This window comes from Rhinoderma darwinii, chromosome 5 (assembly GCF_050947455.1).
Source record: "Rhinoderma darwinii isolate aRhiDar2 chromosome 5, aRhiDar2.hap1, whole genome shotgun sequence".
Taxonomy (NCBI): Eukaryota; Metazoa; Chordata; class Amphibia; order Anura; family Rhinodermatidae; genus Rhinoderma; species Rhinoderma darwinii.
Genome location: NC_134691.1, coordinates 282,504,863 through 282,741,329, shown reverse-complemented (window position 1 = coordinate 282,741,329; position 236,467 = coordinate 282,504,863). Strand labels below are relative to the sequence as shown.

At 41.6% G+C, this 236,467-nt stretch overlaps 4 protein-coding genes across 6 annotated transcripts; 2 read left to right on the top strand and 2 right to left on the bottom strand.

The window, feature by feature from the left end:
• Positions 1 to 12,827: 12,827 nt before the first annotated feature.
• Positions 12,828 to 50,480, top strand: RAB5A (RAB5A, member RAS oncogene family). 2 transcript variants are annotated; one of them, XM_075827216.1, is made up of 6 exons: positions 12,828 to 12,968; positions 31,840 to 32,091; positions 38,713 to 38,864; positions 44,848 to 44,970; positions 46,927 to 47,020; positions 49,389 to 50,480. In XM_075827216.1, exons 2-6 carry the CDS (start codon positions 31,926 to 31,928, stop codon positions 49,502 to 49,504), a joined length of 651 nt encoding a protein of 216 aa, XP_075683331.1. In that variant the 5' UTR covers positions 12,828 to 12,968; positions 31,840 to 31,925; the 3' UTR covers positions 49,505 to 50,480. The 2 variants fall into 2 exon arrangements, with proteins under 2 accessions (XP_075683331.1, XP_075683330.1); XM_075827215.1 differs by having other exon boundaries at positions 12,828 to 12,990.
• Positions 50,481 to 51,721: 1,241 nt separating this feature from the next.
• PP2D1 (protein phosphatase 2C like domain containing 1) lies at positions 51,722 to 60,857 on the bottom strand. The gene is made up of 2 exons (XM_075828250.1): positions 59,900 to 60,857; positions 51,722 to 52,392 (listed from the first exon to the last, which is right to left on the bottom strand). Exons 1-2 carry the CDS (start codon positions 60,855 to 60,857, stop codon positions 51,722 to 51,724), a joined length of 1,629 nt encoding a protein of 542 aa, XP_075684365.1.
• Positions 60,858 to 75,822: 14,965 nt separating this feature from the next.
• On the top strand, positions 75,823 to 199,152 carry KAT2B (lysine acetyltransferase 2B). 2 transcript variants are annotated; one of them, XM_075827213.1, is made up of 18 exons: positions 75,823 to 76,313; positions 138,570 to 138,696; positions 140,643 to 140,788; positions 141,156 to 141,245; positions 144,414 to 144,595; positions 150,308 to 150,499; positions 154,428 to 154,534; positions 158,518 to 158,637; positions 159,396 to 159,532; positions 160,373 to 160,581; positions 169,838 to 169,964; positions 174,708 to 174,818; positions 175,994 to 176,137; positions 184,530 to 184,644; positions 189,118 to 189,154; positions 189,469 to 189,527; positions 192,344 to 192,428; positions 197,362 to 197,450. In XM_075827213.1, exons 1-17 carry the CDS (start codon positions 76,065 to 76,067, stop codon positions 192,406 to 192,408), a joined length of 2,217 nt encoding a protein of 738 aa, XP_075683328.1. In that variant the 5' UTR covers positions 75,823 to 76,064; the 3' UTR covers positions 192,409 to 192,428; positions 197,362 to 197,450. The 2 variants fall into 2 exon arrangements, with proteins under 2 accessions (XP_075683328.1, XP_075683327.1); XM_075827212.1 differs by having other exon boundaries at positions 75,825 to 76,313; positions 189,464 to 189,527; positions 197,362 to 199,152.
• A 15,241-nt stretch (positions 199,153 to 214,393) lies between these two features.
• SGO1 (shugoshin 1) lies at positions 214,394 to 233,660 on the bottom strand. The gene is made up of 10 exons (XM_075828615.1): positions 233,516 to 233,660; positions 228,497 to 228,658; positions 228,216 to 228,412; positions 224,057 to 224,161; positions 222,932 to 222,999; positions 222,238 to 222,374; positions 221,015 to 221,845; positions 219,697 to 219,894; positions 214,984 to 215,182; positions 214,394 to 214,724 (listed from the first exon to the last, which is right to left on the bottom strand). The coding sequence occupies exons 2-10, from the start codon at positions 228,636 to 228,638 to the stop codon at positions 214,586 to 214,588; spliced, it is 2,016 nt and encodes a 671-aa protein (XP_075684730.1). The 5' UTR covers positions 228,639 to 228,658; positions 233,516 to 233,660; the 3' UTR covers positions 214,394 to 214,585.
• Between the last annotated feature and the right edge of the window lie 2,807 nt (positions 233,661 to 236,467).

The following is a 236,467-nucleotide window of genomic DNA, read 5'->3' as shown; positions in this document are numbered from 1 at the left end:
ATCATATACTTACCCAGAATTCTGTGTTTCTTCGTCTAGCCCGGCCTCCTGGAATGATGTTTCATATCATGTGACCGCTGCAGTCAATCACACGTTGCAGCGGTCCCATGGGATTAAAGGTCATCCAGGGCTGCAGAACGTCAGAGGGACGGGTCGCCATGGTAAGTATCTATTATTTTATTTTTTCAGTGCAGGATTTCAGCAGCGAACATTCCGGACGAAAGAATGCACCACAATTTGGTTTGGATTTTCAATCAGAATTCCCTGCGGCGACCAAGGCGGATACTCTGTGTGCTTTTACACAACGTATCCACCTTGTGTGAACATAGCCTAAGGGTATGTGCACACGATATCGACAATTACGGCTGAAATTACGGAGCTGTTTTCAGGAGAAAACAGCTACTGCATTTGAGACGTAATTGCTCGTACTCGCGTTTTGCGAGGCGTCATTTACGGCCATAATTTGGAGCTGTTCTTCATTGAAGTCAATGAAAAACGGCTCAAATTGCGTCCCAAGAAGTGTCCTGCACATCTTTGACGACGCTGTTATTTTACAGGTTAAATTACAGGTCGTCGGCACAGTATGTCGGCAAACCCATTGAAATGAATGGGCAGATGTTTGCCGACGTATTTGAGCTGTGTTTTCAGGCGTAATTCGAGGCGTAAAACGCCTCGTTTACGCCTGAAAATAGGTCGTGTGAACCCAGCCTTAGTGTCACATAGCCTAGAGTCCATTAAAGGACTCTAAAGCTATCTTTTAGTATCTTTTAGTACAGGTTGTTTGGGCAAAGTTAGGCATTTCCTAACAACTGCCTGTGTTAAGCTATACACAGGGTAATTAACAAGCATTAACATATATTCTAGTATATTATGGTTATAAAAAAAGATCAATACAGAAAATCCCTTTATGTCATTAAACCAAAATGTTAAAAACAAATTAACAAAAAATAAAAATTTCACAGAAAAACTCCATAAATGCAATATTTTGGACAATTAATAAGTTTTATTACATAAAAGTTCAATGCAGGGTCGGCCTTAGGATAGATAGCGCTCCATGCTAAATTATTTTTCGGCGCCCCACCCCCATCATAAAAAATATGCCTCTAATTTTGCCCACACAGTATTATGACCTCTAAGTGCCACACACCGTATATTGCCCCCTGTAGTACCCCTATAATGTCCGCTTAGTGGCCCCCACACAGTATAATGCTCCCCTCCCCTGGCTGCCACAGATAACCCCCCCCTTGTAGATACAAGACAGTAAAATGACCATCAGCCCGCCACTCACAGTAAAATGACCATCAGCCCACCACTAACAGATTCCCCCTGTATATAGTGCCACACAGCTCACTGTAGGTAGTGCCACACAGCCCCCCTGTAGGTAGTGCCACACAGCCCCTTGTAGGTAGTGCCACATAGTCCCCTTGTAGGTAGTGCCACACAGCCCTATGTAGGTAGTGCCACACAGAACTCTGTAGGTAGTGCCACATAGCCCCCTGGTAGGTAGTGCCAAATAACACCCTGGTAGATAGTGCCACACAGAACCCCGGTTTTGTAGTACCACACAGCCCCCTTGTAGGTGCCACACAGCCCCCGTGTAGGTAGTGCCACACAGCCCACAGTCCCCTTGTAGCTAGCACCCCCCCCCCCTTCCTGTAGATAGCGCCACTGTAGCTCCCTGAAAGAGCGGAATCCCCTGTGGCCGGGGATTCCGCTACTGGCGGTAGTGACACCACTATAGCAGAGCAGGGAGGTATGCTCTGCTATCTCCATATATGGACAGTGACATCAGGGGCAACTCCTGAAGCTGTGACTGGGGATTCCACTCCAGGAGAAGCCCCTGTTGTATGTGTCCATTTATGGACAGTGACGTCGCTGGCTTCTCCTGGAGTGGAATCCCCGATAACAGCGTGGGCAACGCTGTGGACGGGGATTCTGTTTCAGGAGTTGCCAATGATTTCTCTGTCCATATATGGAGATACCAGAGCATACCTCCCTGCTCTGCTATAGTGGCATCACTATCACTGTAGCAGCCGCAGCGGCTTCTAGCGGCGCCGTTGGCCATGGGTGGAGCCTGTCCCAACGGGCGGCACATGCACCCTCATGCCCGGTGTCGCCGCTATTGCTGCTACAGCAGTAGCGATGCCACTGAGTGAAGAAGCGCCCAGGCGGAAAGATGGCTGCTGAGTCGCCGACCGGGGCGCTTCTGAAACAAGCAGGGAAAGGGAGCCAGTGCAGCGCCCCCTTCCACGTGCTGGAGTGATGCGCCCTGTGCAATGGCTGGCCCTGGTTCCATGTCACCAAATAATATAGGCATATTTGGTATTCTCATAATCTTAACAATCTATATCCATTAAATGTAAACAATTTTATCAAAATTTATTATTTGCAACGATTGGTGAATATGGTAAAGAAAAACAATCCTATATAGTACTTTTTTATATAGATTCTTTAGCACTGTGCACACAGCCAGTATGGCATCCTCGTCCTGATGTACAAGAGCATACCACAATATATTATTTTTACATATTCCGTATGAATCCATTAGAAAAACCCCTGTGCTTCTCTATATAAAACTCGGTGACAGATGGAGGTACAGTATGTCCCACAGCAGGCGTTATATGGCCATCTGCATGTGGCCTTATTCATCTCCTTATTTTTGGATCTAGTCCTAGTTTTGAATAAGGAAAACTAATTCAAAAGCTGCAACAAAACTGCACTCTGTGAATGAAGCCACCCTGTTTTTTTTTACGATGGTCTGAGTTATTATTTGGTGGTACTCCTCAGGTATCATGAATCGAAAAACAGGCCTTAAGGGCAGATTCACACGAGCGTTGCGTTTTTGCGCGCGCAAACAACGCGGCGTTTTGCGAGCGCAAAAACCATTTGACAGCTGCGTGTGTCATGCGTGTCTGATGCGCGGCTGCGTGATTTTCGCGCAGCCGGCATCATAGAGATGAGGCTTGTCGACGCCCGTCACTGTCCAAGGTGCTGAAAGAGCTAACTCTTTCAGCACCCTCGACAGTGAATGCCGAACACAACAGCGAAAAACATGTAAAAAAAAAAGATAAAGTTCCTACTTACCGAGAACTTCCCGGCCGTTGCCTTGGTGACGCGTCCTTGGTGACGCGTCCTTGGTGACGCGCCTCTCTTGACATCGGGCCCCACCTCCCTGGATGACGCGGCAGTCCAAGTGACCGCTGCAGCCTGTGATTGGCTGCAGCCTGTGCTTGGCCTGTGATTGGCTGGAGCTGTCACTTGAACTGAAGTGTCATCCCGGGAGTTCGGACTGCAGGAAGGAGACAGGAGTAATCGGTAAGTTAGAACTTCGTTTTTTTTTACAGGTTCATGTATTTTGGGATCGCAAGTCACTGTCCATGGTGCTGAAACAGTTTAACTCTTTCAGCACCATGCACAGTGAATCTCTCCCGACGTCGCGGACCGGAAATTTTTTTGCCGGGTTCGGCCAAAACGAGTTTGGCCGAACCCGGTGAAGTTTGCCTCGGTTGTCGGGGTTCGCTCCTCGCAAAGACACTCCGTTTGGATGCTTGGAAACAGAAAAGCACGTGGTGCTTTTCTGTTTTCATTCATCCTTTTCACTGCTGTTGCGCGAATCACGCTCGTCCCACGGAAGTGCTTCCGTGTGGTGCGCGTGATTTTCACGCACCCATTGACTTCAATGGGTGCGTGATGCGCGAAATACGCAGAGTTATTGAACCTGTCGCGCTTTTTGCGCAGCAGACAAACGCTGCGCAAAAAGCACGGACTGTCTGTACTGCCCCATAGACTTGTATTGGTCCATGCGTGCCGCGTGAAAACCACGCGGCCCGCACGGACCGAATACACGCTCGTGTGAATCCCCCCTTATACACATAGCTACCATTTACAGTCAAACGTCCAATTCTGCTACCAATTCTTCCCTGCTCCAAATCATCTAAAATGAAGCATATTTGCAAATAGTCTTGATAAATAATGTCCTGCCATTGTGTGTATACAGCTCCTATACAGGCCTGTGAGTCTCCATGGTTACAAACAAACCCTGTGTGTAGACTGATCTTGCTGTCATGTATTACACTTTACTTGCCAACCTACAGGCCATAGAAAAGGGGGCAGAGGGAGTGGCATAAGGCTGGGTTCACACGACCTATTTTCAGGCGTAAACGAGTATTATGCCTCGATTTACGCCTGAAAATACGGCTCCAATACATCGGCAAACATCTGCCCATTCATTTGAATGGGTTTGCCGACGTACTGTGCCGACGACCTGTCATTTACGCGTCGTCGTTTGACAGCTGTCAAACGACGACGCGTAAAATGACTGCCTCGTCAAAGAAGTGCAAGACACTTCTTTGGACGTAATTTGAGCTGTTCTTCATTGAATTCAATGAAGAACAGCTCAAAATTATGGCCGTCAAAGACGCCTCGCGTAATGCGAGGAGGAGCAATTACGTCTGAAATGACGGAGCTGTTTTCTCCTGAAAACAGCTCCGTAATTTCGTAATTTCAGACGTAATGGTCGATATCGTGTTCACATACCCTAACACGTGATCAGACTACACACAGGGTTTGTTTCTGGTATCTAACTATGGAGACACCTAGATATGCATACAAAGGGAAAAATCCAGACTATTTGCACATTTGCTTCATTGTTTATTTTTGATTCATTGGAAAAATATAAAAACAATAATTGTAAAACTGTGCAAAATTGAGAGATTTTATATGAGAAGCTCTTCATGTACACATACTGATATTTGTACTTGTCATTGGATGTTCTGATATTCTTGATCAGCATAAGGAAATGCATTGCCAGCTATGTGTTTAGCTCTTGCCATCTGATGCCTTGTGTGGCCTTATTCCCAGAGCCATTAGCAGCATAACAAGACAGGCTCTACATTACACACATATTCACAGACATGTCAGCTCTCCTGGTTTTACCAGGAGTCATCCTATTTGTAGTCTCTGTTACCATATGATATATAGTTCTCATCCAGTTGCCGGGGACACAGGACTCCCCCAAAAAAACAAATCACAATATGCCATTATCTATTGGGTTATACTTACCCTCCTCGCTTCCGGCTCTTGTTCAGCTCTGGGCGCCATTGCACTGAGTTCTTCTGTAGCGCATACATGGGCCTGATACTGGAAGGCATCAGGACCCAGTGCAGTGGCACCTGGAGCTGTTGGAAGCAAGCAGGGCAAGTATAAGGCTGGGTTCACACGACCTATTTTCAGACGTATACGAGGCGTTTTTTGCCTCGTTTTACGTCTGAAAATACGTCTCAAATACGTTGTCAAACATCTACCCATTACTTTCTATGGGTATATTGTTCCCACGACGTGTAATTTTACGCGTCGTACGGCAATTACGACGCGTAAAATTACGCCTCATAAAAAGAAGTACCGGACCGAACACAGTGCAGGGAGCCGGGCTCCTAGCATCATACTTATGTACGATGCTAGGAGTCCCTGCCTCGCTGCAGGACAACTGTCACGTACTGAAAACATGATTACAGTACGGGACAGTTGTCCGGCAGCGAGGCAGGGACTCCTAGCGTCGTACATAACTATGATGTTAGGAGCCCGGCTCCCTGCACTGAGTTCGGTCCGGAACTTGCGGCCGAAATACATCCGTATATTACGGACGTAATTAGTGTGTGTGCACATACCCTTACAGGGAGTAACTCTGGGCTGTCCATGTACAGGGGAAATGTATGGCCAGCAGCAGATTCCCTAACAAGAACAGCTTATCGACTAGAGTTCCTGAAGCCAAACCCTCAAGGACTAGCGGATGGCTGGCTTGGCGACAATTCAAATAGGTTTTTTTAATATATTTTATACTAGGGATTTGACAAAATGTCCCATTGTGGTATGGTAATAAATGATGATAGTAAAATAAGAATGTGAATAAATAACCAAGTGTAGACACATACTCATGCATTGTCCTTTTAGGGTCTGTTCACATTTGCAATGGAGGCTGCGTTAGGAGCCTCTGCTGCAGCATGCTGGTAAACGACCGACACCGTGACGGAAACCCTGTGGAACTCATTAAAGTCAATGTCATGCAGAGGACTTGGTGCTTCTGGTATTTTCATTGTTCTGCTCCTTTGTTGGAGCAGAGCAATGGAAACACCGACACAGATATGAACAGGCCCCTATATGGCCACAAAAAAACAGATCCGCAAAAAATAGACCGCATATGAATGGCTTCCAAGTGCAGTCTGTTTTTTAACGAACCTCTAGATTAGAATGAGCGAGACCGATCAGCAAAAACTGACAGGAATAGGTTTTGTGGGTCAAACACATGGATCTGCAAAAACGGATGTGTGCATGGCCCCATAGAAATTAATGGTTCAGTGTGCACCCCACCGCCACCAGCGGTGCTGGGAAGAGCCAGGTACAATTCAGTACCCGACCATCTCAAGTGATGGTCAGGTACTGGGGCGGATGCAATCTAGTATTATTAGGCCTCATTTACACGAGCGTAATATACGCGCGTGCGACGAGCGTGCTTTTCACGCGTGTCGTACGCACCTATATTACTCTATGGGGCAGTGCAGACGATGCGTGAATTTTGCGCAGCGCGAGTGCGTTGCGTAAAACTCACGACATGTTCTTTAATCGTGCGTTTTTCGCGCATCACGCACCCATTGAAGTCAATGGGTGCGTGAAAACCACGCATGCCGCACGGAAGCACTTCCGTGCGAACTGCGTGATTCGCGCAAGAGCTGTCAATCTGAATGTAAACAGAAAAGCACCACGTGCTTTTCTGTTTACAAACATCCGAACGGAGTGTCTTAGACATGAGCGAAACGAACTTTACCGGGTTCGGCCGAACTCGTTTTGACCGAACCCGGCAGGATGCTGAAAGAGTTAAACTGGTTCAGCACCCTGGACAGTGATTTCCGATTACAATATACGTGAACGTGTAAATAAAAAAAAAGTTCTGACTTACCGAGAACTCCCGGCTTCTTCCTCCAGTCTGACCTCCCGGGATGACAATTCAGTCCAAGTGACAGCTGCAGCCAATCACAAGCCTAGCACAGGCTGCAGCGGTCACATGGACTGCCGCGTCATCCAGGGAGGTGGGGCCAGATGTCAAGAGAGGCGCGTCACCAAGGACGCGTCACCAAGGACGCGTCACCAAGGCAACGGCCGGGAAGTTCTCGGTAAGTACGAACCTCTTTTTTTTTAAACAGGTTACTCGATATGGTGATCGGAATGCACTGTCGAGGGTGCTGAAAGAGTTACTGCCGATCAGTTAACTCTTTCAGCACCATGGACAGTGACTGACGTCGACTAGCCTCATCTCTATGATGGCGGCTGCGCGAAAATCACGCAGCCGCGCATCATACACGGATGACACACGGAGCTGTCAAGTGCCTTTTGCGCACGCAAAACGCAGCGTTTTTTGCGCGCGCAAAACGCACACGCTCGTGTAAATCAGACCTTAGACTGAGAAAGCCCAAAAACAGTGGCCCTTCCCACCCTGGTAATGATAGCCTGCTGCTGCTTTATTGTATCTGGCTGGTTATGTAAAATAATCGTCGTTTTTAAAAAATAAATAAATAATTGAAAAAATAACATGGGGTCCCCCCTATTTTTAATAATTAGCCAGATACAACATAGCAGCAGGCTAGCATTACCACATGGGGAAAGCCCATTGTATTTGGGCCTCTATATATACCAGCATGCGGCCACTCCAGTACCCGACCGTCACTTCAGATGATCGCGTACTGTATTGTACCTGGCTCTTCCCAGCATCCCCGTGGCAGGTACGGGGTAATAATGGGGGGTTAGTGTTAGCCTCTCCACTGCCTAACATTAAGACCCACCTTAGTAATGGACGCTGTCTATCAGACAGCCGCCATTACTAAGGCAGTAGTAATGAAGTTAAAAAAACACCAACAAAGATTATTTTTTTATTGAAATAAACCCCTCACACAACCCTCGTTAAACATTTTATTGCAAATACAAATGCCGTCATTGAAGTAGTCCTCGATTCCGACATAGTCCAACTACTGAACCTGTAAAAAACACACAAAAAAAACATAAGTAAGGCCTCATGTACACAAACGTATTTTTTTCCTCCCGTAAATACTGGTGTAAATACAGGTCATTTGTTACACGTTTTCCCCCAGTATTTACTGACCCGTGCCTGTAAATACGAGTCCGGTGTCAGCAGTATTCCACCCGTATTTGCAGACACGTTTTCTCTGCACTAATCAGCAGCCCCTTCTTTCTATCAGTGCTGGAAAGAGAGAAGGGGCAGCCCTTTCGGGCACAGTTTCCGCAGCGATTGAATGTAAAAGAAGTTCATACGTACCCCGACCGTTGTCTTGGTGACGCGTCCCTCTTTTGACCTTCAGTCCGACCTCCCTGGATGACGCAGCAGTCCATGTGACCGCTACAGCCTGTGATTGGCCTGTGATTGACTGCAGCGGTCACATGGGATGAAACGTCATCCCGGGAGGCCGGACTGGAGGAAGAAGCAGGTTAATTAACTTTTAATACTATTAACTCCAGCGGTAGTCACTGTCCCGGGTGCTGAAAGCGTTACTGTCGATCAGTTAACTCTTTCAGCACCCTGGAAAGTGACTATCCCCTGACGTCGCCTAGCAACGCTCCCGTAATTACGGGTGCACACACGTCGCCATCCGTAATTACGGGAGCCCCATAGACTTCTATGGGCCTGCCCGTGCCGTTATTATGGCCTGAAATAGGACATGTTCCATATTTTTCAACGTCACGGGCACATTCCCGTAGGCAAACGGGAAGGCACCCGTGGCCAATAGAAGTCTATGGGCCCGTAATTACGGGCGTTTTTACGTTCGTGTGCATGAGGCTAAGGGCAGGTTCAGACGAACGTTGCGTCTTTGCGCGCCCAAACAACGCAGCGTTTTGCGCGCGCAAAAACCATTTGACAGCTGCGTGTGTCATCCGTGTATGATGCGCGGCTGCGTGATTTTCGCGCAGCTGCCATCATAGAGATGAGGCTAGTCGACGCCCGTCACTGTCCAAGGTGCTGAAAGAGCTAACTGATCGGCAGTAACTCTTTCAGCACCCTCGACAGTGAATGCCGAACACAATATACAGCAACCTGTTAAAAAAAAAGAAAAAGTTCGTACTTACCGAGAACTTCCCTCCCGGCCGTTGCCTTGGTGACGCGTCCTTGGTGACGCGCCTCTCTTGACATCGGGCCCCACCTTCCTGGATGACGCGGCAGTCCATGTGACCGCTGCAGCCTGTGCTTGGCCTGTGATTGGCTGGAGCTGTCACTTGGACTGAATTGTCATCCCGGGAGGTCAGACTGGAGGAAGAAGCCGGGAGTTATCGGTAAGTCAGAACTTAGTTTTTTTTTTACAGGTTCATGTATATTGGGATCGGAAGTCACTGTCCATGGTGCTGAAACAGTTTAACTCTTTCAGCACCCTGGACAGTGACTATCTCCTGACGTCGCGTACCGGAAATTTTTTTGCCGAGTTCGGCTGAACCCGGTGAAGTTCGGTTCGGTTGTCCGGGTTCGCTCATCTAAAAAGACACTCCGTTTGGATGTTTGGAAACAGAAAAGCACGTGGTGCTTTTCTGTTTACATTCATCCTTTTGACAGCTGGTGCGCTGTTTCAGTCGGTTCGCACAGAAGTGCTTCCGTGCGACCTGCGTGGTTTTCACGCACCCATTGACTTCAATGGGTGTGTGATGCACGAAATACGCGGAGATATTGAACATGTCGCGTTTTTTGCGCAGCTGACAAACGCTGCGCAAAAAGCACGGACTGTCTGTACTGCCCCATAGACTTGTATTGGTCTGTGCGTGGCGCGTGAAAACCATGCGGCCCGCACGGCCCGAATACACGTTCGTGTGAATCCCCCCTGACACTAATAAATAAAAAAGTAAAACCATTATTATACTTACCTTTCTGGGTCTGTGACAGTAAACTAAGCAGTGACAGCTCTAAGCTGTCATTGGTTAGTTTACATCACATGGTCCCAGGTTCTCTCAGTTCATTGCCTACTTTTAAAAGTAGCACAATGTACTGATGTAACTGGCAGGGCGTAATTTGCTCAAGTCGCGAAGGGGGGGCCGCTGCAGGAGTGTTGTTTTTCTAAAAAATAATAAACTGTGACCTGATCAATAATAGGGGAAATGGGTCCCAGTGTTCATGTGGGGGGCAGGGGAGGGAAAGTTAATGGGGTAGCACTGAGCATTTATTTTAGGATAAGTTCACACATAGCGTAAATATTGCACATTTTCTGAAACAAATTTCATTGCGAAAAATCCGCAGTGTAAGTTCACACTGAGTTTCTTTACTAATTTTTTTGACACGGAAACAGCGCCAAAAAACTCGTCAAAAACGGCCGAAAATGCCTCCCATTGATTTCAATGGGAGGCGGAGGCGTCTTTTTCCCGCGAGCGGTAAAATCGCCTCGCGGGAAAAAGAAGCGACATGCCCTATCGTCGGGCGTTTACGCCTCTGACCTCCCATTGACTTCAACGGGAGGCAGAGAAAGCGTATTTCACGGCGTTTTATGCCCACGGCGCTCCATGGTTGCAGGCGAAAAACGCCGCTAAAATCGGCGTGCAGGGAGAGGAAAATCTGCCTCAAACTTCCAAACGGAATTTTGAGGCAGAAATTCCGCCTGCAAAATACTCCGTGTGAACATAGCCTAATACAGTAGCAGCAAAGTGGATGAGACCCACTGAAAAAACGTTCATAAATTGACCTGCGGTGCGTTTTCTAATCCGCAGCATGTCAATTTATGCTGCGGGATCGCTGGTTTTCCCCATTGAGGTAAAACCTGCAACAATTAGGACATTGCGATTTTTGCGGCGGAAAAGCTGGGGGTGGGGTGGGGGGTCAGCCCTAAAAGTGCCTAAGGGTATGTTTACACGTCCTATTTACGGACGTAATTCAGGCATTTTACGTCTCAAATTACGGCCGAAAAAACGGCTCCAAACTGTCTGCAAACATCTGCCCATTGAATTCAATGGGTCTTACGGTGTTCTGTGCAGACGAGGTGTATTTTTACGCGTCGCTGTCAAAAGACGGCGCGTAAAAGGACGCCCGCCTCAAAGAAGTGCAGGACACTTCTTGGGACGTAATTGGAGCCGTTTTTCATTGACTCCAATGAAAACTAGCTTCAATTACGTCCGTAATGGACTCCGCGAAAAACGCCTGCACTTGTCAAAACGTCTGAAATTCAGGAGCTGTTTTAGACTGAAAACAGCTCCGTAATTTCAGACGTATTTGGCGTTGCCGTGTGAACATACCCTTAGGCAGAATGAACTTCAAATACGGCCCTGCTCTCCAGGATCAACGCTACTTTGAGCGCTGAGCCTGGGAAGCCCTTGAAATGGATGAAAATTTGAAGGGAGACTGATGCAAAACGGCCATGAAAAACTGACAGTATGGGTATGTTCACACGCAGTGTTTTCAGGCGTAATTTGGGCGTTTTACGCCTCGAATTACTCCTGAAAAAATGCCCCTAGTACGCCTACAAACATCTGCCCATTGCTTTTAATGGGAATTACGATATTCTGTTCCCATGAGCCTTTATTTTACGTGTCGCTGTCAAAATACGGTGTGTAAAATGACGGCTCGTCAAAAGAAGTGCATGTCACTTCTTGAGATGTAATTGGAGCTGTTTTTCATTGACTCCATTAAAAAACAGCTCCAATTACATCCATAATTAACGCCACGAAAAACGCGAGTATGAGCAATTACGTCTGAAATTCAGAAGCTGTTTTCGCCTGAAAACAGCTCCGTAATTTCAGGCGTATTGGACGCTGCCGTGTGAACATACCCTTCTTGGGACGTTTTTGGAGGCGTTTTTCATTGACTCCATTGAAAAACAGATCCAAAAACGGCTGTAAAAAAACGCAGCAAAACCGCGAGTTGTTAAAAAGTCTGGGTTCACACACTCTATTTACGGACGTAATTCGGGCGTTTTAGGCTGGGTTCACACGACCTATTTTCAGGCGTAAACGAGGCGTATTATGCCTCGATTTACGCCTGAAAATACGGCTCCATTCATTTGAATGGGTTTGCCGACGTACTGTGCAGACGACCTGTCATTTACGCGTCGTCGTTTGACAGCTGTCAAACGACGACAAGTAAAATGACTGCCTCTGCAATTTGAGCCATTTTTCATTGAATTCAATGAAGAACAGCTCTAAATTACGTCCGTCAATGACGCCTCGCAAAATGCGAGGACGATCAATTACGTCTGAAATTACGGAGCTGTTTTCTCCTGAAAACAGCTCCGTAATTTCAGACGTAAATGCAGTTTACGTGTGCACATACCCTTAACCTCGAATTATGTCCGAAAATACGGCTCCAAAATGTTCATTTTTTTTACGCGCCGCTGTCAAAAGACGGCGCGTAAAAAAGACGCCCGAGTCAAAGAAGTGCATGTCACTTCTTGAGACGTAATCGGAGCCGTTTTCCATTAACTCCATGAAAAAACAGCTCCAATTCCGTCCGTAATGGACACTGCGAAAAACGCCTGCACATGCCATTACGTCTGAAATTCCGGAGCTGTTTTCTCCTGAAAACAGCTCCGTAATTTCAGCCGTATCGGACGTGTACGTGTGAACATACCCAAAAAGTCTGAAAATCAGGAGCTGTTTTCGCCTGAAAACAGCTCCGTATTTTCAGACGTTTTTGCTCACTGCGTGTGAACATACCCTTAATTAGTTCTTATGGCCATTTTTTTTCACCGTATAGCCTGACTGATGTGTGCATGAGCTGTAGCGAGGAGTGACCTGGAAGGGAAAGAAAAAAAACGAGCTGTAATGCTGGAGGAGTTTTGTCCCAGCGACTTCCCGTATCTGTGCTGATGTCATCGAGATCATGTGATTGGGCCAGACCGGAGCCATCGGGTAGCCCAGGAAGCTGGCGGAGTACAGGGAGGCGTAGCAGGGAGAGCCAGAAAAGGAGTCCGTGCACCTGATATGACTGTGCGGCTGCCGTGAGTGTCTGCTCCGTCTCCGGTAATAGCAGTGGCGAGGATGCGTTGTTTGCCGGGTGGGAGGTCGCTACACTGACGTGCGTGTGTTGTTATTTACATGGCGCCACTAGAAGGGGGTGATCCTGACCCTCTCACACGGCACAGTGTCCCAGCGGCTGTCTATGGGACTAGGACCGGGTCACTGACACCTCGGAGGGCTTCAGGCCTCTTATCGGGATGTAATGATCTGTGATCGGTGCACAGACGGATCTGAATAACCGAATGTCCTATAAACTGGAAGGGGAACTATATATGATGTACTAGATCATGCACTGGAAATCTACAATATCCAATACGATCGCTGTGCCCGTAGTAAACGATTGTTCCCAATTCATCTCGTGCAGGTTGTCCAATACATGTGACAATGCCAATTTATACCAGGACAATCTGATCGCAGCCAATCATATCACTACCGCAGATCCAACACCTTAATGTAAACGGCTGCCATTATTAAATGTAGTGTTTGACACCTCATTAGTCTATGGCCAGGTTAAGAACTATGGTTGATGGTAACCGGCCTGGTCATTCATAGATCCATATGGTTACACCGAAATATATATATATATATTGAACGCACCAGCGTGAATGACAGCGCATTTTGCTTGTACGTCACTATAGAGGTGGGTACGTCGTTTCTTAAATTATAATGCACCAATCTGCTGCTGCTACAAATCGCCCTAAATATTTCTGCAGTTGTTGCCCCTAAGGGATCCAATCCGAATTGAGCTGTTTGTTGCACAGACCCCCTAGGGGTGGAAATTGGAGTTTTTTTTTAAAGTATTTTAATGGCGAATTGGGTCATTGGTTCGAATTCACGCATGGCGTTTGCTTGCCTCGTGTTCACGTGGGTTTATTCTGAGTACTCCGGTTTTATCTCGCGCTCCAAAAACATATTGATAGGGTAATTGGCCCTAGTGTGCGTCTGAGGTAGGGAAATTTGATTGTAATCCCCATTATGGACACATGTGCATGATGACCGTCTCTATACAGCGCTGTGGAATACGTTGGTGCTATATATGCAACAGAACTAAATAACAAGTAATGGTGCACTTACCCCTATTGCAGTTTTAGGAAAATGCTGATCTTCATATCTGTTGGTGCTGTAAAGTGTAAGATCCCCTTTGGTGTGGCAGTGATATAGGAATCGCTTGTATAGAAATGCTTTATTGTTCTTCTACTATAGGAATCGCCCCTTCAGGAAGCGGGAAAGATAAAATGATGAGCAGGACAACGGCTCGGGGTTCGGTGTGCACATCTACTGTCAGAATACAGAACTCTGTATTCAGCAGTCATGGCAGTTCATGTCATGGCGTATAACAAGGAATTGTTACATGAGCAGTGCTCTGATATACAATCCAGATTAACATTTGGTTGGCGAAAGGGAACAGATACTAAAAGCCAGTTTTCCGCTATGTTCGGGACTCTTCTTTTATTAGCCCACTTGCTTTTGTGGCACGCTTCAAGTTGGCATATTATAGTTTATGCCAGTATATTGTATTGCAGGACAAGTAAGGTCTTTGTATCACCTTGGATGTATTACTAATATATGTCTGGAAAATCCCTATCTTTGATAATAGGGACTCTACTGCTGGATATAGGTGACTGGCAGCCATCGTCCCTGAAGCCATCTGGCATGCTGGCACGCAGGAGTCGAGCGCTGTGGCATTGTTAGCCACTTCCTTGTAGTTACTAGACAATGGGCCAAATATATTTGGGTGCCAAGTAGACACAAAGATATACCAATATTCTATAGTCTGATTGAGTCTCTTGGGAAACTGTTTTTACGAAACTGGTTCTTCACCAGAAATAGCTTAACAGTTCTGGGGAAACTGATCTGCTGCGTTACGACTAGTGCATGGCCTGAGGGGGCGCTGCGTGACACGGGATTTAAGGAAAGAGAACCCCTGTGTTATGCACCGTCAGACTCAGACCATGCACTAGCAGTTTATCCGTTTTGAATGGTCTTTTAAAATGGCAGTAAGGTTTTTCTTTTTTTACATGGCAGAGATTCTGCCCATTAAATGAGCGCCAATCAACAGTACAACATGCCGATTGGTGCTTGTTTGCTCAATCTACATTGAGCAATGATCGCGAGGCCGGATTCACACGAGCGTGTGCGTTTTGCGCGCGCAAAAGGCACTTGACAGCTCCGTGTGCCCTGTTCATATGGATGCGCGGCTGCGTGCTTTTCGCGCAGCCGCCATCTTTATGACACTCCGTTTGGATGTTTGTAAACAGAAAAGCACGTGGTGCTTTTCTGTTTACATTCATTCTTTTACTGTTATTGTGCGAATAACGCTTGTCCCACGGAAGTGCTTCCGTGGGGCATGCGTGAGTTACAGGCACCCATTGACTTCAATGGGTGCGTGATGCGCGAAAAACGCCTAAATATAGAACATGTCGTGTGTTTTACGCAGCGGACTAACGCTGCGCAAAAAACACGGACTGTCTGCACTGCCCCATAGACGTGTATTGGTCCTCGCGAGCCGCGTGAAAACCATGCGGGCTGCACGGACGCAAATCACGTTCGTGTGAATCCCCCCCAAGTATGGGGACGAACGATCAATAATACGATCGGTCGTCCCCATAAATTTTGTTTGCAGCACATTCCCATGTTACACAGAGAGATGTGCTCATGACTAGTGACCGTTTTTCTGGCGACCTAAAAGAAGCGATCTGCTGACGAATAAGCGTTTGGTCGTTGAATGGCTGATGGCTGCCCTGTTTACACAGTGCAATGATCGGGTACGAGCGTTCGCTTATAACCCTGATCATAGGCCCGTATAAAAGGGCCTTAATATTCTTATTAGCCATCAGATCTGCTCCAACTTGTCCTGGAGTTGAAGCCCTGATGTATCCGACAGACTGCTTACTAGATAAACTGGGAAATAAAACAGCGCTGCCAACAACCAAAAGAATCATCCAGCGTTAGAGTAAAAGAGTTTAATCATAAAAAAAAAAACCAGTGGCTACGCGTTTCAACGCTTGTCAGGCTTCTTTATCAGGCCATGATGAAGACGCTGGAGTGGCGTTGAAATGTGTAGCCACTGTTTTTTAAGATTAAACTTTTATTTACTGCAATGCTGCATGATTCTTCTGAATGTTGGCAGGGCTATTTTATTTCCCAGTTTTTCTACATTTTACCTTCATTCATTGGTTCCGGACACCCACCGGTTTTGCGGATAGCTGCAGCCGACCATACCTTATTACCTGTCTACACCAGTGTTGTACCTGTGGTTGTACAATTCTCTAAAGTGAACGGTTTTATTATCGTCCTATCGATTTTCACTTATCCCGTTTGATCTGCACGATGTGGCGCCCGGCGTCACCTTATTTTCTCTAGATCTGCCTACTACACGGTTACAACTTCTTAAAATACTGCGTTACAGTTGTCTAGGTTTGCATCTCTAGCAAAACTGTTTTTCTCAAATGACTCCGCTTTTCAGCTCAGACCTGGATTGGTACCGTGCTGGCAGCAGAGGACGGGGAAAGCCGCTTGGCAAAAGGGACTCCATGCCCTTCTCTGTCAGCCTCCATTAAGGGGGTTTTCCCACCAGGGACATTTATGACATAGCCACAGGATATGTCATAGATGTCAGATGCGAGTACCACCTCTGGGTCTCGCACTTCTCTCTAGAACGGAGCCTCCTAAACCCTGTTCTACCTTCTTCTGCTCTCGCTGCCTTCCGGCCACTTCCTGACTTTAGGGTCGGGAGATCCGAAAACAGCGTCGCTGAGCTACGCTGTTACCGTAAGTCTCAGAACTGAATAGTAGTTACAGAAACCGCATAGCTCGCATTAACCGCCATTCACTACTATTGGAGTTACGGAAACAACGTAGCACGGCGAGCTACGCTGTTTCCGTATATTAATGCTCGGAAATCACACTTTTCAGCTACAACACATAGCAGTAGAACAGGGTTTAGGGCGCCCCGTTCTAGAGATAGGTGCGGGTCCCAGTGGGACCCGCATCTATTTGACGTTTATGACATATCCTGTGACTGTCATAAATGTCCCTGATGGGAAAACCCCTTTAAGCAGATTTTTCCAAAATACATATAGGTGGAAACCTTTAAAAGGAAACAGGATGTTTCCAAATTATGTGTATAAGATACATGTAGTCTGAGTCTTCCACGTCCCTCAGTGGTGGCGGAGCAATGATGTTTACATGGGGATTATTAGGGGAGACGCCTTTTGTTTGCGTTGGTCATATTCCATCAACACCAATATGTAAACCTTTGTTTCCTATGTTTTTCCATATCGTAACACTAAAGTTTAAGAACTAAATCTCAGCATGTTGGCCTTTGTAGGAGTGTTACATGAATACGGTTGAAAAAAGTTCAATCGAGAAATGGGAGAAGATGTGGATGAAGAGAAGTAGAAGGTGTAAACTTTAGAACTTTCTTTCCCCCTATTAATCCAGAGGAAGGTAAAAAAAAAAGGAAATAAAATAGGGCATTCTTTGGACTTTCAAATGCTCAGCCCTATATGTTCCGGATTCCTTTCAGATTTTTCAAGGGAAAGGTTGAATTCCACTGCAACGGGATTCCGGAAAAAAAATTAAAAAAATGGGAGCCGTATGTCACTATATGGCATATGTTTAACGTATACGTCATAGGCTCTTTATTAACTTTTCATGGCGTCTACGTTAATCGGGTGACAAAAGATTTCAAAGGAAGTCTGCGGATTTATAGTTTTTGTGCCGCTAATCCGCATGTGGGAAAAACGCAGCGTAATTTGTGAGAATAAGTGACCTGTCACTTATTGATGCTGATTTCACATTTGTGTTGGAAAATCAGGATTTCCCATTGAAAACAATTGAAGGCGTTTTGTGGGCGGATTTTACATGAAATCTGCAGGTAGAAAACAAGGTTTTAGCGTAGTTTTTTATTTTATTTTTTTTACAGTAAAATTCTGACCTTTGTATTGCATGATTGACTATTTAATTTGGTCCATACTTCAGGTATACCCGTCAGCTGATCATGCATATTCATATAACTGCTGTCTGCAGAACTTTAGTCCCCTCCCCCCCCCCCTTCCACACTGCGTTTCCCCTGCACAAATGACATATGCGTCGGGTAAGCTTCCGCGCATATGTGAAACGCAACCATAGGCTCCCATTATACGTATGGAGGCCAAAAGAGTGTCCTTTTGACCTCTGTTGGGCGATATATGTCAGGGATACTGTTTTTTTTTTTGGCCTGGATAGAAAAGCATAGTTGATTATGCAATTCTATCCAGAGGCATCCGGCACAAAAAAACTATACCACATTGTATATGTTTTTTTTTTTTAACATAGGTACCTATGGGTGACATACAACTATATGGCAACCGGTACAGGCATCCATTTAACATATACGTCTTAGGCGCTGTTCATACAGAGATTTTTTTTTAAAAACTTTTTTGACGCGGAAACCATGTCGGAAAACGCGCCAAAAAACGTCCGAAAATGCCTCCCATTGATTTCATTGGGAGGCGGAGGCGTTTTTTCTCGCGGAAAAAAGAAGCGACATGCCATATCTTAGGACGTTTACGTCTCTGACCTCCAGACGGAATTTTGAGACAGAATTTTCTGCCTGCAAAAAAACTCAGCCTTTGTGAACAGGGCCTTTAGGTGTTCAGGAGATTTTCATGATGTATACATTAAATGGATGTCATAATAGCCTACAGGTGACAGATGCCTAACATCCGTCTGTCATAGACTATTATGGGATCCCTTAAACGGATACAACACCAACTCTTAATGACATATACGTTAAACAGATACCATAATAGTCTATGTCATAAAGAGTTAGTGATGTATCCGTTTAAGTGATCCCATAATAGTCTACGGGTGATGGATGTAACTGTTTGGCATCTGTCACAGCTTCCGTTTATCGTATATGTCAGAGATTTTCTCGGCTCAAACAGACCATAAATACAGTCTGAAAGGGGCCTTATTTATATATCAGCGAGACGCCATGGACAATATATTTTTTAATAAGGATCTTTATTTCTGCAGTGATCTTAGAGCTGATCTCTCGAGATTACTTTATAGCCAGTTATTGGCCCATGTTAAAGATGCTCTCAAGGTTCAAATACAAAATCTCATTGATCTTGTATTAAAATGATGATAATCAAAGGTTTTGAATGCATTCCACCTTAAAGGAGTTTTTCCATGAAGGATATTTCTGACATATCCACAGGATATGTCATAAGTGTCAGATGGGTTCGGGTCCCAGAGGTGGGACCCGCATCTATCTCTAGAACGGGGCCCCCTAAACCACGTTCTAACTTTTGTGCCCATGCTGACACCCGGCCCCTTCGTGATGACCTGGTCGTGAGTTACGGAAACAGTGTAACTCGCTGAGCTACGCTGTTTTCGTAACTCCCATAGTAGTGAATGCCAGTTACGGAAGCAGCGTAGCATGCGAGCTACGCTGTTTCCGTAACTACTGTTCAGTTCTATGGGAGTTATGGAAACGGCATAGCTGAGCGAGTTACGCACTCACTTGATCGGAAAATTTCCACTCAACTTCAAAGGGATGAAATTTCCATGTCCAGAGATCCCTTCCGGACGGGCGATTAGTATGAAAAACTTGAGGACCGCATCCGTATGGCAAAGGTGTAAAAGTGTTTTATTAACACATCCCAAATATAAAGAGCTACGTTTCGACTCCGCAGGAGTCTTTATCAAGCATGCTTGATAAAGACTCCTGCGGAGTCGAAACGTAGCTCTTTATATCCCGTGGATATGTCACAAATGTCTCCGATGGAAAAACCCCAGTTAAATTATGGCCTTTTGCTGAAAGAAGGCTCACATGGGGGAGAGAATGGACTAGCAAGTGTAGGGTTCTGGCACTGACAAACTTTACCATTTGCCCGAGCATGCCAAGCAAACAGTTTGTCCCTGAAAATTGATGGCACTTTGTCCTTCCATCAGTGGCCCTGATCCACAGCAGAAATTTGCCATATTGTTCTTGATGACCTGGGCTTGTACTTCTTTGCTCTTTGCCATAAACAAGGTAAAATAGCTCTTGTTATTGATTGCATACATACGTATATACACTACGTAAGACTTATTCATACATTGTACTTCATTTCACATTCTGCCTGAAGGTTATATACTCTTAACTAGTAGAGGTGTAGAATTTCCATTAGCCCTTGTCAGAATTACATCTCCTGTCACCTGCCGAGTACAAACAGGTCATAACACACTGGAATGTAAAAGTATAGCAAGCCTCTAGGAGACGTCTACCTTTGTGGATTAATATGTCTGTACTATATACTCTACTAGAGCTTGTGCTGTATACTGTGTCTACACTATATACTCTACTAGAGCTTGTGCTATATACTGTGTCTGCACTGTATACTCTACTAGAGCTTGTGCTATATACTGTGTCTACACTATATACTCCACTAAAGCGTGTACTAGGGCTGGGCAATTAATCGAAAAACAACTGAAACAGAAATTCAATGCAATTAACAGACGTAATCTTCTTCATTTCGGTTTCTTCAATAATTTGTTCCCGGTTTCCTCTGTATCCCCATCCTCCGGACTCAGATACAGTTGAATATAATGGTAGAGCAGGGAGCCGTAACGTCCCTGCTCTGCCTTTCACTATGTATCGCTGTACGCTCACGGCTCAGAGCAGACAGGCACGAGGCAGTGATGTCATCGCGCCTGTCTGTGCCGAGCCACACAGAACGGAGGAGCAGATGGATCTCCTCCACTTGTCGTTGCAACGTGGGTTAGGTGAGTATGTATTTTATTAGGCACTATGGGGGTATTCTACTGTGTGGGGGCAGTTGTCGGGGAATTATGCAGCCTGAGGGCAGCTATGGAGTACTTTACTGTTTGGAGGGCAGCTGTGGGGGCATTATACTGTGTGGAGGGCAGTTATAGGGGCATTATACTATGTGGAGGACAGCTATAGGGGCATTATACTGTGTGGAGGGCAGTTATGGGGGCATTATACTGTGTGGAGGGCAGTTATGGGGGCATTATACTGTGTGGAGGGCTGTTATAGTAGCATTATACTGTGTGGAGGGCAGTTATGGGGGCATAATACTGTGTGAATGGCAGATCTAGGAGCATTATACTGTGTGGAGGGCAGCTATAGGAGCATTATACTGTGTGGAGGGCAGCTATAGGAGCATTATTCTGTGTGGAGGGCAGCTATAGGAGCATTATTCTGTGTGGAGGGTAGCTATAGGAGCATTATTCTGTGTGGAGGGTAGCTATAGGAGCATTATTCTGTGTGGAGGGCAGCTATAGGAGCATTATACTGTGTGGAGGGCAGCTATAGGAGCATTATACTGTGTGGAGGGCAGCTATAGGGGCATTATACTGTGTGGGGAGCACTATAGGGTATTATACTGTGTGGGGGCAGTGTCGGAGTATATTATATACAGTAATATACAGCAGGTTCAGGGGATAAATATTAATTCAATGGCGTAACATTCAAATAGGAGCGTGGTATGCAAAAAGGGTTGTTGCCTAAATAATTGTTCATTAATCATAATCGAGGTTACATGTTCAATTAATCAGGATTTTGATTTAGGTCATAATCACCCAGCCCTAGCTTGTACTTTATACTCTACTAGAGCTTGTGCTATATACGGTGTCTGCACTATATACTCTGCTAGAGCTTGTACTATATGCTCTGTATGTACTATATGCACTGTCTGTACTATATACTGTACTAGAGCTTGTTTCTATTTACCGTACTAGAGCTTGTACTATATGTTCTATGTACTATTTGCACTGTCTGTACTATATACTGTACTAGAGCTTGTACTATATGCAATGTCTGTATTATATACTGTACTACAGCTTGTACTATATGCACTGTCTGTACTATATACTGTACTAGAGCTTGTTTCTATTTACCGTACTAGACCTTGTACTATATGCACTGTATGTACTTTATACTGTACTAGAGCTTGTACTATATGCACTGTATGTACTTTATACTGTACTAGAGCTTGTACTATATGCTCTGTAGGTACTATATGCAGTGTCTGTACTATATACTGTACTAGAGCTTGTACTATATGCACTGTCTGTACTATATACTGCACTAGAGCTTGTACTATATGCTCTATGTACTATATACTGTACTAGAGCTTGTACTATATGCTCTATGTACTATTTGCACTGTCTGTACTATATACTGCACTAGAGCTTGTACTATATGCTCTATGTACTATATGCACTGTTTGTACTATTTACTGTACTAGAGCTTGTACTATATGCTCTATGTACTATATGCAATGTCTGTACTATATACTGTACTAGAGCTTGTACTATATGCTCTATGGACTATTTGCACTGTCTGTACTATATACTGCACTAGAGCTTGTACTATATGCTCTATAGACTATATGCACTGTCTGTACTATATACTGTACTAGGCTTGTACTATATGCTCTATGGACTTTATGCACTGTCTGTACTATATACTGTACTAGAGCTTGTACTATATATGCACTGTCTGTACTATATACTGTACTAGAACTTGTACTATATGCTCTATGGACTATATGCAATGTCTGTACTATATACTGTACTAGAGCTTGTACTATATGCTCTATGGACTATATGCAATGTCTGTACTATATACTGTACTAGAACTTGTACTATATGCTCTATGGACTATATGCAATGTCTGTACTATATACTGTACTAGAGCTTGTACTATATGCTCTGTAGGTACTATATGCAATGTCTGTACTATATACTGCACTAGAGCTTGTACTATATGCTCTGTAGGTACTATATGCAATGTCTGTACTATATACTGCACTAGAGCTTGTACTATATGCTCTATGGACTATATGCACTGTCTGTACTATATATTGTACTAGAGCTTGTACTATATGCACTGTCTGTACTATATACTGTACTAGAGCTTGTACTATATGCTCTATGGACTATATGCACTGTCTGTACTATATACTGTACTAGAGCTTGTACTATATGCACTGTCTGTACTATATACTTTACTAGAGCTTGTACTATATGCTCTATGGACTATATGCAATGTCTGTACTATATACTGTACTAGAACTTGTACTATATGCTCTATGGACTATATGCAATGTCTGTACTATATACTGTACTAGAGCTTGTACTATATGCTCTGTAGGTACTATATGCAATGTCTGTACTATATACTGCACTAGAGCTTGTACTATATGCTCTGTAGGTACTATATGCAATGTCTGTACTATATACTGCACTAGAGCTTGTACTATATGCTCTATGGACTATATGCACTGTCTGTACTATATATTGTACTAGAGCTTGTACTATATGCACTGTCTGTACTATATACTGTACTAGAGCTTGTACTATATGCTCTATGGACTATATGCACTGTCTGTACTATATACTGTACTAGAGCTTGTACTATATGCACTGTCTGTACTATATACTTTACTAGAGCTTGTACTATATGCTCTATGGACTATATGCAATGTCTGTACTATATACTGCACTAGAGCTTGTACTATATGCTCTATGTACTATATGCACTGTCTGTACTATATACTGTACTAGAGCTTGTACTATATGCACTGTCTGTACTATATACTGTACTAGAGCTTGTACTATATGCTCTATGGACTATATGCACTGTCTGTACTATACAGTTCAGCAACATTAGTAAACAGAACTGAGCTACAATACCACACACAACCTGTGTATAGGTGTGGTTCTGTTTTTGGAAGGAAGTCGTCATGTTTTCTGGATCCTGGACAACCCCATTTAATCTTTTAACCCAACACATTTTCATGTACAATAAAAGTAAAATCCGGCACTCAGTTTTTTGCTTCTGACTATTTATTGTAAACAATCCAGTTCTGTAACGTTTCGTTCTCAATACGACTTTCTTCAGACGGTCTGGGAACTAACAATTACATTCAAAATAGTATCGTACCATCTTATAGGGCAAATAACGAAAGCACTAAGTGTGTCCAAATTAGAAACCGTAAAAAAAATGAACAGGATATGTCGGTCTACATATCATCATGTAGTGCTCGCTATACGTATTTGGTTGTCCTCTCACAATCCTCAAAGTATTTTGTTGAAGGAAATGCCTTCAAACAGATAAACATGGTATGAGGTAATCGGACACAATACTTAGTCATATTGAATACATCGGTACATATCTGACGTGGTCCAAAAAAATGTAACAACAATAACATGTACATCACGGGAAGGGTCTTCCTACATTCCAATGTGCATGCTTGCGATGGTACTCACCATGGTAGCCTGTATGTTACTGACAGCCAAGGTCCCCCTGTAACGAGCGGGATCGAAGAAACCTCTGATTCTGGTCATTTAACCCCTTAAATGCAGCAGTCAATAGCCATCGCAGCATTTAAGTCACCCATCGGTAGCCTGCGAATGCAATCACCGGCCTAACAACGGCCCCTAGGCCTGCCATGCCTTTATGCCTATTCGACCATATAGAGGTACTTCCGTATCAAATGCCTGTCAGTTTTACGTTGACAGGCAGTAATGCTTTAGTATACTCAGTATCCCAAAGCATTATTCTAGCGATCAGAAGATCGCATAGTGAAGTCCCATAGTTAAACGATGAAAAAAAAAATCCGCATATATGGAATTGCTGCAATCGTAACGATCTGAACAATAAAGTTAACACGTTATTTAAAGCACATGGTGAACAACGTACAAAAAAAAACAACGGCAAAATTGGCCACCCCCCCTGCCAAAACAAAAATATAAATAAAGTCCAATGTGCCCAAAATGGTACCACTGGAAAAATACATCTCGTCCCACAAAAAGCAAGCACACACAGGGCGACGGAAAAATGCAAACGTTAATTCTCTTGGGACGCAACAGGGAAAAAAAGGAAAAAGAATACTTGGACATTAAGGCCAAATTAGGGGTTAAAGTGGATCTGCTTAGCGGCAGAAGTTAATTCTTCAGTTATAAATTAGTGGTAGCTCTCGCCGCCTGTACCGGTGCTGATCTGGAGATTTATCAATACTGGTTCAAAGGAAAAGAGTAGTTGCCCATAACAACCAATCAGGTTGCTGCTTTGATTTTACAAAGGGCCTCTGAGGAATGAAATGTGTATTCTGATTGGTTGCCATGGGCAACTACTACAATTTTATTTATTTTTTCACCAATTTTAATAAATCTGCCTGAAAATATTCTGGGGGTGATATGAAAGGATCTACCTCGGGTGTGCAATATATTGTTCTCACTATAGACTGTATCTGTGCATCCATGACCAAAAGACTTACACCATTTCTTCAGGATTTATTCGCGCTGGCACAGATACCTGTGGTGAACTAATTCTGTTTTCCTGAGGAGCGGGTTTCCAGTAGAACAACTTATTTTATATTGAAGTTTTTTTTATTTTATTTCCTGACCTTCTATTGTAGTTTCCAAAAATAAAAAGCTTTCCCTCCGTCGTTTCTAAGTTTTACGTTTCTTGAAACTCTGCAAAGCATTCAATTATTAGTTTTTAAATTGGGCACTTGACATGTGTCGTGACTGAAGTTGCCATGCCAGGTGAACGCTGTAGATGTTCTGTTTTGCATATAGTGTGGGTTTGCCTTCTAACCTGATCCGATCTGAACTGTGGGATGTCATGTAGTGGATGCAGTTTTGATCATTAGTAGAGCTGGTACCTTAAAGGGGTTGTCCAGTCCCTAAAAATTGATGGCCTATCCTTAGGATAGGCCATCAATAGCTGATGGGTCGGGGTCCGACTCCTGGGACCCCCGCCGATCAGCTGTTTTTAAGGGGCCGCAACGCTCGTACGAACCCTACTTCCCCTTCATTTCTATTTGCTCAGTGAGAATTGTTGAACGGATATAACAGTATTGCAGCCTTCTTCTCCCGTTGCAGTGAATGGGAGAAGAAGGCTGCAATACCTGTGAATCGCCACTACATTTGTGTCCGCAATTCACAGTGAGAAAGTAGAAGTGAAGGGGAAGCCGCACTCGTACAAGCGCTGCACCCTCGTCAAAACAACTGATTGATGGGGGTCCCAGGAGCTGGACCCCGACCCATCAGCTATTAATGGCCTCTCCTGAGGATAGGCCATCAATTTTCAGGGACTGGACAACCCCTTTAAATTAAAGAGCTGTGTTAACCTGGGTTCACACATTACTGTCAATATGCATTTATTAATTTTTTTAGCTGCAAACTTCAATAAAACCTAGCCGTTTAGCCAAGATCTTTAGAAAATTGCATCAAAATGGCATGATTTTGCCATTGGACTCTCCTAAGGGTGCAGTTTCACTTAGCAGCTGCCATGCTGCTGAACACCATATGGACATGTTGTTCAGCGAAATGTCCACATAGTTTTGTCACGGTACATGCAAAATCTTGCGGCCTTTAATAGACACTTAATGGCTGCACAATTTTGTCTGGTAAACAGCCGTTTTACTTGCAAAACTGCGCAGCCATTAATAACCTATTTGAAAACCACGGCAAAGTGCATTGCGGCCACTACTTGAGACAGTACCCTTGAGCCCCTTTCAGGTCAGACCATGCGCCGAGAAGAGGGTTTTTTTTTTCCTGGCGCTGTTTTGCAGCAGAAATTCCGCCGGAAAAACGCACCACAACGTGGTGCGATTTTCCGGACCGCGTTCCCTGCAGTGTTCAGGGTGGTTACGCTGCGCAGCTTGACTCAGTATATGCGCCCTGAATACGCTGTGTGTTTTCCTACCGTAAAAGGTCAGAAAAAAAGTCAAAAACAAAAAAAGCATAGTAGATAATGTTTTATATTTCACCATAAACCTCCAAGCCAAAATAATGTAAATGGAGCTAAATTTTCGGGCGGAAAACTATTGCCCGGCTAGTGGATGAAATGCAGAAAATCTCATTCACATTCTGCTGAACATTTTCCTCACAGAAATCAGATCATGCTGCAGATTTTCCATTCTGTCGTATGCTCATTCTGTTCTGGATGTTCACTGCGGATTTCACCCTTTTTGATGTGGAGAGGGATGAAATCCGCAACAAAGTCTGCATGTAACTAGTCTGGATTTTGCTGGGGAAATTCTGCGCATATGCGGCAGAAAATTGCAACAAATCAGCTTTGTGCGTGTAGGGAATATTCACATGTAAAAACTGCATCAAAACTACAGCTGAAGAACCGTATGCGATTTAATAAGGTTTTAGTCACAGTTTTTACAGGTGAAACACATTTATTTGACATTTCACCTGTAAAAACCGCAACCACATTAAACGGCGGTAAAATTGAATGCATTTTCCTTTCAGATGTGTTGTTTAACCGCTCCTCAACAGCTACGTGTGAATTTACCTTGAGGGTATTTTCCCACTGGGCGGATATGCTGTGGATTTTCTAACTTGCAGAAAGTCCACAGCATTTACAGTAGCAGCAAAGTGGATGAGATACAAATGTATCTGCACATGTCAGAGAGAAATCAGAAAACGTTCATAAATTGACCAGTGGTGCGGATCATACATCTGCAGCATGTCAATTTATGTTGCTGATTCGCTGCGCATTTGCACTGAAAAAAAAATGACATTGTTTGCAGAATTTGTTGTGATTTAAGCTGCTTACAAGTTGCAAATTCAGCAGGTTAAAAACGAAAAAAAAAAAAAAAAGCTAAGAAAGGAGAGTATAGGCCTTTTTATATTTTCTGCTGGGCCGTTTTCCACAGCGGTCAATCCTGCTAATTTTCGGCCGCATTTCCATGTGTGTTCTGGATCGGATATGCTGCAGACTTTTCAGCACTGTACCCGGTCTGTGGGAACATACCCTTAGGCTGGGTTTCCACAGTGCAGATTTTGCATGCGGTTTTTAAAGCCAAAACCAGGAACGGAACCTAAACAGAAGAAATATACAAAAATAGGCCTTAGAGGTCTACTCTCCTGGATCCAATTCTGGTTTTGACTTACAAAATGCAGGCAAAATCTGCAGCAAATCTGCACAGTGGGAACCCAGCCTTAGGCTGGAAACACACACCTAGTTTTTGATGCAGAATATAAGGGTATGTTCACACAGGATGGATACGCTGTGTAAAAGTACACAGTGTATCTGCCCTGGACCCCGCAGGGAATACCGTCCGGGAAACCCCACCAAATTGTGGTGCAGTTCTTCGGGCGGATTGTCAGCTGCGGAAAACAGCTGGTTAAAAAAAAAATCTTATGCTTACCTGTAGTCATAGCGACGCGTCACTCACGTCCTGCAGCCCGGTTATCTAGGATGACGTTTCATCCCATGTGACCGCTGGAGCCTGTGATTAGCTGCAGCAGTCACATGGGATGAATTTTCATCCCAGAAGGCCAGCCTGCACGGAGAAGTATAGAGATCTAGGTAAGTATAAGCTCTTTTTAAAAAATTTCTGATTTTTGCGGCGGAATCGCAGCTTTTCTACCACAAAAATCACAACATTTGTGATATTTTGCGGGTCTATTGCATTCAATGGGAAAAACCAGCAACAGACAACCAGCGATTCCGCAGCATAAATTGACATGCTTCGGATTTAAAAAATGCACCGCAGGCCAATTTATGAATGTTTTTTCGGATATTTTAAGCAGCGTGCGGATGAGATTTGTTCAAGTTTGTTCAAATCCCATCTACTCTGCTGCTACTGTATTACGCTGCGGCTTTTCTGCAACTAAATATGTTGCGGAAAGTTCGCAGTATTTTCGCTTTGTGTGAACTTACCCAGGGCTCGTGCTTAAGGGCTCATGCACACTTCCGTCAAATTCTTCAGTTTGCTATCCGTTTTTTTTTTCATCTATATGGGGCCATGCACACATATTGCATCAAAATCTGCAACAGAAACTCAATGTGTGTTTCCAGCCTAAAAGGAAAGTACTCTAAAGCTACATGCACATGTTGCGTATTTTGCTGTGGAAACTGCAGGGAACCGCAAGAAATTTGCAGAAAAAAACGCACACGAAGGTACGTTTTTTGATGGGTTTTTCGGTGCAGTTAAGTATTCATGCTGCAGGTTTTGCTGCGTATTTCTGTAGAACTACAGGGATAGAATTTGCATGCGGAAACCCGGGATAAATTGACATGCTGCGGTTTCCAAAATACGCACCGTGGGTCAATTTACGTCCTGAAAAATACCGCAGCGTGGACATGAGATTCCCTGGAATCTCAATGTCTATGCTGGTACTGTATTATGCTGCGGTTTTGCTGCATGCAAATACCTGCGGCAAAACCGCGCGTTCTACGCATCGTGTTCATTAACCCTAAGGGCTTGCACACACGTAGCGGAATTGCTGTGTATTTTCCGTCCGGAATTGCAGACGGAAAATACGCAGCAGAATACAGTAGCAGCGCAGTGGATGAGATTTACCAAATCTCATCCACACGTTGCGTTAAAATTCCGAGCAGAAATCGACACGCGTTGTGCATGTTTCGGACCGCAACATGTCAACTCCTCCTGCGGAAAGTGGATTGAATTGCTGCGTTTTTCAGAGTGGATGTCACCATCTCCCAGCATTGTAAAAAACACCGCAAAATACGCAACATTTTCCGCAGTCAAAAACGCAGGAAATTATGCGTTTTTACTGCAGCGGAAAGTCTACTACTTTCAACAGAATTGCTGCAGAAATTGTTACGTGTGGACAAGCCCTTACTAGATCAGTACAAGATGAGTGTTTACAAATCTATTCAGCCTTTTATGTGGAGTGTCCCTATATATATACTGTAAAATGTGGCATCGGGGGTTGCTATACTATTCAGGGCAGTATAAGAAGTATTGTACTGTATACAGATGATCTATGCGGCTTAGTTTGTGTGGATCGCTTCAGATTATTGGTCAACACTGTGGCTTTGAAGATGTAAAAAAAAAAATTTTAGACTTTGAGATGCTTCCTTAATTTAGAGAACGCGACTACTAGGTTTGTTTCGGTTTTGTTTGCCCGTTCTTATTTCCAGCCATTACCAGTGGGCTAGCTGTGTGTATAGCGAATATGTAGTCTATACAATTGGATCATCTATAGGGCTAGGTCCTTTCATCTGACATAATTGCAAAATAATGTGAAATTTACAAGACCAGAAGCAAAAACGGATATAATCAATAAGAAGCTTCCCCAAAATAAAGAACAAAATTATAGCCGCAGTTTTTTTGAGAACATTTGACTTTTGGGATTTTTTTTTTTCCCTTTTAGGATTTCAACCCTCGCAAGTGAGTTTCATATACTTTTGTTGTGCGTGTTCGATAATCCAGAATATTCAATAATATGGCACCTGTCAAATCTTATTGGTGACAGATTAAAGGAGTTTGACTGTATTTCAAATTGCTCTGGGACAGGTCTAGGGCTGCGAGGTTTCTGTTTTAATGTCTGATGGTGTTAAAGGGATTGTCTCATAAAGAGGGGCATATGGACCTCATAGGAGGGTGTCTTATCCATGCATTATATGGCGGGGAAATGCAATGCGTGATAACCGCTGATCCCCGGAGGTTAGAAAGGCTGGAACGTTGCAGGCAGGTTATTTAATTTTTTTTAAAGGGCTTGTCTTGGGTTTCCGGGACTTTGCAATTGATGACCTATACTTATGAAAGGTCATCAACATCAATTCTGTGGGGATCCTACTCCAGGCACACCCAGCGATTAGTTGAGTGAAGGGGCCTCTTCATTGCTTACCAGGCGCAGCTCCTTACATTCGCTAGTGCCTGGTTCTGCAGCCCCATTCTCCATCAGTCCCATTCAAGTCAATATGACGGTAATGCAGTACCAGGCACAGCCACTAACGAATGTGCGGAGCTCTACCTGGTAAGCAACAAAGAGGCCACAGCGATCACTGGAGCACCATAACGTTGACCTGATGTTGATGACCTATCCTAATCATTGATCATTAATATCAAAGTCCTGGAAAACATCATGCGGAAGTGTATAGGAGACCAATAATCCAGAATACATACATGTATAAAATTTTCCCTCCGGAATTGCGGCCGGAAAATATGCAGGAAAACAGTAGCAGCAAAGTGGGTGAGATTTAACAAATCTCATCCACACGCTGCGTAAAATTTCCGATCAGAAATTGACCTGCGGTGCGTATTATTCGTACCGCAACAGGTCAATTCCTGCTGTGGAAAGGGGACTGAATTGCTGCGTTTTTCAGGAGATGTCACTATCACCAAGCATTGTGAAAACGCAGCAAAATACGCACCATTTTCTGCAGTCACAAACGCAGGAAATGGTGCAGTTTTTCCGCTAGTTTCTGTGGAATTGCTGCAGATGTTTTCTGCAGCAATTCCGTTACGTGTGGACAAGCCCTTACGCTGCGGTTTTGCCGCCGGAAAATCCGCTCGGCAAATCCGCTAGTAATACACATAGCGTGCATTTGGCCTGAGATGACCACTGTCAGTAAAAAAAACCACAAGGGCATAGGGCAGCGGGGACCACCTGCATTAAATATAATCGTAACGATTTCTTAGGGAACCCCATTATTTGTTTCATCTGATAATTACTGTGCTTCTAGTCTTGCACCAAATGTTAAGTTTAAAGCATTTCCTTGTGAGAAGGGTTTTGGTTAACATATTCCTGTATGACTTTCCATTCATGTAAAATAGCATGCATACTTTTAATGGGATTATTGGTCTGAATGCACAACATGAGTATTGTCCAGTTAATTCCTTTGCTGAGGGGGCAGCAATGTTTCACTTTGCCCATTTTGAATGGTATTACTGTCACAGTAAGTACGATCCTCCTACACTGTACTAGAACATGCTGCTCCATACTGCGCTGCTAATTGATAATTCTTTGTCATTAAAATTTCAGAGACCGTACGGTACAACTTGCCTAAATTTCATGAAAATTTCATAGGCCGCAAAATATAAAGTAAATCTTTCTCTATCTCTATTTTATCTTCAGATTTCAAGAAGGTTAAGTGATCACAGAGCTCTTCTTCCCGGACTGCCGTTCACAAATACATTAGACTTATCTGTCCAAATTTAAATATGGCTAACCGAGGAGGAGCCACCCGACCCAATGGACCAAATGCCGGAAATAAAATCTGTCAGTTCAAGCTCGTCCTCCTTGGAGAGTCTGCTGTGGGAAAGTCCAGCTTAGTGCTACGCTTCGTAAAGGGACAGTTTCACGAGTTCCAAGAAAGCACGATCGGAGGTTAGAAAGTATCTAATATTGCTCACAGAAATTCTGGTACAAAGCGCCATTGCTACATCAAAGGGGTTTTCACATGAAGGACATTTATGACATATCCACAGGAAATGTCAGATAGGTGCGGGTTCCAGAGGTGGGACCCGCATCTATCTCCAGAACGGGGCCCTCTAAACCCCGTTCAGCCACTGTGTGTTGCGGGTGAATGAGGTGTGTTCCGACCATAAAAAAGGTTACATGGTCGTGAGTTACGTAAACAGCGTAACTCGCTGAGCTACGCTGTTTCCGTAACTCCAATAGTAGTGAATGGCAGTTACAGAAGCAGCGTAGCATGCGAGCTACGCAGTTTCGGTAACTACCATTAAGTTCTATGAGACTTACGGAAGCATTGTAGCTCAGCGAGTTACGCTGTTTACGTAACTCACGACCATATAAAGTTTTTTTCATGGTTGGAATTTACCTCATTTAGCCGCAAAAAAACACAGAGGCTGAACGCAGTTTAGGGGGCCAGGTTCTGGAGATAGGTGGGACCCGCATCTATCTGACATTTATTACACAGCCTGTGGATGTGTCATAAATGTCTCTCGTGGGAAGGTATACTAATCCCTGAAATATCCCCCCCACCACCCATAGCCCCCCCCCCGCCAAGGCCATCACATCCAGCCAGTTCCCTGTCACTCCAGTCCCGGAAGCCCCTAATATCCTGTGCCACTGCAGCCAATCACTGGTGTGTCAGCAGCGATGCTGCCATGACGGCTGGGGCTAGTGACTGGCTGGAATGGCACGTGATATTAGGGGCTTCCAGGACTGGATGTGATGGCCTAGGGGGGGGTGGGGATTTCAGGATGAAAGGTATGTGACCGTTGCAAGAGCTTCTGAGAATGGAGAGGGGGTGCATTTCCAATGATGACTACCGGAATAGTTTTTGTAGAATTCCATGCCCTAGGATTTTTTTTTTAAAAAGTCCTGGAAAACCCCTTTTAATCACGGTGTTGAAATAAAAAGTTCTACAACTTTCTAATATACCGTGTGTTATAATACCTTACCATTTTTAAGCCAATTGTGCTTTTTTTTTTTTTCTTCTATTTTTAACGCGTTCAAATTTTTTTGCAAGCTGCAACGCATTTATAAGACGTAACCTTGTGTCTGAACATTTTTTTAAATGGAGCACACTTCAAAATATCATTATCTGCCAGCACCGCGTTTATAACACAGCAGGGTAGAATTATTAAAGGGGTTTATTGAGTACAGATTTTCCTGTTCAAAAGGGCAAAATATACTCTCTATGGATTAATGGGATCCTTGGATTAAGATATTTCCAATTCTAAAGTTCTAATGGGTTTTCTAGTTCCCTATCTTTTTTCATATTTTTTTTTTTCTTCCCAAAAATTGTTCTCTTCTTTTGTAAACAAGTGTTCTCATTCACTGACAGCAAATAAATATCTTACAATTGGTTAGGAATTGAAACAAAGTACATTAGAAAGTTGTAGAACTTTTCATTCATACACTGATAAAGCGATCTTGACATAAAACGGTAAAGCAGTATTATCTATTGTAAATGTTTTTGTCTTCTACGGTTTTCCGTTGAGGCTTTTTATCTGCTCTCATATTGCTGCAAAACGAGGCAGATTTGACTTCGATGTTACCCTATGTGGAACAAAACTAAATGTCCGATATCCGGACCCCGCACCGATCCGGAACTCCGGCTGCCTCCGTGTATCAGTGGTTTGGAACGGGATGTAGTAATTGGAGCTGGAAGCCAATGGCTCCGACCACTGCATAGTGGCCGTTCGGCGGAACTGCAGTTCTGCTCCTATTCACTTGAATAGAAGCAGAGCTGCAATACTGCAGCTCGGCCGCTATTCTTTCACCGGAGCCATCTGCTTCCGGCAACATCGTATTGCGTGCAGAGGCAGCCAGAGTGCTGGATCGTGCGGGGTCCGGGTGTCGGACACGTACCGATCATATACTGATGACCTATCTTGTGGATAGCTCTTCAGTTTTCAGAAAGTGGAAAAACCCCTTTAATCTAAAATAGAGAAAAATATACCAGGAAACAACTCCCTGACTTGTTGACTTCCACCAAGTTGTTAAAAATTCTATTTATTTAGTTTTGTAGGTTAAATACTGACTGCACTTTCAGCTAACTTTTGATATATAATAGAGCCATACATATCAAAAGTTTGGGTCAGTAGGGGTCGGGGTACTGAGACCCCCACAGTCGCTGAGACGAAGGTACAGAAGTGCTCAGCTGTGCGCCCTTAACCTTTGGCTGTGATCGGCGCTCTGTGTGAGCCGTCTTCAGCCTGGCAGGGAGCGCCGGTGACAGCCAAAGGATTAGGTCTTCCTCTATGACATATCAAAACTTTGCAGAAAGTGCAGTTACTCTTTAAATCAGTTTTTTTTATATTTTTCAAAATTGACGATAGATAATGGCCCACCTTAGGTGTCGCAACCAAGCTTTTCCAGAACCCTTTGTGGCAAATCTTCCTAGTCATGCAGCAGTTTTGGCAAATTTTCTATTTTGAACTGGATGACAAAAAAAGAGGACTCGAGGACTTTACTTTTTAATGGCCACTTACAAATCTTTGTTACTATAATTCTAAAAAGATGTAACTATGACTTGAATCCAGTGCATGAATAATGATTCCTCTCATTGTTGTGCCTAAGGCTATGTTCACATCTCCGTTAGGAGCCTCTGTCACAGAATCCGTCGCTTTTGCCAGACAAAAAAGCACAGCATGTAGTGCTATTTTGTCCGGCAAAACGACGGACACCATAATAATAATAACCTTTATTTATATGGCACCAACATATTACGCAGCATTTTACAATTTACAGGGAACATGTACAGACCATATCAGACATTACATAGTGACAAAGCTAATTTACAATTCAAACAAGAGGTCCCTGCTCGCAAGAGCTTACAATGTATAAGGGAGACCGAAAATGTAAAAGTGCTTGTTCAGTGCAATGGTCCAGCCATCGTTTATACACATGGGGTGGTAACATAAAGCTGCATGAGCCGGTCACCAGCCAGTATCTGTGTATGACGGACATGAAGAGAAGGAGTGTGAGGGAATCTTATTCTGTTGGTTAATGTAAAAGGGGGGCCATGGAAAGGAGACAGATTAGGGAATGTTATAGGTCTGTCTAAAAAGATGTGTTTTCAGGGCACGTCTAAAACTGTGGCTGTTGGGAATTGATCTGATTTGTCTGGGGTATCACATCCCAGAGGACTGGTGCCACACGAGAAATAATCTTGCAGTCAGGAGTGCGAGTTTCGGATTACAGCGGATGTTAATCTGAGGTCGTTGGCAGAACGTAGAGCGCGAGTAGGGTGGTAGACAGAGATGAGGGAGGAGATGTAAGGAGGTGCAGCACTGTGGAGAGCTTTGTGGGTGAGAGTAATAAGTTTGAATTTTATTCTGAAGGGGATGGGCAACCAGTGCAGTGACTGGCACAGATTAGAGGCGTTGGTGTAGCGGTTGGTCATAAATATGAGCCTGGCTGCTGCATTGAGAATAGATTGGAGAGGGGAGAGTTTAGTGAGGGGAAGACCGACTAGTAATGAGTTACAGTAGTCAAGACGAGAGTGAATCAGAGCGACAATGAGAGTTTTGGCGGTTTCCTCCGTAATAAAAGGGCGGATTCTGGAGATGTTTTTGAGGTGAAAATGACAGGAGCGTGAAAGTGATTGAATGTGAGGAGTAAAGGAAAGATCTGAGTCAAAAATAACCCAGAGACAGCGGGCGTGCTGCTTAGGAGTTATGATAGTGCCACACACAGAGATGGAGACATCAGGTTTAGGGAGGTTAGTAGATGGTGGGAACACAAGGAGCTCAGTTTTAGAAAGATTCAGTTTCAGATAGAGAGAGGACATGATGTCGGAGACAGCGGACAGACAATCACTCGTGTTCTGTATTAGAGCAGGGGTGATGTCACAGGAAGAAGCATATAATTGGGTGTCATCAGCGTAGATATGGTACTGGAAGCCAAATCTGCTGATGGTTTGTCCAATAGAGGCTGTGTAGAGAGAAAAGAGAAGCGGACCTAGGACTGATCCCTGAGGAACCCCGATAGCAAGGGGAAGAGGAGAAGAAGTGGAACCAGCAAATGACACTGAACGAGCGGTCAGAGAGATAGGAGGAAAACCACGAGAGAGTTGTGTCTTTAAGGCCAATAGAGTGGAGCATGTTAAGTAGGAGTTTGTGGTCTACAGTGTCAAAGGCTGCAGAGAAATCCAGAAGAATCAGAGAGTATTTACCGTCCGATTTAGCCACCAAGAGATCATTTGAGACTTTAGTAAGGGCAGTCTCTGTTGAGTGTAGAGTGCGGAAGGGATCAAGAATGGAGTTAGCAGAGAGATAGCGGATAAGGCGAGAGTAGACCAAGCGTTCCAGGAGTTTGGAGATGAAGGGCAGATTAGAGACTGGTCGGTAGTTAGCAGCGCTGGATGGGTCAAGAGTTGGTTTTATGACAAAATCCAGAAGGAACCCATTAAAGGCAATGGCTTCTGTAGGTCGCCATTGGTGTCTGTCATGCGACCGATCTGGTGCTACCAGTATTTTCATTGTTCAAATCCTATGACCGAGCAGAACAACGCAAACCCTGATGCAGATGTAGGTTTTTTTGATTCATTATTAAAGCAAACCTGTCTGTGTGAAAGTGGAGGAACACATGTAAGAATAAAAATCAATACTCTTACCCTAGGGGATCCTGATCGAGCGCACTGTGTACAGCTTTATTTACTAACAGTGACTCTACCCCAGTAGTGCCAAGTCGCACACAATTAAAAAAAATTATGTCGAAACCCCCTCATCCAATTGATTTTGTACATTTTTTAAATTGTACCTCCAGGTATAAAAGAAAGACTATTAGGCCAGGATCACACATGCAGTTTTTGTGGCAGGTTTTTTTTTTGCTGAACACAGGAGTTTATCCAAAAAAAAGAAGGAAAAGTACAAAGGAAAGACTGATTCTTCTCCTTATTGTTCGCTTAAAAACTGCCACGAAAGCTTCATGTGTGATTCCAGCCTTAGGCTCAGTTCACATGTTGCGTAAGTACTGCAGCATAATATAGTAGCAGCAAAGTGGATGAGATAAAACAAATCTCATCCACATACTGCGTAAATACTGATAAAAAAAACACGCTCAAAAATTGACCTGTGGTATGTCAATTGTATTTGCGTAAACGCTGCTTCTCTGTTGCAGGATTTCCCCATTGAATTCAATGGGGAGGTAAAACCCGCAACAAACAGCAGTTGTTGCGTTTTTTTTGCAACTGTGGGGGGAAAAAACCATATCATACTTACCCAGAAGTCTGTGTTTCTTCCTCCTGGGATCACGTTTCATCCCATGTGACCGCTGCAGCCAATCACATGCTGTAATGGGGGTCATATCGGATGAAACATCATCCCATGTGACCGCTCTTGCAGCCAATCACAGTCTGCAGTAGTCTCCAGGGATGAAACTTCCCAGGAGGCCAGCCTGCTAGCAGACCGGTAAGTGCTGCAGTTTTCCGCAGCAGACTTTCCGGGTGAAAATCTGCACCACAATTTGGTGCGGTTTTTCGCCCGGAATTCCCTGCGGCACATAGGGCATATTCGCTGCGTGCTATTACGCAGTGTATCCGCTCTGTGAGAACTCTGCCTTATAGTGCAGAAGTTTATGATACATTGATGTTAAACTGCGGCACATATTGGCTGGCACCGGCACTGACGATGGTAGCCTATGAGGCAGGGCAGGATGCTCAGTCTCCTACTGTCTTGTGTACATCCCACAGTGCGGACCGCGGCGGAATAACTTCAATATACCCTTTACAATGATTTAGAAAAACGATTGTATTACAAACTCCTGCACTATAATCACTTTTATTTTATAACTGGAGGTACGATTTAATATACCCAAATGATTATTTCCATTTTTACTGATGTTATTGCCCATTAAATTGGTTGTCTCATGAAGAAAACCCCTTCAGTACCTCTTCTGCATTGATGGACCCAGCCCATCCGTGCAATACATGGTTGGCCATTTATTTGAATGGCTAGTATGTTACGCTACATTTCCCCTGTAGTGGCCTCTCTCTCGTGTGTGTGTGTGTATGTATGTATGTATGTGTGTGTGTGTGTGTGTGTATGTGTGTGTGTGTGTGTGTGTGTGTATATATATATATATATACACACAAAAAATGTCAACCGCACAGTCCAGGTCTCGTAAAAATGAGGGTGCAAGCCCGCCAGGGATACGGCCACAGTCTCCCAAGGTATATATTTTTCAAAAAACAGGCAGCACTCAAAAAGTTGTAGTAAAATTAGAAAAGGTGCTTTATTCCATCAATCCAATATAGCAACGTTTCAGCTCTTCAATAGAGCCTTTCTCAAGAGCTTGGAAAAGGCTCTATTGAAGAGCTGAAACGTTTCTGTATTGGATTGATGGAATAAAGCACCTTTTCTAATTTTGCTACAACTTTTTGAGTGCTGCCTGTTTTTTGAAAAAAAAATAAAAAAAATAAAAATAAATATATATATATATATATATATATATTCACACCACATGATATTCACCACAACGATGTTCGGTTTTTGTAATTTTCTGATGCATTTTCCCATTCTCGTCTTTTCACAGCTGCGTTTCTTACCCAGACTGTCTGTCTTGATGATACAACAGTAAAATTTGAAATTTGGGATACCGCTGGTCAGGAGCGGTACCACAGCCTAGCACCGATGTACTACAGAGGAGCCCAAGCTGCAATAGTTGTATATGACATCACAAATGAGGTACCGGGACTTTATTTTGTGCATTTGTGTCTTTGTTAGAGATTTTTCATAGTCTGTATTTCTCTGTACATAACTTCAAAAGTAATTGGGCAGCGTATGTCCAATATGTGGATGTGAAGCTGACATCAGTGCTTAGTTCCTTCTCCATATTATTTGCCTGCTTTTATCGCAGAACATGCTGAGACTTGTAGTGCTTATCGCCAGTTTAGAAGTACATGCATAAAGAAAAGGGACCTCCTTGGCAGTCGGTTTTTCTATAAAGTCTGTGCATTTGTTTATAGCATGGACTACATTTCCCTATTACATCATTTCAGAGTTCCCCTTTAATGTAACAATACAAGTTTTACTATAATTAGCATTTTTATTATTAGAGCCTGTGTACACAACACCACCCATGACTGGGCACAAAGCCGACATCTGACTGGGTCTAAAGCCTATTCCGACATAGCTTTTCCAGCTCATTAGTTTCTTTGGATCAAGAAAAGGGAGTTGGTGCTTATCAAAAAAGACTCGGTGTTCACACAGTCCTTCTGCTGTTATAAGGATTACCATAGCAGGCCTGCAAATTACCCTGTGTACAAAAATAAATATATATATATATATATATATATATATATATATCTATATATATAAATTTGCTGGAGGGTGCGTGGGGGGGAATCCATAGAGCGAACAAGTCGATCGAGGTGGTCCCACAGATGCTCAATTGGGTTCAAGTCTGGCGAAATTAGAGGGTCAGGGAAGTACTTGGAAGTCTTCGTCGTGCTCTTCCAACCTCTGTCGGACATTTAGAGGTCGCATTGTCTTGCTGGAAGATTCCATCTGCCCCAGGGAAAACAAACGGCATGTGTGGGTGGACGTGGTCTGCAACGATGGATTCATACCCAAATCGGTTCAGAGTGCCCTCCACATGGATGAGTGGGCCCAGAGAATGCCATGAAAACGTTCCCCAGACCATAACGCTGCCGCCCCAGCTTGTGTTCTTCCAGCAATGGTTGCAGGGTGTTTGTTCTCTGAAGTTTCTTGCCTGACACGCCGACGTCCATCTGTTAGATGAAGCAGAAAACATTACTCATAGAAGAAGGCAACTCTTTGCCAATCATCGGTGGTCCAATTCCGATACTGCCGTGCAAATTGAAGCCTTTTTTTCCGAAGCACTTTTGTTAGCATAGGAGCAGTCACCATACGTCTGCTTCGGAGCCCCATACGAAGTAGAGTTCGCGGAATTGTTGTTTTAGACACACGTCTGGTAGCCCCATGGCATGGTTGATTTTCACGGTGAGCTGCTCCACTGTAGCATGTGGTTCGGCCATGGCGCACCTTCGTAGCCGACGTTCACATCAATGGCACGTGGTGTTCCGCAGTTCCCACATCGGTTATTCCCAATATTGCCATTTGTCCACTCACGATACCACAGCAGCATGCGAACAATTCACAAACTGTGCTGTTTAAGAAATACTGCCACCCTTGGACCGAATCCAATAATCATCCCTTTTTGCAACTCTGATCGCCCTTTTTACCCATGGTAACGACGACTGATATTGCTCACCTTATATACCCACCAAGCCACCCCACGACACATCACTTTCTTTATGGGCTACATCACTTTCTTTATGGGCTACGCACTGCCGACCTTGAAAGTAGGAGGTGGTCATAATAACTTGTGTCTGTGTGTGCGTGTGTGTGTGTGCGTGCATTTGGATAGGAGCCCAAGTGACTGCTCAGAGTAAATTGTATTTTTTCAAATACTGCCTACTGTCCATCTTCAAAAAATAAGAAAAATCAGCAATTTAACACCTTCCCGACCGCCCACTGTCTTTTTTGACATCAGGCGGTGCGGGTGCTTAATCTACAGAGACGTCTTTTGGCGTCGCTGAAGATCAGGCTGATGAGCGCTCGTGTGAGCGCTCATCCTCTAAGCAGGAGCTATTACTAACAGCTCCTGATCTTAGAGCAGCCTCCTGAACACAGCTGGAGTCGGCAAACATTCGGACCCCAGCTGTGTAACCCTTTGATTACCGCGGTCCGTGACCGCGGCATGATCAAAGGGAATTCCCCTCTTTGATTGCATCACCGGGATTTCAGTGATGCGATCAAACACTGGGGAATCCCTCTGCAGTCAGCCCTGGGGACCTACAAAGGACCCCAGGGCTGTCTGTTCCGTGTGCCTGCTGTTCGGGCACACTATGTGCTGCCCGATCAGCAGCCTGTGTCATAGTGACACAGTGTAATGTATTAGCGTACAGGAGTATGCTAATACATTACAAGTAAAAAATAAAGTTACAAATAAAGTTATCCCTTGATGGGATTAAAAAAAAAAAGTTACAAAACAAACAAATAAATAAAAAAGTCCAAAAAAGAGTCTTTATTTTGCATTAAATACATTTTATTGCCCCTACACTAAATAAAAACAAAAAACCTACGCATATTAGGCATCTACACGACCGTTATAACCTGAAGAATTAATCTAATGGGTTATTTAGCGTGAAACGTGAACGGGATAAAAAATAAACAAAAAAAACTATTCCGAGAATCGCTTTTTCCTATATTCACGCCGTAAACTGTGGGAAAAATAAAATACTATTTCTCTCGCATAAAACAAGGCCTCATACAGCCACGTCAATGAAAAAATAAAAAAGTTATGGCTGCTGAAACGCAGAGAGGCAAAAACAGAAAAATTTAGCTGGTCATTAAGGTCTTTTCAGGTCCGGTCATTAAGGGGTTAATAGAGTTGTATGTGTTCCTTATCTGCACACTGTGTAAGCTTTGTGCTCCCTGTATTCACTGTTACAGAAATTAGTCTACATTGTAAGAATTTTTATTTATTTTTTAGCATATTTAAGAGAATAGTAAGAGCATTTTTTTTTTATATCATGCTTTGCTTGGAGACTGTCCTAAATTAAACTGACCTACTTCTCAGCAGGGAAGAGATACTCTATCATGAAGCCACCGCTAACTCTGCCAGTTTGAGTGTGCTGTTTCCACTTCCTTGTATATTTTCGGTGTCAGTACAAAAGACCAGTCGGTGTGTCATGAATCCTCAGTCTACTAGTGATGATGAACTGATCATATCACTGTAGGCTGTAATTTTTTGGGAAAATTCTGACCACTAGATGTCAGCACTTGTGAAAGTCCAATATTTCCTAATGTATTTTACATGAATATACATAACTTAATAAATAATATCACAAAATAAAAATCATTTAAAACCAACTCTCTCTTTTTGGTAGAGCGACTTTAATTTCCTTCCACAGCAAGGGTATGTTCACACAGAGTTTTTTTGCAGGCAGAAAATTCTGCCTGGAAAAATAAGCTCCGGTTTTTTGACACGTTTTTTTTTTTTAGCTATCTTTTCAACAGAAAGATGGAATAATCGGGAGCGTTTTTTTGCCTAAAAAAGCAAAAAAAAAAAACACGTTCATTTCCGTCTCCCATTGATTTCAATGGGGTTTTAGAGGCGGAAAACGCCTCCAGATAGGGCATGTCGCTTCTTTTTACCGTGATAAAAAAAAACGCCTCCACCTTCCATTGAAATCAATGAGAGTCAATCTTGGCAGTTTTTTGCCCTGGTTTTTGCGGCAAAAACCGCGGCAAAAAACTCTGTGTTAACAGGGCCTAAGGCCCCCTGCACACGGCTGTATCCATGTGCACGATCCGTGATTACAGGCATGGAAGGCCACGGACAGTCATCCGCATTTGCGACCCGTTCACCCATTATAAAGTATGGGAGCACAATCCGTCAAATAAAAAAATAGGACGTCCTATTTTTTACGGATGCTTTCTACGGCCCGGACGCCTTCCCATAAATATATGGGAAGGTGTCCATTCGCCATAGAAATGAATGGATCAGTATTTTGATTCACAGTTACGGCCCGTAATTGCGGATCAAAATTATGGTTGTATGCATGGGGCCTTAGCAGGGGCACACATCCATTCTCCAGCTCGGCTCTGCTCAGATATTTTCAAAATTGCTGCTGAAAATGATGCATCATGTGACTATAATAAAAATAAGGCCCTATTCAGACGAGCGTTTTTTACCTCCGTGAGCGGTTTGCGTATAAAACGGACGGACAGCACAGGAACTAAACACTGACACATTAAATTTAATATACCAATCCACGTGTCCACTTTTTCGCAGGGAAAATCGCAGCATGCACTAGTTTGGTCCGATTCTTGCGCTAAACTCACCCATTAAAGTCAATGGGTCTGCAAAAAAAATAAAAATCGGACAGTACAGTGATGCTATCCGAGTGCAGTCCGTTTTTTTTTTTTTACAAAATTGGATTGCTCGGAGACGCTGAATAGAAAGAAGGAACAGACATGAAAAACTGATGTTATACGGATGTCAAAAAGAAAACGGACAAGCGGATTGCACTCGGACACAATACTGATTCGACTCGGATCGAAAATTGTCCGTTTTTTTTCCTGATGAAACAGACCAATTTTTACAAGACTCCTCTGAAAGGGGCTTAAGGGGCTTATAATGCAATGTAATCCTATACAAAGACATATAATATAGCAAAAGAGAATGTGCCTGGGAAGAAGGGCTTAGAACGCATTCTCACCTTCTCAGAACAATGGCTTTGTGTTGCAGCTAAAAACAGCGTTCTCTTTGTGTGACATGTAATGAGCGTAGACATGCCTCTTTGTTTAATATGGTAATTTTAAACCTTAGCCACTTTAGTAACAACATGATTGTATAACTCTTAGCTTGTATTCCAGAATTATTGAATGTGATGGAAGCCGGAAGCTATAGATCTGTCACCACTAAAAATGGGCATCCGTGGTGTGCATGTTGGCTAGTCAAGCAACACAATGTATTGATGAAGGGAAGTGCCTTATTCACCCATACTCCATAAACCGAAAAATCTCAGCTCACATCTAGATGAGTTCTTTATGTGGAGGGTGTGGGGGACTTTGGACCCTCATGGTGGATCATTTCCCTGCACTGCTTTGCATTGACTGATCATTTTGGGTGGTTGACTAAAAGTACACCATGTTAGTAGGCTGAGGACTTTTCTGGAAAGAAGGGAATATATTTACTTTTCAACATCTCCATCGTTGCTTGGGGCTTTACTAGAAGCAACATAGAGCTGTCAAAATTCTTCATAAGGCAAACAATCTGCTTTATGTCATAACCAGGATTACTTCCCTGGTGTCCACAAACTCCCAGGTGGAGATAATCTGCAAGTAATATGGTTCACTCCTGGGTATCGCAAGTTCAGATACCCAGTACACACATGCCAGGCACTCGATATGGAACCACCTTATCATGGGAATGCAGAGCTTGCTGTCCCTATTATGCCCTAGACGAAGTCAGTATCTTTTGGAGAAGACCTTCCTGAAAATAATGCCCTTTAATTCATGTTTTCTCTAGATTTTCCATAATATTAGGGATATGTTTTCTAGGGGCATCCTTTTCAGGGTGGTTGTCCGCACCAAACGGGCAGATCTATGACAGGAGTGGCCATATTTTTCCAGTATGGGATCTACATTTTGGGGAGGCAGTATTTCCTTATTTCCCTTTCCTATTCCTGTGTTAAAGACCGGAGAACAGCCTTGTGATCTAATCTGAAGATCTACTGGTCCTCGCTCTGATGTCTACCAGGAGATTGGCACCCACTGTTTCACCACCGCTGGTCTAAGACATATTAGAGATAGTAGACTCTGCCTTCCCTTGGCTGTATATTGAGTCAACCAGTGTTTGCTGGGTCCCAAGACATGTGAGACCCAGTAGTACCACATATTGCTTATCAAATATCACCCCCACCTTGGTTTGTGGACACCAGGGATGCAGCTGTGAGTAACCTGATGGGTGCGGAAGTGGCACATGGTTTAAGCCATGTGATTGCCTCTATCCTGTGAGATTGAAGCCTACGTGGAGGGTATATCATTCATGTTCAGTGATAATTGAGGTGGCCATACTGAGATGTCAGGATAAATGTCTCACAGGATGTTAAGTATCAACTGCATTTTATTTCAGGAATCATTTGCAAGAGCAAAGAACTGGGTAAAAGAGCTCCAGAGACAAGCGAGCCCTAATATCGTGATAGCTTTGTCTGGTAACAAAGCAGATCTGGCTTCCAAGCGAGCTGTAGACTTCCAGGTATGTTGACGTTTTTCCTTTTTAAGTTTTTGATTGAGAAGCCTTTAAAAGGGTTTTTTCCACAAACACATATATTCCCTACAGATTAGGGGATACATGTGTGATCACTGGGGGTCCAACCACTGGGACCCCAAGTGATGAGAACGAGGACCTAAAGTCCCCCTGAGTGCTCCATGAGAATAGAGTTCTCGTCCACATTCTCATCCAGGGCTCCATCAATTTCTATGGAGCTGCTGGAGACAGCGGTCCCGGAAGTCCCACAGAAATAAAAGGAGTGCTGGCCGAGCATTCTAATTACCGAACGCATACGGGAGACCAATCGTGTCAAGGCTTCTACCAATAATGTTTTAGTTCTTTCATGTAATTATTGCTAGCTACATTTGTCCCCGCTTTAAGTTCACAATCCCAGTTTTCTATCTCATATGCGCGCGTGCGCGCGCACACACACACACACACACACACACACACTTTTCTGTGAGATTCCCGCAAGCCACGTGTAATCTCGCGAGATTACGGAGGTAAACGAGATTTCGTTTCCCTTGCTGGAAATCTCAAAGAAAAGAGTCAGAAGTGTCAGGATTCTGAATACACATGACGTCCAGGCTGGATTTCATGTGTATTCATTATCAGGACACTCGATTAACGTTAATCTCTGTGTATGTGGCTGCACATCGCTGCTGTGTAAATCAATGGAGACGAGTGTATGATGCTGACTGGTCACTGATTGGTGAGCGTCCTACACGTAAACACGCCCAGTTAAAAGCACAATACACGCCCAGTTGGACATAACGGAAAAAAACGCCCAATTGTCCATTTCAAAGCTTATTTGCATATATATATATATATATATATATATATATATATAATAGCTCATAACTTGGCCAAAAATGAACGTTTTTTAAAAAAAACTAAAACTTTACTGTTATCTACATTGCAGCGCCGATCACATGCAATAGGAGATAGGGATTTGAGAATCTGGTGACAGAGCCTCTTTAAACTCATTTAGCTCTTCAGTGCAACCCATACTACAAATTGCGTGCTATAGGTTATCATACACATATGGATGTGTCCACATATATGCTTATAGGTATTGTATTTATATATATATATATATATATATATATATATATATATATATATATATATATATATATATATATATATATATATATAGCAAACAAGAAAGCAGCAGCACTCACACAGAAACGATCGATCAGGTGCCCAGCAAAACGTCCCGATCCTCGGACGTGTAGTAGTATATAAAGAAAGAAAATTTGCAGCACTCCAATGCGAAAAAAGTGGTGGTTTATTCAATCCAAGAACAACAGCAACGTTTCAATCCTACAATAGGATCTTTATCAAGCCTCTAGCCTTTATCAGGCTTGATAAAGATCCCTATTGTAGGATTGAAACGTTGCTGTTGTTCTTGGATTGAATAAACCACCACTTTTTTCACATTGGAGTGCTGCAAATTTTCTTTATATATATATATATATATATTGATATGCATAGACGGCTATAGATCTTTTTGGCCTAGGTTGGTATATATAAGAATACATTTTTTTTTATAAAAGTTGAACTTTCTTTGTGTGCTACAAATTGTGTTCTAGAAGTCATTTTACACACATGGATGTGTCCGCACGTAGATCTTGGAAAATCAATATTTAAAGTGTCATTTAAAAAAAAAAAAAGTCTGAGATGTCAATTTTTTAATAAAACTTTTGATTGAGGGGCAGCGGGCTACTAAGACCCTTGCCGATTTGTATAAGGCAGAGACAGAAGTGTTCGGCTGAGCGATGTGTCCTTTTGGCCCTGATCAGCGTTTTCCGCCCCTTTCACTTTTAGTTTTAGTTGTCATTTATTGGAAGCCATATCGTATATTCTGTCTTGTTATAAAGAAGGTTTTCTCATATATGAATGTTTTTGATGATCAATATGTGTATGGATATTTTGCAGGAGGCTCAGGCTTATGCAGATGACAACAGTTTGTTGTTTATGGAGACCTCTGCCAAAACATCAGCAAATGTGAATGAAATATTCATGGCAATAGGTAAGAGTAAAGATGAGCTTCGAGAATGACATCCTCGTATACACGGAATATTGAAATGTTCATATAATCATGTATGCTGGGCTTTGTTTTCACAGAATACTTTTCAGAAAAATGTTGTAAATCTTTTGACCTTTTAAATCACAGATCTGGCAGTTGTATTCGTAATTCTCTGCCCAATGCTAAAAGTGTTCTCACCTCATTAAGACATGCTCTTAATAGAAAGATATCAAGCTTTCAAATTTACTAATGTTCTTAAAGGGGTTTTCGGGGACTTTGATATTTATGACTTATGTTTTCAGTGATCGCTGTGGCCTCTTCACTTCTTACCAGGCACAGCTCCGTACATTCGGTAGTGGCTGTGCCTGGTACTGCAGCTTAGTCCCATTCACTTGAATAGGATTGAGCTGCACAGAGCTGCAGTACCAGGTACTGCCACTACTGAATGCACGGTGCTGTGCCTGGTAAGCAGTGAAGAAGCCATAGCGCTTACCAGATTGCCGTGGACCCTTCAATCAGCTGATCGCTAGTCAGACCCCATCCATCTGATTTTGATGACCTATCCTAAGGGCGCTTTTACATCGGCCAAGTATCGGGCAAACGAGCGGTCACAGAACACTCGTTCCTGATAATTTCCCTAGTAACGAGCGCTCGTCCCTATACTAGCGTCTTGTGAAAGGAGCAAACGAGCGCCGATCAATGTTTGTCGGCGCTCACTTACATGGCCCACGTCAGGTCGTGTAAAAGTACAATAAGTATAGGTCATCAATATCAATGTCCCAAAAAACCTCTTTAATTCTGCACTTTTTCTTCGCCACCAATCCTCTGTTATGATTCCAGTGGAGTGATCTGACATCCATAATGATGCCATGTCATGTAACCCCAATGGCCAATCACAGCCTCTTAGGCCTCATGCACACGACTGTGCATTTGCGTCCGCAATTTAGCTGCATATTTGTGGATAAATTGTGGATTTAATTGTTTACCCATTCCTGCAGCCCCATGCACACAACCGTGGTTTTCACGGATCCGTGCTGGGGCTGCGAATCCGGACCGCAAAAACTCAGGACATGTCATTTTATGGTACGAATTTTCGGGTTCACACTACTAGTAGAATTGTTGTGTATCCGTGAATCCTGATGACACACGGATGCACAACGAAGGTTATTTGATGTCCAATGGACTTCACCGGAGCAGTAGTGCGCATGAGGCCTTAACGTTTGTTCAGCAGCTGCTGGCAGGGATAGATTGCACTGGAGCGGGACAGACGTATCCTGTTTTTTTTGTATAGGGCTCAAACTGATGCATCAGTCTTTATGAATTCGTTCCTGATCGTGTTTTTTTTTTGTTCTTTTTATTTACTGGATCATCCATGTTTCTTCAATTTCCAGATCAAATAACCTACTGATAAAACAAAAATCTGAAAAAATTAATTAGTATTTTAATAGTTACTAATATTAGTACCTAGTTACAGGCCCACAGCATCTGTGCGGATCTTTTGTCATAATGATTTCTCTAATGATCAGTGTTGTCATAGGGAGATCGTGTGGATCCAAATCACCATTCTCATCAGTATCCACATGGCTTAAATAGTTATATGTACATTGAAGTTAAAGGAAATCTGTCACCAGGTTTATGCTGCTCTGCATAAAGTAGTGCCAGAGACCCTGATTCCAACGCTGTATTACTTACTTTTTCAAGTATTTTTTTTATCTAATTCAATTTATCTCCTTTAGTCCGTGAGCTGCGGCTAGCCCCGCCCACCGGCCGCTAATTGACAGCTTTCTCCCCATAGGGAGAAAGCTGCCAATCCGCTACTGATCATTGAAACTAAGTAAAACAGTGATGGAATCAGGGTCTCTGTCGCTACTTTATGTTGCCCTCAGATAGGGTAGCATTAGCCTGATGACTGAATCCCTTTTAATAGAGATTTAGAGTCAAATAATACCCCTTTGACAACACTGTACTTGACCGTAATTGGAACAGGAAGTCATGAAATAACCATAACATAGATTGTGCAGAATTTTGGTGTATAAATTGGAACTCTGAGTTGTGTGGCGGTCTTGTGCAGCAGACGTCTGGTGATGAGGAGTGAGTCATTACTATATTCCAGTGGAAGCGGAAAAACATATATTTAAATGAAGCTGATATTTATTTGCATGGATACAGGAGACTGTATAATGCTTGTAATTCAGGCCTCGACATTTGTCCTTCATTTGCATATACTTTTTCCCACTTTCCAGCTACCTGCCCAGGACACACAACTTTGCACATGTTTAATTGTTAATTTAAAATACATAAATTGGCAATCTTACTATTTCTTCTTTTTTTTTTTTACCGTTTTTTTTCCCACTTCGTTCGTGTTTTAAAGCCAAAAAGCTTCCCAAGACGGAACCACAGACTGGCGGAGGCAACACGGTCAGAGGACGGGGAGTAGATCTTACCGAAAGCGCACAACCTAGCAAAAGTCAATGCTGTAGTAACTAAGCCTTCATGTACTTTTAAAACTATTGATATTCTCTTGCTTCCTAATTGTTAAAATAACAATTGAGTGTTTAACCCTTTTTCAGCCTCGGTGCCGACCCTTCAGCGCAATGCGTTGGAAGTCCTCCTGGCAGTAGGCCCAGTGAAACTTTAAACAGCGGAAGAGACTTGCAGTGTTGTCTCGCCCCGAGTTTCTTTAAGTGCTGAATCTGGTTTTTAACATGCATGCATTAATTTCTAAAAGCCGATAAAATGTTGTCTTGTAGCAGATACACTTGGAACATTCAAGAGAACTTGTCGCCAAATATTAGCAAATGAAATCCTAACTTTTATCAGTAATGAATTCTGGGTCTGACTAATTCATAATGATGATCATTAACCCATAGGGGAACATTTTAAATGGTTGGTTCTTAATAATTGATTTTTAATATGAGTAAAAGTATAAGACGACATGGGTTCAGCTTTTTCACAGTATTCAATGAGAGCCGCCGCCTCTGCTGAAATGTACATTCCGCTTCTTACTGTATAACTTATCAGCCACTAATTGTTCTGCTTCTTACCTAGGAGAATGGGAAATACGATACTGGTTTCATTAGCTCTTTGGGGAATAGTTTACTGTTTTATTTCGAGAGCGACTCCTTAAAATCATGCTAAAATTGTCAGCTACTATTCAAGGTGATTCATTTGAGATGTAATTTTCTTTTCCCGTCACGGAACACAGAACACTCTAGTATCCGTTGTTTCTGCTTTTATGGGGTTTATTTTTGTTTCGTCTTTGCCCAATACAAATACAATGTTCTAACAATTACGTGTACTCCATTTAGTTATCTTAAAATTGGATGGTAAAATTGTATTGTAAATAGGGTACTGGATTGTAGTCTTCATTTATGTTTAATATGTTCTGTTACTTGTAAGATTTGGTTAAAATTGTACAGTTACTAAAATGATGAAATAAAAAGCTAATGGTTTTTTTCCTCTATCTGGATTTCATCTTGTCTACTTGAACATCTGACATATAAAACTCATAGTAAACAGTTCGGACAATTGCATACGTATGGAAATGATCCCACTCTTGGCAAAGTTGTTAAAGGGATATTACAGTTCCCCAAATAAAGCTCATTCGTTGTATAAAGAAAAGTAAAGCCTTCATATAAAAAAAAAATTTGTTAACATTTAGCATGTGCGCCTGGAAAGATCCCAACATACATTCTAAATATGCCCATGGGGCTCAATTGTCAGATGGGGTCCAAAAGAGGGTCCTTTTGGCCCCCGTCTGGCCAGTATTGCAGTCGGTATACTGCAAAATATAAAAAAGGTGTGGAATAGCGTATTTATTCGATGTCCGAGTCCAGTAAAAAGAAAGTATATGTTAAACTTATGTTGTTTTTTTAACATGGTAGCATACGGGTGATGGATGCCACTGTATGGCATCCGTCACAGGCATCCATTAAATGGATATGTCCTGATCTTTTCAATAGTTTTTCAAGACATATCGGGTGCCGCCATAGCCCTTGGGTGAAGGATGTGTAAAACAGATGCCTTATAGTGGCATTTGTCCCCCATAGGCTTTAATGGTATCTGTTTTAACAGATCCATCATAAGAAGGCTCATGAGAGTTCATGACATATTTTCGGTTATGGTCTATGGATGACTTACCCTTTAATCCATGCCTGGGTGCTGATCAATCACTAGAGGAGGCTGCAGGTGGCCACACAGTTAGGATAGGGCTCCATGGCAACATTTGGTCATCTGCAAGTTGTGGTTAAATTGTGGCATTATCGTGACTCATTTGGGATCTCGGTCTTCCTATGTGGGAAAAAGTGGGGCAACTATCATAAGAATTTCGACAGTCACAAATAGCCTGCAACTCTTTTCCTCCATAGGGAAACATTGAGTCGCTGTAATACCGCAATATCACCATGACGAGTGACCAAAAGTCTGTGGGTCCGAGCTTTTTCCTTCAGTAGAGATCTAGCCCACCAGTGCAGAAGCGGGTTATGTTTTTGTTTGTGTAAAAAAAAAAAAATGGTGTAATTCTGAGCAAAAACTGAGAATTCTATCAGCTGCTGTTAGTCCATAGCAACCGACTATAAACTGTCATTCTACCGTTACTAAGTGACAGTTTGCAGTCTGTTGCTAAGGTGCCACTGATCGAATTTTAGATGTTGTGGGTAACCTCAGTGAGATTGAGCACTAGATTTGGTATTTGTTTTAGCAAATCTATAAACTGGGCGAATTATTTGGACTGAGACGTTTCTCACACCCGGGTAGAAGTATGAGGCACACTGTAATATTTTGTTGAGATCCTGCCAACATCGCTGCCTTGATTATCTGCTGGCAAACGCACACCGCTGCCGCATTATACACTTTGCCTGTATTATCTGCCTTTGTCTCATCCGATTTGTTTCCAAGAATATCTGGTTTTATATGACTCTGACAAAGATATTTAGATGATTTTGAAATATCATATTGTCCCCCCTTTATGTCATCTGATCGAACGTCCTCTTCGGTTCTCACATGGCCAGGATTTGCATCATGTGGGCATGTTAAGAAAGTGGTTAACAGATCTTGTGCCATTGTTACAACTTCCTTGGTGCTCAGGACTTCCCACAAACCACCGGAGGCCAGAATGAGGAATTGACAGGTGTTATATATTGGAATAGATATGGTATAAGGTGCTGGGATGACTGAATTCTTAAGTTGGGGATCGCCATGGAAACCAAGACCCCTCGTAACTCTGCTGAATCCTTCAATTAATCCACAGTTTTCATTAGAACTAACAGATCCTCCAGATTCGAAGACTAGTTTTCTTTCTTGACCATTAGCTGTACTGTGATCTCTAGTAAGACAGTAAGTCTTCCCATTTTTACATAGGACTGCCTTAATGTTTCCTGCAGAATAAGGAAAAAGTGGACTGAATATTCAAGTATCTTAGTGCGTTACAAGATTGAGTATGTTGTTAGTTTATGGGTCTTTCTATTCCGATACCTTTTACGGTTAGTATACCATGTTACAATACTTGTCAAGGGAACTACTGCTTCTCATTGTTTCTTACGCTGGGGCTGCAAACCAATGTGACAATTTCAATTATTGTGCAACAGTTGGTCCATAGGAATATTGAGTTGTATGTCAAAATATATCGATAAGACAGACGGAGTAAAAAGTTTAACGCAAGTTGCACTTGAAGTAGAATTTGAAGCTCTCGCACTAGAATAGTCCGTTTAGTCTCGGCTTAACTTTGAAATATCCACCATGTGCACAATCTATAAATTTATATTACCCAAATTTGGGTTCATATTTATTTACACAATAATTAGCGCACTATTGAGAATTTTTTGCTTTACTATGCATGGGTATCTTTATAGTTTTCACTATGTTAGGGCTCATTCAGACAAGCGTGTATCTCGTCCGTGTGACGGCCGTTAAAACAACGGCCGTCACACGGACTCATGTAATTCGATGGGGCCTTTCACATGACCGTTGTTTCAACGGAGCGTGTGAAGGGTATGTGAAAAATAGGACCTGTCCTATTTTCCTGCGTGTCACGCATCCCTCCATAGACTCTAGTCTATGTGGGATCCGTGACAACGCGCCCCGCACTGGTGAACCTCAGACGTGAAAAACTGCAGTGTTTCACGGCTGAGGTTAGCTTCGCTCATCTGAGTGTGGCCTTCATCCTTTCGTGATCTAGATATCATGATAATCTGGCGTGCAACAAATGATCATGATAATCTGCCGTGCCTTGATATAGAGCATCAAACCGAATAGGCCTCGACACGTCTATGGCTGTCCCTGACGCACAACCATTGCTCTAGTGTCAGCTTATTAGGGCTGCCCTGTTATACCAATGCTATTGGGTACTTCTCTGAGATGCTGGCATGTGCATAGGGGACTTCACCACGATCCTCAGGGAGCAGGTAAGTACATACATGCCTGTATAGGTATCTGATGGTTCACGCAGTTTTTAATAATCCAGCGCCTTGGCAGTTTCAAGAATAGGTTATTGGAATTTTACAGTATATAGTGGATTACTTTGACCTATTTTTTCCAAAACATTAAACATATCACAAGTCTTCAAGATCAAAGTCCTTCCTAATCTAAGATTTTGTGTTTTTTGAGCTCCAGTTAAAAAGCAGCTCAGTTCGAGAGTTTTTCACAGTGAAAACTGTGTTAATGGAATAATCTTACTTATGTCAGCAAATTATTTTTGTTCTCAATTTGAAACTACATTAGACTGCATTCTAGTTCCCTTCAATCTTCTTATATAATATCGTTCGTGCAGTGAAATTACCTGCACGTACTTCATTGTTCCAGTGCCGGGTTGTCTGACCCAATTTATAAAGTGTTTCTTCTATAGACTTCCCCAGAGGCATATAGTCTATTAATTACAAAATTATACCTATTGGTTAGGCTTGCTAATGGACGAGTAAGCAAGATCTTAGTTTGGCTTGCTTTCACTAATCTCTATTTACTAACACATGCCAAATTTATGAGATTGCATTTAGGAGAAACTCAAAATGATGGGATCTTTATAAAATCCTCTTAATGTCTCCTGATGTCTGTATGGTTCTTTGGGTTTTTGCCAATTTGCATTAGTGCCATAGTCACGTTATATAAATGTATGTTTTCCAGCTGAATGTTCTTCATGCACATGATCAAACGTGATCCTATAGAAAAGGTAAGTCCTGTCGCTATTATAAATATAGTGTTAGAACAGCATAAATTTGACAACTCTAGAAAAAAAAAAAGAGGCCAATAGATTCCTCGATCCCCTATCTCACTAATACATGCAATTTTTATAAAATCTTTGACCTTCAATGTCATTACATGTTTAAAGGAGTTTTCCCATCTTAGACATTTATGATATATCCATAGACTTGCTAGTCTGTTCCCGAAACGTCCATTGAACAGAATGTAGAGAGCCGCGTATACCTCTCTCCACTAATCCCGTCTGAATTCTGGGTCATTCCGTCAGACGAGCTTATTACTGGGTCAGTCCTTCAGCTACCTCTTTCTGCTCTGCTAAATGCTAATCTAAGCTGACATTTTATTTTATTTTATTAAATTTTCTTTGATTATGTATAATACCATTTAAAAGTTTGGAATCACTGAGAAATGTTCTTGTCGCTATTGTTTTTAATTCAATTAACGTTAAAAGTCCCTTAATAAGCATATCACAGTGTCCCTCTGCTGTCCCCATTGATCAGCTGTAATCTGTGGGGAAATCTGACATTAGGTGTTCAATTTCCTTGAAGCGCCACCACAGGGGAAACTATGCATTACATGGTGCCCGTTCAAATTAATGGGCTGTCAGTGTAACACAGGACAGGTCCTCCAGAGAGACGCTCATCGTAGACGCTCTTTGTAAGCGCTCTCCATTCTGGCCCAGAGAGGAGATCTTCTTAACCCTAAATTTCCTAATAGGGTCTATAAAATGGGTTTTCTAAACTAGACAACCCTTTTAAATTGTTAAGGACCGTCCAAACATTGTTCGTGTTGTACATGACTATTAGGCCGGGTTCCCACGGGTCTGATAAAAACTGCAGCGTATCAGACTTGGAACCCGCAGCACCTTCCGTCCGAAAAACTGCGTTACATTGTAGTGCAAGTTTTCAAATGGAATTTCCACTGCGGAAATCAGCGATGTGAAAAAAAAAACTGTTCATACTTACCCCCCTCCCTCTTCTCTGTGCGTAGTCCGGTCTCTTACGATGAGGCTGCAGGTCATGTGACGCTGCAGCCTGTGATTGGCGTTCTGTTGCGAGTTTTGCATCCTCATTGAATTCAATGGGGAAAACCCGCAGCAGAAATTGACATGCTGCGGATTTAAATTCTGCACTGCAGGTCAATTTATTAACGTTTACGCTGCGGTTCTTTTCCGCAGTGTGGGCATGACATTTTCAAAATCTCATCCACTTTGCTACTACTGTAAATGCTGCGGAATTTAAGCACCGAATTCCATTGCGGAAATGCCGCAGCGTTTACATTATGTGGTAACCCGGCCCTATTGGTGGAAATGGCTGATTATTATTGGAAATTCTACATAGGCATAAAAAGACCCAATTTCGGCAACCATCATTAGTTTATTGGCTCATTGTGTAATCTAGTTAAAAGGCTAATTCATCATTCGAAAACCCTTGTTCAATTGTTTTAGCATCGCTGAAATCGTGCTGTTTAAGGGTGCAATAAAATGGGTCGTCTTTGGACTAGAGTATCTAGGACATCAGGATTTGTGGGTTCGATTATGGTCTCAAAAGAAAGGCCAGAAAGAAAGCGCTTTCTTCTGAAACTCGTCCGTATATTATTCTGAGAAATGAAGCCTATTCCTTGCAGCAAGTTGTCAAGAAACTTAAGATATTTTACAAAGTTGTGTGCTACTACCTTCACAGTACACCCCAAACTGGCTCTAACCAGGATAGGAGAAGTGGAAGGCCGCGGTCTACAACTGAGCGGGAGAATAACAGAGTCCCTAGTTTGTGAAACAGATGTTTCCAAGAAAAGCCATATCTGAGACTGAACAATAAAAGGAAAAGACTAAAAACCCACATTGGACAAAGGATGATGGGAAAACTGTTACAGACTGACAAATCTAGATTTGAGGTGTTTGGATCAAAGGGAAGGTTGTTTATGAGGTACAGAACAAATAAAAAAGTGCTGGAAGACTGCTTGACTATCTGTCGTGCATGGTGTAACAAATGTAATGGTCTGGGGGATCTTTGTGCTGGAAAGTGGGAAATCTGTACAGGGTAAAAGTTGACCATTTCATCCTACACCATGACCTAAAGCGCTGCTCCAAATTATACAACACGTATTTAGGAGAAAAATAAGCAGTCAGCGGGCATCTGTCTGTACTGGATTGGCCAAGAAATGACCTCAACTCTATTGAGCTAATCTCAACTCTATAGATCTCAAATCTATAGATCTCAACTCTATTGAGCTAATGTGAGAGCAGCTTGAATATATGGCATGAAAAAAGTGCCCATGAAACCAATCCAACTTGTGGGCGGCGCTTCAGGGAAGCATGGGGTGAAATGTCTGCAGATGACCTCAACAAATAACTAGAAGGTCAGCAAGGTTGTAATTGCTGTAAAGGAGCGCTAAATTATTTTTGTTTCAAGCACAAATCATTATTTGTAGCCTTGTCATTGTCTCGATTTATTTCTTCTATCAATTTTTTGGGCGAATGAAATCATTCAGTTTTCAAGGAAATTGTAAAATGTAAAACTTTTGAACGTAACGAATGTGTAAAATATCCAGCAAAATATGAACATTTATGGTGTAAGACATTGAGGGTCATTTGGTAAAATTAGATTTTAAAGGGGTTGTCTGGTTTCGAAAACCCATTTTCAAATTTAATTTTACAGTAGTATATAGGGAATCCTGAGTTAATAGCCTGGTTCAGGGCCCTCATCTAATAGGACAGAGCGGAGAGCAGATACAAGGAGCTCTCCCTGGAGGACCCGGCCTGCCTGTTCTTTACATCGACAGCCCATTGATTTAATTGGAAGCTATAATGCTTAATTTCCAGCTGTAGGGGAATTGAAAACTTGCTTCCAATTTCTTCCTCAGATTACAACTGTCCCATCAGTGAGACTCCTTGTAATCTACTCATTGGAGAGCCCTTCTAACAAAAAAAGGATTTCCCAAAGTGGACCACCCCTTTAATTCTGTTAGTTGTGAATGGTGAATACATTTTGAAGCTTTTCCATAACTAAATATAAAAGTTAGAACTTCCATTTGGATATGATGAGACATTACTGAATTATAGGAAATGGAAACTGTGACAAATCATCTGTCTTCCATGACTTGAAGAACTTGACCTGTAGCCTATACATTTAGGTTTACAGCCCTTTGTAGTTTAACCCCTTAACGCCGAAGGACGGATATATCCGTCCTCAGCAGCTGCTAGTTCGCGCAGGAGGACGGATATATCCGTCCTGTGATCGCGCGGGTACTGACAGTTTACCCACGCGATCAGCGGCAGGAGCACGGCTGTTATACACAGCCTGGCTCCTGCTGCAACTGCCGGAATCGAAGCACGCGCCGATTCCGGCAGTTTAACCCATTAAATGCCGCTGTCAACAGTGACAGCGGCATTTAATGTGTTTGACAGAGGGGGGAACTCCCTCTGTCTCCCGATCGGCGCCCCCGCAAACAAATCGCGGGTCGCCGTCGGGTTTCCATGACAGCCGGGGGTCTAACAAAGACCCCCAGGTCTGTCTTCAGCATCTGCCTGTTAGGCGATGCCAGAGGCATGACCTAACAGGTTGCCTGTCAGTTTTACACTGACAGGCAATAATGCTTTGGTATACGAAGTATACCAAAGCATTATATATGCGATCGGCATATCGTATAGTGAAGTCCCCTGGTGGGACTAAAAAAAAAAAAGTAAAACCGTTAAATAAAGTTTGTGAAAAAAAAAATAAAAAAAATTACAGTCAAAGTCAAATAAAACTACTTTTTTGCCCCAAAAAGTGGTTTTATTTAATAAAACAGTCAAAACAAATCACACATACACATATATGGTATCCCCGCGATCGTAACAACTTGACCAATAAAATGAACACATTAATTAAACCGCCGGATGAACGGCGTCCAAAGAAAACGCAAAAAACAACGGCAAAATTCTCTCTTTTCTCCCATTCCCCCCATAAAAAATAAAATAAAAGTTCATCTATAAGTCCTATGTACCCCAAAATAGTACTAATGAAAACTACACATTGTCCCGCAAAAATCAATCCCACGTACGGCCACATCGACGGAAAAATAAAAAAATTACGCCTCTTGGAACGCGGCGATGCAAAAACAAGTAATTTTTTTCTAAAAGGGTTTTTATTGTGCAAACGTAGAAAAAACATATAAAACCTTTACACATTTGGTATCCCTGTAATCGTGCCGACCCATAGAATAAAGTTAACATGTTATTTACGCTGCATAGTAAACGGCGTAAATTTATAACGTGAAAATTAATGCTGGAATAGCTGCTTATTTTCAATTCTCTCCTAAAATAAAGTTAATAAAAGTTAATCAATATGTTATAAGCATCTAAAAATGGTACAATTACAAAATACAACTCGTCCCGGAAAAAACAAGCCCTTATACGGCTATGTCGACGGAATAAAAAAAGAGTTACGACTCTTGGAATGCGACCGTGGAAAAACAAAAAATAATCCTTGGTCATTAACGTGCAAAATGGCCCGGTCATTAAGGGGTTAAGGCTAAATTCACACTTGTGTTGTATAATCTGTTACCCTGATCCGTTTTTAGATCAGAAAAAGCATAAAAACGGTTCAGTTAAAAATACCATTGAAGTCAATGGAATTTTTAATTGCATCCTTTAATGTCTGTTCGCATCCGTTATGTTAGTCATCTGCTTTTTTGACGGAAATAAAAGTGCAGATTACAGGACTTTTTTTCTCTATTCAAAAAAACGGATGTCTAATAGATGAGTTATATTTATCATTGGTGTCAATGTAAAACAGATACAAACAGATTGTAATCTGTTTGCATCCATTATTTTGATTTCAATGGAATTTTTAACTGATCCATTTTTATCCTTCGGCCCTATTCACATTATGTTACGGGCTTCTGTCGGAGGTATACGTCGGGAAGACCCCCGACGTATACCTCTGACAAAAGGCCCAAACGTATCCCACTGTATGGCATACAGTGGCATACGTTGCCTGGGTACCGGCCGTGGCAAAACTACTTGAAGTCACGGTACATTTTTATGGACCGTGACTTCAGGAGTTCCTTCTCGCTGGATTCGGCGAGTAGATCATCAGCTGATGCTCTGCCCGGGGACTCCAGCACTCCTCCTGATGTTACTGTCCATATATGGACAGTGACTTCAGGAGTTTTCAGGGGGACGGAGTCCCGGGATAGAGCCATTTAATAGCGCTCTGCTCAGGCACTCCAACACCGTGGAAGTTCCTGACTTCACTATGCCTATATGGACAGTGGTGTCGGGAGCTCCCTGAGATATACGTTTGACGTATACTTGTGGCGGATGCCATACAGTGGCATCTGTCACCCATAGGATCCCATGTTAAAAAAAACGTGTACTGTGTGGTATACATTTTTTCTGCGGGATCCCACAGGATGGAATAGCGTAGTCTATTCTTAAAAAAAAAGAACGGTATACCGACATACCAGCCCGACGGAGGCCAAAAGGACACTCAATTAGTCTCCGTCGGGATAATGGAGCCCTATGGACACGTTTATCTTCTTTTCAAGATAAGCGTAGTGCCTTAACGTGATGTGAATGGGGCCTTATTCTGATCTAAAAACGGATCAGAGTAGCGGATTTTACAATGCAAGTGTGAACTTAGCCTTCGTTTACAATTTATTTATTGGATTATATCAAAAACATTAGTATTCATGTGAAAGCTCACTTACCAATATTTGCTACGTGGAGCATGCCAAGCCTTTTTTTATTTTTTTCTGTTAACATTTGGGTGTCTGTTATTGTAATTCCGTCTATGAGACAGGTCACAGCAGAGCACCCACTCCACCTTGACTTTGAGCTCTCCTTCCTTCCAAGCCGTAACATTCTGTCCATGCGCCAAAAAGCTTTAGCATAGGCTCGGTGTATACCTTCCACATCTGTTTCTTTGACTCCTCTCTTGTTCTCTATGGAGAATATATGCTCTGTTTCCTTGTAATGTTCCTTAAAAACCGTATCAAATGATCTGATAAAGAAACTTTCTTCTTCATTTAATTTGTACGATGAATCCACAGCTGAAATTTGATCTAGAAGTAAAATAGGAAACTCTGCGGCTGCTGTGAATGCTGCCACATTCCCGTGACACCCATCAAAAATACCAACAAAACATGTGTTTTGCCTTTGCCCATAGTTACCAAGAACTGTAAATGAGTCTTCCATGTAACTTTGCCAAGAAGTATTTTTATCAGAACAGATGACTATAGATTTTACCAAGCTACTGTTTCCATCCATGTCATAAACATGGCAACTAGCTTCAGAGGGCATATATAGTCTGCTAGTATATGGTGCCAAAGAAAGCCGTTTTCCTTTCAAGGTTTCGTAGGATTGATTAATCTTCTGGTGTTCTCTATGTTTATATTCTGAAGAGCTTTCAATTCGAGATATCATTTTCTTCCTTTGGACTGTGAGGATATGAAGATTTGACGGATCGTCCTCTGGCTTACAGCCCAGTACATTATTAGCTTTGTGGCATTGTTTGTGGTTTATAAGTGAACACAGATTAACTCGTTCCTGACATTCAGAACAAGGAAGCCAGACTTCATTCATTTGAGATATTTGCTCATTGTTATCAACTGGAGTCTGTAAATCCACATTTGATGATTCTACGATAGTTGGTAGAAATTTTCTCATTCTGAAATCAAGAAAACTCATGTGAGGGGAGAATCTTTTTGTATATTTCCATCATAATGTTTATAAACTATTACTCTTAAAATTGTGTAGTGAAAAAGAAACAAACTTTCAAATCTGCAGTAAAACCTAATAAACCTGTTCAGGACCTGGCCAGTTTTGACCTTGAAGAATGTTTTTATTTTTGTCTTCCCCCATTCTGAGCGTCATAACTTTTTTTTTTTAATTTATGTATTTTTTATTTTCCAAACATTACAAACAAGCGAACAAAAATTCAACAATATGTCCCATGACCATAGCGTCTCTGAACATTTGTATCATTCTTTTGCATATTATATAATCTACAATTTGTATAAATTACTTCATTTTCACGAAGTACAGTAAAAAATAGTGTAGTACCGTGTTAGCCAGAACAATATGCAATGTTAAATACCTTTTGTGTCAAAAAAGACAAAAGTATAATAGGTATGATACCTTTATTGGCTAACCATAAAAGTTCTATATGCGGCTTTCAGAGCACAGAGGCTCCTTCTTCAGGCAGTTTACAAATGAATGACTTCGAAAAAAGCACAGCATTTAGATGTTACACAAAGACAATTAGTACATGAGGTGATAGATCATTAAGATAAGCCGGGGCAATAAAACGGAGGTTATAGGGGTGATGACTTAGGAGTTAAGGCATCTGGAGTCAGTCTGATGGGGGATGTGATGTGTGTCCATGTAGTGGCTCATAAATCCAGGTGTTAGATTGAGGCCTTGTGTCAATGACTAAAATTTTATCATCATCTTGAATTCCCAAATTTTTCTCTCTCTGTTGTTTTTAAAATGACCCTTTAGTATTAGGACTTTTAAATCTGCCAAACTGTGATCAGGTCCAGAGAAGTGTTTTCCCACGGGTGTAACCAGGATGAATCTTCACAGACATACAATAAAACAGGAGGTGGATACAACAGTGGGAAAACACTTCTCTGGACCTGATCACAGTTTGGCAGATTTAAAAGTCCTAATACTAAAGGGTCATTTTAAAAACAACAGAGAGAGAAAAATTTGGGAATTCAAGATGATGATAAAATTTTAGTCATTGACACAAGGCCTCAATCTAACACCAGGATTTATGAGCCACTACATGGACACACGTCACATCCCCCATCAGACTGACTCCAGATGCCTTAACTCCTAAGTCATCACCCCTATAACCTCAGTTTTATTGCCCCGGCTTATCATAATGATATATCACCTCATGTGCTAATTGTCTTTGTGTAACATCTAAAAATTGTGCTTTTTTTCGAAGTCATTCATTTGTAAACTGCCTGAAGAAGGAGCCTGTGTGCTCTGAAAGCCGCATATAGATCTTTTATGGTTAGCCAATAAAGGTATCATACCTATTATTATAGTTTTGTATTTTTTGATACAAAGGTATTTAACATTGCATAGAAATTACTTCAAATGATCCTAGTTGGAGCGAGGACAGAATTAGAGATTTTGGCATAACTTTTATTATTTGTACTCCAACATGGCTGTATGATGCCTTGTGTTTTTTAGGGGATAAGTAGTACTTTGTTAGGGCACCATTTTGGGGTGACATATTTTAACGTTGAATTTTTATGAACTTATAATATGGTGGAAATTTAGCTGAAAAACTGTTTTGACTTCTTTCTTTTATGCTAAAATAATGTTATAGATTTTTTTTGTATAGGTCATACCGATTATGGGGACACCAAATATGTATGGTATTTGGTGTCTTCCAATATTGTAAAATGTATTTATTGTAAAAAAAAAAAAAAGAGTATTTTATTAGTGTTTCTTTCTTTTCAAGTGTTGTTTTTTTATTTGTTTTATTCATCCCAAAAATAATCTTTTTATTGATCTGTTTTTTAACTTTATAATATGCTAGCAAAAACCTATATTCTAGCATATTACACTGTGTATGCTAAATAGGGGCTTCCATAAGTATGGCACTAGCAACTGGCTATACTAAAAGACAGCCCTATGGTCCTTCAATACCATGGGCAGAGATTACATAACGGAATTGCTGACGGGGCAAACAAAGGGACATCCCCTTTTTGATCTACCTCTTACATGGCGCGGTTAGCATCGAAGGAGTTTTCTCTGATCTCTGTTGTTAGAGCGAAAGTGCGGTATGATTGGCAGTTGCACTCCCGATTCTTTACACTTGGGCAAAGTTTTTTTGCCCACATGATTTCAGCACTGTAATAGTACAGCACTTTGCTGGAACTTACTCCCGCTGGAGCCATACTAATACGATGCTACGTGCCAACAGGTTAAAGAAACACTTCAGGCAAAGATGAAGTTCAGCCTGAGGGGGCAGTGCACAGATCAGTACTAGAGGGTTGGGCAAATTGGGCAATTACCTTGGGGTCTTCACCACTGTTTAAAAACCATTCAAACAAAAAAAAAAAATGTGAAAATGTATACAAAACGAGCTTCCTCCCTTTTGGTGACAGTAATCCATATTGATAGCGGTGTTAAAAGGATAAAACATCAGTGCGGAAGTGTGTCTATCAGTCAATCTATTCTACCACACATGCTTGACCGCCGCTCTATACAAACTCCTCCTCACTGCGGTCTTGTTGGTAAGTAGGAACGGGTACTGAGGACTCTGTAGATCTGTGGAGGTCCCAGTAGTGGGGTTCCCAGTGATATAACATGTGTCTTCTATCCTGTGGATAGGTGAGGAAAACCCTTTAACCGCTAAAAGAATTTTCCAAAAATGACTTATCACAGGCTAGCATGCCTTCTACCTAATGAAATTGTGAACTTTTGTCTTTCGCATATGAGTTACAAACATCATTGTAACTCCTGAATGTTTAACCATAGTAAACAGATTATTGATAATGTAAGACAGTGGATTTATGGTGATAAAAACAAATATTCATCAACATGATCTATGTAGCTCCCAAAGCAAACTCACCTGATGGAATAGAAAGCTTCTCCATTGATTATGTAGATTGCTCAGATAATGTCCCTTGATGTATGTACTATGTGTGTGTGTTTACGTGTTACTATGGTTGCCGTAACCCTAGATACATTTCTAACAGTAATACCTGCAGCCTGGCTATTATGTACACTTAGTGAGATCTCATGTAACAATGATCATTCCCGCGTCGTGCCGGGCTCCACATACTCTGCTGCACCTACTGCAATTGTAGTCACGTGATAAGTCTCAGCCATTCGACTTTTCTCTTTTCACCTCATGTCTTTTTCTTCTTTTTTCTTTAGAAAGTAATGCTTTGTTGAGTGACTAGTAAAACAGTGAAAGTTACATGTGACTGGTACGCAACCTTAATATTACTGTATCTAGCTGCGTCACAAAAAAATCTGGTGCAACAAAACATTCCTTGGACCGTGACTGTTGCGATAGGGGGTCTCAGTCTGAGCGCTATACTTTCTATTAAGTAATCCATAAAAGTGGAGACATCTGTGGACATATGCAGGGCTCAACAGGTGATGTTTTTCCCAATTTCCAGCACGGTCTAGTTTTGATGATCCTGTGCCCACTGTAACCTCAGTCTCCTGTTCTTCGCTACACACGTCGCGGTTCTATCATGGTTTATACATTGATTATCTGCCAAACTGCTGGTAGACATACCTGGAAAGCAAGTGTAGGTACAGTATGGGACCATGGATTTCTATAGACACTTTATTACTGGGTAGGGGGTCAATTACTCCCATAAAGCTGCAGAATTTGGACAATAAGAGTTGTTTTCTCACCGGCTCCCATACCACAGTAGATAACCAGTGTGTGGTGTTTCAATGCACCTGTCTAAGGCTATGTTCCTATCACAGTTTTTGGCCTCCATCTGACAATGAAGCCCTATGGACACGTTTAGTGTGTACATCGGGTGCTTCCCAGACGTACACACTAAATGGAAACCATAAAAGTTAATGTGAATAGGGTCTAAGTAAGGGAATAAAGCTTAGTAAAATAGTTAAAGGTTTAAGAGGCCTAAAAAGTACTATTGCCTAGTGTTGGTCTCACACAGTGAGCCAGTCTAAGAGCACCAAATACCTACAAATGGGTCCAAAAGGACCATGTGCAGTAGAATAAAGGTTATGCTCCAGCAGTGCCAGCACCCAAATACCATCTGCATTGACTACTGACAGTCTATGTACTGGTCTTGCAACCTGCATCTCCGCAAGCTCCAACAGCAGCCAGCAACTTCCAGAACCACAACTAGACCTCAAGCATGAGTCTAGGTGAACAGTCCTACAACCCATAACCAACAACCGTGGATCCGTTTTTTTTCTAAATTGGTTCACGTCCGGTAAAATTTTGGGCCTTCAGGACCAGACAGTGTAGCCATTCTGAGTATGTGTTAGTTTAACAGCTACAACTTTTTTTATTTGTCGGGTCGTCAACGTGATTTTTGCTGTGTTTTTATCTGATCAATGCAAAGGGTTTGTTTGTTTTTTTTTTTTACATGTAATGTTTGCATTTTTAGAATCACTTCTTATAGTTTGTAAAAATATGCTTTTTTTAGTTCTAGTTAATTTTTCTGGTGATCATATAACATTACCTTAAAATAAACTTTATATTCGTGTTTGTCAACGTCTACCATTAATTTTATTTTATTTTTTTGTAAATTCTTTATTTTTACAAGTTTTCAATTCAAAGACGTTAATCAAGGGAACAAAAAGAAGAAAAGGGGGGCTAAAATCCAAATAATATATGCCAAATAGTAGACACGCAGGTCCACAATATTGCATCAATACAACGGACAATATTTGGCATGGCAACATCGAAGAGAGAGGAAAATAGAGAAAAGACAAAGAAAGGGAGTGAACAAACAAAATAAAAAAGAAAGGGCGTGAAGTAGGGTGGGAGTGGGTTCTGTAGGCACACGGTCCACTTCGCATCTCAGGAGGTATGAAATCTGCCTCAGGTGGTCATGATGATCCTATATTCTGGGGTGTCTTGATAGACAATCCAATGGTACCATGTTTTAGAGAAAATGTCACGTCGATTAATCACTTGAGAAGTGAGGTCCTCCATGGGTTTAATTTCCTCAATCTTGAGAAACCATAGTCTGAGAGAGGGGGGTTCCGTGCTCTTCCACAAAACAGGTATACAAACTCGTGTACAGTTAACCAAATGTCGGAGAATAGACTTCTTGTACGATGGCAAAGGAATGTCGCTTAAATGAAGCAGGAAAAAGGCGGGAGTAAAAGGTATAGTGTGGTCAGAAAAAGAGGAGGTTATTCTCCAAACTTCCTGCCAGAAAGGCAACAACACTGGACAGTCCCAAAAAGTATGTAGAAGAGTACCATCCGCAGACCGACATCTCCAACAGTGCGAGGAGACATTAGGGGACATAGCATGCAGTCTGGATAGAACATCGAGATAAAAGTTTGTATCCCGCTTCCTGGCTGCGACTAAATATTGACGACTCATGCGTTAGATCATATATTCTCGTTAATTGGGAATCAGAAAAAGACCAATTCAAATCATGCTCCCATTTGCCCACAAAAGGAGGAGGAGGTTGTGTCGGAGGGGACACCAACATGGCATAAATAGCAGACAAGGCATGTTGTACCTGACCTTTGCCAGCACAGAGGGCCTCCAAAGGTGTGTTGGAGTGAGAGAGAGAGGTTGAGGATGGAAGGGAGACAAGGAAGTGATGGAATTGATTTACCCTTCAGAATCCCAATGGGCAAGGGTCAAGTACGGAAATGAGAGATTCCAGAGATGGCCAAGAATCCCCCACTAGAAAATGCCTAGCTCGATATCGGCCAGAGGATGCCCATCTCTGGAATACAGGAGCAGACCAGCTCGTGTAAAAGAGGGATGACCCAATATCGGAAGTAAAGGAGAAGGATAGGGTAGAAGTTGATTCCCAATGGACTTTTTGAGTATTGCCAAGGTAGGGGAAATGGTGGGGTGGGGAGGGTAAGGAGAAGCTAGGTAACCAGGGTAATAAGTGAAGAGGTGAGGAGCTAAAATGTGATTCCAAGGGGACCCATAATTTGGTATCTGCATTACGATGCCAGTCCACTAACCTATTCAGGTGAGAAGCTCTATAGTAGGCATAAATGTCGGGTAACCCAATTCCCCCTGTCTTTTAGATCTATACAGTAACGACTTCGAGATTCTTGCTGGTTTGTTATTCCACAAAAATTTGGAAAAGAGGGAGGCAATTGTAGTGAAAAAAGAACGGGGAATATGAATAGGCAGGGCCTGTAACAGGTAGAGTATCCTAGGGAGAACATTCATCTTCAATATTGAGCAGCGACCAAACCAAGTAGAGGTACCAAGAGTCCACCTATAGAGATCTTCCTTAACTGAGGACAGTAGGCGAGGAAAGTTCGCCTGATAAAGTCCAGACACACGCGGTGTAAGGTAAGGTAGGGTAGATGAAGACCGTTTGAATGGAAAGGAGGATGATAAAGCTGTAAGGGCCATGTGCGGCAAGGAAATATTAAGGGCTACCGAATTCTGTAGATTGATTCTGTAGTTAGAGAGGGTCGCGTATTGAGAAAGTTCAGACCAAAGGTTCGGAAGAGAGATTAACGGTCTGGATAAGAAAAATAGAAGGTCATCGGCGTAAGCTGCAATGTTATGTGAAGTGTCCCCTATTTGAACTCCCGTAATGTCAACATTTAGCCGAATATGTCTAAGGAGGGGTTCCAACGTGAGGATAAAAATAAGAGGGGAGAGGGGACATCCCTGGCGGGTACCATTCAGGATAGGGAAGTATTCAGAAAGGACCCCATTAATATTAACTGCCGCAGAGGGGTGTGAATACAAACTACCAATACACCGGAGCATGTTGGATCCAAGCCCTATATGTTTCATATGTTTCAAGGTCTGTGTAAGAAATCTCCAATCTACTGGGTCAAATGCCTTTTCGGCGTCAGTGGATAAGAAGACAGCCGAAATAGAGGAGGTGGAGAGGTAATGTAGGATATTAATGGTCCTAGTGGTGTTATCGCTAGCTTCTTTGGTGGGCATGAATCCAACCTGGTCACGATGGATGATATGTTGCAACAAGGGGGTAAGGCGGGTTGAGAGGATTTTTGCTAATAATTTAAGGTCTACATTCAGGAGGGAGATGGGTCTATTATAGTTCGAGCAATGAGAGAGATCTTTACCGTCCTTGGGGGTAACCAAAATGTTGGTCCTAAAAGTGTCTGAAGGAAGAGTATTATTTGTAGCAAGGGAATTATAGGCAGAAAGAAAATGTGTCCGAAGGTCCGGTAAAAATGTTTTATAGTACATTAACGTGAGACCATTTGGGCCTGGTGCTCTGCCCGTTCGCGAGTCTTTAATAGCAAGCTCAAGTTTAGAAAGTGTGATAGGATCCTCAAGAACCGAGACAGATTCCTGAGGGAGCGTGGGAAGGACGTTGCAAGTAGTTATCTATTGAAGTTAGGCGCTCAGTAAGGACCTGTGGATGGAGGGGCGGACTAATCTTATAGAGCTTGGCGTAGAAAGACTGAAAGGTGTCTGCAATGCGTGAAGAGAGGGTATGCTTATGATCATGTTCATCAGAGATATGAGGAATAAACGAGCGTGCTCTCTGCAAATGCAGGGCCCGCGCCAGAGTCTTCCCCGGCTTGTTCCAAAACTCAAAAAAGTGACGGCGACATTTACCCGAAGAGGCTTTCGCATGAGAAAGGGATACATCTTTAGCGCAAGGGACTGTTTGTGGGCTGTCTCTAGGGTACCAATCTTGGAGAGTAATTCTGTGAATTGAGAATTCCTCAGGCATTTGAACCGGGCACCGTGTTTAATGAGGGTTTCCCGAATGAAACATTTATGCGATTCCCAGACTATTGGGGAGGAAACATCCTGAGTTACGGTATTCGTAAAGAACTCCTGGAGACATACTGCGCATACCAAAGGGGAGGTGTATGTAAAGGAGGGGACCCATGGATAGAATAGGAGGCAAGGGAAAGGAAAAGGAAGGTAACAGAAACCTGGGGATCGGGGTACAAAACGACACACGGGGGAGGAACAGGAAAACAATATTAACCCAATGGACCATTCTGAATTATCTAGTGTAACGGCACTAGTAACTGCGAGAAGGAGAAACTGCATGGGGGGGTGGGAGAGGGAGGAAAATGGAGGGGGGAAGGGAAAGGAGAGGGGGGGAGGGGAGGGAGGGTATCTACCATTAATTTTTATATATTACATGTCCAATTTAGTGTGAAAGGTGATTTTTGTTTATTTTGTGTATTGTTTTATTTAACTTTATTTTTTAGTTCGTCCCTCAGTTCAGAAACGACTCAGTTAGGGTATGTTCACACGGCTTGTTTTCGGCTGAAAAATCCGAAGCCGAACGTCTCCAAACATCTGCCCATTTCAATGGGAAAAACAGGGTTTTTCAAAAGGGCCGCGTAAAAAATGCCCACGAAAAAAGAAGTGCATGTCACTTCTTAAGCTGTTTTTGGAGCCGTTTTTCATTGCCTCTATAGAAAAACCGCTCTAAAAATGTCCGTAAAAAACGTGAGTATGATTAAAAAAAGGGCTGAAAATCAAGAGCTGTTTTCCCTTGAAAACAGCTACGTATTTTCAGACGTTTTTGATTTTGTGTGTGCACATACCCTTACAAGGGAATTCAGCCCTTAGGGCTGTGCTGGGATTAGTTTGCAGCTTCCTTCTGCTACCTTGATCAGTCAAGTGACGCCCAGGACCAATAGGGGGAGCTGCACTGCTTCTGTAGCAGTCCTTTTCTGTTTACTTCTCTCCAGGGTCCGCTGTAGTCTCTGATTGCTGGGTACCTGACATCCGAATGCTCGAGTCAGCACCTTTAATATATAGTGGCACAGATTTAAAGAGGCTCTGTCACCAGATTATCAAATCCCTATCTCCTATTGAATGTGATGGGCGCTGCAATGTAGAGAACAGCAAAGTTGTTTGTTTTTTTAAAAACGATCATTTTTGCCCAAGTTATGAGCAATTTTATATTTATGCAAATTAGATTTTCAATGGACAACTGGGCGTGTTTTCTCGTTTTACCAACTGGGCGTGTATTGTGTTTTTACCAACGGGGCGTTGTGAATAGAAGTGTATGACGCTGACAAATCAGCATAATACACTGCTCATCGTTCCCACCCAGCTTCTTTCACAGCAGACACAGCGTGACGTCACCCACAGGTCCTTCAACCTTGCCGTCGGACAGAGAAGATACATCGGCTCCAGGCGTCCAAAAGGTTAAAGAGGCTCTGTCACCAGATTTTGCAACCCCTATCTGCTATTGCAGCAGATAGGCGCTGCAATGTAGATTACAGTGACGTTTTTATTTTTAAAAAACGAGCATTTTTGGCCAAGTTATGACCATTTTCGTATTTATGCAAATGAGGCTTGCAAAAGTACAACTGGGCGTGTTGAAAAGTAAAAGTACAACTGGGCGTGTATTATGTGCGTACATCGGGGCGTGTTTACTACTTTTACTAGCTGGGCGCTCTGATGAGAAGTATCATCCACTTCTCTTCACAACGCCCAGCTTCTGGCAGTGCAGATCTGTGACGTCACTCACAGGTCCTGCATCGTGTCGGCACCAGAGGCTACAGATGATTCTGCAGCAGCATCGGCGTTTGCAGGTAAGTCCATGTAGCTACTTACCTGCAAATGCTGAGGCTGCTGCAGAATCATCTGTAGCCTCTGGTGCCGATGTGGCCGACACGATGCAGGACCTGTGAGTGACGTCACAGTGCTGCACTGCCAGAAGCTGGGCGTTGTGTAGAGAAGTGGATGATACTTCTATACACAATGCCCAGCTAGTAAAAGTAGTAAACACGCCCCGATGTACGCACATAATACACGCCCAGTTGTACTTTTACTTTTCAACACGCCCAGTTGTACTTTTGCAAGCCTCATTTGCATAAATACGAAAATGGTCATAACTTGGCCAAAAATGCTCGTTTTTTAAAAATAAAAACGTTACTGTAATCTACATTGCAGCGCCTATCTGCTGCAAGAGCAGATAGGGGTTGCAAAATCTGGTGACAGAGCCTCTTTAATATGCTCGTCTCTAGGGAATTTGCTATGCTTACCTGATACGGTGATGCTGCTGCAGATTCAACTGTACTCTGACGCCTGGAGCGGATGTGTCTTCTCTCTTCCGACGCCAAGGTTGAAGGACCCCTGTGGCTGGGAATGATGACGTCACCCACAGGGGGGGCGCATAACATCAATTGTTATTGGAATCTAGTGGCAGAATACAAGTGCTGATTCGAGCAGTCCGTAGCGTTGGTGAACCAAGGTGAGGTTATTTATTATTTATTTCAGTTACTTATATAGCGCCAACATATTACGCAGTGCTGTACAGAGGTCCTCTTTTTTTACTGTCCCCATTGGGGCTCACAGTCTAAATAAGAGGTTATGAGATTAAACCTCCGCCCCTCATCTCAGCCTGTAGCGTCCTGTGCCCTGTCTTGTTTTTCCCCCATGTACTGGTCCCCTGACCGGTGTCATTACAATATTGGTATTTTAGTAAAGGAAGGAAGCAGGGAATGGCGCTTTTCCAAATGTCTACACACACCAGGACCGGAAGAGGACAGAAGCCCTGCCAGACCAAGGTAAACGGAGTGGCTAGCTCTTTTGAGAGGACTTATTGGCACTTTTATAATAAAGTACTCATTATAAAGTATAGCAGCACGGCCCGTAAAATAGAAAAATAGAACATGTTCTATTTTTTTAACGGCACGGGCACCTTCCCGTGAGAAAACGGGAAGGTACCCGTGGGTAACAGAAGTCTATGAACCCGTTATTGCGGGTCGTAATTACGACCCGCAATAACGGGTGTTTTTACGGTCGTGTGCATGAGGCCTTAGTTGATAAAAAAAAAAATTGAAACCGCTAGTTCCATTTATTATTTGCGGTTTAGACTGTATATTCATTATAGCTGCCAGAAGATACAGCGTTGAGGAAGCCTAGCAGATGCTATGCTCAGATACGGATTCTGCATCTGAAGTTGAGCTTTTAGGGTATGTGCACACGTAGTGACCAAAAACGTCTGAAAATACGGAGCTGATTTTCAGACGTTTTTTGAGCAACTCACGGTTTTCGCTGCGTTTTCGCTGCGTTTTTTACGTCCGTTTTTGGAGCTGTTTTCATTGGAGTCTATGAGAAAATGGCTCCAAAAACGTCCAAAGAAGTGTCCTGCACTTCTTTTGACGAGGCTGTATTTTTACGCGTCGTCGTTTGACAGCTGTAGTCAATGAATAACAGCTCCAATTACGCCCCAAGAAGTGACAGGTCACTTCTTTGACGCGGGCGTTTATTTACGCGCCGTCATTTGACATTTTACACCCCATCCCTTCAACATCTAACCAAAAATACCCCAAAAACGGTGTCGGGTCTGCAGCAACGAGGACAGCGAAGTGAGTCACGATATTATTGTTCCGCTTGTCCTTCCAACCGCGGTCTATGCATAAGTCCCTGTTTTGTCCTTATCAATACACTATGGGCTTTATTACAGTTTTGTTCGGGTTTTTGGTGGACCTCTTACACCCGACAATACTTCTAGAAATAGCGACATTAATTTGGGGAGTAGTGGTCCTTTACTGTATCTATACATACGGTGTGGGACACTGCCCCTTTATATATTCTACAGGTGATTGGTTGTTTTGTGCACATGGCGGTTCCTACCTTGCCGGGCAGGGGCTTGTTATGGTGTACCGCGTCACTTGGCACATTCGTCCCTTATATAATAAAGTCATTACAGCCCTACAAATTTTCTTTCATCCTGTGAACATGCTCTAGTTTTCCACATAGCTGGATACATTCTTCCTCCTTTTTTTTGGATATATTGCCTTTTTCCGCCAACAGTTTAATACATTTTCCCACTCTAACTTACTATATATCAGAGCGGGTTGATATACATAATGTCTATGGACTGACATGATTTCAGGACAGCTGCTTTCTTAGCACGACATAGTCATAGGGTGTAGAAACTATTAGGGACATCTATTTCTCAATCTAGAAAAGTAGAATCCTCCCATTTTCAAAGCAAAATGTGTGTCCTGAAATCCTCCGGGTGCTCCCTTCCTTTTGGATCCTGCCGTGTGTCCAGGAAACACATTAGGGCCACAATGGGGATATTTTTGAACACAGGAGAAACAGGGTGATACATTTTCTGGTGCATTTCCTTATTCTCATGTCCTCTGTACAAGAAATCTGACCTTAAAATGACACATTTGTGAAAAAAAGTGAAGTTAAATTTTCTTTCCACCTGCTTTCCATTAATTCCTGCGAAAACTGTGGGGTCAAAATACTTAGTACACACCTAGATGAATACCTTAAGCGGTCTAGTTTTCAAAATGGGGTCATTTATGTGGAGTTTCTATCTTTTTGGCAGCTCAGTGCCTCTATAAATGTGTAATGGGACCTGTAACATTTTCAAGCAAAATGTGTGTCCTGAAAGTCTTCGGGTGCTACCTCCCTTTCGGGCCCTGCCGTGTGTCCAGGCAACGCATTAGGGTCACAATGGGGGCATTGTTGAAAACAGGAGAAACAGGGTGATAGATTTTGGGGTATGTTTCTTCATTCCGATGGTCGCTTTACAAAGAAATCGGTCTTCAAAGTGATACTTTTATATAAAAAGTGTTTGTTTTTTTTATTTCACCTGCTATGCATTCAATTTAGCAAAAAACTGTGGGGACAAAATACTCACTACAGCCCTAGATAAATACCTTAAGGGGTCTAGTTTTCTAAATGGGGTCGTTTATGGGGAGTTTCTATCGTTCTGGTAGTTCAAAACCTCTCCAAATGTACAGTGGGGCCTAAAACATTTTCAAGCAAAAATGAGACCTGAATGCCTCCGGTTGCTCCCTTCCTTTCGGGACCTGCCGTGTGTCCAGGCAACGCATTAGGGTCACAATTTGGGCATTTTTGAAAACAGGAGAAACAGGGTGATAGATTTTGGGGTGCATTTCTTCATTCTCATGGTCGCTTTATAAATAAATCGGTCTTCAAAGTGATACTTTTATGAAAAAAGTGAAATTATATTTTTTTACGCCTGCTTTGCATGAATTCTTACAAAAAAACTGTGGGGTCAAAATACTTACAACACCCCTTAATAAATACCTTAAGAGGTGTAGTTTTCAAAATGGTGTCACTTGTGGGGGTTTCCACCATTCTGACACCTATGAGCCTCTGAAAACCTGGCTTGGTGCAGGAAAACAAAATGTACTTCAAAAGTTATAAAATCATTACTAAACTTGTAAGTCTTCTAAATTGCTCCCCAAAAAATTTTTTTTTTTCAAAAGTGCTGCCAAAATAGAGTAAAGCGATGGAAATATATATTTAATAAAAAAAATCGTACAGTATCTGTGTACATATGTGGCATATTGCAGTTAAAAATAGGGAAAAATTATAATTTTTACAACATTTCTTCAATTTTTCTATTTTTTCATTAATTTCCGCAAATCTTATCAGTCTACTTTTACCACTAAAATAAAGTACAACATGTGACGAAAAAACAATGTCAGAATTACTTGGATATTCAAAACTTTCGCAGAGTTATTCTCTGATAAAGTCAGACATACCAGATTTAACAAATCTGGCTTGGTCATTAAGGTCTTTTCAGGCCCGGTCATTAAGGGGTTAAGAAGGTGTTCCTATCATTTAATGTTATGGCATATTGCTAGTATATGCCATAACATTGTGATCGCTGGGGCTCCGGCCACCCACCTTGCAGAGAACTGCAACATAGCTCCATTCAAATAAATGTGGCTGTGTTCTCTGCGTCGCTGTGCAGGGAAAAAGTCAAGGAGCCCGTTTAGGGTATGTGCACACGACCTATTTTCAGACGTAATGGAGGCGTTTTACGCCTCGAATTATGTCTGAAAAGACGGCTCCAATACGTCGGCAAACATCTGCCCATTGCTTGCAATGGGTCTTACGATGTTCTGTGCAGACGAGGTGTAATTTTACGTGTCGCTGTCAAAATACGGCGCATAAAATTACACCCGCGTCAAAGTGCAGGACATTTCTTGGGACGTATTTGGAGCCGTTTTTCATTGACTCCAATGTAGAACAGCTCCAATTACGTCCGTAAAAAACGCCGGCGAAAAACGCGAGTACATGCAAAAACTTCTGAAATTCAGGAGCTGTTTTCCCCTGAAAACAGCTCCGTAATTTCAGACGTATTTGGCGTTGTCGTGTGCACATACCCTTATACTCCTTCAGACAAAGTGCAAACAAATTAGGGACCAGTAGACTGAAGCCCAGACCCCTTTAGAAACTGGACACTTAGGGAACCCACACGTCATGGATTTGAAGAATCTGCATGAGTTACGTGTGGATTTTTCTGCGAATTCACCACGGATTTCACCCCTTCTACATTGAAAATGATGAAATACGTGGTGAACATAGAAAACAGAATGAGCATGCTGCGGATTTTTAAAAGCGGCAGCATGCAAAGATTTCCGTGCAGAAAATGTACACGCCGCAGCATGCACAGTCTGTTGTGGAGAAGCAGCAGATTTTCACTGCGAATTTCAGCCTTTTCAATGCAAAGTCTGAAATCTACGGCAAGTCCGCTGCGAAATTCACCACTTCTAGATAAACCATAAAATATGCTAATTTTGTTGCAGAGGCGTATTTGCTTCGAATTTTCGGCCACAGCGGAAATTTTTTCCCACGTCTGGATACGACTTTAGGACTCATTGAGACTTTTAATCATGGTTTTGATTTTTTTTGCAGCAATTTTCGTAGTTACAATACTGGAAAAAACTGATGTAAATATATCCGGACTTTTTTCTGGAGACAAAGCCTGTCATGTGACCTATTGAATAACCGAGGGGTTTCTACTGGTGAGGGGTATACAGGGTAAACGAGTATCAAGGTTTGTGTTTGGCAGTTCTAGATGAAATGCGATTACAATAGCGCCCCCTAGTTTAGCATTATCGGAGCATCAGTAAAATTCTAGAAAATCAAGGGGCCTCTTAGTGACAGGTTCACTTCAAGAAGATACGACTGCCATGTTTGCAGAACGAGCTGAACCTGTGAACGATTATTACACATTGTACATGAGAGGTGGAGGAATGGAAGTGGACAGCAGCACTAAGGAGGGAGGACTGGGAAGAAGAAGGAGGAGAGAGAGGCAGGGGAGGCGGTGATGTGCTCCAGCTGCCTCCCTGCTGGGGGAACGGCTGCAGATATCGTCACCTCGCCCAGGGATCTGTGCACCAGAGGAGGGTAGGGGGCATTCTTCTCCCCGGGCAGGCTCCAGGGCTCCTGCAATGGCCGAGGCGGCTGCAGACGGAGGCTCGGTGGTGAGCAGTGTGGCACCCCAAGGTTCTCCGGCCGTGGTGGTAGCGGCAGCGGCGGCTACGGTTGCAGCCGGAGGAGCAGCCCGGGGGGGAGCGGAGAGTCCGACAGTGGGAGGTGCTGGAGCTGCACCGCTAAGAATCGCTGCCAAGAAGGGGCAGCACCGCTCAGCTCCCCGGGCCAAGAAACTGGAGAAACTCGGAGTGTACTCCGCCTGTAAGGTAACGTGTGAGGAGGAGTGTGTGACAGTGACAACAGTGTGAGGAGGAATGTGTGACAGTGACAACAGTGAGGAGGAGTGTGTGACAGTGACAACAGTGAGGAGGAGTGTGTGACAGTGACAACAGTGAGGAGGAGTGTGTGACAGTGACAACAGTGTGAGGAGGACTGTGTGACAGTGACAACAGTGTGAGGAGGACTGTGTGACAGTGACAACAGTGTGAGGAGGAGTGTGTGACAGTGACAACAGTGTGAGGAGGAGTGTGTGACAGTGACAACAGTGTGAGGAGGAGTGTGTGACAGTGACAACAGTGTGAGGACTGTGTGACAGTGACAACAGTGTGAGGAGGAGTGTGTGACAGTGACAACAGTGTGAGGAGGAGTGTGTGACAGTGACAACAGTGTGAGGAGTGTGTGACAGTGACAACAGTGTGAGGAGGAGCGTGTGACAGTGACAACAGTGTATGTTACAGTGTGACAACACAGCGTGAGGAGGTGTATGTTACAGTGTGACAACACAGCGTGAGGAGGAGTGTGTGACAGTGACAACAGTGTGAGGAGATGTATGTTACAGTGTGACAACACAGTGTGAGGAGGAGTGTGACAGTGACAACAGTGTGAGGAGGTGTATGTTACAGTGTGACAACACAGTGTGAGAAGTGTGTGACAATGGCAACAGTGTGAGTAGTGTGTGACAGTGTGACAAAACAGTGTGAGGAGGAGTCAGTAACAGTGTGAGAAGGAGTGTGTGACAATGACAACAGTGTGAGGAGGGTATGTTACAGTGTGACAACACAGAGTGAGGAAGAGTGTGTAACACGTGAAGAGTGTGTGACAATTACAACAGTGTGAGGAGGAGTATGTTACAGTGTGACAGCACAATGAGGAGGAGAGTGTGACAACACTGTGGTGGAGTATGTGACAGTGTGAGGAGTTTGTGACAATGACAACAGTGTGAGGATGAGTATGTTACAGCGTGACAACACAGCGTGAGGAGTGTGTGACAGTGTGAGGAGGTGTATGTTACAGTGTGACAACACTGTGAGCAGGAGTGTGTGACAGTGTGTGACAGTGTGAAAAAACAGTGTGAGGAGTGTGTGACAGTGACAACACATTGTGAGGAGTGTATGACAACACAGAGTACTCTCTGTAAGGTAATGTTTGAGGAGTGTGTAACAGTGACATCACAGTGTGAGGAGTGTGTAACAGCGACAAAACATTGTACTCCGCCTGTAACGCAACGTATGTGGAGTGTGCGACAGTGACAAAACAGTGTGAGAAGTATGCAACATTGACCACACAGTATAGGGGGGAGTGTGTGACACTGATGACACAGTGTACTCCATCGGTAAGGTAAAGTCTGAGGATCAGTGTGTGACAGTGACAACAATGTGAGGAGGAAAGTGTGTGTGGTGACAACACAGTGTACTCTGCCTGTAAGATAACATATGTGGAGTGTGTGACCGTGACAACAAAGTTTGAAGAGCAGTATAGGACAGTGACAACACAGTGTGAGAAATGTACAACAGTGACAATACAGTGTGGAGGAATGTGAAACAGTGACAACACAGTATGAGGGGGATTGTGTTACAGTGACAACACTGTACTTTGTTTGTAAGGTAATGTGAGGAGTGTGTGGCAGTAACAACAATGTGAGGAGTGTGTGACAGTGACAACATGGTTTACTCCACCTGTTAGGTGAGGAGTGTGTGACGGTGACAACTCAGTGTGAGAAGAAATGCTTGACAGAGACAACTCTGTGTGAGGAGTGTGTAACAGCAAAAATACATTGTACTGCGCCTGTAAGGTAATGTATGAGGAGTGTGTGACAGTGACAAAGTGTGAGGAGTAGTGTGAGACACTGACAACACAGTATGAGGGGGAGTGTGTGATCATGTGATCACAGTGTATTCCTCCTGCAAGGAAATGTGTGAGGAGGAGTATGTAACAGTAACAATAAAGTGTACTTCACCTGTAAGGTAAAGTTTGATGATGAGTGTGTGACAATGACAACAAAGTGTACTCTACCTGTAAGGTAACATATTAGGAGGAGTGTGTGATAGTGAAAACACAGTGCACGGGGCACTGACGGGTGACACAACATTATACCAGTGTAATATTAACACACAGGGCATTATTGATTGTTAACACATTATACCAACGTAATAATAATAACAACCACATACTGGGCACTGACTGCTGACACAACGTTATACCAGTGTAATAATAACCACATACTGGGCACTGACTGCTGACACAACATTATACCAGTGTAATAATAATCACATACTGGGCACTGACTGCTGACACAACATTATACCAGTGTAATAATAACCACATACTGGGCACTGACTGCTGACACAACATAATGCCAGTGTAATAATAATCACATACTGGGCACTGACTGCTGACACAACATAATACCAGTGTAATAATAACCACATACTGGGCACTGACTGCTGACACAACATTATACCAGTGTAATAATAACCACATACTGGGCACTGACTGCTGACACAACATTATACCAGTGTAATAATAACCACATACTGGGCACTGACTGCTGACACAACATTATACCAGTGTAATAATAATCACATACTGGTCACTGACTGCTGACACAACATTATACCAGTGTAATAATAACCACATACTGGGCACTGACTGCTGACACAACATAATACCAGTGTAATAATAATCACATACTGGGCACTGACTGCTGACACAACATTATACCAGTGTAATAATAACCACATACTGGGCACTGACTGCTGACACAACATTATACCAGTGTAATAATAACCACATACTGGGCACTGACTGCTGACACAACATAATACCAGTGTAATAATAACCACATACTGGGCACTGACTGCTGACACAATATAATACCAGTGTAATAATAACCACATACTGGGCACTGACTGCTGACACAACATAATACCAGTGTAATAATAATCACATACTGGTCACTGACTGCTGACACAACATTATACCAGTGTAATAATAACCACATACTGGGCACTGACTGCTGACACAACATAATACCAGTGTAATAATAATCACATACTGGGCACTGACTGCTGACACAACATTATACCAGTGTAATAATAACAACCACATACTGGGCACTGACTGCTGACACAACATAATACCAGTGTAATAATAATCACATACTGGGCACTGACTGCTGACACAACATTATACCAGTGTAATAATAACCACATACTGGGCACTGACTGCTGACACAACATTATACCAGTGTAATAATAACCACATACTGGTCACTGACTGCTGACACAACATTATACCAGTGTAATAATAACCACATACTGGGCACTGACTGCTGACACAACATAATACCAGTGTAATAATAACCACATACTGGGCACTGACTGCTGACACAACATTATACCAGTGTAATAATAATCACATACTGGGCACTGACTGCTGACACAACATAATACCAGTGTAATAATAACCACATACTGGGCACTGACTGCTGACACAACATTATACCAGTGTAATAATAATCACATACTGGGCACTGACTGCTGACACAATATAATGCCAGTGTAATAATAACCACATACTGGGCACTGACTGCTGACACAACATTATACCAGTGTAATAATAATCACATACTGGGCACTGACTGCTCACACAACATAATGCCAGTGTAACAATAATCACATACTGGGCACTGACTGCTGACACAACATAATGCCAGTGTAACAATAATCACATACTGGGCACTGACTGCTGACACAACATTATACCAGTGTAATAATAATCACATACTGGTCACTGACTGCTGACACAACATAATACCAGTATAATAATAATCACATACTGGGCACTGACCTCTGACACAACATTATACCAGTGTAATAATAACCACATACTGGGCACTGACTGCTGACACAACATTATACCAGTGTAATAATAACCACATACTGGGCACTGACTGCTGACACAACATTATACCAGTGTAATAATAACCACATACTGGGCACTGACTGCTGACACAACATTATACCAGTGTAATAATAACCACATACTGGTCACTGACTGCTGACACAACATAATGCCAGTGTAATAATAACCACATACTGGTCACTGACTGCTGACACAACATAATGCCAGTGTAATAATAATCACATACTGGTCACTGACTGCTGACACAACATAATGCCAGTGTAATAATAACCACATACTGGGCACTGACTGCTGACACAACATTATACCAGTGTAATAACAATCACATACTGGGCACTGACTGCTGACACAACATTATACCAGTGTAATAATAATCACATACTGGTCACTGACTGCTGACACAACATTATACCAGTGTAATAATAATCACATACTGGTCACTGACTGCTGACACAACATAATGCCAGTGTAATAATAACCACATACTGGGCACTGACTGCTGACACAACATAATGCCAGTGTAATAATAACCACATACTGGGCACTGACTGCTGACACAACATAATACCAGTGTAATAATAACCACATACTGGGCACTGACTGCTGACACAACATAATACCAGTGTAATAATAACCACATACTGGGCACTGACTGCTGACACAACATTATACCAGTGTAATAATAACCACATACTGGGCACTGACTGCTGACACAACATAATGCCAGTGTAATAATAACCACATACTGGGCACTGACTGCTGACACAACATTATACCAGTGTAATAATAACCACATACTGGGCACTGACTGCTCACACAACATAATGCCAGTGTAATAATAATCACATACTGGTCACTGACTGCTGACACAACATAATACCAGTGTAATAATAATCACATACTGGGCACTGACTGCTGACACAACATTATACCAGTGTAATAATAACCACATACTGGGCACTGACTGCTGACACAACATTATACCAGTGTAATAATAATCACATACTGGGCACTGACTGCTGACACAACATAATGCCAGTGTAATAATAATCACATACTGGGCACTGACTGCTCACACAACATAATGCCAGTATAATAATAACCACATACTGGGCACTGACTGCTGACACAACATTATACCAGTGTAATAATAACCACATACTGGGCACTGACTGCTGACACAACATAATGCCAGTGTAATAATAATCACATACTGGGCACTGACTGCTCACACAACATAATACCAGTGTAATAATAATCACATACTGGGCACTGACTGCTGACACAACATTATACCAGTGTAATAATAATCACATACTGGGCACTGACTACTGATACAACATAATTCCAGTGTAATAATAACCACATACTGGGCACTGACTGCTGACACAACATTATACCAGTGTAATAATAACCACATACTGGGCACTGACTGCTGACACAACATTATACCAGTGTAATAATAACCACATACTGGGCACTGACTGCTGACACAATATAATACCAGTATAATAATAACCACATACTGGGCACTGACTGCTGACACAACATAATACCAGTGTAATAATAATCACATACTGGGCACTGACTGCTGACACAACATAATGCCAGTGTAATAATAACCACATACTGGGCACTGACTGCTGACACAACATAATACCAGTGTAATAATAACCACATACTGGGCACTGACTGCTGACACAACATAATGCCAGTGTAATAATAACCACATACTGGTCACTGACTGCTGACACAACATTATACCAGTGTAATAATAACCACATACTGGGCACTGACTGCTGACACAATATAATACCAGTGTAATAATAACCACATACTGGGCACTGACTGCTGACACAACATTATACCAGTGTAATAATAACCACATACTGGGCACTGACTGCTGACACAACATAATACCAGTGTAATAATAACCACATACTGGGCACTGACTGCTGACACAACATAATACCAGTGTAATAATAATCACATACTGGTCACTGACTGCTGACACAACATTATACCAGTGTAATAATAATCACATACTGGTCACTGACTGCTGACACAACATAATGCCAGTGTAATAATAACCACATACTGGGCACTGACTGCTGACACAACATTATACCAGTGTAATAATAACCACATACTGGGCACTGACTGCTGACACAACATAATGCCAGTGTAATAATAATCACATACTGGTCACTGACTGCTGACACAACATAATGCCAGTGTAATAATAACCACATACTGGGCACTGACTGCTGACACAACATTATACCAGTGTAATAACAATCACATACTGGGCACTGACTGCTGACACAACATTATACCAGTGTAATAATAATCACATACTGGTCACTGACTGCTGACACAACATTATACCAGTGTAATAATAATCACATACTGGTCACTGACTGCTGACACAACATAATGCCAGTGTAATAATAACCACATACTGGGCACTGACTGCTGACACAACATAATGCCAGTGTAATAATAACCACATACTGGGCACTGACTGCTGACACAACATAATACCAGTGTAATAATAACCACATACTGGGCACTGACTGCTGACACAACATAATACCAGTGTAATAATAACCACATACTGGGCACTGACTGCTGACACAACATTATACCAGTGTAATAATAACCACATACTGGGCACTGACTGCTGACACAAGATTATACCAGTGTAATAATAATCACATACTGGTCACTGACTGCTGACACAACATAATGCCAGTGTAATAATAATCACATACTGGTCACTGACTGCTGACACAACATAATGCCAGTGTAATAATAATCACATACTGGTCACTGACTGCTGACACAACATAATGCCAGTGTAATAATAACCACATACTGGGCACTGACTGCTGACACAATATAATACCAGTGTAATAATAACCACATACTGGGCACTGACTGCTGACACAACATAATACCAGTGTAATAATAATCACATACTGGTCACTGACTGCTGACACAACATAATACCAGTGTAATAATAATCACATACTGGTCACTGACTGCTGACACAACATTATACCAGTGTAATAATAACCACATACTGGTCACTGACTGCTGACACAACATTATACCAGTGTAATAATAACCACATACTGGGCACTGACTGCTGGCACAACATAATACCAGTGTAATAATAACCACATACTGGGCACTGACTGCTGACACAACATTATACCAGTGTAATAATAATCACATACTGGGCACTGACTGCTGACACAACATTATACCAGTGTAATAATAATCACATACTGACTGCTGACACAACATTATACCAGTGTAATAATAATCACATACTGGGCACTGACTGCTGACACAACATAATACCAGTGTAATAATAACCACATACTGGTCACTGACTGCTGACACAACATAATACCAGTGTAATAATAACCACATACTGGGCACTGACTGCTGACACAACATTATGCCAGTGTAATAATAATCACATACTGGGCACTGACTGCTGACACAACATAATGCCAGTGTAATAATAACCACATACTGGGCACTGACTGCTGACACAACATAATGCCAGTGTAATAATAACCACATACTGGGCACTGACTGCTGACACAACATAATACCAGTGTAATAATAACCACATACTGGGCACTGACTGCTGACACAACATTATACCAGTGTAATAATAACCACATACTGGGCACTGACTGCTGACACAACATAATGCCAGTGTAATAATAATCACATACTGGTCACTGACTGCTGACACAACATTATGCCAGTGTAATAATAATCACATACTGGGCACTGACTGCTGACACAACATAATGCCAGTGTAATAATAACCACATACTGGGCACTGACCTCTGACACAACATTATACCAGTGTAATAATAATCACATACTGGGCACTGACCTCTGACACAACATAATGCCAGTGTAATAATAACCACATACTGGGCACTGACTGCTTACACAACATAATACCAGTGTAATAATAACCACATACTGGGCACTGACTGCTGACACAATATAATGCCAGTGTAATAATAACCACATACTGGGCACTGACTGCTGACACAACATTATACCAGTGTAATAATAACCACATACTGGGCACTGACTGCTGACACAACATTATACCAGTGTAATAATAATCACATACTGGGCACTGACCTCTGACACAACATTATACCAGTGTAATAATAATCACATACTGGTCACTGACTGCTGACACAACATTATACCAGTGTAATAATAATCACATACTGGTCACTGACTGCTGACACAACATTATACCAGTGTAATAATAATCACATACTGGTCACTGACTGCTGACACAACATAATACCAGTGTAACAATAATCACATACTGGGCACTGACTGCTGACACAACATTATACCAGTGTAATAATAATCACATACTGGTCACTGACTGCTGACACAACATAATACCAGTGTAACAATAATCACATACTGGTCACTGACTGCTGACACAACATTATACCAGTGTAATAATAATCACATACTGGTCACTGACTGCTGACACAACATAATACCAGTGTAATAATAACCACATACTGGGCACTGACTGCTGACACAACATTATACCAGTGTAATAATAACCACATACTGGGCACTGACTGCTGACACAACATTATACCAGTGTAATAATAATCACATACTGGGCACTGACCTCTGACACAACATTATACCAGTGTAATAATAATCACATACTGGTCACTGACTGCTGACACAACATTATACCAGTGTAATAATAATCACATACTGGTCACTGACTGCTGACACAACATAATACCAGTGTAATAATAACCACATACTGGGCACTGACTGCTGACACAACATTATACCAGTGTAATAATAACCACATACTGGGCACTGACTGCTGACACAACATAATACCAGTGTAACAATAATCACATACTGGGCACTGACTGCTGACACAACATAATGCCAGTGTAATAATAATCACATACTGGGCACTGACTGCTGACACAACATAATGCCAGTGTAATAATAATCACATACTGGGCACTGACTGCTGACACAACATTATACCAGTGTAATAATAATCACATACTGGTCACTGACTGCTGACACAACATTATACCAGTGTAATAATAATCACATACTGGGCACTGACTGCTGACACAACATAATACCAGTGTAATAATAACCACATACTGGTCACTGACTGCTGACACAACATAATACCAGTGTAATAATAATCACATACTGGTCACTGACTGCTGACACAACATAATACCAGTGTAATAATAATCACATACTGGTCACTGACTGCTGACACAACATTATACCAGTGTAATAATAATCACATACTGGGCACTGACTGCTGACACAACATAATACCAGTGTAATAATAACCACATACTGGTCACTGACTGCTGACACAACATTATACCAGTGTAATAATAATCACATACTGGGCACTGACTGCTGGCACAACATAATACCAGTGTAATAATAACCACATACTGGGCACTAACTGCTGACACAACATTATACCAGTGTAATAATAACCACATACTGGGCACTGACTGCTGACACAACATAATGCCAGTGTAATAATAACCACATACTGGGCACTGACTGCTGACACAACATTATACCAGTGTAATAATAATCACATACTAGGCACTGACTGCTGACACAACATAATACCAGTGTAATAATAACAACCACATACTGGTCACTGACTGCTGACACAACATTATACCAGTGTAATAATAACCACATACTGGGCACTGACTGCTGACACAACATTATGCCAGTGTAATAATAATCACATACTGGGCACTGACTGCTGACACAACATAATGCCAGTGTAATAATAACCACATACTGGGCACTGACTGCTGACACAACATAATGCCAGTGTAATAATAACCACATACTGGGCACTGACTGCTGACACAACATAATACCAGTGTAATAATAACCACATACTGGGCACTGACTGCTGACACAACATTATACCAGTGTAATAATAACCACATACTGGGCACTGACTGCTGACACAACATAATGCCAGTGTAATAATAATCACATACTGGTCACTGACTGCTGACACAACATTATGCCAGTGTAATAATAATCACATACTGGGCACTGACTGCTGACACAACATAACGCCAGTGTAATAATAACCACATACTGGGCACTGACTGCTGACACAACATTATACCAGTGTAATAATAATCACATACTGGGCACTGACCTCTGACACAACATAATGCCAGTGTAATAATAACCACATACTGGGCACTGACTGCTGACACAACATAATACCAGTGTAATAATAACCACATACTGGGCACTGACTGCTGACACAATATAATGCCAGTGTAATAATAACCACATACTGGGCACTGACTGCTGACACAACATTATACCAGTGTAATAATAATCACATACTGGGCACTGACTGCTGACACAACATTATACCAGTGTAATAATAACCACATACTGGGCACTGACTGCTGACACAACATTATACCAGTGTAATAATAATCACATACTGGGCACTGACCTCTGACACAACATTATACCAGTGTAATAATAATCACATACTGGTCACTGACTGCTGACACAACATTATACCAGTGTAATAATAATCACATACTGGTCACTGACTGCTGACACAACATAATACCAGTGTAACAATAATCACATACTGGGCACTGACTGCTGACACAACATAATGCCAGTGTAATAATAATCACATACTGGGCACTGACTGCTGACACAACATTATACCAGTGTAATAATAATCACATACTGGTCACTGACTGCTGACACAACATTATACCAGTGTAATAATAACCACATACTGGGCACTGACTGCTGACACAACATAATACCAGTGTAATAATAATCACATACTGGGCACTGACTGCTGACACAACATTATACCAGTGTAATAATAATCACATACTGGTCACTGACTGCTGACACAACATAATGCCAGTGTAATAATAATCACATACTGGGCACTGACTGCTGACACAACATTATACCAGTGTAATAATAATCACATACTGGTCACTGACTGCTGACACAACATTATACCAGTGTAATAATAACCACATACTGGTCACTGACTGCTGACACAACATAATGCCAGTGTAATAATAATCACATACTGGGCACTGACTGCTGACACAACATTATACCAGTGTAATAATAATCACATACTGGTCACTGACTGCTGACACAACATTATACCAGTGTAATAATAACCACATACTGGGCACTGACTGCTGACACAACATAATACCAGTGTAATAATAACCACATACTGGGCACTGACTGCTGACACAACATATTATACCAGTGTAATAATAATCACATACTGGGCACTGACTGCTGACACAACATTATACCAGTGTAATAATAACCACATACTGGGCACTAACTGCTGACACAACATAATACCAGTATAATAATAACCACATACTGGGCACTGACTGCTGACACAACATAATACCAGTGTAATAATAACCACATACTGGTCACTGACTGCTGACACAACATTATACCAGTGTAATAATAACCACATACTGGGCACTGACTGCTGACACAACATAATACCAGTGTAATAATAACCACATACTGGGCACTGACTGCTGACACAACATTATACCAGTGTAATAATAATCACATACTGGGCACTGACTGCTGACACAACATTATACCAGTGTAATAATAATCACATACTGACTGCTGACACAACATTATACCAGTGTAATAATAATCACATACTGGGCACTGACTGCTGACACAACATAATACCAGTGTAATAATAACCACATACTGGGCACTGACTGCTGACACAACATAATACCAGTGTAATAATAACCACATACTGGTCACTGACTGCTGACACAACATAATACCAGTGTAATAATAATCACATACTGGTCACTGACTGCTGACACAACATAATACCAGTGTAATAATAATCACATACTGGTCACTGACTGCTGACACAACATTATACCAGTGTAATAATAATCACATACTGACTGCTGACACAACATAATACCAGTGTAATAATAACCACATACTGGTCACTGACTGCTGACACAACATAATGCCAGTGTAATAATAACCACATACTGGGCACTGACTGCTGACACAACATAATACCAGTGTAATAATAACCACATACTGGGCACTGACTGCTGACACAACATTATACCAGTGTAATAATAACCACATACTGGTCACTGACTGCTGACACAACATTATACCAGTGTAATAATAACCACATACTGGGCACTGACTGCTGGCACAACATAATACCAGTGTAATAATAACCACATACTGGGCACTGACTGCTGACACAACATTATACCAGTGTAATAATAATCACATACTGGGCACTGACTGCTGACACAACATTATACCAGTGTAATAATAATCACATACTGGTCACTGACTGCTGACACAACATAATACCAGTGTAATAATAATCACATACTGGTCACTGACTGCTGACACAACATAATACCAGTGTAATAATAATCACATACTGGTCACTGACTGCTGACACAACATTATACCAGTGTAATAATAATCACATACTGGGCACTGACTGCTGACACAACATAATACCAGTGTAATAATAACCACATACTGGTCACTGACTGCTGACACAACATTATACCAGTGTAATAATAATCACATACTGGGCACTGACTGCTGGCACAACATAATACCAGTGTAATAATAACCACATACTGGGCACTAACTGCTGACACAACATTATACCAGTGTAATAATAACCACATACTGGGCACTGACTGCTGACACAACATTATACCAGTGTAATAATAATCACATACTGGGCACTGACTGCTGACACAACATTATACCAGTGTAATAATAATCACATACTGGGCACTGACTGCTGACACAACATAATGCCAGTGTAATAATAACCACATACTGGGCACTGACTGCTGACACAACATTATACCAGTGTAATAATAATCACATACTAGGCACTGACTGCTGACACAACATAATACCAGTGTAATAATAACCACATACTGGTCACTGACTGCTGACACAACATTATACCAGTGTAATAATAATCACATACTAGGCACTGACTGCTGGCACAACATAATACCAGTGTAATAATAACCACATACTGGGCACTGACTGCTGACACAACATAATACCAGTGTAATAACAACCACATACTGGGCACTGACTGCTGACACAACATAATACCAGTGTAATAATAACCACATACTGGGCACTGACTGCTGACACAACATAATACCAGTGTAATAACAACCACATACTGGGCACTGACTGCTGACACAACATAATGCCAGTGTAATAATAACCACATACTGGGCACTGACTGCTGACACAACATAATACCAGTGTAATAATAACCACATACTGGGCACTGACTGCTGACACAACATAATACCAGTGTAATAACAACCACATACTGGGCACTGACTGCTGACACAACATAATGCCAGTGTAATAATAACCACATACTGGGCACTGACTGCTGACACAACATAATACCAGTGTAATAACAACCACATACTGGGCACTGACTGCTGACACAACATAATGCCAGTGTAATAATAACCACATACTGGGCACTGACTGCTGACACAACATAATACCAGTGTAATAACAACCACATACTGGGCACTGACTGCTGACACAACATAATGCCAGTGTAATAATAACCACATACTGGGCACTGACTGCTGACACAACATTATACCAGTGTAATAATAATCACATACTGGGCACTGACTGCTGGCACAACATTATACCAGTGTAATAATAACCACATACTGGGCACTGACTGCTGACACAACATAATACCAGTGTAATAATAATCACATACTGGTCACTGACTGCTGACACAACATTATACCAGTGTAATAATAACCACATACTGGGCACTGACTGCTGACACAACATTATACCAGTGTAATAATAACCACATACTGGGCACTGACTGCTGACACAAGATTATACCAGTGTAATAATAACCACATACTGGGCACTGACTGCTGACACAACATTATACCAGTGTAATAATAACCACATACTGGGCACTGACTGCTGACACAACATTATACCAGTGTAATAATAATCACATACTGGTCACTGACTGCTGACACAACATTATACCAGTGTAATAATAATCACATATTGGGCACTGACTGCTGACACAACATATTATACCAGTGTAATAATAATCACATACTGGTCACTGACTGCTGACACAACATTATACCAGTGTAATAATAACCACATACTGGGCACTGACTGCTGACACAACATAATACCAGTGTAATAATAATCACATACTGGTCACTGACTGCTGACACAACATTATACCAGTGTAATAATAACCACATACTGGGCACTGACTGCTGACACAACATTATACCAGTGTAATAATAACCACATACTGGGCACTGACTGCTGACACAACATTATACCAGTGTAATAATAACCACATACTGGTCACTGACTGCTGACTCAACATTATACCAGTGTAATAATAACCACATACTGGGCACTGACTGCTGACACAACATAATACCAGTGTAATAATAACCACATACTGGGCACTGACTGCTGACACAACATAATGCCAGTGTAATAATAACCACATACTGGGCACTGACTGCTGACACAACATAATACCAGTGTAATAATAACCACATACTGGGCACTGACTGCTGACACAACATTATACCAGTGTAATAATAACCACATACTGGGCACTGACTGCTGACACAACATTATGCCAGTGTAATAATAATCACATACTGGGCACTGACTGCTGACACAACATAATGCCAGTGTAATAATAACCACATACTGGGCACTGACCTCTGACACAACATTATACCAGTGTAATAATAATCACATACTGGGCACTGACCTCTGACACAACATAATGCCAGTGTAATAATAACCACATACTGGGCACTGACTGCTGACACAACATAATACCAGTGTAATAATAACCACATACTGGGCACTGACTGCTGACACAATATAATGCCAGTGTAATAATAACCACATACTGGGCACTGACTGCTGACACAACATTATACCAGTGTAATAATAATCACATACTGGGCACTGACTGCTGACACAACATTATACCAGTGTAATAATAACCACATACTGGGCACTGACTGCTGACACAACATTATACCAGTGTAATAATAATCACATACTGGGCACTGACCTCTGACACAACATTATACCAGTGTAATAATAATCACATACTGGTCACTGACTGCTGACACAACATTATACCAGTGTAATAATAATCACATACTGGGCACTGACCTCTGACACAACATTATACCAGTGTAATAATAATCACATACTGGTCACTGACTGCTGACACAACATTATACCAGTGTAATAATAATCACATACTGGGCACTGACTGCTGACACAACATAATGCCAGTGTAATAATAATCACATACTGGGCACTGACTGCTGACACAACATTATACCAGTGTAATAATAATCACATACTGGGCACTGACCTCTGACACAACATAATGCCAGTGTAATAATAACCACATACTGGTCACTGACTGCTGACACAACATAATACCAGTGTAATAATAACCACATACTGGTCACTGACTGCTGACACAACATAATACCAGTGTAATAATAATCACATACTGGTCACTGACTGCTGACACAACATTATACCAGTGTAATAATAATCACATACTGGGCACTGACTGCTGACACAACATAATGCCAGTGTAATAATAATCACATACTGGTCACTGACTGCTGACACAACATTATACCAGTGTAATAATAACCACATACTGGTCACTGACTGCTGACACAACATTATACCAGTGTAATAATAACCACATACTGGGCACTGACTGCTGACACAACATAATACCAGTGTAATAATAACCACATACTGGGCACTGACTGCTGACACAACATAATGCTAGTGTAATAATAACCACATACTGGGCACTGACTGCTGACACAACATAATGCTAGTGTAATAATAACCACATACTGGGCACTGACTGCTGACACAACATAATGCCAGTGTAATAATAACCACATACTGGGCACTGACTGCTGACACAACATTATACCAGTGTAATAATAACCACATACTGGGCACTGACTGCTGACACAACATTATACCAGTGTAATAATAACCACATACTGGGCACTGACTGCTGACACAACATAATGCCAGTGTAATAATAACCACATACTGGGCACTGACTGCTGACACAACATAATGCCAGTGTAATAATAACCACATACTGGGCACTGACTGCTGACACAACATTATACCAGTGTAATAATAACCACATACTGGTCACTGACTGCTGACACAACATAATGCCAGTGTAATAATAACCACATACTGGGCACTGACTGCTGACACAACATTATACCAGTGTAATAATAACCACATACTGGGCACTGACTGCTGACACAACATAATACCAGTGTAATAATAATCACATACTGGTCACTGACTGCTGACACAACATTATACCAGTGTAATAATAACCACATACTGGACACTGACTGCTGACACAACATTATACCAGTGTAATAATAACCACATACTGGGCACTGACTGCTGACACAACATTATACCAGTGTAATAATAACCACATACTGGGCACTGACTGCTGACACAACATTATACCAGTGTAATAATAATCACATACTGGTCACTGACTGCTGACACAACATTATACCAGTGTAATAATAATCACATACTGGGCACTGACTGCTGACACAACATATTATACCAGTGTAATAATAATCACATACTGGTCACTGACTGCTGACACAACATTATACCAGTGTAATAATAACCACATACTGGGCACTGACTGCTGACACAACATAATACCAGTGTAATAATAATCACATACTGGTCACTGACTGCTGACACAACATTATACCAGTGTAATAATAACCACATACTGGGCACTGACTGCTGACACAACATTATACCAGTGTAATAATAACCACATACTGGGCACTGACTGCTGACACAACATAATACCAGTGTAATAATAACCACATACTGGGCACTGACTGCTGACACAACATAATACCAGTGTAATAATAATCACATACTGGGCACTGACTGCTGACACAACATTATACCAGTGTAATAATAACCACATACTGGGCACTGACTGCTGACACAACAATATACCAGTGTAATAATAACCACATACTGGGCACTGACTGCTGACACAACATAATACCAGTGTAATAATAATCACATACTGGTCACTGACTGCTGACACAACATTATACCAGTGTAATAATAACCACATACTGGGCACTGACTGCTGACACAACATTATACCAGTGTAATAATAACCACATACTGGGCACTGACTGCTGACACAAGATTATACCAGTGTAATAATAATCACATACTGGGCACTGACTGCTGACACAACATTATACCAGTGTAATAATAATCACATACTGGTCACTGACTGCTGACACAACATTATACCAGTGTAATAATAATCACATACTGGGCACTGACTGCTGACACAACATTATACCAGTGTAATAATAATCACATACTGGTCACTGACTGCTGACACAACATTATACCAGTGTAATAATAATCACATACTGGTCACTGACTGCTGACACAACATTATACCAGTGTAATAATAACCACATACTAGGCACTGACTGCTGACACAACATTATACCAGTGTAATAATAATCACATACTGGTCACTGACTGCTGACACAACATTATACCAGTGTAATAATAATCACATACTGGGCACTGACTGCTGACACAACATATTATACCAGTGTAATAATAATCACATACTGGTCACTGACTGCTGACACAACATTATACCAGTGTAATAATAACCACATACTGGGCACTGACTGCTGACACAACATAATACCAGTGTAATAATAATCACATACTGGTCACTGACTGCTGACACAACATTATACCAGTGTAATAATAACCACATACTGGGCACTGACTGCTGACACAACATTATACCAGTGTAATAATAACCACATACTGGGCACTGACTGCTGACACAACATAATACCAGTGTAATAATAACCACATACTGGGCACTGACTGCTGACACAACATAATACCAGTGTAATAATAATCACATACTGGGCACTGACTGCTGACACAACATTATACCAGTGTAATAATAACCACATACTGGGCACTGACTGCTGACACAACATTATACCAGTGTAATAATAACCACATACTGGGCACTGACTGCTGACACAATATAATGCCAGTGTGATAATAATCACATACTGGGCACTGACTGCTGACACAACATTATACCAGTGTAATAATAATCACATACTGGGCACTGACTGCTGACACAACATAATGCCAGTGTAATAATAACCACATACTGGGCACTGACTGCTGACACAACATAATGCCAGTGTAATAATAATCACATACTGGGCACTGACTGCTGACACAACACAATACCAGTGTAATAATAACCACATACTGGGCACTGACTGCTGACACCACATTATACCAGTGTAATAATAACCACATACTGGGCACTAACTGCTGACTCAACATAATGCCAGTGTAACAATAATCACATACTGGGCACTGACTGCTGACACAACATAATACCAGTGTAATAATAACCACATACTGGGCACTGACTGTTGACACAATATAATGCCAGTATAATAATAATAACGCACCGGGCACTGACTGCTGACACAAGATTATACCAGTGTAATAATAACCACATACTGGGCACTGACTGCTGACACAACATTATACCAGTGTAATAATAACCACATACTGGGCACTGACTGCTGACACAACATAATACCAGTGTAATAATAACCACATACTGGGCACTGACTGCTGACACAACATAATGCCAGTGTAATAATAATCACATACTGGTCACTGACTGCTGACACAACATAATGCCAGTGTAATAATAATCACATACTGGTCACTGACTGCTGACACAACATAATGCCAGTGTAATAATAATCACATACTGGTCACTGACTGCTGACACAACATTATACCAGTGTAATAATAACCACATACTGGGCACTGACTGCTGACACAACATAATACCAGTGTAATAATAATCACATACTGGTCACTGACTGCTGACACAACATTATACCAGTGTAATAATAACCACATACTGGGCACTGACTGCTGACACAACATTATACCAGTGTAATAATAACCACATACTGGGCACTGACTGCTGACACAACATAATACCAGTGTAATAATAACCACATACTGGGCACTGACTGCTGACACAACATAATACCAGTGTAATAATAATCACATACTGGGCACTGACTGCTGACACAACATTATACCAGTGTAATAATAACCACATACTGGGCACTGACTGCTGACACAACATTATACCAGTGTAATAATAACCACATACTGGGCACTGACTGCTGACACAACATAATACCAGTGTAATAATAATCACATACTGGTCACTGACTGCTGACACAACATTATACCAGTGTAATAATAACCACATACTGGGCACTGACTGCTGACACAACATTATACCAGTGTAATAATAACCACATACTGGGCACTGACTGCTGACACAAGATTATACCAGTGTAATAATAATCACATACTGGTCACTGACTGCGGACACAATATAATGCCAGTATAATAATAACCACGTACTGGGCACTGACTGCTGACACAACATTATACCAGTGTAATAATAATCACATACTGGGCACTGACTGCTGACACAACATTATACCAGTGTAATAATAATCACATACTGGGCACTGACTGCTGACACAACATTATACCAGTGTAATAATAATCACATACTGGTCACTGACTGCTGACACAACATTATACCAGTGTAATAATAACCACATACTGGGCACTGACTGCTGACACAACATAATACCAGTGTAATAATAATCACATACTGGGCACTGACTGCTGACACAACATTATACCAGTGTAATAATAACCACATACTGGTCACTGACTGCTGACACAAGATTATACCAGTGTAATAACAATCACATACTGGGCACTGATTGCTGACACAACATTATACCAGTGTAATAATAACCACATACTGGGCACTGACTGCTGACACAACATAATACCAGTGTAATAATAACCACATACTGGGCACTGACTGCTGACACAACATAATGCCAGTGTAATAATAATCACATACTGGTCACTGACTGCTGACACAACATTATACCAGTGTAATAATAACCACATACTGGGCACTGACTGCTGACACAAGATTATACCAGTGTAATAATAATCACATACTGGGCACTGACTGCTGACACAACATTATACCAGTGTAATAATAACCACATACTGGGCACTGACTGCTGACACAACATTATACCAGTGTAATAATAACCACATACTGGGCACTGACTGCTGACACAACATTATACCAGTGTAATAATAATCACATACTGGTCACTGACTGCTGACACAACATTATACCAGTGTAATAATAATCACATACTGGGCACTGACTGCTGACACAACATATTATACCAGTGTAATAATAATCACATACTGGTCACTGACTGCTGACACAACATTATACCAGTGTAATAATAACCACATACTGGGCACTGACTGCTGACACAACATAATACCAGTGTAATAATAATCACATACTGGTCACTGACTGCTGACACAACATTATACCAGTGTAATAATAACCACATACTGGGCACTGACTGCTGACACAACATTATACCAGTGTAATAATAACCACATACTGGGCACTGACTGCTGACACAACATAATACCAGTGTAATAATAACCACATACTGGGCACTGACTGCTGACACAACATAATACCAGTGTAATAATAATCACATACTGGGCACTGACTGCTGACACAACATTATACCAGTGTAATAATAACCACATACTGGGCACTGACTGCTGACACAACATTATACCAGTGTAATAATAACCACATACTGGGCACTGACTGCTGACACAATATAATGCCAGTGTAATAATAATCACATACTGGGCACTGACTGCTGACACAACATTATACCAGTGTAATAATAATCACATACTGGGCACTGACTGCTGACACAACATAATGCCAGTGTAATAATAACCACATACTGGGCACTGACTGCTGACACAACATAATGCCAGTGTAATAATAATCACATACTGGTCACTGACTGCTGACACAACATTATACCAGTGTAATAATAACCACATACTGGGCACTGACTGCTGACACAAGATTATACCAGTGTAATAATAATCACATACTGGGCACTGACTGCTGACACAACATTATACCAGTGTAATAATAACCACATACTGGGCACTGACTGCTGACACAACATTATACCAGTGTAATAATAACCACATACTAGGCACTGACTGCTGACACAACATTATACCAGTGTAATAATAATCACATACTGGTCACTGACTGCTGACACAACATTATACCAGTGTAATAATAATCACATACTGGGCACTGACTGCTGACTCAACATAATGCCAGTGTAACAATAATCACATACTGGGCACTGACTGCTGACACAACATAATGCCAGTGTAATAATAATCACATACTGGTCACTGACTGCTGACACAACATTATACCAGTGTAATAATAACCACATACTGGGCACTGACTGCTGACACAACATAATACCAGTGTAATAATAATCACATACTGGGCACTGACTGCTGACACAACATTATACCAGTGTAATAATAACCACATACTGGTCACTGACTGCTGACACAAGATTATACCAGTGTAATAATCACATACTGGGCACTGACTGCTGACACAACATTATACCAGTGTAATAATAACCACATACTGGGCACTGACTGCTGACACAACATAATACCAGTGTAATAATAACCACATACTGGGCACTGACTGCTGACACAACATAATACCAGTGTAATAATAACCACATACTGGGCACTGACTGCTGACACAACATAATGCCAGTGTAATAATAATCACATACTGGTCACTGACTGCTGACACAACATTATACCAGTGTAATAATAACCACATACTGGGCACTGACTGCTGACACAACATTATACCAGTGTAATAATAACCACATACTGGGCACTGACTGCTGACACAACATTATACCAGTGTAATAATAATCACATACTGGTCACTGACTGCTGACACAACATTATACCAGTGTAATAATAATCACATACTGGGCACTGACTGCTGACACAACATATTATACCAGTGTAATAATAATCACATACTGGTCACTGACTGCTGACACAACATTATACCAGTGTAATAATAACCACATACTGGGCACTGACTGCTGACACAACATTATACCAGTGTAATAATAATCACATACTGGGCACTGACTGCTGACACAACATAATGCCAGTGTAATAATAACCACATACTGGGCACTGACTGCTGACACAACATTATACCAGTGTAATAATAACCACATACTGGTCACTGACTGCTGACACAACATTATACCAGTGTAATAATAACCACATACTGGGCACTGACTGCTGACACAACATAATACCAGTGTAATAATAACCACATACTGGGCACTGACTGCTGACACAACATAATACCAGTGTAATAATAATCACATACTGGGCACTGACTGCTGACACAACATAATACCAGTGTAATAATAATCACATACTGGGCACTGACTGCTGACACAACATTATACCAGTGTAATAATAACCACATACTGGGCACTGACTGCTGACACAACATAATACCAGTGTAATAATAACCACATACTGGTCACTGACTGCTGACACAACATAATACCAGTGTAATAATAACCACATACTGGGCACTGACTGCTGACACAACATAATACCAGTGTAATAATAACCACATACTGGGCACTGACTGCTGACACAACATTATACCAGTGTAATAATAACCACATACTGGTCACTGACTGCTGACACAACATAATACCAGTGTAATAATAATCACATACTGGGCACTGACTGCTGACACAACATAATACCAGTGTAATAATAACCACATACTGGGCACTGACTGCTGACACAACATTATACCAGTGTAATAATAACCACATACTGGGCACTGACTGCTGACACAATATAATGCCAGTGTAATAATAATCACATACTGGGCACTGACTGCTGACACAACATTATACCAGTGTAATAATAATAATCACATACTGGGCACTGACTGCTGACACAACATAATGCCAGTGTAATAATAACCACATACTGGGCACTGACTGCTGACACAACATTATACCAGTGTAATAATAACCACATACTGGTCACTGACTGCTGACACAACATAATACCAGTGTAATAATAACCACATACTGGGCACTGACTGCTGACACAACATTATACCAGTGTAATAATAACCACATACTGGGCACTGACTGCTGACACAACATAATGCCAGTGTAATAATAATCACATACTGGTCACTGACTGCTGACACAACATTATACCAGTGTAATAATAATCACATACTGGGCACTGACTGCTGACACAACATTATACCAGTGTAATAATAATCACATACTGACTGCTGACACAACATTATACCAGTGTAATAATAATCACATACTGGGCACTGACTGCTGACACAACATAATACCAGTGTAATAATAACCACATACTGGGCACTGACTGCTGACACAACATAATACCAGTGTAATAATAACCACATACTGGTCACTGACTGCTGACACAACATAATACCAGTGTAATAATAATCACATACTGGTCACTGACTGCTGACACAACATAATACCAGTGTAATAATAATCACATACTGGTCACTGACTGCTGACACAACATTATACCAGTGTAATAATAATCACATACTGACTGCTGACACAACATAATACCAGTGTAATAATAACCACATACTGGTCACTGACTGCTGACACAACATAATGCCAGTGTAATAATAACCACATACTGGGCACTGACTGCTGACACAACATAATACCAGTGTAATAATAACCACATACTGGGCACTGACTGCTGACACAACATTATACCAGTGTAATAATAACCACATACTGGTCACTGACTGCTGACACAACATTATACCAGTGTAATAATAACCACATACTGGGCACTGACTGCTGGCACAACATAATACCAGTGTAATAATAACCACATACTGGGCACTGACTGCTGACACAACATTATACCAGTGTAATAATAATCACATACTGGGCACTGACTGCTGACACAACATTATACCAGTGTAATAATAATCACATACTGGTCACTGACTGCTGACACAACATAATACCAGTGTAATAATAATCACATACTGGTCACTGACTGCTGACACAACATAATACCAGTGTAATAATAATCACATACTGGTCACTGACTGCTGACACAACATTATACCAGTGTAATAATAATCACATACTGGGCACTGACTGCTGACACAACATAATACCAGTGTAATAATAACCACATACTGGTCACTGACTGCTGACACAACATTATACCAGTGTAATAATAATCACATACTGGGCACTGACTGCTGGCACAACATAATACCAGTGTAATAATAACCACATACTGGGCACTAACTGCTGACACAACATTATACCAGTGTAATAATAACCACATACTGGGCACTGACTGCTGACACAACATTATACCAGTGTAATAATAATCACATACTGGGCACTGACTGCTGACACAACATTATACCAGTGTAATAATAATCACATACTGGGCACTGACTGCTGACACAACATAATGCCAGTGTAATAATAACCACATACTGGGCACTGACTGCTGACACAACATTATACCAGTGTAATAATAATCACATACTAGGCACTGACTGCTGACACAACATAATACCAGTGTAATAATAACCACATACTGGTCACTGACTGCTGACACAACATTATACCAGTGTAATAATAATCACATACTAGGCACTGACTGCTGGCACAACATAATACCAGTGTAATAATAACCACATACTGGGCACTGACTGCTGACACAACATAATACCAGTGTAATAACAACCACATACTGGGCACTGACTGCTGACACAACATAATACCAGTGTAATAATAACCACATACTGGGCACTGACTGCTGACACAACATAATACCAGTGTAATAACAACCACATACTGGGCACTGACTGCTGACACAACATAATGCCAGTGTAATAATAACCACATACTGGGCACTGACTGCTGACACAACATAATACCAGTGTAATAATAACCACATACTGGGCACTGACTGCTGACACAACATAATACCAGTGTAATAACAACCACATACTGGGCACTGACTGCTGACACAACATAATGCCAGTGTAATAATAACCACATACTGGGCACTGACTGCTGACACAACATAATACCAGTGTAATAACAACCACATACTGGGCACTGACTGCTGACACAACATAATGCCAGTGTAATAATAACCACATACTGGGCACTGACTGCTGACACAACATAATACCAGTGTAATAACAACCACATACTGGGCACTGACTGCTGACACAACATAATGCCAGTGTAATAATAACCACATACTGGGCACTGACTGCTGACACAACATTATACCAGTGTAATAATAATCACATACTGGGCACTGACTGCTGGCACAACATTATACCAGTGTAATAATAACCACATACTGGGCACTGACTGCTGACACAACATAATACCAGTGTAATAATAATCACATACTGGTCACTGACTGCTGACACAACATTATACCAGTGTAATAATAACCACATACTGGGCACTGACTGCTGACACAACATTATACCAGTGTAATAATAACCACATACTGGGCACTGACTGCTGACACAAGATTATACCAGTGTAATAATAACCACATACTGGGCACTGACTGCTGACACAACATTATACCAGTGTAATAATAACCACATACTGGGCACTGACTGCTGACACAACATTATACCAGTGTAATAATAATCACATACTGGTCACTGACTGCTGACACAACATTATACCAGTGTAATAATAATCACATATTGGGCACTGACTGCTGACACAACATATTATACCAGTGTAATAATAATCACATACTGGTCACTGACTGCTGACACAACATTATACCAGTGTAATAATAACCACATACTGGGCACTGACTGCTGACACAACATAATACCAGTGTAATAATAATCACATACTGGTCACTGACTGCTGACACAACATTATACCAGTGTAATAATAACCACATACTGGGCACTGACTGCTGACACAACATTATACCAGTGTAATAATAACCACATACTGGGCACTGACTGCTGACACAACATTATACCAGTGTAATAATAACCACATACTGGTCACTGACTGCTGACTCAACATTATACCAGTGTAATAATAACCACATACTGGGCACTGACTGCTGACACAACATAATACCAGTGTAATAATAACCACATACTGGGCACTGACTGCTGACACAACATAATGCCAGTGTAATAATAACCACATACTGGGCACTGACTGCTGACACAACATAATACCAGTGTAATAATAACCACATACTGGGCACTGACTGCTGACACAACATTATACCAGTGTAATAATAACCACATACTGGGCACTGACTGCTGACACAACATTATGCCAGTGTAATAATAATCACATACTGGGCACTGACTGCTGACACAACATAATGCCAGTGTAATAATAACCACATACTGGGCACTGACCTCTGACACAACATTATACCAGTGTAATAATAATCACATACTGGGCACTGACCTCTGACACAACATAATGCCAGTGTAATAATAACCACATACTGGGCACTGACTGCTGACACAACATAATACCAGTGTAATAATAACCACATACTGGGCACTGACTGCTGACACAATATAATGCCAGTGTAATAATAACCACATACTGGGCACTGACTGCTGACACAACATTATACCAGTGTAATAATAATCACATACTGGGCACTGACTGCTGACACAACATTATACCAGTGTAATAATAACCACATACTGGGCACTGACTGCTGACACAACATTATACCAGTGTAATAATAATCACATACTGGGCACTGACCTCTGACACAACATTATACCAGTGTAATAATAATCACATACTGGTCACTGACTGCTGACACAACATTATACCAGTGTAATAATAATCACATACTGGGCACTGACCTCTGACACAACATTATACCAGTGTAATAATAATCACATACTGGTCACTGACTGCTGACACAACATTATACCAGTGTAATAATAATCACATACTGGGCACTGACTGCTGACACAACATAATGCCAGTGTAATAATAATCACATACTGGGCACTGACTGCTGACACAACATTATACCAGTGTAATAATAATCACATACTGGGCACTGACCTCTGACACAACATAATGCCAGTGTAATAATAACCACATACTGGTCACTGACTGCTGACACAACATAATACCAGTGTAATAATAACCACATACTGGTCACTGACTGCTGACACAACATAATACCAGTGTAATAATAATCACATACTGGTCACTGACTGCTGACACAACATTATACCAGTGTAATAATAATCACATACTGGGCACTGACTGCTGACACAACATAATGCCAGTGTAATAATAATCACATACTGGTCACTGACTGCTGACACAACATTATACCAGTGTAATAATAACCACATACTGGTCACTGACTGCTGACACAACATTATACCAGTGTAATAATAACCACATACTGGGCACTGACTGCTGACACAACATAATACCAGTGTAATAATAACCACATACTGGGCACTGACTGCTGACACAACATAATGCTAGTGTAATAATAACCACATACTGGGCACTGACTGCTGACACAACATAATGCTAGTGTAATAATAACCACATACTGGGCACTGACTGCTGACACAACATAATGCCAGTGTAATAATAACCACATACTGGGCACTGACTGCTGACACAACATTATACCAGTGTAATAATAACCACATACTGGGCACTGACTGCTGACACAACATTATACCAGTGTAATAATAACCACATACTGGGCACTGACTGCTGACACAACATAATGCCAGTGTAATAATAACCACATACTGGGCACTGACTGCTGACACAACATAATGCCAGTGTAATAATAACCACATACTGGGCACTGACTGCTGACACAACATTATACCAGTGTAATAATAACCACATACTGGTCACTGACTGCTGACACAACATAATGCCAGTGTAATAATAACCACATACTGGGCACTGACTGCTGACACAACATTATACCAGTGTAATAATAACCACATACTGGGCACTGACTGCTGACACAACATAATACCAGTGTAATAATAATCACATACTGGTCACTGACTGCTGACACAACATTATACCAGTGTAATAATAACCACATACTGGACACTGACTGCTGACACAACATTATACCAGTGTAATAATAACCACATACTGGGCACTGACTGCTGACACAACATTATACCAGTGTAATAATAACCACATACTGGGCACTGACTGCTGACACAACATTATACCAGTGTAATAATAATCACATACTGGTCACTGACTGCTGACACAACATTATACCAGTGTAATAATAATCACATACTGGGCACTGACTGCTGACACAACATATTATACCAGTGTAATAATAATCACATACTGGTCACTGACTGCTGACACAACATTATACCAGTGTAATAATAACCACATACTGGGCACTGACTGCTGACACAACATAATACCAGTGTAATAATAATCACATACTGGTCACTGACTGCTGACACAACATTATACCAGTGTAATAATAACCACATACTGGGCACTGACTGCTGACACAACATTATACCAGTGTAATAATAACCACATACTGGGCACTGACTGCTGACACAACATAATACCAGTGTAATAATAACCACATACTGGGCACTGACTGCTGACACAACATAATACCAGTGTAATAATAATCACATACTGGGCACTGACTGCTGACACAACATTATACCAGTGTAATAATAACCACATACTGGGCACTGACTGCTGACACAACATTATACCAGTGTAATAATAACCACATACTGGGCACTGACTGCTGACACAACATAATACCAGTGTAATAATAATCACATACTGGTCACTGACTGCTGACACAACATTATACCAGTGTAATAATAACCACATACTGGGCACTGACTGCTGACACAACATTATACCAGTGTAATAATAACCACATACTGGGCACTGACTGCTGACACAAGATTATACCAGTGTAATAATAATCACATACTGGGCACTGACTGCTGACACAACATTATACCAGTGTAATAATAATCACATACTGGTCACTGACTGCTGACACAACATTATACCAGTGTAATAATAATCACATACTGGGCACTGACTGCTGACACAACATTATACCAGTGTAATAATAATCACATACTGGTCACTGACTGCTGACACAACATTATACCAGTGTAATAATAATCACATACTGGTCACTGACTGCTGACACAACATTATACCAGTGTAATAATAACCACATACTAGGCACTGACTGCTGACACAACATTATACCAGTGTAATAATAATCACATACTGGTCACTGACTGCTGACACAACATTATACCAGTGTAATAATAATCACATACTGGGCACTGACTGCTGACACAACATATTATACCAGTGTAATAATAATCACATACTGGTCACTGACTGCTGACACAACATTATACCAGTGTAATAATAACCACATACTGGGCACTGACTGCTGACACAACATAATACCAGTGTAATAATAATCACATACTGGTCACTGACTGCTGACACAACATTATACCAGTGTAATAATAACCACATACTGGGCACTGACTGCTGACACAACATTATACCAGTGTAATAATAACCACATACTGGGCACTGACTGCTGACACAACATAATACCAGTGTAATAATAACCACATACTGGGCACTGACTGCTGACACAACATAATACCAGTGTAATAATAATCACATACTGGGCACTGACTGCTGACACAACATTATACCAGTGTAATAATAACCACATACTGGGCACTGACTGCTGACACAACATTATACCAGTGTAATAATAACCACATACTGGGCACTGACTGCTGACACAATATAATGCCAGTGTGATAATAATCACATACTGGGCACTGACTGCTGACACAACATTATACCAGTGTAATAATAATCACATACTGGGCACTGACTGCTGACACAACATAATGCCAGTGTAATAATAACCACATACTGGGCACTGACTGCTGACACAACATAATGCCAGTGTAATAATAATCACATACTGGGCACTGACTGCTGACACAACACAATACCAGTGTAATAATAACCACATACTGGGCACTGACTGCTGACACCACATTATACCAGTGTAATAATAACCACATACTGGGCACTAACTGCTGACTCAACATAATGCCAGTGTAACAATAATCACATACTGGGCACTGACTGCTGACACAACATAATACCAGTGTAATAATAACCACATACTGGGCACTGACTGTTGACACAATATAATGCCAGTATAATAATAATAACGCACCGGGCACTGACTGCTGACACAAGATTATACCAGTGTAATAATAACCACATACTGGGCACTGACTGCTGACACAACATTATACCAGTGTAATAATAACCACATACTGGGCACTGACTGCTGACACAACATAATACCAGTGTAATAATAACCACATACTGGGCACTGACTGCTGACACAACATAATGCCAGTGTAATAATAATCACATACTGGTCACTGACTGCTGACACAACATAATGCCAGTGTAATAATAATCACATACTGGTCACTGACTGCTGACACAACATAATGCCAGTGTAATAATAATCACATACTGGTCACTGACTGCTGACACAACATTATACCAGTGTAATAATAACCACATACTGGGCACTGACTGCTGACACAACATAATACCAGTGTAATAATAATCACATACTGGTCACTGACTGCTGACACAACATTATACCAGTGTAATAATAACCACATACTGGGCACTGACTGCTGACACAACATTATACCAGTGTAATAATAACCACATACTGGGCACTGACTGCTGACACAACATAATACCAGTGTAATAATAACCACATACTGGGCACTGACTGCTGACACAACATAATACCAGTGTAATAATAATCACATACTGGGCACTGACTGCTGACACAACATTATACCAGTGTAATAATAACCACATACTGGGCACTGACTGCTGACACAACATTATACCAGTGTAATAATAACCACATACTGGGCACTGACTGCTGACACAACATAATACCAGTGTAATAATAATCACATACTGGTCACTGACTGCTGACACAACATTATACCAGTGTAATAATAACCACATACTGGGCACTGACTGCTGACACAACATTATACCAGTGTAATAATAACCACATACTGGGCACTGACTGCTGACACAAGATTATACCAGTGTAATAATAATCACATACTGGTCACTGACTGCGGACACAATATAATGCCAGTATAATAATAACCACGTACTGGGCACTGACTGCTGACACAACATTATACCAGTGTAATAATAATCACATACTGGGCACTGACTGCTGACACAACATTATACCAGTGTAATAATAATCACATACTGGGCACTGACTGCTGACACAACATTATACCAGTGTAATAATAATCACATACTGGTCACTGACTGCTGACACAACATTATACCAGTGTAATAATAACCACATACTGGGCACTGACTGCTGACACAACATAATACCAGTGTAATAATAATCACATACTGGGCACTGACTGCTGACACAACATTATACCAGTGTAATAATAACCACATACTGGTCACTGACTGCTGACACAAGATTATACCAGTGTAATAACAATCACATACTGGGCACTGATTGCTGACACAACATTATACCAGTGTAATAATAACCACATACTGGGCACTGACTGCTGACACAACATAATACCAGTGTAATAATAACCACATACTGGGCACTGACTGCTGACACAACATAATGCCAGTGTAATAATAATCACATACTGGTCACTGACTGCTGACACAACATTATACCAGTGTAATAATAACCACATACTGGGCACTGACTGCTGACACAAGATTATACCAGTGTAATAATAATCACATACTGGGCACTGACTGCTGACACAACATTATACCAGTGTAATAATAACCACATACTGGGCACTGACTGCTGACACAACATTATACCAGTGTAATAATAACCACATACTGGGCACTGACTGCTGACACAACATTATACCAGTGTAATAATAATCACATACTGGTCACTGACTGCTGACACAACATTATACCAGTGTAATAATAATCACATACTGGGCACTGACTGCTGACACAACATATTATACCAGTGTAATAATAATCACATACTGGTCACTGACTGCTGACACAACATTATACCAGTGTAATAATAACCACATACTGGGCACTGACTGCTGACACAACATAATACCAGTGTAATAATAATCACATACTGGTCACTGACTGCTGACACAACATTATACCAGTGTAATAATAACCACATACTGGGCACTGACTGCTGACACAACATTATACCAGTGTAATAATAACCACATACTGGGCACTGACTGCTGACACAACATAATACCAGTGTAATAATAACCACATACTGGGCACTGACTGCTGACACAACATAATACCAGTGTAATAATAATCACATACTGGGCACTGACTGCTGACACAACATTATACCAGTGTAATAATAACCACATACTGGGCACTGACTGCTGACACAACATTATACCAGTGTAATAATAACCACATACTGGGCACTGACTGCTGACACAATATAATGCCAGTGTAATAATAATCACATACTGGGCACTGACTGCTGACACAACATTATACCAGTGTAATAATAATCACATACTGGGCACTGACTGCTGACACAACATAATGCCAGTGTAATAATAACCACATACTGGGCACTGACTGCTGACACAACATAATGCCAGTGTAATAATAATCACATACTGGTCACTGACTGCTGACACAACATTATACCAGTGTAATAATAACCACATACTGGGCACTGACTGCTGACACAAGATTATACCAGTGTAATAATAATCACATACTGGGCACTGACTGCTGACACAACATTATACCAGTGTAATAATAACCACATACTGGGCACTGACTGCTGACACAACATTATACCAGTGTAATAATAACCACATACTAGGCACTGACTGCTGACACAACATTATACCAGTGTAATAATAATCACATACTGGTCACTGACTGCTGACACAACATTATACCAGTGTAATAATAATCACATACTGGGCACTGACTGCTGACTCAACATAATGCCAGTGTAACAATAATCACATACTGGGCACTGACTGCTGACACAACATAATGCCAGTGTAATAATAATCACATACTGGTCACTGACTGCTGACACAACATTATACCAGTGTAATAATAACCACATACTGGGCACTGACTGCTGACACAACATAATACCAGTGTAATAATAATCACATACTGGGCACTGACTGCTGACACAACATTATACCAGTGTAATAATAACCACATACTGGTCACTGACTGCTGACACAAGATTATACCAGTGTAATAATCACATACTGGGCACTGACTGCTGACACAACATTATACCAGTGTAATAATAACCACATACTGGGCACTGACTGCTGACACAACATAATACCAGTGTAATAATAACCACATACTGGGCACTGACTGCTGACACAACATAATACCAGTGTAATAATAACCACATACTGGGCACTGACTGCTGACACAACATAATGCCAGTGTAATAATAATCACATACTGGTCACTGACTGCTGACACAACATTATACCAGTGTAATAATAACCACATACTGGGCACTGACTGCTGACACAACATTATACCAGTGTAATAATAACCACATACTGGGCACTGACTGCTGACACAACATTATACCAGTGTAATAATAATCACATACTGGTCACTGACTGCTGACACAACATTATACCAGTGTAATAATAATCACATACTGGGCACTGACTGCTGACACAACATATTATACCAGTGTAATAATAATCACATACTGGTCACTGACTGCTGACACAACATTATACCAGTGTAATAATAACCACATACTGGGCACTGACTGCTGACACAACATTATACCAGTGTAATAATAATCACATACTGGGCACTGACTGCTGACACAACATAATGCCAGTGTAATAATAACCACATACTGGGCACTGACTGCTGACACAACATTATACCAGTGTAATAATAACCACATACTGGTCACTGACTGCTGACACAACATTATACCAGTGTAATAATAACCACATACTGGGCACTGACTGCTGACACAACATAATACCAGTGTAATAATAACCACATACTGGGCACTGACTGCTGACACAACATAATACCAGTGTAATAATAATCACATACTGGGCACTGACTGCTGACACAACATAATACCAGTGTAATAATAATCACATACTGGGCACTGACTGCTGACACAGCATTATACCAGTGTAATAATAACCACATACTGGGCACTGACTGCTGACACAACATAATACCAGTGTAATAATAACCACATACTGGTCACTGACTGCTGACACAACATAATACCAGTGTAATAATAACCACATACTGGGCACTGACTGCTGACACAACATAATACCAGTGTAATAATAACCACATACTGGGCACTGACTGCTGACACAACATTATACCAGTGTAATAATAACCACATACTGGTCACTGACTGCTGACACAACATAATACCAGTGTAATAATAATCACATACTGGGCACTGACTGCTGACACAACATAATACCAGTGTAATAATAACCACATACTGGGCACTGACTGCTGACACAACATTATACCAGTGTAATAATAACCACATACTGGGCACTGACTGCTGACACAATATAATGCCAGTGTAATAATAATCACATACTGGGCACTGACTGCTGACACAACATTATACCAGTGTAATAATAATAATCACATACTGGGCACTGACTGCTGACACAACATAATGCCAGTGTAATAATAACCACATACTGGGCACTGACTGCTGACACAACATTATACCAGTGTAATAATAACCACATACTGGTCACTGACTGCTGACACAACATAATACCAGTGTAATAATAACCACATACTGGGCACTGACTGCTGACACAACATTATACCAGTGTAATAATAACCACATACTGGGCACTGACTGCTGACACAACATAATGCCAGTGTAATAATAATCACATACTGGTCACTGACTGCTGACACAACATTATACCAGTGTAATAATAACCACATACTGGGCACTGACTGCTGACACAACATTATACCAGTGTAATAATAACCACATACTGGGCACTGACTGCTGACACAACATTATACCAGTGTAATAATAATAATCACATACTGGTCACTGACTGCTCACACAACATTATACCAGTGTAATAATAATCACATACTGGGCACTGACTGCTGACACAACATATTATACCAGTGTAATAATAATCACATACTGGTCACTGACTGCTGACACAACATATTATACCAGTGTAATAATAATCACATACTGGGCACTGACTGCTGACACAACATAATACCAGTGTAATAATAATCACATACTGGTCACTGACTGCTGACACAACATTATACCAGTGTAATAATAACCACATACTGGGCACTGACTGCTGACACAACATTATACCAGTGTAATAATAATCACATACTGGTCACTGACTGCGGACACAACATAATACCAGTGTAATAATAACCACATACTGGGCACTGACTGCTGACACAACATTATACCAGTGTAATAATAACCACATACTGGGCACTGACTGCTGACACAACATAATACCAGTGTAATAATAACCACATACTGGGCACTGACTGCTGACACAACATAATACCAGTGTAATAATAATCACATACTGGGCACTGACTGCTGACACAACATTATACCAGTGTAATAATAACCACATACTGGGCACTGACTGCTGACACAACATTATACCAGTGTAATAATAACCACATACTGGGCACTGACTGCTGACACCATATAATGCCAGTGTAATAATAATCACATACTGGGCACTGACTGCTGACACAACATTATACCAGTGTAATAATAATCACATACTGGGCACTGACTGCTGACACAACATAATGCCAGTGTAATAATAACCACATACTGGGCACTGACTGCTGACACAACATTATACCAGTGTAATAATAACCACATACTGGTCACTGACTGCTGACACAACATAATACCAGTGTAATAATAACCACATACTGGGCACTGACTGCTGACACAACATAATACCAGTGTAATAATAACCACATACTGGGCACTGACTGCTGACACAACATTATACCAGTGTAATAATAACCACATACTGGGCACTAACTGCTGACTCAACATAATGCCAGTGTAACAATAATCACATACTGGGCACTGACTGCTGACACAACATTATACCAGTGTAATAATAACCACATACTGGGCACTGACTGTTGACACAATATAATGCCAGTATAATAATAATAACTCACCGGGCACTGACTGCTGACACAACATTATACCAGTGTAATAATAACCACATACTGGGCACTGACTGTTGACACAATATAATGCCAGTATAATAATAATAACGCATCGGGCACTGACTGCTGACACAATATAATGCCAGTATAATAATAATAACGCACCGGGCACTGACTGCTGACACAATATAATGCCAGTATAATAATAATAACGCACCGGGCACTGACTGCTGACACAATATTATACTAGTATGATAATAACAACATTCTGGGCATTGACTGCTGACACGATAAACATAACAGTGTAATGATAGAAGCATGTGCAGTGACATTGTGCCAGTGTAATAATAACACACAGGGTAATCATTGTGTTTAATAACACCTTTCACTAACTGCTGACATGACAACATAACAGTGTAATAAAAAAAAGACTGCAGTGTGATACTGATTATAGCCAGTCCATGTGGTTGATCACAGAATACTACTGGGATACTAATGGGAATTGGCGCATTAAGGCCTCATACACACAGCAGTTTTTGAAATTTGTGATCCAATAATCCTGAATATAGTGCCTAGTGAAATCTATGAACATAAACTCTACCCCTATGTGATTCTGATTTAACACAGCGGCACGCAAAGGTTTTATGGTATTACATACCCATAGTGTACTTATGTGAGGGCAGCATACCCTGATTATGGCCCTGAGTCCCTTAATTCAGACCTCCCAACTTTCAAGTATTGCAAAGAGGGACAACCGATGTGATGCGCGTAGGGCGGCAAATGATTTTCCTTTTAAGCCACGGCTCTAACCCCTATATACCGCCTATACACTCCGGTTCATGCTCCCATAGTGCCTCCCCACAGTATAATGCTCCCATAGAACCCCCCCCACACTGTATAATGCACCTATAGCTGCCCCCATACAGTATAATACCCCTTATTGCTTTTCACACAGTATAATGACCCATAGCAGCCACCATACAGTATAAGGCCCACACAGATGCCGCCATACAGTATGCCCACACAAATTCCCCCATACAGTATAATGCCCCCATAACTGCCCCAATACAGTATAGTGCCCCATAGCTGCCCACATACAGCATAATGCCCCATAGCTGCCCCCATACAGTATAATGACCCATAGCTGCCCCATACAGCAGAATGCCCCCGTATCTTACCCCATACAGTATAATGCCCCCCTAGCTGCCCCCATACAGTATAGTGCCTAATAAAAAAATAATAAAATAAGTACTTACCTAGCCCCGTTCCCACGACGAGTTCACACAGTGAATGCTGGACCAGGGAGCTGACGGTTCCCAGCTTCAGCATTGGATTCAACTGTATCTGCATCCTGAGGACATAGATACAGTTGACACCGGGACATGCAACTGGCCGACTGGGACATCGGGACACAGCCCGAATCCGGGACTGTCCCTCTGAATCCGGGATGGTTGGGAGGGATGCCTTACTTGTTTCGCCTTCAGTCAGAATGTCAAAGCTTTTACCGCACATTGTGCTGTATTCACTAAAGTGTCAAACACGATACACCCCAACCCCCAAAAACAAACAAACAAACAACAACCCATACTTCATTGATGTATTTTACATAGAGCATTCCAATACTGGGCAGCACTAACATATAAAGCTTATCTGATAAATGCTCTAGTAAGTTTGATGGCTATGTGTGAAAATGTGTCAAATATGCCAGGCAGAGCAAAATATCTAGGGGGGGGGGGGGATTTATTAATACTGGTGTTTCATATGCCAGTTGTAATCAAGTGAAAAGTTGGCGTAAGCTACGACATATTTATTAAGAGGAAAAAGCCTCTTAATAAATGTGACTTGATGAAGTAAAAAGAAAGGACCACCGGCGCTGCTATGGTGAACGATGAACAATGTGGAGGCTTAGACAGGCATCAAGGCAAAGACTTTATTTGTCAGGGGCTACGCGTTTCAACACCGAACCGGTGTCTTCATCAGGCCAATGAAGACACCGGTTCGGTGTTGAAACGCGTAGCCCCTGACAAATAAAGTCTTTGCCTTGATTCCTGTCTAAGCCTCTACATTGTTCATCATTCACCATAGCAGCGCCGGTGGTCCTTTCTTTTTACTTCATCAAGTCTCAAAATTGACAACAAACTTTGTTTGCTGTGTTATGGACCTGGCAGCAGCTCTAATGCATTTGTGACACCTACCAGTGTCTACCATTCAAGGTGAGCATACTTTCATCAACAAGTTTGCTCTCCTGTTCCAGCTCGCTTTTACTTTGCACTATGTGGCGCCGTGTCTCTTTTTCTATCTCATTTTAGTTCTTAATAAATGTGTTACATCTGCTGGCCAGGCCGTGCGCCAGAAAAGTGGCACGGGGGTGCAAGTTGCGTCTTTTGGGACCTTTTGTGGCTTTTCTGCACCAGCAAACTGGCGTGATGGATTGATAAATTACCCCCCTAGTCTACTTATTCAGCACATATGGAATGAAATATTGTGTCTGCAATTCCAGCATGGGACTACACCATTTAGAAAAGTCCTTCTACAATGTACAGGGAAATTCCTTTAATCCTGCGATTGATAATCCACAATACTTGATAATCCTAAACACACTGCATTATATTGTGTAAACATAAACCGTATTCCAGCAACTATCAGGTCTTTTTGATGCCGGATTAAAATAATTTTGCGATCGTCTCACAGCACTCGCAAAATTGCAAACTGGAAGCAAAATCTTGTAGTCACCTTCTGCATGCGGAACACTTCTATTACAAGTGGTGGATGCAGGAAAAAGTCACAACCAAAGTTCATATACATTTGTCACTCGTCCTTGTACCAATTTAAAGGGGTATTCTGACCATAGACCGATAACTGAAAAGGGCGAGAGCAGCCTCCTCTCCTCCCTTTCTGTTGGCCTATTTGATTGATGTAAGGGTCACGGGACCTTTGTTGTCCTGATAGGTGGGGGATCCCACCTATCAGATATTTATGACGTATACTGCAGATACCCCCTGAATGTCTATGGCTGGAATACCCCTTTAACATTTCACAGTTTAAACCTACAGCAGTTCTCCTTTGAGCAACACTGTTTCCAACTATGTTTCCCGTGGATTTTTGAGCTACAGAACACGCTGCCAGTCTTTAGTAGAGCTACACATGAGCTTCCTAAATTTCAGCTAAAGCCGGTCATTGACATTAGATATTGTTAGCTGACCATCTGTTTGCAGACCGCTATTTCCCCTGACTTTACTATAAACATGCCGGTTCCCGTCAGGCCAATGGGCAGGTCATTTCTATGGTGGCAGCAGGGATAAGTAGCCACCAGACACCCACATAAAATGCCTGGTAACCTCTTCAAAATCACGGAATTGTTTGCAGCTCAGTTGGAGCTAAGACTTATTTAATTGAATGGTAGTAATACCAGAGAAAGTGCAAGGAAAGAGGTGGCTCTTTGGTGATAGCCAAAGGGGCCGTGGTGCTCCATCGAGATCAATATGCTGTCAATTTTTTTTAGTAAACTCCCCTTAAAAAATCAACTATTTTATAATCCGTGACGTGGCTGCAGTCATTTTTCCATATTTCCATTGTTGAAACCTCTGCGAAACGCGCGTCAGGTCAGCAGCGGACCCCCGGTCTTGATCTCCCAGTTATTGTCGTACCTTACAGTTTGATTGATGTTCTACTTTAATGTACTGATGCTTGTCTATATTTGAAGATATTCTGTACCAATCTGTGCAGTATGTCATACATTCTACCTGTTTAAAATTACTTTGTATGCACTTTTGCATTCTGGGGATCCTGTTACCGTTTCACCATCTGGTTGATCCGCTGCTTTAACGTTCTGCTTTTATTTCTTAACCTGCGAGGGTTATTTTATTCTCTGTCTTTTAGTCTTATCTCATGTGTTCAGTAACATTAATAAAGTATTTTTTGTATCTTTTCAATTACATGGTCGTGACTTTTTTTCCTCCTTTGGTTTGATCTATTAGCCACCAGGACTACAGCAACATTTGGGGCTCTGGCTCGGCTTGTCTAATTGTTTTTTGTCGAATAAGTAAACAACTCTTACTTTTGCGTTCTCTGTGCGGCATGGCAGACCTTTGAACTCTAAAAGTAGGCGAAAGAAAACAATATGATCTCTCCATTCATTGAAATGTCCAAGACCCAATACTATTAATCCCAATAGACGACCATAGAAAGTGAATCACAGTTAAAATACAACACCTCTCAGTGGTAATGGAAGATTGGGCATCCCTGTTCTCATGATCGATGGGGGTCCCATGTAGCAGCGAGGTATGTCCGCACACACTACTAGGTGGTGGCAGTTCTCTTGTAATGTAGATCCTTTCAATATTCTCTTAAACTAACCGCTTTATTTCTATGGTCCTCATTTCCGTATACAATATAGTTGCTAAGTGTAATTTGTATTTCTGAAAATATAAAGTGGTATTTATTTTCATTGTCCAATTTACCCCATTGAAATGTTGTCTTTTGACGTATTGAGAATATCGGCTACATCCAGAGTATGTCCCGAGTTCCAATACTGACTCATTGTTGACGATTTCCATTAATGCATTGTGTCTGGTCATGAAAGGGAAGATAGCCGTGCATTCATGTGTGAAAGTAAATCCTGCAGTTATGTAACACTAAAGTCATGACAGCAATAACAACATATGCAGCTTTGAAGAATTGACCTATCGGAATTAATGCAGCCGAGGCCTATGTGCTGCACGTGGAAACTATTCCAAGACCGCTGTATTTAGAATACTCTCATATTTTAGATAATTACATTACTTTTATTATACTGTACAGCATTGTGTATTCCAGAAACGTTCCACATAAGATCCGTCACGTGAATAATGTGGGGACACAGATATACTTTGAATAGCGGGTGAATAAGTCCAATGTCTCTTGGAGGTTGTATACTGATTCCCATTTAATCCAATTGTACTTGATTCTACGCTACATTTCTAAATGTTCCCGTGCTTTTTAATATTAATAACATGTATAAGACACAGATCAAGACGAGCCCTAGGTGTTGTATGGAGTTATGGGGCCCCTTAATATGCAGATCAACAAACATCACAGGTACTCCAGTGTAAAATTTCCAATGGGCAACCGCCTTGCACAGACCATTCTATGCCAGGACACCTTACTCAGCACCCTTCTCAATGCAGCACCATTCACTGTCAACCAGTCTGTACCCCCCCCCCCCTACTTCTAAGGAACCTCTTCTAATTGGCAAGCTGCCATGTTTGCTCATGAGACGATCTAGTCAATCTAAGCCTCTAACCAGCTCTTCATAAGCAATTTAATGCATACTAATGCAAGTTTAGCATTATTATATATACCCTCATTTAAAGGGGCCTGTCTTTGTCATTTTGTAGTGTTCCAGATTGTACGGCGAATAATTCGGAAAATGTTTAAAGGGATGGTTTGATTTTGACAATCCATTTTTTCATTCGAAAATAAGCTGATCACAAGGAGTCTCCTACTGTTTGGACTGTCAGCGACCAGCTTTAATTTGTGGGAGAACCCAGCAGAAAATGTTAATTTCACTTTCAGCGCCACCATAAGAGAAATTAATTTATAAGGTTTCCATTGAAATCAATGGGCTGTCTCTGTGATGCATAGATGTGCTGGGTCCTCCAGAAGGAGAGGCACTATTTGCAGTGATTAAGATCCCGAATCACCTTTATTAACTCAGAATGACCTAATATTGGGTATTAAAATGGGTTTTCTAATCCAGATAATTCCTTTTATTCCATTCAGACAATAGAATGTAAGTTATGTCGTTGTTATCATTGTTTTTATTCTAAAAAGCCGATACTATTCACTGTGCTTCCGTAATAAACATGGACATCATTTTGGTTTGGCGGTATGTAAATCTTATGAGATATAATACGAAGAACATTGCAGTTTAGTCTTTAATTTACTTTTTGGAGCTACAGCTCTACATTGGGGGAGATTTATTAAGAGTGGCATTTTATACACCAGTATTAACCCCTTGCGTACCTTCGACGTAATAGTACGTCGCTGGCCGCTTATTCCAGCGTACCTTCGACGTACTATTACGGCGCAGGAATAAACTGTCACTATGTGAAATCACATAGTGACAGAACAGCGGCGGCAGCTGTCATTGACTGCTAACCGTCTCTGCTACCGGCCTGGGGACCAATTAGCAGTCCCCAATGCCGGCGATTGCTGTGATTGGTCAGTCTCTGAAGACTGACCAATCACAGCCGTCTGTGACGTCGTCTGCAGGAGAAAGCTCCTGTCACTTTCTCTGATCTCCTCACTTCTGTGAGATACGTGAGGAGATCAGAGAAAGCGGTGTAAAAAAAACAAAACACTATTTTTATTAACCCCTTCCCGAAAATGGGCGTATAGTAACGCCCTGAGGATGAAGCGGGCACAGGAGCTGTGCTCGCTCCATCTTCATCGGATGTCGGCTGTAATATACAGCCGACATCCCACTGCAACTACAGCGATCACTGTCCTCTCCGATCGCTGTAGTTTAACCCCTTAAATGCCGCTGTCAATAGCGACAGCAGCATTTAAGTGATTGATACAGAGGGAGGGGGCTCCCTCTGCACCCCATTGCCCCCCCCCCCGCGAAAAATCGTGGGGTTCTGATGGTTGCAATGGCAACCAGGAAGCCTAGCAACGGCTTCCTGGTTGCCAGGTACGGGAGCCTGTTAGGTCCTGCCCAAGGCAGGACGTAATAGGCTCAACTGTCAGTTGTAAAGTGACAGTTACAATACACTGCACTACATCAGTACATACAGAAGTAGTGCAGTGTATTGTACAGGGGATCAGAAGATCAGATCTTCCAGTCCCCTAGTATGTGTAAAATAAAAAGTGAAAAAAAAGTAAAAAAAAAGTTTTAGATAAATAAATAAATACACATTTACCGTAATAAAAACAATAATCGCCTTGTTTCCCTGATCAAGCCCTTTATAATTAGAAAAAAAATGAAAAAAAAGACAAAAACTAGACATAATAGGTATCGCCGCGTTCGTATCGGCCTGACCTAAAAAAAATATCATATTATTGATCCCGCACGGTGAACACCGTAAAAAAAATACCATAAAAAACAATGGCAGAATTTCCTTTTTTGGTCACGTTGTTTCCAAAAAAATTGAATAAAAAGTGATCAAAAAGTCGCGCGTAGCCAAACATGGTACCAATAAAAACGACAGTGTGTCACACAAAAAATGTATGTACTCTGCACAGATTACATATGCCCCCACATTATAAACTGAAACACCAGTAAAACACTAAACAAAACTACTACCAAGCAAAATCTGTGCTCCAAAAGCCAAATGGCGCTCCTTCTGGGCCTGGCAGTGTTCCCAAACAGCGGTTTATGACCACATATGGGGTATTACCGTACTCTGGAGAACCGCTTAACAATTTATGGGGCGTATGTCTCCAGTGGTACAAGCTGGGCCCAACGCATTGGGCACTGAAATAGCATATATGTGGAAAATAGCAATTTTCAATCTGCAACATCTATTGTGCACTAATTTCTGCAAAACCTTTGGGGGTCAAAATGCTCACTACACTTCTAGATGAATTCCTTGAGGGGTGTAGTTTCCTAAATGGGGTCACTTCTCGGGAGTTTTCACTGTACTGGTACCTCAGCGCAATGCAACATGGCGTCAAAAAAATTTTTGTAAAATCTCCACTCCAAAAACGAAATTGCACTTTTTCCGTTTAGACCCTTGCCGTATGTCCAAATAGCCGTTTACAACCACATATGGGGTATTTCCGTAATCAGGAGAAATTGTGTAACACATTTTGGGGTGTCTTTTCTCCTGTATTCCTTGTGGAAATGAAAAATTCTGAGCTAAATCTACAGGTTATTGGAAAAAAAAAATTTTTCATTTTCACGGACCAATTCTAATAAAATCTATAAAACACCTGAGGGCTCAAAATGCTCACTACACCTCTAATTTAATTCTTTCAGGGGTATAGTCTCCAAATTGGGATCACATCTGGGGAATTTCTACTGTACTGGTACTTCAGGGACTCTGCAAATGCGACATGCCCCCCAGAAACCAATTCAGCAAAATTTGAGCTGCAAAATCCAAATGGTGCTCCGTCCCTTCTGAGCCCTGCCATGGGTCCAAACAGCAGTTTATTACCACATAATGGGGTATTTCCGTAATCAGGAGAAATTGCTTTACAAATGTTGAGGTGCTTTTTCTCCTTTATTCCTTATAAAAATTAGAAAATTCTGCGTTTTTTCCAAAAAAAAGTCTCTTTTCATCTTCACAGACTAATTCCAATAAATTCAGCAAAAAACCTGTGGGGTCAAAATGATAACTATACCACTAGAAAAATTCCTTGAGGAGTATAGTTTCCAAAATGGGGTCACTTTTGGGGGGATTCCACTGTTTAGGTCCCTCCAGGGCGTTGCAAACGTGACACGGCACTGAAAACCATTCCAGTAAAATCAGAGCTCCAAAATCCAAATGGGGGTCCTTCCCTTCTGAGCCCTGCTGTGGGTCCAAACAGCAGTTTATTACCACATATGGGGTATTTCCGTAATCGCGAGAAATTGCTTTACAAATGTTGGGGTGCTTTCTCTCCTTTATTTCTTGCAAAAATTAGAAATTTTTACGTTTTTCCAGAAAAAAAGTAGATTTTCATTTTCACAGACTAACTCCAGAAAATATAGCAAAATACCTGTGGGGTCAAAATGCTAACTATACCCCTAGATAAATTCCCTGAGGGGTGTAGTTTAAAAAATGGGGGTCACTTTTGGGGGTTTCCACTGTTTTGGCACCACAAGACCTCTTCAAACCTGACATGGTGCCTAAAATATATTCTGAAAAAAGGAGGCCCCAAAATCCAAGAGGTGCTCCTTTGCTTCTGAGGTCTGTGTTTTAGTCCATTATCACACTAGGGCCACATGTGGGATATTTCTAGTGCAGAATCTGGGCAATAAATATTGAGTTGCATTTCTCAGGTAAAATCTTCTGTGGTACAGAAGAAAATGTATTACATATGAATTTTGTAAAAAAAAATGACATTTGAAAATTTCAGCTCTACTTTCCTTCAATTCCTGTAAAACGCCTAAAGGGTTGAAACACTTTCTGAATGCTGTTTTGGATACTTTGAGGGGTGCAGTTTTCAAAATGGGGTGTTTTATGGGGGTTTCTAATATATAGGGCCCTCAAAACCACTTCAGAACTGAACTCGTCCCTGAAAAAATCGCTTTTTGAAATTTTCTTAAAAATATGAGAAATTGCTGCTAAAGTTCTAAGCCTTGTAACGTCCTCGAAAAATAAAAGGATGTTCAAAAAACGATGCAAACATAAAGTAGACATATGGGAGATGTTAATTGGTAACTATTTTGTGTGGTATTACTATCTGTTTTACAAGCAGATGCATTAAAAATTGGAAAAATCATAATTTCTTCATATTTTCGCTAAATGTTGGTGTTTTTCAAAATAAGAAATGAATTTATCGACCAAATTTTTGCACTAAACTAAAGTACAATATGTCACGAGAAAACAATCTCAGAATCTATTGGATAGGTAAAAGCATTCCGGAGTTATTACCATATAAAATGATACATGTCAGATTTGAAAAAATGGGTCTGGTCCTCAAGGCCAAAATGAGCTGGGTACTCAAGGGGTTAATAAAACAATTTGTTGGCGTGAGATGCGACACATTTATTAAGAGGCGAACGGCTCGTCATAAACGTGTTGCATCTTTCGGCTGGCTGTGCACCACAATTGGACCGTGGCCTTTCGAGCTTCACCCCCCCTTTCCCATAGGACATAAAATAAAAATAAAAAGTATACTCTCATCGCGGGTACTCTTCGCCTCTCTCCGTCGGGTTCCCAACGCATGCAGCGGTTCATAAAAAGTCCTGACATTGAGCAGCATCGGGGCCTTAAATGTGAAGTAGCACTCAATGTCAACTCCAAGGACGTATGATCCGCGGCATGCTGAGGAAGCCTGTGGAGACCCAGCGCGGAGAAGAGGAGCGGTGAGGTAAGTATACTTTTTTTTTAAATTGTCGGCTGGAGAAGTGGGTCCAACCTGAAAGGTGCAAGGCACGGTACGGTGCCCAGCACGGGTTTCTACCTTGCCATGCCCCGTAAAGTAAAATTTAGTTTTCTGCCAAAAATTATATTTTTTTTTTCGGACTTCGACCGTCCTGTTGCATTTTGTTATGCCCCTGTGTAAAATGCCCTTGTGTAAAACGCCCAAAACGTAAAACATTTGCAGCTTTTAGGTCTTGCGCAACATTCAGGTTGATAAATTGCCCCCACTGAATGTATTGACCAGGGCACTTGCTGCCCATTCATATGTCTGTGTGGCATAATGAAAATGATGTTGTTACGCAGATTTGAAGACATGAGTAAATAAGAGAGGTCATCCATTGAAAGGATTTCTGTATGACGGCCTAAATACGCTCAGTGGACAGATTGTAATCAGGACTGTGCTGCTCTCTAGTAAGTCGTCTGTCAGTGGGGGGGGGGGGGGGGGAATAATCAGAGCCAATGCCGGGCTTATGTCTTTTCTTAATCTTTACTTAGTGATTAAGGGCAACAGACAAAAACATGACTTTATTAAAGGCAACCACTTAGCTATGGAACTGATGATTATTTCTAGGTTTTTGCCGTAGTTGAAGTTATATGGAATCATACAGTATGCAGTTTTACATGTCTAAAATGAACTACTACGCCATAAGGGGGTTTTCTAGATTGATACGTCACAAGGGCACAACAACTTCATTTTTAAGAGGTCTACCGGAAGAGACAAAAGACCATTGTGCAATAATATGTGAAAACTGTTTTAATATCTTATTTCTGTGCCAGGATTGAGATATAATTGCTTGAAGTTACAGGCCCAAACCCTGAGACTGCAGTACTGAGAGATTCTAATGACATTTGCTGATTTCTGTCAGATGCTTTGTTTCCTTCTAAGGGTATGTGCACACACACTAATTACGTCCGTGATTGACGGACATATTTCGGCCGCAAGTAGTGGACCGAACACACTGCAGGGAGCCGGGCTCCTAGCATCATACTTATGTACGATGCTAGGAGTCCCTGCCTCGCTGCAGGACAACTGTCCCGTACTGTAATCATGTTTTCAGTACGAGACAGTTGTCCTGCAGCGAGGCAGGGACTCCTAGCATCGTACATAAGTATGATGCTAGGAGCCCGGCTCCCTGCACTGTGTTCGGTCCGGTACTTGCGGCCGAAATACGTCCGTCAATTACGGACGTAATTAGTGTGTGTGCACATACCCTAACAGATGCTCCTATTTAAAAAAAAATACCTTATAGCTCTCCTGACGTGTCTGTTTTAGTATGTATTTGCATACCCCAAAAAAGTGAAATTCTGGAGCATGTTTTCTCAGAACTTTAACTTGTGCCGTTCCTTGGCTGTCCGGTCAGTACTGTGTGTAAAGATACACCCTATTGACGGGGGATTGGTAACACCGAGTTGTCAATTTATGCATGTATTTCCCAGAGGAATAACAGAGGAACCGCACAATGCAGAGTTCTAAGAAAAGATGCTCCAGAATAATTATTTTGTGGGGAATATAAGTATTTATTAAAACAGACTTGTCAGGAGAGCTATAAAGCCTTTTTTAAACAGGAGCATCTGTTAGAAGGAAACAAAGCATCTGACAGAAGTGGTCTTTCCTGGGGACTGCGTCCTGTGTCACTTTGCCGTACCTGATCTGACAAATGTGAGCAGCAACCAATCAGATTTCAGCTCTCATTTTTTTTCTAACACAGGTTATGACATGAAAGCAGTAATCTAATGAGTTACTATAAGGCTATGTTCACACCTGCATTGTGACATTCCGTTGTTCTGCTCAGTCAGAGGAGCTGAACAAGGGAATAACGGAAGCAACGTTTCTGTTGCACCACGAACACCACCGGCAGCCGACGGAACCCATTGACTTTAATAGGTTCTGTCAGTCTTCCATCATGGTGCCTAATGTTGCGCTATTGGTCGGGTAATCCCAGCCGGATCTGCGACGGAGGCCCCTAACAGAGCCTCCAACGCAGATGTGAGCGAAGGCCTTAGGCTTTGTTCACATCTGTGTCAGGCCTCCATTCATGGGTTCCATCGGACCTTTCCATCAGGGGAACCCATGAACGGATTCCAAACTGATTTCAATGGTGATGGATCCGGTGCAAATGGTTTCCGTTTGTCACCGTTGTTTAAGGGTTCCGCCGTTGTGACGGAATCAATACCGTAGTCGACTGCACTATTCATTCCATCAAAACTACTGAACCCTTAAACAACGGTGACAAACAGAAACCATTTGCACCGGATCCGTCACCATTGAAATCAAAAGTGGTGCAAACGGAAAGCTATAGTTTCCATTTGTTTCAGTTTGGATTCCATCCATGGGTTCCCCTGACGGAAAGGTCAGACGGAACCCATGAACGGAGTCCCAAAGCAGATGTGAACGAAGCCTAAGTTGTTGGACTGGTTTTTGGTCTGAACTAGTACATGAAGTACAGTTTACAAATAGAATAGTATTAACAGAGGTTATTTATTAAATATGTTGTTTGTGTAAATATTGAAATTGACTCAGTGTCGGCGCCATAATGTATGTCAGCAATTTCATTAAAAGGACTTTCCACTGTTTATAAGTATGTCCCAATAGATACAGAACATTAACCACTTCCCCTTCCTGAGCATTGCTCCTCTTTTTTTGGCACTAGTACAAAATTGTCGGCCTTTCCCTGTAGAAATTTGGCTTGTGCCCCAACACCGTCTTCCAGGCTAACTCTTTCACAACATTTTTATAAATGACACCCTACCCCTATTTATGTCTTATGCCTTAGATATTGATTTTGCTTTTACCAGCTGGATTTCAGAATGTACCCATCTGAATAAATTGTGGGCGCACACAAAGTGATTACTGAATTGATGGCACTTTAGGGTATGTTCACACGGCAGCGTCCGTTACGGCTGAAATTACAGTGCTGTTTTCAGGAGAAAACAGCACCGTAATTTCAGCCGTAATGGCAAGTGCAGGCGTCTTTCGCTGCGTCCATTACGGATGTAATTGGAGCTGTTTTTCCATGGAGTCCATGGAAAACAGCTCCATTTACGTCTGAAGAAGTGACAGGCACTTCTTTGACGCGGGCTGTCAAAAGGCGGCGCGTAAAAAAAATGACCGTCTGCATAGAACATCGTAAAACCCATTCAAATGAATGGGCAGATGTTTGCCGACGCTTTTGAGCCGCATTTTCGGACGTAATTCGGGGCTAAAACGCCCGAATTACGTCCGTAAATAGTGTGTGTGAACCCAGCCTAAGGGTACGTTCACACGGCTTATTTACGGCCGTAATTCGGGCGTTTTACGCCTCGATTTACGTCCGAAAATGCGGCTCGATAGCGTCGGCAAACATCTGCCCATTGAAAGCAATGGGTTTTACGTTGGTCTGTTCCCACGAGGCGTAAATTTACACGTCGCTGTCAAAAGACGGCGCGTAAATAAACGCCCGCGTCAAAGAAGTGCCTGTCACTTCAGACGTAAATGGAGCCGTTTTCCTTTGACTCCATGGAAAAACAGCTCCAAATACGTCCGTAATGGACGCAGCGAAAAAGCGCCTCAACATGCCATTACGGCTAAAATTACAGTGCGGTTTTCTCCTGAAAACAGCACCGTAATTTCAGCCGTAACGGACGCTGCCGTGTGAACATACCCTCAGACTTCAACACTTCACTTCAGTACCACAATGTTACTACAGGAGCTGTGAGGAACAAGATGAATACTGTTCCCTGTAAGATGTTGTTGCTTTGTCACAAATAAACAACCTTCTGGCCCAGCGACTGCTAGTTAAGCTCTTGCTGGTAGTGTGGATTTTCGCCTGGATGGCCTTGCATTTACTTGGTGCATGTAAATCGTCTTTCTTATACCAACACACATCTGTTATCCCTCTGGCAGTCTGTGTGCTCATGGAGTGTGGTGAGGAGGGGGAGGGGTGTGCTGGTGGAGTGCGGAGTTAGCTTTTTTTTCTGTTTGGCTCCAGTTGTCTTGTTTTGACAGCTCACGGAGGTGGCGCTTAACTAGTTGCTTCTTCTTCTTCCCAAATGAACACACCCCTCTCTGTTGAGGTCGTAGATTTTTTAACCAATTATTTCCTGGATAATGCTACACTGAATATATTATACATTGTTTAGTAGAATTATTATTTTTATTTTTTAAGTATGGTACATTCAAAACATAATTCTTTTTAAATATAGCAACATTTGTTACTTTTAACTTTAACACTCCAGTTTGTTTATAGATGAGGATTTGCACCATTGAAAATCATTTTTAGATGCAATTTTCAGCTGGGCGACAGAGTAATAGAAAGCTATGAGAAAAGCGCAAAGAAAACAGGAGTATGTGCCTTACAGAGCTTATGCATATGAGCTTTCTGCACACCAAACACTAGGACACTTTTGTAGAACACTAATCCCACCAGGGATCAGATGGACTTTCAAAGGCTTTCTGAATTATGTGTGAAAAAGGATATTGCAGAACATTCCTTAAAACATTTGTTTCCACCAATTATAGGTGTCTGTGTATAAGAAAGCCTTTCCTATACCCTCCACATGTACCAATTTTAGTGCTACACTTAGGCTGGGTTCACACGACCTATTTTCAGACGTAATGTAGGCGTTTTACGCCTCGAATTACGTCTGAAAAAACGGCTCCGATACGTCGGCAAACATCTGCCCATTACTTTCAATGTACAGTGCCGACGACCTGTCATTTTACGCGTCGCTGTCAAAAGACGGCGCGTAAAATTACAGCCCCGTCAAAAGAAGTGCAGGACACTTCTTGGGACGTAATTGGAGCCGTTTTTCATTGACTCCAATGAAGAACAGCTCCAAATTACGTCCGTAAAAGACGCCCCGCAAAACGCCAGTACATGCAATTACGTCTGAAATTCAGGAGCTGTTTTCTCCTGAAAACAGCTCCGTAATTTCAGACGTAATTGCAGTTATCGTGTGCACATACCCTTAGGGTATGTTCACACGGCCTATTTTCAGACGTAATTCAGGCGTTTTACGCCTCGAATTACGCCTGAAAAAACGTCCCTAATACGCCTACAAACATCTGCCCATTGCCTGCAATGCGATGTTCTGTTCCCACGAGGCTTTTTTTACGCGTCGCTGTCAAAATACGGCGCATAAAATGACGGCTCATCAAAAGAAGTGCAGGACACTTCTTGGGACGTTTTTGGAGCTGTTTTTCATAGACTCTATTGAAAACAGCTCCAAAAACGGACGTAAAAAACGCAGCGAAAAACGCAGTGGCTTAAATACGTCTGAAAATCAGGAGCTGTTTTCCCTTGAAAACAGGTCCGTATTTTGAGACGTTTTTGCTCACTGCGTGTGAACATACCCTCAGGAATATCTCCTGTCTGTACCACCATAAATCCTGGTGCTGCTTTTACTGTTTTTCTTGAGTGTCGCACACCAGACACAAAGATGCCCAGCGCAGGAGGTAAGCACAGGCTGGGTACCGAGGGACCCTTGTGGCTAGCATTATAGAGGTCATATGTGGCTGGCGCTATATGGGGAATCTGTGGCTGGTGCTATAGAGGATATCTGTGGATGCCACTATAAGAATATGTAAATGGTATGGGGTCATCTGTAGCTGGCATTATGAAGAGCATCTGTTGCTGGCACTATTGGGGGAATCTGTGGTTGGCATTATAGAGGGCATTTGTGGCAAGGATGGAGGCATTTGTAGTGGGCCCTTTCTCTATATTTTGTGATGTCCGCTAATGTAAAAGTGGCTATACACATTAGACTAACGTCGGCTGAAACCTCTAATTTGAACGGGACTGGCCGACCATTTAATTCATATCAGATGTTTAACCGGCTAGATGTTGGGTGAAAAAAAGGAATTTCAACATGCCCATTCTTTGTTCTCAAGGGAGATAAGCTGCTGCCAGAGATGTCTGGCAGCGGCTTATTCCCCTCTCCCTATTGAGGGCACATGCACACTCTGTTATACCAAGCATATATGGGGAGGTCAGGAGAAATAGCTGTCGGATTAAAGGGCATACCCCCATTAGATGACCACCCTCACATTTTTTATTTGTTACTACAATGCACATCCTCAACCGCAACCCACACCTGCAAATTTATCTGACTTGAGAGCTGGTGGTCAGAAAATATTTCCAGTCTTGAAAAAAGTGTAGCTTTACATTGTCACCAAATGTTCCTATAACAAATTATTTTATGAAATCATAGCAAAGCCATAGTAAAAAAAAGAAAGATTTACAGGTGTTTTTGTGATACAGCCGCTTCATTGCTGCCATGTGTGAATGTATCCTTCCATAGTCGCTGTTTTATTATATTATTTTAATAAACTATACACACTGAGTATTAGAAGAGGTTTTCTGTGTAAATACAAAATGATATAAATAATAATAATAATAGTACTTTGTCCTGCTGATTGATGGGGGTCCGAGAGGTTAGATACCTACCAATCACAATTTGTATTTCCGGTAAACCCCCTTAATATAATTTCCTGTAGGTTTGAAAAAGTTATTTAAAGTTAAGTTCAACCTTTGACAAACATTTGCTATATAAGGAAAAATAGACAGTAAAAAATGTAAAGTATAGAAAAAAATAATCTTTTGCTAAATTGAAACAATCAACAACTGCTGTTGACGGATCTGCTGTTATTATTTAGTGCATTCAGTGCATAGTTGATCATGTTGTGAATGGGCTGAGGGTCTGATTAACTGATTCATCCAACTTCAGCCTTCTACATTAACATATGAGCACCCAACACCTGTATTATGCATTATTAGGGTGTGTTCACACAGGGCGTATACGCTGCGTAAAAGGTACACAGCGTATCCGCCCTGGAGCCTGCAAGAAATTCCGGCCGATAAACCACACCAAATTCTGCTGCAGTTTTTCGGGCGGAATGTCTACTTTGAAAAACAGCACATAAAAAGAAGTCGGCACTTAGCCATGGCGACGCGTCCCTCTGACCTTCAGCCCGAAAGATTTTTTTTTGTTGCCGGAATAGCAGCTTTTGCTTTTCCGTCGCAAAAAAGCAACATCTGCTACTTCTTGTGGGTTTTACCTTCCCATTGAATTCTTTGGGGGAAAACCTGCAACAGAAAACCAGCTATCCCGCAGCATAAATTGATTGAAAATCCGCAACCACAGGTCAATTTATGAAAAAAAATTCGGCAGGTTTTTTTACGCAGTGTGTGGATGAGATTTGTTAAAATTTCATCCACTTTGCTGCTACTGTAATATGCTGCGGATTTTCCGCAATGATATCCATTGTGGAAAATTTGCAGTATTTACGCTACATGTGAACCTGTGCTTATGTTAAGCCGACTGTTTTAATGCTCATATATTATTGAGCTGAGCTGCCCTGGGTATTCACACAAAAAAATAATTAGAATAAAAATAAAGTTATGATAAGATTTTACATTTTCTGACTATATTACCAGTGTAAAGGCCCTATTACACCGGCCGATAAGTGGCCGCTGCAGCGAGCTCCGATCAACGAGACATTGTTTGCTCCTGTCACACGGAGCTATGGATGGGGACGAGTGGTCGTTAAATCACCTTAGGTTAAACCAGAATTCTCCTAAAAGCTCTCGGGAAATGATAGTTTACTCTGAATCAGATTGTCATTGAAACTTTCCGAGGTTTTGAAGCATTTACAATCAATCCTTTCATGTTCTGGCATTGAGGAGATTGTATTACTACCAAGCAATGGTCCGATTTACTTGGAAAGCAGAGAAGAACATAAAACAAATAACTTGACTTAAAAATAGTTAATCCCCATATAAATAACTTAAAGGGGCATTCCGACCTTATAAAGTGATGGCATAATGCTTGGATTTGTATTGATGGTGGGGTCCAACCTCTGGGATCCCCACCGATCCTGAGAATGAAGGGACCACAGCACTAATTTAGCACTATTTTCCCTTCACTGTTTTCCCTCAGAGGTGCCCCTGCCACCCGCTCTGCAGGGAACTGCAGTTTACCCCCAAGTAATCCAGGAGCAACTTAGAAGGGCACAGACTACTAAATCAGTGCTGTGGCCCTTTCCTTCTCAGGATCGGTGGGGGTCCCAGAGGTTGGGCCCCCACCGATTATAGTGTGATGGCAAATCCTAGCAATATGCCATCACTTTATGCGATGGGAATAAATCTTTAACCCCTTCCCTCTGCAGCCATTTTTTAGATTTTAATTTTCACTCTTTCCTCTCCACCTTCCAAACGCCATAACTTTTTAACTTTTTAATTTTTCCGTCGATGTGTGATGGATTGTTTTTTGCAGGACGAGTTGTAGTTTTTCATGGCACCATTTATTATACCACATAATGTACTGGGAAACTGGAAAAGTTTCTTTGTGGAATGAAATGGGAAAAAACCCGATTTCTCCTTTGTTTTTTTGGGTTTCATTTTTACAGCGTTCACCATGAGGTAAAAACAACATGTTTACTTAATTCTGTGGGTCAATACAATTACGGCGATATGTATATAGTTATCTTTTATTCTATATTACTTCTACAAGGAAAAAACTAATTGTTGAAAAGGAAATTTGTTTTGTGTCGCCATATTCTGAGAGCCATAACTTTCTTATTTTTTCATCAATTGAGAGATGTGAGGGCTTATTTTTTGCGGGACAAGCTGTAAGCTTTTTTTATTAGTACCATTTTTTGGTACATACAACTTTTTGATCCCTTTTTTTCAAATTTTTTACTAATTTTTTACTAAAGCAGCAATACCAGTTATGTTTATTTAGGGGGACTTTGTTTTATTTGATCACTGTTACAATACATTGCAATACCTATGTATTGCAGTCTATTGCGCTATTTACCGGCTCCTATTGATCCTAATAGAAGCAGAAAGATGACAGAAATGGGGCCTTCATTAGGCCCCTAGGCTGCCGTGTCAACCATCTGCACCCCGTAATCGCGTCTCGGGAGCGAAAGTGGGCTGACGAAGTCGGCCGCCCCATCTTTCTAAAGGCTTAGATGCTGCGGTCGTTATTGACCACGACATCTAAGTGGTTAAATGGCTGGAATCGGAGTTATTGTGATTTAAAGAGGCTCTGTGACCACATTATAAGTGCCCTATCTCCTACATAAGGAGATGGGCGCTATAATGTAGGTGACAGCAGTGCTTTTTATTTAAAGAGGCTCTGTCACCAGATTTTGCAACCCCTATCTGCTATTGCAGCAGATCGGCGCTGCAATGTAGATTACAGTAACGTTTTTATTTTTTAAAAACGAGCATTTTTGGCCAAGTTATGACCATTTTTGTATTTATGCAAATGAGGCTTGCAAAAGTACAACTGGGCGTGTATTATGTGCGTACATCGGGGCGTTTTTACTTCTTTTACTAGCTGGGCGTTCTGACGAGAAATATCATCCACTTCTCTTCAGAACGCCCAGCTTCTGGCAGATCACGCTGTGACGTCACTTCCCCAGGTCCTGCATCGTGTCAGACGAGCGAGGACACATCGGCACCAGAGGCTACAGATGATTCTGCAGCAGCATCGGCTTTTGCAGGTAAGTCGATGTAGCTACTTACCTGCAAACGCTGATGCTGCTGCAGAATCAACTGTAGCCTCTGGTGCCGATGTGGCTGACACGATGCAGGACCTGTGAGTGACGTCACAGCGTGATCTCTCGAGAACACGGCTGTGTCTGCACTGCCAGAAGCTGGGCGTTCTGAAGAGAAGTGGATGATACTTCTATACACAACGCCCAGCTAGTAAAAGAAGTAAAAACGCCCCGATGTACGCACATAATACACGCCCAGTTGTACTTTTACTTTTCAACACGCCCAGTTGTACTTTTGCAAGCCTCATTTTCATAAATACAAAAATGGTCATAACTTCTCGTTTTTTAAAAATAAAAACGTTACTGTAATATACATTGCAGCGCCGATCTGCTGCAATAGCAGATAGGGGTTGCAAAATCTGGTGACAGAGCCTCTTTAAAAAAACAATCTATTTTTACCACTTTATTAGCGATTTGAGATTTATGCTAATGAGTTGCTTAATGCCCAAGTGGGCGTATTTTGACTTTAGACCAAGTGGGCGTTGTACAGAGGAGTGTGTGACGCTGACCAATCAGCCTCATGCACTCCTCTCCATTCATTTACTCAGCGCATAGGGATCCTGCTAGATCCTTATGTGCTGTCTTATACTAACACATTAACAATACTGAAGTGTTTAGACAGTGAATAGATATTCCACGGGATGTCTATTCACAATCTCTGCACTTCGTTACTCTGTCTGTGGTAGTTACAGCAGAGGAAGCGTAATCTCGCGAGATTACGCGGTAAATGACAGGTTACAGCGAGATCACGCTTCCTCTGCTGTAACTACCACAGAAACTGTAATGAAGTACAGGGATTGTGAATAGACATCCCGTGGAATGTCTATTCACTGTATAAACACTTCAGTATCGTTAATGTGTTAGTATAAGACAGCACATAAGGATCTAACAGGATCCCTATGCGCTGAGTAAATGAATGGAGAGGAGTGCATGACGCTGATTGGTCACTGATTGGTCAGCGTCATACACTCCTCTGTACAACGCCCACTTGGTCTAAAGTAAAAATACGCCCACTTGGGCATTAAGCAACTCATTAGCATAAATCTAAAATCACTAAAAAAGTGGTAAAAATAGATCGTTTTTTTAAAAATAAAAAGCATTACTGTCACCTACATTATAGCGCCGATCTCCTTATGTAGGAGATAGGGCACTTATAATGTGGTAACATACACCCGACACCCCTTGAGTATGAAGTGGCTCAGCCTGTAAGCTCGCTTCATATACCCCCTTAGCGCTTGTGATGTACAGTTTTGCCACATGTCACCAAGGGGTTTAAGGACTTGTTTTTGATACAATTTATTTTGCAATAGTATAGCAAATGTTGTGGCAATATTTAAAGAGGACCTGTCACCTTTCTGTTTGTTTTTTTTTATGCACATTACAAGAACTCAGATTTTTAGGAAAGTTGCAATTTACAGTATTTAAAAATAATAAGAATAAACTCTGAGGCTCGAGAGAGGTCTAAGGCCTCATGCCCACATCTTTTTTTTTTGTGTCAGGGTGCTATCTGTTTTTGTCACTGATAGCACCCTGACACATTCATTTCAATGGGGCCATGCACACTTCCATTGTTTTAACGGAACCGTGCGGCCGTTTCGTCAAAAATAGGACAGGCCCTACTCCTGTCGGTTTTTGACGGAACGGTCTCGGCCTTTTCATCGATTTGGTTCGTGAAACAATGGACTGCACACGGAAGCCATTCGACGGATGTGTGCATGAGGCCTTAGAGTTTATTTTGTTTCTTTAAACATTGACTATCTTTAATTATTTTCCTGTCTGTGTAAACTTAATATATTCAAAATGGCCGAACCCATTAAATGGGTGGAATTGGTACCAGGAATACCGCTATAAATACCTAGATCCACATAGATGGTGACAGGGTCTCTTAAAAAAAGGGGTGAAAAATGAAGCCAGTTTTACCGACTTTTGCCTTCATTTTGGAAAAACTATTTGCCATGTTTCAAAGTGATGATATCTGGGAATATTTTATGGAACATCACCGTGGATTTATAAGGAATCAATCTTGACAAACATGATGAATTAACTTTTATGTGCGGGTAAGTTAGAAACGTCATCGTGGCACATCTAGAATTTTCAATGTTGTATGATGCTGAACCACAGAAAAGATTCTTACAAAAAGTAGGAATGCTGGAACTGGAAAATGTGCCAGAACTGAGGGCTGACATTAATATGATATATTCAGGTAGGGGCAGAGTTACATGTTCCTTTTATTGACCTTAGTTTTGATAGTGACATTTAAATTTTTGCAGATAATTTTTGCAGATACTCTGGTAGACTATTTGACACAGAATAGTATGATATTGAATTGCAGATTATTTGGAGAAATTGAAAAGGTAGGATAAGAAATAGCAAATTAAATATAACAAGGAAAAAATATAAGGTTATTTTACATGAGAACAAAAGTCATCATTACTTAGAAGAGAACATTTCCCCTGAAGTAAAAAATAAAATGTCATTCCCTGTGATAACCTTTTCTGTATAATATTGTATGTCGCTATGTGGCAATGGCCGTCATTAGAGCTCTTACTGGGGTCATTCCTTACGCTCCAAAATGAATGCGGAAAAATGACTTGCTTTTAAGGGTTGTAAACAGCAAATTGATAAAATTCCATTTTGGCTTACAATGGCCGGTCCACAGCCTACGTAAGCATTAACTTTTTGTTATATAATCTATTAAAGTAGCTTCAAGAGAAAATAACAAGTAAAAATAAACTGGTTGTACGATTCCCAGTTGCGCAGCACAGTAAGGCTGGGTTCACACTAAGTTTTTGCAGGCGGAAATTCTGCCTCAAAATTCCGCTTGGACTTTTGAGGCAGATTTTGCTCTGCCTGCACACCATTGAGCGCCGCGGGCAAAAAACGCAGCGAAATACTCTTTCTCTGCCTCCCATTGATGTCAATGGGAGGTCAGAGGCATAAACACCCGAAGATAGGGCATGTCCCCTCTTTTTCCCGCGAGCCGGTTTTTCCGCTCGTGGGAAAAAAATGCCTCCGCCTCCTATTGAAATCAATGGGAGGCATTTTCGGCCGTTTTTTGGAGCGTTTTCCAATGCAGTTTTCGCGTAAAAAAAACTTGTACAAAAACTCAGTGTGAACTGGTCCTAACACATGCGACTTTAGGGCAGCTTTAATGCTTTGTAGTGAGTCTTTTGCCCCCAATTTTCTTATAATAGTGAAGTATTGGTCCGTTGCACGAATGGGATGTGACTGTCAGAAGTTGCAGAAGCATGTAGTATCACAAAATGTTTACCTCAATCCTTTTCTATGTAAGTTTTCTAAGACCAAATTCGTTGTGTGGCCCTAGTCGAATATAGATGAATGTAAAATATGTGTTTTCACAGATCTTTACATTACATATGAGATATACATGTTGTAAATACATAGGAACATTTTATGCACTATAAATACGTAATATTATTGGAGTCTCCACCCCCCATCATTCATGACCATACTTTCATTTGCGGATAACAGGCACTGAGAAAAATTTTGAGAAGTTCAGAGTAATGCGGCAGAAGAAATGTATAGTCAGATGCGGCTTCCTTCGGCAATAACAGCTGATCGCCATGCTGACTTCTTTTTTTTCTAAGATTATATTAGAAATTCCTGCTTTGAGTGGAGAGAGCGAGCTGCTGTCATCACAATCTGTTTACATATGTTGGTCCATAGACAAGGGCTATATCCAAAGGCATCCAAGTTTCCCAATGAGGGACAGTAGGATTTTCTCTATCTCTTGCTTCCTTATTACCCATATAAACTAAACATTTATTTCAGGAGATCTAAAATTTATTTTATTCCTGATTGTATTACAGGTTAAATAATAATACAGCTAAAGACACTTGAGGAATTTATAAACTATTCTACGCCAGTTTTTGAGCGTAGAAAAGCCTGAGGATGTCACTAAAGTCGTAAAAATTGTTTCTTATGGCCCATGTACAAGTCACTTTTCAAAAAAGTTGGCGGAGCTTCGCAGCCCGATGCATTTACTATAATTTACACCCGAAACTTCAGACAGCCCAAAATGCAACAAATTTATTAGGAGGTGTGCGCCTCTTACTACATTTGTTGCAACTTACACCAGCTTGTTTCCCCATTATATATATATTACAGGCATGGAATTGATATCACAGTAAGATGTATCACCCCTAAATTGTTGTGTTTCCTAAAAATAACTACATGTTAATGAATCCGCTTATTATACTGGTATTGCTACAACATACCGTAAGTTGTTTAACCAGAGATCCACACAAGGGAAGCGTAAGAATTCAGCGTTTAATCTTCAAGGCATTTACTGTACTGCAGTCTTAGTAATTCCCAGCTGCGGGGTCTAATTGTGCTGGATATCTTGGTGTACCCAGGTGCTCCGCTCCTTGCTGCACATTCTAATCGTATTCCAATTGCTCCCCTCTCGGGTGGGTTGTGGTTGTGTTTCTGAGCTCTTTTAGTGCCTTCCAGGAAAGTGCTAACCATGTCATTAATTTACATAAAGAGTGTGTGAATGTGTAAGTAATTGGATGCAATTAATTTGTTTCAGTTCAGGAGACGCCGTCTCTTAGTGTGTTACTTGTTGTATTCATTTGATAGAGTGGAAATTGCCAGGCATCCATTATTTGATATATAAAAATAATGGATAATGATAAATGGAAGGATTACGGTATTGGATTTCTGTGCAGTCCATGGCATTATGTATTAGGCCGTCCTCCGTTCCCAGTTCATGTTGTAAAAGGAATACTTAACGGCAAAGATTACATTTTTGGATTAGCACCATCCTGTGCCGCTAACAATTCACACATTTTATGTGGCTTTTTCTATAGTCTGCTATTAGGCCAAACTGGGTTTATTTTTTATATTTCCCTATTTTCCATTTTTTCCCCCATTTTTTAAGGCAGCACTGCTGTTTGTGGCACTCGGACACGTTTCAAATCTGATCAGGGCAACATCTACATCATGGCGAAAGGGACCGATATTAGTGTCCTATCTGTACAGGGCTACATGATATGTTGCTTAATTTTTTCCTTTTTTAGATACTTTGGAGTAATAATAAAATAGTTGAAAAACTTTTCATATCATTTAAATTGTTTTGATTTTAACTGAATGTACCGTATGCCACTATATATGCATTTGGATGTATTTTAGAATAATTTTAAACATTACTAATATGACTAAAAAGTAATCTATGTTTAAATAACAAAATGGGCAAAATAAAGCAAGAACAGTTTTTTTTAAATCACATTAAAAACAACAAAACGGTTATCTCCTTCCTCATATAAAGGGGTTGTCTTTATCAAGACACCCCCTTGCGATATGACCTATTTGAACATAAAGACATTAGAGGGTCGTCCTCTATTGGGATCATCCTCTATAAGCCAGAATGGGGAGCTACGGCAAACAGCGTCTCTCGCTCTAGCCATCCCGTATGTCTATGTATTACATGGACAGCAATTTTATTTGAATGCATGGCTGGCATGTAATACTATAGCCAGCTGGGGCTGATCGCTGGGGTTTTTTGAGGCTGGACTTGTGGTGATTCGTTGCAATTTAAAAAGTAGGTGTCATGCGGCTTATGTTCAGTTCGTCCATTGCCAAGAAAAAGTCCCCTACATAATAGGTACCTAAGGCATTCAGGAACTTTCTAACAAAGATTGGGGAAAGAAAAAAAAAACACTTTAATTGTTGTCACCTTGAATAAGACTTGAGGAAGATGAAGTTTTGTTATTTCTCCGTTCTCATTAATATTCTTGTTATATACCTGTCCTATAAAGTAAGGGGTTAAAACCAAAATAACACAAGTAATTGGCATTTCATAATAAGAAGATATTTTTACTACCATTTCAGGCTGATGAAAAGTGTAAATGCAATGGATGGAAGAACCCCAATCCTCCTCCCACACCACCCAGAATGGATATTCAGCAGACAGTTGTGAGTCTCACTGAACCATGTCGTAGTTGTTCTCACGCACTTGGTAAGGAAGACATTTTTTAATTGTCAATTTTACTAGGATTAGAACACATTTACATCATGTGTGTATATCTACATAGCATTCAATGCCGTGATTGTGATCTTTCGATGGGCTGAACCCGTTGACCAGTGCAACCAAAGTAGTGTGAGCCCCGGCCAGTTTTAAGATTTAAGGAAGCGAGTGGAGGACGTAGACAGGATAACTAAAAAATAAAGCTGGTTCATTACAGCTGAATTTGGACGATTCACCACTGTCATCATTTTAATCTAACCGTACTTAGAATTTCCATTTTTGTAGTTTGGTGGATTCACAGTTTGGTTTTCATCAAAGTACTATAAACTGCTAACATAATACAGCTTTATTGTTACAAGATATCATAGTTACGATTGGCTGTTAATTAATATCTCCCTTGTCAGGATTGGTTGAACTTAGACACACAGACATGGATAGGTATGTCATTAGCGGTCAGACCCAGTTTTTCTCGCCACAGACTTTGATGGCATATTGGTAGGCTGATCACTAAGACCCTCACCAATGTCCAGAATGAAATGGATAATATTAGAAAGACCACGACACTTATTTCGATCCACGTAAAAACTTTTATTGGTGAATAAACTTCATAATGATGTTTTTCAACATCTTTTGTATAGATTTTGTGTCATTGTAATACCACAACCCAGTCATTTTTGGCAGATCTACTGTAGTGTGGTATTGTAATGACACAAAATCTATGCAAAATATGCTGAAAAACATCTACATGAAGTTTAATTACCAATAAATGTTTTTACGTGCATCGAAACGAGTGCTGTGGTCTATTTCTATATATTTGACTTAGTCCCTACAATGTGGCACCACAATGTACCGGAGTGCCGACCAAAATTATTATTACTGAGATAGATGATAAAGCGGCTGTTTGGTTTTTTTCACCTTACCTAATGCAACTCCAACCCTCCCCTCTGACCACACTTGAATGAGGCTATGTTGCAATTTGTGACACAGCACCAGGTCAGGAGCAGCGCTATGTCAGATAAGTAGAAGGGGCCACTTTGCTTCATCTAGCACTTCATCTCCTCATCCATCAAAGCATTTGGACCCATACTGACCAGACATTTATGGCATATCCTAACAATATGCCATCATCGTCTGTAGTGGGAAATCCCCAAGGATTTGTTCTGTGCTGAGACCCCCAATAATCAGACATTGATGGCATATCCTGTCCATTTAAATTTATCTAAACTTCAGAACAGTGTTTTCCAACCAGGATCCTGTGGAATTTTTCCAGAGGACACAAAATGTTTAACAACTCAGAGCCATGTTTTTTCTGCCTTCTCGTATAATACTTGACTATGGGTCTCCAAGGGATGGTAACACTTTTAGAGGGGGTTTTCTCATGGCAAAAAATTGTGGCCCACTTGCTTCTTATGTTCTGAATAAACCTGTGGGAAGACCCTGTGATATTATTTTAGTGCTCCATCTGTATCTTTGGAGGATATATCTGTAATTGTACAGTAGATATAAAGCAAAGAGAAAACCAACCCGACAATATGGATAGTTTTATCTAATACTTGACTTTAGAATATATTTGGCTGTGTCTTTTCCGGTCTTAGTATTATTTAAAGCTTTCAAATGTTCGGTGTAGTCAGGATGATACTGTAATGAGTATTCACCATGCAGTCTGATGGATAGCCCCGAAAGAAACTTCCCTTGTGCAAGCATTGAACTAATTCTGAGATGCTCTCGAGATACTTTGTCCAACTGGATTGGGCAAAATGATATATTAAGGTTAGACAAAATTCTCAGATCGGACATTTATTATTTTCAGCATACACACATCCTGTATCCAACTGGACCACTCATAAATTCAACAAAAACAATCTCTCGTCATCTACTTTAAAAAAGACAATATCCTGGGATTAAACTCTGTTTTGCCTAAACTTACTGTTTTTCAGCATCACATGTTTCCCATTTAGAGAATGTGTCAGAAGAGGAAATTAATCGACTCCTGGGAATTGCACTAGATGTGGAATACCTGTTCACTTGTGTACACAAGGAAGAAGATGCTGATACCAAACAAGTATATTTCTATCTCTTTAAGGTACTGCAAGCCGTTTAAAGTCTGACACTGTTACAGATGTATGGTCCGCTTTCTATTTGTCCTATATTCCTGTAAGCATGGAGGCAAAACATCAGCACCCAATGTACCACCTAAAACCCTAATTGTATTGCGGTTTTACTTGGGAATTTTATAAAACTTCTACAATTATGTTGGATATGACATATCATTTGTCACAAATATAAACTAGTATCAGCTATCTGTATTTAGGATTGTAGAATGAACACACAAGAAAGACTGATAGTCTTGCATGACTCTTCTAGATCAACTCCATTCCAAGTTCATAAACTAGGTTAGCCAAGAGAAAAATAAAATCTTACTTTAATATTTTACCTTTTCCATTTTTCAGCTTTTAAGAAAATGTATTCTGCAAATGGGGAAACCTGTAGTGGAAGGATCTTTGGAAAGTCCACCGTTCGAGAAGCCCAGTATTGAACAGGTAATAGCATTTATAGTGATTTTTCAGCAAAACACCTGCCACACGGTCTATGCAGGAATTACTTTCTTTTCTGAGAAATGCTTCCATTCTGGAAACCTTTTAATATAAACTGGTTTTTCAGCCAGCTACACTAATGACAGTTTCTTGTACGATTGCTCTTTTTATTTCTACCTCTGTATCACAGTTTGCACTAAAAAAATTTGCTTAAATGTGAAGCAAAAGTTGGAAAACAATTGGACCTTGTTGACAAAAATAGTACTAGATTGCTGGAATTAGTACGCTGTTCTAACACCTAAAGAAGTTGTCTCCTTTACATTAACACATTGACTACTGATCATCCGTTCTTACTAGACGGAGAGCTCTGGAAGTAATATTTTTCCCTGCTACGACACTGCAGTAAAAATGAAGAATAAGGCACCATTCTGGGCGACAGTGGTCCTCTAGAGCTCTGTTTCTCAACTTTCATATGCCAAGTACCCACTACTGAAATAAAGCACATGAAGTACGCCCAAGGAAATGATCATACACTGTACTGCCTATTAAAAGCACAGCATAAGCACATTGCGAGTACCCCCTAGAGCAGGGGTCAGCCACCATCGGCGCTCTAGCCTTAGTTAAACTAGAACTCCCAGCATGCATTGACAGCCAAAGCCTGTTAGGGCATGCTGGTAATTGTAGTTTCACAACAGCTGGAGTGCTGAAGGTTGCTGGCCCCTGCCCTAGAGACATGGATTGTACCCACTAAGCTGACTTTATTATACATATTCCCAGCTTCACAGAACAACACAAATCCAATGCAAATACATGCTCTACCCAAACGAGATCGGTCAATCTTGGCAGTAACAACGAGCACTGATCATCGTTGATCGGCGCTAGTTTGCTCCTTTCCAAAGGAGCTATGATCAGTAATGTATGGGGACGAGCAATTGTTACCACAATTGCTTGTCCCCATGCATTACCATCATGTTGGCAGCACATCTCCCGATTTACACCGGGAGATGTGCTTCCGACAACGATAATATTTCTTGCTGCATAAACGATACGATCAGCCGATGAACAAGCGTTTGCTCGTTTATCGGCTGATCGTTTCTCTGTTTACACAGGGCAATGATCGGGAACGAGCGTTCATATGAACACTCGTTTGCTCAATCATTGGCCCATGTAAAAGTGCTTCAGTTGACAAGTATCTCTCCTAACTTCCCCATGAACACTAGGATTGTCCGAATGTGCATGTTTTTTTTTAATAAGAGAGAAGAATAAGCCGCTGTCAGCCATGTCTGGCTTATCTCATAAGAGAACAAAAGATTGGGCCTGTTAAAATCCGATACACCTAATTCCCCCGAGAGCGTGCTCTGTGGGAGAGTCGGGCTGCCCCCATGGAAGTGTTCATTATTTTCTCATAGACAATCCTTATTCTCAGCCTGTAACTTAGGCTGATACAGTCTACTGTATGGTAAGCTTTAAAAGGGTTTTCCCACTAAGCACTTATCACCTATTCACATAATAGAATATAAATATATGATCACCAATCACTAGAACGCGGGTCCTGACCTCCGTGCGCTGCCACTCCATTCAAAGTCTTTAGGGCTGACGGAAACAGACGATTTTAATAATATGTTTAACATAAAAATGTAAACAATAGGTAATTTTATGGCAATACATTTTCTTGAAATATCTCCTCTCCATCTTTGTAAAATGGTCGCCAACTTTTCAGACTACCGTAGGGACAGCGTGCTTCTATAGTCTGAGACATGTCCTGCTGCTCTCGGATGGACCATCGCTGATGATCACAGGGTGAATATGGTAGTTTGAGAAGCGGGCAGCTATTTTACATATGTATAGAGGGGACTGAAAATGGGATGAACTGGCAGCAACGTTGAAAAAGTGAACACGAGGTATGTTAACCATACATTCTGAATGTATAGTGACATTTTTACTGTGAACCAGAGAGCCGCTTTAGTGTATATAAATATATAAACATTAAATCAAATATATATATTTATATATAGATTATGCAAATGTTTCACAACACACACACACTTGCATAATCCAGTCTACAGTCAAATGAGCGGTTCTTCCGTTTTTTCATATATTTCCAGCACATATCACTTGGATTTTACCGTTTTAAATTCCACCAGCACATTTTAGTATACCGTCTCCAGTTTATTTTCTCATTCCTGCAGCATTACGATGCCTGGCTGGTTTAGTTCATTTAACATTTTAATACTTGTGACCGCACAATTTCAGAGCTGAAACGCTGAATCTAGAGTCTGTCATTGTAACATCATGGCCGCGGCATACAGCTTTCGCAGCTTGTCACGGTGGATAACAAATCAGTCGTTTGAAATCCTGATAATATTAATTTGCGCTACTAGTACACTCGTTTATTTCAATATAAGAAGGATGTTCTTTAGCAGATGCAGCACAAGAGATGTTATAGAATTAAATATTTCCTCAAATGTTTGCTGATTTTACAGATTCTCAGTCACCACTCAGTATTCTTATATACAAATCTGTACCCCAAGTTCCTAGTGCACCCTTTGCCTTCCATGTAACTACACCACAGAATTTCCACTCTGCAAAGTGTGAAACAGATTTTGTTGTCAAATCAAATGTATAAAATGTTATTAAAAACGAACGCATATGGCAGCTTTACCTTTTTGAATTTATGACTCGTAAATAAGTTATAAAAGTAAGTTAAATGGGAGTACAACCTCTGTGACCCCCATTATTTCAGAGAACATGGAGCATAGATGCTGGATAATATCACCAATGACAGTTGTTACAGAATACATTGGGGTTCTCTTTCAGCTTTTTACAAATGAATAGTATATACATCTGTGCTGTTTAATAGACTTGTATTCCCCACATTCACTCTCTCACACTTTGCTGCCTCTGTCAGTGTTGTCCTGGTGTTATACTAGATAGGAGAGTATTTGAATGTATCTCCAACCCTATAGTATAATATATGAATTAAATCATGAATTAATCTGAATTTTAGACGTAATAATAAAATAGTGTTCAGAGGTGGACCTTGTCTGACCGCAGTAATATGTCATAACTTTACATTGTCGATCATTGGTTTGTGAATCATGCCCTCTGAAAAATGTGTATGCGAATGCATGGTTTCAGCTTCTGAACTTTATTTTCATTTTGGTTTTTTTAAAGGGTGTAAATAATTTTGTACAATATAAATTTAGTCATTTACCTGCGAAAGAACGGCAAACTATTATAGAGTTGGCTAAAATGTTTCTAAATCATATCAACTACTGGCACCTAGAAACTCCTTCCCAACTAAGGCAAAAATCGCCGGCTGAGGACATTGCTGCCTACAAAGTCAATTATACAAGGTATATTTCTTTATCAGGTAATTATGAATATGGTTAATTTTCACTGGGTATTCACTAAAATGCATGTACAGAAATAGTGATGTCTTCTCCTCTTTCTGATCATAGTTCACTAATATGGAAGTTGGTTGCTGTTGTCATTTTTCATTAAGTCGTATACCCAGGAAATTGTACTATTTATTAATGTTTTAAATGTGAATATTTATTGTATATAAGCATCAGGAGGAAATAAATAATTTAAATTTTTTTTTTTTTAATTACAATTATCCTTCCTTTGGTCATAGATGTGCTGCCTTGAACAGCACCTCCAGCATTCCTGGGTTCTCCTGGTAAACTGACTGCACACACTTGTGTTTCTGAGATGACTTAAATATCATTGTAAATTTCAATGGGATATTATAAATGACAGTTAACTACTTTATTACATAGATATCCTTTTTTATACTGTAATTTTTATTGCATTTTCATTCATTCTGTAACTAAGAAAATAGGTAGAATGATCAAATACATATGAGTAATATAAAACCAAAGAATAACAATGACATTACAAGGTTATTACAACAATGACATTAAGGCCCCATGCACACAAACGTGCTTTTGCGGCCACAATTTCCTCGAAAATCTACGGGAGAATTGCGGCCCCATTCATTTCTATGGGCCCATGCACACGACCGTGGTTTCCACGGTCCGTGCATGGCTCAGGAGCTTGGACCACAGAAAGAACGGACATGTCTTATTACGGCCGTGTTCTGCGGTCCAGGCTCATAGAAAAGAATGGACGCGGCCATGTGCACGACCTGCGATTTGTGGGCGGCTCGTGGGTGACACTCCGCGGGCGGCCGACCCGAAAATAATGGCCGTGCACATGGCTTAGATCGTATGCATGAGGCCTAAGGATCACATATGTCCCTGAGGTAGTCCACGAGTAAAATGGGAGAGAAAAACTGCAAGGGGGAATCTGCTACTTCTGCACAAATAGACGAAACTTAGAGCGAAGGAGCAAATAAAAAAAATTCAAATAAAAAAAAGAAATGGGTGAAAAAACATTTCTCACGGTTTAAGTAGATATTCGGTTACTGGCTACTGGAAAAATAAACTCCCATCAGGAAGAAAAAAAAGAATACGGGAAGGAATAGGAAGAGGAAAGTTAAAGGAATTGAAGAACAAGGTCAAAAGAAGAAGAGGCAGCTAGGGAAATAAGGGAACAAGGCCTGGATAAAAGGTGCATAGGATATAAGACAAAATCCATTAAATGGACGAAAGAGCAAGGGCAAGAGGGGTAGACTGTATGTATTCATACCATGGGGTCCAAATATGCAAATGTTTTTCATGTTTGTCGGCTAAGATGATAGTTTCTCATTAACCATACACCTTAAGAGCCTACATTCAATCTCAGAAAAGCATGGACTGACTTGGGGATACAGGGAATTTGCTTGTTAAGTGAGGCTCCACAGTATTCTGTGAATATTAAGCAATGATTAGGTTCAAATTCGCCAAATGTGCATTATATCTCCCACAGCTGAACAGCCACGAAAGCAATTGGGTAAGTAGTACGAGAATGTATAGGCTGTTCAGGAAGGTTTTACATACCATTTCATAAACATTTTATTTCAATCATAAAAATGTTTAATATCTACATGATGGAAGAAGCACAGGTATGGGACCACTATTCATCAGAGTGAACCAAGTGTCCAATTCCCCTTTTGTATGTACGATATGGAATATGCAGCAAAGCTAAATCGATCAAGTAAATGAGCCTAGGAGAATAGAAATTAAAGCGATATTGCTGTTCAAACAGAGTTTGGGGCTAGGGGACGGGACATAAGAGAAGAGTGTGTTACGCTTGTTATTGGAGGAATTATTTGTTAGGTTAAAGGCTATAATATTCCTTCAGGGTGTAGAAGAGTTTAACGCCCTCAGTTGATAGTAGCTAGAGGCGCTTAGTCAGGCCTGCCTGTACAAAATTGGGGTAAAGAGAAAATTCAACATATTGGGCCTAGAGGTATGAAGGGGGAGATACATTTTGCAGAGTATTTCACTCTAACCTACATTTGTAGGGAAAACTGAAGTATAGGGTTTGAGATATGTTGGCAATGGAAATCCATAGGAGAGCATCTAGAGTAACAGGGTGGCTTCCTGGGGATTCCATCCAGAGTCAAAAAGGAGACTCAATACATTGTTAAAGTAGACATATTTTAGGAACAAGTAAAAGATATTGTGGAGGAAATTACCTTTATGTTTTAGATGTATTTTTTTAATTCTTTGTAATAAAATTTTAAAGAAACCCAATACCTAGAAAAGAATGATAAAAGTAAACAAGAGATAATCTTTTGTATGTTCATGAAACAAGTCTTGTAGAAATCCTGCAGAGAACACAGGTGTCAATATTCTGCTCCTCTGCTCGATTTTCATCTGGTGAACGACTGAGGAGGCTGATTCTAATAATCTGTGTGTCCTACGTCAGTCAGATGCAAATAAATGTTCCGGATCTGTGGTAAACCTCAAGAGGGACCACACTAGATATAATGGAAGAAATGTATTTTTAATAAAAATATCAAATATAACGTGTTTTGCGGCTGATGGCCTCTTCTTCAGATAACTGAGATACAATTACAAGTAACAACAAGTATATAAATCGTGTAAAAGGGCGCCAAATGGAGGAGGACGGTTGGTGTAACAAATGAGGAGTCTGCATATTTGATCAGTGTACAGTGGATTTAATATTAGCAGTAATCATACAATCAATAAAAAGTCATAGGCAATGAATGAAATGCCATAGCACAAATTGCACAAAGAAAATATATGTCTAAATATAAAAACAATTATGTTGAACATTAAGTCTTATAGGGAGCACTCCGATGAGGTGGAGCTGTAAAAGGTAGAAGAAGTTATTGTTGTGGGTAGAAACAGTGTACTGGATAGTTAGTAGAGAGTCTTCCTGACAACCGTGGACTCTCTTAGTTGGTTTTTCTTTTGCGGATGCGTGTGCTGGTTAACGCCATAGTCTGTGCAACCAATCACGCTTGGTATTTCATGTGCATGTGTAATGTCGGGGTAGGGAAACAGACAAGTGAGCCCTAATCTACCCGCCACTCAGTCCCTGCCTACTTGCAACGACCCGCCCTAGGCGACGTGGTACAACTGGGCGACAGTCCCTACACTCAACAGGTGCACAACAGACAAACAGACAAGGGTACAAAGAAGCCAGGGAAATGGGGAAGTTGCCCACGGGGACACCGTGAGCAACAAGCGAAGTGAACGAGCCGAGTCAAACCAGGAGATGAGCGAGGTACAAAAACGCAGAGCAGAAGAGTGGTCAGTAAAGCCAAGGTCAATCACAAGCAGAGGATCAGTAGTTCAAGAAGCTGCAGCAGGGCCAGGAAACCAACAGAGAAGAATCACAAGCAAAGGAGGAACAGGAAAGGCAGGCATAAATAGACAGTGGGCGGGAGCTAGCTCCGTCTGGCCAGGCTGTGATAGGCTCTCCCACTCCTAAGCCTGCCATCCTGGGTGGTGGAAGATGGAGTCAGTCTCACAGACATAGAAGCAGGTGCAGACTGATTACCTATGGGCGTCGACACAGAAGTTGTGTCTGGCAGGTCCTTTACAGCATGTATATAAAAGAATTAGGCAATTGGAGGACACTTACCTTAGTGTCTCAGTGAGTGTTGTTTTGCACCTGCTTGTAACAGTTGACAGCGTTAATGGTTGCCCTTCTATAGGTGATTCTGTGTTTTTTAGGGAGGATTTTTAAAGAGGTATGAATCTTTCAGCAGAATGGGCAAGTATTTTTCCAGTATCGTCCAGATGTTGCGTGAATGGTTATATGTGGTTATCAAGTTGTGATGTAGCTAATGCCTGCAATTATGGGTCGGTCAGAAGGGTTAATTATTATTTTCTGTACCTTGGGTAGATGGTAGGAGAGGGGCATTTTCAGGTACTGCATAAGGAGAAATATATTTTTTTTTCTTAGAAAGGATTCCATCTAGGAATGCTGAGGTGATGAGTTGGGTGAATTCCTGGGAAAACTGTCTGGTGGGGTCTGAATCCAGAGGGGTATAGAATTCAAAGTTCGATAGGATGTGGAGGGCTTCCTTGATGTAAGCATGGCGGTCTTGTATAACTACTCCTATTTTGGCAACGCTTTGGATGACAATGCTGGCGTTATCAGAGAGATGACGCATCATAAAAAATGCTCTTGCTCTGAACAAACTGGTAACCACTACCAATAAAAGCAACTTAACCAAACAACCAATACATAGGGAGGACTACACAAACTTTACGGCGCAGGGTCAACATACACAGATCTAATGTAACTACTGGATACATCAAACACAGTGTATGCCGACACGTGACTTTGCTACAAGACTGCAAATTTTCAGCTTTCACCATAACCCCAATTGAACAAATACCTATAGATGCCGACAATACATTTGAATGACTCAAGAGAAGGGAAATGTTTTGGATTTTTAAATTAAGCACTTTAATCCCGATGGGCCTAAACAAATCCCTCGAACATATTAGACTATTAGACTAACTTCAACCAATTGACTTACTGAGCGTATTTCAGTCATATTTTATCCATTTTTTTTTTTTTTGATCGATTCTCAAGTGTACCCAACACCTATATACTACCCCTTCATTAAATTAGACTCCCCTTCCCCTCAAATGGACCCAATTATTTGCCCTAAAAACATTGCCACCTAATAGGAGCCAAAGACTATTCTCATGTTACCCACAAAAAAAGGCTCTAGGATGAGTGCTGTCAACCCCGTTTATCTAAAATGACAGCCACAGAAAATGAACAGATCTTATACACACATGCACCACCTCAGCGCCCAAAAAACATCTACCCGTACTCTAAGAAATGCTGTCAACTGTTACACGCAGGTGAAAAAGAACACTCAACAACATGCGAAAGTAATCGTCCTCCAGTTCCCTAGACAATGGCCCAAATCCTTTATACGCAGGCGCATGAAACACTAAGCGTGATTTGGTTGCCCAAACTACAGAGTTACCCGAAAACGCATTCACAGAGTCCACAGTTGTCAGGGCAACTGTCTACAAGCTATCCAGTACACCATTCCTTCCCACAATATTAACTATTTCTACCCTTTATAGCCCCATCTTATCCAAGCACACCCTATAAGACTATCTGCTCGCAATGTTTTAACTTGATGCACCCCAACCAACTATTTTGGAACTTCACTTTGATCTTCAACATCATTTTTTGTATTTTTTAGACACATAAATTCCTTTGTGCGCTCTTTACTATGCCATTTCATGCATCATGATTACTAACAGTTGACTGTTACAAGCTATTGACATTGACGTTTTTAATGAATGTATCTTAAAAACGGATGTAAGTACAGTGAAAGTCCTCTCACCTGGCATTCAATAATCCACAACGCTAGAACCAGAATACGTAGGAGAGAGCCAGATATGAGAAAGCTCTAATTAAAAAACACCTTTAGAGCCATTTTATTTTAGGCTGCCCTCAAGTTTCTCAACCCTTACAATTAAATGTTATATTCTTTTCTATGACCATCCATTAAAGGGCATGTCCAAGAAAGGACATTTATTACCTATCCACAGGATAGGTGATAAATGTCCTTTGTGGGACAATACCTTTAAGCCAGAATATAAGCTGTATATTATACTGAGGTGTATTTGTGAGTATTTTTGTTAAAATTATTCTTGTGCTTGTTATTTTAGGTGGCTGTGTTACTGCAATGTCCCCCAGTTCTGCGACAGCTTGCACCGATATGAAACAACTCAGGTGTTTGGGCGCACATTGCTGCGTTCAGTGTTCTCTGTCATGAGACGGCAGTTGTTGGACCAGGCCAGGCAGGAGAAAGATAAACTTCCACAGGAGAAGAGAACGCTAATATTGACCCATTTTCCAAAGTATGACTTACTTACAATAAGCTCTTTACTTTTATTCTGCTTTAACCCCTTAACGCCGAAGGACGGATATATCCGTCCTCTGCAGCTGCTAGTTCGCGCAGGAGGACGATATATCCGTCCTGTGATGGCGCAGGTACTGCCACTGTACCCACGTGATCAGCGGCAGGAGCACGGCTGTTATACACAGCCTGGCTCCTGCTGCAACTGCCGGAATCGAAGCGCGCGCCGATTCCAGCAGTTTAACCCATTAAATGCCGCTGTCAATAGTGACAGCGACATCTAATGTGTTTGACAGAGGGAGGGACCTCCCTCTGTCACCTCATCGGCACCCCCGCAAAGAAATCGCGGGTCGCCGTCGGGTTTCCATGGCAGCCGGGGGCCTAACAAAGACCCCCAGGTCTGCCTTCAGCAAATGCCTGTTAGGCCATGCCGGAGGCATGACCTAATAGATTGCCTATTAGTTTTACACTGACAGGCAATAATGCTTTGGTATACTAAGTATACCAAAGCATTATATATGCGATCAGCAGATCGCATAGTAAAGTCCCCTGGTGGGACAAAAAAAAAAAAATGTAAATCAGTTAAATAAAGTTTGTGAAAAAAAAAATAAATGACAGTCAAAATCAAATAAAACTACTTTTTTTGCCCAAAAAGTGGTTTTATTTAGTAAAAGTGTCAAAACAAATCACACATACACATATATGGTATCCCCGCGATCGTAACAACTTGAACAATAAAATGAACACATTAATTAAACCGCCGGATGAACGGCGTCCAAAAAAACCTCAAAAAACAGCAAAATTCTCTCTTTTCTCCCATTCCCCCCATAAAAAATAAAATAAAAGTTAATCTATAAGTCCTATGTACCCCAAAATAGTACTAATGAAAACTACACATTGGCCTGCAAAAATTAAGCCCACATACGGCGGAAAAATAAAAAAATGACGTCTCTTGGAACGCGGCGATGCAAAAACAAGTACTTTTTTTCTAAAAGGCTTTTTATTGTGCAAACGTAGGAAAACATATAAAACCTTTACATATTTGGTATCCCCGTAATCGTGCCGACCCATAGAATAAAGTTAACATGTTATTTACGCTGCATAGTAAACGGCGTAAATTTATAAATTGAAAATTAATGCTGGAATAGCTGCTTATTTTCAATTCTCTCCTAAAATAAAGTTAATAAAAGTTAATCAATATGTTATAAGCATCTAAAAATGGTACAATTACAAAATACAACTCGTCCCGCAAAAAACAAGCCCTTATACGGCTATGTCGACGGAATAAAAAAAAAGTTACGACTCTTGGAATGCAACCGTGAAAAAACAAAAAATAATCCTTGGTCATTAATGTGCAAAATGGCCTGGTCATTAAGGGGTTACCTGGCAGTTAATTGTTTACTTACAATATCAGGCGGATATGTTTAAAGTTATGTATATTATTACAGCTCCTAGTAGCCAAAATGGCCAAAAAATGCACACATACACAGAAGTCTGTCAATCACCCTCCTAAGGGCTGGGGGAAGTGGGGAGAGGTGGGGGGAGCACTCATATCCATAGCGCTCCAATCAGCCAAAAGGCGCAACATTTTTTTGTGCTGTTTCGGCAGCTAGGAGAATGGACCTGTAGCTGCAAAATCCTGCAAAATGTATTACATACAGATTCTGTTGCAGATTTCATTGCATTGCTTTACGGTTTTCGGATGCGGTTCTAATCGCACCTCAATCGCAACATGTAAGTGGACTCTTACGGCGCACAACTTGACCTGAGGAATCACATTTGGCTGGAATCACGTGCCAAACACAGATGGGGAAGATGAGCTGCGGATTTTCCGCAACGGATTTGATTGTGGAAAATCTGCAGCGTATTACAGTAGCAGCAAAGTGGATGAAAAAATCTCATTCACACGCTGTGGAAAAAATCTACTGAGAAAATATGCCTAAATTAACCTGTTCAATGGGGAAATATGTAGATGATATTACTTGAAATCTAATTAACTTAGCTGGTACAGTATTATTCTGCAAATCTGCACGTAATAAGCATCGTGTTCATGTGGACTTCACACACAGAATGCTTCTGGCAATTTAAACCTCATTAAAAAAATATTCTAAAACACTTTTTTGTGGCGTTTCGGTGGCTTTTTCATTTTGTGCCATTTTGCAAATGCATTTTTTCCTGCCGTTTTTTTTAAAGTCTTATAGAGAAGCCTATGGGAAAAATGCCTGAAAAAACGCCATACCCACAGCATGCTACGTTTGGAAAAAAATGCTACTGACCACAAAATTGTCTCAAAAACGCCACAAACCAAAATGCATTTGTGTGTAGTGCATTTTAGATTTTACTATAGACTTTAATGTAACATCTGGCTAAGCTAAAAATATGTTGCAAAAAACTATGCAAAATAAAACCCCACGAAAAACGCTTTGTGTAAATCCAGCCTAATACTTTTTCCTCTGTTTGGAACCCGTACTAGCTTTAAAAAAAAAAATGAAAAAAAAACTGCATAAAAAATGAAAAAGAAAACAAAAACCTGCATTAAATACTGCACAAAAACAGCATGTGTGATTCCAGACAAATCTTAATTTTCAACTAATGCATATAAGGCCACGATAACATGGCAGTATTTTGGGCATTATTTTGCTTCAGTATTTGTGAGCCAAAACCTGCGGTGGAACAAAACACGGAACAGTTGTGACTCTTTCCGCTATACTTTTTCTCTGTGTAGGTTCCACTCTTAGTTTTGCCCTCTAAAGACTGAACAAAATACTGATCAAAATAGTGCCGAGTGAAAGTGGCCTACAGGGAAATGGTTGGCAATAGTCACAGGTACTTAAATACACTTCATTAAAGAAAATGTATATAATTGTTACCTAAATATGAAGAAGCGGGGAAGTAAATTAAATCTGTTTAGGTGATAAGAGGAAAGATTCAATTAATGAGAAGGAACCTATTAATAGGACGGCTTACTGCCTTCGCCCTTTTCTATAACTTCTTACAGTATCTCTAAAATAACACAAGTGGATATATATGGGTGTAAGACCAAAAGTGACCCTTAAGGCCCCATGCACGCAAACTTATTTTTGCGGCTGCAATTCACTCACAAATCTGCGGGTGAATTGCGGCCCCATTCATTTCAAAGGACCCATGCACAGGACCGTGGTTTCCATGGTCCGTGCATTGCCCGGGAGCCTGGACTGCAAAAAGATAGGACATGTCTTATTGCGGTCCAGGCTCATAGAAATGAATGCACACGGTCATGTGCATGGCCCACGATTTGCGGGCGGCCCGCGGGTGACATTCCTCGGTCGTCCAAGCCGCAAATCACGGCCATGCACACCACTACGGTTGTGCGCATGAGGCCTTAGACATCACACACATATATACTATTCGGACATTTTCTTCTGAAACCATTGGCAAAAATATTAAGCACCTTCTCCCTTGTAGACGTATTTGTGCAGGCTATTCTAGTTCTTTATCTCCACAATCGGCAAATAATTTCTTATGCACCTCACTTTCTGCATGGGAGAATTGTCACAAACCGCAAAGGGCTTTTCTAGTACTACACTGTATGATGTAGCATTTAGGCCTCATTTCAAATGGAATGGGAAATATGAAGGAAGAACTTTGAACTACTCCTTCCTTATGGATGCACTTCTGGCTTTGTCTCAAAAATCGGCATCAAAATCTGCAACACAATCTGTAGAAAATACGCCATGTGTGAATTCAGCCTTAGAAAATCTGCAGCATGCTCTCATTTCTGCTCTGATTTTTTTAGTAGTCAAAGTTGCAACCAAGATCAGGCTGGTAGACCGCTATAGCCTAACACTTCCCGGCTGACCTGTTGTTGTTCCTATCCGCTTCACAATAATAGCATCAACAGTTCACGTCACGATATTTAATGTTATTTACATGTTTTATTTTCTTCACAGATTTTTTTCTATGTTGGAAGAAGAGATTTACAGCCATGATTCACCTATATGGGATGAAGATTTTTTATCTACATCTTCTCGAGGGAATGAGCTTGGAATCCAAGCAGGTAGTTAAGCTGCACACAGAAGTGTGCTTTATATTGCTTGGTGTCCCGCTCTGATGTCAAAAGGAATGTGTCACTTTTTGTTTTTTACTATTCATTTTGTTATAAATAGTTATTCTTTTAAAAAGTATTTTCAGTGGCATTGGTTTATTATATTTAATTTTATTTATAAATGTTAGGTCCACTGGGGGCTGCCATAAGTACTAGCATCTGTGTAGTGTCTCAATGTACGACAAATTCTGTAAGGCACAACAAGGGCATAGGAAAGTAGGCATGACGGCTGACTATTTCCTGTGCTGTAACTATACTAGCTGTCAACTGCACATACTCTATGACATGTGCAGTTCCACGCGTTACTGGAGTGGTAGGGAGAGCTCGGCGCCATGATTTAGAATACTAGAAGCCGCTGCTGTGGACGCAGTGATAATGACTTCCGGCAGCAGCTTCCCGCAACACATTGTCTAGGAACTAAAAATTATTTAATAAAATGTCTCACGATGATCAGAAAACATTGGAAAAAACCTAACTCAACTCACCGCTCCCCCGCTGGAGCGATGACGTGCCAATACAGGGACATGTGACTCACTATGGCCAGTTATTGGCTGCAGCTGTCACATGACCGCCGGGAGACCAGGCAGCATCGGGAGAGCGGTGAAGTCAGTTTTTTTTATGTTTGCTTATCATCGTGAGCCATTTTGAAAATAGTTTTTAGTCCCCGAACATCCTCTTTAAATATCTCCATATGTATAGGCATCCTTATTCCTTATATAGGACTGTAGGGGTCTTGTCATACTGTGATATTGACTATTACATGGATATATGGACAAATACCAGTACATATAATTAATATAAAGATAATAATAAAAACCGTTTAATGGATTTAAAAAAATAAAAATAAAATGGTTATTGGGCAACAGCATTAAAAAAAAACAAAAAAAGCAACCCATTCATACTGTTCAGCCATAACAACATTAAAACCACTGACAGTTGAAGGGAGTACCAATGTTTAAATCATTAAGGTGGCACCTGTCAAGGAGTGGGATATATTAAGCAGAGAGCAAATAGTCAGTTCTTGAAGTTTATGTGTTGGAAGCAGAAAAAATGGACAACTTTAAGGATAGTCACAAGGGGCAGATTTGTTGCAGAAATGTCTGCGACCGTCCCATTTCTCTGAACAAAGCCTACAGAAACCACCATGTTCAGATGAATGGAACACATTTTAAATTGCAGAAGTTTCTGCAACAAATCTGCTGCGTGTGAATATACTTTAGACCTCATGCACATGACCGTATGGATTTTTACTGTCCGCAAATACGGATCCACAAGTACGGATGCACATTCGTAGCTGTCCACAATTACGGAAGCGCCCATATACTTCTATGGGTAAGTCTGGGCCGCAATTGCGGACAAGAATAGGACATGTTCTATATTTTGCGGATCATCTCTATGGCCCGAACACACATCTCTAAATATATGGAAGGGTGTCCATGGCCTATAGAAATGAATGGGTCTGCAATTTCATCCGTAATTACCTAAACCGTAATTAAAGGGGTTTTCCAACGAGGAACGGTTATGACACATCCACAGGATATGTCAGATAGATGCGGGTCCCACCTCTGGGACCCGCACCTATTTCTAGAACGGGGCCCCCTAAACCCCGTTCTAGCTTTGTCTGCTATCGCTGACTCCCGGCCACTTCCTGACTTTATGGTCGGGAGTTACGAAAACGGCGTAACTCGCTGAGCTACGCTGTTTCCGTAACTCCCATAGTAGTGAATAGCACTTACGGAAGCAGCGTAGCATGCGAGCTATGCTGTTTCTGTAGCTACCGTTCAGTTATATGGGGCTTACGAAAACAGCGTAGCATCTATCTGACATTTATGACATATCCTGTGGATATCTTCAGAAAAAGCGTGGTGAACAGCAGCACACGTCTCCCAAGTTTCAATCAATAAGTTCTTTTATAGGTCAAACATCCAGTAAAAAAATGACAACGTTTCGACCCGTGACAATTGGAGGGTCTTTCTCAAGCCTGAAAGACACTCCACTTGTCACGGGTCGAAACGTTGCCATTTTTTTACTGGATGTTTGATCAATAAAATAACTTATTGATTGAAACTTGGGAGACGTGTGCTGCTGTTCACCACGCTTTTTCTGAAGATTACATTACGTCAGACTGGGTTTGTCTGATCTTACAGCGTGACACCGCTCCTGATAACAGGATTTGTGCTGCTTCAAATATTGCATTTTTTGGATTATATCCTGTGGATATGTCATAAATGTCCCTCGTGGGAAAACCTGTTTAAGGATCAATACTACGGTTGTGTGCATAAGGTCTTAAGGATCTGAGTGCCTTTAACAAGGTCAGAGCATCTCCAAAATGGAAGATCTTGTGGGTTGTTCCCAGAAATTCTGTGGTTCTTACCACAAGTGGTCAAAGGAAGTGCAACTGGTGAATAGACGACAGGGTCACGGGCACCCAAGGCTCATTGATGTGCATGTGGAGCTATGGCTAGCCCATCTGGTCTCATTCCACAGAAGAGATACAAATTACTGAAAAACGTAATGCTGGCTATAATAGAAAGGCATCAAAGCACACAGCCCATGCTAACACTCGTCCACTGCACAAAGTACCTACGATGGGCACATGAGTATTAGAGCTGGACCATGGAACAATGGAAGAAGGTGGTCTGATGAATCACGTTTTCTATTACATCACGTGGACGGCCAGGTGCGGGTGTGACGCTTACCTGGGGTAAAGATGGCACTAGGATGCACTATAGCGGAAGTCTTGCCGGCAGAGGCAGTGTGATGCCCTGGCAATTTTCTGTTAAACCTTAGGTCCTGGCATTCATGTGGATGTTATTTTGTGCAGCAAAATGGTGCCAAGTGCCTACTTACTGTGTCCGACGGTCCCAGCTCCTGGGCAGACTCTCCTCTCCCTGGGTCTCATCTTTCAGCCATTTCCAGTGCTGGATTTCCCTCTAGTTGTCAGCGCACGGTGCCTGGGACCCTGACCTCGGCTTCGTCTTTACTTTTCTCTTTGGCACTGCATCCTCAAACAGTCATCTGTCTGCCTCCAACTGATCGTGTTAAAGAGGTCCCCGGCAGCTAAGCCCATACGGACTTTGTCTGGTAATCCCTGTTGAAGACTGTAGACTCTGTATTTCCACACAGCCATCGCTAACCCTAAACAGGTGAGAAGAAATCTAAAATGTCCTGCCAGGTTTGTGACACTTTGACCGGTACCATCTTCCTTAACTTTCCTGCAGATAAAGTACATCCCTTAATTGCAATGATATTCCGTAATGGCAGTGGCCTCTTTCATCAGGATAATGCGCCCTGCCACACTGAAAAAGAGTTCAAGCTGTTATTTTTGTATACAAATTACCCAGATCTCAATCCGATCGAGCAATTTTGATCCATGGAAGCTACACCTCCTAACTTACAGAACTAAAAGGGGTTTTCCGAGATTGGAAAAAATATGACCAAGGGAGGGGAATGCCATAAAACAATAAAAAAAATCTATTACTCACGTGATAAATCACCCAGCGTTCCAGCACAGCCACTCTGGTGCTTTCCATCGCTTACAGTGCTTCAGCGATGATATGCACTTCAACACAGCAACGTTTCGGTTCAACAGGAACCTTTCTCAAGCCATCAAGGCTTGAGAAAGGTTCCTGTTGAACCGAAACGTTGCTGTGTTGAGGTGAATAAATCCACCCTGCTTTCATCTACCCTGAAGTCCTGGTGCCGTTAGTGTGTTCTACGCTTCTATATATATATATATATATATATATATATATAATGTCACCAGTGTCCTAATAACAGTGGAGGGGAAAAACAATATTCCAAATACAGGAACTGCAAGAATTTTTACAGCAGCTCGAAATAGAAATACGTAAAAAGATGTGGCTTATTGTGTAATATTGTTCTTTTGTATGTGCACTTTTTGAAATATTGTCTTCATTATTATACAATTGTAGTTATCACAAATCCACCAGTTGCAAGGACAGTTACTTATGTGACCAGCCCATCATCCATAGATCAGGCCAACAGCGGAAGTTTGAGTCCATCTAGTAAACCAGCACTTGAATCAAACCCAGGTAGGTGTTTAAAGCTAATGATATAGTTTAAATGGGTTCTGTACAAAAACGTATTGATGGCATAATGTTAGGATATGCCATCAATATGTTATTAATACAAGTAAAACCCCATTAACTATCATTGTAATGTAAGGCCATGTTCCCACGGCACGGATTTGCCATAAGCAAATTTTCTCAGAAACTCTGTGGTGGAAATCCACAGCTGAAACTCGGATTTCTGCGGCGGATCTGCACAGGGAATAGTCCCATTGTAATTTAATGGAGCTAATCCACGGCTTTTACTGCACAATCCGCAGGATTAATGAACATCCTGTGGATTTTAAAATCTGCAACGCATTCATTATTTACATGCTGAGTTTTTCTGGTGAATGTGAATGCATTGCCAGGGAAATGTTAGCGGATTCTGTCACTGTGAGAACATGGTCTAAATTTGTAGCAGATTTTCTCTGCAGAATCCTCACCGAAAATCCACCACGTCAGAACATACCCTAAAGGTTGGGTTCCCACAGTACAGATTTGCTGAAGATTTTGCATGCGTTTTTTTTTTTTGGCCAAAACCAGAATTGGATCCACGGGAGCAGACCTATAAAGCTTTACTTTATATATTTATATATGCAGATCTGCACTGTGGGAACCCAGTCTAAGAAAAGCAATTGAGCCCACTAGCTTTGATGATGTTCATAGTGACAGGTTCCATTTAAGCCTAAATATATTTCATTTAAGTGGTTAATATACGGACTTAGTTTTTATTGTCACAGGTGATAAAAGGAAAAGCAGTGAACCATATCCTGGAGAAGAAGCCAAGAAACCAAGAGTTGTAGGAGACATTCCTATTGAATTGATCAATGAGGTCATGTCAACAATCACAGATCCTGCTGCCATGCTGGGTCCAGAGGTAAATGGAGTAAATCACTTAAAGAGGCTCTGTCACTTAATAACGTCTGAAATCTGCCCCCATTGATTTCAATGGGAGGTAGAGGCGTTTTTATTTCCAGGGCGGCTTTTGGCCGCTCGCGGGCAAAAAAAAGCAGTATGTCCTTTTCTTGCCGTGGTTTTTGTCTCTGCCGTCCCATTGAAATCAATAGGAGCCAGAAACAAACTCTATCGCCTGTTTTTGAGCGTTTTTTGCAGCGTTTTTTGCTTGTGGTCATTGCATTCGTTTCAATGGCCGTGGTTGAAAAACGCCGTGGAAAAATACTGTAAGTGCAGGCAGTTCAAAATCTGACTCAAATTTCCTGATGGAATTCTTAAGAAGATTTTTTCTGCCTGCAAATAATTCCGTGTGTACAGGTCCTTAACGTGAATTATGTTTATATGTGTTAATTCCTTCCTTATTCCAGCTCTGTGTGAACATGATGTGGTGCCAATGGAGACAAGTGCTGCATTTGGGGCCACTAAATTGTGTCAGATTGACTGCATTTGCTATAAGGCTCTGTTCACACTTGCATCATGGTTTCTGTCTATAATGAAAACCATGAGGAATAGCTGGATCTGTTGCACCACGGATATCCGCGGCACCCAGTGACTTAGGATGGGGTCTGCTGGGTCTCAATAAGATGTCCACCATTTTGACAGCTGGAATTTGCAACAGAGGCTCCGGATGAAGCGTTTAACACAATGTGAAATTAGCCTTAAATCAACCTTTATTAGCAATAATTAGCATTCATATTGTTACTCTCATCTAATTTGGTTAGTATTGTGCTCCAGCTTTTATTTCTTTTTTCTTTTCCATAAGACCAGCTTCCTATCTGCTATTTCTGCCAGAGATGAGGCAGCCAGGCTGGAAGAACGCAGGGGAGTAATTGAGTTTCATGTGGTTGGGAATTCTCTAAACCAGAAACCAAACAAGAAGATCATGATCTGGCTCATTGGCTTACAAAACGTCTTCTCACATCAACTACCTAGGATGCCTAAAGAGTACATCACCCGCCTTGTCTTTGATCCGTGAGTAGATTGAATATGTTATGAACTGAAAAAAAAATGTACACTTTTTTTTTCATGTTTTCGTTGTTTAACCTGTTCAGTACCGAGCTATTTTGAGCCTTCAGGACCAAACACCTTTAGACATTTTTAGCAGGTGTGAGTTAAACGGCTTTAACTTTTTTGTTTGTTGGGCTAGTGACGTGATTTTTGCAACATTTTTTTCGTAGACAATTTTTTTTAATCATTTTTATACACATCCTTTTTGCTATTTTAGCATTTATAGACTTAACCCCTTAACGACGCAGCCACGTTTGGACCAAATGACACAGCCTCATTTTTTAAATCTGACATGTGTCACTTTATGTGGTAATAACTCTGGAATGCTTTTACCTATCCAAGCGATTCTGAGATTGTTTTCGCGTGACATATTGTACTTTATGTTAGTGAAAAAATTTGGTCGATAAGTTCAATATTTTTTGCGAAGAATACCAAAATTTAGAGAAAATGTTCAAAAATTAAAATTTTTCTAAATTCAAATGTATCTGCTTGTAAGACAGATAGTTATACCACACAAAATAGTGACTAGTTAACAATTCCTATGTCTACTTTATGTTTGCATAATTTTTTGAACATCCTTTCATTTTTCTAGGACGTTACAAGGCTTATAAGTATAGCAGCAATTTCTCATATTTTCAAGAAAATTTCAAAAGGCTATTTTTTTAGGGAAAGGTTCAGATCTGAAGTAGCTTTGAGGGCCTTATATATTAGGAAACCCCACAAATCACCCCATTTAAAAAACTGCACCCCTTAAAGTATTCAAAACAGCATTTAGAAAGTTTCCGAACCCTTTATGTGTTTCACAGGAATTAAAGCAAAGTGGAAGGGAAATTTGCAAATTTCATTTTTTTTTGCAGAAATTCAATTTGAATCCATTTTTCCTGAAATACTGAAGGTTTTTACCAGAGAAACACAACTGAATATTTATTGCCCTGATTCTGCAGTTTTTAGAAATATCCCACATGTGGCCCTAGTGTGCTACGGGCCGGAAACAAGGACCCCAGAATCAAGGGAGCACCTAGTGGATTTTTCGGCCTTCCTTTTCTTAAATTATATTTCAGGCACCATGTCAGGTTAGAAGAGGTCTTGTGGTGCAAAAACAAAGGAAACCCCCCAAAAGTGACTCCATTTGGGAAACTACACCCCTAGAGGAATGCATCTAGAGGTGTAACGAGCATAATGACCACACAGGTATTTCAGAGATTTCATTAGAATTGGGCAGTGAAAATGAAAAATTACATTATTTTCCAATAAGATGAAGCTTTACCTCAGAATTTTTAATTTTTTCAATAAATAAATGAGGAAAAGCACCCCAACATTTGTAAAGCAACTTCTCCAGAGTACGGAAATACCCCATATGTGGTAATAAACCACTGTATGAATACACATCAGGGCTCAGAAGGGAAGGCACGCCATTTAGCTTTTGGAGTACAGATATTGCTGGATTGATTTCTTGGCACCATGTTGCATTTGTAAAGCTCCTATGGTACCAGTACAGTGGAAACCCCCCAAAAGTGACTCCATTTGGGAAACTACACCCCTAGAGGAATTCAACTAGGGGTGTAGTGAGCATTTTGACCCCCCAGGTGTTTCATAGATTTCATTAGAATTGGGCAGTAAAAATAAAAAATTACATTTTTTCCCACTAAGATGTAGCTTTAGGTCAAAATGTTTTATTTTCTCATCAATTAAAGAAGAAAAATCACTGTAACATTTGTAAAGCAACTTCTCCAGAGTACGGAAATACCCCATATGTGGTAATAAAGTACTGTATGAATACACATCAGGGCTCAGAAGGGAAGGAGCACCATTTGGCTTTTGGAGAGCAGATTTTGCTGGATTGGTTTTTCTGCACCATGTCGCTTTTGCAAAGCCCCTTAGGTAGCAGCACAGTGGAAACTCCCCAAAAGTGATTCTATTTGGCAAACTACACCCATTGAGGAATTCATCTAGGGGTGTAGTGAGCATTTTGAACCCACAGGTGTCTCATAGATTTTATTAGAAATGGGCAGTGAAAATGAAAAATTACATTATTTTCCAATAAGACGTAGCATTAGTTAAAAATTTTTCATTTTCTCAACAAATAAAGGAGAAAAAGCACCGTAACATTTGTAAAGCAACTTCTCCAGAGTAGGGAAATACCCCACACGTGATCATAAACTGCTATTTGGACACACAGCAAGGCTCTAAAGGGAAGGAGCGCCATTTAGTATTTGGAGTGGAGATTTTACAAGATTCGTTTTTTGACACCATGTTGCATTGAGCTATAGTACCAGTACAGTGGTACCCCCGAAAAATTACCCCATTTTGGAATTTAGATACCTCAGAGAATTTATCTAGGGGTGTAGTGAGCATTTTGACCACACAAGTGTTTTGCAAAAATGAGTAAACAATAGATGTTGCAGATTGAAAATTGCCGTTTTCCACAGATATGCCATTTCAGTGCCCAATGTGTTGTGCCCAGCTTGTACCACCGTAGACACACATCCCATAAATTGTTAGGCGGGTTCTCCAGAATACAGTAATACCCCATATGTGGTCATAAATTGTGGTTTGGGCACACTGTCAGGCTTAGTTGGACCACCATTTGGCTTTTGAAGCGCACATTTTGCTTGGTGTTTTACTGGTATTTCAGCTTATAATGTGTTGGCATATGTAAACTGTGCGGAGTACATCAGGGCATATGTAAACTGGGCAGAGTACATCAGGGCATATGCAAGCTGGGCGGAGTACAACAGGTCATAATAGGATGATGTAATAATGGGGTGAATGAATAATCCATGGACTGGTGTGGTCGCTTTGAACCAATCCTTTATACACAGGCCGGGTTTATTGGGTATTATACAAAATATCTGCGCTCCAGTATTGCCTTATATTTGACTTCTTCACCAGCCCTATAAGCTGCACAAGGCCCTAAAGTTTCCTCATCTCCGCGGCATCTACAGGGTCCACCTCTGTGGTCCAGCAAATGATGATGTGGGGTATTTAGTGAAATTCTACTGGACCTAAAAAATGAGTCTGGGCCGTCATTTAGCATCATTGCGTTTTGAGAGTCATAACGTGTTATTTTTCCGTTGACGGAGCTGTGTGAGGGTGTGTTTTTTGTGGAACGAGCTGTAATATTTATTGGTTCCATTTTGGGGTACATGCGATTATTTTATTTTTTTTATCACTAGTTATTCCAGTTTTTGGGAGATGAGGAAACCAAAAAACAGCAATTCTAGAACGTTTTTTTTTTTTTTTTTACAGTGTTCACCGTACAGTATAAACAACATGTTAACTTTATTCTGCGGGTCGATGCGATTACAGCGACACCAAATTAATATCGTTTTTTTACGTTTCACTACGTTCCCACAATAAAAATACTCTTTTAAAAAAAAAAATCATGTTTTAGTGTCGCCATTTCTGATAGCCATAATTTTTTTATTTTTTAGTTGATATCGCTGCGGGAGGGCTTGTTTTATGTGTGACAAACTGTAGTTTCTATTGGTATCATTTTACGTTACTTGGAACTTTTTGATCACTTTTTATTACATTTTTTTGGAGACCAGATGACCAAAAAAGAAAATGCTGTCATTGTTTTTTATTAAAAAATTTTAAGGTGTTCACGGTGCGGTAAAAATAATCTGATATTTTTATAGATCAGGCCGTTCCGAACGCGGCGATACCTATTATGTATAGTTTTTTTATAATGTTTTCATTTTTTTCTAATAATAAAGGAGTTAAAACTTTTATTTATTTATTTTTCTTTCACATTTTTTTTTACTTTTTTCACTTTTTTTATTACACTGACCTGGGGACTTGAAGATCTGGTCTTCTGATCCCTGGTACAATACACTGCACTACTCATTCATCATCTGACAGTTAGCGTATTAGGTCCTGCCTCGGGCAGGACCTAATAGGCTTCCGTACCTGGGCAACCAGGAAGCCTAGCAACGGCTTCCTGGTTACCATAGACACCATCGCCACCCGCGATCCATCGCTGGGGGGCCCGGGGGGATACAGAGGGAGCTCCCTCCCTCTGTCAACCACTTCAATGCGGCGGTCGCCATTGACAGCCGCATTGAAGGGGTTAAATGGCTGTGATCGGCGGTAACTGCCATCTCAGCCATTGCAGCGGGATGTCAGCTGTGAATGACAGCTGACAGCCAGCCGCTGAAGGTAAAGCGCGCACAGCTCCTCTGCTCGCTTTATCTACAGGGCGTGACTGTACGCCCGTGTGCGGGAACTCACTTTGAATTTGGACGTACAGTCACGCCCAAAAGCGGGAAGGGGTTAAAGTTTGAAAATAATAGTAAAAAAAAAAATGCTTTTTTACTTTCAGCTAATTTTTTCTGGTAATAATAAAGTTTTACCTGAAAATAGACCTTTTGTTTGTGATCGTCATTGTTTACCGTAAATTTTGATATATTACATGTCTATTTTAGGGTAATTGGGTCAGGGCTAGCGTTATGACAATGATTACTTTTTTGGGGGTGGGTATTTTATGTGTATTTATTATTTCGTTTAATTTTACTTCATCTTACTTTTATTTTTTTATTATTATGGTCTGTCCCTCAGAAAAGACCTTTGGAGGACTTTATTTTTTTCTTCTTTTACATCTTCTCTTTCCACTGTAACTGGCGCTGCACAGCAGTTCCAGTTACAGGGGAAATCAGCCCTCTTATAGTGACTATTGTCACTAATAGGGCAGTGTTGGGTCTAATTATGACCCAGCAGCAGCCTGCCACGGACGTCCTCCCGGCGATCGTAAATACACTATGGCGCAGGTTTTAACACCTACCCGCATGAGTAAGTAACTGTACGTCGTTCCGGGAGGTTACTTCCCGCACAAGGACGTACAGTTACTGAGTTTTTTACGGTGCACACTGTCGGCGACAGTGTGCATCGGGAACCGGGAGGTCAGCTGTTGCCGACAGCTGACACTCCACTCTTGCCGGCCAGCGGTCCTTTGCCTCTGATTTAGGCGAGTTAACCCCTTAAATGCGGCGATCGGTTGCAATCGCCGAATTTTAGGGGTTTCTAGCATATCGGCAGACCCCAGTCCGAAATCGTGGGGTTTGCCGATAGTTAGTATGGCAAACGGAAGCCAAACAATGGCTTCCGGGTCTGCCATGGACAGAAGCCCATCAGGAGCAACCTTCGGCTGGTCCTGATAGGCTTCCTGTCAGAGTGACAGGAAGTCACTGTGTCGTTCCCGATGCACACTGTCGGCGACAAGGTGTGCATCGGGAACTGGGAGATCAGCTGTCCCCGATAGCTGACACTCCAGTGTTGCCGATCAGCGGCTTATCGCCGCTGATTTAGGCAATTAACCCGATAAATGTGGTGCTCTATTGCGATCACCACATTTAGGAGGTTTTAGCACATCAGCAGCCCCCATGCAATTGTGGGGGCTGCTGATACTTGTGATGGCATCCGGAGGCCAGGCAAGGGCCTCCGGGTCTGCCATGTATGTAAGCCTATGAGGATCAGCCTCTGGCTGGTCCTCGTAGACTTACTGTCAGAGTGACTGACGTCACACTGACAGTTGGAATACGTTACACTACCTAGGTAGTGTAATGTATTCTAGCAGCGATCAGAGCTGCAGGTAAAAAAAAAATAAAGTGTAAAAAGTAAAAAAGAAAGTTAATAAAAATGTTTTTATAAAAGTGTAAAAATACAAGTTTTTGTTTTCCTATAATAAGTCATTTATTATAGGGAAAAAATGAAAACATTAAAAAAAAAGTAAACATATTTGGTATCACCGTGTTCGTAACGACCCAAACTATGAAACTATAATGTTATTTTTCCGCATGGTGAACGCAGCAAACAAAATAAACTGAAAACTATGTCAGCATCGCTATTTTTTGGTCACTACCCCTCCCAAGATATAGAATAAAAAGTGATTAAAAAGTCGCATTTACTCCAAAATAGAACCAATAAAAACTACAACCCGTCCCGCAAAAAAGAAGACCTCCCACAGCTTTTTGACGAAAAAATAAAAAAGTTACGGCTCAGAATATGGTGTCTCAGAAACTAAATTATTTTATAGAAACGTAATTTTACTGTGCAAATGCTGCAAAACTATAGACATATGGTATCGCCGTAATCGTACCGACCGGCAGAATAAAGTAAAACGTAATTTATTGCCCACGGTGAACGCTGTAAGTAATAAAGAATTTAAAGAGCCAAAATAGCTTTTTTTTGGTCACCTTAGCTCTAAAAAAGATCCTGTGGGGTCAAAATGCTCACTATACCCCTAGAAAAATTCCTTGAGGGGTGTAGTTTCCAAAATAGGGTCACCTTTGGGGGGTTTCCACTGTTTTGGTCCCTCCGGGGCGTTGCAAATCCGACATGGCACTGAAAACCAATGCAGCAAAATCTGCACTCCAAAATCCAAAAGGCGCTCCTTGCCTCCTGAGCCCTGCTGTGGGTCCAAACATCAGTTTATGACCACATATGGGGTATTGCCGTAATCGGTAGAAATTGCTTTACAAATGTTGGGGTGCTTTTTCTCCTTTATTCCTTGTAAAAATGAAATAATTCTATGTTTCCAAAGAAAAAAAAAGGTGATTTTCATCTTCACAGACTAATTCCACTAAATTCTGCAAAAAAAAACTGTGGGATCAAAATGCTAACTATACCCCTAGAAAAATGCCTTGAGGGGTGTAGTTTCCAAAATGGGGTCACTTTTGGGGGTGTTTCGACTGTTCAGGTACCACAAGACCTCTTCAAATCTGACATGGTGCCTAAAATATAACCTAAAAAAAGGAGGCCCCAAAATCCACTAGGTGCTCCTTTGCTTCTGAGGTCTGTGTTTCAGTCCATTAGGACACACGGGCCACATGTGGAATATTTCTAAAATCTGCAGAATCTGGGCAATAAATATTGAGTAGCGTTTCTCTGGTAAAACCTTCTGTGTTACAGATTTTTTTTTATTACAAATGAATTTCGGCAAAAAAAATGAAATTTGTAAATTTCACCTCTACATCGCCTTAATTCCTGTGAAACTCCTAAAGGGTTAAAATACTTTTTGAATGTAGTTTGAATACCTTGAGGGGTGCAGTTTTCAAAATGGGGTGATTTATGGGGACTTTCAAATATAGAAGGCCCTCAAAGCCACTTCAGAACTGAACTGGTCCCTGAAAAAATGGCCTATTGAAATTTTCTTGAAAATATGAGAAATTGCTGCTAAAGTTCTAAGCTTTGTAACGTCCTAGAAAAATAAAAGGACGTGAAAAAAAATTATGCAAACATAAAGTAGACATATGGGGGATGTTAAGTAGTAACTATTTTGTGTGGTATTACTATCTGTTTTACAAGCAAATACATTTACATTTAGAAAAATACAAATCTTTGCTAAAATTTGAAGTTTTTCACAAATAAATATTGAATTTATCGACCAAACTTTTTTAACTAACATAAAGTACAATATGTCATGAGAAAACAATTTCAGAATCGCTTGGATAGGCAAAAGCATTCCGGAGTTATTACCACATAAAGTGACACGTCAGATTTGCAAAAATCATCTTTGTCCACAAGGCCAAAACAGGCTGTGTCCTAAAGGGGTTAAGGACCCAGACCGCTGGACGTTCATATACAGCCGGCGGTCGGGAACCGGTTAAAGGGGTTGTCAAAAATGCTCCTAGATATGGTCGTTACATATGTGATATGGCGCCCCCTGGTGTTCTTTTGATTCCCTTTTAGAACCTCCACCTAATGTGTTCAGTGCTGGTGAGAAAGAGCCGCATTGAGTGCGCCAATTCTTATTGGCTGGCCTGCTTAATAGCAGGAATCACTCCGCTGTATGAATATGAGGATCCTGGAGGTAGGACTGAGCATGTATAACTGTTAGGCTGGGTTCACACGACCTATTTTCAGACGTAAATGAGGCGTATTATGCCTCGATTTACGCCTGAAAATACGGCTCCAATACGTCGGCAAACAACTGCCCATTCATTTGAATGGGTTTGCCGACGTACTGTGCCGAGGACCTGTCATTTACGCGTCGTCGTTTGACAGCCGTCAAACGACGACGCGTAAAATGACTGCCTCGTCAAAGAAGTGCAGGACACTTCTTTGAAACGTAATTTGAGCCGTTCTTCATTGAATTCAATGAAGAACAGCTCAAATGTTCAGCCGTCAAAGACGCCTCGCATAATGCGAGGAGGAGCTTTTACGTCTGAAACGAGGCAGCTGTTTTCTCCTGAAAACAGTCTGTCTTTTCAGACGTAAAAGCCAGTTCTCGTGTGCACATACCCTTAGGGTAAAACTTCCTTTTCCCTGTTATTTCACACCGAATAACCACCTCTGTAAATTGAAAACTGAGAGCATGCATGCATGGAAAAAGTACACCAGACAGACAAGTTGGTACACGTCCTCCCTCAGACAAGTAGGAAGTGAACTGAACTTTTTATTGAACAAAAGAAAGAAACACAAGTTCCCTCCCTAGAGATGTGGGACGTGCTTAAGCCCCATTGGCTCCTCAGCTCTAAGTTCTTCTGTACACTCCTCTTGCATTCCAGGGGCGGTGTCTCCATAGGCGTGCCCCTGATACATGGTCCATTTTGTTACATTCCAGCTCTTTGTGTAATATACATATATACATACATATATATGTAAGGATAATATTTTTGCAAACAATATACATGGTAATGATCCCTGACATAACCACCAGCTCTGAACACATTAGGTGGATGCTCTGAGAGGGATTTTAAAAAACACCAGGAGGTGCCATATCAGGTATGTAACACCATCATCTAGACACAGGAGCATTTTTATTTATTTTGTTAAAATATTCCAATTGAAAAATTATGTTTTACTTCATGGGACAACCCGTTTAAGCAGAGCGTTGTCAGATCCATGACGTTATTATGTTTTACTATACAACGTATGATGCAAGTTATAGAAAGCAGTCAAGTTTCAAGAATCCTCATTCAACTGGGAGATTATCTGTATCTGGAGTGTGAAATGGACATGACATGCTTTCTCTTGGGAAACTGGGGCTACTTTGTAACCTCTTTTTTTATATTGGCTCTTAAGAATGTGTACAGAAGTAGACACAATTTGCTATTTGTTGGGATATCTAGCTACTGATATAAGATTTTCTTGGATTAATATGTCTGGTGGTTGTGGTGGGCTTCAGGGTATGTCAGATGAGAAGACATTTGCATGTATCTACTTGTGTTCACATTTGCTTGTAAACCAATGTAGCAAAGTGTGACTTTTATCCCCTCAGAAAACACAAAACGCTTGCTTTAATCAAAGATGGCCGCGTGATCGGGGGAATCTGCTTTCGAATGTTTCCAAGTCAAGGATTCACCGAAATAGTTTTCTGTGCAGTGACATCAAATGAACAAGTAAAGGTGGGAGTCTGTCCTCCTCATGTTATGAACTGTACTTAATATAGTGTATACCTATAAAGTTAAAAAAGTTTGTATGAATCATTTCGTTTCATGAGTCTAAGTATTTTCTCAATATATCTTCCTTACCTAAATACTTGCGATCTTCGGCTTTTGCCTGTTGTATGTTTGTGTCTTCTTCTGTATATGTAGATATTAGTTGTGCAAAATATGCTCGTTGTCTAGGGGAAACCCTATACAGACGAGGGCTTCTAGGTTGAACAGTTGCATCCTGCTAGGCATGATGTAAACGTCCGCACGCCCAGTGCAAGCCTCCAGTGTAAAACCACAACGGCCACTGAGGAATCACTGCAAACGGAAAGATCATTGGATTAGCTGCCGAGCGCGTTCACAATAGAACGCTAGGTAGTATTGGAGCTGTGCGCTAAGCACAGATCCCGACCAGACCTACATATAGTAAAATGCCCTACACCTGTTATGGTGCCTCGGAAGATTTTGAACAAATAGCTGTATAACAGAAAAAATGCCTTATTGCAGTGGAAAATAGTGAATTTCACAATATGGGCATTCTTTTTTTGGTCTTTAAATGGGGAATAAGATGTTAACCCCTTAATGACCAGCTCCATTTTTTGTTTTTACCTCTCTGCCTTTTGGAACTTTTTTAAATATAATGAAATAGAAAATAAAACAATAAAAAGTCGCCAAAAATTCTTACAAAAGTATGTTTATTTTAAAAACTTAATTTAAACAATTGGCCATTTTCTGATGACACATTCCCTTTAGGGTCTTGACTATAGATGCTAATAAAAGAAAGGCTAAAAGCAACAACTGCCCGTTTATCTCCCTCCTATATATTGGAGCTGCACTATTATCACATCAGAAAACTGCACAAAAACATGATTTCATGTGTCATCGCGTCCGGTATCTCATGGTGGTCATGTTGCAGAAAGATCTGAAAAAGTTAAAGGCAAGAAGACAACGCCGTTACAGACAGTGGCTTTTGCGTTTAGCTGATCACCGCAGGTCTGGCTCATTCAGCCATGTATTCAGAGGGGGATATGATAAGACAAACCCTTAACCCTTTCATGCCGACAATCTGTAGATTCACGTCCTATTTGCATATGCCCCGTGCAGCCTGGGCGTGAATCTACAGATCTCTGCTCCAGCCGGCATATTGCTGTGAAAAGCGCTCGGACGCCGGCTGTGTCCGTGTCCCCAGCAACCTGCTCACCAATTGGTTCGGCTGGTAAGCATGTGGTCACCATGATTAACCCGTTAGTGACCACCAATACACCTTTTCACGGCAGCCACTAAAGGGCTTTATTCTGATGCATACGCCTTTTCGCGGCATGGCATCGGAATAAACAGAGCAGGGAGCTGTTAAATCTCCTTGCTCTCAGCTACCAGAGGTAGCTGAGGGCTGGGGGCATCCCTGCTCGAACGTGTGAGATCGATCTCACCCATTAAACCCCTCAGATGTGGCACTCAATAGCGAGCGCTGCATCGGAGTCATTTTGGAGAAAGGGAGGGAGCTCCCTCTCATCCCACTGGCACCCGGCGATAAGATTGCCAAGTGTCTGTGTCTCTCCGATGGCAGGTCTGCCTGTAGTGAATGCCTGCTAGGTCATGCCGGAGGCATGGCCTAGCAGATGCCTGTCCGTTTAAACGGACAGGCAGTAATACACTGCAATACAGAAGTATTGCAGTGTATTATAAAAGCGATCGGAGAATCGCATATTAATGTCCCCTAGTAGGACTAGTAGAAAAGTAAAAAAAAGGTTTTATAAAGTGAATAAAAAAAAATTAAAAACCCACTTTTTCCCCTTACAAACTGCTTTACTATTAAAAAAACAAAATAAAGTAAAAAAGTTACACATATTTAGTATTGCCGCGTCCGTAACGAACCCGACTATAAAACTATTATGTTATTTAACCCGCACGGTGAACGCTGGAAAAATTGCGGTTTTCTGTGAATCCTGACTTAGAGATAAAAAGTGATCAAAAAGTTGCATCTACTCCAAAATGGTACCAATGAAAACTACAAGTTGTCCCGCAAAAAAAAAAGCCCTCATACAACTGCATTGGCGGAACAATAAAAAAGTTATGACTCTACAAATATGGAGACACAAAAACAAATAATTTTGAAAAAAAAAAAGCGTTTTTACTGTGTAAAAGTAGTAAAACATACACAAAATCTATACAAATTTAGTATCGTGGCAATCTTAAAAACCCGCTGAATAAAGTTATTGTGTTATTTATACCAGACGGTAAACGGCGTAGATTTAGGACGTATAAAAGAGTGGCAAAATTTCTGGTTTTTTTCTATCCCCCCCCCCAAAAAAAAGGTAATAAAAGTTAATCTATAAATAATATGTACCTCAAAATGGTGCTATTAAAAAATACAACTTGTCCTGCAAAAAACAAGACCTTATACAGCTATGTCGACGCGAAAATTAAAAAGTTATGGCTCTTGGAATGCAACGATGGAAAAACTTAAAAATTACCTTGGTCATTAAGGTTTAAAATAGTCTGGTTAACCCCAATAATGACCAATCATGGTGATCTCTGAAAAGTTTGTTTACAAACAATCTTTTCGTGCTGGTCATCTCCTGTCAACCTCCTTCACTCTGACACAGAGTTTTAGAGAGAAGGAGACGGATCGGGAGAAGACAGAAGAAAAGTGAAAAAGACATACATACAATTGTGTATATAATATATATATATACACACACACACATTTACAAAGTATATAGAACCGACTTTGTATTCCCTGCGCCCCTTAGTTTTAGAATAGGCAGGCAGGAATAGTAGGTTAGTTAGCTTGATAACAAATTGTTAGTTAGTTAATTAATTAATTCATACATTAGCTATTTAGTGTCATTTAATAATTTTTTTCACAATTTATTTTAATTTGTTCTGAGGAGTGATCTGTAGTGCGGATTGGCGAGTAAATCGCAATTCATTATATGTGAACAGTTATATATAAAAAAAAAAAGTGTTTTTATCAATTATTAGCGTGAACTTAAAAAGCAAAAAAATATAGCCAAAATAAAAAAATGTCCACTTTTTTGGTCAATTGTTTGTTTGTAATATAAAATATGTGTTGAAGATGTAGTAAAACTATATATTTTTTTAAAGTGTGATTTGTTCTAAAAAAAACAAAAAAAATAAATTGTTGCGTTATCCAAAGTAGTTTAATAGTTATGACAGTTTAAAAGAATGTATGCCAAAACTTTAAATTTAGGCCTGGTCATTAAGGCATCGATGACCCTTGGTCCTGAAAGGGTTAAAGAGACTCTGTCACCACATTATAAGTGCCCTATTTTCTACATAAGGAGATCGGCGCTGTAATGTAGGTGACAGTAATGCTTTTTATTAAAAAAAACGATCTTTTTTCACAACGTTAGGAGCGATTTTGGTTTATGCTAATGGCCTTTCTTAATGCCCAAGTGGGCGTACTTTTACTTTCGACCAAGTGGGCGTTGTACAGAGGAGTGTATGATGCTGACCAATCGGCATCATGCACTCCTCTCCATTCATTTACACTGCACTAGCGATATAGTTATATCACTATGTGCAGCCTCATACACAAGCCCTAACATTACTACAGTGTCCTGATAATGAATACACAAGACCATCCAGCCTGGACGTCATGTGTACTCAGAATCCTGACACTTCTGACTCTTTTCTGTGAGATTCCGGCAAGTGGAACCAAATCTCGTTTAGCTCCGTAATCTCGCGAGATTTGGTTTCACTTGCCGGAATCTCACAAAAAAGATTCAGAAGTGTCAGGATTCTGAGTACACATGACGTCCAGGCTGGATGGTCATGTGTATTCATTATCAGGACACTGTAGTAATGTTAGGGTTTGTGTATGTAGCTGCACATAGTGATATAACTATATCGCTAGTGCAGTGTAAATGAATGGAGAGGAGTGCATGATGCCGATTGGTCAGCGTCGTGCACTCCTCTGTACAACGCCCACTTGGTCGAAAGTAAAAGTACGCCCACTTGGGCATTAAGAAAGCTCATTAGCATAAAGCTAAATCGCTCCTAACGTTGTGAAAAAAGATCGTTTTTTTAAATAAAAAGCATTACTGTCACCTACATTACAGCGCCCATCTCCTTATGTAGGAGACAGGACACTTATAATGTGGTGACAGAGCCTCTTTAATGACCAATCTATGCTTACCCCTAAAGTGTTATACTTATTGGGTTATATTGTTTTATTTATTTATACTGCTAACCTTCAGATAAGTACATACCTCTGAATGAAATATGAAGTTCTCAGTTACATTTTGTGAATTTTAGGTTTTGTCTTTTTATATGCATAACAGGATTTTGTTGTACAGACAAGATACTCAGTAGCACAAGTACTAAATAATACAATGCAAAGGAAAGTGTAAATGTCAAATAGAATGATGCCAATACATATTAAGACCAGATCATGCAAGTCATACACACCCCGATCCCTCAGCTCAATCCAATGGTTAGACGAGTATTCCGCCATTCAGTCGGGGATAAGAGCACTGACATTTTCCAGCATTAAACATTGGCCATTTTTTTAATGCCTTATTTATTTTCCAAACACTTTTGATCAGTTGTTTTATTACTACACATCTATAGAGAAAAGATGATTGTGTTAGCATGCAGCATCAATATACGATCAGCTTGTCCGCTATTGTCAGGGCATGGAACTGTGTACATTTTTTACAATATTGAACTTATTATGTGTTTATCTTATAGGGCTATGGGACTCATTTAATGAATCATTTGAAGGAGTATCACATCAAGCATAATGTACTCAATTTCCTTACCTATGCTGATGAATACGCAATTGGCTATTTTAAGAAACAGGTATTTTTTATTTCTTAATATAAAAAAAATGTACCCATGTCAATTGAAGTCTGTTTTCAACTTCTTGATTTGCAGCACTATATTGTATACGTTTTTTACATTGACCTCTTATGGATATAGGCAGTGCCATATGGATATTAATGTGTAAACAAATACACATCATACAGCTGCTTTTCTCAATATCTCGGTCTGGGGACTTAAAGGAAATCTGTCAACAGTTTTGAGTCCTCAAAACTGCTGAGAGCGCTATATACAGGGTGGTGAGTGCAGCATAATGAAACCTATGTTGCCAGCCATGCATGACCGAGAAATCTACGGTTTGATTGCAAGGGCTACGGAGGCAGACTCTTCATGTTCAGTTCTCCAGACTCTCTGCACTGAATGCTGCCAGCCGCTCCTCTCTGCTCTGAGTGACGGTTGTCGCTTCCAATCAGAGGACCTCTAGAGGAGTCACTCAGAACAAAGAGTGGCCCTTGCGACCGCAGTGTCGGGGACATCAAAACAGAGCTTCTTGGTCATGCAACTTGCATGACTGATAGCATAGGAATGCTGCACTCCCACGCGGGAACTGCGTCGGAATCAGTGCCAAAAAATGGCCAAAATTGTGGCGTTTTTTTTCTGCGGCGGCATTTAGCTTTAGCTATTTAGCACTAATGTGCACTACTATTGCTGCTTAAATAAAATAAGTTATACTGCTGTTAGCCTTACTATAGGTCAGTTTACTGTCATCAAGGTGGGGTTCTCATTCCTGCTATAGGACCCCATGATGTCCAGTTAGGTCCCTACAAATAGCACTACTTTCCCAGGTACCCTTTGAAACTCAGTAATCCTTATTTTGTAAATTAAAGATTTATTTAAATTGTATGTGTAGAAACGAGACCAAGGGAGGATCCTACCAAAGTCTTTATATGAATCCTCTTTAGTTTCTTTTGATTTACTAGAGCAACGTTCAGAGTATCAAAGATGTGTGTGGTATCTAAAACCATGGGAACTTGAAAAGAAGTTACAAACTTTTATTTTTAACTAATTGATACATTTTAGATAAAACGCTCCATAGATCAGAGAAGACGTTATCTTTTTCTTTTTTTAAAAAATGTAGTATTAAGTAATATTTTATAAAACAGGCAATGCTGATGATTGGAATTAATTCCTAATGCTTTTATTTTATATTTTAGGGCTTTTCTAAAGATATTAAAGTACCTAAAGCAAGGTATCTTGGATACATCAAGGACTATGAAGGAGCCACTTTAATGGGATGTGAGTTAAATCCCAGAATTCCATACACTGAATTCTCTGTCATCATTAAGAAACAGAAAGAGGTATAGTATTTGTAGGCATGTTTGGTTATATTAGCTCATTTTGACATGATTACTTTATTTAATCCTTTGGGGGGGGGGGGACTGAAAAATGTACAAGAGGTTGGATAACATACAAATACTACAGCAGAATAATTATCAGGGACTAACTCCACAAAATACAAGCATCCGACCGTTTATTATGTGACCGAAAATAAAAAAGAGGAGCATTGATGTTCACGCTTGCTGTCTTTAGTAAGCTACAACAGACACTAATCTAGTGCTGGTCATCCCATAGTAAAGTAGTTATGGCACTTGAGGCGTTTTTGCTCTGCAAATGATGGAAACTGATGGCAAATTTACAAAAGTTCACAATTAGTCACCCATTGTACTCATGATTAAAAAAATATATATATATTAGAATCCTGTAAAAAAATAAAAACAAATCATGACAGAACTGAAACACTTTGCAGTACTATAGAAATTTCTGTGATCCCATTTACATGGGGATCTGTCAGCTGGATACATACATTGTATACACCAATCAGCAATAGCATTAAAACCACTGACAGGTGAAGTGGCTAACATTGATTACCTTGTTAAAATGGAACCTGATAAGGGATGTGATATATTAGGCAGCAAGTCAACGTCATGAAAATGGGAAAGTGTTAGGGTATGTTCACAACGCCTCCAAACATCTGCCCATTGATTTCAATGGGAAAAATGTTGTTTCGTTCCGACGGGGCATTTTTTACGCAGCCGATTGAAAAACCAGCGCGTAAACGCCACGTAAAAAGAAGTGCATGTCACTTCTTGAGTCTTTTTTGGAGCTGTTATTCATTGGGTTAATAGAAAAGCGGCTCTAAAAACGGCCGCAAAAAACACTTGATGCTGAAAATCAGAGGCTGTTTCCTTGAAAACAGCTCTGTATTTTACAGCCATGTTTTGCTTAGCATGTGAACATACCCTAACGATCAGAGCGACTGACAAGGGCCAAATTCTGATGTCTAGATGACTGGGTCAGAACATCTCCAAAGCTTCAGGTCTTGTGTGGTGTTTTCGGTTTTCAGTGATTAGACCCTACTTGGGCCAAGGAAGGACAGCCGGTAAACCGATGACTAGGTCATAGGCCAGGGGTCAGCAACCTATGGCACCGGTGCCACAGTCAGCACTTGGGGGCATGGTTTGCTGGCACACATCCCTCTCCCGGTGCCCAGAGTCGTTGTGTGCTTGACCGTACTGAACACAGCAAGAGAGAGCAGCCCTTCATTATGCACTTGGCGGTGCCATTTGTTTGTCACTTCTGAATACTTGACAAGCACATAATGCAGCACTTCTCTATCTCCCGGTGGTAAACATCGACAAGTGCATAATGAAGTGCTGCTCTCTCCTGGTGATCAGGTCAGTAACCGCTTTGTAAAAGAAAAAGTTAGCAAAAGTTTGCAGCTCTCCTATGTGCACCCCCCCAAGCTAGTGTTTAGTAGCATGGTCTCCTATGTGCACCCCCCGCCAAGGTGGTCTTCAGTAGCCGTGGTCTCTCCTATGGGCACCCCCCAATCTGGTGTTCAGTAGCGACGGTCTCTCCTACATGCCCCCTCAAGCAGTTGTTCAGTAGTCGCGCTCTCTCCTGTGTGCAGCGCACCAAGCTGGTGTTCAGTAGTCGCAGTCTCTCGTGTGTGTAGTTCCCCCTAGCTGCTGTTCAGTAGTCATGGTCTCTCCTATGTGCACCTACCCCCTCTGTTGGTGTTCAGTAACCTGAAGAATCATCTTTACAAAGAAAGTCAGGGACAAGGGCCGCACTGAAATGTAAGTTTAATGAGCTCATTAATTGGTTTATGTTACATACATAGTAAGAGTTTCATGTTTGCATGGCACGCAGAGTACTTCATCATTGGTTTTATTTTTACACGCTATACAAAAAAGGTTTCCTACCCCTATAATAGGTGCTTAAGACTCACTGATGTGCGTGGGGAGCGAATGCTAGCAGGTCTGGTCCGATCCCACAAAAGAGCTACTGTAACACTAATTATTGAAAAAGTTAACGCTGGCTATGATAGAAAAGTGTCAGAACACCACAATCCATCACAGCTTGCTGCTTTTGGGGTTGCATAGCCACAGACCAGTCATAGTATCTATGTTGGCCCCTGTCTACCGCCAAAAGCGCCTACGGTAGACATGTGACCATCACAAATGAACCATGGAGTAATAGAAGAAGGTGGTCTGGACTGATAATCAAATTTTCTGTTACATCATGTGGATGGCCAGGTGCGTGTGCATCGCTTACCTGGGGAGGAAATGGCACCAGGATACACTATGGGAAGAAGATAAGCCGACAGAGGCAGTGTGCTGCTCTGGGCAATGTTCTGCTGGAAAACCTTATGTCCTGGAATTCATGTGGATGTTACTACTTAAACATTGTTGCAGACCAAGTTCACTTCTTTATGGCAATGGTATTCTCTAATGACAGTGACCTTTTTCAGCACAATAATTTGCCCTGCCACATTGCAATAAATGTTCAGGAATGGTTTGAGTAACATAACAGAGTTCAAGGTGTTGATTTGGCCTCTAAATTTCTCCGATCTCAATCGAGTATCTATTAGATTTGCTGGTACAACCAGTGTGATTCATGACTGCTCCACTTTGCAACTTACAGGACGAAAGTGTAACGATTGTTTAGAAACTTTGTAATGTATCCTATTAACTGGTTGCCGACACAGGACGAGAATGCTCGTCCTGAGCGGCAGGTAGTTCGCGCATTAGGACGAGCATTCTCGTCCTGTGTGACAGCCGTCTCTGCGGGCGATCGAGAGCGGGGCAACGGCTTTAATACATAGCCACGGCCCCGCTCTGACAGCGGAGAGGAGAGAAACATCTTCTCTCCGCCGGTAACCCTTTGAACGCCGCGATGAAAGCTGATCGCGCCGTTCAAGGAGAGGGGACTGCACATTGATCGTGTCACAGAAGATAACTGTGACGCGATCAAAGCCCACAACTCATTTGGCCAGACAGCCCAGGGTCCATTAAAGGACCCCAGGGCTGTCTGAGCATATTTCATATAGATCTATGCCAGTACATGACAGTTACAAAATCAAAATCAAAATGATAAATCCCTTTATGGGATTAAAAAAAAAAGTTAAATGAATGTAAAAAAAAATTAATGATAAATAAATAAATAAAAAGTAAAAAAATACACACACATTTTTTTATAATAAATAAACTTTTTAAAATATAAGTCCCAAAACATGAAATAATATAGACATATTTGGTATCGCCCCGACCGTAAGAACTTGTACAACAAATGTATAACATTATTTATGATGATCGGTGTATGGTGTAAAAAAAATATTAAAACCGCTGCGGAACTGCTTTTTTTCTGCAATTTCGCCAAAATAAAAATTTATAGAAATTAAACGATAATGTATTTGTACCAAAAAATGGTACCTACATAAAGTACAACTCGTCCCGCAAAAAACAAAGTCTCATACAACTACGTCGTACAAAAAATAAGAGTTATGAGCGTCGGGATGCAAAGAGGGAAATCTAAAAAAATTGTCAAAATTGGCCGTGTCCAAAAGGGGTTAAAGACATTGCCTCTTTCTCCAGTTATCAGAATGCATGAGAGGGAGGGGAAGAGGAGCCTAACTATTCACTTACTCTGAATTTGCGTGAACACAGCTCCCTGAAGGATCAGGTTACAGCTGCCCATGGAAGTCTATAAAGAGGGGAGGGGGAGGTTCTAGAAGGAGACACAGACAGACGTGGGAAAAAAATTAAAACAACTGTTACACTTTAAAGGATCTGCTGCTAACGTCTTGGTATTAGATACCACAGGAAACCTTCAGAGGTCTTGTGGAATCCATGCCTTGATGGCTCAGAGCTGAGGGGGACGTACACAATAGGCAGGTGCTTTTAATGTTATGGGTGATCGGTGTATGTCCATGTTAGTAAAATGTAATCAGAAAATGAGTTCAATGCTCCATTTAACGTGTGAGGTCAGTTTCTGACTACATGAACATTAGCATTACAAGTAATCTTAGTCATAATAACTTTTTTAGATTGGTTTGAGCAATGAAAATACAGATCGATATAGATTTCGCCGAACATAGACCTTAAAGGGTTTTACCAGGGAATAGGCATGTATATTCCACTTAACACTTAAACAAAGGACATGTTCTTATATCCTGATATACCCAGTGAGTAGATTTACTAATGCAGTCTAAGATTTAGACAGTGTAAACTTATACTAGGCAGTCCAAAGATGCACAAAAATTTATCACAGGTGTGCACGCTATGAAATAAATTTGGCGCATCTTCCTTGACCTGCTAGACACTCTATTTTGCAACAGAATTCCGACCCAAATTTTTGTTGCAGTTTTGGCACATTTTTAACCACTCCCCTTTTTTGCTACTTCTCGTATGAGGTGCAAACAATTTTTTGTGGTATTTTGCCTATTTTAGACGAATTTAAGAATAGCGTGATCACTATTGATTCCGTCAAAAAAACGGAAACCTAACGGAACGGAGACAAACAGAAACCATTAGCAACGGAAGCGTTACCATTGAAATGGTAATGCTAACAGAAAGCTATGGTTTCCGTTTTGTTTTCTGTTCGTGGGTTCCCCTGATGGTAAGGTCTGACGTAACCCATCAACGGAACCGCAACGCAGATGGGAACGAAGCCTTATTCTAATAAAATTATCTAATTCTGAAGACTAAGTACAACATTACTACAATAAATAATATAAAAAGGAAGCTTTTGAACATTACGAGCCTAGCTGATAATTCTAAGGTTATGTTCACACGGGCTATTTTCAGCCTTTTTTCGGGCCGTAAATAGCCCCGAAAAATGGCTATAAATGCGGGAGCTGAACGCCTACAAACATCTGCCCATTGGTTTCAATAGGAAAAACTGTGTTCCGTTCCTACAGGCCGTCTTTTATAAACGGGCGCGTAAAAAAAAACGCCTGTAAAAATAAGTGCATGTCACTTCTTGAGCTGTTTTTCGAGCCATTTTTCATTGACTCAATAGAAAAACAACTCCACAAATGCCGCAAAAAACGCTAGTTGCTTAAAAAGCGGCTGAAAATCAGGAGCTGTTTTCCCTTGAAAACAGCTCCGTATTTTTAGCCGTTTTTTGTGAAGCATCTGAACATACCCTAAAACATTAGGTGAAAGTCAAACATTATATTTATAGCACCACACTTATTATTATCATCAATGAATGACATTTCACCAGCTACCAGCAGAATCAATATATGTGTTACTGAATGAGATAACTTCCATGATGTTATTATAAATCAGCTAAGCGTAAAATTGTAGACCTTAATGGGTCCAATCATTGAACTCTTGGGAAATGTTAATTAAATCTCCGCTTGGTAAATGAAATACTCATAGATGAATACCTGCATCGATCAAATAATAATTCAATGTTATTACAGTAGTTACGTAAGAATAGTTCTGGCAGCAAAGTCAGTCTTGTAACTTGACTCCAACAGTCTTCCCTTAAATTGTGCGCCAAAAATGCTCCAAAATGTTGGCGCAACAAAATGGTATAAACTAAGCCAACTAATAGGAGGTATAAGGAAGAGAAAGTGTCTAGCATATCTGGCAAAATTCGCCAAATTTATACAACATGCACTACTTTGACAAATATGGCGCACTTTCCGACTGCCTTGTCTAAGTTTACACTGTCTAAAACTTAGACAGTATTTGTATATCTGTCTCATTGTCTTCAAATGTAGATAATCAGCTTGCAAGTTTTAGGAATTGTAGCTCACTGCTGAATTACATTTTTAGCCCCTTAACATCGAAGACCATGGTTCACTACTCAAAATCTGCCAGAATTCTATCTCAAATTGTTTAAGACATCTTTTTAGCCATGCCCGGCGAAGGGGGCATGTCTTAGCAGGAAAGAGTGTGGTCAGACAGTAAGGGATGTGGCTTAAAATGTGAGACCATGTGCCAAAAATGCTTAAAAAGTTTGGCGCGTAAACAAAGTCAACTAATAGGTGGTTTAAGAAAGAGTAAAATGTCTAGCAAGTTTCGCCAAATTTATCATACAACATGCACCACTTTAATAAATTTGGGGCATTTTCTGACTGCCTGGTCTAAGTTTACACTGTGTAAAATTTAGATGATATTGGTAAATCTGCCCCATTATGCTATTTCAGTAGGTACAAACACAAGGTTGGCACGTCTGCTACCTAGGAGGTCCTGCCTAAATTTTTATTCTTGCTGCCTCTATCACTATATATCAAACTTAGGCCTTTGCATAGCAACAGTGACACACTTTTTCTATGAGGATAAGCCTGTGTCACTCAAACAGGCACTAGAACTCCCTGTATGATGAAATTACATGGACTGTTCCCCACAGGCTCTTCACATGGGGGACACAAATTCCCATCACAGTTACTGCTGATGATCAAACAGGCTCCTTTCTCACAGTTTTAATGGATTTAATGGACGGTTTTAAGATCACAGCTCAGGTTCCGTAACTCTACACTTATAATCTCTTATCGTATTTAGGATAATGACACTGTCCTCCCAGCAGGCAGAGATGGTACTGTCTCTAGCCGCTCATATGATGCTGTACAGGGCATTTGGGGATTTATATCATAGGAAAGAGGAAGAGAAATTAGGGGTAATCTAAAAAACAAGATGGTGTCTGATCAGAAGCAGACGGGAGACTGGACTGCAGGGAAGTGAGTACAATATACATAAAAGAAGTCCAGAGGGGGGTGCTATGATGAAATTTGTGTTTCCGCTGGAGGTCTTCTCTAAAGGTTAAATCCACCCAACAGTGATCTTGTCAGCCAGTTGCTTTGAGGTGTATAATGTGATCTTTACATTTTGCTATTTGAATTATGGAACCTTTTACTTAAAGCTTTTAAAATTATTTTGTTTTTAGGGTAAACATTTTTTGCTGATTAATTTCATAATATTTCTGATACAATGCTCCAAATCCACATTATTGACAAAGAGTGAAACATTAAAATTCTTCATGTTTTCAAGCACCACTAGGGGGATTTTAGGCACTTGCTTCATACTGTTTATACATTCAAAGGGTTATTCCGGTTCTGAAGCATTTATACCAGTTTTCATCTATCCACTGGAGACCCCCACCGATCTCGCTGTGCTTGGCAGTTTCTGTCACTGTTACAGACTTTGAATAGAGCGGCATGGCACATGCTTTGCCACCGCTCCGTTCAACTCTTCCCTGCAAGCAGTCTTTCTGCTGGGGGAAACACAGTACCCCCATTCTGGCGATCAGTGGGGGTCCCAACGATAATACCACCACCGATCTGACAGTTATCACCTATTCAGTGGACCGGAATACCCCTTTAAACTGTATTCAGTAAGCTTCAGTAAGTTTCTCCTCCTAGTGGCTGCATGAAGTCAGAATTTAAAGGGGTTATGTAGGGACCGAAAAGTATTAGCAATGTACTCACTGCAGTATGTGAGTACACTTGCTAACATAAATTCCGGTCCCCCGTCGCGCTGATTATAAGATTTTAATCGATTTTTACAGCACTGGCGGGGGACTGGTAGTCTAGTGGCACAGTCTTCCCACATGACGACACAACTCTTCGTCATGTGACCGGCCCCGCTGTACTCTATGTATAAGCAATAGCAGTAATACAGCGATTACATAGAGTACAGCGGGGACGGTCACATGATGACGAGTCATGTCATCATGAAATAGGACTGTGCCACTAGACTTACAGTCCTCCGCCAACGCTGTAAAAATCTTATAATCAACACAACGGTGGATCAGAATGTATATTAGCAAGTGTACTCGCATACTTCATAGAGTACACTGGTAATACTTTTTGGTCCCCAGATAACCCCTTTAACAGTATGTCTGTGGAGTGAAATTGAAGCTCTACATTAGAAAATTTCATATAAAGATATATTAAGAAAATCATCGGCACAGAATTTTGGATCTACAGTATTTAGATTTTAACAAAACACAAAACGACTCCATTAGAAGTCTATGTAAATGTTCTGTGACAGTTAATTTAGGTTTACATAGATTTCTACCATGATCGTTTTATGCGACAGAACAATCAGTGCATTCCTGGGGCTCATGAGCATTGCTCATCTGAAGTCACCATGTAGTCCCCAGGCTTTTATTATGGAAATTATAATCATATTACATTTCAACAATTTTATTGTGCCTGTGAGGTACAATTGAAGGCCACCCAATGGAATATTTTAACTTAATGCAGTCATACAAATAAATAACATTAGTTGGAATATTTATAAAGTTCGTTCCTCTGTCTGCCATATAGTCTTTTAGAACAGATATTTTTCCGTTTCACTTTTCTGCTGTTTGTACACAGAAAGTTGTAATGTTTGTCATACCCGTTGAAAACGAATGCTTCTTGAATAAACAGGAATAAACATTGTTCAACAGATTATCAAAAAAATGATTGAACGGAAACAAGCGCAGATAAGGAAGGTGTACCCCGGCTTGTCGTGCTTTAAAGAAGGAGTGCGACAAATACCGATTGAAAGCATCCCCGGAATCCGTACGTATTTCTTTCTTTTATCAGTGATGTGTTTGCATACTAGACATATAAAAAGCACAACTTCCACTAATCTCTGCTACTCATACTCAAAATCCTCTCATTAGACTGAATACACCGCATTCCAAATTATTATGCAAATGTTATTTTTCGCTGATTTTCCTAAATAGTCGATACAAATTACAGTCAGTATAATCTTCAAGCCATCAACCGTTGGAGTATAATGCAAATTTTATTGAACAAATCTCCTAATGATAACAGATTTTTTTTTTAGAAGTAAAAAACTCAAAATGCCCTGTTTCAAATTATTATGCACAACAGAGATCAAAACATTTTAAAGGTTGTAAAGAGAACTAAAATGGTAATTTGTTGAATTTGCAGCATCAGGAGGTCATATTTACAGAAATCAAAAGCTCTTTCAATAAAAAAAAACTTAACAGGCCAAGTTACATGTTAACATAGGACCCCTGCTTTGATATCACCTTCACAATTCTTGCATCCATTGAATTTGTGAGTATTTGGACAGTTTCTGCTTGAATATCTGTGCAGGATGTCAGAATAGCCTCCCAGAGCTTCTGTTTTGATGTGAACTGCCTCCCACCCTCATAGATATTTTGCTTGAGGATGCTCCAAAGGTTCTCAATAGGGTTGAGGTCAGGGGAACATGGGGGCCACAAAATGAGTTTCTCTCCTTTTATGCCCATAGCAGCCAATGACACAGAGGCATTCTTTGCAGCATGAGATGGTGCATTGTCATGCATGAAGATAATTTTACTACGGAAGGCACGGTTCTTCTTTTTGTACCACGGAAGAAAGTGGTCAGTCATAAACTCTACGTACTTTGCAGAGGTCATTTTCACACCGTCAGGGACCCTAAAGGGGCCTACCAGCTCTCTCCCCATGATTCCAGCCCAAAACATGACTCCGCCACCTCCTTGCTGACATCGCAGCCTTGTTGGGACATGGTGGCCATTCACCAACCATCCACTACTCCATCCATCTGGACCATCCAGGGTTGCACGGCACTCATCAGTAAACAACACGGTTTGAAAATTAGTCTTCATGTATTTCTGAGCCCACTGCAACCGTTTCTGATTGTAAGCATTGTTTAGGGGTGGCCAAATAATAGCTTTATGCACACTTGCAAACCTCTGGAGGATCCTACACCTTGAGGTTCGCGGGACTCCAGAGGCACCAGCGGCTTCAAATACATGTTTGCTGCTTTGCAATGGCATTTTAGCAGCTGCTCTCCTAATCCTATTAATTTGTCTGGCAGAAACCTTCCTCATTATGCCTTTATCTGAACGAACCCGTCTGTGCTCTGAATCAGCCACAAATCTTTGCACAGTACGATGATCACGCTTACGTTTTCTTGAAATATCCAATGTTTTCATACCTTGAGGGGTGCAGGAGATACCATTTTTGGGTCAAATCCTCACTCCTCATGAATTCTGCATGGACCCTGCCAAGGTTCAGGCTGTGGCTGAATGGGTCCAACCTGCCTCCCTGAAGGCGTTACAGTGCTTCCTGGTGTTTGCTAATTATTACAGGAGATTTATTGCTAACTTCTCGGTCATCGCTAAGCCTCTTACGGATCTTACTCGCAAAGGTGCTGATCCCCTCCACTGGCCTCCAGAGGTGGTCCAGGCTTTTGAGGTCCTTAAAAAGTGCTTTATCTCGGCCCCAGTGCTGATTCAGCCTAACCAAATGGAGCCATTCATCATGGAGGTTGACGAGGTGGGAGTGGGGGCTGTCTTGTCCCAGGGTACCAGGTCCCTCACCCATCTCCGTCCCTGTGCCTACTTCTCCAGGAAGTTCTCGCCCACTGAGAGTAACTATGACATTGGCAACCGCAAATTCTTAGCCATTAAATGGGCATTTGAAGAGTGGCGCCACTTCCTGGAGGGGGCTAGGTACCAGGTAACGGTCCTTACCGACCACAAGAATCTGGTTTTCCTAGAATCTGCCCGGAGGCTAAACCCGAGACAAGCTCGATGGGCGTTGTTTTTTACTAGATTCAACTTTTTGGTCACCTATAGGGCTGGGTCTAAAAATATTAAAGCTGATGCACTGTCGCGTAGCTTCATGGCCAGCCCTCCTTCGGAGGAAGATCCTGCTTGTGTTTTGCACCCAGGTATAATCATTTCCATTGTTGCTGATCAAGGTTCAGCTCCCGGGAACCTTCCTGAGAACTAGCTGTTAGTTCCCCTGCAATTCCGGCTAAGGGTACTTAGGGAAAATCATGACTCTGCACTATCTGGCCATCCAGGCATCCTGGGTACCAAGCACCTCATTACCAGAAACTATTGGTGGCCTGGGTTGCCTAAAGACGTTAAGGCCTACGTCGCTGCTTGTGAAATTTGTGCTGGGTCCAAGACTCTCAGGTCCCGACCAGCGGGCTTACTATGTTCTTTGCCCATTCCCCAGAGACCTTGGACCCTTATCTCCATGGATTTTATCACCAATCTGCCTCCATCTCAAGGAAAGTCAGTGGTGTGGGTTGTAGTAGACCGCTTCAGTAAGATGTGCCACTTTGTGCCCCTCAAGAAACTACCCAATGCTAAGACGTTAGCTACCTTGTTTGTCAAACACATCCTGCGTCTCCATAGGGTTCCTGTCAATATAGTTTCTGACAGAGGGGTACAATTTGTTTCATTGTTTTGGAGAGCTTTCTGTAAAAAGTTGGAGATTTATCTGTCCTTCTCCTCGGCCTTCCATCCTGAAACTAATGGCCAAACTGAGAGGACTAATCAGTCTCTAGAACAATATTTAAGGTGTTTTATCTCTGACTGTCAATATGATTGGGTCTCCTTAATTTCCCTCGCTGAATTTTCCCTTAATAACCGGGTCAGTAACTCGTCAGGGGTCTCTCCCTTTTTCTGTCATTTTGGGTTTAATCCACGGTTCTCCTCCGTTTCACCTGGTGGTTCCAACAATCCCGAGGTAGATGTCGTTCATCGGGAACTGTGCACAGTCTGGGCCCAGGTTCAGAAGAACCTAGAGGCGTCCAAGAGCATAGAAAAGACTCAGGCAGATAGAAGACGTTCTGCTAACCCCTTGTTTGTGGTCGGGGATCTGATGTGGCTGTCTTCAAAAAATTTGCGCCTTAAAGTCCCGTCCAAAAAATTTCCTCCCCGGTATATAGGGCCGTACAAGGTCATTGAGGTCCTTAACCCTGTCTCCTTCCGACTGGAGTTACCCCCGTCTTTTCGAATACACAACGTGTTTCATGCCTCCCTCCTGAAACGCTGCTCCCCGTCCTTGGCTACCTCGAGGAAACCTCCGATCCCTGTTCTCACCCCTGAAGGGGTAGAATTCGAGGTGGCCAATATTGTGGACAGCAGGATGGTCCAAGGCTCCCTCCAGTACCTGGTCCATTGGAGAGGATACGGGCCTGAAGAGAGGACTTGGGTACCCGCTCGGGATGTTCACGCTGGGGTATTGCTCAGGAGGTTCCATCTTTGGTTCCCCAATAAGCCAGGTCCACCTAGAAAGGGTCCAGTGGCCCCTCATTAAAGGGGGGTACTGTAAAGGATCTGCCAGACACAGCTTCTGTGTTGATGCCCGTGGTTAATCAGTCTGCACCTGCTCCTAAGTCTGATAGAGTGACTCGATCTGCTACCACTCAGGCTGGTAGGCTCAGGAGTGGGAGAACCTATCACAGCCTGGCCAGACGGTTCTAGCTCCCGCCCTCGGTCTATTTATACCTTCATTTCCTGCTTGTCTCTGCCTGTGATTCTGTCCTGTTTCCTGGCTCTGCTGCTCCTGCTATCATTATTGACCTTGCTTCATTTTGACCCTGGCTTTACTGACTACGCTCCTGCTTTGCGTTTGGTACCTCGCACACTCCTGGTTTGACTCGGCTCGTTCACTACTCTTGTTGCTCACGGTCTTGCCTTGGGCAACTGCCCCATTTCCCTTAGCTTCTGTGTACCCTTGTCTGTTTGTCTGTCGTGCACATATTGAGCGTAGGGACCGTCACCCAGTTGTACGCCGTCGCCTAGGACGGGCCGTGCAAGTAGGCAGGGACTGAGTGGCGGGTAGAATAGGGTTCACCTGTCTTCTCCCTATCCCGTCATTACACTGGCGCTGTAGGCTGATGCTTGCGTAAGGCCTTGTGTTCACAGCACAGTTTTGTTGATTTTTGCATGTTTTTTTTTTCATTATATCACTTTTTTATTTAGTGGGATTCCCCTTTAAGTGTTTAATTATAACCATATATTCTGCTAGGTTTATATGATATTTTTAGTGGTTCTACAGTGAATGCACTGATAAGAAATGAATGGGTTATTGTGAAGCAGTTCTGTAAATCCAGAGAATTTTGTGTGCATCTGTAATGACCCAGAAATGATACAGTGTCCGTTTTTTCCGCTTTTGTACTTATGATCATATAGTGGTTGTAGTATTCAGGAATATCACTAAGGTGAATATATTAGTGTGGTTGCGTGGTGTAATTTTTATTGTATTGTTTTACAGGAGAGACTGGCTGGAAGCCAAGCATAAGAGACAGAAGGTAATTTATATTTCATTTACATTTTAGACATAATACATTTTATATGTACAGTAAGGGCTCATGCACACATCCATGAGCTTTTATACAGCCGCAAACCACGGATCCGCAAAACACAGCCTGCACATGGATGTCTTCCGTATGCGGCCTGTATCTTTAACGGACCAATAAATATAATGGCCGAGAATGATACGCAAAATCGGACATATCTAATACAAATAAAGTATCAAACATTTTAAATATGAAGGGAATTAATGCTGATTTTATTTTCTTTTTTTTGTTTTCAATTTTGGTTTATGTTTTTATTTCAAGTAAAGAACCAAAAGATGCAGAACAGATGTACAACACACTGAAAAATATTCTGCAGCAAGTGAAGGTAAGTGCACTATATTTACCAGTATTTGTTCTTTAGCTGATTTAATAAATCATTCCCCCTCTCCCTCCCAGCGAACACATTAGATTACCTATCTGACCATGCTTTTTGTAGTTATGACCCATACGACTCAAGAATAATCTAAACGAATATATTAATCTGTGACATTGTTTCACATTGGCTCCATATGACTGAAATGGGGATAGTGCTGTTGTGGGTGCGCTTTTTATACTATAGGATTTTAGATTTCAGATCCAAAAATGGTTATGATAAACTCAATGTACTTAATTGATGGATATCTGGAGAAGTCGTTCAATATGACCCCAATCAGCTTAACATGGGCGTGACAGGTTAGGCTGCTATTGTCAGTGGCCCAACAGTGTTGCCTCAACTGAGCAAAGCTGAACAAAGGTGGAGAAACACAGTGCTCAGAAGAACACCATCGATGTTTTATTCTAGTGATAGATGGAGAACTCAGCAAGATTCCCAATGATACTTTATTCTCACATGAAATGTCATAATGGTGCATATTTACTTTAAAGTATAATTCCAGGGAAAAATGGAAGATCTAATTTTTGTGTGGATTTTCATTAATTGATGTCATGGTGCCCATAAATGTTGGTGACTGTCACAGGGCCACCAGAGGATGGCTTGGACCCACTATGTTGGCAATAGATTTAGTGTAGGGCTGGGGAGCGGAGTCTTAAAGTGTAGCTAAACGTTCGACAAACTTCTAACATGTCATAGTGACATGTCAGAAGTTTGGATTGATGGGGGTCTGAGCACGGAGACCCCTACCAATCGCTAGAACGAAACAGCTGAAGTGCTCGTGTGAGCGCTCAGCTGCTTCGTGTCTGTTCGGCTTTTTCCGGAAATAAATGTATCAGTGTACTGACTCAATAGAAAGTCTATGAGCCCGTACTCCGATACATCGGCTTCCCTGAAAAAGCCGAACAGAAACTAAGCAGCTGAACGCTCACATGAGTGCTTCAGCTGCTTCGTTCTAGTGATTGGTGGGGGTCTCTGTGCTCGGACCCCCACCAATCCAAACTTCTGACATGTGACTATGACATGTCAGAAGTTTGTCGAAAGTTTAGCTACACTTTAAGTAATAGCTAGGTATTCACCCTTTAACCTACATACGGAAATGTAGACTTGGCCACTAGAATCTCCAGGTCGAAACCCCAAGAGTTGTCTCCATTGGCAATGGCCGACATGGACAGGCGAAATACAATAACAGCAAACAAGATGCAGAGTCCGTACTAGTGTGGGTCAGTGCAAGTGGAAGATGGTCAGTGACGGTTAGTAAAAGCCAGACGTCAGGCGGCAGACGGTCGTCACAATAAACAGGAAAAAGGTCAGGGCAAGCGTCAGACAGGGATGGTCAAGTTCAAGCAGTGTCGGTAACAGATAATCCAATAGAATACACAAAAAGAGCAGTACTAGCAAGCTAGATTAAAGAACCTAATTTCTCAGGCAAAGAGAAAAGGGGGAGTGTACCATAAGTACTAGTGGGTGACAGAGGAGCTGAAGGAGAGCAGCAGCGGGGAAGGATGCCAACAGCATGGACTAGGACAGAGGTGCGGCGCCGGGAGCCATAAGATGCCAAGGGCCAGTAAGTACACATGAGTGGGAGGCAGCAGCCATAACAATTGATTTCTCACCTCCCAAGCTCTAATTTAGCTGGAGTCCCCTTTTGTATCTAGTAATATCTAACAAAGGGAGTATTTATGTCTAAAGATGGTTGGGCACATCATAATACCATTCCATGTATCGAATAAGGGTGTTATAATCTGGTGCATGCAGATCCAGCTAAAAGGATAAGAAAATAGTTACTTGTCAAGGCAAAAGCTGAATCGTAAATTTCTTATAAACTATATATATATATATCCTGAGAGTAAATCAATTAACAAGATATATAATAATTTTACACAAATAACCAATGAAATGTCTCAAAAGAAAGTACAATTCACAATTGTTCAAAAATAATAAGTAATCTTTATTAGTCCACACTATGGACAAACCCCCCCCCCCCCTACAAATACATACAATGTATAAAAAACATTTATTTAAAAACAGCCACAAGTGTAAAGCCATCAAAGTCCCAATCAATGAGTTGGCCACATAAATTATATCAATAGTGTCAAGCCGGGATGAAAGTATCTAGAATCAGACCCCAACGTGAAAAAAACCACAGATCCTATGCTATGAAACACTGGTAAGTGCAACCTGTACCAAATAATTCTATAAATCATCAATTACCTGTGGAAGACATGATGGGCGTATAGATCATACACCAGAGAGTTGAGTGTACTACTTATACTTTACACTTGAGGCTGTTTTTAAACAAGTGTTTTTTATACATTATTTGTAGGGGGGGATGTCCATCTTGTGGACTAATAAAGATTATTTATTATTATTTTTGAAAAATTGTAAATTGTACTTTCTTTTGAGACATTTTATTGGTTATTTGAATTGTAAATTTCTGCCTGGAAAGTTTTACTTTAAATGGGTTTTCCAACCCCTGAACATTATAGTCAATTCAAACAAAAATCTAATATACTTGCGTTGTTCCTACTGCAGCCAGCAGTTGGCTGCCACAGTCATGTGGCTCTGTATAACATGTCGTTCTTTCTAATTATTACTGAGTTATATATATGTGTGTGTGTGTGTGTGTGTGTGTGTGTGTGTGTGTGTGTAAATGTAATTAAATCTGTCTATAAATGCCGTCATAACAGCTGTAGTCCTTTATTACTTTTTAACTTTTCATTATAATACTTAAAATTACAGAAATGTAATTATTTGTTTATATTTTTAAGAGTCATCAAAGTGCATGGCCTTTCATGGAGCCTGTGAAAAGAACAGAAGCACCAGGATACTATGAAGTCATAAGATTTCCCATGGGTAATAACATTATCTTTATTAGTTCATTTTCTACTGAGGCTGGATTGACACGAGCGTGTTGGGTCCATGATATACGGTCCATATGTCGGCTGCATTTCCCGGACCGAACACAGTGCAGGGAGCCGGACTCCTAGCATCATAGTTATCTATGATGCTAGGTGTCACTGCCTCTCCGCGGAACTACTGTCCCGTACTGAAAACATGATTACAGTACAGGACAGTTGTCCCGCAGCGAGGCAGTGACACCTAGCGTCATAGCTAACTATAATTCTAGGAGCCCGGCTCCCTGCAGTGTGTTGGGTCCGGGAAATGCGGCCGACATGCGGACCGTATATCACGGACCAAACGCGCTCGTGTGTGGGAGGCCAGAATCATTCAAGTAACTACTATTAACTTCATAATAATTACTACAACAACCGTCTTAATTGTATGCTTGCCATACAAAACCTTTAGCTTTAGCCCTTTTTCTGCCAAGGATGTATCTCATATGTCCTGGTAGGAAGGCACTTCAGTAGCCAAGAATATATCTAATACATCCTTGTTACTAACGGCTCTTACTAGCTAGAGTTGTTCTAAGCCAAGATTCTCCTACTTCGACACGTAAAACCATCCTGTCATTATGAGATATTAATATTAAACTTTTTTAATTATCCTCCATCCCTAGCCATTGGGAAATATAGACCTTGATTTTTGGACACGCCTGTCAATCACCTTCAAATTAGACATGTTTCAACCTCCCAGGGTTTGAAACCCCTCTCATCCTTATCAAGACCAGCTTTTTACAGGGTTCAATTTGGTTTACATATAACTTCACAGTTTTTATAACTCTTTAATGCACGCTTCGGCTCAGGCTAGATCTCTTACACCATTTGAACACCTTTGCACCAGAAACTCTGCTCCAAGACATCTGATTTCTTTGCTCTATGGATTGCTGATGGGGGATATGAAACAACAGGATAGTGTGCCATTTTATGCAGCTTGAGAACGAGAACTAGGCAAATCCTTCACCTCAAAGAATTGGGGTAAGGCTACTCTATTGACTCATACATTTTCTCTCTCTCTTGCTAGAAACTAACTTTAGAATCCTCTACAGATGGCATAGTACACCGGATGCGCTTGCATAAAATATTTCTCACGGTTTTTGATCTATGTTGGAAATGCTCTAATTCCTGGGGGACTATATATGGTGGGTGTGCCCGGCCATTCGGGATCTGTGGGAGGCCATCATTCTCCTTTTCAATTCCATGTGTAGCTCCTCAATCACTAATTCACCCAAGATTACCTTGCTCTCTTTGTGTTGCCAGAATTGATTTTATCCATTCGAAAAGATCTACTGTGATACTTTATAATGACTATGAGACGAATCATCCATAAACTGTGGACATCTCCCACACCAACTACCAGAGTCCAATGGGTCGAATCATCGAGCCATATTATGCAAATGGTAGAACTGGTAGTTCTTGATAACATAGATAATAAGACTCTTATTCTTTCCACTGCATTTGGTTGCCTAGGTCTTTATTTCGGAGTTCTGCTCAAATTGACCCTTGAGTGATGGGAGCCTGATTTACTCCACCTGATATAATTGCCCTTTTTGTAATCTTTGCGGATAGGTACTTAATTACAAATTACTTTTCCCTTTACCCCACCTTTTGTGTCTACCTTCTGTTCTCCTTCTTCCACTTTTCCCCTCCCTGTTTCCAGTCTGCTGTCTTCCCCTATTACGAGTGTTCTATGTTTTCATTAGCCCTTTTTTTCTCTGGGAAATTACATCCTGGATACTGTGTTATATCATATGAACTCTGTTTATATTTGTAAGTGATATGTCACTTATTCTAATGCTATACCATGTGTTTGACATTTCCTTTTTACATTTCTTTATTGGATGTTTAACAACGTTTCTCTCTTATGTATCAGACCATACTGGTTTTCAATTAACTTTTATTTAACATAAAGTTAAGATTCTTGGCTTTAAAATAAGATTTGGTTTGCAGCTCTAGCTGCAAACTAGCTCAGAGCAGCCTGAGTTACAGCAGGTTGAAGTGGGAGCTGCATAGAAGAGGGGGGGGGCTATTGGGGAAGGAAGTTAACATCATGCAGGGAGAGGAGGAGAAGCTGTTACTCTCCTCCTGTCCCTGTATGTCTGTAGATGACCCTAGGTGGAAGAATAACTTTAAATATTTCCTCATCTCATATAGGGGGTCTGTTTTTGCTCATCTAATCACCCCTCTGCGCTTTTTGAAACCGTTTATTGACTCCACAACTTGGACATTTACAATCGTAAAACTTGCAACAAGCATGTATACCACACACCAATCAATAAAGTTTGTACATTTTACACTGTCCCTATCCTGTACATATCCGATCTTTAGGGTAAAATACACTGACCGCTGCTCTAGCGATACCCGTTACACGCTACAGTCATAGCTATAACAATTATTACTAGAGAGAAATGTCTAATACATTTCTGATGGATGGAAAAGCGTTCCATCAGTCAAAAAAGACATTCTCATCCACTACCAGTCACCAATAATGATAATTTCCAACCAGTTCCACTTAAACATTATTAGATTAATTTTAGGTATTTATGATGTTTGATTAGGGTTAGGCTGTGTTCGCACATTGCGGTCAGTTTGAGTTTTTTGTCATAATTTTCACAGACAATGTGCCAATTGTCTACTTGCAGAAAATATATAGGTATGAGGCTTTAGTATGGTTTTTTTATTTTTCTATTTATTTGGACATGTTAAAAGTGTGAAAATCATCCTGGCTACAAGGTGCAAAATGTCCAAAAGACCTGGCAGCAAAAGGGTTTAATGGATGTGCTTTCCTACATAACGTAGATCGTGGATTGCAGTAAGTGTGAGGTTGGGTAGAAGCTTTAACGTATAGATCACTCTCAATTACATTTGTTTTGTATGGCCAGTCTTATGGCAGCCACAAACAATAGCAACTGCCGGTCGAAAGCTGTTCTGGAGTTATTTATCACTTCCCATCCCCCATTGACAATTATATTTAGTTCAGATAACGGTGCATTTTAATTCTATTACTATTAATAAGACTCTGGAAGAGAAAAAAGGATAGCCAAAAATATCCAACGCGGCTGATCTTCTTTGGTGATTACACTCGTAGATAGTAAGAAGAATCCACCAGAAACAATGAGATCTACTGGCAAAAAAATATGTACTGTCTGGACAATGCTGTTAAGGTTGGGTTCTGTAGCAGAAGACATCTAGCACGTTCACTAAGGTCATTGGGTTCGGTTTTATGATTAAAGTCTTCACTGCTGTTGGGGTAATATGTAAAATCCAGGGCATGGATGGTTTCAGAAATCAGTAGATTAATAACATGTACTGTAGTTTAAAAATAGATAATCCATGTAATCCCTCTGTCTTCTATAAATTGTTATACAGCAAATAGTGCTGCTTGAAAAGTAATAGCACTAGATACAAACATTTTAATCTTACTAGAGGTTCAATTCATGTCGGCAAGTTACTGTAAGTGAAGCAGTGCATGTAGCACCTCATGTCCTTAGCGCTCCCAGCTACTTGCAGGAATTATCTCCGAGTTTCTCTTAAAGTTAGGTGGGCTGCACATATTTAGCCGCTTAGTTTCTGTTCACATCTGCATTAGGAGCCTTTGTCACAGACCTGGTCCAAAATACTGGAAAAAAAATCATGCAGCTTGATGCACAACTTTGTTCACGTAAAACGACAGACACAATGGCGAATACCTGATAGAAACCCATTAAAGCCAATTGGTTCTATCAGGCGCCATTGGTGTTCGTCAAGCTACGGTTCCTGCACATTCGGGTTTTATATTGTTCTGCTCATATGATGGAGCAGATTGGAAACCCTGATCGCAGGTGTGAACATACCCTTATTTATTTGCAGCCCGGCGTTTGAAGAACTGTACCTCTGTATCTTTATAGGGAATATAGCCATGGGCTAGGGATGGAGTAAGATTTACCTTTACAAGATGAAACAAAAAAAAAAACACACTTTGACATACACAAATAAAACCTGAATTATAAAATATAAAAATCATACCCCCATACCCATATATTTTAAGTACACACCCAGCGCATTGCAAAAATGCCACCCAGTACTTTGTACTCCTTGTCACCTTCATGCAATTTTGCATCAGAGAGTAAGATTATGGTAAAATTGCTTAAAAAGGTTATGTCTTTGGCTAAAAGTCTGACTCAATCAGAGCATGAGACGCACAATACTTACTAAAACAGAAAAAAGTTAAAGATATGCCAAGTTCATACATGCCACTTATGCCTATGTCTACATGCACATATCTTCACAAAATGACCAGAATTTAATATACCAAAATGTTTCAAAAATCGCTGTAATCCAGATGCCAGTAGACATCCGAGTCGACATATGTCCTGATTACACATTCAACTGCTCATATTCTCACCCCAATACTACTAATAAATAGACGACCCCCCCCCCCCTCAATCTGACAGAGAGCACATATCCACTTTAATTGATAAGGGGGGTGATAAGATAAAGAAGAGTTCTTGTATCCTATCCTCCTGGGGGACTGTCTAATGGGAGAGATGACAGTAACACGCTGTGACCTTTCTTCCTGCTGTCACTTGCCCTGAATAATGCAGGTCTTGAGCCCATTTATCTAATATTTGAAAGCTAAGATTCTGCGCTTTAATATGACACCAAGATCTAAGCTGTAGCCCTTATATTTCAGTTGCGGCAAGCCTTTACAGTTAGGACGTATTGTATACGTCCTTGGCAGTGGAAAGGTGGGCGAGTCAGCCCATACGAATTTATAATGTTTATGGTATAGGCTAAGGCAGCACACATGGCTTTGATGTCTCACGTGTCACTTTATAGTTGTCGTATAGATGCATAATAAACATTCAACCAATTTCCATTGATTTGTTTTTGTTTTTTTTAAATACCAGATCTGAAGACTATGAGTGAACGTGTGAAGAACAGATATTATGTTACAAAGAAGCTATTCATGGCAGATCTACAGAGGATCTTCACAAACTGCAGGGAGTACAATCCACCAGAGAGTGAATACTTTAAATGTGCAAATATCCTGGAGAAATTTTTCTATACTAAAATTAAAGAAGCCGGACTGATTGAGAAATGATTAGGGACTACAATGTTACATTAACGTGCCTGATATGATTGGCTTGTCTACTGTTTTGCGCATCACACTTTGGAATTTGCACTCAATTTAAATCCTATTAACTCATATAATACTATTAGCTTTTAGCGAGCCTCCTTTTGTTGTTTATGATTTTGTATAGATTTTATTAGAAAAGGTGCTTTATTACCTTTAGGGCTTTTAAAGTATATAATGTTGATATGAAATGTTTTGTATATTTAGAATTGTTTTGTACAATGAGATTTATTATGTTAACCACTAATATAACAGAAAGGCTGACTTTAGATTATACATTTGCTTATGCCGGCCATAAGTTAAAACATAATCTGATAGAACTACAGCAAAAAAAAAAAAAAGAATAATAATATTTCTTGGCATAAAGTAAAAATCCATCTTAAACAAATCTAATAGGCAATTCCATTTTTAACAACTCCCTTGTATAATTATTTTAACTACTGGAATTGCCAACTTTTCAAGTGGGAACGATTGCATTATCAATCTGACGGAATTTGCCATCTGCAGGATGTATCAATGCAGTGCTTGTCAAAACGTTGTGAAGGCCAAGCGTGTACGTAACGTAGGGGCAACCTATGCGGCTGTTGAGGGGACCCAATCTAAGTTAGCTGTGAGAAGCTGCACTTAGTGTTAGCAAACAAGGAACCTGCATTTGGGATGGGGTACCAACCCCTCCAGTCGCTGGCGGTTAAGAGTGTGGTGGTGCCCAGCAGCATGTAAAAGGGCCTATATTTATTGCTCTGCTATGGGGTCCCCGGATGACCTGTCATCAGTGCTAAGACGGAATGTAGGCTGCTGCATATGACGCCTGTAATCTGTATATAAATCCATGCAAACCTATGGGTTTATTACTGTGCTTGCTCCCACTTGTAAGGGAAGTGATTCCGTTCATAATTTTATGTTGAGGGATTGCTAATAAAGCAGGTCTGTGATATATTCACCAAATCAGCTTCTATAGAACGCGGGGTCCTTGTGTTTATTTTACCTGTTGTTGTAGGATGAGATTACATTTTTAGGGGATCTGTGTTTTTCTAGGGCAATTTGCAGTCAGGTAATGTTTATCTCTTTGGTAGATGGTTATTTTACATGGTATTTTTAATGTTCCAATACCTGTCATACATTTCCCAGATTTTAGTCAAACTGCAGGTCTATTTTTGTCATAAAATTCTCAGGCGATAAAACCAGATCATTGATGTTCCATATGCAAATGCAGTCATGTTTATTGTTATACAGTATTTAAATTAGTTGTTTTTTTTGTTTCATAGTCTATATAATTAAAGGAGCACTCCACTTTATTTTTTTTATTGCACCCCCCATTTTGTACATTGGTGTTTCAATGGGGTGCTGTGTGTAAAAATACTTACCGATCCCCGCATCTTGTATTTTTCAGGTCCAGCGCCGCTCACGTGATCTTCATTCTGACTTGGTCTGGAATCGCTGCTGTTCAGAAAACCAGAAGTCAGGCTCTCAATGCATTCCTATGGAGCCTCGTTCTGGCTCCCATAGGAATGCATTGAGAGAAAGGAGTTCCAGTTTATTCAAAAGCACAGTGATTCCAGACAAGTCAGAGGGAAGATCACGTGAGCAGCGCTGGACCCGAAAAATACAAGATGTGGAGAACGGTAAGTATTTTTACACAAAGCACCCCACTGAAACACCAATGTACAAATGGAGGGTGCAATAAAAAAATAAAGTGGAGTGCTCCTTTAATAATAATAATGATTACTATACAATTTGGATCGTTTAAAAATATTTTGCAGTAAAATTTAACACTAGAAATTAGATTTTTTGCAACCAAACAAATATATTGTTTACTGCCGCCTGAACTGTATGATAACAAGTAATCTAAAAGTGAAACGACAAAACTCACTACTTACTATATGTGATGTACTTACATTTTTGTGTTAAATACACTTCAATTTGAGAGTATGTAAAATTTCTGTGGCCAAAATTTCCAATCGTATATAAGGGAATTCTAAGTCAATGGGTAAGGGGTCCCTGTTCAGGACCCTTCTCTATTGGTCAGAGCAGAGGGTGGCTACAAAGACAGCCCATGGATTTCAATGGGCACTGTGGAAATCCACAGTGTAATTTAAATTAGGAATTATTTATTTGGCTGGTAACGTGTAAATATTTTTGCCCTAATGTAATGCAAGACTGTGAAAGTCTGTTATATCTTAAAATTATGGATTTTCTCTATACCGTCATTCCTTTTGATATGTTGTGTGGATAAATGTTGTTGTAGATATCCCACCTGAGTTTATAGGGCAGTAAGTGCATAAAAGGATGCACAAGCAGAAAATAATATAAAATGACAGCCCGTGTCTTTGTGGTTGGCATGCTTCTCAAAAACAGGCATATCATTACCTGAATTGGCAAAAAAAAAAAAAGTGAAAATACCATTGGATATGGAACAATAATCCTGACACTCAATCCAAATTGTTATTCTGTGGTTACATAGACACAAGTTAATCTTGTTAGACTGTGCGAAAGTATTCAGCCCCTTAGTGTTTTCCCTGTTTTGTTGCATTACAACCTTGAATTAAAATGGATTTTTGGGGGTTTTGTACCATTTGATTTACACAACATGCCTACCACTTTGAAGGTGCAAATTAATTAAGGAAAAAAAAAAAAGAGAACTTAAATATACATAAGTAGTCACCCGCTGAAAGTCAATAATTTGTGGAGCCACCTTTTGCTGCAATTACAGATGTAGGTCTCCTGGGATATGTCTCTATTAGATCAGCACATCTAGACACTGGGATTTTTGCCCGTTCTGCCAGGCAAATCTGCTCCAACTTCTTCAAGTTAGATGGGTTGTGTTGGTGTACAGCCATCTTCAAGTCATGCCACAGATTCTCAGTTGGATTGATGTCTGGGCTTTGCTTAGGTATTTTCAAGACATTTAAATGTTTTCCCTTAAACCTCTCCATTGTAGCTTTAGCTGTATGTTTAGGATCATTGTCCTGCTGGAAGGTGAACCTCCGTCCCAGTCTCTAATCTCTGGCAGACTAAAACAAGTTTTTCCCAAGACTTGCCCTGTATTTACTGCCATCTATCTGTCCTTCAATTCTGACCATTTTTCCAGTCCCTGCCAATGAAAAGCATGCCCAGAACATGAAGATGCCACCATGCTTCACTGTGGCAATGGTTTTATTTGTTTAATGGAAAATGTTGGGTTTGCGCAAAGGTGTAGCTAGATTCTCCTGCACCCGGGGAAAAGATCAAGTTTGTCGCCCCCCCCCCCCATCTTCTTCCCCAACATCTCCTTCCCCCTCGCCAAGTTTGCTTTCTCTACCAATTAATGAGGTGTAATTTTTTTCTTAGCATTTTTTTCTATGTAACTCGAGCATAAAACCACTTGTACATTTTACAAGCAGTATAGTTATATAAGAGAGTTAACATAACAATAAAATAAATGAAAGAGGTCAGTGTGCCTGACTTAGGCCTCGTGCTCAATTCAGTCTTTTTCTTTAGGGTGCTAGCCGTTTTTCGGAGTTTTTTTTACGGTCCCGTTGCTCCGTTCCGACAAAAGTAGAGCATGTCCTACTTTGGTCCGAGATTCCGTGACCGCGAGGCCCATGCAAGTCAATGGGGCCATCAAAAAAACTGAAGGAACACGGAAGGCATCCATGTGCCGTCCGTGTGTGACAGAACCGTTGCCTAGCAATGGCCGGGCAGGCAGAAGTACATTACAGATATATTACACTAATCGGCAGCCACTTCTCTCTATCAATCACTGATAGAGAGAAGAGGCTGCTGATAAAAATAAAATAAAAAGCAGTTCATACGTACCCCGGTCGTTGTCTTGGTGACGAGTCCCTCTTCTTCCTCCAGTCCGACCTTTCTGTATAACGCGGCAGTCCATGTGGCTGCTGCAGCCTGTGATTGGCTGCAGAGGCAGTCACGTGGGATGAAGCGTCATCCCTGGAGGCCGGCCTTCTGACGTCATCCAGACTTGCGTGACCGCCACTACAGCCTGTGATTGGCTGCAGCGGTAACATGGGATGAAACGTCATCCCAGGAGGCCGGACAGGAGGAAAATGCAGGGAGTTCTGGGTAAGTACGAACTGATTTTTTTAATCCATTAAAATTGTATTTTGCTAGAGCCGAGCATGGTCATTCTACAGCGCTAGTCACTGTCCAGGGTGCTGAAAGAGTTACCGCCGATCAGTGCAGTCCATTAACTCTTTCAGCACCCAGTACAGTGACTAGCGCTGAACAACCCTGCTCTTTCAGCACCCTGGACAGTACCATGCTCGGCGCTCGGAAACGGAAACACTGAGTGCACATGGAAATCACACGACCGCTAAAACGAGCACACGGATCCGTCAAAACCGGCCGTGAAAATGGTGATGGAAGTGTGCACGAGGCCTAAAACAGATTGTATAACTGAGGCTAATGAGACTATATGGTGACATAATGAACAGCCTCCTCTTGTAGATAGTGCCACACAGCCCCCCCTTGTAGATAGCGACACAATCCCCAAACAAATAAAAAAGAACAACTTGTACTCATCTAGCCTCATTCCCAGAACGAACAGCAGCTCCACAGCCTCCTCAGGAGCCTATGAGACAGGATCCTTGCGTAGGTCGGTGCGACCCATTGATGTCATTACTCCAGCCTGCGCAGGGATCCTGTCCCAACGCCTTAGTGAATGGCAGAGCAGGGAGCTATCTCCTTGCTGCGCCATAGCATTGAATTGTATCTGCGTCCTAAGGATGCAGATGCAATTGAATTTGGCAAGTCGCCCGGGCCCCCGATGCAGGCGACGCCACTGGGAACGAGGGGGACCGTGCCGCCCGGCTAGGCACTTTATGGGCCGGGCGCCACAGGCCCCCTTATGCCATGGCCCCCGTAGCAACCACTACGGTTGCTATTAGTGGTAGTTCCGCTACCGGTGGCAGCTGTACCAGGACACCTGTCAGTAGTGGCACCCCCCCCTTCCCTCCTAGTTGCGCCCGGGGCAGATGCCCCACCCCTAGCTACACCTCTGGGTTTGCGCCACACATAGGGTTTCCCATGATAGCCAAAAAGTTAAATTTTAGTCTTACCAGACCAGAGAACCTTCGTCCATGTGTTTGGAGTCTGCCACATGCTGTTTAGCAAACGTGTTTTCTTTTGTTTTTCTTTAACCAATGGCTTTTTTCTGGTTACTTTTCCATAAAGTTGCATGCATCTTCAGAGCTCCTTCAGTGTTAGGCTGGATTCACACGAGCAAATTACGTCCGTAATGGGAACATATTTCGGCCGCAAGTCCCGGACCGAACACACTGCAGGGAGCCGGGCTCCTAGCATCATAATTATGTACGACGCTAGGAGTCCCTGCCTCTCCGTGGAACTACTGTCCCGTACTGAAAACATGATTACAGTACGGGACAGTTGTCCGGCAGCCAGGCAGGGACTCCTAGCGTCGTACATAACTATGATGCTAGGAGCCCGGCTCCCTGCAGTGTGTTCGGTCCGGGACTTGCGGCCGAAATACGTTCCGTCCATTACAGACGTAATATGCTCGTGTGAATCCAGCCTTAGGGTTGGTGTCTTTGTTGAATCTATCAAATGAATGCTGTCCTTGCCCAGTCTGAGTTTTGGTGGGCAAGGTTTGTAGTTGTGCCATATTATTTCCATTTTGTTATAAGGAATTTAATGGTGTTTCGTGGGATGTTCAAAGTTTGGGATATTTTTTTGTAACCTAACCCTGATCTATAATTCCCGAAAACTTTTGTCTCGGACCTGTTTGGAGAGCTCATTGGTCTCCTGGTTTCTTGCTTAGTGATGTAGACTCAGGGCCCTTCCAGAATATTCAGTTGTATTTATACTGACATCATGTGACACTTTGATTACACAAACGGGGACTTTTTTAAATAATTATGTGACTTCTGAAGTTATTTGGTTTGACCAGACCTTATTATGGGTTTCATAGCAAGAGGGAGTGAATACATATGCACTCACATCTTTTCAGTTTTTAGTTTTGTTTTTTTTAACAAGGTTTTTTTTTTCTTTTACTGTAACAATTTTGACTATTTTGTCAGCTCCATTACATAACATAAAATTTAAAACACATTTTTAATTCTTGGTTGTAATGTAACAAAACAGGAAAAACAGTAAGGGGGTGAATACTTTCACAATGCACTGAATCTAATTACATTGTATTTGAAGAACAGAATGTTACTAATACTTTGAGAATGTATTACTATTTAACTTTAAATAAATCTGACACTTGGATAGGGGTTTGTCAATGATACAGGCCCTGTTACAATCTTTTTGTAGATTCTTAAATAATACTAAGGCCTCATGCATACTGATGCATTCATTTCTATGGGCCACGGACACCTTCCCGTATATTTACGGGTAAGTGTCCGGGCCGTAGAAAAAACAAGCAAAAATTAGGACATATCCTATTTTTTGTATTTACGGATCGTGCTCTTATACTTTTTAATATGTGGGATATACCCTTTACCTTGTCACTTGTCAACCATTGAACAGTGAGATCATGTGAAACACTTGACTACATCTTGAATTCTTAGAAACCAATAAAATCCACTTCGGGACATTTCGTGGAAATTGCATATATTCCCTAGTCCGGAGAGAACCTGTCCCATCTTTCGACACTCACTGCATTTGTATGTTTTATAATTTAAAAGAAAGTGATATTTTCCTATAGATCTTGTGCAGTTATGCTGGAGTAGAATGCGTGGTTTTGCAAATGCTTTCTATAGCAGAATAATCTACCTTTGTAAAGTTAATATATTGTATTGTTTCGGATTGGTTTTAAATTATATACAGGTATTTTGGAATTGTCTTTGTGTAAAATATTCAAATATACTGTGTATATTGACAAAAGTAACTATCATTTAGATTTCTATGTAAATAGCAGTTTGTTCAAACGTTTTAAATAATAAATGTTAACACCATTAAACATTTGAAAACAAACTGGAGTCTGCAGTCTGGAAATATGTTCATGTCATTTCGTTTCGCAGGATATGATCAGTAGTATTGTTCTGTATGGCTGTTTTTTTGCGTTGAGAATGAGGCTGTGAAAGGGGTGATATTGGCCACTTCTAACAATCTCAAGCACTCTATGTTAGGCCTCATGCACACGACCGTGCCAGTAATCACAGCCCACGATTGCGGGCATGGCCGGCTGCCAATTTCAGACCGTGCTCCCATACAAAGTATGGGAACACAGCCCGTAAAATATGAAAAGTAGGACATGCTCCATAATTCCCGGCACGGACACCTATCCGTAGCGATACGGAAAGATGACCGTGGCCAATAGAACCGGGCGGGGCCATAATGGCACTTCCAGGTTTAAAGGAGTCATATTGTTGTGTTGGGTCGTGTGATGTAGTCTGACTCAGTTTCCAAATCCTGAGTGTATGTCACATGCAATTACTGACTAATATAGCTCTTTAAAGGGTTAAACCATTATACACACCGTTACTCCAACTCTACCAGCCTGAACGGCTGACACCTTATGGGAAGAGTTCATCGATTTATGCTGCTTGCGCCAAATCTGACCCTCCCAGCAGCATGGTGCAAGAGAAATCTGGATTCATCTCACCAGGCGATGTTTTTCCACTGCTCAGTGAAATTATTTTTGCGCTCTTCTGCCCACTCAAGTTTTGCTTTTCTGTTTCGCTTTTCTGTTTCCCTTAGAAAGCAATGACACTTAAACTGGTAGTCTGCTGTTATAGCCTATTCGTGCTAAATAATAAGGAGTTGTGCATTTGGACTCAGGAGTTGGAGCTCCAGCGTTGTATTCAGCTGCAATTTGCTTAACTGTGTACCACCCCTGCCTCAGAACGATTCTTGATATCCTTGTTTGCCCCCCCCCCCTCCCCTTTCGTCGACAAGTCATTAAGATCCAAAGGATCTCCTTTCGCTGGATGTTTTTCCTCAATTACACCATTTTCGGTATACTCTACATCGTTACACGAAAAAACCCCACAAGGTTGACAGATATTTAGTCTTTCACCGATGACCATGCTCGTTTAAGGTTGCTGAGATCTCTCAATTTTCCCAATCTAATGTGGATTCGCACTTGATTTTATGCTGCACTCCTGGGTCATGTATCTAATTTCCAGGTTTGCAACCATGTGCTAGTTAAACCTAATTCCCTCTTCCTGTGGGACAGAGCTCCAACTGGATTGGAAATGCCATAGGGCCCAACACTTCTCTACTTAAGGCCGCTTTCTGTCCCCGATTGAGCTCTCCATGACATTCACTCCATTTAACCTGGGCTTCTGGAGAGAGCCCTACATCTTCACCATTTCCTCTCCTCCATTCTGTCTCAACTCTAGTCTCACCCACTAAAGACTTTCATGAGTTTGTGACCCTTAAGACATGCCCTTGCTTCTTTCATCTATATTAAGAGGACTACTTACCAGTGTAAGGCTTTGTTCACATCTGTGTTTGGGTCCCGTTCTGACGTTCCGTCTGAAGTTTCCGTTCGAACGGGACCCTGAGCAGACACAAACTGACACCGACGGAAACCAGAGGTTTCCGGTTCCATCCCCATTGATTTAAATGGTGACGGATCCGGTGCCCATGGTTTCCGTTTGTGTCTGTTGTGCACCGAACCCGTCGTTTTACCGGAAGCAATAGTGTAGTCGACTATACTTACTCAATCACAGGTTGCTGCAGTCATATGGAATAAAACATCATCCCAGGAGGCCGGTCTGCAGGATGTGGTGGTGTTTTTTTTGTTTAGTTTGTTTTTTTAACGTGCAGTTTTCCGCAGCGGACATTCCGGCAGAAAAACTGCACCACAGGCCGGAAATAATATTTGTACCTTTTACGCAGCGTATCTGCCCTGTGTAAACGTAGCCTTATTGTGGACAGCTGCAAAGTAGATGGCTTGCAGAGAATGGATGTTCTATTTAAGAGGTCTGGAGACATATGCTAATTGACCCAATGACCTTTGTTATCTACTCTTAGAAAGTAAGGCTACATTCAGTCGAGCATGTCCGAGATGTCTGTGTGCGGTCTGTGGTTTTCACGCACCCATCTATTTTAATGGGCGACTAGGTGCGTGAAAACGCACCAATATAGGACACGCGCTACGTGAAAGACAACACATGTGAATGGCCCGATTGAATTGCACAGCACAAAGATGAGTATTACGCTCATCTGAATGAGCCCTTAGGCTAAAGATACATTCTAAGACCAGATTTGATGTTCCTGTATTATACCATATGTGGAAAGTATACGTGTGAATGAGGGCAACGCCTCCTCTTGTATTGTTAGATAAAAATATCTCTGGCCACTCCTGCCAGACTCATTTGAACACCAACTCTGCGTGGCTAGTTTGTCTCTCGCTCTCTCTCGCCTCCAGAGAGTCTGTATTAATGAATTGGAACTCGGACAACTGTGGGTTGAGTCCTATTGTTAAAGAGGCTCTGTCACCACATAAGTGCCCTATCTTCTATATAATGTGATCGGCGCTGTAAATGACAGTTTACACCATGATCTCACGAGATTACGCATGCTGTGCTGTAAGTCCCACACAAACGTTACCGAAGTTTCGGTATTGTGAATAGACATCGCGTCCTGACTGGAAGCGATATCTATTAACTCTCAAGACACTCAGTAACGTTAATGTGTGAGTATGTGACTACACATCGTGATCTAGATAGATCACTATGTGCTGATTACGTGAATGGAGAGAAGTGTATGAAAACTGATTGGTCAACGTCATACACTTCTCTCCACAACGCCCACTCGGTCAAAAAGTAAAAACACGCCCAGTTGGGCATTAAGAAAGTAATTAGCATAAATCCAAAATAGGTCATAACTCCGTCAAAATTGATCGTTTTTCTAAATAGAAAACACTGCTGTGATCTACATTACAGCGCCAATCACATTATGTAAAAGATAGGGCACTTATAATGTGGTGACAGAGCCTCTTTAAGGGACAAAGTAAATTCTGCAGTGACAGCAGCAATAAGGGTGGACTACAAACTAGTAACTTCTCTTCTGGTGTTGCACTTGAGGCTGGGGTACACAAATCTAGTTGTCCCCACATCCTTTTGGACAGGGCCTTTCGCATCACTCGAAAGTTGTGTATTCTACGCCACTTATTGAATGCAGCGAATCCTGGGTTATTGTACCTCCCTCCTCCTCTCCCCCCCCCCCCCGTGGATACCCAAACAACAACTTTCCCTAAATAAGAATTCCGATCTTGCCCAATTTGTTTTTTTATTTTTGTAAGTAATTTGCTTACTTTTCTACTGAAATGTTATGTTCCGTAAAATTACGTTTTGCTCTTTGACAATCAGAATTTCCACGCACTGAAATAAATCTCAGCTATTGTACATTCAGTTCTTCCAGATGACTTGTTTTGGTGCTGTGCTGCTTTTAGAAATTTAATTCACTTGCTGAATCAAGTTATGTGAACTTACAGAATTGAGTTCAAGCTCAACTTTGGCGGTGAAACCTGCTGTACTACATGATTGTCAAACTGTTGACCACATATCTATTGCAAAATAGAAAAATTATCTAGCATTAAATTTAGTTTTCAGAACGTCTATAGGTATTAGAGCATAAAAAAAATAGCATTGACTAATTACATGAACAGAATACCATATAACTATCTTATTGACATTTTGTAGAAATAAAAATCTGCATATACTTCAGGACATGCTGTGGATTGTATCAATTGTCCTATCCATTGCACTTTGAATTAATTTCAAATGAACAAGGTAATCTGCAAGCAGAACTTCATCTGGATTTAGTGTGAAAATTGGGCGATAGTTTGCCAATAGACATACACAGTGTGTAAATATGTAAGATGTCCTATATAAGGAAAGGACTAGTGGGTGCCAGCTTCAGCTATTAAACCGCACCACAAAATGCCAATAAGGGGCGCCAACATGTGTCCCAATGAAAATAATTAAGTAATGTATGTAATGGGAGAGCAATTTCAGAAGAAAAGCTCAAACGAGACAAAACGGAGTCCTGGTTAGAAAATGGTTAGCAATGTGGTTTGTCTCGAGGCTACATGCAATAATAAACAAGTATTAAGTAAAATAAAAACTCATGGCTCGTTAATAGTTACTTTTCAGTAGCCATACGAATTCTGCAACAGGGTGCTGTCTAGTACAATTCGGCCTCCTCTTTCTGCCGATTTCTCACCGCTTCGGCGTGTCAGAAGCGCACGCTCTCCTTCATCCAAACGTGTATGTGAAACATTGTGACTCGTAAGTTCATTCTGCTATGGGTTTATAAAGGAACGGGGGGGTGTCCTCAATATTATGTTCCCGATTAAGCCGGAATAAGCTAAAATAGTCGGACGTATACACTGAGGATCAATTGATGTAGACTAAGTCAGGCGGATATGCTTTTATTCAAGAAATCATTTTGTACGTTTTAAAATAAATGCAGGGCATCTAAATGGTTAATCGGTTTCCACCCAGTGTGTTTTTTTTGCTTTTCTCTCACTGCAAATTCCTTTGGAGCAAATAAAACCATCTATGAGCATCCGAGAGGACCCAAGGATCAGCTGTTTGTCCTTCAGGCTTCCGAATAGGAGGAAGTTTAAACAACCGCACGATCTGTAGAGCTGGATGAAAAGACGCCGAAGCGGTGAGAAATCAGCACAAAAAGGAGGCCGAATTGTGCTGGACAGTACCCTATTGCAGCATTTATATAGCTACAAAAAATGAAGGTTTCCCCATTGAATTCAATGGGGAAAACCTGCAACAGCAAAAAAAAAAAACAAATGTGCAGATTTGAATTCCGCACGTCAATTTATTAACGTTTAGGGTATGTTCACACGATGAGAGGCATTTACGTGTGAAAAGACAGACTGTTAACAGCTGCCTCATTTCACACGTAAATGCTCCTCGTAATTTACGAGGCGTCTGAGACGCTCGTAAATCTTGAGCTGTGCTTCATTGAGTTCAATGAAGAACAGCTCAAATTACGTGGCAAAGAAGTGCCCTGCACTTCTTTGCCGAGGCGGTCCATTTACGTGTTGTTGTTTGACAGCTGTCAAACGACGACGCGTAAATGACAGGTTGTCTGCACAGTACGTCGGCAAACCCATTCAAATGAATGGGCAGATGTTTGCCGACATATTGTAGCCCTATTTTCAGACGTAAAACGAGGCATAATACGCCTCGTTTACGTCTGAATATAGGTCGTGTGAACCCAGCCTGACACTGCGTTTTTTTTTCACTGCGTGGGCATTAGATTTTCTCAATTTCATCGACTTTGCTGCTATTGTAAATGCTGCGGAATTTTGACAATTCCGTTGCGGAAATTCCACAGCGTTTACAGTAGGTGGGAACCCGGCTTATCTATTAACGAGTAGTGCTGTTTTTTTGCAGAGCTTTTATTTTATATTGGTTCATTATTGCATGTAGCTCTGAGACAATCCACATTGCTAACCAATTTAACCCAAATTGCCATTTTGGTTAAAATGAGGCACCACAACTCCTCATTTTTAATACCCACCCTACTTTGAAGCGAGGTCACCAGCATTTCACCTTTTTAAACCAGCGACGCGTGGAAGTGGGTGAAAAATCATTTTAATGTAACCTATGATTATCTTCTAAGTAGGTTTTGTACCTCTAGTATTCAGTTTTTAGTGTTCTTGTGCGGTATGCTAATGAGCATGAGTCATATCTTTGTTCCTCAAGTCTTTCAGTTTACCTCGCCTCCTTACTTTTGATTGACAGCTCCTTGCATCCCAACACACAAAATCCTGCGCTTGCGCATCGATGTCCTGTTCCGGTGCGTGTGCGCAACGAAACACCATAGAGGCGCATGCGCAGTAACTAGATTTAATGCCCGGACGAAGCAGGGAAGGATGTCAGACCATACATGACGGGCACATGAGCGCTCAGACGAGATTTTTGCATTAAGGACGGACAGTTTTCGGCGGTAGGCAAGCGTAAGACGATCAAGCAAGACTGCTGGATTATTACCATAAAAAGCGTACAGCCTTTGCAGACCGTTATTTACAGTCGGAGGAGTGCAGGAGAGGGGATAACGACAATGAACTTTTGACAGCAGCGGCCAGCGAGGCATGAGTAGAATTCAATCAGTGAAATGCTTGTGACCGGTTCCCTTTGAGGAAACCCTACTGAAATTGAGAGGTTCCCCAAGTACACCATTAAGGACATGTCAGCCTCAAGCAACTTCTCTCAGGTTCTTTTTCCAGAGGCCACTGCATAGCAACAACCTGGGTCTGGCTTCAGTGATACAGCAATAATTCTATGCTCTATGGCGTTGAGGCGGTGCGACACATACAGATAAAAGGGCACTTCCGGTTTCTGGAATGTGATGTCATTACTCACTGTTTGAAGTTCTCCAGATGGACAGTCTCCCCTTGTCACAAGGGGTCTGCTCCACACATGCTTTCCCTCAGGGGTGACACTAACCCCTATAACTGTGTGATAATAATTAAAACAGCCATACACATTAAATAGCTTTCCCAGATGGCTGCTGTCAGAGCACTGCCTCCACCTCCGTTACTGGGAAAAGGGATTTGAACTTGTCTGCTTGACACTCAAGTAACCAGATTGTATTTATTCGCTCAGGTTTCCTCCATTTCAAATCACCAACAGGAAGCAGGTTATTATTATTTTTTTTAATCTAGATGGTATCGAGTCCCCTCTATACAGTGATGCCGATCATTCCAACATCCTCTACATCTTCTGAGACTGCCATTTACTGAAACCTTTCTGGCGGGAGGTCGAGGATAAACTGCAGTCTGTACAGTGCATTAAATTACAGCAATTTGCCTGCAACTTCTAACCAGTCCGTCAACAGGCTATAAAGTCTGTGCTTTGAAGTACAGTCTTTAGCATTCCGATTGTGGTGACCTATGGAGCATATTACTGTAGATAATGCAATTGCCTCATATACAGACCAGCTCCAAAATAGGATAAAATAAAATAAAAAATACATTTACTGAAACATCCAGGTGTCAAAATAAATAATTTATTCACAAATCTTGCCGCTAATAAAAAAAAAAAAAAAAAAAGAGAGAAGGATTTAAACTTACATATTGATAGAAAGGTACAAAGAAATAGATTAAAATGAAAATAACTTGCAACTCACCCGCTTATTAGCCATCCCCAATAAGAAAATCCCTTAGGAGCCAATGCATAACTAGGCCTAACATGCTAAACACATGCTGGATTTTTATACTGCCTTACAGACAAATACATTGTCCAAAGAACATACATCAATGGCTTCCTGCTATATTAACCTACACACGGTCCACCACTAACGCAGATTTCCATGAGTCAGTCAACACAGAAACCTCAAAACCAACATCATGCTCTCCGTTCTATATAAACAGTATAGAACTATATCCTCTTTACTGTCTGCTCCGGCCAACTGCTAAACTTTAGAACAGTAAAATGTGATCATGTCTACAGGTTCCACTTCTTACAGTTCATGTGGAAGTTTAAACTTAAACGGGTTGTCCAAAAAATGACATTTATGGCCTATCCAGAGGATAGGTGATATATGTCTGATCACTGGGGGCCCCACTGATCACTAAAATGGGGGTTTGAGCCCCCCTTCCTGCTCACTGCACAAAAGCAGTGAGGAGTTTTAATAGAGCAGTGATTTCACATGCACCCTGCCGCTATATTCAATGTCCAGGAGGCTGATGAAAACAGCGTACAATCGGGCAGTGAGGAGGGAGGGGGCTCAGAACCCCCGCTCTAGTGATCAGAAGTGGTCCAAGTCGTCCCCCCCAGCGTTCAGACATTTATCCCCTATACTTGTAGGTAGGGGATAAATGGCATTCGTGGGACAGCTCCTTTAACCATAAGGATTACTGTATCACTACACCACAATGGAGTATACCATTGTATACAAGCTGTCACTGACATATTCCGTAGAGACATGTCAAGTCATTACGAATGAAATGAAGGCACAGATGCAGTTTAAAGGCTACGTACACCTTTGAAAGAAAAAAAAAAAAAAAAAAGTATGTTTGATGCAACTTTAATTACTTTTTGCGATACCGCCGCTTTGTATACAGAACAGATGTATCGTGCGCTGAGAACGGAATCAGTCAGGTTCGTGGCACTGACTGGTTCAGCAGTATCCACCCGTTATTGATCACATCTAAGTTAGGAACTTGGATGTAGTCGGAAACAGCTCGATCTTGCGTGTCAGAGACCGATTCAGGTTTTAGCGCACGATACAGCTGTTCTGTATACAGGATACAAAGCAGCTGTACCTCAAAATGTTACATTTAACAAAAATTAGACAGTTGCACCAAACATACAGATTGGTATTTTTTTTTAAAATAAAAATGTCTAACAACCTTTTCACAAGGTGTACATGGCCTTTAACATCTTGAGACACCCTCAGTGTAGCAGCTCAAAAGCTGTCCCAAACAAAATAAGTGATTTAAAACGGGCCATCAGTTATAGAAAACCTCTGGTGTGTGTCAGTCATATCAGAAGTTATCATCGGGGGGTCCAGGTCTGAGACCCCCACCACAGTGCACTAGAATGAAGTAACTAAAGCGTTCAATAGAGCCCATAGCAGCTTTTGGCTCTGGTCAGCTTCTCCTGGCTTTACTCGGGACATCTGAAGATTAGATCCTATCCGCTCTCCCATGTAAATAATAGCCAACAGGAGCCAAACCTGCTATGTGGTCTATCCAGCACATTCGTTCTAGTGAACAGTGGGGGCTTCACCAATAACTTCCGACAAGTCTCTACGACATTTCTATTACTTGAGGAACACTAAATTATCACGGTGTTTATGAAGGATGCATTAAATAAATAGAGAATATACAGTGCCTTCAGACAACGCTATAAAATATAAATGTGTACACTTAAATATTTATAAATATAGATGTATGTTTTACATAATACAGCGTAGAACAACTCAAAAACTTACAAATATATAGATTTGTTCTACATTCAAACTTCTTAACCCGAAGGCCAGGATCAGTTTTTTATTTTTATTTAGCTACACACAGGAATGGACACAGAAAGAAAGGAGGTGCATCAGTCTTTTTTTCAAAAGAAATGAAAGGTTTAGATGAAAAAAAACAAAAAAACAAAACAAAAAAACGAAGACGAGTTAAAAACTGGATGTGTAATCATGGCCTAAAACGGATTTTTCAGGATTAGAAACACAACATGGCTTCTCTTTGCCAGAAACCGCACAACACTTGCCAATGGGTTATGTCTGGTATTGCAGCTGAGTTACAATACCAGACAACCTATGGACTGGTGTGGCAAGTTTTTCTAATCCTATACAAACCCCTATAAAAAGAGTATCTATCACGGAGATACAAGCCGAAATAATCCTGCAGCGTGCATCTCAGTGATTCGGAAGCTCCTGCGGAGAACAGAGGCCGGTGTCCGGCGCTAGAAGCTCGGGACACAATGGTACCCTGTATGCCAATGATGTCACCATAGTAAAGTTGCCATCAAATTTGTGTGCCCAAGTGCAGTGCCAAATACGATGGCACCTTTACAATGGTGCAGTTGTTAGCATGCAGGGTACGAACGTGTACCTTGAAGCTCTGAACACCGGCTTCTGTGACAGAGGAGCTCCTGCTAATAATTGAGGTGCGCGCACACACACACTGACTGATTATTGCAGCATGTACCCCCCCTTGACAGATTCTCTTTATAGAGGTGATGAATTTATGCTCCAGCAGAGAAGTAATGTATGGATAGCGGCACGGTTGTGGAGATTCCTACTCATGCAGGGGTTCAACATTAGTCAGGTTAACTTCCAATATCGATCTCAATGGAGTTGCCACAATATACGGTTCTTGTCTTCTGTGCTGTGATTTCCATTCACTTCTAAGTACAATCACAGCAGAAACCCACACGTGTGAAAATATCCTAATGTTGATCATTGCCGTGCGGCAGTGGTAAAATTTCATCTAAATTCATGAGAGGCTCTTCAACCGCAAAGCAAAGCGATCCTATACTGGCAGCACAGACCCTTATTAGCATTTACAATATGTACATTTAGAAGAGTTACTTCTGTTCAGTCCGTCAACGACAGCCAACAAACGCTTCATTGTATTTTGCAAGCGATTTCCTATTTATAGATTTACGCTTTGAATTGTCGTTCTTGAAAATGGGAGAAAGTAAAAACTCGGTATCTGTAAATGGATCGCCTCTTCGCAGCTTTCTAGAAAGGTAAAAGAAAATACATTGTGACTATTCCTATTCAAGGGGCTAGGATATTTGTCAGTGCAAAAAACAAACTTTAATGTGAGAAGGATAGTGAAACAGTAGACTATGGGGACGGACGGATGGACGGACGGAGACACACACTTGAAATAACGGAGAAAAGAAATATTCTGCCACCATTCATGAAGAGATGAGCCACGCGGTGTTAGTAGAAATACTGTGGGTACCAACATAGGAAAGGTAACTTTTCTACTCACTGGCTGAGATTCGGCTCTGCATAATTGACGGTCACTGTACATCTCCTCTTCCTCATGCAACTTCCCGAAATTTTCCTATTGTCATCATTGGAAAATGGGAAGGGATGTTTCTTCGACTCCGTACTGCCGGAACTTGAGGACAGATTTGTGACATCATAAAGGCTGATGCGTTGAGCTGCAGAAGTTCCCTCAGATTCATCTGAAATAGACAGTATAGATGATGGTCACAAGGCGGCCGCTCATCACAAAACAATACCAAATAAACAGCCTTAGGCTACATGGAAACGTTGTTTAATTTAATGCGGAAATTACTTGAATTCTCATTTACTTTACTGGTACGGTATTATTTGGCGAATTTGCCACTAGAACATCTATACGGTAAATTCGCACGTTATACGCTTTGTGTGCATGTGGCCTTAGGCTTCACTCACACCGACATATAAACTTTCCAAGCGAGCGCCGTATGACACGTACCAAAAGAGAGAGACCGGATCCCATCAAAGGAAATCAGGGTTTCTCATATAAAATAAAACTTAACCACTTAAAAACATTCCAATATAGTATTGCAATGGCTCAAATTTTCAGTGAATATTCTGGTCTTTGTCTCTCTAGTGCCACCTATAGGTAGATATCCTGTAAGTCAACGTCCAACCCATTAACCGTTCTTTCTACCAATGACGTATCTCCTGATACGTCCTTGCTACGAATGATGGTCACTCATAGTGGATTGTAGCTATAGCTGAAATCCAGGTCTTGTTTGAAAGCAAAGACTCTAGAGCAGGTTGAAGTCTAATAAACTTGGCACTTCCACCCGCGCTTCTAATGGCTATAACTCGTAGTGCTAAAAACCATATGAGCAGTATCTCATCTTATCACCCCTCTCTGCGCCCAACTCCACGACCCAGACGTTTACCAGCAGCCGGATTGAAGCGACAAATAAGTCGCACCTGCACCACACACAATCCTTAATAAAGTTCATACATTTCACACGGTTCCCATCCTGTCCGTACCCAATCTTTAGCATCAATTCTGCTGACCGCTTCTTTAGGGGTACCAGTTAGACCCTAGTCATAGCGATAACGATCATCACTAGAGAAGAACTTCTAATACAATTTTGATGGATAGAAAATATTTCAGTCAGTCAGAAACGACATCGCCATGAAAGACCATTTCCAACTAATTCCACATTTTAAAAAAAATAAAGTCCTACATTAAAGGGGTTTTCCAAGAACTACAATTTTTTTTATTAATAGTCTGCCCGCTTTATTTATCCATAAACAAAACCCCCAAAATACACGCAGGCACTGCGATAGCGCAGGTGCGAGCATGCGCATTAAACACTGTTCGTGTAGAAACGACACATGCTCAGACGCTGGTCTACCCTTTCCTCAGACGTCACCGTACATTGAGCAGGCTGGAAAAAGGAAACGTACGGGGCAGCGCTGGAAGTAAAGATTTCAAGACTAGAGACGCATCACGTGACCGGCGTTAGAATCGGGTGTTGGAAGAGGAAATCCAAAAACGTAAGTCTACGACAAATTATTATTTTTAGAAGTGTAGTGAAATAGAAAAGTAGTTTATAGGTTCTGGAAAACCCCTTTACATTTAGGGAATTGCGATTATTGATCACTGTTAGGCGGTGTTCACATGTTGTGGTCAATTTGTGCTTTTTGCCACGATTATTGCAGAATCGCAGCAAAACTGAGCGGTTTTGCTTCATTGTTTTTTAAATTGTGGCAAAAAATTTGATTTGACCATGTTATGTGAACACAGGCTTAGAGTTCGTATAGGGACATTGATTTGCTTGAAAAAATTGGTTGACGAATTCCTGTGGTTTTGGCATTTCTTTAACCCCTTCCCGCCGCAGCCATTTTTCTGATTTTCACCCCCACCTTCCAAAAGCCATAACTTTGTTTTCGTCAATATAGCCCTACAAGGGCTTGATTTTTGCGTGAGTTGTAGTTTTTTTTTTTTATTGTACCCTATAATGTTCTAGGAAGATAGGGAGTCTATACTTCAGGGATATGCATAGGGTGAAATCCATACATCTGCTAGGATACCCCATCTGAACTATAGTTTATGGCAGTATCCTAGGCGATAAAATTAATTTGATATTTCAAGTTAGCACGATTCGTGAAATCGTTACAGGCCTCGCCCCCATAGCAGGAGAGGAAAAAACAACAACACACAGCTTTATTAACAAGCAGACACGCTGCACAGCGCATCTACTGCAATGAATGCCGACAATGAACAGGAGCAGCAGTGAGGACGACTGCGGTTTGCTAACTGTGTAATACTGTGAGCCCAGAGATGGTTTGTTTTATACAAAGTCCCAGGCACCTTCTTAACTCATTCAGTTCCTGCTGCATTTAAAGGATTAAAGAAGCTATAGCCGCCCTATAGCTTCTTAAGCCTTGCACTGAATGGGTAAGGCCCCATGCCCACTTCCATTTTTTCCTTCAGAGTGCTAGACGTTTTTCAGACGGCTAGCACCCTGACCCATTCATTTCAATGCACACTTGTTTTTTTGACGGTCCCGTTGTTCCGTTCCGACAAAAGTAGAGCATGTCCTACTTTGGTCCGAGATTCCATGACCGTGATGCCCATACAAGTCTATGGGTCCATCAAAAAAACTGAAGGCACACGGAAGGCATCCGTGTGCGACGGAGCCGTTGCATGGCAACGGCCGGGCATAAGTACACGTAGAGAGAGATATTGCACTGCACTAATCAGCAGCCCCTTCTCTCAATCCAGCACTGATAGAGAGAAGAGGCTGCTGATCAGTGCTGGATAGTGATAGAAAGCAAAATAAGTTTATACGTACCCAGGCCGTTGTCTTGGTAACGCGTTCCTCTTTTGACAGGGATTTTTAAAGAAAACATTATCTATATTGTGAGCGCCGCACATGGTACTCAATTTCCAGCGGTAGGCACTGTCCAGGTTCTGAAAGCATTACTGCCGATCAGTGCAGCCTCTTCTCTCTATCAAGCACTGATCGTAACTCTTTCAGCACCCTGGACAGTGAATACCGCTGGACAGGGAGTACCATGCACAGAGCTTGGAAACGGAAACACGGAAGTGTACACGGAGTACACACGGGAACCACACGGATCTGTGAAAGACGGCCGAGAAAACGGTGATGGAAGTGTGCATGAGGCCTAACTGAAGTGGTTTTCATTATCTTCAGTTATGATAAAGCCATAGCAGAGAGCAGGGTCAGTGGAGGAGCTTCAGTGCTGGTGATAAACAATGCAGTGGGGGTTTACTCGTTCTGTGTAGCACTGCTGGTAATAAATCTAAGAGACTTGCCACAGAAATTATGTCCAAAGGGCAGTCATAAATCACATACAGACTTTGGGATAACAACCTTTCTACACCAGAAAAGTCACAAAAGGGCCCAAGTGTCACAATTTGCTGTCCAAATTGCGCCTTGCCTTTTTTTTTTTGCACCACCCACAATACTTTTGTAGAAAGGGGCGTGATCTCTGGGAAAGAGCGTGACCACTGCGGCCCAACAACCTTGTTACAATTAGCTTGACGGAAATTATAATAAGGACACGTTAAAGGGCCCATTACACCGCAGCTCATTGATCGGCGCTCGTTTGCTCCTGCCACAAGGAAATATATATGGCGATGAGCAGTCGTTACTCCGATCGCTTGTCCTCATACATCATCATCATGTCGGCAGCACGTCTCCCTGTTGACACAGGAGATGTTCAGTCGACAACGATAATATTATTTTTTTTTTTTTTTTAAACAATACGGTCAGCAGATGAATGTGTATTTGCTCGTTCATCTGCTGATCGCTGCCCTGTTCTATGAACGCTGAGGGCCTTATGCGTGTATGTCTGGATCTTTCCAGGCGTACACGCCAACTGTAGGGAAACTGTGGGACCTTATGTATATTTTGCCTGAGGTCTCACTGTTCTCCTGCTGCTCATATATGCACCACACCATATATACCCTGTCTTGACATATTTTTTTTCAGTTCAACAAAAATCTGAAAAGCGAGATTCAAATCGAAAATCGTCCATAGTGTTGAAAAAAAACCAAAAAAATAGATTCTATTTTTTGGCAAAATCGCCCAGCCCTAATAAAATATATATATTTTTTTTCTTTTCACTTCATGTGGTGAAACCTAGTACTGAACTCTTGATATTAGTAATTTTTCTTTATTAAGGTTAAGTTTTGTATCGATGGTCCTGTGAATTTTCTTTACATTTTACCCGCAATAGGTTTTGTATAGGACGTTCTGAGGGCTGATGGTTCAGTTCTGTTTTAAAAAGAGTATAATGGCAAGCAGCAAACTTAATTATGTATTTTTAATCTGTTCCTAAGAAAAAAAAAAAAAAAAGCCTAAGAGTTGTACAACGTGCTACGGGTCACCATTTTTTTAATGCAAATTATTGCCGAAAAACGTACGCCAGCCATAAGGTTCCAAGAGAAAAAGGCCTCCAACATGCCTAGCGAGTTACACCAAATATATCCCGCCACATGCACCATTTTTACTGACCCGAGTGATGAATCTTCCCCAATATCTCACTAAAATTAGAGCGCAGTTAATGCTCAGTTACATGAGACCTATCACTTCACGATCATTTAAGGAATGATAACATTTACAACAGATCTGGTCAGCCCCAAAGAACAACCGCAGGAGTCTGTAAATGTATATAATGAAATGATACAAAATATAATAAACTAATAAGAGCTTACATTTAGTCCTGGCTTTAGAACGAACCGGATTACCCTGCACAGTATTGACATCGGTGCTTAGATTGGCGTTTTCTTCTTGCTTTATGCATTTCGGTAACGGGACGTTTTCTTTGCTTCCTTTATTGATCTCTTCTGAGGCAGCGGGTTTGGGGTCGGTCTCCACTGAAGCTTTTACTCCACTTCTTGTATTTCTCTTTCCTATGGTGACGTCAGTAAATATTTAAAGTTGACAATACTTAACGGCTTTACATTATGCATCTTCATCTCAGCACAACTAATCTAACAAACTACACAAGTCTACTACTTTTGCAGTCTTAGTCAAATTTATTGCACAAAATTATTTTGCACTTATTAATATGGGAAATTTAAAATGAATCTCTTCCACCTGTTTATGGCAGGTAAAGAAGGGAACACAAAAGGACTTCTATGTAAAGGGTATTCCTGGCTACGAGGGCGATAGAGTCTCCCACCAGAAGTTAAAAGCAGCTTGGAAAGCGTGTGGTTTGGGTGGCAAGACAACCAATGCCAGAAGAATCTGCTTTGAAGTGGCTTCTGGCGTTGTATGGCTGCTTGGGCACTCACCTACCATCACCTGTAACTCTCTGGCAGGAGATGCCGTAGTTCTCAGCTGGAACTACCATTTCACAAGCGGTAAGTCGTACACCATAGACTTATGGTGCCATATGCGGGACGGGGGAGATTAGTGCCCTGTATCTTTCATTATTCCATATGGAAATTCTTCAGTGAATAAGATTGAGCGTTATGAGAAGCTATAAACTGGTAGGGTCCATGAAAAGAGATCACAAACGGCTACTAGAATGAAGGGATCCTCATGCACAATACAGCCTCACTCATTCCCATGGATAAAGCGGTTCATATGATCTGGCTAAAAGCCAAAAGATGCTAAGAAGACCACCATTAGTCTCTGAATTCCACCAACTGGTGGGCACTTTAGCAGAAACCCTCTCCGATGACATCTTCTGATGCAGCTTGATGACCAGTCATAACAGGTCTACAGGAAAGCAGTCACTTTATTCTGTATTTCACATGCAGTAAGTTTCTATTTAAAGGGCTACTCCCATCTTAGACATTATGGCATATCAACAGAGTGGGAATCCCGCAAACCCCATTTGCAGATGTACAGTAAACATTGTCCACTGCTTTGAAGGCTATGGAATGTACGGATTTCCCCAATGTGGAAAAAATAAAACACATAAAAATAATAATTATTTGCCATACCATCAAATAATATTGTAATATAACATGAGGGGGGGGGGGGGGGGGGGATACATAAACGGCGATTTAAATAAAAACACACCTGGTTTAGCCGACTCATTGCTTTTATTTTCAGCCTTCTCCGTATATTGCTGTAGCAAATCCTTGTTTCTTTTGGACCTCGGTCTTAAAGGCAGTGAGGAAGTATTTTGCTCTTTTGCTTTAGTGGGCACATACAAGCTGTCATCTAGCTCCTCATCACTGGTAATGCTGCTGCTATTAATGAACCGCTCAACGGCGGTCTCTTCGTTCCCTTCAAGGTCACTGCATAGCTTCGTTTGCTTAAATGGCGTGACATGTACGCTTTCCTCAAAGACAAAATCATAAGCATCGCCTGAATTTAAAGAGTCGTTCATTTTATCTTTGGACACCACCGGCTTGCTCGCGCCCCTCTCTCTACTCTTTGATCTAGCCTTTGGTTTTGAATTTTCCCAAGGCTTTTTTAGCTGGGCAGATGTTTGGCCATCTGCTCTACCTCTCCGTACTTTTTCCCTTACAGGGCGAGACTCTGTTTTGCCTTTAAGAGACGGCTTTGGTTTGGGTTCAGGCGTTGAACTTGATATCTGAGAATTGCTTGTAAATGGAATAAATTCTTCTTTTGCTGGGCTCTCTTTAGGGTCCGGATCCATTACTTCATCGTGACTACTTTTATTGAAGCATTCTTCAGCGGGAACGATTATTTCGGCTTCAGAAAAATCCCACATAGAATTTAAGTTCTGATCTTCCCCCAGTAACTTGAGAGATTCCTCTGTACAAACATTTAAGCTAGAGGCACGGCGTCTTATAGATACGTTTCTAAAAAAACTATTATCGCTTTCAGCCTCAACGTCGGGTTTCTCATCAGACTTGGGTTGTCTTGAGCTAGATGTCCGTCCTGGTAATTAAAGAAAATTAACAATAAAATTGTTGATAATGAGGGCCTGGAAAAGTATCCCCTTACTGCAACAGAAAACCCCATATTACAGCATTTGTTGAAACCCCTCCAATATAAACAGTGAAAACACAGGATGGCCCCTTAAATGGATATTCTTGTATTTACAAGATTGACTAGAAGTCCAAAAGGAGGAAAGCCGTGTCTGATACACTTGGCACTTCTCTGCCTGCCATCAGTAAATGGAAACTTTTCTGTTGGACTCCGGAAGTCTTTGGGTCCCGATTTCCCAGGCCACATGATGTTTCCTCCAGGAGTTTGTACACCGGGAGAGCTGTCAATCACTAGGAGGGTGGGGAGAGGTTAGAATAGAACATGTTAAGGCGGTTTCTGACCTTTAGATAACCGGGTTCTTGTAGCTATTTTCTCAGAGGATTGTTCTTGGCGACAACTTCTGCCAGTACTCGACCGGTTCTCGAACACATGGCTAAAATGCCTCGGTGCATCGGAGGCAGGTTCACACGTCGGTACTCTGATTGATGGGACACAGTAAAAGCAATTACAAAAACAAAAGAAGAAGTTCAAAAGAAAACCTGTAAAAGGGTTGTCTCATCACTAGGATGTCACCAACGTCCGATTACAGGTAGCCTGTCGTATTAAAAAAAAATGAGCATAGTAAACAGCAGTTGAAGTGACACGGCACCATCACTGCTGCCAGATCATTCTAGCAATCGGTAGGGTTCACAGTGCTGATCAGACATCTACATCGCTGGTTCTCTTCATAAGTTAGGATGTCGGAAGAGTGGGACTTTGCTTAAGGGGATGGGACTTTGCCTTAATGCTCTAGAGACCATCAGAGGGAAGGCCGATGCTGCTACAAGCTGCCGCTCAGTCCGAGAGAAATTAACCTAAGCCCTGTCCCTTTCCCCAAATTTATTGATGGGGCAAAACAAGTCAGACCTGAATCGGCTGACCACACCAATTCCCCCACTGAAAAGCACACAGTATGTGAGCAAGACTAAATTAACATACAAGTGGTGCTGAAGACATCTGGTCCTTTTAAAAAAAATGTAAATAAAATAAACTTACAAAGGTTTAGCAAAAGAAGGAGGGGCAGTACGCTTGGCCTCTGTGGATGCTGGAGTACTGGTCAGGCTCTAAAATGCACAAAAAGGGATTACGTTTATTATAATCTTTTTTAAACGGTTTTCGGTATAGAAATATTTTTAGAACGTAAGAACTAAAGGGGTTTTCCAGAACTTTGATAATAATGACCTATACTTCGGATAGGTCAAACATTAGATGGGCTGCAGTCCGGTGAGCGCTGTGGCCTCTTCATTCGGCAGTGGCTGTGCCGAGTACTGCAGCTTAGGCCCATTAACCTGAATCGGACTGAGCTGCAAAGAACTGCAGTACCAGGCACAACCACATGTATAGAGCGGTGTCTGGTAAGCAATGAAGAGGCCACAGCCCCTTCAAATTAGCTTATCATGGGGGAGCCAGGAGTCGACCCCCACCAATCTGAGGTTAATAACCTATTCTAAGGATACGTCATCCATATCAAACCCCTTTAAATATCATCTGAAAATTATCACAAGTGTTTATAACATAAGCTTAATTAAAAGGGGTATTCCCATATTAAGCATTTATGACATTCACAGGAGCCATGGAAGAGCCGAGATGGCAGCAAACATTGAAGTGTTCGTTGATTCCCAGTTGCCGCATCCTCCGAATGGGGATCAGCGGACCCACATTCTCCTGTGTATATTCCATAAATGCCATGCCTAAGATGGAAATACCCCTTTAAAACACCGATTCTGAATTCTCTCTTTACTTGCAAAAGAAAAAAGGAATCCAGCACAAAGGTCCGGCTTAGGCTATGTTTGCAGTGTACGTTCAGCATTGGCATCGGGAAAGCTCCAGATGCATGCGCTGAATGTATTCATAGGGCCCTATAGATCTGACAATCAGTACACCTTTCTTCCTAAATGTATATGAAAGCGTAGTCTGCTTCACTTTCCTTTACAGTGACCAACTGCAGAAAATTTTTTTTTTTTAACATTTATAATAGGAGCCTATGGTCGATGTATGACACTATATGCCTATACTATAGCATTGGTCAGATGCTTAAGTCGGAGGTATAGGTCAGTAGCGTTTCCAACATATACCTCAGTCATATACTGAACAGAGCCTTAGATACTAGAGAATACTCACTCCATCACTGGAACACAAGGCATGTGCAGGGCCAAGTAGATTGGCTGTCTCTAGCAAATTGTTAGTCACTTTGGCAATTATATCCTTTAAGACTGCCAATTTTGTCTATAAAAAAATAAAAATAAAAAAAAGGTTAAAATCATTATTAATGTACGATCATATAGTTCATGTTTGGCTAGTTCGTCCCTTTGTTGTAAATGTACATCACTGCAGTTGGAGTATTTCCTATATAAACTGGCTCCGGACACCAAGTGCTGTTAGAGCGAGCAAAGGCTTGAGCTGCGGACTGGTAGAGGATAGCGGCGATCTTTGGTAAGTTAAAGTTGGGGGACAAGTAAAACCTTGTCTTAGGCCTCATGCACACGACCATAATTGTGTGCACGGTCAACGATTACAGCTCGAGGAGTGTCATCCGTAACCTCAGACCGTGCACACACAAGAGTGCATTGAGTTTAATAAGCCTGGGCCGCAAACAGTCTGTAAAATCACACGTCCTATTATTTTTGCGGTCCGTGGAAACTACAGTCGTGTGCATTGGCCCACAGGATATGTGCCCTATACGATCTGCAATTGCAGCTTAGCAACTGCGGATAGTATGCGGACGCAAACGCCCCATGCACACAACCATTCCTTAAGCTGAATGCTCGGTTCCTGCCAGGAGTAACTTTTTCATTTATCCTTATTGAGATATTTTTATTACAAACTGGACGGCGGACTGCTGCATGTGGAGAACCGTGGTCTCAGCTCTTAAAAGGCTGGAGCTTTGATCACTAAATTAGGGCATTTTTTATTTATAAATATTTAAGGGTCCTTTTACACTAGCCAATTTTGGCCTTAACAACGAGCGCCGATCCACGAGATCGCTCGATCTGCGCTCGTTTGCTCCTTTCACAATGAGCAGTAATAAACAGGGATGAGTCATAGTTACTACGATTGCTCGTCCCCATGCATTACCATCATGTCGGCAGCGGCAGACAACGATATTTTCTGCTATATAAACGATACAATCAGCCGATGAGGAGCGTTTGCTCCTTTATCCACAAGACCTCTGACGTATATATTAATATTGTATTCACTTATTAAATGCATAGCTTGTTGCATATTTACTTTCAAAGAAATTTAAAAAAGATTAAAGGCCCCTTTTTATAAAAAATAAAAACCCAAAAAACAGTGATATCTAGGTTGTTTTAGTGGCCATAGAAAATCAGTTATGACCTCTCAGGCATCTTCATGCTGCTTCTCCAAGGCCCTTAGTTAAAATGTCCAAATCTCTGCTGAATATGCTCAGTTGTGAAGTTCCTCTTAAAGAGGCTCTGTCACTAGATTTTGCAGCCCCTATCTGCTATTGCAGCAGATAGGCGCTGCAATGTAGATTACAGTAAAGTTTTTATTTTTTTAAAACGAGCATTTTTGGCCAAGTTATGACCATTTTTGTATTTATGCAAATGAGGCTTGCAAAAGTCCAACTGGGCGTGTTGAAAAGTAAAAGTCCAACTGGGCGTGTATTATGAGCGTACATCGGGGCGTTTTTACTTCTTTTACTAGCTGGGCGTTCTGACGAGAAGTATCATCCACTTCTCTTCAGAACGCCCAGCTTCTGGCAGTGCAGACACAGCGTGTTCTCGAGAGATCACGCTGTGACGTCACTTACTTCCTGCCCCAGGTCCTGCATCGTGTCGGCCACATCGGCACCAGAGGCTACAGTTGATTCTGCAGCAGCATCAGCGTTTGCAGGTAAGTAGCTACATCGACTTACCTGCAAACGCCGATGCTGCTGCAGAATCATCTGTAGCCTCTGGTGCCGATGTGTCCTCGCTCGTCCGACACGATGCAGGACCTGAGTGACGTCACAGCGTGATCTCTCGAGAGCACGCTGTGTGTCTGCACTGCCAGAAGATGGGCGTTCTGAAGAGAAGTGGATGATACTTCTCGTCAGAACACCCAGCTAGTAAAAGTAGTAAAAACGCCCCGATGTACGCACATAATATACGCCCAGTTGGACTTTTGCAAGCCTCATTTGCATAAATACAAAAATGGTCATAACTTGGCCAAAAATGCTCGTTTTTTTAAAAATAAAAACGTTACTGTAATCTACATTGCAGCGCCGATCTGTTGCAATAGCAGATAGGGGTTGCAAAATCTGGTGACAGAGCCTCTTTAAGTTCACTCCTGAGCGCAAGGCAGTTTTACCACTTTTGTGGGCCCAGAGCAAAAGTTTCATGTGTGGCCCCCCTCCTGTACAGACTGGATCGTGAAGGTTTAACATTCTTTGTGCTCAGTGATCATGGCCTCCTGAAAAACTCTCCCTGACAACCAGGAACACTACAGTATGTTAAGTGGCGCTGCAGCGACCTGCACAGCGTTAAAAAGAACTACAAGAGGGGGAGCGGCCAGACCCCCACAGTGGGAAGACAGACAACCAATGAGAGTGAAGGATGCAAGTGCTAACAGGGGACTGTTACTCGCCCCGCTGTCTTTGGGTGTCCGCCCCCAAACCCTCAGACCACCCTCGTTTAATTGTGTTTGAATCCAGAGGACGCAAACACAGACAGAAAGGGTGCCGCCGACAGGGGGCTAATGCAGGTGCACCTTTTTCTGAATGGTTAAAGAGGCCCTGATTGGGCGCGCCTGTAGTCATGTTAGAGCTGATAGAGAGGACAGGAAGACACTATCATAGCAAGTACTTAATATAGGAGACTATTTTTAAACGTATATATTTTATTCCCATTCAAACTTGCACCTGATTTCCCGGACACATACAGCTGTATATTAGATCAGTGCACACTGTTTTCTTACATTACCAACCACACATACATTTATATACAGCGAGCGGACAACCAGGCTTATTACACGAGACATTTATCAAGGAGTCAGGCCCCATGCACACGATCGGATTTTTGTCCACCCGTAAATACGGGTCCGGTGTCACCCGTATTTACGGGCACGTTTTCGCTGCAAAATTACACTGCAGTAATCGGCAGCCCTTCTCTCTATCAGTGCAGGATAGAGAGAAGGGACAGCCCTTTCCGTAATAAAAGTAAAAGAAATTCATACTTACCCGGCCGTTGTCTTGGTGACGCGTCCCTCTCGACATCCAGCACGACCTCCCTGGATAACGCGGCAGTCCATGTGACCGCTGCAGCCAGTGATTGGCTGCAGCGGTCACATGGGCTGTAACATCATCCCAGGAGGCCGGACTGGAGGAAGAAGCAGGGAGTTCTGGGTAAGTATGAACGTCTTTTTTTTTTTTTTTACAGCTTTATCTATATTGTGATCGGTAGTTTCTGTCCAGGGTGCTGAAACAGTTACTGCCGATCGTTTAACTCTTTCAGCACCCTGGACAGTGACTATTTACTGACGTCGCCTAGCAACGCTCCCGTAATTACGGGTGCCCCCTAGACTTGTATGGGCTGCCCGTGCCGTAATTACGGCCCGAAATAGGACATGTTCTATATTTTTCAACGACACGAGCACCTTCCCATAAGCATACGGGGAGGTACCCGTGGCCAATAGAAGTCTATGGGCCCGTAATTACGGGAGTTTTTCCGGTCGTGTGCATGGGGCCTCAGACTGTGGAAAAACACGAGTCAAGAGTAGGAAGTTTGGCTTACTGACTCCACAGCGGCTATGCATTACAGCCATTGCCCCGCTCCTGACTGTAACAGCGGCTGCATGATCGGCATGATACGCTCACGTAGTCATGCCAATTTTTCCAGCTGTATGACATTTTTTGTAAAAGGCTGACAATACTATAAAACAACACTTACCTGGTCCACAGCTTAACTTTTTAAAATAAATTAGGGATCATCTCAAAGCATGACTGCTGCAGCCAATCACTGGCCACAGCTGTGACGTCAATGAGGACGAACCGGATCACGTGTAGCGATCACGTGTCTCCGGTGGGGCCAGGTAAACAAAGACTGGAGGGGAACAGGGAAGCGTCAGAGGATTGGTATGGTATTACCCCTTTTGTTCATTTAAAGAATCTTCAGCCATTTATAAAAAATAAATCATAGTGCTTGAGAACCCCTTTACTCCATCAGTAGATGTTTGAACTGTAACAAGAAATTGAGGTACCTGGGGAACCTCACCGACAAGCAATGCAGTCCTAAACTGTACACCATACAATGACAGAAGAGAAGATGAAACCACTACTCACCTCAGATGAATTGTTCTCTCCCTGCATGTTCAGCTTTCTCCTTAAAATAAAGATCTCAAACATCAGCCTCTGGTGCTCCCCCTTTAAATGAAGAATAAGATCCTGTGCCTGCCTAGTCTTACATTTTTCAGCGTCCAGAGCTAACGCGAGGGCTTTATTGTTAGCTTGGAAATTCTTCACCGTTACAGAGCTGTTGCCTGAGTGGAAGAAATAAAAATAAAAAAAAAACACTTACATTCACAATGTGACCCCCTACCCCTGCTGGAAGGTAAAGAACTTACTGATTATGTTGACTTTGGTTGCTAACGCCTTATGGACTGTGGCCACCTTTGCCAGCTTTTTTGTTCTCTTCTCTTTCATCCGCTCCTTTATGTCTTCCAGGCTGTCCTGAAAGCTCTTCTTCACACACCTTTCTTTAGCCATCTTTTCAGAGGCTCCGTACACTGCAACATCAGAATAGAAAACGCATTAAAGGGAACGGGTCTTCAGAAAATAACCTATGCTTTAAATCGTTTTGTTTTTTTCTAAAAAAAAACAAACAAAAATCCTGAAATCTTGTAGTTTTCACTCTGGCCACTGAGCCTCACAATAGACTGACACTTCCTGTTCTGTAGAGATCACTTCTTAGCAGTCATCTCATTATCATCACAGGCAGGATTACAGTGACCGGTAACACCTCTATGTAGATAACACAGGAACCACTATTGAGAACAGGTGATGGACGCAGCACCCCTCCTCCCCCTCCCTGCACAATGACCTCTGCACAGGTCACAGAGCATGCCTAGAAAACTCTCCCACAGAAGTAAATCGGTCTGTTCCTATTCACAGGTTCCTATGGTTGCTGTAATGCATATGCGTAACTGTATTTAAAAAACAATATTGAGGCAGATTATTTCAATTGAGCCAGAATTCTGGAGAATTCCATAGGATATGTCATAAATGTCAGATAGATGCAGGTCCCACCTCTATCTCTAGAACGGGGCCCCCTAACCCCAGTTCTAGCTTTTGGTGCTCACGCTGACTCCCGGCCACTTCCTGATTACATGGTCGGGAGTTATAGAAATAGAATAACTCGCACCTAACTGGCATTGTGGGGCAACAATGGGCTGACAGCGGTAGCCCCATCCTGTCAAGTTCCTGAGATGCCATGGTCTGTGTTGACCATGGCATCTAATAGTTTAAAGGGCCAGGAGCAGAGGTTTCTCAGATCCCGGCCATTTCAGAGGGAGCCCGGATGTCAATCACTGCCAAATCCACCGATTTTTCTTCTGTAGTTACTGGTTCCAGTGGTTTACGGCACAAGACTGGTGAGGCCAGTGATTGGCTGCAGCGATAACGTATACAGGCACATCATCGCTGCATCTATGTCAACAAACAGCGACGGGGAAGACCCAGAGTGGCTGTGCTGGAACGCCAGGGTATCTGTCAAGTGATTAATGTTTTGTTTTTTTATTGCATTACTGCATTTTCCCCTGCAGCCAGATTTTTTACGAACACAAAAAAAAACAAAAAACAAACGTTTAGAAACCATAAACATAAATGGTAAACGTTTAACAAACTTCTGACATGTCATAGTGACATGTCAGAAGTTTGGATTGGTGGGGGTCCGAGCACTGAGACCCCCACCAATCACTAGAACGAAGCAGCTGAAGTGATCGTGGGAGCGCTCAGCCGCTTCGTGTCTGTTTGGCTTTTACATGTCAGAAATTGAGATTGGGGGTGGTCCGAGCACGGAGACCCCCACCAATCGCTAAAACAAATTGGCAGAATGGCTTGTTTGAGCGCTCAGCTGCTTCTATTCGGCCCATACTCTGATACATATCGGTTTTCCAGAAAAAGCAGAATAGAAACGAAGCGGCTGAGCGCTCACATGAGCACTTCTGCAGCTTTGTTTTAGCGATTGGTGGGGGTACCAGTGCTCAGAGCCCCACCAATCAAAACTTCTGACATGTCACTATGACATGTCAGAAGTTTGTAGTTACCCTTTAAAGACCTCCATTGGAAACAACTTTCCATGTCTACATTCCGCACAACACAAAGAAAAAAAAAAAAGACAATTTTAGGCTCCGTTCACATCTGTGCTGGAGTCTCCGTTAGGGACCTCCATCACAGATCCAACAGTCTGCCAGAGATCTGCTGCGCTATGGTCTCCGGTAAAATGACGGACACCCCAACGGAACCTACTAAAGTGAACGGCTTCCATCGGCGGTGTCCGTCGTGCAGGGAAACCGTTGCTTCCGTTATTTCCTTGTTCTGCTCCTCTGACGGAGCAGAACAGAATAGCCCAATGCAGGTGTGAACATAGCCTTAGATCGATACGAAAGTCCTTACATCCGTGGGTCATCCGTTTTTCTCTTCTGCAAGCACTCCCTAGTTTCACTTTAATTTTTTTTCTACATTTGTTTACCAACCGGTCCACAAAAAACAGCCAACACACAGACGAGAAACACGTTCGCATGAAGAACGTCTTAATCCAGGACCAGTGGCGTAACTACCGCGGTAGCAGCAGTAGCGGCTGCTACGGGGCCCGGGGCTTGAGGGGGCCCGGTGGCGCCGCTAGCAGCCGTTATGGCTACTACAGCGGTAGCGTCGCTACTGTGGGGCCCGCGACGCCGAGCCTTACACAGGCCATCTCATGCCTGTAGGTGTCGCTAGCACCGGAGGGGGCCCCAGTGCTAGCGGCAGCCAAATACATGAATGGCCGGGCATGTTCCGTGCCTGACCATCCAGTGCCTTACAATGACACTGATTGGCTAGCGGCGCGATGACATCATCGCGCCGCTTCCATGCTTGGAAGGTGCTGATTGGCGGGGCAAGTCATTCTGCCCCGCCAATCAGCGTCATTGGAGGACGCTCGTTCAACTCCTGCAGACATGCTCAGAAGAGAGCATGTCTGCATCGCCAGTGAACAGCGTGGGAACCGGAGAATGTGAGTATGTCAAGTTTTTGTTTTTTTTCCCCTCATAAAAATGTGAATGGCATTATCTATGGGGGGGGGGGGGGGGGGTCATCTTTATGTGGGCTATTATATATAGGGGGTCTATATGTGGGGCAGTAGCTACAGGGGGGGTCTATATGTGGGGGTGTGGGCCATTATATACAGGGGGCTCTATATGTGGGCCATTATATACAGGGGGGTCTATATGTGGGGGTGTGGGCCACTATATACAGGGGGCTCTATATGTGGGCCATTATATACAGGGGGGTCTATATGTGGGGGTGTGGGCCACTATATACAGGGGGCTCTATATGTGGGCCATTATATACAGGGGGCTCTATATGTGGGCCACTATATACAGGGGGGGTCCATATGTGGGCCACTATATACAGGGGGGTCTATATGTGGGCCACTATATACAGGGGGGTCTATATGTGGGACACTATATACAGGGGTGGGTTACCTGTGGGGCACTAGCAACAGGGTGGCTATATGTAGTGCACAGTCTACAGGGGTGGGCTATATGTGGGACACTATATACAGGGGGAGCTATATGTGAGACACTATATACAGAGGTGGGCTATACGTGGAGCACTAACTATAGGGGAAGCTATATGTAGGGCAGCACGGTGGCTCAGTGGTTAGCACTATTGCCTTGCAGCTCTGGAGTCCATATGTGGGCACTATCTACAGGGGCTTCTATGTAGGTCACTATCTACAGGGGACATGTTGTGTGTTTGTGACAGTTATATTTAGATGTGTTGAGAATTTTAACTTTGTTTATAGGTGCAGAAATGTTTTAAAAGTGAGAAGCTGAAGACATCTAAACGGAAAACTGCAGAAATGGGTCATGGCCGGGAGAAATCCATCATAGATGTCTGAACCGGAGGGAGAAGAAAAGAACTAGAATCTGAGACGTCACCGGTGAGTCACTTAATGTAAATGTTTATTCTGCCTCTAATCAGTATTGTAGTCACTGTATGATCTGCAGCGAGATGATGGTGATAGGATTTTTTTTGTGAAACCGCATCTCCCAGCATATCCTTACCATTGTTCCGGCCATGCTGGGAGCTGTAGTTTTACGCCGTACAAACTTATACGCAGTGGCGTAACTACCGCTATAGCAGCCGTAGCGACTTCTACAGGGCCTGCAGCATGAGGGGGCCCGTGCCACCCGCCGGCACGGCCCCCTCCCATGGCCGCAGGCTCCGCTAGCAGCCGCTATGGCTGCTACAGCGCGACGCCACTGAAGGGGTTGTTCCTACATAAGACATGTATCCCCTATCCACAGGATAGGGGATACATGTGTGATCGCTGGCAGCGATGAGGAGAACGGGGGACCGAAAGTCCCCCCTAAGTTCTCCATGACAAACCTCGGACTTCCGGGGTCTGTGTCGGCAGCTCCGTAGAAATGAATGGAGCGCCGGTCGCGCTTGTGCGCATGCGTGACCAGCGCTCCTTTCATTTTTATTGAACTGCGCAGACGCCGGAAGTCCGAGGTTAGTCATGGAGAACTTCGGGGGACTTTCGGTCCCCCGTTCTCCTTATCGCTGCCAGTGATCACACATGTATCCCCTATCCTGTGGATAGGGGATGCATGTCTTTTGTAGGACAAACTATAGGACGTTTTTTTTTGGGGGGGGGGGGCTATATAGCGTTATCTACAGGGGGGGCTGTATGGCGTTATCTACAGGGGGGCTGTATGGCGTTATCTACAGGGGGGCTGTATGGCGTTATCTACAGGGGGGCTGTATGGCGTTATCTACAGAGGGAGTCTGTATGGCGTTATCTACAGGGGGGCTGTATGGCGTTATCTGCAGGGGCTGTGTATGGTGCTATCTATAGGGGGGCGCTGTGTGGTGGAATCTATAGGGAGGCACTATCTACAAGGGGGGGGGGGGGGTTGTGTGATACCCAGCAGAGGGGGGGGGCCCCAGTCAAAAGTTTGCTATGGGGCCCAGTCTTTCCTAGTTACGCCCCTGTCCAGGACACTCGTTTAGCATGGAGTTGGATAGTCAGGAGCTGCATGTGCCACCCTGAACATAGACAATACATACATTTACACCAGTGCCTCACCAGCTGTTGTGAAACTACAACTCCCAGCATGCCCTGCAAGCCGCGGACCGTCATGGTATGCTGGGAATTGTAGTTTCATAACAGCTGATGGGAAAACTACCGCTTCAAACTGTATCAGACATCATTTCTAGTCGTGTTTCTTCAGCCACATTCGGCTGTCAGGTCAACCACTGGAACAGGATGCAGATACTACGATCCCACAGCCAAACAGATACTACGATACCATAGCCAAGCAGCGCCTGCCTCAGACACACAGAACTCTCCTCAGTCAGACTGTGAATGTTACCTGCAGGTCGACGGTGTAATATCGCAGTGATTATAATTCCAGCGATCCTGCTCGGCCGGGCGGAAGACACACAAGACTCAGAAACCAGTAATAATAGACGTCATTTCAAACGTTTTCGCCGCGCACCGTGATTCGCTGAATAACTTATCCCACGTGATGTGAGCTGTTCAGACCATTTGAACCGGAAGTTGTTATTGCGGATATATCCTGGTGACATATTTGTTGTGGGCAAATTACCAGGACTGTCCGTTTGTCTTCCTTTATAACCGTTTGCAATTTGAATTCTGATTTTTAACAACGCTTGTTAATAAAGTCAATATACAAGTTACATGTACAATATTCTGGTGTGTAATTGAGAATCAAATTTGCGCTAAGTAAGGGTAGGAATAAGTAACCACCACACCACTAGATGGCGCTGGACTATTTCAAGTATATGTTTTATCTATAAACTGTATTTTGGATAGGCTCTGATGTTTTTCAGAATTATTCTGTCTGTGCTGTAATTTTTTTTATGGAAAGTGAAGAGAAATATGTCTGTTGATGTCCCTAATGTTTTTAATGATGATAAATTATTCATCTTCAGTTAGCCTATACTTGCTGTAGCATGCTTTGCCATCATGGCCAGAGCGTTGCCGACGGCCAGAGATTCTGCTCCTAGAGGGAGCCCCTGACGTCCTTGTCCATACATGGACAGAGACGTCAGGGGCTCCTCCTGGACCGGATTCCCTGACCGGAGCTTTGCCGACGCTCTTGCCTGGGATTCCGCTCCTAGAGGGAGCCCCTGTCTAGGAGCGGAATTCCCCCTAAGGGGGGGCACTATCTACAGGGGTGGGTGTGGCACTATCTACAGGGGGCTTATGGCACTATCTACAGAGAGCTGTTTGGCACTATCTACAGGGACTGTGTGGCACTATCTATAGAGGGCTGTGTGGCACTTTCTACATAGGGCACTGTGGCATTATCCACAGAGGACACTGACACTACAGAGAGCACTGTGGCACTATATACAGAGGGCACTGTATATATAGGGGCACAAACTGAGTTCCTAACTTCTATATGGCGACATAACGGGGGCCTAACATTTATCTAGGGGCCTAACTTCTTCACGGGGGCATAAACAGGGCCTAACTTCCATATGGGGGCACAAACTAGGGGCCTAACTTCTATATTGGGCCTTAAACAAGGCCTCACTTCTATATAGTTAGTACGGCTGAAAAAAGACACATGTCCATCAAGTTCAACCAAGGGAAGGGAAAAGGGAAGGAAAAATTTCTACACATCGGAGCTAATATTTTTTTGTTCTAGGAAATTATCTAACCCTTTTTTAAAGCCATCTATTGTCCCTGCTGTGACCAGCTCCTGCGGTGACTATTCCATAGATTCACAGTTCTCACTGTAAAGAAGCCTTGTCGCCTCTGCAGCTTGAACCTTTTTTTCTCCAGACGTAGTGAGTGCCCCCTTGTTTTTTGAGCGGGTTTTACAAGGAACAGGATATCACCATATTTTTTGTATGTGCCATTAATATATTTATATAAGTTAATCATGTCCCCCCTTAGTCGTCTTTTTTCAAGGCTAAATAGGTTTAATTCTTTCAATCTTTCCTCATAACTTAAATTCTCCATGCCCCTTATTAGCTTCGTTGCTCTTCTTTGTATTTTTTCCAACTCCAGGGCATCCTTTCTATGAACTGGAGCCCAGAACTGAACTGCATATTCTAGATGAGGCCTCACTAATGCTTTGTAAAGTGGTAATATTACATCCCTGTCCCGCGAGTCCATGCCTCTTTTAATACACGACAATATCCTGCTGGCCTTTGAAGCAGCTGATTGACACTGCATGCTGTTATTGAGTTTATGATTTACAAGTACACCCAGATCCTTCTCAACAAGTGAATCCGCCAGTGTAGCGCCCCCTAGGACATATGATGCATGCAGGTTGTTGGTACCCAGATGCATAGCTTTACATTTATCTACATTAAACTTCATTTGCCAAGTGGACGCCCAAACACTTAGTTTGTTTAAATCTGCCTGTAATTCATGAACATCTTCCATAGTCTGAACTATATTACATAGCTTGGTGTCATCTGCAAAAATAGAAATAGTGCTATTAATCCCATCTTCTATATCATTAATAAATAAGTTGAATAATAGTGGTCCCAGCACTGAACCCTGGGGTACACCACTTATAACCGGTGACCATTCAGAGAAGGAATCATTGACCACAACTCTCTGGATACGGTCCTTGAGCCAATTCTCAATCCAATTACAAACTATATTTTCTAAACCTATAGTCCTTAATTTACCCATTAGGCGTCTATGGGGGACAGTGTCAAATGCCTTTGCAAAGTCCAAAAATACTAAATCCACAGCGGCCCCTCTGTCTAGACTTCTGCTCACCTCTTCATAAAAACAGATTAGGTTAGTTTGACAACTTCTGTCCTTAGTAAAACCGTGCTGGCTGTCACTTATAATGCTATTTATTGTCACATAATTCTGTATATAGTCCCTCAATAGCCCCTCAAACATTTTCCCCACGATGGATGTTAAGCTTACTGGTCTATAATTACCCGGGGAAGACCTAGAGCCCTTTTTGAAAATAGGCACCACATTTGCCCTGCGCCAGTCCCTTGGCACTATACCAGTCACTAGAGATTCTCTGAATATTATGAAAAGGGGGACAGAAATAACTGAACTAAGCTCTTTAAGAATTCTAGGGTGTAACCCATCTGGTCCCGGAGCCTTGTGCACATTTATTTTATTTAATTTAGCTTGGACCATCTCTACATTCATCCAATTCAGTATATCAACTGATATATTAACAGCACCGGCAGCGGCTACATCAGCTGCTCTTTCTTCTGTTGTATATACAGTGCTAAAGAACCCATTTAGTAACTCTGCCTTCTCTTGATCCCCTGTGATCAACTCCCCATTACCATTATCTAGGGGTCCTACA

What these genes read in the sequence shown, in the direction of transcription:
- SGO1 (XM_075828615.1), bottom strand. Translation starts at nt 228,638, where the DNA reads ATGGCTAAAGAAAGGTGTGTGAAGAAGAGCTTTCAGGACAGCCTGGAA. An exon ending in CCTTCTTTTGCTAAACCTTT is followed by an intron (nt 222,375 to 222,931) that starts GTAAGTTTATTT and finishes CCCATCAATCAG; the next exon opens with AGTACCGACGTGTGAACCTG. An exon ending in CAATGAGTCGGCTAAACCAG is followed by an intron (nt 219,895 to 221,014) that starts GTGTGTTTTTAT and finishes ACGTCACCATAG; the next exon opens with GAAAGAGAAATACAAGAAGT.
- KAT2B (XM_075827212.1), top strand. Translation starts at nt 76,065, where the DNA reads ATGGCCGAGGCGGCTGCAGACGGAGGCTCGGTGGTGAGCAGTGTGGCA. An exon ending in TATATTTCTATCTCTTTAAG is followed by an intron (nt 140,789 to 141,155) that starts GTACTGCAAGCC and finishes TCCATTTTTCAG; the next exon opens with CTTTTAAGAAAATGTATTCT. An exon ending in TACAAAGTCAATTATACAAG is followed by an intron (nt 144,596 to 150,307) that starts GTATATTTCTTT and finishes TTGTTATTTTAG; the next exon opens with GTGGCTGTGTTACTGCAATG.
- PP2D1 (XM_075828250.1), bottom strand. Translation starts at nt 60,857, where the DNA reads ATGAGAAAATTTCTACCAACTATCGTAGAATCATCAAATGTGGATTTA. An exon ending in GCTCCACGTAGCAAATATTG is followed by an intron (nt 52,393 to 59,899) that starts GTAAGTGAGCTT and finishes CTTATTCTGCAG; the next exon opens with GAAACATTAAGGCAGTCCTA.
- RAB5A (XM_075827216.1), top strand. Translation starts at nt 31,926, where the DNA reads ATGGCTAACCGAGGAGGAGCCACCCGACCCAATGGACCAAATGCCGGA. An exon ending in CCAAGAAAGCACGATCGGAG is followed by an intron (nt 32,092 to 38,712) that starts GTTAGAAAGTAT and finishes GTCTTTTCACAG; the next exon opens with CTGCGTTTCTTACCCAGACT. An exon ending in AGCGAGCTGTAGACTTCCAG is followed by an intron (nt 44,971 to 46,926) that starts GTATGTTGACGT and finishes GATATTTTGCAG; the next exon opens with GAGGCTCAGGCTTATGCAGA.